General features: G+C 43.4%; 13 protein-coding genes across 18 annotated transcripts; 6 read left to right on the forward strand and 7 right to left on the reverse strand.

Annotated features, from left to right (window-relative positions):
* Positions 1–9,456: 9,456 nt before the first annotated feature.
* Positions 9,457–11,019, forward strand: LOC139451109 (uncharacterized). The gene is made up of 2 exons (XM_071232908.1): positions 9,457–10,059; positions 10,969–11,019. Exons 1-2 carry the CDS (start codon positions 9,457–9,459, stop codon positions 11,017–11,019), a joined length of 654 nt encoding a protein of 217 aa, XP_071089009.1.
* Positions 11,020–11,097: 78 nt separating this feature from the next.
* Positions 11,098–48,480, reverse strand: LOC139449524 (transient-receptor-potential-like protein). Of its 3 annotated transcripts, XM_071230951.1 has the most exons (11): positions 48,386–48,480; positions 31,663–32,669; positions 30,741–31,083; positions 28,399–28,843; positions 25,705–25,900; positions 23,261–23,473; positions 22,106–22,147; positions 19,611–19,646; positions 16,659–16,724; positions 13,460–13,575; positions 11,098–13,168 (listed from the first exon to the last, which is right to left on the reverse strand). In XM_071230951.1, the coding sequence occupies exons 2-11, from the start codon at positions 32,596–32,598 to the stop codon at positions 12,766–12,768; spliced, it is 2,796 nt and encodes a 931-aa protein (XP_071087052.1). In that variant the 5' UTR covers positions 32,599–32,669; positions 48,386–48,480; the 3' UTR covers positions 11,098–12,765. The 3 variants fall into 3 exon arrangements, with proteins under 3 accessions (XP_071087052.1, XP_071087053.1, XP_071087054.1); XM_071230952.1 differs by lacking the exon at positions 19,611–19,646; XM_071230953.1 differs by lacking the exons at positions 19,611–19,646; positions 22,106–22,147.
* Positions 48,481–73,572: 25,092 nt separating this feature from the next.
* On the reverse strand, positions 73,573–77,450 carry LOC139451110 (uncharacterized). Its single transcript, XM_071232909.1, has 3 exons — positions 77,406–77,450; positions 75,537–75,607; positions 73,573–75,034 (listed from the first exon to the last, which is right to left on the reverse strand). Exons 1-3 carry the CDS (start codon positions 77,448–77,450, stop codon positions 73,573–73,575), a joined length of 1,578 nt encoding a protein of 525 aa, XP_071089010.1.
* Positions 77,451–95,864: 18,414 nt separating this feature from the next.
* On the reverse strand, positions 95,865–108,831 carry LOC139450088 (transcription factor IIIA-like). The gene is made up of 9 exons (XM_071231726.1): positions 108,715–108,831; positions 106,951–107,069; positions 102,826–102,919; positions 101,265–101,353; positions 100,651–100,724; positions 99,848–99,931; positions 99,273–99,496; positions 98,693–98,746; positions 95,865–96,992 (listed from the first exon to the last, which is right to left on the reverse strand). Exons 1-9 carry the CDS (start codon positions 108,829–108,831, stop codon positions 96,141–96,143), a joined length of 1,707 nt encoding a protein of 568 aa, XP_071087827.1. The 3' UTR covers positions 95,865–96,140.
* Positions 108,832–112,449: 3,618 nt separating this feature from the next.
* On the forward strand, positions 112,450–152,425 carry LOC139450046 (P protein-like). 2 transcript variants are annotated; one of them, XM_071231680.1, is made up of 21 exons: positions 112,450–112,521; positions 125,137–125,197; positions 125,957–126,199; positions 127,176–127,314; positions 128,812–128,884; positions 130,075–130,211; positions 132,067–132,143; positions 132,742–132,895; positions 136,619–136,690; positions 137,030–137,152; positions 137,653–137,777; positions 138,750–138,882; positions 141,458–141,593; positions 142,023–142,167; positions 143,311–143,362; positions 143,733–143,841; positions 144,127–144,254; positions 144,583–144,747; positions 145,389–145,482; positions 149,372–149,465; positions 151,728–152,425. In XM_071231680.1, exons 3-21 carry the CDS (start codon positions 125,994–125,996, stop codon positions 151,813–151,815), a joined length of 2,250 nt encoding a protein of 749 aa, XP_071087781.1. In that variant the 5' UTR covers positions 112,450–112,521; positions 125,137–125,197; positions 125,957–125,993; the 3' UTR covers positions 151,816–152,425. The 2 variants fall into 2 exon arrangements, with proteins under 2 accessions (XP_071087781.1, XP_071087782.1); XM_071231681.1 differs by lacking the exons at positions 112,450–112,521; positions 125,137–125,197; positions 125,957–126,199; positions 127,176–127,314 and adding an exon at positions 128,240–128,249.
* LOC139451111 (uncharacterized) lies at positions 123,273–124,599 on the reverse strand. Its single transcript, XM_071232910.1, has 2 exons — positions 124,499–124,599; positions 123,273–124,278 (listed from the first exon to the last, which is right to left on the reverse strand). The coding sequence occupies exons 1-2, from the start codon at positions 124,597–124,599 to the stop codon at positions 123,273–123,275; spliced, it is 1,107 nt and encodes a 368-aa protein (XP_071089011.1).
* Positions 152,426–154,071: 1,646 nt separating the features above from the next.
* On the forward strand, positions 154,072–156,471 carry LOC139451112 (mucin-2-like). Its single transcript, XM_071232911.1, has one exon. It carries the CDS (start codon positions 154,072–154,074, stop codon positions 156,469–156,471), a length of 2,400 nt encoding a protein of 799 aa, XP_071089012.1.
* Positions 156,472–156,950: 479 nt separating this feature from the next.
* LOC139449992 (WW domain-binding protein 4-like) lies at positions 156,951–170,745 on the reverse strand. The gene is made up of 9 exons (XM_071231604.1): positions 170,653–170,745; positions 167,526–167,611; positions 166,315–166,377; positions 165,877–165,948; positions 163,594–163,678; positions 162,310–162,462; positions 161,145–161,239; positions 160,361–160,605; positions 156,951–157,889 (listed from the first exon to the last, which is right to left on the reverse strand). The coding sequence occupies exons 2-9, from the start codon at positions 167,598–167,600 to the stop codon at positions 157,697–157,699; spliced, it is 981 nt and encodes a 326-aa protein (XP_071087705.1). The 5' UTR covers positions 167,601–167,611; positions 170,653–170,745; the 3' UTR covers positions 156,951–157,696.
* A 282-nt stretch (positions 170,746–171,027) lies between these two features.
* On the forward strand, positions 171,028–196,826 carry LOC139449421 (MBT domain-containing protein 1-like). 3 transcript variants are annotated; one of them, XR_011652174.1, is made up of 23 exons: positions 171,028–171,141; positions 171,848–171,863; positions 172,333–172,466; positions 174,677–174,863; positions 175,311–175,483; positions 178,115–178,190; positions 178,350–178,429; positions 178,649–178,766; positions 179,271–179,405; positions 180,217–180,305; positions 180,792–180,935; positions 181,750–181,846; positions 182,388–182,467; positions 182,666–182,767; positions 183,059–183,206; positions 183,647–183,726; positions 185,749–185,813; positions 186,299–186,468; positions 188,599–188,679; positions 189,752–189,934; positions 190,511–190,735; positions 191,574–193,962; positions 194,005–196,826. XR_011652174.1 is itself a non-coding variant. In XM_071230804.1 (22 exons), exons 1-22 carry the CDS (start codon positions 171,139–171,141, stop codon positions 191,585–191,587), a joined length of 2,400 nt encoding a protein of 799 aa, XP_071086905.1. In that variant the 5' UTR covers positions 171,028–171,138; the 3' UTR covers positions 191,588–196,826. The 3 variants fall into 3 exon arrangements, 1 of the variants encoding a protein (XP_071086905.1); XR_011652175.1 differs by having other exon boundaries at positions 191,574–193,880; XM_071230804.1 differs by having other exon boundaries at positions 191,574–196,826.
* A 3,176-nt stretch (positions 196,827–200,002) lies between these two features.
* Positions 200,003–206,056, reverse strand: LOC139450366 (small ubiquitin-related modifier 2-A-like). Its single transcript, XM_071232047.1, has 4 exons — positions 205,971–206,056; positions 203,661–203,798; positions 201,934–202,005; positions 200,003–200,900 (listed from the first exon to the last, which is right to left on the reverse strand). The coding sequence occupies exons 1-4, from the start codon at positions 206,007–206,009 to the stop codon at positions 200,832–200,834; spliced, it is 318 nt and encodes a 105-aa protein (XP_071088148.1). The 5' UTR covers positions 206,010–206,056; the 3' UTR covers positions 200,003–200,831.
* A 9,651-nt stretch (positions 206,057–215,707) lies between these two features.
* LOC139450100 (medium-chain acyl-CoA ligase ACSF2, mitochondrial-like) lies at positions 215,708–238,043 on the reverse strand. Its single transcript, XM_071231747.1, has 15 exons — positions 237,946–238,043; positions 236,252–236,435; positions 235,143–235,271; positions 234,285–234,338; positions 233,649–233,767; positions 231,863–231,910; positions 230,388–230,505; positions 229,477–229,572; positions 228,983–229,131; positions 226,037–226,205; positions 224,488–224,595; positions 218,632–218,780; positions 218,165–218,306; positions 217,328–217,438; positions 215,708–215,919 (listed from the first exon to the last, which is right to left on the reverse strand). Exons 1-15 carry the CDS (start codon positions 238,041–238,043, stop codon positions 215,782–215,784), a joined length of 1,812 nt encoding a protein of 603 aa, XP_071087848.1. The 3' UTR covers positions 215,708–215,781.
* A 7,137-nt stretch (positions 238,044–245,180) lies between these two features.
* On the forward strand, positions 245,181–245,847 carry LOC139450097 (perlucin-like). Its single transcript, XM_071231741.1, has one exon. It carries the CDS (start codon positions 245,255–245,257, stop codon positions 245,744–245,746), a length of 492 nt encoding a protein of 163 aa, XP_071087842.1. The 5' UTR covers positions 245,181–245,254; the 3' UTR covers positions 245,747–245,847.
* A 4,506-nt stretch (positions 245,848–250,353) lies between these two features.
* Positions 250,354–261,717, forward strand: LOC139451113 (uncharacterized). Its single transcript, XM_071232913.1, has 7 exons — positions 250,354–250,545; positions 252,062–252,377; positions 252,569–252,721; positions 255,032–255,198; positions 257,933–258,059; positions 260,564–260,761; positions 261,390–261,717. Exons 1-7 carry the CDS (start codon positions 250,354–250,356, stop codon positions 261,644–261,646), a joined length of 1,410 nt encoding a protein of 469 aa, XP_071089014.1. The 3' UTR covers positions 261,647–261,717.
* The last annotated feature ends 4,176 nt before the right edge of the window (positions 261,718–265,893 follow it).

The following is a 265,893-nucleotide window of genomic DNA, read 5'->3' on the forward strand; positions in this document are numbered from 1 at the left end:
AGGATCGATAGGCCGTACATGCATACTACCAAGATTCACTAAAATATATGATATATAAATAGCTAACTTCCACAATACTCATACATGAACATCTCACGCATACATACAGTGGAATCCCACTTCCCCGGACTCCAGACACGGACTTTCCTTGCCTATCGGATGATAATTACGTGAAACGAAAGAAATACTACAAACAACGTCAGTTAATGTGTTGGTTGGTTGGTTTGTTGTTTAAAGCCGCACTCAGCAATATTCTAGCTATGACGGCGGTCTGGACCAGACAATCCAGTGATTGATGCCATCAGCATTGGGATCGATGACAACCAAATCAAGCATTGTCGCCTTTTACAGCAAGCATGGGTAGCTGAAGACATATCCTACCCCGGATCTCTACGGGTAAAAGTCAATGTGTATTGCCAAGTGTTCAGAACACACACAATTGCGTCTCACTTACCGGACAGCGACCACGCTTCGCGGTGGTTGTGTTGCAACTCATCGTGTTACTAAGTTACACGTCTCCATCGCCATTGTCGTCGGATACTGAGGTAAGGTTTGAGACGGTTCCATCAATCAACATGCAATAACGCCGACAGTTATGCCAGTACATTGAGTCACAGTCAACATGGCGAAACCCCACGTTGCGCCTTATCAGAACTGCCACAAAACACTACTGCTCACTCCGGATACAACCAGTTTATCAATGAGTGGTCATATCTCAGTCGATTATGAAAGCGAGGGAGACGTTTTAAGAAGAGTTGAAGGAGTTAAGGAGTTGATAACATTGATATATGTGTTCCTGCTGACCTTGCCACTCCCGACATTGGAGTTATACTTCAACATAAATCATGGACATTAACTCAAACACACGCGTCTAATGGGAACTACACCTGCGTCTAGTAGGATCTACACCAGCGTCTAGTGGTGACTACACCAGCGTCTAGCGGGAACTTCACCAGCGTCTAGTGGGAACTTCACCAGCGTCTAATGCGGTCAACACATGCGTCTAGTGGGGACTATACCTGCGTCTAGTGGGGACTACACCAGCGTCTAGAGGGGACTACACCTGTGTCTAGTGGAAATTACACCAGCATCCAGTAATCACTGCACCAGCGTCTAGTGGGGACTACATCTGCGTCTCGTGGGGACTACATCTGCGTCTAGTGGGGACCACACCTGCGTCTAGTTGGGACTACACCTGGGACTAGTGGGGACTACATCTGCGTCTAGTGGGGACCACACCTGCGTCTAACTGGGACTACACCAGCGTCTGGTGAAGACTACACCAGCGTTTAATGATCACTACACGAGCGTCTAGTGGGGACTACACCAGGGTCTGGTGGGGACAACACCTGCGTCTAATGATCACTAAACCAGCGTCTTGTGGGGACTACACCTGCGTCTAGTGGGGACTATACCTGCGTCTAGTGGTGACTACACCTGCGTCTAGTGGTGACTACACCTTCGTCTAGTGGGGACTACACCTGCGTCTAGTTGGGACTACACCTGCGTCTAGTGGGGACAACACCAGGGTCTGGTGGGGACAACACCTGCGTCTAATGATCACTAAACCAGCGTCTAGTGGGAACTACACCAGCTTCTAGTGGGAACTACACCTGCGTCTAGTGGGGACTACACCTGCGTCTAGTGGGAACTACACCAGCGTCTAGTGGGAACTACACCAGCGTCTAGTGGGAACTACATCAGCGTCTAGTGGGGAATACACCAGCGTCTAGTGGGAACTAAACCAGTGTCTAGTGGGGACTATACCAGCGTCTAGTGGGAACTACACCAGCGTCTAGTGGGAACTACACCAGCGTCTACTGGGGACTACATCAGCGTCTAGTGGGGACTACACCAGCGTCTAGTGGGAACTACATCGATCAGCGTCTAGTGGTGACTACACCAGCGTCTAGTGGGAACTACATCAGCGTCTAGTGGGGACTACACTAGCGTCTAGTGGGGACTACACCAGGGTCTGGTGGGGACAACACCTGCGTCTAATGATCACTAAACCAGCGTCTAGAGGGGACTACACCTGCGTTTAGTGAGGACTACGTCTAGAGGGGACTACACCTGCGTCTAGTGAGGACTACGTCTAGTGGGGACTACACAGCTAGTTTTTCCTTTTGAACTTGCTCTGAAAAAGTTATTGTCAAGATGTTTCAATGCGATTTGAAGAAAATATGCGTATTGCAATACGTTTCGTATCGGGACCTTGCTGTGTCGTTTCACCCTTGTTAAAACCGTGATCATATACTTTGGAACAAAAGTCGTATGACGTTCTTTGAAGCCTTCGTAGAAACAGCATGCTCGCTTGTCCTGTAAAAGAAAGATCGTGTTTGCCTGTACCGTAGAAGAAAGAGCACGTTCGCCTGTACCGTAGAAGAAAGAGCACGTTCGCCTGTACCGTAGAAGAAAGAGCGCGTTCACCTGTACCGTAGAAGAAAGAGCACGTTCGCCAGTACCGTAGAAGAACGAGCACGTTCGCCTGAACCGTAGAAGAAAGAGCACGTTCGCCTGTACCGTAGAAGAAAGAGCACGTTCGACTGTACCGTAGAAAGAAAAAAGCACGTTCGCCTGTACCGTAGAAGAAAGAGCACGTTCGCCTGTACCGTAGAAGAAAGAGCACGTTCGACTGTACCGTAGAAGAAAGAGCACGTTCGACTGTACCGTAGAAGAAAGAGCACGTTCGCCTGTATAAATATATATGTCTACAAAATAAAAATAATAAAATCCAAATGGAGCCTCGAACAACCCTTAATATCAGGGACTAACCAAATCTACAAAGTTCTAATTTCTGTAATCTTGTCAATGTCAACCTTCATTTCTGTTTACATGAGCCAGAATCTCGCTTGTGATCCCTGCAGATTAGTGCAGGCCCTAGAGGTCATCTAGACTTGCCAAATCATTCTGGACTTCATTTTTTAAAAATTAGAATACAGTAGCATTCGCAATAACAATAGTCAGTGTTAATAATATTCAACTTTCAGCATCTGTGATCAAGCTTCCAAAATAGGCCAAGGCAGGAAATATAGGGGGAAAACAATGATCTTCATAGAACAGTTGGTCTTGATGTAATGAGAGATGTAATGTGAGATGAGAGGGGCATTCTCTTGCCCTACTTATATAGTGTAAAACCTCCTGGAAGGTTCAATCACATACTGCATTAGTCTGGCTGTTCTTGAACAGTCTAGATCACACTTGACTCCAAAAAGCATCTAAATATATAGTAACTTCTACACCACTGCACTACATTCCTGACAACTAATTATTGTCAAAACACAATGGTATGAGCCTCTACCAGTAGAGACAACGAAATACAATTGCAACATTGTTTAACAATTACACTGCCACATAACAACGTTATTAAGTATAAGTGTAAATTGGAAATCCTTGGATAATTATTCCGCCATACTTCAGGGTGGGTCCGTTGGTAATGAGGTCGTGCCAGGGGGTTCATTTCCACAAGTTAATCACAAAAATGGCGGAGATAATTACAGATCTGGGTTGTCCTCCTGGTTCACAACTATTTTGGCTGTCGTGGACAGTGAAGTAACTCAGGTAGTTCACACTGGATAGGTAATCATTAAAACTATTTAATACTGTTAGTGGCGAGATATTTCAAACGAACTGTTACATAAGTACAACTTCGACAAAAGTAAAGACTTACAGTACTTATTAAGTAATTTAAGTAATATATAGTTCAGCGTTCTTTTGTCCTTATTTCTATAACCTGTCACCCCCCAATGGAAGATGACATTTTGACTTGGTTGAGTCCAAGCAGTGCAAATGAAATTAAATGCGATGAAATTAAATACCTATTTAATATAGCTAACCTACTGACCATGTGAAGTAACGCGTTTCGTTTGCAAACAGCTCTTGTCCTCATGGTAGAATGTAGACAAACCGACTATTTTGAAATGAAGCGCTCGGTTAAAATACAAGGTACTTAATCAACAGTTAGACTACCTCAAATTTATTTTTAAAAACCAGCAACAGCAACACCGTAGGTTGATCAGCAACAGCAACACAGCAGGTTGATCAGCAACAGAAGGTTGATCAGCAACAGCAACACAGCAGGTTGATCAGCAACAGCAACACAGCAGGTTGATCAGCAACAGAAGGTTGATCAGCAATAGCAACACAGAAGGTTGATCTGCAACAGTAACACAACAGGTTGATTTGCAACAGCAACACCGCAGGTTGATTTGCAACAGCAACACCGCAGGTTGATCAGCAACAGAAGGTTGATCAGCAATAGCAACACAGAAGGTTGATCAGCAACAGCAACACAGCAGGTTGATCAGCAACAGAAGGTTGATCAGCAATAGCAACACAGAAGGTTGATCTGCAACAGCAACACAACAGGTTGATTTGCAACAGCAACACCGCAGGTTGATTTGCAACAGCAACACCGCAGGGTGATCAGCAACAGAAGGTTGATCAGCAATAGCAACACAGAAGGTTGATCTGCAACAGCAACACAACAGGTTGATTTGCAACAGCAACACCGCAGGTTCATCAGCAACAGAAGGTTGATCAGCATTAGCAACACAGCAGGTTGATCAGCAACTGCAACACAGCAGGTTGATCAGCAACAGAAGGTTGATGACTGTCATGTCAGACAGGCTGTTTACTCTATTGACAGACCGACCACCAAGAGTGCAAGAGGTCGTGTTAAAATGCAGTGAGAGATATCTAAATGAAAGGTTTTATAACAGATATGACAAGAATAAGGATGCAGGGAAGAACTTAGCGATTGAACATATGTGTGGCGCCCATAGAAGATGACATGTTAATTGGAACAGATTTCATCCTTCGTCATTGCAACAGTATTACCCTAGAGAATCATCTCATTGTTATCGGCGGAATAGAAGTGCCAATGATGATCAAGCCCCGGAGAGGCCCCGGGTAATGTAGAATCAGGTTAACATCCAAGATTAGCTTTCTTCCGAACTCTGTCCGAATGGTGGCCCAGTCGTCGAAGGCACCGCGATTCGCTGTGCAGAGTGCGTCCCTTGGGCACGCCAGAAACCTATGATTGTGGGTTCGAATCCCGGTTCGCCCCGATTATGTTTCTAGGTTTGTCAGCACCATACCTGTGCTCGTGGGTTTCACCGAAGTGGTAAACGTCTGAGACCTGCATCACTTCGGGCTTTCCTCCCACATTAAGCTGACACGCCGCGATATAACTGGAATACTGTTAAAAGCGGCGTTAAACCCAACTCACTCACTCACTCACTCACTCACTCATTATCCGAGTGGTCAAGAGTGCGCAAGGGGAGGAGCTCGGTCAGTATATGACAGAACCAGGTGATACCATCCTTGGGAAAGTTCTTATCCCTCGAAAGAACCACTCATATGTATGGTAAATCCCACAGAGACTACTGTCAAGCTATATGAAGGACAGGAGGTAAGCTTGGCCTCGGAGGTGGAGGATTTCCGCAAAGCTTTTTATTATGTCGACAGAAAAAAACCTGCTATACCTATTGATCACTAAAGGATCTCTTGGAAAACTGTCAATAGTTCTTAAGAATATGCATTCCTCACTCAAAGCATGTATTAAAACTGACACGAGTTCAACTCCTTGTTTTACTACTTCCATCGGTGTTCATCAAGGGTGCTTCTTAAGCCCAGTGTTATTCATCATTTTTTTTTTAAACGAACTAGTTTCTGAAATTCACAAAGAATGTCATCATGGTGTGTTTGTGACGCAAGACATTATAGATATTATGTTATTGCTGTTCGCGGATGATGTTGCTCTGGTGTCCTACTGTGTGGTAGGCTTGCAGAAACAGCTTAATGTATTGCAGTCCTTTTTGTATTTAGTGGGGTTGAGAAGTAAGCCTTGAGAAAACAAATGTTATTGTTTTTAGAAATGGTGAAATTATATCGAAGTATTGGATATATGGTGATAAGCATTTAAAAATTGCAAGTTATTATAAGTAGTTAGGACTATTAAATTCGATATTTGATAGTAAAAATTATACCCATTTTGTTGTACGGCTCGGGAATATTGGGCATTAAATATTTTGAATCTGTTGAAAAAGTTATGTAAACTGGCTGCTGTAGTTTATATGTAAACTGGCCGCTGTAGTTTATATGTAAATTGGCCGCTGTTGTATATATGTGAATTGGCCGCTGTAGTATATATGTAAACTGGCCGCTGTTGTATATATGTAAACTGGCCGCTGTAGTATATAGGTAAACTGGCCGCTGTAGTTTATATGTAAACTGGCCGCTGTAGTATATATGTACATAGCCAGCTGCATGTTGTTAAATATTGGATAAAGTTATTAAAAATGGAAGCTTGCAGGTACCCATTTCAAAGTTACAAAAATGCTAAAGCAATCAGATGGTGAAGGGAAAACGAATTGGGTGTCTGGTGTAAGAAGCATATTATCTAATACTGGATTTTCCTTTGTATGGATCTCACAAGAAACTGGTAATGAAAAACCATTTTTACATAAATTTAAACAGAGATTATTAGACATATTTCAGCAAAACTGGCACCAATAAGTTTCCTCTTCACACTTTCTCAAGCATTATGCTAGTATTAAATCATTGTTACAACCAGAAAATATTTAAGCAAGATAAAACTGTATTGAGAGGTCTTTGTAAATTTAGAATATCTCTCCATAACTTCCTTGTCAATAAATATCGTAGAACCAAGGATAGTGATTTTGAAAATTGTATATGTTCTAACTGTACCAACCAGGAGATTGAAGACGAGTTTCATGTTCTTTTTATATGTGAAAAATAAAAAAAACGTTGAGAATATTGTTCCTATATAATTTAGATATTACACACAAAGACAATCAATTAATGATCAATTTGTTGAACTCGACCAATGAAGAAGTTATCAAATGTTCAGCAATGTATTTGAAACATGTATTTAGACTCAGGTGAACATATTATGCTATGTTCAAGATCACGTTGATTTTTATGTATCTGTTAAAACTGAACTGTACTATGGGCGATATGGCCTTGCATACTGAATAATCTGCCTGCCTGCCTGTCTGTCTGTCTGAAATCGGCCCAGATGGAGACCCCAAGGACCAGATCAAAATGAAGTCATTTATCAGGATGAAAGGGTCACCAACTTAGATATGGATTCAGAAGGTACAACATCGACACCATTTCCTTATCCGCCACCACATCTGGAAGACTTGTACCACCGCTCTTCCACCCAGCTAAAACTACCAGATCGGAGGAAGTTGGTCGAGCTTCTTATCGATGTTCAAGTTGTATTCGCCCCATTTATACAGGAAATGCCAAGCCAATCAAGCAGAGGATGCGGGGGACACCTCTCGGATTTGCGGAATAGGAAGAGGCACATCTCAACAAGATGCTAAAGGCAGGAGTCATTCAACCTTCCACTTCTGAATGGGATGCAGCACCGGTGCTCATACGCAAGGATGGAGGTGTGCGTTGGTGCCTAGACTACAGAGCGCTGAATTCAGTCTGTTCTAAGGTCGTATTTCCTCTGCCGCTGATCGTTGAATGCCTCGACACCCTAGCTGACAGTCAGTGGTTCTCAAACCTGGACGCCAACTCCGCTTACTGGCAGATACAAATTAGAGAAGAAGTCCGTTAGAAGACCAAGTATGGACTTTTTAAACACGTCCGGATGGGTTTTGGGCTTTGCAATGGTCCTGCCACATATGTCAGAGTAATGTCTTTGATCTTAAGTGGGCTGAGTTGGGATATCATCCTGAACTCTGCGACCATGTTGGGGAAACGCAAGAAGTTATGTCCAGTGTGGAAAGGACCCTACTTAATAGTGAAAAAACGGACCACCAACCTGTTTGTAGTCCAGGGCCCTCGGAAGGAGATGACGGTGCACCATGACCGCATTAAACCCTGTAGGGCCAACGATTTACCCATCTGGTTAAAGAGAAGGCAACAATCCCCGCCGGTAGATGACATAGAGCTAGATTGGCTCTATCAGGAACCGGACATTCAGTTGGAATAATGTGAAGTAGAGTTGTTCTGCGTGTGTCGGAGGCCAGATGACGGGAAGTTCATGATAGGGTGTGATGAGTACGATGGCTGGTTCGATGGTGCAAGTGTCGGAGTGTAACCGGAGGAGACAGAGAACATGGAACATTATAGGTGTCCGCCTTGCAGAGTAATGGTGGACAATTCCAAAGGGATTTCCACATATGAATAGGATTGATGTATGCTTTGTGGAACCTGTTTTTCGATAGCTTGTGGAAGTAACATGGTGATTTCCTCTTTCAGGAACTGTCAAGCACCACTAACAACTAAACCTAAAGCCAAAAAAGCCCGCATCATGAGTAGTAGTGAAGAAAGTCTCATGGGATATCGGGAGGGGAGTCCACACGGACATCATGCTTCATGGGGCCCTGGTGCCAGAAAACTGTAGGGGCATGATCGACCCCGAGAGTCTCCACCGTGCCACCCAGTGGAGCCAAACGTCTCATGGCACAGCCTCGGGACTCACGCCAGGAGATGCCCCCAAGCCGGCGCAATTGATACCCAGGGAAAGAGGGATCATGGTGGCCCTGGTTGACGAGAACCGGGTGCCAGAGTTCTTCCCAGGTATCAAGGGGCCAGACAAGGAACACTCAATGGCGAGTCATGCCAAACATTACTTATGTCCCGTCCGGGTCTGAGTCACACAGAAAGAGGAGCCGTCCAGCCAAGACAAAACGCTATGCCTCCCACAACCGGGCAGTAGAGAGAAAACATTCTTCTCATTGAGGAGGTTCCCCGTCGCCAAGACGCCCCCAGTCCGGAGGTCACACCACGAGGACCAGGGTAGGGAGTCCCATAGACCCAGCCTCCCTGCTGTTTCCCAGCAATTGCACCGGGAAACAAGAGAACGAAAGTCAATGTGCCCATTACCACGGTATATACTAGTACCAGAAACTGAAATATACGTTCTGCAGGCACACTTGCCTACTTCGCTGAAGGAAAGCAGCTGGTGACCAGGGAGATAGCCCAGGACAGAGTCCGGGCGCTGCATTGCCTTGCTAGGATGCTTATCGGTCCCGTAGCGACCTTAGAAGATCTACAGGAAAGGGCCGATGCTAGTAGAAGATTGCCAGACTGCAAGCTGTCTCCCGAGGCCTCTGAAAACCTCAGGGGGGATGTGTCAGAGCCAGGGATGGCAGGTGCCAGGCCAGTTCCGGTTGGCGCCATCACACTCCTTGGCCTGTCTGGCCCATTGGAGTGTGTGGGCGGCCCTACTAGCTGAGTTGGACAATCCCCAGTGTGAGGAGTTCCGGACACCCTTGGAACGGGTTCGCCTGCAGAACGATTCCACATTAGGGAACAAGGGAGAGCAAACATTCAAGGGGAAGCCGCCACGGACCTGGTGCTTACTAGGTCCCTATCGATCAGCTCTGAAGAAAAATTTGACTTGGAGGACGAATGGAATCAGCCACGGGGAAATAGATTATCATTTACATCTGGACAGAACCTGTCGAGATGTCCTTGGGCGACGCCATGACCTGGTGGTGGGAGACCTCATACACCACCCCCAGGCCCAAGGAGGGGAGCGAACTCCAGTTCTGTGACCCGGTTACATCCCCCTGTCAAGTTGAGTCCAATCCTTCCTGGAAGACGGCCATTGAGATCCACCCAAAGCATGCTCCCGAGTTTAATCACACCCACCTTGGGGAAATGGTAGATTTGCTCACTTCGTCCCCAAACGTCCGAGCCCTGGGAGAGGTAGTGCTGGACAGGACCACCCCTTCTTACACATGGGGTCGCCAAGAAGAGGTGTTGCGGAAGGTCCTAAAATTTTCAGCCCCAGACCAAATCATAGTTCTCCACCTGCGTCAAACCAAGGATGACCTGTACGGCTCAGACGTACATGGCCACGGAATTCAGATGATGAGAGCTGCTGGATCACCTACTCAGGTCGTCCACGTCCATAGCTTTACATGGAAGGACGCTAATGTAGCAGCCTGGCTTTCAGACTTTCCGGACACATACTTAATAGTCAACGCCATGGTGGAAGGCAGAGAAGACCAGACCCCGTCGGCTCGGTATATTTACTGGGCATCAAGACAAAGGCAGGTCGCCACGGTATGTAGGTCGCCACGGTATGTTTACTGGGCATCAAGTGAGGACCAGGTTAGTCCTTGTCGGAGGACCATTTGAGAATAGAAACATAGGAGAACTCCACGTGTCCCTGAGAGTCTTGGGAGTTAAGTGTGGATATTAAGATGGGAGAACAAGCTCAAAAATCCCGGATATTGACCAGGAAAGAATAAGGGGTCCTACCCCGCCAAAGGTCCCAGAAGACACCAGGTTCCTGTAAATGGAGGGAGTGTGGTGGTCGGCCATGTCCACCAATCGAAGCTTCCCGAGTGCCGCAGCCCAAGTTAGAGGACCCAAGATACTCCCAGCCATCGAGCGAGCCAAGATCCCACAAGGGCGCCTGTCTAGTTTTCAGCCAGCAAAGTAAGTACACGTCTTTTGTGGCCTTTCCCTTACCTTTGCTAATTTAACCGATTCATCGTAGTGTCAACTGTTGCCACTGACACTATTAACGTCGGGATAGTGTTGGCCCCACTTTCCACCATACAATACTTAAAGCAGCCTAATAATATATTCAAATCGCGTAATTAATACATGCACAACTTCTACCACCTGCAGTGTATTTGTGTATGATTTATTGACATAATTCTGGGAATTATGTATGCGTTAGATGTGGCACTGTCAAATAAGGTCTGGACTTCGACCCAGTGAACAGTTACACTGCCCATTCAATTGAGAGACAGAATGTTGTATTACATCACGAGCAACGATCCAGATGACGACACAAGGTGTTCGTCAGCCTGGTCAGGCGTCCTAGTAAAACATCATCATCAAATGGAGAACGGATAGTTCAGTGGGCCAAGGAGCAATCACTTGCAGTGCTGAGTTGCGTCCCTTAGCTTTTCATGAGTTTAAACCCCATAACTGTTCTCTTGTTGATCTGTTGTTTGCCAGTTGTTGCTGGTTGAATCGCCAACAAGTTCTTATGTTGAGCACACATCTTAGACGTGCATCTTAGATGTGCATCATTTAAAACACAAAAACTAATTAGATAAAACGACTTTACTGTTCTATTACGCATGATATTAAATAGTCAAATGGAAATGAAGATATTTACAGGTATCGACAAATATCACAAAATGGCATGTGAGATGTTCCCAACAGCCTGAGGCCGGCTCCAGAGCTGTAAACTCTCTGACTACAATACAACAACAAATATTATTCTTGTTGGTTAAAACAACAAATATTATTCTTGTTGGTTAAAACAACAAATATTATTCTTGTTGGTTAAAACAACAAATAATCAATATGAAAGCGTCACAACATAAAACATAAGGTCAATTCATATATTGCAGATGTACTGTTATTGGTACATGAGTTTAAAGAAAACAGACATGCTAATTGGACTTATTATTGAACTCAATGCAAAACTAAAGATACAGTTTCCCTTGACTGGCCTTGTATACTTATCAATATGTGTGAATGTACTCTCCATCAAACTTGGTAATGGTCAAGTGTAAAGGTCACAAACATTGCATATCACATCAGCTTTCTTAAATAATAAACGTCACAAAACCTTTTCTGTATTCATGAAAATCTCTGCTAAAAGCAGGATCCATTGTATTCCGAGTACTATTGTCCATCCTAAGCATGTGTTGTTAGCAGGGATCAGAATCTTCTGCTAATTTACGCGAATTTCGTGAGCACAACTTTGTAAAATTTGATGAACCCCCTATACACACCCCTAAATTAAGAACCACGCTCCATTGAAAAGACATTTCAGCTGAAAAGGAAAATATCGTTCTCATCCCTGTATCAGATAGTGGTGATGTCTGGTGTTGTAGCCTCAGGGTGAGCGTATCCTGCCCCACCGGTGCCACTATCGCTTGCACTATAAGTACATTTGGCATGCAGTGATGGCTGGAGACACCAGTCAGATCATTGACACTAAAACTGTATACTAAAGGACAGTTTTTCTTGCTTATCTCTATATAAAGGCCCAACGTTATCTTACAAAACCTGAATCTCAAGAAAAGAGGACCTCCCCACAAAGTTGTTTCTACAGATAGGGCCATCTTGCATACTATATACATACAGTGAGTGAGTATGGGTTTACACTGCTTTTAGCAATATTCCAGCAATATCACGGCGGGGGACACCAGAAATGGGCTTCACACATTGTACCCGGGTCTTCGGCGTGACGAGCGAACGCTTTAACCACTAGGCTACCCGACCGCCCCTTATACATACAGACGAGCAGGTATCTTGCAACAGAGAAGTGAGTGAGTGAGGGGATTGGATTTTACACTGCTTTGAACACTAGTTCTGTCACATCACAGCTTGACAGTGAATTGTGTGGGCGCCACTGCAACAAAAATACTTAGAGTATGCAAAACAAACAAATCCTCAGGTCAAGACACATCAAATTAATATTTGTTTACATGTTTGTTTCTTAAATATTTGTTACTTAAATATGAAACGGCCTCTGTGGTCTCGTGGTCTGCCCGGAGAGTGGAAGGTCCAGGGCTCGATCCCTGGCCATGTCATACCAAAAGAAGTTCAAAGATGATATTTGTTAGAACCCTGCCTGGCGCTCGGCATTTAGGGGCCTGCATTTACGGGCTAAAACAAGTACCGGTGGGGTATTCATGTCAAACATTGGCATGGTTTCTCGGATAGCACTTTAAAATAGGCATTAGTCCAGACTAGTACAAGCAGACAAGATATCTCGCAGTTGTGTATACAGACACCTCACAGCTGTGTATACAGGTGGGTGTGGTAGAGGTCTGAACCCATGCTGGACATCATGGGGGGTGGCGGAGGGGGTGCCTGTGTCTGGAGACAGGACTGTATCGCATCCTTGACCTCAGATCTCAGTCCAGACATCAACTCCCATTTCAAGTAATCGAGATCCTGCTGGGAGAGCATGCTGGGATAGCTGTTGTTGCCATAGCTGTTGTTGTTGTTGAGGTTCTGGTAGCTGTTGCCGAAGTTACTAATGCTGGTACTAGAGTTGACCTTCTGGAGGTTATGTAACCTTGGGCTTGACGTAGGTGAAACACCTCGCAGTGTGTGGACTATATCTTGGCGGAGGCAATCCATGTGTGATGAGGTCCGTGCACACTCACGCTTTCTGTCTTCTCGGAGTTCGTACCTGTGGAGAGATATCAATAGAATCACACGTGTCATCTTCATCAACACACTCACGTCTTAAGGTCGTGCAGAACACATGATGGTGGGAATGACTCCCCGTTGTATTTGGATCACCATGAAGACTGCAGAGCCCTGTGATTTTCAAAAAACAGTTCAGAGACCCCTAAAAGTCTCTTCCAACAAATTTAAAGTATTATCCCCACCTGAAAATCACCATCCACTCCCAATGAAGCACTCCCCATGAAGCATGTGCTCTCCACTCCCAATGTGGCCGGTGTATCTATTCCCTCACCTGAGACTTGAGATGTCCTGTTTGATCTCCAGCAGGTCGTCCTCATTCACTCCATCTTGTCGCAACTGCTTCTTGGTCTGGTGGATGTAGCGACTCACCAGCCGGCGCATCACATCCTGCAACACACTCCCAGAATGCAACACACTCCCAGAATGCAACACACACATTGTCACAATACAACTAAAACTCCCAGAATGCAACACACACACTCCTAGAATACAACACACATTTAAAGATTACACCACCTGATACTGATACCGACTATAGCTGTAGGATACACCACCTGGTACTGACTACAGCTGTAGGATACACCGCCTGATACTGATACTGATTACAGCTGTGGGATATGTCACTGATACTGACTACAGCTGTAGGATACACCGCCTGATACTGATACTGACTATAGCTGTGGGATATGTCACTGATACCGACTACAGCTGTAGGATACACCCCCTGATACTGATACTGACTATAGCTGTAGGATACACCACCTGATACTGACTATAGCTGTAGGATACACCACCTGATACTAACTACAGCTGTAGGATACACCGCCTGATATTGATACTGACTATAGCTGTGGGATATGTCACTGATACTGACTACAGCTGTAGGATACACCGCCTGATACTGACAATAGCTGTAGGATACACCACCTGATACTGACTACAGATGTAGGATACACCGCCTGATACTGATACTGACCGTAGCTGTGGGATATGTCACTGATACCGACTACAGCTGTAGGATACACCGCCTGATACTGATACTGACTACAGCTGTAGGATACACCGCCTGATATTGATACTGACTATAGCTGTGGGATATGTCACAGATACCGACTACAGCTGTAGGATACACCGCCTGATACTGATACTGACAATAGCTGTAGGATACACCACCTGATACTGACTACAGATGTAGGATACACCGCCTGATATTGATACTGACTATAGCTGTGGGATATGTCACTGATACCGACTACAGCTGTAGGATACACCGCCTGATACTGATACTGACTACAGCTGTAGGATACACCGCCTGATACTGATACTGACTATAGCTGTGGGATATGTCACTGATACCGACTACAGCTGTAGGATACACCGCCTGATACTGATACTGACTACAGCTGTAGGATACACCGCCTGATACTGATACTGACTATAGCTGTGGGATATGTCACTGATACCAACTACAGCTGTAGGATACACCGCCTGATACTGATACTGACTACAGCTGTAGGATACACCGCCTGATACTGATACTGACTATAGCTGTGGGATATGTCACTGATACCGACTACAGCTGTAGGATACACCGCCTGATACTGATACTGACTACAGCTGTAGGATACACCTCCTGATACTGATACTGACCGTAGCTGTGGGATATGTCACTGATACCGACTACAGCTGTAGGATACACCGCCTGATACTGATACTGACTACAGCTGTAGGATACACCACCTGATATTGATACTGACTATAGCTGTGGGATATGTCACTGATACCTACTACAGCTGTAGGATACACCGCCTGATACTGATACTGAGACTACAGCTGTAGGATACACCGCCTGATATTGATACTGACTATAGCTGTGGGATATGTCACTGATACCGACTACAGCTGTAGGATACACCGCCTGATACTGATACTGACTTCAGCTGTAGGATACACCGCCTGATACTGATACTGACTACAGCTGTAGGATACACCGCCTGATACTGATACTGACTATAGCTGTGGGATATGTCACTGATACTGACTACAGCTGTAGGATACACCACCTGATACTGACTACAGCTGTAGGATACACCGCCTGATACTGATACTGACTATAGCTGTGGGATATGTCACTTATACTGACTACAGCTGTAGGATACACCACCTGATACTGACTACAACTGGAGGATACACCTATTGATACTGACTACAGCTGGAGGATACACCACCCGATACTGACTACAGCTGTAGGATACACCTGCTGATACTGACTACAGCTGTGGGATACACCACCTGATACTGACTACAGCTGTAGGATACAGTAACTGATACTATTATACAACTGTTAGATAAAATGATTGGGTATCAGCCGATTGCCAAATTCACTTGCCGACAGTTACATTCGGAAACACTTCTGCAACAAACATACTGATAGATGCTACTGAAAAGCGAATCATGCCTAGTCAATGTAGATGTTTTATCTTTAGTAGTGCTGACTGGTAATTAAAACGATAGTGCCTTTCTTACAATGCTAGTGTAACGATTTTTAGCGGTTGCTTTGTCTTCGCAAGTGATCGGAAACCGAACGATCTACGACTAGCATTCAGACAGGATCGGGTGTCATCGGCCAAGAGTCGTAGACTCTGATTGGCTAGGCTGAAGAGCGAAGAAAGCCAGTCCCTGATTGGATATAAAAGCTGTCGTTTCTGCATAAAGATCACGCTTCATGACTTATTGGTGGCCATTGAGAAGACAGGTTAGCGTGGCTGGAAGGTTACTGGAGAGGGGACATTATGTCGCCCTTAGAGTTTGTTGGTGGCTTAAGGTACTATATTTAGTCATTGCTCACTTGTAGACATGTTATTGAAATGTTGTAGGATGTAAATTGTCGCATTATTTTTTTTTTGTAACACTCGCTGTCATCTCGAGTTGCTGTCGGGGAAATACTTGACCTATCATTTTATTTAACACGTGCGAGGTTAGATAGACCGTTTTCAACCCGCCATTCCTATATTATTGAGTCAGAGCAGTGTTTGTTATATCATAGCTTGTCTTTGTATGAAATGTTATTTCAATAAACTATATGTAAATCTGCTCCGATGTTGTACTTTAGTTCCCTGAGTCAAGCTGCTTTGAGCAATAGATTCGGACAGCCCGTAATTAGGGTTGAATTCGCGAACCTATTTCTATTTATGTACGAGCGTTGAGGTCGTTCAGGACTCGCGCAACGTTACACTAGGTTTTGTAAGCCAAAAATGGCTGCAAGCAGACGCAGACGGGTATACTACTATTCACATAGTTTTAAATGATTTACAGAGATTGTTACGAAACAGGTTTTAACTTAAATACTCAAATGTCTAGAAACAGGTGGGTAAATAAAAGGTTGAGTACCCTCTAAAAATTGTGGATACCCAGTCAAAATTAATCCCCAAATAACCAAAAGCTTATCTATAGCTCTGAGGATACACTACCTGATATTGCAGGGCATCCGGGCTAGGGGGGATAACTCCGTGAACATCGCTGTTGTAAGTTGGTCTCTGGAATTAGAGAAGTAGACAGCATGAGTGAGTGAGTGAAGTACTGTCTACTCCATCAGGTCATCCAGAATATGCTTATAGAGTAAATGTCAAAGTTTTGGACATTAATATCTGCAAATAAATCTTATTTTGTTTTCCAGAAGAAAACCGGAAATATGATTCAAATACTGTAGCTGGGAGCGTTCAGACCACATAATATAACAGCTGCTAGGCAACCTACTGTGGTTAACCAGTAACAGTTTACTTCACTCTACGTCCCAACCATTGTAATTCTTCACAGCTTTACAGGACACTACGATCCTCCCACAGGAATTTACTGTTTTTGGTCAGTAAATAAAAACATATACCCCCAATATATACGTAGAGAAAAGGAGTGTCACTCGCCATCTTGCTGGTTAGTAAATAAAAACATATATCCCCTATATATACATAGACAAAATGAGCGCCATTCGCCATCTTGCCGGTCAGTAAATAAAAACATATACCTCCTATTTATACATACAGAAAAGGAGTGTCACTCACCATCTTGCAGGTCAGTAAATAAAAACATATACCCCCAATATATACGTAGAGAATAGGAGTGTCACTCGCCATCTTGCTGGTTAGTAAATAAAAAAAGAGACCCTCTATATATACATAGACAAAATGAGCGCCATTCATCCTCTTACTGGTCAGTAAAAAAAACCATATTCCACTATATATACGTACAGAAAAGGAGTGTCACTCACCATCTTGCTGGTCAGTAAATAAAAACATATACCCCTACTATATATACAAAGACAAAATGAGTGCCATTCGCCATCTTGCCGGTCAGAAAATAAAAACATATACCCCCTATATATACATAGAGCGATCTTGTCGGTTTTGTTTACATCGATATCCAGGTTGAATTGTGAGTGAGTGAGTGAGTGTTCATGTTATATCACGGTGTCATGTTGTTTTTTGAATCTCCGAAATGACAACAGATAATTTCTTCACATTTAAAATATTTTACATGAATATATTTTTTATTTTGTAATGAACTTCAGTTGTAATATAATAGCCTAGGGACACTTTATGGGCTTGTAAATTAAAAACAAGATATTTTCCTATGTTAATATAATATACTTATGCTGTCAAAATATCTTCTCTGAAGAACCCCAAAATATCTTCTCTGAAGGACCCCAAAATATCTTCTCTGGAATGCCCTCAAATTTCTTCTCTGAAGGACCCCAAAATATCTTCTCTGGAATGCCCTCAAATATCTTCTCTGAAGAACCCCAAAATATCTTCTCTGAAGGACCCCAAAATATCTTCTCTAGAATGCCCTCAAATATCTTCTCTGAAGGACCCCAAAATATCTTCTCTGGAATGCCCTCAAATATCTTCTCTGAAGAACCCCAAAATATCTTCTCTGAAGAACCCCAAAATATCTTCTCAGAAAAACAAACAAAATATCTTCTCTGGGGTGCCCCAAAATATCTTCTCCCAGTACCCAAAAATATCTTCTGTGAAGAACCCCAAAATATCTTCTGTGAAGAACCCCAAAATATCTTCTGTGAAGAACCCCAAAATATCTTCTGTGAAGAACCCCAAAATATCTCCTCTGAAGAACCCCAAAATATCTTCTGTGAAGAACCCCAAAATATCTCCTCTGAAGAACCCCAAAATATCTCCTCTGAAGAACCCCAAAATATCTTCTGTGAAGAACCCCAAAATATCTCCTCTGAAGAACCCCAAAATATGTTCTGTGAAGAACCCCAAAATATCTCCTCTGAAGAACCCCAAAATATCTTCTGTGAAGAACCCAAAAAATATCTTCTCTGAAGAACCCCAAAATATCTCCTCTGAAGAACCCCAAAATATCTTCTGTGAAGAACCCAAAAAATATCTTCTCTGAAGAACCCCAAAATATCTTCTCTGAAGAACCCCAAAATAACTCCTCTGAAGAACCCCAAAATATCTTCTCCCAGTACCCAAAATATCTCCTCTGAAGAACCCCAAAATATCTCCTCTGAAGAACCCCAAAATATCTCCTCTGAAGAACCCCAAAATATCTCCTCTGAAGAACCCCAAAATATCTTCTCTGAAGAACCCCAAAATATCTCCTCTGAAGAACCCCAAAATATCTTCTCTGAAGAACCCCAAAATATCTCCTCTGAAGAACCCCAAAATATCTCCTCTGAAGAACCCCAAATAACCATCTGCAAGCTTCACACTAGTATGTTTTAAATAGAGCACTGCATATTTTCAGCCAATCAGTTGACTAGTTCGATTCTGCCAGGGACAGAAATCTACTTCCGCTTTTTTGCAGGTCACGAAACCAATAACAAAACTGGCAAGATGGCGAGTGACACTCCTTTTCTCTACTTCTGTATATGAGGTATAAATAAGTTTATTTACTGACCACTACCGAGATCCTGTAGTTCCTCCATCACCAGGAGATACATACCACAGCTCCAAGGTACTGTCACTATTACAAACTAACCAATCAAGACATGGTTCAAGCAAGTGAGAAACCACTGCTCACATTTCTTATCAATCAGACAACAGCACAATTGGCAATAAACAAACCACAATTATTCCATGTCTTCTGATTGCCCAACCAAGCAATTATTTTCATAAACCGAACAAAGGTCACACTCATTACCGGACCACTGTTTCCTGTTCGGCTGAAAATAATGTGTCAAGGTAATCAATGGTAGGGTTTGCACAAAGTTCATGGAATAGGGCTTATTTGAATTTCATCAGTTTTAAATGATGGGCTCATTTCATTTGTTGACAAAAATAGACACGGTCGCCTAAATTGATGGGTGATGATGGAACATAGTGCAGACACACCCGGCAAGGACGTGATGGTGTCATGTTATAAACGGTGCCCACAGCATAAGGACACAAGCTACTTACTTCTTCTATTTCATAGGGATTGCCACTTTCTACAGTCTGCAACAGACATCAAGCAACAAAATATCTATTTAATAAATCAAAATAAACAAGCATAAACAATTCAATGAAAATCTAAACTATTAACACAAAAGAACCTCATTATACATTTCATAGATTCTCCATACATGCTCTTGCTAATAGCAGTTACACACAAATGTTTTCGTAATTTTATGAACCTAAATTTTAACATGTTAAAAAAACGAAAATGATTAAACAATTGCACACAAATGTTTTGGAAAGCTAAAGAATAACAGTTTCATAACAACACAGATAAAATATTGGCAGGGAGACAAAGTGGCAGACAATAGGTACATGCACCATGCAAGCAGCTGCGGTTTCTGTGCAAGAAGCATTTAGGCGTCTCCATGAATTGACATAAGGCATCAACTGGCAACAACAGAGCATGGGTCTTGAGAGGCTTTAGAAATTGGAGAATAACCAACGAGTTGGGAGGACATTCAGATTTATCCCAGATAGACAAGTGTTGTCCATGTCAGTTATCCCAGATAGACAAGTGTCATCCATGTCAGTTATCCCAGATAGACAAGTGTTGTCCATGTCAGTTATCCCAGATAGACAAGTGTCATCCATGTCAGTTATCCCAGATAGACAAGTGTCGTCCATGTCAGTTATCCCAGATAGACAAGTGTCGTCCATGTCAGTTATCCCAGATAGACAAGTGTCGTTCACGTCATTTATCCCAGATAGACAAGTGTTGTCCATGTCAGTTATCCCAGATAGACAAGTGTCGTCCACGTCAGTTATCCCAGATAGACAAGTGTTGTCCATGTCAGTTATCCCAGATAGACAAGTGTTGTCCATGTCAGTTATCCCCCAGATAGACAAGTGTCATCCATGTCAGTTATCCCAGATAAACAAGTGTTGTCCATGTCAGTTATCCCAGATAGACAAGTGTTGTCCATGTCAGTTATCCCAGATAGACAAGTGTCATCCATGTCAGTTATCCCAGATAGACAAGTGTCATCCATGTCAGTTATCCCAGATAGACAAGTGTTGTCCATGTCAGTTATCCCCCAGATAGACAAGTGTTGTCCATGTCAGTTATCCAAGGCAGACTCATGTCACCCATGTTATCCTCAAACGAGGGCTTGCTGGAAGCTCTGTGAAGAGCCTGCACATACTGTACAAAAAGAGTTTTATTTTTTTTATATTTTGTGTAGTGAAGACTGAGAATGTAATTGTCTTTAAAATATCCATGCCCCCTGGTAGTAACTGTAGTTGTACAGCATATACCAACTATATAACTCAGGGTTAACATTCATTTTTTCCCTGTATTTGCTTGAAAGAAAAATATTGTTCTTTGGTTTTTGAGACAAAATAGTTTGTCATCAGGTTTTTCAAGAAACATTTGGAGACACAAAGAGATTAGATTTCAGGACCACTGGATGGAAGGATGCAGATCTATAACAGAAGCACCTTTTGCCAATGTCAAGGTCAGCCAAATAATGGTAAACCAATTAGCCTTTTGTATTCAATGCAAATTATATATTTGCATACAATTCTTGAAATTCATGCACAATTGCACTCCACCATCACATACACAAATGACACAGTAGACAGTGAGTGAGTGAGTGAGTAAGTGAGTGACATGCACTCAGACATACACACAGCAACACACACTGTAACACACACAGACATACACACTCTGACACATACACATACACACTCAGATACACAGACATACATACACAACTCAGACACACAAACTCAGACACACACACAGACATACATACACACATTCACACATACACACTCAGACACACACACTCAGACACACACACACACACACACACACTCAGATACACAGACATACATACACAACTCAGACACACACACACACACACACAAACACTCAGACATATACACTCATACATAAACACACACTCAGATGCACAGTCAGACATACACCCACTTACATACACACTCAGACATGTACACTCAGAAATACACCCTTAGGCATACACAAATTCAGGCATACACACTCAGACACACCAACAGACATACACAATCAGACACACACATTCAGACACAAACTCAGTCATACACACACACAGGCATACACACTCACTCAGACATTCACACTCACTCAGACATACACACAATAAGACATAGTTTGTGACAGATTAACTGTTGTATTGCCACACATTGTCACATAACCATCTCATCCAACCAGGTACCCAGTTACTGCTGGGTGAACAGAGTCAATATCCAACACGAGTTTCCAGTCACTTGCCCAAGGAGACGCCACATGTGCTACAAGTGCTTCAGTGTGGGGCAGGACCGAAGCCCTAGAAATTCACATGAGTCAAGCTGTCGAACACGATCCAACTACTCCCCAAAGTGGCCTAGCATCGCCTGACTTATACAGCCTTAAGGCTTGTCCTACTTCAGGGAAGCTGCCCCCCCCATGCAGATAACAGTACATTGTAGCTCACCTTGTAGATATCATACTCCACGGGGCCCACAGACTGTTTAGACTACAACAAAAACAAAAGCTAATTTAACTTAGAAAAACTAAAAGGGCCAAATTAAGGTTAACTACAAAGAATTGTGTAGGACATACTTTAACTTTAACATTACATAAACATGAAAGCATGATACAAATCATATCTGACAATTTGTCGAAATTTGACTGTAGTTGACTGTCAATACATTTGATGTGTATTATGTTTACTTTCATCCTGTAATGATTATTAAACAGTATTATCAAATGGAAAACACTTTTTGGAATGAACATTTTAATGATTAAAAGGTTTAGAAGAAAATGAAATTCAATTTGTTTACAGATAAAGATAAAAAAGGAAATTGAAAGTTTTATTGAAGATGAGGTAAAAAAAAAGAGTGAAATTCAAAGACCTATGACTTACCGATTGTGTGATTGACCTATGATTGACAGACTGTGTTATTGACCAATTGTGCCATCGACCTATGCTTGGCCAACTACATGATTGATCTATGACTAACCTATGATTGACTGACATTGTGATTACATGATTGACTGATTGTGTGATTGAGAATGACCTATGATTGACAGACTGTGTTTTTGAACAACTGTGCCACCGACCTATGCTTGGCCAACTACATGATTGATCTATGACTAACCTATGATTGACTGACATTGTGATTGCATGATTGACTGATTGTGTGATTGAGAATGACCCATGATTGACTGACTGTGTGATGGACCTATGATATACTGACTATTTGGTTGACCTACAATTGAGAGACTTATGATTGGCTGTGTGATTGGCTGACTGTCTGGCTGATTGTATGATTGACCAACTGTGTGATTGATCTAAGGATGACTGACTGTGTGATTGACATTTGATTGAGAGACTGTGTGATTGACCAACTGTGTGATTGACCTATGATTGACTGGCAGTAGGATGAGATATGATAAACTTTCATTTAAAAGCTATTGATGTGAACGTTAAAAAGAAGAAATAAATTTTAAGATGATACCCCTCAACCGACAAGACAAAATCATATGTGTTAATAAAATCATACCTGAAATTATTTAAAACAGCAGGACATTGTACTGATAACAACCAAACAAAACCCATCTGCTGGTGACATGGTGTGTGTTTTACCCTGATTGTTCCCTCGGACGTCTTGCGCTGGTTCGAGCTGTTGCGACTTGCTTGACAGCAGAAACAGAAACAGTTCTTTAGGGCACAGAGGAAGTAGTAGATGGATTTAGGGCTGATGATGAGATTGAAGGGAGGCGGGAGGGTGGAACCCTCATCAAAATATCCCATCCAAAGTTTGGAGCGAGAAAACTTCCACTCCATGTCAGCGTGGTTCTGAAACACAAGAGAAGAAGTTCCTAGTGAGTGAGTGAGCTGTGTTTAACACCGCTTTTAACAGTATTCCAGTGATATCACGGCGTGTCGGCTCAATGTGGGAGGAAAGTCTGAAGTAATGCAGGTCTCAGATGTTTACCACTATGGTGAAACCAACAAGCGCCAGTATGGTGCTGAAACATAATTGGGGAGAACCGGGATTCGAACCCACAATCATAGGGTTTCTGGCATGCCCAAGGGATGCAACTCTGCACAGTGAATCACGGCGGCAGACGACTGAGCCACCTGTGCCCCCTGAAGTCCCTGGGTGTGGTGTCATGCTCAGACATATTCCAGACACAGGGCTGCATCTGATAACTGACATCTGGACAAGACTACCACACACTAGAACTAGCGCCCTCTATGTGCCACAGTTCAGGCTTATATACAACGACCACACAAAGCTGATAACCATTATTCCATGGCATTCTGTACTCGTGTGAGGATTGGGGGCACGGGTGGCCCAGTCGTCTAAGGCGCCGCGATTCGCTGTGCAGAGTTGCGTCCCTTGGGCATGCCAGAAACCTATGATTGTGGGTTCGAATCCCGGTTCGCCCCGATTATGTAACTAGGTTTGTCAGCACCATACCCGTGTTCGTGGGTTTCACCGAAGTGGTAAACGTCTGAGACCTGCATCACTTCGGGCTTTCCTCCCACATTAAGCTGACACGCGCGATATAACTGGAATACTGTTAAAAGCGGCGTTAAACCCAACTCACTCACTCATGTGAGGATGTGTGGGTGTGTGTAGGGTTGTGTGTTGCTTTTAGCAATATTATAGCTATAAACATGGTCAGGGAAACCAGGGCCTCAATCGTCAGCCTAATGAGAAAACACTTTTAACACAAGGTTCCCCACCATCCCATCAGCCCTTGCGAGGTAGGTGGATTTGTTTTAAGGATTGAAGTTCTATTTGTTCCAGTGTCTTACGCGAGCAAATTCCATGATGCGCGAAGCTCAAGATGTCGTATATTGACAGATACATAAATCATAACAAAACAATCCATTATACATCACACTTAAATTATATAAAGGGAACTATATCAACGTGAAGAGTCGTGATGTCATCTGCCCCAAACATTCCATTTGGAGTGACATCCCTTGGTTTTACAAATGGGTGTAATTGGCCGGCTATGGCAATGTCATTTGTTTGAAATAAAAGTTGCCCCCAGAAAAGTTAACGCTAGAAAGAAATCCAGACCCGGCTGATGCTGAAAATAGATTGATATTAATGTTGTTTGAACTTTGTGAACGATGTGTTTATGTCATACTACGGCTCCTGATGATGGGGACTACCGCTTGAGGCGGCACAATTGGATTAGCAAAAGCAATACACGACAGTGTGGAGTGAGTGAGTGAGTATGGTTTTACGCCGCTTTTAGCAATATTCCAGCAATTTCGCGGCGGGGGACACCAGAAATGGGCTTCACACATTGTACCCATGTCGGGAATCGAACCCGGGTCTTCGGCGTGACGAGCCAATGCTTTAACCACTAGGCTACCCGACCGCCCCCGACAGTGTGGAGCTCAGTGATTTCTTTTGGTAAGTCCAGCATTCTCTGTTATAGCTTCGAATGGACGCTTCAGTTCGGTGACCCGACATACACACATGATCTGTCTGGCTTCAAAGCCTACGTCATTCATAGCCTGAATCGATGTCGCTCTTAGTTTTCTGTAGTGATTTTTAATGTTTTTTTAGATATTGTCAATATTGTTTGTTGTATAACGCTGCAATATTCCAGCTACTGTATATAAATGAGCCTGGACCAGACAATCCAGTGATTGACATCATGAACATCGATCCATGCAATTGGAATAAGATGACACGCATCAACCAAGTCAACGAGTCTGACAACCTGATCCCGTTGGTCGTCTTTAACAGCAAGCATGGGTTGCTGAAAACCTATTGTACCCCGGATCTTCATGGTGGGGTGTATTGGGATGTGGGTGGGGTGTGGGTGTGGGTGTGGGTGGGGTGTGGGTGGGGTGTGGGTGTGGGTGTGGGTGTGGATGTGGGTTGGGTGTGGGTGTGGGTGTGGGTGTGGATGTGTGTGGGGTGTGGGTGTGGGTGTGGGTGTGGGTGGGGTGTGGGTGTGGATGTGTGTGGGGTGTGGGTGTGGGTGGGGTGTGGGTGGGGTGTGGGTGTGGGTGTGGGTGTGGGTGTGGATGTGTGTGGGGTGTGGTGGGCCCACCTCGATGTCCTGGAAGGAACTTGACATCATGGCGATGAGCATGTTGAGCAGGACGACGATGGTCATGCCATGGTACAGCATGAACAGCAGCTCCCCTGTAGCGATGGTGAATGTCTGAGCATCCTGGATCTCCACAGCTTTTGGGGGGGTAAGACTGAACAGCGACCAGAATAGCGTTGTGTAGGCACCGGGCAAGCTACAAACACAAGAGAAAATGCAGGAGATGAACAGTGGGGCTTCAACAAATAGTTTTCCAAGGCTGCAAATCATGTTGTAATCAACCTTTCAATGTGAACAGTTTTGAAACCAAAGGCCATGTCTAGAATCCTTCTCCAAATGAATAAGTTACATCAGATCTACATTTTCACCATGTTTGTCAGAATTGCTACTGGCCCCTGCAGTGACTGTTAGGCAGAAACCACGCTACAGGTGTGGTGTGTGGGTTGGGATGTGGGGTGTGTTTGGTAGGGACTGTGTTTGGTCACTTCATCAGATACAAGATGAGCCTAATGTTGACATCATGGAGTCTCAGACTACTCCACTGACCTACAATGTCACTATATATATACTGTTACACCTCGTCTGAAATCATTAGTCAATATAAATGACAACAACAATGACGAGTTAAAAACGTGGTATCTTTACGTAGTACCTAACTGGCAGTACCATCACAACATTAAACACATGTACATGACATCACAATCGAGAAGGACATATATACATACAGTAACTAAGGATACATTCTACACTGTGTGAGATGGAACAAACTTTCTGTTTACAAAGGGGCATAACTCTTGTAGCCCTTCTTGCATACCACTAATAATATAGTAACCTTATAACAATACTCTACTGACCTACCATGTCACTGCACATGGTGTCCCCACTCATTACAGGAATTTTCATGACTTATTTTGAGGATGCTTAACATCCTCCCCTTCCAACCTTTACGCTGGTACAGAAAAAGTAGGCGACAGTTCACCATCCTAGACAAAGACCAGGAGCCTGAAGCCCTGCTTGGTCACCTCAACATTTCAGCAACAAAGATTCAAGTTCACCATGGAAACAGAAAGTCACCACCAACCACCCTTTCTTGATGTACAACTTGACAACAGTCATGACCATATCCACACTGCCGTCTACCTCAAACCCACTCACACGGACCAGTACATTCACTACATGTCAAGACCCGTGAAAATCCGGGGTAGAATAGGTCTTCAGCAACCCATGCTTGAGGTAAATGGCGACTATGCTTGTCGTAAGAAGCGACTAACGGGATCGGGTGGTCAGGCTCGCTGACTTGGTTGATGCATGTCATCGATCTCAATTGCATGGATCGATGCTCATGATATCAATCACTGGATTGTCTGGTCCAGACCTGATTATTTACAGACTGCCGTCATATAGCTGGAATATTGCCGAGTGCGGTGTTAAACAACAAACAAAGCAATCTGCAAGCAAGTTAAACAGATCTTCATCCCCATCAGTGGATATCCCAAACATCGGGTAGAGAAAAACATGAACAGAACCCAGAAAACCCAGCAAAAAGATTCTGTTTCCTAGTCCAAAACAGCCCCATCGCCCATCCTCATTAGCATCCCATATCAAGGCCCTACCAGTCACCAGATCAGCAGCCTTCTCACAAAAACAGCCAACAAAGATGTCACATTCACCTCCAACAAGAAGCTTAAACACATCTTACATGCCAACTTCACAGAGCTAACAATTCCCATAACTTCACAGAGCTAACAATTCCACTAACTGCACAGAGCTAACAATTCCCCTAACTACACAGAGCTAACAATTCCCCTAAATACACAGAGCTAACAATTCCCCTAACTACACAGAGCTAACAATTCCACTAACTGCACAGAGCTAACAATTCCCCTAAATACACAGAGCTCGCAATTCCCCTACCTACACAGAGCTAACAATTCCCCTAAATACACAGAGCTAGCAATTCCCCTAACTACACAGAGCTAACAATTCCACTAAATGCACAGAGCTAACAATTCCCCTAACTACACAGTGCTAACAATTCCCCTAACTACACAGAGCTAGCAATTCCCCTAACTACACAAAGGACTACCTGCCCGGAGAGCAGAAGGTACAGGGTTTGATCAGAGGCCAAGCCATGCCAAAAGGTGTTAAATGATGGTACTTGTTGTTACCCTGTATGGCACTCGACATTAAGGGGCTAAAACTGGTCGGCTCGGAGTCAGTAGACTGTGTCTGATTTGGGTATTCATGTTAAACTGAGGCAGGGTATCTCAGTGGGTTAGCACTATTAAGTACAAGCAGACAGACAGACACAGACAGACAGACAGACAGACGGACACACACACACACACACACACACACACACACACACACACACACACACACACACACACACACACACACACACACACACGTGCATGTATGTCGCTATATAAATCTCGGCCTGTCTCAGCCTGTATCTTCTGTTGTCATCATCATCTTTACTCGGAGTGGGTAACTTGCAGCACACCTGTATACATCTGTAGCTGACGACATCTAGATCAACTCGCTGATGCCCATATCAGTCTGCAGATCAGCGATACTTCTGGTTTATGTTTTCTGGGCAATGGTCCATACACATGCTAACTTGTACATTATTTCAACAAGTGACCAACCAACAAGACACTACATGTTACAACAAGTAATAAGACTACTTACGTGAAGAATACATCTTCTGCATCCTCGTTGCTGGGGTAGTAGTACCAGTACAGTTGATTGATTCCGCAAGCGAAGGATGTAAGCACCAGGAAAAAGATGAAGAGGAATTTGGCGATGTCAATGAGCATACACCCGAGTGAGATCTGGAGGGGTCCCAGATGCTGGTTGGCTTGGAACAGGTATATAATCCGAGCAAAGCTAAAAACATTTGCAATGGCAAATAGAGACTCTGATATGAGGGTTGGTTCGTTGTGCGGCCAGTCGCTCCTGGCTAGTTCTTTTGGTCCATAGTTACCAGACTCGATCTGGAGGAATGCAACACATCGCAGTGAGAATGTTGCCAGATACAGGGACAGCATGATGAAGTCTAGCCAGTTCCACCACTGCCGCACGTACGCCTTCAGACCCTCCTCCCACAGCTGCTTGCACTCCGCCCATATAAACCCTGAAAATACACAACCATATATTGCACTCCGTCCATATTAATCCTGAAAGTACATAACTATATATTGCACACTGTCCACATCAACCCCGAATATACATGACTATATAATGCTCTCCGTCCACATCAACCCTGAAAATACATGACAATATATGACACTCTATCTATATAAACCCTGAAAATACATGATCATATATTACGCTTCATCCATATAAACCCTGAAAATACATGATCATATATTACGCTTCATCCACATCAACCCTGAAAATACATGATCATATATTACGCTTCATCCACATCAACCCTGAAAATACATGATCATATATTACGCTTCATCCATATAAACCCTGAAAATACATGATCATATATTACGCTTCATCCATATAAACCCTGAAAATACATGATCATATATTACGCTTCATCCATATAAACCCTGAAAATACATGATCATATATTACGCTTCATCCATATAAACCCTGAAAATACATGACCATGTATTGCACTTCATCCATATCAACCCTGAAAATACATGATCATATATTACGCTTCATCCATATAAACCCTGAAAATACATGACCAAAGTGGTAAACGTCTGAGACCTGCATCACCTCGGGCTTTTCTCCCACATTAAGCTGACACGCCGTGATATAACTGGAATACTGAAAATACATGACAATATATTACACTCTATCCATATAAACCCTGAAAATACATGATCATATATTGCGCTCCATCCATAAAAACCCTGAAAATACATGACAATATATTACACTCTATTCATATAAACCCTGAAAATACATGATCATATATTGCGCTCCATCCATATAAACCCTGAAAATACATGACAATATATTACACTCTGTCCATATAAACCCTGAAAATACATGACCAAGGTGGTAAACATCTGAGACCAGCATCACCTCGGGCTTTTCTCCCACATTGAGCTGACACGCCGTGATACTGGAATACTGTTCAAAGGCAAACCATTAAACCCAACTCACTCATATTTATCAAATGAAACCAGAGAAGCATTTTTCTAGCATTTCTGACAGTACTTTACCAGGGAGAGAACATACTATTGGGGGCAGGACAAACTATCAGAAGAAAATCCATTTGCGGGCTGTTGAGATAAGGCTGTGGCAGCTCCATAATGACCAGCAATGTAAAACAGAACGAAACCTGACACCGAACATGTCAATTACTGTCAGCTTAGTTCAAGAATCAATATGTCAAGCCTTGTTGACAAAGTGGACCTGTAAGTCTGACAGTCGTGATCTACTGAGGCTCCACAAATACATCTAGCTGCAATATGTTGTTTTTTTAAAAACTGAAATACTGATCTGCTTGACATCCCTAAAAGACCTTTGACCTGGCTGCATCGGGAATTGCCAGGAAGTCAAAGGAGCCTAAATTATGGTGGTTACCACTGTCAGTGGTTACCTGAAGACTTCTTCTTATATTGCACAGTGTCAATGGTTACCTGAAGACTTCTTATATTGCACAGTGTCAGTGGTTAGTCTCTCCATCTGTCAGTCTCTCGTCTGTCAGTCTCTCTGTCAGTCTCTCCATCTGTCAGTCTCTCAGTCTCTCCATCTGTCAGTCTCTCAGTCTCTCAGTGACCTGCAGCACCTATGTGATATCAATCTTACAATCACCTGAAATTAGTGTGATAGGGAGTAAAAGGTTTGTTCCTCTATGGTTCAATGAAACCCTTGTCTGGTGATCCCCGGCAAGATACTGCAGGACTATTGGTGGAAGCATCATAACACCTAACTCATTCACTATTACTAGCAGAGTCCTGGTAGTGACTCCCTGCAGTGCAATATACGGCAGCGATGTCCTTACCTGCCATTCACTCACTCACTCACTCACTCACTCACAAGAAAAGGTGATCACTTACCTGTCACCCACAGCACTATCATCCACTCCAGCTCCGACGGAGGTAATCCTCGGAATTTCTCCCGCTTATGAGAAGTACTGATGTCTGTTGATGCACACACTAGCAGAAACAGAAACACTCCGAATGATGCGCTATGGTAGAGGAACTTCATGAATGGGCTTCGAAGGAGTTGTCCGATTTTACTGCGAGGGAAGACCCAGTAGTACACGGCCATGAAGGGAAGCAGGAGGATGAGCCCGATGCAGATGAGGAACTTGGTGAAGCCGTTGCGCTTCCTCCATCCCGGAAGTCCCTCGTACCAGATGGAGGTGAGGAGCTGTTGACAGTGCGGGTGAGCTACAAACTGGAAATACAGGTCAGACTTACAGAAATTAGGTGAGCTTCAGAATGAAATTACAGCTGAGAATAGAGATATTAGATGAGCTACAGTCTGAAAGTTCGGCTGAGATTAATAGATATCAGGTGAGCTAAAGACTGAAATTACAGCTGAGATTAATAGATATTAGATGAGCTACAGACTGGAAATACAAGTCAGATTAAGAGTGATCAGGTGAGCTACAAACTGGAAATAGTCATAACAATTACATGAGCTGCAGGACACGACTGTTGTGATAAGCTATTGTATAAGGTTGTTAAAGAGCTGGTGAAACTTTTTAATTGATTTCAAATACTGGAAGCAATAACAAAAGCAAAAAGTAGGTTGAGAAGGTGAGCTATATATATTTAACACTTAAAGACACATGTTTATAGTCTGAGCAACTAACAAGGTAAGGTAATGACAGTGGTCAGCAATGAAGGCGTGGAAACTGTGATAGTTGTTTTCTACAGCAGACAAAGTTGCCCACGAGGTTTACAGTCAGCTACAACTGAATCAAGAGAGTTGACAACTATAAAAATAACAAAATAATAAATTTTGCTTCACCTGTTTTTGCTCATACTTAAGGGCCAGTTTTAATCTGGACAAGGTGAGCTTATCGTTCCCATCATCCTCCTCCTCTTCCTCGTCCTCCTCCTCGCCGTCCGTCATCTTGTTCAGCACCGCAATCACCTCCTCGCTGCTGCGACACTGGTCCAGGAGGTCACACGCATACTTCCGACACTGATGAGCCAGCTGAAGGTACGAATCTTTGAATTCATTTTCGCGGAGCGCTAGTTTGTCGAGCTCCCAGGACAACATGAAGGCTGCGAGGACCGGGTCGGGGCTGGTGAGGGAGATCCACGCCGGACTTGCTAAGGCCCGATAGGTATTGATTCTGAGTAGTGAATGGCGTAAGCTGTCAGCATGCACTTGTGCTTGACATCGCTTGCAGGAGCATGATAACTGATGAGGCCGTTCAATGGTTGCACCATGGAGTAGTAAAAGTTGCAGTATCTCAAACTGGTTGCAATGAGCTGCCAGAATCACTGGAGAAATATCGGGAGAATAGTCAAAACTTTCTTCATCCATATGACGAGTTTTTGACCAATCATAACCCAGCATTTCTCGTGTAATTGAAGGATGCTCAATCAACATCTCGACAATACGATACACGCCTTCCCTTATTGCGTACAACAACGCATCACCGATTTTAACCCCATCCTGCTTCAGCAGCAGCTCTACAATTTCCATGTTTTCGTTATCAACAGCAATCTGAATGGCTGAGCGGCCCAACATGTCTGTACAGTTGACGTTCACTGGATTCGAACCATGGAGACAACGGATCATGGTCGGCTTATCTCCCTTTTCGGCTGCCTCTAAAAATATCCTCTCTTGGGGGTCCATCCTACTTCCCTGCTTGATAGTTTCGAGGGGGATGTCCACAGCTCGTGTCGAACCACGCGAGCCTGATCGCTTACTGCCGTAGCCAGTTAGCACCATGGTGACAAACTGAACAAAGGTCTTGCCTCACCTGGGGGGAAGGACGTCCGGAGTTACTTGGGGTCAGGCCTCTGAAACACGCAATAACAGGCGTGAGAGGCAGCTCAAGACATCAAAAAGTTTTTCAGTATTTTCTGTGCATGTTATCCATGATGACAAACATATAATGATTAACAAGACCTAACTTTTTATACCAAAACATGTTGTGAAATTACATCTTAGTCCTGCCCCTAACCCCATAAAGAATCCCCCACACCCACACACACTAAAGCAACCCCACATCTATAAACAACCCCACATCCACAAACAACCCCAATCCACAAACAACCCCAATCCACAAACAACCCAACATCCACAAACAACCCCAATCCACAAACAACCCCACATCTACAAACAACCCCAAATCCACAAACAACACCTATCCACAAAGAACCTACCACCCAACATACAACCCCCCACCCTGACACACAACCCACATCCACAAACATCTCCCCACCCCAAATCAACCCAATAAAAAATGACAGACTGCTGTAACAACTGTAATAATGTTAGCACCTGGCTCCTCTGTTGACTGCAGTGAGGTACCTAAGGTAGACTGGGGATGGGGTGTGGTAGGGACAAGGGATTGGTCTTAGGACTAAATGATATTTTGCCGATTGTATGCAACATTTATATATAACCAGTCCCTAAATAATGTTGAAATTTGAAAGAAAATAATTCGCATTAATAGAACTGTGGTGCACGCACGCACACACACGTGCAGAAACACTCACACACACCTAGACACATTTACACATGACACACACATGCACACTCGGTCACACACACATGCACACTCACATACACAGACACACACTCACATACACAGACACACATGCACACTCACATACACAGACACACACTCACATACACAGACACACACTCACATACACAGACACACACATGCACACACTCACACAGACACACATGCACACTCACATACACACACTCACACAGACACATGCACACTCACATACACAGACACACACACATGCACACTCACATACACACACTCACACAGACACACATGCGTTAACACATGAACACTCACTCACACATGCACACAAACACAGACATGCACACACACATGCACACTCACACACACATGCACTAACACACACACTGACACACAGAGACACAAACATACACACACTCACACAGATGCATACAGACACACACACTCACACAGACACACACACATGCACACTCACTCACACATGCACACAGACAGAGACCTGCACATTCACACAGACACACACATGCACTCACACACACACAGACACACACTCACACAGACACACACATACACACTCACACATGCACTCACACACACAGAGACACACTCACACATATGCACACTCACACAGACACATGCACACTCACTCACACACACAGACACACATGCACTCTCACACACATACACACACTCACAGACACACACACACACATGCACACTCACTCACACACACAGACACACATGCACTCTCACACACATACACACACTCACAGACACACACACATGCACACTCACTCACACATGCACACAGACAGAGACATGCACATTCACACAGACACACACATGCACTCACACACACACAGACACACACTCACACAGACACACACATACACACTCACACATGCACTCACACACACACAGACACACACTCACATATGCACACTCACACAGACACATGCACACTCACTCACACACACAGACACACATGCACTCTCACACACATACACACACTCACAGACACACACACACACATGCACACTCACTCACACACACAGACACACATGCACTCTCACACACATACACACACTCACAGACACACACACACATGCACACTCACTCACACACACAGACACACACATGCACTCACACACACACACACCAAGACAAGAGTCATCAAAAGATGACAAATCTCCCACGGTCCCCACAAATTCTGAAATCATCTGACTATTACTTTAAGTCTAACTTGATGAGAGAACTTCTATCTTGTCTGTCCATATACAAGAGTAGTTATTTAGCTATCAAAACAACACCATGGAATTGGGATTCCGAACTTTGTATTTCTATGTCAGGTACACATCAATATGAACAGAGTCAAAGTCAAGCTTGTTGCCATAGAAACAGAAAATATATCACACTTCCCTGTGTCTCGTCACCCCAGCTTCTGAGGCAGCACCACACCTATTAAGACCACCTTCACAATCACTGTTCCTTCTTAATCACTGTCTAATAAGATCACCTTCACAATCACTGTCTAATTAGGCCACCTTCTTAATCACTGTCTAATAAGACCACATTCACAATCACTGTACCTTCACAATCACTGTCTAATTAGGCCACCTTCACAATCACTGTCTAATAAGACCACCTTCACAATCACTGTACCTTCACAATCACTGTCTAATAAGGCCACCTTCACAATCACTGTCTAATAAGACCACCTTCACAATCACTGTCTAATAAGACCACCTTCACAATCACCATACCTTCACAATCACTGTCTTTAAGGCCACCTTCACAATCACTGTCTCATAAGACCACCTTCACAATCAGTCTAATAAGACCACCTTCACAATAACTGTCTAATAAGACCACCTTCACAATCACTGCCTAATAAGACCACCTTCACAATCACTATACCTTCACAATCACTGTCTAATTAGGCCACCTTCACAATCACTGTCTAATAAGACCACCTTCACAATCACTGTACCTTCACAATCACTGTCTAATAAGGCCACCTTCACAATCACTGTCTAATAAGACCACCTTCACAATCACTGTCTAATAAGACCACCTTCACAATCACCATACCTTCACAATCACTGTCTTTAAGGCCACCTTCACAATCACTGTCTCATAAGACCACCTTCACAATCAGTCTAATAAGACCACCTTCACAATAACTGTCTAATAAGACCACCTTCACAATCACTGCCTAATAAGACCACCTTCACAATCACTATACCTTCACAATCACTGTCTTTAAGGCCACCTTCACAATCACTGTCTAATAAGGCCATCTTCACAATCACTGTCTAATAAGGCCACCTTCACAATCACTGTACCTTCACAATCACTGTCTAATAAGACCACCTTCACAATCACTATACCTTCACAATCACTGTCTTTAAGGCCACCTTCACAATCACTGTCTAATAAGACCACCTTCACAATCACTGTCTAATAAGACCACCTTCACAATCACTGTCTATTAAGACCACCTTCACAATCACTGTCTAATAAGACCACCTTCACAATCACTGTCTAATAAGACCACCTTCACAATCACTATACATTCACAATCACTGTCTTTAAGGCCACCTTCACAATCACTGTCTAATAAGACCACCTTCACAATCACTGTACCTTCACAATCACTGTCTAATAAGACCACCTTCACAATCACTGTACCTTCACAATCAATGTCTAATAAGGCCACCTTCACTGTCTTTAAGGCCACCTTCACAATCACTGTCTAATAAGACCACCTTCACAATCACTGTCTTTAAGGCTTCCCAACTTCAGGATTTCCCAATATCTAATGAGCAGAGCAACCTTCACATATGTCTGGTGTTGGTTCTGTGATCATCTACAACTGTGAACGTCGGCGTTCCAGAGAACAGAGTGACCATGTGTAGAGGCGTGATCCGCTAATGTAACAGGTATATAACTGCCACAGATTAATCCATGTGACCATCACGGGAAGCCCAGTGCTGTTCAGGCGGCAGATTGACAGCTCACATTTCCTTTGGCGTGTGTCACAAAGATCAATACATCCTGGCAATAGGGCTTTCTCTCTTATAGAATCAGCACCTACTATGTCTTTAGCCTCAGCTGCCCTTCCTGAAATATGTCGTCTAATGTTAATACACAAATAGGTTACTTTTAGATGGGCACAGCTATTTTAGGAAATCCTGCTATTTGTGGATGACGGATTATTGATGAGGGTGCCAGTGTCTCCCACCGAGGCGAGGCACATGGTTACTAGGCTCGAGAGGTGTCTGCGAGTTAGTTCCCTGTACAAGTTGATGGCAGACTCCAGAGGCTGCAGCAGAAATATGTTTGTATGACACCTAGATCTAGTCCTCCAGGGCATGGGATACAGAGCTTCATTCCTGCTGTAGATTGTGGACATCAGGTCAAGATGGCGATGAACATCCTGCAGCATTCTGGGCTTTGTATTTAATGTTTCTTTAATATATGAAACGACCCGTGTCCACCCGGGGTAGAATAGGTCTTCAGCAACCCATGCTTGCCGTAAAAGGCGAAAACGCTTGTCGTAAAAGCGACTAACGGGATCGGGTGGTCAGGCTCGCTGACTTGGTTGATGCATGTCATTGTATCCCAATTGCGTGGATCGATGTTCATGACGTCAATCACTGGATTGTCTGGTCCAGACTCAATTATTTACAGACCACTATCATATAGCTGGAATATTGCTGAGTGCAGCGTTAAACAAACAAAAAAACAAACAAACGAATTCAATATGAAACCCAAATCCAGATAATGATGTTGAGAGCCTACCCTTTTCAATGATATCAAGTTGTTATGTTATTGTTCTTATAATTATAAATGTATACAGTAAATGCTGCAACTAAAATAAAACGATTCTGGAATAAATTATTCCTGATAAAAATAATAATTTGAGATACAGTTTGTTCCGACCATTGCATCAAAATTCTTTGAAGTTGTATCATTATAGGTACTTTTTAATTGAATCAACAGTATATAGCGTTGTGAGAACTGATTGAATAGATGATTGCTATTTCCGCCATAGTTTACAAGAAAATACACATGGAGAGCAGGCAATACAATTTAAATGGTAAATCATGTCCAGCGAAAGTTTTATATCAAATTTCATATTTTTATCAACTAAGTTTGTTACACCTGTTTGTTCACCTGAATTTGCTAAATCTGCGACATTTTATATAACGTACAACACTCGATAGATACATAGATCCAATATATACAGTTTCAACCAATCGGGAATTTTAAAATGTCCGGTTTGCTCTATTTCAAATTGGACTTTTTGCAGTCACAATCGGACAAGTCCGGCGCACAGACCGATTTCCTGACTCCTGATATCAACAGTAACCAATTGTGGAATAACAACAGAGTGATCGGCTAAAAATAGACCCAAAACTCAACTCCCCGGGAAACCCAGGCTGTACTGTCATCATGCGGTACTGTCATCAAAGGCGCCACATCTCTGTGAAGGCACATCTTCCCTCTATTGTCAGTGCCTACAATGTTCCCTCTATTGTTAATGTCTACAATGTTCCCTCTATTGTCAGTGTCTACAATGTTCCCTCTATTGTTAATGTCTACAATGTTCCCTCTTTTGTCAGTGTCTACAATATTCCCTCTATTGTCAGTGTCTACAATGTTCCCTCTATTGTCAGTATCTACAATGTTCCCTCTATTATCAGTGTCTACAATGTTCCCTCTATGTGTTAATGTCTACAACGTTCCCTCTATTGTCAGTGTCTACAATGTTCCCTCTATTGTTAATGTCTACAATGTCCCCCTGTTGTTAATGTCTACAATGTTCCCTCTATTGTCAGTGTCTACAATGTTCCCTCTATTGTTAATGTCTACAATGTTCCCTCTATTGTTAATGTCTACAATGTTCCCTCTATTGTCAGTGTCTACAATGTTCCCTCTATTGTAAGTGTCTACAATGTTCCTTCTATTGTCAATGTCTGCTATGTTCCCTCTATTATCAGTGTCTACAATGTTCCCTCTATTGTATATTCACACCAATGGCTACAGCAGACTTTAAAATCCCCTTCTGTGTCATTCAAGCGTGATATTTCATAGCCTCATCATCAGTCAATAACCCCTGCATAATCCTTATTGGCAGATATACCACACTGGGGCACATTTGCTTTGCATGAGGTATTCTAACAACTTCTTGCCTATCAAATATAACTTTTGACTTTTACAACCTAATGCTAACGGAATATTCTGATCATATTGTGCCATGATGGACAACCACGGAACTATCAAGGAATATTCATTGATTCTGATTCAGAATTGATGCTTACAGATCCCGGCCTGAATCAGAATAATGGGACAATAAATTTGTTCTCTCTAATGGAAATGGGAACATCAAGACATCAAGAGTTTAGTACTGTCAAATTGTCTGATGAATATGAATGTCCTCCCATAAGACTAACACAGTGTGCATACATATGTTCCATGAAAGGCAGTATTGTTAGAAAAACATAGCAAAGGGATACTGGCACACACAGGTCATCACAGCTCACAACTCAACACACCATCAGGACCAAAACAACACACACCATCAGGAACAACACAACACACACCATCAGGACCAGCTCAAGACATACCATCAGGGCCAACACAACACACGCCATCAGGGCCAACACACACCATCAGGACCAACTCAACACACACCATCAGGACCCAAAACACACACCATCAGGACCAACTTAACACACACCATCAGGGCCAACACAGCACAGACCATCAGGACCAACACAGCACAGACCATCAGGACCAACACAACACACACCATCAGGACCAACACAACACACACCATCAGGACCAGCTCAAGACATACCATCAGGGCCAACACAACACACACCATCAGGGCCAACACACACCATCAGGACCAACTCAACACACACCATCAGGACCAACTTAACACACACCATCAGGGCCAACACAACACACACCATCAGGACCAACTCAACACACACCATCAGGACCAACTTAACACACACCATCAGGGCCAACACAACACACACCATCAGGATCAACACAGCACAGACCATCAGGACCTACTCAACACACACCATCAGGGCCAGCACAACACACACCATCAGGACCAACACAACACACACCATCAGGACCAACACAACACACACCATCAGGACCAACACAACACACACCATCAGGACCAACACAACACACACCATCTGGACCAACTCAACACACACCATAAGGACCAACACAGCACAGACCATCAGGACCAACTCAACACACACCATCAGGACCAAAACACACCATCAGGGCCAACACAACACACACCATCAGGACCAACACAGACCACCAGGGCCAACACAGACCATCAGGACCAACTCAACACACACCATCAGGACCAACACACACCATCAGGGCCAGCACACACCATCAGGACCAACACACACCATCAGGACCAACTCAACACACACCATCAGGACCAACACACAACATCAGGGCCAACACAGACCATCAGGGCCAACACAACACACACCATCAGGACCAACTCAAAACACACCATCAGGGCCAACTCAACACACACCATCAGGACCAACACAACACACACCATCAGGACCAACTCAACACACACCATCAGGGCCAACTCAACACACACCATCAGGGCCAACACAACACACACCATCAGGACCAATTCAACACACACCATCAGGACCAACACACACCATCAGGGCCGGCACACACCATCAGGACCAACACACAACATCAGGGCCAACACACAACATCAGGGCCAACACAAAACACACCATCAGGACCAACTCAACACACACCATCAGGGCCAACTCAACACACACAATCAGGACCAACTCAACACACACCATCAGGACCAACTCATCACACACCGTCAGGACCAACTCAACACACACCATCAGGACCAACACAACACAGACCATAGGGCCAGCACAACACACACCATCAGGGCCAACACAGCACACACCAGCAGGACCAAATCAACACACACCACCGGGGCCAGACCAAGCATGAACACAACAACCACAATCACAGCACCCCCAATGCAGTATTGATTCTCCACACATCACTCATCAGCCCCAATATTGCAACTACCGGTTTTTGTCCTACATGTGTATTTTGAAATATGTGCTGAATCTGCATGCAGGCTATCTCACTTTCTGCAATATTGCCCAACAGGATGAAGTGTGCCAACTTTGTAATGGTCAGGAAATTTGTGAATATATTTCACAGACACCAGTGCCTGGATCACAACTTCAGCTCTCAGTGTACATGAGTTAACAATGGTGTTCACATAACGTCTCTTTTCAGGATACTGTACTATATATGTTTTTTTATATATATATTGTTGCAAAAATAAATTAATGAAATTGTCAGGCAATTTGGTTAAAGTTGCATCACACACAATATATGAAACTCTTTTTCAATAATAGAAAAATAAAAGTCAAACAGAGGAGGTAGATTCATTCCTTACATTTGGAAAAACAATTGGATGAATCCTTATGCCTCTTCCTGCACACACTGTCTGAGACATTCACACACACACACAGCCCCTGGGTAGCACACACTGTCTGAGACATTCACACACACACACACACAGCCCCTGGGTAGCACACACTGTCTGAGACATTCACACACAGTCCCTGGGTAGTATACACTGTCTGAGACATTCACACACAGCCCCTGGGTAGTATACACTGTCTGAGACATTCATACACACAGCCCCTGGGTAGCACACACTGTCTGAGACATTCACACACACAGCCCCTGGGTAGTATACACTGTCTGAGACATTCGCACACACAGCCCCTGGGTAGCACACGCTGCCTGAGACATTCACACACACAGTCCCTGGGTAGCACACACTGTCTGAGACATCCACACACAGTCCCTGGGTAGTATACACTGTCTGAGACATTCACACACACAGTCCCTGGGTACCACACACTGTCTGAGACATTCACACACACAGTCCCTGGGTAGCATACACTGTCTGAGACATTCACACACACAGTCCCTGGGTAGCACACACTGTCTGAGACATCCACACACACAGTCCCTGGGTAGCATACACTGTCTGAGACATTCACACACACAGTCCCTGGGTAGCACACACTGTCTGAGACATTCACACACAGTCCCTGGGTAGTACACACTGTCTGAGACATTCACACACAGAGTCCCTGGGTAGCACACACTAATAAAGCAACATGTTTGTGTTCTACTGAGTCACAATTTTCTCAGCATTCATGCAATACTTTACTACCAACTAGCCAAGCCCTATTCTCCTGACTGATACTGCAAAAACAAGTCAGTTTTGCAAAACAAAAACATTAGAATATGACAACCTGAATATGGACATTTGAAATTCCAACTGATGTGTGACTATGACAACGATGGCTACATGACAACTATGGCTACATGACAACTACATGACAACTATGGCTGCATGACAAATGTCCAAAGTTATTAACCCTGTTTCTAACATTCAGCAAAAAGGGCAGCACTCAGGCAGATTGGGGTGATTACTGTTCCTCCTGACACAAACTAAGTACATGGAGGCTCCCTGAGGGGGTCACGTTCACAGACACAAGGGGGTGCTCCACTAGCAGTCCGGCTTGTGTCCAACATACTGGAGTAATGATCACTCAGAGGACACCATCACGTAATATTGCCGGCAGATCAATGGGCACACACCACCACCCATCAGATTGACTGCATGCATTGCTGGAATAGTAATCGGGAAACTGACCTCATAATCAAGTACTGCATATCCTTAAATAAACACTAGTCCTTGGAAAACCCTAGGACCCAGCATTTATTTCAGGAAGGCTTTTATATTCTTCAGAGGGATGAAATCATCAGTCTCATGCTTAGAAAGTTACATACACTCCATGCCTATTGCTGTATTGAAGTCTCTTGCTCAGAAAGTTACATACACTCCATGCCTATTGCTGTATTGAAGTCTCTTGCTCAGAAAGTTACATACACTCCATGCCTATTGCTGTACTGAAGTCTCTTGCTCAGAAAGTTACATACACTCCATGCCTATTGCTGTATTGAAGTCTCTTGCTCAGAAAGTTACATACACTCCATGCCTATTGCTGTATTGAAGTCTCATGCTAAGAAAGTACCATACACTCCATGTCTATTGCTGTATTGAAGTCTCATGCTCAGAAAGTTACATACACTCCATGCCTATTGCTGTATTGAAGTCTCATGCTCAGAAAGTACCATACACTCCATGCCTACTGCTGTATTGAAGTCTCTTGCTCAGAAAGTTACATACACTCCATGCCTAGTGCTGTATTGAAGTCTCTTGCTCAGAAAGTTACATACACTCCATGCCTAGTGCTGTATTGAAGTCTCATGCTCAGAAAGTACCATACACTCCATGCCTAGTGCTGTATTGAAGTCTCTTGCTCAGAAAGTTACATACACTCCATGCCTACTGCTGTATTGAAGTCTCTTATTCAGAAAGTTACATACACTCCATGCCTATTGCTGTATTGAAGTCTCTTATTCAGAAAGTTACATACACTCCATGCCTATTGCTGTATTGAAGTCTCTTGCTCAGAAAGTTACATACAATCCATGCCTATTGCTGTATTGCAGTCTCTTGCTCAGAAAGTTACATACACTCCATGCCTATTGCTGTATTGAAGTCTCTTGCTCAGAAAGTTATATACACTCCATGCCTATTGCTGTATTGAAGTCTCTTGCTCAGAAAGTTATATACACTCCATGCCTATTGCTGTATTGAAGTCTCTTGCTCAGAAAGTTACATACACTCCATGCCTGTTGCTGTATTGAAGTCTCATGCTCAGAAAGTTACATACACTCCATGCCTATATTGCTGTATTGAAGTCTCTTGCTCAGAAAGTTACATACAGTCCATGCCTATTGCTGTATTGAAGTCTCTTGCTCAGAAAGTTACATACACTCCATGCCTATTGCTGTATTCAAGTCTCATGCTCAGAAAGTACCATACACTCCATGCCTACTGCTGTATTGAAGTCTCTTGCTCAGAAAGTTACATACACTCCATGCCTATTGCTGTATTGAAGTCTCTTGCTCAGAAAGTTACATACACTCCATGCCTATTGCTGTATTGAAGTCTCTTGCTCAGAAAGTTATATACACTCCATGCCTATTGCTGTATTGAAGTCTCTTGCTCAGAAAGTTACATACACTCCATGCCTATTGCTGTATTCAAGTCTCATGCTCAGAAAGTTACATACACTCCATGCCTATATTGCTGTATTGAAGTCTCTTGCTCAGAAAGTTACATACACTCCATGCCTATTGCTGTATTCAAGTCTCTTGCTCAGAAAGTACCATACACTCCATGCCTACTGCTGTATTGAAGTCTCATGCTCAGAAAGTACCATACACTCCATGCCTACTGCTGTATTGAAGTCTCTTGCTCAGAAAGTTACATACACTCCATGCCTACTGCTGTATTGAAGTCGCTTGCTCAGAAAGTTACATACACTCCATGCCTATAGCTGTACTGAAGTCTCTTGCTCAGAAAGTTACATACACTCCATGCCTATTGCTGTATTGAAGTCTCATGCTCAGAAAGTACCATACACTCCATGTCTATTGCTGTATTGAAGTCTCATGCTCAGAAAGTTACATACACTCCATGCCTATATTGCTGTATTGAAGTCTCTTGCTCAGAAAGTTACATACAGTCCATGCCTATTGCTGTATTGAAGTCTCTTGCTCAGAAAGTTACATACACTCCATGCCTATTGCTGTATTCAAGTCTCATGCTCAGAAAGTACCATACACTCCATGCCTACTGCTGTATTGAAGTCTCTTGCTCAGAAAGTTACATACACTCCATGCCTATTGCTGTATTGAAGTCTCTTGCTCAGAAAGTTACATACACTCCATGCCTATTGCTGTATTGAAGTCTCTTGCTCAGAAAGTTATATACACTCCATGCCTATTGCTGTATTGAAGTCTCTTGCTCAGAAAGTTACATACACTCCATGCCTATTGCTGTATTCAAGTCTCATGCTCAGAAAGTTACATACACTCCATGCCTATATTGCTGTATTGAAGTCTCTTGCTCAGAAAGTTACATACACTCCATGCCTATTGCTGTATTCAAGTCTCTTGCTCAGAAAGTACCATACACTCCATGCCTACTGCTGTATTGAAGTCTCATGCTCAGAAAGTACCATACACTCCATGCCTACTGCTGTATTGAAGTCTCTTGCTCAGAAAGTTACATACACTCCATGCCTACTGCTGTATTGAAGTCGCTTGCTCAGAAAGTTACATACACTCCATGCCTATAGCTGTACTGAAGTCTCTTGCTCAGAAAGTTACATACACTCCATGCCTATTGCTGTATTGAAATCTCTTGCTCAGAAAGTTACATACACTCCATGCCTATTGCTGTATTGAAGTCTCATGCTCAGAAAGTTACATACACTCCATGTCTATTGCTGTATTGAAGTCTCATGCTCAGAAAGTTACATACACTCCATGCCTATTGCTGTATTGAAGTCTCATGCTCAGAAAGTACCATACACTCCATGCCTATTGCTGTATTGAAGTCTCTTGCTCAGAAAGTTACATACACTCCATGCCTATTGCTGTATTGAAGTCTCTTGCTCAGAAAGTTACATACACTCCATGCCTAGTGTTGTATTGAAGTCTCATGCTCAGAAAGTACCATACACTCCATGCCTATTGCTGTATTGAAGTCTCTTGCTCAGAAAGTTACATACACTCCATGCCTACTGCTGTATTGAAGTCTCTTATTCAGAAAGTTACATACACTCCATGCCTATTGCTGTATTGAAGTCTCTTATTCAGAAAGTTACATACACTCCATGCCTATTGCTGTATTCAAGTCTCTTGCTCAGAAAGTTACATACACTCCATGCCCATTGCTGTATTGAAGTCTCTTGCTCAGAAAGTTACATACACTCCATGCCTATTGCTGTATTGAAGTCTCTTGCTCAGAAAGTTATATACACTCCATGCCTATTGCTGTATTGAAGTCTCTTGCTCAGAAAGTTATATACACTCCATGCCTATTGCTGTATTGAAGTCTCTTGCTCAGAAAGTTACATATGCTCCATGCCTATTGCTGTATTGAAGTCTCATGCTCAGAAAGTTACATACACTCCATGCCTATATTGCTGTATTGAAGTCTCTTGCTCAGAAAGTTACATACAGTCCATGCCTATTGCTGTATTGAAGTCTCTTGCTCAGAAAGTTACATACACTCCATGCCTATTGCTGTATTCAAGTCTCATGCTCAGAAAGTAGCATACACTCCATGCCTACTGCTGTATTGAAGTCTCTTGCTCAGAAAGTTACATACACTCCATGCCTATTGCTGTATTGAAGTCTCTTGCTCAGAAAGTTACATACACTCCATGCCTATTGCTGTATTGAAGTCTCTTGATCAGAAAGTTACATACACTCCATGCCTATTGCTGTATTCAAGTCTCATGCTCAGAAAGTTACATACACTCCATGCCTATTGCTGTATTGAAGTCTCATGCTCAGAAAGTTACATACACTCCATGCCTATATTGCTGTATTGAAGTCTCTTGCTCAGAAAGTTACATACACTCCATGCCTAGTGTTGTATTGAAGTCTCTTGCTCAGAAAGTACCATACACTCCATGCCTATTGCTGTATTGAAGTCTCTTGCTCAGAAAGTTACATACACTCCATGCCTATTGCTGTATTGAAGTCTCTTGATCAGAAAGTTACATACACTCCATGCCTATTGCTGTATTCAAGTCTCATGCTCAGAAAGTTACATACACTCCATGCCTATTGCTGTATTGAAGTCTCATGCTCAGAAAGTTACATACACTCCATGCCTATATTGCTGTATTGAAGTCTCTTGCTCAGAAAGTTACATACACTCCATGCCTATTGCTGTATTGAAGTCTCTTGCTCAGAAAGTTACATACACTCCATGCCTAGTGCTGTATTGAAGTCTCATGCTCAGAAAGTACCATACACTCCATGCCTACTGCTGTATTGAAGTCTCTTGCTCAGAAAGTTACATACACTCCATGCCTATTGCTGTATTGAAGTCTCTTGCTCAGAAAGTTACAACACTCCATGCCTATATTGCTGTATTGAAGTCTCTTGCTCAGAAAGTTATATACACTCCATGCCTTTTGTTGTATTGAAGTCTCTTGCTCAGAAAGTTACATACACTCCATGCCTATTGCTGTATTGAAGTCTCTTGCTCAGAAAGTTACATACACTCCATGCCTATTGCTGTATTGAAGTCTCTTGCTCAGAAAGTTACATACACTCCATGCCTATTGCCAAGATGTCTGACAGTCAAATGCTTACAATAAACTACTGTCATAACGAACTCAAATAAGTGGTCCCTATGAGATCGTTATAACTGTAGATTACTTTAGTTTAACTTGTCCAGAATTCTAATTATTCAATGTTATTTTCAATACAATCAAACATTTCAATCCTATTTCTTAAAACACTTTAAGTACAATATCCTTTCTCAAACCCAACAGAAGATTCTCCATTCCCATTGCTATTACCTATCAGTGCTAATTAAAGCCCTGGCTTCCAGTTATCCATTGCTTAGTAAGTCACCTATCGCGCTAATTATCTGTTGGCTTCCATTGTTAAGTTTCCACCTTTGTTATCTTATTACTTTTGTTGTTCTTACATGTAATTATCTATTAGGGTTGGGATGGGTAACTCAGGTACTCAGGTCGGGTGGGTACTGAGTATGACCCAGGTACCCACAGGACTACCCGGACCCGTGGTTAGTCACGTGATATACTGTTTAATGGCAAAACTTATCTAAAACTCTTTGGTTACACTATAAGTCTCTAATGTTCCCATTTCTTTCTGACTATGCACCCATTCCTTCTGACTTTTATATGCTTGAGTAAAGATAAAACTTCACGCAGTAAACTTCAGTGTATGCATGATCAGATCATTTTACAGGTTTATCTAAATTCATTTTGCCAGGGCTACAGTCAAACTTTTTCCAATCGGACAGTTTGTACCTCTATCTTGATATCAACAGCAGGTACCCAGGTATGGTCGGGTAATAGTGTGGTGGGTGCCCGAGTATAGTAAATTTGGACTCATCCCAGCTCTGATATATATGTTCTCTGCCTCATAAGATTTATTCACCTGATGAAGGAGTAAGTATATACTCCAAAACGTTGTGTTCCTCATAATAAAGAAGTTGACATCATAAATAGTCTTCCTTATGTGTATGACTTCTAAATGCCTTTGGGGGCATGGGTGGCCCAGTCGTCTAGGGCGCCGCAATTCACTGGGCAGAGTTGCGTCCCTTGAACACGCCAGAAACCTATGATTGTGAGTTCGAATACGGGTTCGCCCCGATTATGTTTCTAGGTTTGTCAGCACCATACCCGTGCTCGTGGGTTTCACTGAAGTGGTAAACGTCTGAGACCTGCATCACTTCGGGCTTTCCTCCCACATTAAGCTGACATGCCGTGATATAACTGGAATATTGTTAAAAGCGGCGTTAAACCCAACTCACTCACTCACTGTATTCTACAGCTCTGCGGCAGAGTAATGACTTAATCTCTGTGTGGAGTTTCTAAATGCCTTTCAAAAAGTAGAAGATCATCCCCCCCTCCCTTCAGCAGTACCGAAACACACCCAGCATTAACACAACAAACATTATGATAATTCTAAAATTGAAAATATGCAGCAGAGTGTTCATAAAACTGGGAATATTGATTCCCTTCTCGTGAGTCTTGGGACATAATCATCTCCCTGAAGCTGTTAATTGATAAATGATAAACAATTTGAACACTGTAAAGCTGCATCATGCTGTAATCGAGCAGCAACAGCAGCAGTAACAGCAGCAACACCACCACGACGCAATCACCCCTCCAACGTGCTGCCGGCATGAGGACTGAGAGGGATGTCTGCTACACTGCAGTGTGGTGACTATATACATATTTCAGTACTTACGCTGCCAAGCGTTCCTGGGTCTACAAACAGTCAGGTTCTCCGGAGATTTCATAGCTCATCTCCATTAAAATCACTAATGCCTCCTTCATGGTTCTCCCTCTCATGGCACTGTGTCTACCATGACTGGGCTGGCAAGACGCTGTACACAAACCCAGGCGGAACTTACGTAAATAATCAATAACTGCAGCGTCTCCCACCTCCCTTGTCCTCCTCGTGAGCCACAGTGTTCAGACACAGTCTACACCACCAGCCAGACACAGTCCACACCAACCAGCCAGACAAACACCCTGTTGGACAACCAGACACCCAATAGGACACCAAGCTAGACACCCATCCAGTCACACATCCAGTCACACACACAGTCACACATCCAGTCACACATCCAGTAAGACACCATGCTAGACACCCAGTCACACATCCAGTCACACATTCAGTAAGACACCATGCTAGACACCCAGTCGCACATCCAGTCACACATCCAGTGACACATCCAGTCACACATTCAGTAAGACATCCAGTAAGACACCCAGTCAGAAATCCATATGTTCCTCATACGCTAGTCAAGCATAACACGTTATTATATACCAATCCTGCACTGGTCAAGGTTAACACAGTATTATACACCCATCCTGCACTGGTCAAGGTAAACACAGTATTATATACCAATCCTGCACTGATCAAGGTTAATACAGTATTATACACCCCTCCTGCACTGGTCAAGGTTAACACAGTATTATACAACCACCCAGCACTGTCAAGGTTAACACAGTATTATATACCCCTCCTGCACTGATCAAGGTTCACACAGTATTATACACCCATCCTGCACTGGTCAAGGTTAACACAGTATTATACACCCATCCTGCACTGGTCAAGGTTAACACAGTATTATATACCCCTCCTGCACAGGTCAAGATTAACAGTATTATACACCCCTCCTGCACTGGTCAAGGTTAACACAGTATTATATACCCCTCCTGCACAGGTCAAGATTAACAGTATTATATACCCCTCCTGCACTGGTCAAGGTTAACAGTATTATATACCCCTCCTGCACTGGTCAAGGTTAACGCAGTATTATATACCCCTCCTGCACTGGTCAAGGTTAACAGTATTATACAACCCTCCTGCACTGGTCAAGGTTAACACTGTATTAAATACCCCTCCTGCACTGGTCAAGGTTAACACAGTATTATATACCCCTCCTGCACTGGTCAAGGCTAACAAAGTATTTTATACCCATTCTGAACTGGTCAAGGTTAACACAGTATTATACACCCATCCTGCACTGGTAAAGGCAAACAAAGTATTATATACCCCTCGTGCACTGATCAAGGTTACCACAGTATTATACACCCATTCTGCACTAGTCAAGGTTAACACAGTATTATACACCCATCCTGCACTGATCAAGGTTAACACAGTATTATACACCCATCCTGCACTGATCAAGGTTACCACAGTATTATACACCCCTCCTGCACTGGTCAAGGTTAACAAAATATTATATACACCCATCCTGCACTGGCCAAGGTTAACACAGTATTATACACCCCTCCTGCACTGATCAAGGTTAACACAGTATTATACACCCATCCTGCACTAGTCAAGGTTAACACAGTATTATACACCCATCCTGCACTGATCAAGGTTAACACAGTATTATACACCCCTCCTGCACTGGTCAAGGCAAACAAAGTATTATACACCCCTCCTGCACTGGTCAAGGCAAACAAAGTATTATACACCCCTCCTGCACTGGTCAAGGCAAACAAAGTATTATATACCCATTCTGAACTGGTCAAGGTTAAGGTGGTATTAGGTTATCAAAACAACACATGACTGAAGTTTACTTCACTAATTGGATGCTGAAAGCCAATAAAACCATACTGACTGTCTGGGCTGTGGGGTAGCCTCGCGGCTGAAGCGCTCGCTCGTCATGCTGAAGTCCCCAGGTTGAATTGCCCTCATGGGTACAATGTGTTGAGCCCATTTCTGGTGTCCCCTGCCCAAATATTGCTTTCTGGTGTCCCCTGCCCAAATATTGCTTCCTGGTGTCCCCTGCCCAAATATTGCTTTCTGGTGTCCCCTGCCCAAATATTGCTTTCTGGTGTCCCCTGCCGATATATTGCTAAAAGTGGCGTAAAACCTTGACAAACGAACGAACTAATGACTGTGTCCCTGACAGTGTTGGACTCATTGATCACCGCAACCAATATTGCAAAAATAATTAAATGACTCTCTTCATCAGCATTCAGAGAAGGTCCATGAATGATTATTGGAGTAGGTTGGTTGTGTGACAACGCTGTGCTCCGAAATGTTAGCTAAATAACTGTACCGACAAACCCACAGTCAGTGCATCTGTGGAAGTGTTGTATATATGTGCATTTTCTGTATTTTATATATTTGTATACATATAATTACATGGTGTTTTAAACTTTTATTATGCAGCATTTAATTAAATAAACCTGTATGGCTGCTGTATTCTACAGGGGGCATGGGTGGCCCAGTTGTCTAAGGTGCCGCGCTTCGCTGTGCAGAGTTGCGTCCCTTGGACACGCCAGAAACCTATGATTGTGGGTTCGAATCCCGGTTCGCCCCGATTATGTTTCTAGGTTTGTCAGCACCATACCCGTGCTCGTGGGTTTCACCGAAGTGGTAAACGTCTGAGACCTGCATCACTTCAGGCTTTCCTCCCACATTAAGCTGACACGCTGCGATATGACTGGAATATTGTTAAAAGCAGCGTAAAACCCAACTCACTCACTCACTGTATTCTACAGCTCTGCGGCAGAGTAATGACTTAATCTCTGTGTGGAGTTTTCTTTTATTCAACTTCTACTGGTTGTGGGGAAGGGTAGGTAGCTTGGGTCGGTCCTTTGTTTAACTCAGCTTAGGCCTGATTGGCCTTGTTTCAAATACTAACATCTAGCATTTAACCAGCACACCAGCCACTACACCTTGACCATGCGGACAACAAATATCTGCTTTGTGTGGTATTTTCAACTGAGATCGTTCTAACAGGTGAGGTGAGGTGAAATGGGGTTTAATGTCGCGTCCAAGATTGTTGCACTTAAAGAGTGACGTGCATGTACGTGTGTGTGTTTGTGTGGCTGCTTGTACTAGTCCGGACTGATGCCGATTTATAGTGCTAGCCCACTGAGATACCATGCCGCAGTTTAACATGAATACCCAACTCAGACACAGTATACTGACTCCGACCCGACCAGTCCTTGTTTTAGCCCCTTAATTCCGAGCGCCAGGCAGGGTAACAACAAGTACCATCTTTAATGTCTTTTGGTCTGACGCGGTCGGAGATCGAACCCCTGACCATCCGCTCTCCAGGCGGACGCTCTACCACTAGACCACGGAGGCGGTCTTGTTCTAACAGGTTAGTTATGTTTCTATATGTATTGTGTTAATGCATAATGTAATTGCAGCCATTTAAATGTTTTAACTAGGGCAGTAAGTTCTGAGAGAAATCCAGCAGTGGATATCTTCACCTTTCCTGAATGTTTCATATGAGAATGAGTGAGCGAGTGTGTATGTATTTATGACGTATGTGTTTGCTTATGACTATGTTCTTTATGTATAATGTAAAGCATTCATAGATATGTTATGTGTAATATATATGTATGTTATGGGTTAATAAGCATATTTGTCTTTGTATTTGTATTTAGATGCAGGCATCATAATTAGGGTTGCGACGGGTACTTGAGTAAGCCATGCAGGCATTTAAAAAAAAAAACATAATACCTTAGAATAGATCAATAGATGTTTGATGACCTTTTTTTTCGCAAATGCATTACAAACAAGTGGGACAACATTGAACTACGGGTACTCGAGTCCGGTTCAGGTATTGTCTGCCGGGTACTCGAGTACAGTTTTCGTACCCGGTCGCAACCCTAATCATAATCCTGTAGGTTTGTGTTGGTGAACGCAGTTCGCGCCCCAGTCTCACCCCCAGGGTATGCTTGTATATTTTTGTGTATTAATGAAATTAATTAATTGCATGTATCATACATATTATAACACATGTATAGGGATACAAATGTATATATAGTTATTGTGAATTATAACACATCCTTCAATGTATTTGGTAAAAGCATGAGTTCTTTCTATTTCTATGATGTCGCCAGTGTCACGATGTGAATGAATATGATATAATATGACTGCATGTGAATGTGATGTGATCTTACATATTTATGTTTGTGTATATTTACATACATACATATATATATTTATGTGTATATTTATTTTTTAAGTATATGTTTAAGGGCTTTTGTTCTGACTGATAATAAATCCTCATCACATATAACGACCCGTGTTATTCATGAACACCCCCGGTTACCCATCCTTCACAACTTCCATCATTTCTATTGGGCTCATCATGGGCGGATACAGAGAGAGAGAGGAGGGGGGGGGTCGGGGGGGGGGGGGGGGGGGGGGGGGGGGGGGGGGGTGCGCACCCCCCTTTTTATTTCGAAAAAAATCTATATTTCTGTATAAATTACCACCAAAGACAATAAATAGATCTTAATTGTGCACCCCCCCTTTTCAAAAAAGCTGTATCCGCCATGCTCATGATAACTAGCACTAATTATCAGAAGCAGATCTACCAGCTACACAACACATTAGGTAAGTTACCTTTGTTGATCATAAGACTCACCTTATTTGGACACATCAAAGACAACCAAAACAGTGTCCTCAAGCTACCTGTCAAAACCCAGCCATGACAGTGTTGGACTATGCTGTTAGCCGAATCCTCTAGACCTGGGTTGAATGGCAAGAGTAGGCTTGAAGCTTACCCTGGCTGGAACAAGCCAGTATAGCTAATCAACTAATGTACTTTTCCCTCACTCACCCTACACTGCCATGTCCACGGCCTTGGCCTCAGCCTCCCCCACCCACCACAACCTGTAAATCAACTGGTAACACTACATCAATAGTGTCCAGTCCACAGAACAATTAGTAGCCTGAGACTAATCAGTGTTCCCTGATTAACCAGGTAGTGCGCTGTCGTTGCTAGGTATGGATCAGGTCTCATCCATTGTTCTATAGACTCTCGGTCATCGTGGTATCTTTCACCTGCATCACCTGTATTGCTGACACAAAGCCAGGTGCAGCCACAGGATTAATGGTGACAACATGTCACAACAGCAATCACAGCCTTGCTGTTTTCAGTGTCCGGGGAGGAACATAATTACAAAACATATTTTGTTCTGTACTTGTTACACAAACTGCTGAGAGGATAACTATTTTTAACAGCTATTTGGTTAGAATAATCAACTTAATGTTCCAGTTCAGCTTTCATAGTGTGTTTCAAAACACAGATGCAGGACACTGGTACATTCAAGGTCAACAATGACTGTTTGACAGCTGACGTCCTGGAAACAGACCGACCTTCACCTTCCTGCAAGATTCAGTCAGCCCCAACTTTCAACAGATATAAACACGTATGAAAATTACCTGGTTATAATTCTTTCAACATCATGTTCATTGACTCAGTTAGTTCACTTACAAGTTTCTTATTTTGGAATATTTTTCGAGGCTAAGTCGCTACAAATATATATTTAGCCTCGAGGAAAAGTGAAATGTTATTTCCCTGCACTAATAATAGACAACAGGAAACCCTGATTGTAACAAACAAGCTGACTTCGTTTGAAAAAAATATGAATATCGCTGATGTTTTGTTCAACAACAAAGGTTTATAAAGTACTTTACTTATCGGTCCACAGGGACTGGCAGACCAGTCCAAGCCTAATTTTACCAGTTAAAAAACTGGTATTTACTGGTAAACAGGAACACAGATGATGACAAAACTTCCTCACCCAACCCTTGTCCAGCAGCTTTAGGCCTTGGATGAGATAACCTAGACAGGGGATTCTAGTAGGTTCAGGGGCATGAGTACGTATGTAGGACAAGGCCAGACACATATCACGGAGGCACTAGTGTTGTCCCCAGACACACATCTTGGAGGCACTACTGTTGTCCCCAGACACACATCACGGAGAGACTAGTGTTGTCCCCCTGACACACATCACAGAGATTCTAGTGTTGTCCCCAGACACACATCACAGAGAGACTAGTGTTGTCCCCAGACACACATCACAGAGATACTAGTGTTGTCCCCAGACACACATCACAGAGACACTAGTGTTGTCCCCCAGACACACATCACAGAGACTCTAGTGTTGTCCCCAGACACATATCACAGAGACTCTAGTGTTGTCCCCCTGACACACATCACAGAGACTCTAGTGTTGTCCCCAGACACACATCACAGAGACTCTAGTGTTGTCCCCAGACACACATCACAGAGACACTAGTGTTGTCCCCCTGACACACATCACAGAGACTCTAGTGTTGTTCCCAGACACACATCACAGAGACTCTAGTGTTGTCCCCAGACACATATCACAGAGACTCTAGTGTTGTCCCCCTGACACACATCACAGAGACTCTAGTGTTGTCCCCAGACACACATCACAGAGACACTAGTGTTGTCCCCCAGACACACATCACAGAGACTCTAGTGTTGTCCCCAGACACATATCACAGAGACTCTAGTGTTGTCCCCCTGACACACATCACAGAGACTCTAGTGTTGTCCCCAGACACACATCACAGAGACTCTACTGTTGTCCCCAGACACACATCACAGAGACACTAGTGTTGTCCCCCTGACACACATCACAGAGACTCTAGTGTTGTCCCCAGACACACATCACAGAGATTCTAGTGTTATCCCCAGACACACATCACAGAGATTCTAGTGTTATCCCCAGACACACATCACAGAGATTCTAGTGTTATCCCCAGACACACATCACAGAGACTCTAGTGTTATCCCCAGACACACATCACAGACACACTAGTGTTGTCCCCCTGACACACATCACAGAGAGACTAGTGTTGTCCCCAGACACACATCACATAGACTCTAGTGTTGTCCCCAGACACACATCACAGAGACACTAGTGTTGTCCCCCTGACACACATCACAGAGACTCTAGTGTTGTCCCCAGACACACATCACATAGATTCTAGTGTTGTCCCCCTGACACACATCACAGAGACTAGTGTTGTCCCCTGACACACATCACAGAGATTCTAGTGTTATCCCCTGACACACATCACAGAGACTCTAGTGTTATCCCCAGACACATATCACAGAGACACTAGTGTTGTCCCCCTGACACACATCACAGAGACTCTAGTGTTGTCCCCCTGACACACATCACAGAGACTCTAGTGTTGTCCCCAGACACACATCACAGAGACTCTAGTGTTATCCCCAGTCACACATCACAGAGACTCTAGTGTTATCCCCCTGACACACATCACAGAGACTCTAGTGTTGTCCCCAGACACACATCACAGAGACTCTAGTGTTGTCCCCAGACACACATCATGGAGACTCTAGTGTTGTCCCCAGACACACATCACAGAGACTCTAGTGTTATCCCCAGACACACATCATGGAGACTCTAGTGTTATCCCCAGACACACATCACAGAGACTCTAGTGTTGTCCCCCAGACAAACATCACAGAGACTCTAGTGTTGTCCCCCTGACACACATCACAGAGACTCTAGTGTTATCCCCAGACACACATCATGGAGGGACTACTGTTGTCCCCCAGACACACATCACAGAGACTCTAGTGTTATCCCCAGTCACACATCACAGAGACTCTAGTGTTATCCCCAGTCACACATCACAGAGACTCTAGTGTTATCCCCAGACACACATCACAGAGACTCTAGTGTTGTCCCCAGACACACATCACGGAGAGACTAGTGTTGTCCCCCAGACAAACATCACAGAGATTCTAGTGTTGTTCCCAGACACACATCCCAGAGACTCTAGTGTTGTCCCCAGACAAACATCACAGAGACTCTAGTGTTGTCCCCAGACACACATCACAGAGACTCTAGTGTTATCCCCAGACACACATCACAGAGAGACTAGTGTTGTCCCCCAGACACACATCACAGAGACTCTAGTGTTATCCCCAGTCACACATCACAGAGACTCTAGTGTTATCCCCAGTCACACATCACAGAGACTCTAGTGTTATCCCCAGACACACATCACAGAGACTCTAGTGTTGTCCCCAGACACACATCACGGAGAGACTAGTGTTGTCCCCCAGACAAACATCACAGAGATTCTGGTGTTGTTCCCAGACACACATCCCAGAGACTCTAGTGTTGTCCCCAGACAAACATCACAGAGACTCTAGTGTTGTCCCCAGACACACATCACAGAGACTCTAGTGTTATCCCCAGACACACATCACAGAGAGACTAGTGTTGTCCCCCAGACACACATCACAGAGACTCTAGTGTTGTCCCCAGACACACATCACAGAGACTCTAGTGTTGTCCCCAGACACACATCACAGAGACTCTAGTGTTGTCCCCCTGACACACATCACAGAGAGACTAGTGTTATCCCCAGACACACATCACAGAGACTCTAGTGTTGTCCCCAGACACACATCACAGAGATTCTAGTGTTGTCCCCAGACACACATCACAGAGACTAGTGTTGTCCCCCTGACACACATCACAGAGACTCTAGTGTTATCCCCAGACACACATCACAGAGACTCTAGTGTTGTCCCCAGACACACATCACAGAGACTAGTGTTGTCCCCCTGACACACATCACAGAGACTCTAGTGTTGTCCCCAGACACACATCACAGAGGCACTAGTGTTGTCCCCCTGACACACATCACAGAGACTCTAGTGTTATCCCCAGACACACATCACAGAGACTCTAGTGTTGTCCCCAGACACACATCACAGAGACTAGTGTTGTCCCCCTGACACACATCACAGAGACTCTAGTGTTGTCCCCAGACACACATCACAGAGACTCTAGTGTTGTCCCCAGACACACATCACAAAGACTCTAGTGTTGTCCCCCTGACACACATCACAGAGACTAGTGTTGTCCCCTGACACACATCACAGAGACTCTAGTGTTATCCCCTGACACACATCACAGAGACTCTAGTGTTATCCCCAGACACATATCACAGAGACACTAGTGTTGTCCCCCTGACACACATCACAGAGACTCTAGTGTTGTCCCCCTGACACACATCAAAGAGACTCTAGTGTTGTCCCCAGACACACATCACGGAGAGACTCTAGTGTTATCCCCAGTCACACATCACAGAGACTCTAGTGTTATCCCCCTGACACACATTACAGAGACTCTAGTGTTGTCCCCAGACACACATCACAGAGACTCTAGTGTTGTCCCCAGACACACATCATGGAGACTCTAGTGTTGTCCCCAGACACACATCACAGAGACTCTAGTGTTATCCACAGACACACATCATGGAGACTCTAGTGTTGTCCCCAGACACACATCACAGAGATTCTAGTGTTGTCCCCCTGACACACATCACAGAGACTCTAGTGTTGTCCCCAGTCACACATCACAGAGACTCTAGTGTTATCCCCAGACACACATCATGGAGGGACTACTGTTGTCCCCCAGACACACATCACAGAGACTCTAGTGTTATCCCCAGTCACGCATCACAGAGACTCTAGTGTTATCCCCAGTCACACATCACAGAGACTCTAGTGTTATCCCCAGACACACATCACAGAGACTCTAGTGTTGTCCCCAGGCACACATCACGGAGAGACTAGTGTTGTCCCCCAGACAAACATCACAGAGATTCTAGTGTTGTTCCCAGACACACATCCCAGAGACTCTAGTGTTGTCCCCAGACAAACATCACAGAGACTCTAGTGTTGTCCCCAGACACACATCACAGAGACTCTAGTGTTATCCCCAGACACACATCACAGAGAGACTAGTGTTGTCCCCCTGACACACATCACAGAGACTCTAGTGTTGTCCCCAGACACACATCACAGAGACTCTAGTGTTATCCCCAGACACACATCACAGAGACTCTAGTGTTGTCCCCAGACACACATCACAGAGACTCTAGTGTTATCCCCAGACACACATCACAGAGACTCTAGTGTTGTCCCCAGACACATATCACAGAGACTCTAGTGTTATCCCCAGACACACATCAGAGAGACTCTAGTGTTGTCCCCCTGACACACATCACAGAGACTCTAGTGTTATCCCCAGACACACATCACAGAGACTCTAGTGTTGTCCCCCTGACACACATCACAGAGACTCTAGTGTTATCCCCAGACACATATCACAGAGACTCTAGTGTTGTCCCCAGACACACATCACAGAGACTCTAGTGTTATCCCCAGACACACATCACAGAGACTCTAGTGTTGTCCCCAGACACATATCACAGAGACTCTAGTGTTGTCCCCAGACACACATCACAGAGACTCTAGTGTTGTCCCCCTGACACACATCACAGAGACTCTAGTGTTGTCCCCAGACACACATCACAGAGACTCTAGTGTTGTCCCCAGACACACATCACAGAGACTCTAGTGTTATCCCCAGACACACATCACAGAGACACTAGTGTTGTCCCCCTGACACACATCACAGAGACTCTAGTGTTGTCCCCCTGACACACATCACAGAGACTCTAGTGTTATCCCCAGACACACATCACAGAGACTCTAGTGTTATCCCCAGTCACACATCACAGAGACTCTAGTGTTATCCCCAGACACACATCACAGAGACTCTAGTGTTATCCCCAGTCACACATCACAGAGACTCTAGTGTTGTCCCCAGACACACATCATGGAGAGACTAGTGTTGTCCCCCTGACACACATCACAGAGACTCTAGTGTTGTCCCCAGACACACATCACAGAGACTCTAGTGTTGTCCCCAGACACACATCACAGAGACTCTAGTGTTATCCCCAGACACACATCACAGAGACTCTAGTGTTGTCCCCAGACACACATCACAGAGACTCTAGTGTTATCCCCAGACACACATCACAGAGACTCTAGTGTTGTCCCCAGACACACATCACAGAGACTCTAGTGTTATCCCCAGACACACATCACGGAGAGACTAGTGTTGTCCCCAGACACACATCACAGAGACTCTAGTGTTATCCCCAGACACACATCACAGAGACTCTAGTGTTGTCCCCAGACACACATCACAGAGACTCTAGTGTTATCCCCAGACACACATCACGGAGAGACTAGTGTTGTCCCCAGACACACATCATGGAGAGACTAGTGTTGTCCCCCTGACACACATCACAGAGACTCTAGTGTTATCCCCAGACACACATCACAGAGACTCTAGTGTTATCCCCAGACACACATCACAGAGACTCTAGTGTTGTCCCCAGACACACATCACAGAGAGACTAGTGTTGTCCCCCTGACACACATCACAGAGACTCTAGTGTTATCCCCAGACACACATCACAGAGACTCTAGTGTTATCCCCAGTCACACATCACAGAGACTCTAGTGTTATCCCCAGTCACACATCACAGAGACTCTAGTGTTATCCCCAGACACACATCACAGAGACTCTAGTGCTGTCCCCAGACACACATCACAGAGACTCTAGTGTTATCCCCAGTCACACATCACAGAGACTCTAGTGTTATCCCCAGTCACACATCACAGAGACTCTAGTGTTATCCCCAGACACACATCACAGAGACTCTAGTGCTGTCCCCAGACACATATCACAGAGAGTCTAGTGTTATCCCCAGACACACATCACAGAGACTCTAGTGTTATCCCCAGACACACATCATGGAGACTCTAGTGTTGTCCCCAGACACACATCACAGAGACTAGTGTTGTCCCCCAGACACACATCACAGAGACACTAGTGTTGTCCCCCTGACACACATCACAGAGACTCTAGTGTTGTTCCCAGACACACATCACAGAGACTCTAGTGTTGTCCCCAGACACATATCACAGAGACTCTAGTGTTGTCCCCCTGACACACATCACAGAGACTCTAGTGTTGTCCCCAGACACACATCACAGAGACACTAGTGTTGTCCCCCAGACACACATCACAGAGACTCTAGTGTTGTCCCCAGACACATATCACAGAGACTCTAGTGTTGTCCCCCTGACACACATCACAGAGACTCTAGTGTTGTCCCCAGACACACATCACAGAGACTCTACTGTTGTCCCCAGACACACATCACAGAGACACTAGTGTTGTCCCCCTGACACACATCACAGAGACTCTAGTGTTGTCCCCAGACACACATCACAGAGATTCTAGTGTTATCCCCAGACACACATCACAGAGATTCTAGTGTTATCCCCAGACACACATCACAGAGATTCTAGTGTTATCCCCAGACACACATCACAGAGACTCTAGTGTTATCCCCAGACACACATCACAGACACACTAGTGTTGTCCCCCTGACACACATCACAGAGAGACTAGTGTTGTCCCCAGACACACATCACATAGACTCTAGTGTTGTCCCCAGACACACATCACAGAGACACTAGTGTTGTCCCCCTGACACACATCACAGAGACTCTAGTGTTGTCCCCAGACACACATCACATAGATTCTAGTGTTGTCCCCCTGACACACATCACAGAGACTAGTGTTGTCCCCTGACACACATCACAGAGATTCTAGTGTTATCCCCTGACACACATCACAGAGACTCTAGTGTTATCCCCAGACACATATCACAGAGACACTAGTGTTGTCCCCCTGACACACATCACAGAGACTCTAGTGTTGTCCCCCTGACACACATCACAGAGACTCTAGTGTTGTCCCCAGACACACATCACAGAGACTCTAGTGTTATCCCCAGTCACACATCACAGAGACTCTAGTGTTATCCCCCTGACACACATCACAGAGACTCTAGTGTTGTCCCCAGACACACATCACAGAGACTCTAGTGTTGTCCCCAGACACACATCATGGAGACTCTAGTGTTGTCCCCAGACACACATCACAGAGACTCTAGTGTTATCCCCAGACACACATCATGGAGACTCTAGTGTTATCCCCAGACACACATCACAGAGACTCTAGTGTTGTCCCCCAGACAAACATCACAGAGACTCTAGTGTTGTCCCCCTGACACACATCACAGAGACTCTAGTGTTATCCCCAGACACACATCATGGAGGGACTACTGTTGTCCCCCAGACACACATCACAGAGACTCTAGTGTTATCCCCAGTCACACATCACAGAGACTCTAGTGTTATCCCCAGTCACACATCACAGAGACTCTAGTGTTATCCCCAGACACACATCACAGAGACTCTAGTGTTGTCCCCAGACACACATCACGGAGAGACTAGTGTTGTCCCCCAGACAAACATCACAGAGATTCTAGTGTTGTTCCCAGACACACATCCCAGAGACTCTAGTGTTGTCCCCAGACAAACATCACAGAGACTCTAGTGTTGTCCCCAGACACACATCACAGAGACTCTAGTGTTATCCCCAGACACACATCACAGAGAGACTAGTGTTGTCCCCCAGACACACATCACAGAGACTCTAGTGTTATCCCCAGTCACACATCACAGAGACTCTAGTGTTATCCCCAGTCACACATCACAGAGACTCTAGTGTTATCCCCAGACACACATCACAGAGACTCTAGTGTTGTCCCCAGACACACATCACGGAGAGACTAGTGTTGTCCCCCAGACAAACATCACAGAGATTCTGGTGTTGTTCCCAGACACACATCCCAGAGACTCTAGTGTTGTCCCCAGACAAACATCACAGAGACTCTAGTGTTGTCCCCAGACACACATCACAGAGACTCTAGTGTTATCCCCAGACACACATCACAGAGAGACTAGTGTTGTCCCCCAGACACACATCACAGAGACTCTAGTGTTGTCCCCAGACACACATCACAGAGACTCTAGTGTTGTCCCCAGACACACATCACAGAGACTCTAGTGTTGTCCCCCTGACACACATCACAGAGAGACTAGTGTTATCCCCAGACACACATCACAGAGACTCTAGTGTTGTCCCCAGACACACATCACAGAGATTCTAGTGTTGTCCCCAGACACACATCACAGAGACTAGTGTTGTCCCCCTGACACACATCACAGAGACTCTAGTGTTATCCCCAGACACACATCACAGAGACTCTAGTGTTGTCCCCAGACACACATCACAGAGACTAGTGTTGTCCCCCTGACACACATCACAGAGACTCTAGTGTTGTCCCCAGACACACATCACAGAGGCACTAGTGTTGTCCCCCTGACACACATCACAGAGACTCTAGTGTTATCCCCAGACACACATCACAGAGACTCTAGTGTTGTCCCCAGACACACATCACAGAGACTAGTGTTGTCCCCCTGACACACATCACAGAGACTCTAGTGTTGTCCCCAGACACACATCACAGAGACTCTAGTGTTGTCCCCAGACACACATCACAAAGACTCTAGTGTTGTCCCCCTGACACACATCACAGAGACTAGTGTTGTCCCCTGACACACATCACAGAGACTCTAGTGTTATCCCCTGACACACATCACAGAGACTCTAGTGTTATCCCCAGACACATATCACAGAGACACTAGTGTTGTCCCCCTGACACACATCACAGAGACTCTAGTGTTGTCCCCCTGACACACATCAAAGAGACTCTAGTGTTGTCCCCAGACACACATCACGGAGAGACTCTAGTGTTATCCCCAGTCACACATCACAGAGACTCTAGTGTTATCCCCCTGACACACATTACAGAGACTCTAGTGTTGTCCCCAGACACACATCACAGAGACTCTAGTGTTGTCCCCAGACACACATCATGGAGACTCTAGTGTTGTCCCCAGACACACATCACAGAGACTCTAGTGTTATCCACAGACACACATCATGGAGACTCTAGTGTTGTCCCCAGACACACATCACAGAGATTCTAGTGTTGTCCCCCTGACACACATCACAGAGACTCTAGTGTTGTCCCCAGTCACACATCACAGAGACTCTAGTGTTATCCCCAGACACACATCATGGAGGGACTACTGTTGTCCCCCAGACACACATCACAGAGACTCTAGTGTTATCCCCAGTCACGCATCACAGAGACTCTAGTGTTATCCCCAGTCACACATCACAGAGACTCTAGTGTTATCCCCAGACACACATCACAGAGACTCTAGTGTTGTCCCCAGGCACACATCACGGAGAGACTAGTGTTGTCCCCCAGACAAACATCACAGAGATTCTAGTGTTGTTCCCAGACACACATCCCAGAGACTCTAGTGTTGTCCCCAGACAAACATCACAGAGACTCTAGTGTTGTCCCCAGACACACATCACAGAGACTCTAGTGTTATCCCCAGACACACATCACAGAGAGACTAGTGTTGTCCCCCTGACACACATCACAGAGACTCTAGTGTTGTCCCCAGACACACATCACAGAGACTCTAGTGTTATCCCCAGACACACATCACAGAGACTCTAGTGTTGTCCCCAGACACACATCACAGAGACTCTAGTGTTATCCCCAGACACACATCACAGAGACTCTAGTGTTGTCCCCAGACACATATCACAGAGACTCTAGTGTTATCCCCAGACACACATCAGAGAGACTCTAGTGTTGTCCCCCTGACACACATCACAGAGACTCTAGTGTTATCCCCAGACACACATCACAGAGACTCTAGTGTTGTCCCCCTGACACACATCACAGAGACTCTAGTGTTATCCCCAGACACATATCACAGAGACTCTAGTGTTGTCCCCAGACACACATCACAGAGACTCTAGTGTTATCCCCAGACACACATCACAGAGACTCTAGTGTTGTCCCCAGACACATATCACAGAGACTCTAGTGTTGTCCCCAGACACACATCACAGAGACTCTAGTGTTGTCCCCCTGACACACATCACAGAGACTCTAGTGTTGTCCCCAGACACACATCACAGAGACTCTAGTGTTGTCCCCAGACACACATCACAGAGACTCTAGTGTTATCCCCAGACACACATCACAGAGACACTAGTGTTGTCCCCCTGACACACATCACAGAGACTCTAGTGTTGTCCCCCTGACACACATCACAGAGACTCTAGTGTTATCCCCAGACACACATCACAGAGACTCTAGTGTTATCCCCAGTCACACATCACAGAGACTCTAGTGTTATCCCCAGACACACATCACAGAGACTCTAGTGTTATCCCCAGTCACACATCACAGAGACTCTAGTGTTGTCCCCAGACACACATCATGGAGAGACTAGTGTTGTCCCCCTGACACACATCACAGAGACTCTAGTGTTGTCCCCAGACACACATCACAGAGACTCTAGTGTTGTCCCCAGACACACATCACAGAGACTCTAGTGTTATCCCCAGACACACATCACAGAGACTCTAGTGTTGTCCCCAGACACACATCACAGAGACTCTAGTGTTATCCCCAGACACACATCACAGAGACTCTAGTGTTGTCCCCAGACACACATCACAGAGACTCTAGTGTTATCCCCAGACACACATCACGGAGAGACTAGTGTTGTCCCCAGACACACATCACAGAGACTCTAGTGTTATCCCCAGACACACATCACAGAGACTCTAGTGTTGTCCCCAGACACACATCACAGAGACTCTAGTGTTATCCCCAGACACACATCACGGAGAGACTAGTGTTGTCCCCAGACACACATCATGGAGAGACTAGTGTTGTCCCCCTGACACACATCACAGAGACTCTAGTGTTATCCCCAGACACACATCACAGAGACTCTAGTGTTATCCCCAGACACACATCACAGAGACTCTAGTGTTGTCCCCAGACACACATCACAGAGAGACTAGTGTTGTCCCCCTGACACACATCACAGAGACTCTAGTGTTATCCCCAGACACACATCACAGAGACTCTAGTGTTATCCCCAGTCACACATCACAGAGACTCTAGTGTTATCCCCAGTCACACATCACAGAGACTCTAGTGTTATCCCCAGACACACATCACAGAGACTCTAGTGCTGTCCCCAGACACACATCACAGAGACTCTAGTGTTATCCCCAGTCACACATCACAGAGACTCTAGTGTTATCCCCAGTCACACATCACAGAGACTCTAGTGTTATCCCCAGACACACATCACAGAGACTCTAGTGCTGTCCCCAGACACATATCACAGAGAGTCTAGTGTTATCCCCAGACACACATCACAGAGACTCTAGTGTTATCCCCAGACACACATCACAGAGACACTAGTGTTGTCCCCAGACACACATCACAGAGACTCTAGTGTTGTCACTTTTCCATTGGACGAGAGGTCGGTCACATGACCACGAAACTGACGTTCATAGGTGTATGAATGACACAATTTTACGTTCATACGTTTTTCACGAGACCGTGTTCTTGAAATGACGTAAACACTGACGGACTAATTCCACATTCCTGGGGCAACCCCTGGGAATTCCCTAGCACGAAAACATACATAAACATTATTTCTGATCATATATAATCTTTAATCTTGGTCTCAGCATTTCAGTATACATTGAGAAACGTAAGAGAGCTTCACTGCATGATTGTTCATGAATTTCCTCGCTACGGCCTATCCTAATGAACAAACGAAAAAATGCACATCCAAACTATCGTCAGTATCGACTCGATCTGTGTCTAGGCTGACAGTGACCATCTCCAGCAATCTACGAATTTACCTTGGTGTCTGTTTGACGCATCTTTAATCACCTTTCAATAATCGGTCAGTTGATCAATGACGACTAACACATGTAACCGCCACAGGTTCATTAACAACTTCGGAAATCCTCCCGTCACGTTTATCGTGTCGGCCATTTTGACATCTTGTACTTGATGTAAATGTATTACAACGCGCTGTCATTGTGACTGACTTACTGAGGTAGTTCATTGGAGTATGAACCTGCATAGAGTGAGGGCCAAACTGTATGAACGTCGGAGCAAAGTGAAGGTCAATTATTAAATACACTCGTGCACATCGCTATAGAAGTGTAATAGTCTTGAACATGACGTTGAACCCCATTTCACCTCACCTCACCTCACCTCATAACACACCTCACCATCATCATCATCATCATCATCATCATAATCACTCATCATCATCTTTCAGTTATCACATACCAATTAGCAGTTAGAAAACTTTCAAGCAGTTCTCAATAAAACATCTCATCTGACCATCTTCCCATTCCATTAAGTCTCGGAGAAAGATAACCTTGCTATCACTGCCAGTAATGAGGTATTGATCACAGCCCCAAGAGGGAGATATTTCGGACACCAACCATTTACTTCCCACTTGACTTATACTTGTGTCGGTTCATTACCAATGTCAACATTCTCCACTCTCTTGACAGAGAGATAATTATTTCAACATCTTCTGGTCTCGTTTGTTCATTATTCTATGCAAAGTTTATCACAAGAACATTTGGCTTCAATCCATTAAGGCTAATTCATATTTTATTTCCACGGAAAATTAGAATAAAATTTGGACGTGTTCACATAATGTTCTGTGTAAATTGCTGTGCACTGAAATATACAGGTAACCGTTGCATTTAACTCCCACATCCCCTCCACCTTCCTCCAGACAGGCACAGGTAACTCCCCGTCCCCCCACCAGACAGGCACAGGTAACTCCCCGTCCCCCCACCAGACAGGCACAGGTAACTCCCCGTCCCCCCACCAGACAGGCACAGGTAACTTCCCCCTCCCCCCTCCAGACAGGCACAGGTAACTCCCACATCCCCTCCACCTTCCTCCAGACAGGCACAGGTAACTTCCCCCTCTGTCCTCCAGACAGGCACAGGCACAGGTAACTCCCACATCCACTCCACATTCCTCCAGACAGGCACAGGTAACTCTCCGTCCCCCCACCAGACAGGCACAGGTAACTCCCCCTCCCCCAACAAGACAGGCACGGGTAACTCCCCCCCTCCCCCCTCTTCCAGACAGGCACAGGTAACTCCTACATCCCCTCCACCTTCCTCCAGACCGGCACAGGTAACTACCCCCTCTGCCCTCCAGACAGGCTCAGGTAACTCCCCCCACCTCCAGACAGGCACAGATAACTTCCACTTCCCCCCCTCCTCCAGACAGGCACATGTAACCCCCCCCCCCACACACACACACACCTTCCTCCAGACAGGAACAGTTAACTCCCACAACTCCCCCCCCCCCCCCCCCACCCCCCACCCCACCCCACCCCACCCCCACCCCCCCTTCCTGCAGAGAGGCATAGGTAGCTCCCACATCTTTCCTCTCTTCCTCCTCACAAACAGGCACAGGTAATTCCCACATCCCCCCCTCCTCTACACAGGCACAGGTAACTCCCACATCCCCCACCCCCTCCTCCACACAGACACAGGTAAATCACACATTCTACAGGGGTGTGGTTGTCGATACTGTTACCATCACCTCTACAAGGATGTGGTCCCTGATGGTTTTACCATCTCCTCTACTGGGACGTGGTCCCTGATGGTTTTACCATCTCCTCTACAGGGACGTGGTCCCTGATGGTTTTACCATCTCCTCTACAGGGACGTGGTCCCCGATGGTTTTACCATCCCCTCTACAGGGACGTGGTCCCCGATGGTTTTACCATCCCCTCTACAGGGATGTGGTCCCTGATGGTTTTACCATCCCCTCTACAGGGACGTGGTCCCTGATGGTTTTACCATCTCCTCTACTGGGACGTGGTCCCTGATGGTTTTACCATCTCCTCTACTGGGACGTGGTCCCTGATGGTTTTACCATCTCCTCTACAGGGACGTGGTCCCTGATGGTTTTACCATCTCCTCTACAGGGACGTGGTCCCCGATGGTTTAACCATCTCCTCTATAGGGACATGGTCCCTGATGGTTTTACCATCTCCTCTACAGGGACATGGTCCCTGATGGATTTACCATCTCCTCTATAGGGATGTGGTCTCCGATGGCTTAATCATCTCCTCTACAGGGATGTGGTCCCTGATGGTCTTACCATCTCCTCTACGGGGATGTGGTCCCTGATGGTTTTACCATCTCCTCTACAGGGACGTGGTCCCCGATGGTTTTACCATCCCCTCTACAGGGATGTGGTCCCTGATGGTCTTACCATCTCCTCTACTGATTTCTATTCTCAATTGATTCACGCCTTTTGAACGAAACAAGAAAAAATAGCATTTCTATCAAAGTTGGAATTATTGATGAGTCTGACTTGAAGCCACACATCTCTCTCTCACTGCAGCTATTTCTAATCTAACTACAGACTTAAGAACAGCATGGTCTTCTGCCTGACAGATCTCCGAGAAGCTTCTTGGACTATTAGCCTTCTATCCATTTTAGCACTGAATGGCTCTACGGACAAATAGTCGGACAAGAAAGATTTATCGTAACTCAAGACAGACGTGGGTCACCAGCAATGACTTCACATGAACTTGACAGGGTACATACCTAAATGAACAATTCATGTTTTGTGATGGAGCTCAATATTACAGCTGTGTCACAACTGTCAGCAATATCAAAGTGATGTGTAGTCAATTATATTACAGGTGACCCATATCACATTTCACACCTCCATGTTTAGCGAGTGAATGAGTGTGATTTTACGTTGCTTTTAGCAATATTCCAGCAATATCACGACGGTGGACACCAGAAATGGGCTTCACACATTGTACCCATGTAGGGAATCAAACCCAGGTCTTCGGCATGTCGAGCGAACACTTTAACCAATAGGCTACCCGACCACCCAACCCCATGTTTAACCTATAAGCCTGGTGATACAGTTGGTCGGTTGGTTTGTTGTTCAACGCCGCACTTAGCAATATTCCAGCTATATGATGGCGGTCTGTAAATAATCGAGTCTGAACCAGAACAATCCTGTGATTAATATCATGAGCATCGATCCACGCAATTGGGATCGATGACATGCATCAACCAAGTCAGCGAGCCTGACCACCCGATCCCGTTAGTCGCCTTTTACGACAAGCAAAGTTACCCTTTACAGCAAGCATGGGTTGCTGAAGACCTATTCTACCCCGGAATCTTCATGGGTCTGGTGATACAGTGAGAGAGGCTACCATCCATATTTTACAGGCGGGATGAAGCTACTTGTCACCAACCACTGGGGAACATGGTATTCCTTGTTCTTTAGAATAATCAGTGATAATCATTTATCAATGACAACTGTGATTTACCAATCATCACCACTAGCAAGGAACAGTTGTTATATCTACAACAATACAGCTGGATTTCAATTATTACCTGGCAAGTGGCATACATTAAGTAATGATGAGTTACCCTATTATCACTAATTATCACATGCTATATAATAACGGTAATGCTATTTTTCAGGGCATTATCACTTGCAGAAGCCTGAGGCTTCCAATTGACTGCCTGACGAATGAGGGCTGTTAAAAAGGGTGAGGGCTTGAAAAATGCCCTGAAAATAGTGTTACTGTTATTATAGCAAAAATGGACAGAATTTGTTATCAAATATAAATAAACAACAATGTCGGTTTTGTAACATTAAAGGGGCACTGATCTAACGCAATTCCCCGGACTGGTTGTTGCCTTTGTTATTGTTTTTCCCCCGTGAGTACCCGGATAATACGCAACACAACTGAGCGTGACCAGAGACTTGGCTACCGTCTGCAAGGACAGCTAAATAAACTTGGTGGCTGGAGTCAATATTTGTTTTACGCATTTTTGCATAAACACTGATTGGTTAACCGTGATCTATAAAGATTTCGGCAAAGGGCGCATGTTAATTACTTTCTTCAGCCTAAACAAACATACAAAAAGAACAGCGGAGCTCATCGGATGTCGTCATTTGGAAATACCCCAGATGCTTATAGTTTAATGATAAAAAAAGTATTCATGCAGTGAAAGCATTTTCGGATTGCGTCGATAATATGATTACAACTCCCTTGTTGTCATCCACGTTTTCTCGTATAACCCTACACTTGTGTATTTGTCGTCATTCACTTGATGCTCAGTTAATGAATTTATTACAGGTACAATTGGTAGTACCACTCAGACTACCTGACAAAGGTTCCCATTTGGCATTTATTGTGTCTGGGGTAATTATTCAATCTAAATCCAGGTTTGAAGTGAGGTGAAATGTGTGTTATGTAATATTCACGTGGCAGACCAGCACGAGGTGAATGATCAGTTGATTTCCTTTTTTTTGTAAATCACGGATCGTTCCTAGTCATCAAAGGATTAACAGAAAATATGTTGATTGATTAATCACTGTTATCTTGCACAGTGGATATGTCAAAAGTGAGTGTTTACATGTCTAGGTTTACTAAAACAAAGGGAATACACTCATATCATGGCATGAAGTGCTGATGTAAAAACAACATACTTTCTTCAAAGGGTTCACTGATAATACGTTGATTGATTGATCATTATTATCTATCACTCAATGGATTTTTTAGGAATTGTGGAAGGTATGAAAATAATTGTCACATGGGCTTTCTCAGCCGACCCTTGAGACTTGACACCTGTGTGAAACATCTGAAACAATCCAAGTGATCAGTTGAGAAACGAACACGGGTTATAATATCCCGAAACGATATATATCTTTTGAAATATGTGATTGTTACAGAGACACGTGACATCAAATAAGTTTCTTTGTACAGCTGCAGACGAGTGGGATATTGTTCCTTTGTGTGGATATTCACGGATACATACCTCTAACAAGTAAGCTGCCTAAAATTTATACACATAAATTTGGTAGGTTGTAATTATGGTATTTGCATTTTGTTTTCCTTCATTTGCTGTAGCATTGAACCGATTCGTCCATGTTTCTCTACAGCTTGGTTGGGAAATTCTTCAATGCGCGATAGACGTTTTCACAGGCCTTTTCCTTTGTAAGTGTGTTTACAATACAGTCAATTTGTAAAATGTGATTCTCTCAGGCAATTTATAAAATGTGTAAATATTTCAGTCATTTTGACTAAAAAATCTGTCCAGATTGATTAAGACGATCAAAAGGGCCTACAAACATCACAACAGATTATTATGTAGGGTTAGAAGCCAAACAACATAGAAATGTACTTTTCAACGTAACATTTTCAGTCTCTTGGTGATGACATTAAACATCAAAATGTTTGGAATTCGTTATCATAATAATACAGATGGAAACGTTTTTCAATCACTTTGTAAAATAACTGAATATTTAGGCATTTAATAAATTTGAAAATGTTACAGATTTTGACAGTAAAAAAATATACACACTATAAAAAAGCAATGCTCAGGTGAAATATTTACTTTGTGTTGCAAGTCAAAATAGTGTAAACGAAAATCGCAAAATTACCAAGCAAGTGACTTATCAAAACTTCGTCACCATTACCGATGCTACCCACAAAGATAACTACATTTCCTTATTATCTCGAAAACTGTGTTTCATTTTGTTGATCAATGTGACCATACGCCCTTATTACTACCCATAAAAGTGACTGATGCGCTTACGAATGGCGCAGCAGAGGTCGCGAACTAGTCTAGATTTCTGCTATGCATCCGGGTACTCACTGGGAAAAAACAATAACAAAGGCAACAACCAGTCCTGGGGAATTGTGTTATATCAGGGCCCCTTTAACTGCAATCAACACACAACGAATGTCACTGATCTATTTTACAAATAGGAAAACGTTATAGAACAAACCAGATGACGTCACTATTGAACATCAATATGAAGTCATCTAAAATCAACGTGATAAGGGCCCATGGCCAAACAATATGATTAAGTATTATCAAGTTACAGTGGCCTGCTCATTTCTGATGAGGCGGTTTAATGATAATTCTATCCATGTTAGCTTTAATACAAGTTATAAACGTCTAGTGACATCATCCTATAGTTTTTACAGGAACCTGTTTTCATAGAGTAACCTCTTAGCGGGTACTCTCTCCAGAATATCCCCGACTCCCGGTTATATTCTATATTATAGTTCAAACACAACTCCGAGGTTCGGAAGGATCATCTACCAAAACCAAGAAGGAGTGTTTTTGCTAACTTTATGGACCGTCTCAATGCAAGAAATACCAGAATAAGAAAACATGGGGACACCTTCTTATTGTTTGGGGTTTGATTCCAGCCGCGTCATAACAATAGACGTAAAAAGATGGTACTTGTTGTCATCTTGTCTGGCGCTCGGGTGCTAAAACAAGGACTGGCTGGCTCAGAGTCAATATACTGTGTCTGAGTGGGGTATTCTTGTTAAATTGTGGCCTGGTATCTCCGTGTGCGGGCACTATAATTCGGCATCAGTCAGTCCGGACTAGTACAACACATGCACATCGCCATATAAATACAATAATCTTGAACACGACATTAAACCCCATTTCATCTCACCACACAGTAGTATAAAAGAAATTCGATGACAGCAGGCAAGAGAAAGACCATGTGCAGCATGCAGACAACTTTAGTCATGACATGTGAGATTGAACAGCCTTTCATCACTAGCCCCGGTGGGAAGAGAGAAAACAGTTGGTAACTCTACTTTCCTTCTGGATAACCGTATCGTGTTCAATTCAATTCTTTATTGTATGAAAGGCCACAGGCCCATATACATCGGAGTTACATAACATATTTTATAAAATACAAAGTCAAGGTAACAATTCACTTCTTAACAAAAAAGCATGATGTATGTACAAAGCCAGTTGATGGTGTGTTAGTAGATCCTTGCAGGAAAGTAATGAAGACAATCTTACAGCATCAAAATGAGATAAAGACCACTGCGGTAAATACTTGTTTCTTAGATTTTCGTATATAGAGTAAATAAACATGATATGGTATTCATCTTCGACAACAATGTCACAAAATGGGCATAATCATATCGATTTCTCAATAGATGAAAATCTCCCTGTGTTAATTTTTAGATCATTCAGACCAAGTCTGAAACGAATAAGGGTGTTACGAGAATTCCTGTACCATAAATTTGATAAATAAGATTCTGGTTCAAGCAATGACTTGAATTGGCGATAAATATCATAACTTGAACTTTCATAAATATCTGAATGCCATTTCTGATGAAACATATCAATGGCACACATCTACTAAACATGATATATGAGATTGCAGGTTCCATTCACATCATCAATATTTTCTTGTGAAGAAATCTGTTAAACAGTCAAAAATCAACATAAGATGCATATTTTATATGTTTATACAACTCAACTGTGAAATTTAGGTATTACCTTTCAAATTTAAAACTTCCAATCAGGTCTAATACAATTCAAAAGTTAAACCTCACTTGAAATGGGGATGTGGGATATACAGGTCCTGTCTGGGGGATGGGGGACACAGGCCCTGTCTGGGGGTACAGTGAGCTCTTGTGGGGGGTAGGGGACACAGGCTCTGTCTGGGGGTACAGTGAGCCCTTGTGGGGGATGGGGGACACAGGTCTTAGCTGGGGGTACAGTGAGCTCTTGTGGGGGGTGGGGGACACAGGCTCTGTCTGGGGGTACAGTGAGCCCTTGTGGGGGGTTGGGGACACAGGTCCTAGCTGGGGGTACAGTGAGCCCTTGTGGGGGTTGGGGTACACAGGCCTGGTCTGGGGGTACAGTGAGCCCTTGTGGGGGACAGCGGACACAGGCTCTGTCTGGGGGTACAGTGAGCTCTTGTGAGGGGTGGGGGGACACAGGTCCTAGCTGGGGGTACAGTGAGACCTTGTGGGGGATGGGGGACACATGCCCTGTCTGGGGGTACAGTGAGCCCTTGTGGGGGATGGGGGACACAGGTCCTGTCTTGGGGTACAGTGAGCTCTTGTGGGGGATGGGGGACACAGGCCCTGTCTGGGGGTACAGTGAGCCCTTGTGGGGGATGGGGGATATACAGGTCCTGTCTGGGGGTACAGTGAGCTCTTGTGGGGGGTGGGGGACACAGGCCCTGTCTGGGTGTATAGTGAGCCCTTGTGGGGGATGGGGGATATACAGGTCCTGTCTGGGGGTACAGTGAGCCCTTGTGGGGGGTGGGGGACACAGGCCCTGTCTGGGGGTACAGTGAGCCCTGTTTGAGGGTGGGGGGCACAGGTCCTGTCTGGGGGTACAGAGAGCCCTGTTTGAGGGTGGGGGACACAGGTCCTGTCTGGGGGTACAGTGAGCCCTTGTGGGGGATGGGGGATATACAGGTCCTGTCTGGGTGTATAGTGAGAGCCCTGTTTGAGGGTGGGGGACACAGGTCCTGTCTGGGGGTACAGTGAGCTCTTGTGGGGGATGGGGGACACAGGCCCTGTCTGGGTGTATAGTGAGCCCTTGTGGGAGATGGGGGATATACAGGTCCTGTCTGGGGGTACAGTGAGCCCTTGTGGGGGGTGGGGGACACAGGCCCTGTCTGGGGGTACAGTGAGCCCTTGTCGGGGATGGGGGACACAGGCCCTGTCTGGGGGTACAGTGAGCCCTTTTGGTGGTGGGGGACACAGGTCCTGTCTGGGGGTACATTGAGCCCTTGTGGGGGATGGGGGACACAGGCCCTGTCTGGGGGTACAGTGAGCCCTTGTGGGGGATGGGGGATATACAGGTCCTGTCTGGGTGTATATAGTGAGAGCCCTGTTTGAGGGTGGGGGACACAGGTCCTGTCTGGGGGTACAGTGAGCCCTTGTGGGGGATGGGGGATATACAGGTCCTTTCTGGGTGTATAGTGAGAGCCCTGTTTGAGGGTTGGGGACACAGGTCCTGGCTGGATTCAGGGAGGACTCTTTTGGGGCTTACAGATGATGAATTCACTTATGAATCCAACAAACTTTAGTTGTTTACAGGCAAAGGAAGATTGAGGCAATAGAATCAAATTTAGAAAAACAAACATGAAATAACAATGATCATAAAACTATGAGTCTTTCACAATAAATCAACATGACGTGTGCCCACACATTCTGAAAACGTAGATACACAAACGCTGAAAAGAAATCGTTTGGCATAATGTCCTCCTATGAGTTTAGCCCAAACCAAGAAAATACTTTGAAATATGTACCTTATGAAATAATGTAATAAGCAACACAAAATACACAGGTATTCAGTGATCTCAGATGGTTAGGGGTGTTTGACAAGCACAGAAATGTTTATAGCCATTCTACAAATCACCGACTACGAACATCACAACTAATAGTTCCGTCTTTAGAAATCTTGATTCTACATATCACATATTACTCACGCTGACGCAGTGTATCGCGCGTGTTGCCCCATCCCTGGGAGTTACTTCTCCACTCTACACATCAACTCCGCAGTGTGTGGACAACATCGGCAGCGTCCACGCGGGCATCACACTAACAGTACACACAACCTGAAAGAGAACAACAGCCTTGAATGGAGGGTGGGTTGTTTATCACACAATGGACATAATTGCTGGTCATTGTGGCATTTAGCATCTCCGCCAGATTGAGCGTCAATGCAAAGTTGTGACCAGTTTGGTTTTATGCCGTGGGGTGATGGACTCTGTTGGTCATGGTGTGGTGGTACAAGATATGGATAGTGTGCTTGGTGTGTGAGACAGTGTGCTTGGTGTGTGAGATAGTGTGCTTGGTGTGTGAGATAGTGTGCTTGGTGTGTGAGATAGTGTGCTTGGTGTGTGAGATAGTGTGCTTGGTGTGTGAGATAGTGTGCTTGGTGTGTGAGATAATGTGCTTGGTGTGAGAGACAGAGTGCTTGGTGTGTGAGATAGTGGGCTTGGTGTGTGAGACAGTGTGCTTGGTGTGTGAGATAGTGGGCTTGGTGTGTGAGATAGTGTGCTTGGTGTGTGAGATAATGTGCTTGGTGTGTGAGACAGTGTGCTTGGTGTGTGAGACAATGTGCTTGGTGAGTGAGACAGTGTGCTTGGTGTGTGAGACAGTGTGCTTGGTGTGTGAGACAGTGTGCTTGGTGTGTGAGACAGTATGCTTGGTGAGTGAGACAGTGTGCTTGGTGTGTGAGACAGTGTGCTTGGTGTGTGAGAAAGTGTGCTTGGTGTGTGAGACAGTGTGCTTGGTAAGTGAGACAGTGTGCTTGGTGTGTGAGACAGTGTGCTTGGTGAGTGAGATAGTCTGCTTGGTGTGTGATATAGTGTGCTTGGTGTGAGAGACAGTGTGCTTGGTGTGTGAGATAATGTGCTTGGTGTGTGAGATAGTGTGCTTGGTGAGTGAGACAGTGTGCTTGGTGTGTGAGACAGTGTGCTTGGTGTGTGAGATAGTGTGCTTGGTGTGTGAGATAGTGTGCTTGGTGTGAGATAATGTGCTTGGTGTGTGAGATAGTGTGCTTGGTGTGAGAGATAATGTGCTTGGTGTGTGAGATAGTGTGCTTGGTGTGTGAGACAGTGTGCTTGGTGAGTGAGACAGTGTGCTTGGTGTGTGAGATAGTGTGCATGGTGTGTGAGACAGTGTGCTTGGTGTGTGAGACAGTGTGCTTGGTGTGAGAGATAATGTGCTTGGTGTGTGAGATAGTGTGCTTGGTGTATGAGACAGTGTGCTTGGTGTGTGAGATAATGTGCTTGGTGTTCTGAGACAGTGTGCTTGGTGTGTGAGATAATGTACTTGGTGTGTGAGACAGTGTGCTTGGTGTGTGAGACAGTGTGCTTGGTGTGTGAGATGGTGTGCTTGTTGTGTGAGATAGTGTGCTTGGTGTGAGAGACAGTGTGCTTGGTGTGTGAGATAGTGTGCTTGGTTGTGAGACAGTGTGCTTGGTGTGTGAGACAGTGTGCTTGGTGTGTGAGATAGTGTGCTTGGTGTGTGAGATAGTGGGCTTGGTGTGTGAGATAGTGTGTTTGATGTGTGAGATAGTGTGCTTGGTGTGTGAGATGTGTGAGATAGTGTGCTTGGTGTGTGAGATAGTGTGCTTGGTGTGTGAGATAGTGTGCTTGGTGTGAGAGACAGTGTGCTTGGTGTGTGAGATAGTGTGCTGCAGCTTATCAATGTGATGATATTAAAAGCTTGTCTCAACCTGTCTAAATCAATTTAAAACATGGCTCCTTGTCATTGACCAGGCACTCGCTAACTGAATTGATAGTTAAACACCTCTTGGCAACAATAGAACTTCTTTCTTCCCCTTTTATTTACCTTCATTATTGAACAACTTCACAAACATACAAGTGTCGCCAGCAGGATTCTAACCTGCAAAGTCCACACTGAAGGCTGACGAATGCATTCTTCTGCCATTGTGACATTAGTGACAAGGTGATTAGTATATGAATGAGTACACATGTATTCGCAATTTATTCAGAATTTGGTTAAAATGTTTTTGATCAGGTCAGTGATTGCCCATAACAGGCCCATCAACCTGGTCAAATGATGCTGATAAACAAATACAGTAAACTATGGTTATAACAAACTCAAAAGGATCACTAATTTTAGTTCATTATTCCCGTAGTTCGTTATAAGCATATATATGCAGAATATTTACAGCAAATGGTCGGGACAAAAAAATAAGATCGTTATATCCGTCAGTTCGTAAGAAGTGTGTTCGTTATAAACATAGTTTGCTGTATTTCACAACCCAGTCACCAAAGAGAACGATGCACAGGCGAAAAGCTCAGGGAACCTATTTCATGTGCATCACACAGACCCGACTCACACAGTGTCCTCACAGTTAAGCATAAATTACCTGAATATCTTTCAGAATACTTTTAAAAAAACAGTATTGTTCATACATTTAGTTCTTTAGTTCTTTTAATGATGGCCAAACTTTAGAGGATATGTACATAATAAATATAGGATCCAATCATTTAGTAATCATAAAGTATATTACATGTATAACAACTATCTTAAAAAAAAAAGAAGAAAAAAGTTAACTTTAGTTGCCAAATAACGAACCTGGAGTGTGTGTGCTTACAGGTTTAGAAAGTAAATGCTGACAGGAAACACAAAACTCGAGCATATGTGTGACGAAGTGTATCACTGAACACGATTACTGAACTTGACAACTGCCTACGGAGGGAAGTCCTTTGGGTCTATCTTCCTGAATCTGCTCAAGTGGACAGACCTCCCGATGACAATGATAAGATAAATGAGTAGGGTGGTTTTACGTTAGGATAGCCTAATGTTTTGTTTAGAAAGCCCTGGCTGTGTGCTCTTAATAAGGGAGGAAAAAAAATTTTGAGGACATTGATACATCCCAACCTGAAACTTCCTCACCACAGTGCCACCCATTTGTACTTCCCTGCATATACCGTTTACATACAACTACTCAACTTGATGTAGGATAATAAAACAATAAAACATAGTATTAAACACTGTCCTCGCATTTCTAAACATAACAGATATTTATATAATCCTTAAGTTTTCTTGTGTAACAGGTGCCAGGTGTAATTTGATGCTTGCCATTGTCAAAACATTGATAAATGTGTTGTCGCTATGCCAATTTGTGAGGTGAAATGAGTTGTAAAAACAAATGAAATATGATTCTTATGTTGATTTTTGACTGGTTAAAATTAACAGATTTTTTCACAAGAAAATATTGATGATGTGAATGGAACCTGCAATCTCACATATCATGTTTAGTAGAGTAAGAAACTGTTTTCCCTCTTCCCACCGGGGCTAGTGATGAAAGGCTGTTCAATCTTACATGTCATGAGTTTAGTTGTCTGCATGCTGCACATGGTCTTTCTCTTGCCTGCTGTCATTGAATTTGTTTTATACTACTGTGTGGTGAGGTGAAATGTCGTTTAACGTTGCGTCCAAGATTATTGCACTTATACAGGAACGTGCATGAACGTATGTGTGTGTGTGGCTGCTTGTACTAGTCCGTACTGATGCTGATTTATAGTGCTATCATGCTGAGATACCATATCACAGTTTAACATGAATACCCCACTCAGACACAGTATACTGACTCCAAGCGGACCTGAGCTGAGCACCAGAAAGGGCAATAACAAGAACCATCTTTTAATGTTTTTTGGTATGACGCGGCCAAGGATCGAACCCTGCACCTTCCGCTCTCTGGCTGGACGCTCTGGCACTAGACCACGGAGGCGATCTCTATGTCATCCAAATAGCATAGGGCTAACCTTTTATGTGTTGTCTTTGCAAACGAATGTTATGTATTAATTGTATTGTCTAGTGATGGTTGGTTCAGTTAATACTGCTGTGTACATAGTTGTGAAAATATTTACTTCGTTGATCAAGAGAGGGATATAAGAGGCTTGCATTTACACGCACTCTACTAGTCTTGTCTGAAAACATCCATGATAATATCATGGACTACCATATGTTAGAGAGAGACAGAAAAAGAATAAAATAAAACAGGCAATTCAAAAAACAACAAATAAATGAACATGACTGAAGTAATAATCAGTGGTGAATTCACAGGGGGATTAAAACGCACGCACATACACACATACACCCATTCAAACACCCCCTACCTCACTTGAGAAAGTGGTTGAGTGGTTAAGGAAGTGGTTGATTGGTTGAAGGAAGTAGTTGAGTGGTTGAAGGAAGTGGTTGAGTGGCTAAGGAAGTGGTTGAGGAAGTGGTTGAGTGGTTGAGGAAGTGGTTGAGTGGTTGAAGGAAGTGGTTGAGTAGTTGAGGAAGTGGTTGAGTGGTTAAGGAAGTGGTTGAGTGGTTGAGGAAGTGGTTGAGTGGTTGAAGGATGTGGTTGAGGAAATGGTTGAGTGGTTAAGGAAGTGGTTGAGGAAGTGGTTGTGTAAAGTGATTGTGTCAAGGAAGTGGTTGAGTGGTTAAGGAAGTGGTTGAGTTGTTGAGGAAGTGGTTGAGGGGTTAAGGAAGTGGTTGAGTGGTTAAGGAAGTGGTTGAGGAAGTGGTTAAGGAAGTGGTTGAGTGGTTAAGGAAGTGGTTGAGGAAGTGGTTAAGGAAGTGGTTGAGTGGTTAAGGAAGTGGTTGAGGAAGTGGTTAAGGAAGTGGTTGAGTGGTTGAGGAAGTGGTTAGGTGGTTAAGGAAGTGGTTGAAGGAAGTGGTTGAGTGGTTAAGGAAGTGGTTGAGGAAGTGGTTGTGTAAAGTGATTGTGTCAAGGAAGTTGCAGAACAGAATGATGCACAAAACTAACACAAAAATGAAATCTCACTGCATCCAAACATTATTTGAAGTTTTCCAAGAAATAACAGAACAAATATTAAAGGAATCCTATCCATGGAATATCTTCCCCCCAAAAAGTTCTTGTTAACAGAAAACAAAACAAAACTATAAGAATACACACTGCATTCCAAGACATCCCATAGGCTGTGTTTCTCCATCCAGCTACTCTGACTGGAACAATGTGTCTCTCAAAACCATCAAGGCAAGACAATATGTATCAGTGTTTCATTATTCCTGGAATCCCAGGCCTGAATCACCTGCATGTACATCATATTCTCGGAGCAGGAATTGATCCGACACCTTTAAATTAAAACACTTCTTTCATGTTTGGGGAAAAATAATGATGAAGCAACAGATAGGACCAGTCATTCTATTTAAACTCAATTCCGACGACTGTTCTCTCCACCAAAGGAGAAGTCCATGAAATCGACACTTTCAACAAGTGCTGCACCATTGACCTGCCCTAGTTCCATGAAGGCCCACCGATATCTCACTTAGGACATAATTATTTCCTGCTGAAATCAAATAGCCTCACCTTTTTATACCATCAAGTATTAATCTTCAATAATGACCAATCAGGTGTATTCACCTCTGCTGTTATCCAATGGAGGCACAATACCGGACACTGATCTGCTCTCCTGACCTGAATCTGTGCTTTATCAATACAAGCGCCGCAATACCAGCACTACAATAATAGCGGCACAACACAAGCGGCCAGGAGAACATCAAACTCCTCTGGTGCCGCTCACAAGTGCATCTCTACAATTCCCAATATTGATTTTGCTGGTCCAAGCAATACACGCTCACTTCGGTTTCAAGCGCCAGTTGGATAATTTGTTCTCCTGGTGAATACAGATTAATGGCATTTTTTGCCCACTCCTGGCTCCCAGCATAGATTGGTGTCAACAGGAGTATCCATCACACCAGGCAACCAAGCATTTACTTTCTTTACAGGAACTAACGCCAACATAACGCATAGTGACCCAATGCATGCATATTGTATAGGATTCATGTAAATATCATGTGTTTTCACCCGACTACCATCAAGCATGCATATTGTATAAGATTCAAGTAAATATCATGTATATTTCTTTTGTCTTGAAGCATGCATATTGTATAAGATTCAAGTAAATATCATGTATATATCTACTGTCTTGAAGTATGTATATTGTATATGATTCAAGTAAATATCATGTTTATATCTACTGTCTTGAAGCATGTATATTGTATAAGATTCAAGTAAATATCACATATATATCTACCGTCTTACAGCATTTATATTGTATAAGATTCAAGTAAATAACTTGTATATATCTACTGTCTTGAAGCATGTATATTGTATAAGATTCAAGTACATATCATGTACATATCTCCCGTCTAAAGCATGTTTATTGTATAAGATTCAAGTAAATATCATGTACATATCTCCCGTCTAAAGCATGTATAGTGTATAAGATTCAAGTAAATATCATGTACATATCTCCCGTCTAAAGCATGTATAGTGTATAAGATTCAAGTAAATATCATGTACATATCTCCCGTCTAAAGCATGTATAGTGTATAAGATTCAAGTAAATATCATGTACATATCTCCCGTCTAAAGCATGTATAGTGTATAAGATTCAAGTAAATATCATGTACATATCTCCCGTCTAAAGCATGCATTCATAACGGTGTACATGTACACACTGACATGCCATTGTCTTCTGATTTTCTTATCAGTATGTACTCAAACCTTATCATTTTTGCTGTGTTAACCAATTCTTAATGCATCCTCTCTGGTCCAACAGTAACATCATCGAATCATTAAAAGCAATAACAAGAAAACTTTTGAGGCGATGCATCGTCAAATCATATTTATAATTAAATAATTTCACCAAATATTTAATCAAGATATTTAAACGAATTGTTTTAAAATCTGTTAAAGAAGATTCTTGCCCTAACATACAATACACCAAAAGGATGCTGTCGTAAAAATAGCAGCAAATGTTACATCAACACAGACAAATTTAGGAGGGAAAATAGAATGCTTAATAAATGATATTCAATTCAATGCAATATTCGTTCACTTGTTCCACTTTTACCATTATTTCGCCTCACATACCATTACCTACCTTACTGAACTCACAACATCTCCATTGGAACCCTGTGGAATAAGCGTGGAAGGCCATTCGGGATCTCCCTTTCATTATTTACTGTTCTAAGACATTTTATGCAGTTAGGCGTTTCATTGAACATTAAGTTGAACAACTAACAACATGAGGGGAATCTGGAAAACACATATACCAAAAATGAATTTTCACAGACAATTGAAGACAATTTTTATTGTTTTTTCGGGTGGAAACTTTGTTCTAGGACATTTCCACATCAGGTTCGAAAGCAGGAGGAAATGCAACGTGTTAGATAGGATAAGTTCAATAAATTAGAAATGCATGAATTTCCAATAGAAATACCCACAAATCCCCATGTCCCCACTGACGTTTAACAGAACTATTTAAAAAAGACCATGGTGGCATGGCTGCCATGTTGGTCCTTTGTGATTTCGGGTAAAGAAAATCACAACTTGTGTGAATGACGTTGCCCTTCCAGTCACAAATCATGATCCATCCTGACCCTGTAATTAGATGTCATTTTCAGTCAGCACTGTTGTCAAGATTTCGTGATGTTACAGCGAGGTATGTTCACAATGGCAATTTCACGATAGTAATTTTAGAACAATTAACCAAGCTGAGTATTCTCTACAACATATGCAAACTAATGAGCCACTAATTGTTTTATTGATGACACTTGTACACTCATAATATGTCTACCTCTACCAAGTGGGATGTATTCAGTCAATATCTACCTCTACCATATCAGATGTATTCTGTCCATATCTACCTCTACCTTATCGGATGTATTCTGTATCATTACCAGGTGGGATGTATTCTGTCCATATCTACCTCTACTAAATTGGATGTATTCTGTCCATATCTTCTACTACCAAGAGGGATATATTGTCCATATCTACAACTACCAAGTGGGATGTATTCTGCCCATATCTTCCTGTACTTAGTGGGATGTATTCTGTCCATATCTACCTCTACTAAGTGGGATGTATTCTGTCCATATCTATCACTACCAAGTGTGATGTATTCTGTCCATATCTACCACTACCAAGTGTGATGTATTCTGTCCATATCTACCACTACCAAGTGGGATGTATTCTGTCCATTTCTATCACTACCAAGTGGGATGTATTCTGTCCATATCTACCTCTACTAAGTGGGATGTATTCTGTCCATATCTACCTCTACCAAGTGGGATGTATTCTGTCCATATCTACCACAACCAAGTGGGATGTATTCTGTCCATATCTATCACTACCAAGTGGGATGTATTCTGTCCATATCTACCACAACCAAGTGGGATGTATTCTGTCCACATCTATCACTACCAAGTGGGAAGTATTCTGTCCATATCAACCACTACCAAGATGGGATGTATTTTGTCCATATCACTACCAAGTGGGATGTATTCTGTCCATATCTACCTCTAAGTGGGATGTATTCTGTCCATATCTACCACAACCAAGTGGGATGTATTCTGTCCATATCTACCTCTAAGTGGGATGTTTTCTGTCCATATCTACCACAACCAAGTGGGATGTATTCTGTCCATATCTATCACTACCAAGTGTGATGTATTCTGTCCATATCTACCACTACCAAGTGTGATGTATTCTGTCCATATCTACCACTACCAAGTGGGATCTATTCTGTCCACATCTATCACTACCAAGTGCGATGTATTCTGTCCACATCTATCACTACCAAGTGCGATGTATTCTGTCCACATCTATCACTACCAAGTGCGATGTATTCTGTCCACATCTATCACTACCAAGTGCGATGTATTCTGTCCACATCTATCACTAGCTCTGCCATGAGGGATGTATTCTGTCCACATCTCTCACTACCAAGTGGGATGTATTTTGTCCACATCTATCACTAGCTCTGCCATGAGGGATGTATTCTGTCCACATATATCACTAGCTCTGCCATGTGGGATGTAGTCTGTCCACATCTATCACTACCAAGTGGGATGTATTCTGTCCACATCTATCACTAGCTCTGCCATGAGGGATGTATTCTGTCCACATCTATCACTACCAAGTGCGATGTATTCTGTCCACATCTATCACTAGCTCTGCCATGAGGGATGTATTCTGTCCACATCTATCACTACCAAGTGGGATGTATTCTGTCCACATCTATCACTAGCTCTGCCATGAGGGATGTATTCTGTCCACATCTATCACTACCAAGTGGGATGTATTCTGTCCACATCTATCACTAGCTCTGCCAAGTGGGATGTATTCTGTCCACATCTATCACTACCAAGTGGGATGTATTCTGTCCACATCTATCACTAGCTCTGCCATGAGGGATGTATTCTGTCCACATCTATCACTACCAAGTGGGATGTATTCTGTCCACATCTATCACTAGCTCTGCCAAGTGGGATGTATTCTGTCCACATCTATCACTACCAAGTGGGATGTATTCTGTCCACATCTATCACTAGCTCTGCCATGAGGGATGTATTCTGTCCACATCTATCACTACCAAGTGGGATGTATTCTGTCCACATCTATCACTAGCTCTGCCATGAGGGATGTATTCTGTCCACATCTATCACTACCAAGTGGGATGTATTCTGTCCACATCTATCACTAGCTCTGCCATGAGGGATGTATTCTGTCCACATCTATCACTACCAAGTGGGATGTAATCTGTCCACATCTATCACTACCAAGTGGGATGTATTCTGTCCACATCTATCACTACCAAGTGGGATGTATTCTGTCCACATCTATCACTAGCTCTGCCATGAGGGATGTATTCTGTCCACATCTATCACTACCAAGTGGGATGTATTCTGTCCACATCTATCACTAGCTCTGCCATGAGGGATGTATTCTGTCCACATCTATCACTACCAAGTGGGATGTATTCTGTCCACATCTATCACTACCAAGTGGGATGTATTCTGTCCACATCTATCACTACCAAGTGGGATGTATTCTGTCCACATCTATCACTAGCTCTGCCATGAGGGATGTATTCTGTCCACATCTATCACTACCAAGTGGGATGTATTCTGTCCACATCTATCACTAGCTCTGCCATGAGGGATGTATTCTGTCCACATCTATCACTACCAAGTGGGATGTATTCTGTCCACATCTATCACTACCAAGTGGGATGTATTCTGTCCACATCTATCACTACCAAGTGGGATGTATTCTGTCCACATCTATCACTAGCTCTGCCATGAGGGATGTATTCTGTCCACATCTATCACTAGCTCTGCCATGAGGGATGTATTCTGTCCACATCTATCACTAGCTCTGCCATGTGGGATGTATTCTGTCCACATCTATCACTACCAAGTGCAATGTATTCTGTCCACATCTATCACTACCAAGTGGGATGTATTCTGTCCACATCTATCACTAGCTCTGCCAAGTGGGATGTATTCTGTCCACATCTATCACTACCAAGTGGGATGTATTCTGTCCACATCTATCACTAGCTCTGCCATGAGGGATGTATTCTGTCCACATCTATCACTAGCTCTGCCATGAGGGATGTATTCTGTCCACATCTATCACTAGCTCTGCCATGAGGGATGTATTCTGTACTTGCCTCATATCAACTTTCCTTTGGAAATATTCAGAAATGGCTGATTAACAGCCAAAAGTTACATTTTCAATGTCACTGCTTGGATTTCAGTGACTGGTTGCCTTACCAACACTCATTGTACAGGGAGCATACATTGATTTCTATTAAAGGTAGGAAGATCCAAGGTAGAATACGTCTTCAGCAACCCATGCTTGCCGTAAAAGGTGACTATGCTTGTCGTAAGAGGGTACTATTGGGATCGGGTGGGTGGTCAGGCTCGTTAACTTGGTCATTGTATCCCGATTGCGTGGATCGATGCTCATGATATCAGTCACTGGATTGTCTGGTCTAGACTTGATTATTTACAGACCGCCATCATATAGCTGAAATATTGCTGAGTGTGGCGTAAAACAACAAACAAACAACAAAAAAACAGTGAAAATAGAAAATCATAACAAATCACAAGAATCATTTCGAATTATCATTTTATTTTCATTGCTCAATTTAAACATAAAACATTTTAAAACATAACACTGTTTTCAGGACAAGTATACTCTGCAACAAACTATTTTTTACAAAATAAACCTCAGACACCAGGCCAACTGCCCCCTGTCCCCATCTAAGAATATTACAGTCAATAGATGTACGGACAGATACAACTATGCAAATTATAGGAAGGCTGGTGAAATGAATCAACTTTTTGGATGATTTGGATTTTGAATTTTAAATCATTAAATTTAAAAACTGTATCATGAAGGGTGAAAGACATTTAATAATTACCAAGATAGTGGGGGAATCTGCCAGTTATTGACATCACCAGCCAGTATATAACACGCGCCTGGATTTGAAATGGCAACAGAAACTAAGAAAGATTAATCAAGAACACGGAAACAAAACAATACTGACATACACATTTGCCGACACATTCATACTTGCCGTCTACAAGCACTCAATGTCTTACATTTTGCACCAATGCAAGATGAAATGAAGAAAGTGTCCTTCATTGACAATAATGCCAAGCCCACTAACAACCAATTCCTGGTGGGCAGAGCTTGGGCTGCATGACTTGGCTGAACGATAATGGCACTAATCAGTTATTTTTGGGTTAATGAATTCATAAGCAGTTTGTGATGACAGTTGATATATTTATTAATAAGAATGGACTTCAATGTGTTTTTACATTTAAACCTGCATAAACACAAAAAATACTGAAGTCAATTCTTAATTGTCGGACCCAGTGGACAGCATGTTTTGTTTGTTTGTTTGTTTGTTGTTTAACGCCGCACTCAGCAACATTCCAGTTACATGACGGCGGTCTGTAAATAATCGAGTCTGGACCAGACATTCTAGTGATTGACAACATGAGCATTGATCCACGCAATTGGGATCGATGACATGCATCAACCAAGTAAGCGAGTCTGACTACCCGATCCCGTTAGTCGCCTTTTACGACAAGCATAGTCGCCTTTTATGGCAACTGAAGACCTACTTATGGGTTGCTGAAGACCTATTCCACCCCAGATCTTCACGGGCCATGGACAGCATGTGTGTGAGGGGATGGACAAGCTTGCAAAGAGTCCTGACTCATCAGGTGCTTTCCTTTCATAATTCTCACTTAATATTCTATTGTCACCAACTGACATGACCTTTAAAAATCAGGTCTACCGGTCTGAAACTAAATCCTGTTCAGAAGTAATTCAGATTGTTATATGGCAGTGTATTTCATTGTTTAACAATGATTGCAACTGTGTTACAATGTTTGTGATGAGTTTCAGTAGATGCTCATTATATTGTGTTTGGACAGTGATTAGTCGTCAGGAGTGTAGTACTATTTTATGTAAGCAGTCATCAGGAAATTACTTTATTTTAGATGCTAGTGTAAACATCCGGTCTGTTATTCCAGTGATAGTCTGTTATAGAAACATGTGGAATATTCTTTGTTGTGAAGACGATGTGTAGAAATTTCCAGTAGGTAGGTTGTTTATAAGGAGATAAGAGCATGTTTACCCATCTCTCACACTTTTCATCGCTTCAGGATCAGCTTTCATGTGAGGATCACTCATCATCCCTGATTCACTGGAAAGCTCATCTCTGAAGCAAGACCACTGTCGCCGCTGGATGACTATATATTATTATCACTGGATTTTGCTATCACCACTGTATGTGTGTATTTGATACTGACCTCTGCCATTTAATATTGTACAACCACTCTATTGTGTACTATACTGGGGACCTACTTAATTCAGAGACCAACACAGGCTACTGGGGACCATCTCTAACCTGGAATCCCCACAGGGGCCCACAGGGTCCACAGGGGCCCACAGGGAGTACCCCTTTGAGAAGGACCCACACAACAATAAACAGGAAATTTAGGAACATACATTATAATTGTAAAACTATTAGAAAGAAGGTAATATATTGACTGTGGCATACAGGCCAAACAACTTTGTCTTGTGGGATCGGTTTCCAACAAATGTTGCTTTGGTTACTATGTGGTGAGAGACACACTCTTAAGGGGCAATGTGCTATGTAATATTCTGTATGTGAAGTCTTATGTTCAGTTTCATAAAAAAACATTACCCCCATTCCACTAGGCGGCGATCCACTTATGGGTTGCTGAAGATCTATTCTAACCCAGATCTTCACGGGCCGTGGACAGCATGTGTGTGAGGGGATGGACAAGCTTGCAAAGAGTCCTGACTCATCAGGTGCTTTCCTTTCATAATTCTCACTTAATATTCTATTGTCACCAACTGACATGACCTTTAAAAATTAGGTCTATCGGTCTGAAACTAAATCCTGTTCAGAAGTAATTCAGATTGTTATATGGCAGTGCATTTCTTTGTTTAACAATGATTGCAACTGTGTTACAATGTTTGTGGTGAAATTCAGTAGATGCTCATTATATTGTGTTTGGACAGTGATTAGTCGTCAGGAGTGTAGTACTATTTTATGTAAGCAGTCATCAGGAAATTACTTTATTTAGATGCTAGTGTAAACATCCGGTCTGTTATTCCAGTGATAGTCTGTTATAGAAACATGTGGAATATTCTTTGTTGTGAAGACAATGTGTAGAAATTTCCAGTAGGTAGGTTGTTTATAAGGAGATAAGAGCATGTTTACCCATCTCTCACACTTTTCATCGCTTCAGGATCAGCTTTCATGTGAGGATCACTCATCATCCCTGATTCACTGCATAGCTCATCTCTGAAGCAAGACCACTGTTACCGCTGGGTGACTATATATTATTATCACTGGATTTTGCTATCACCACTGTATGTGTGTATTTGATACTGACCTCTGCCATTTAATATTGTACAACCACTCTATTGTGTACTATACTGGGGACCTACTGTAATTCAGAGACCAACACAGGCTGCTGGGGACCATCTCTAACCTAGAATCTCCACAGGGGCCCACAGAGGCCCACAGAGGCCCACAGGAGCCCATAGGGGCTACCCCATTGAGAAGGACCCACACAACAATAAACAGGAAATTTAGGAACATACATTATAATCGTAAAACTATTAGAAAGAAGGTAATATATTGACTGTGGCATACAGGCCAAACAACTTTGTCTTGTGGGATCGGTTTCCAACAAATGTTGCTTTGGTTACTATGTGGAGAAAGACCTGTGTAAACAAGACAAGATGGTGCCCATAAAGAAGAAAAATGGGAGAGTACTATAGAAACACCCACAATACTGGGAGACTCACTCCATGGTGGGCAGGGTCAGAGAAACACTTCAGGTAAGAGACACACTCTTACCCCCAATACTGGCAGATGGTGAGCAGGGTGGGTGTGGACAGTGTGCACCCTTCAGGTGAGAGAAACCTTCACCTCAAATACCTAGTATTTAGAGGTGGAGACCAAAGTGGGTGTGATCAGGGACAACCTTCAGGTGAGAGACACGCTCTTACCGCGAATACCCCAATACTGGGAGACACTAACCAGAGTGGGCGTGGTGAGAGACACCAACCAGGGTGGGTGTATAGAGACACCCTACACGAGAGAGACACGCTCTTAACGCGAATACCCCAATACTGGGAGACAAAGACCAGGGTGGGTGTGGTGAGAGACACCTCTTATCCAAACACTCTTAGACAGAAACAAGAGTGTGTTTTGTTTGAGACACTCTTAAGGAGAAATGTGCTATGTAATATTCTGTATCTGAAGTCTTATGTTCAGTTTCATAAAACAACATTTAAGGTATCACAGTAATTATATATACATATGCATCAATATTTTTTATTCTGGAAGTTCTGGGACTGCTAAAAACTCTTATCCCCAATACTGGCAGATGGTGAGCAGGGTCGGTGTGGCAAGTGACAGAAATACCGCGGAACATGTAGCTCCAGTCCTATACCCAGAATTCCACTCTGTACACTACCTCCAACTTCTGGGACACAAGCAAGTGTGGTCAGAGACAGGTTTTTGCCTCAAATATCCAAATACTCTAGGGTGGCCGTGGTCAGACACACTTCAGGTGAGAGAAACTTTACCCAAAATACTGGGAGACAAAGACCAGGGTGGTTGTGGTGACAAAACACCTCTTATCCAAACACTCTTAGACAGAAACAAGAGTGTGTTTTGTTTGAGACACTCTTAAGGAGAAATGTGCTATGTAATATTCTGTATCTGAAGTCTTATGTTCAGTTTCATAAAACAACATTTAAGGTATCACAGTAATTATATATACATATGCATCAATATTTTTTATTCTGGAAGTTCTGGGACTGCTAAAAACTCTTATCCCCAATACTGGCAGATGGTGAGCAGGGTCGGTGTGGCAAGTGACAGAAATACCGCGGAACATGTAGCTCCAGTCCTATACCCAGAATTCCACTCTGTACACTACCTCCAACTTCTGGGACACAAGCAAGTGTGGTCAGAGACAGGTTTTTGCCTCAAATATCCAAATACTCTAGGGTGGGCGTGGTCAGACACACTTCAGGTGAGAGAAACTTTACCCAAAATACTGGGAGACAAAGACCAGGGTGGTTGTGGTGACAAAACACCTCTTATCCAAACACTCTTAGACAGAAACAAGAGTGTGTTTTGTTTGAGACACTCTTAAGGAGAAATGTGCTATGTAATATTCTGTATCTGAAGTCTTATGTTCAGTTTCATAAAACAACATTTAAGGTATCACAGTAATTATATATACATATGCATCAATATTTTTTATTCTGGAAGTTCTGGGACTGCTAAAAACTCTTATCCCCAATACTGGCAGATGGTGAGCAGGGTCGGTGTGGCAAGTGACAGAAATACCGCGGAACATGTAGCTCCAGTCCTATACCCAGAATTCCACTCTGTACACTACCTCCAACTTCTGGGACACAAGCAAGTGTGGTCAGAGACAGGTTTTTGCCTCAAATATCCAAATACTCTAGGGTGGCCGTGGTCAGACACACTTCAGGCGAGAGAAACTTTACCCAAAATACTGGGAGACAGAGACCAAGGTGGGCGTGGCCAGACACACTTCAGGCGAGAGAAACTTTACCCAAAATACTGGGAGACAAAGACCAGGGTGGTTGTGGTGACAAAACACCTCTTATCCAAACACTCTTAGACAGAAACAAGAGTGTGTTTTGTTTGAGACACTCTTAAGGAGAAATGTGCTATGTAATATTCTGTATCTGAAGTCTTATGTTCAGTTTCATAAAACAACATTTAAGGTATCACAGTAATTATATATACATATGCATCAATATTTTTTATTCTGGAAGTTCTGGGACTGCTAAAAACTCTTATCCCCAATACTGGCAGATGGTGAGCAGGGTCGGTGTGGCAAGTGACAGAAATACCGCGGAACATGTAGCTCCAGTCCTATACCCAGAATTCCACTCTGTACACTACCTCCAACTTCTGGGACACAAGCAAGTGTGGTCAGAGACAGGTTTTTGCCTCAAATATCCAAATACTCTAGGGTGGCCGTGGTCAGACACACTTCAGGCGAGAGAAACTTTACCCAAAATACTGGGAGACAGAGACCAAGGTGGGTGTGGCCAGACACACTTCAGGCGAGAGAAACTTTACCCAAAATACTGGGAGACAGAGACCAGGGTGGGTGTGGTGAGAGACATGCTTTTACCCTACATACCCCAAAACTGGAAGACGGAGACAAGGACAAATGTGGGCATGGTGATACACCCGTCAGGTGAGAGAAACTGTACCCCAAATACCCCAATATTAGGAGATGGAATCTAGGGTGGGCGTGGTGAGAGACACCAACCAGGGTGGGTGTATAGAGACACCCTACACGTGAGAGACACGCTCTTACCGTGAATACCCTACACGTGAAAGACACGCTCTTACCATGAATACCCCAATACTGGGAGACAAAGAAAAGGGTGGGCCTCGTGAAACACCCGTCAGGTGAGAGAAACTTTACCCCAAATACCCCAATATTAGGAGATGGAGTCCATGGTGGGTGTGGGAAGCGACACCTCTTGACCAAATACTCGGAGACACAGAACAGGGTGGGTTTGGTTTGAAACACACTTCAGGTGAGAGACGCACTCTTTAGGAGAAATGTGCTACCATAAGTCAGATTCTGTATCTGAAGCGTTATTTTCAGTTTCATAAAAAACATTTTAGTTTTATAATATTTTTTCTTCTGAAAGTTCTGGGACTGCTACAAACTCTTATCCCCAATACTGGCAGATGGTGAGCAGGGTCGGTGTGGCAAGTGACAGAAATACCGCGGAACATGTAGCTCCAGTCCTATACCCAGAATTCCACTCTGTACACTACCTCCAACTTCTGGGACACAAGCAAGTGTGGTCAGAGACAGGTTTTTGCCTCAAATATCCAAATACTCTAGGGTGGGCGTGGTCAGACACACTTCAGGTGAGAGAAACTTTACCCAAAATACTGGGAGACAAAGACCAGGGTGGTTGTGGTGACAAAACACCTCTTATCTAAACACTCTTAGACAGAAACAAGAGTGTGTTTTGTTTGAGACACTCTTAAGGAGAAATGTGCTATGTAATATTCTGTATCTGAAGTCTTATGTTCAGTTTCATAAAAAAAACTTTTTAGGTATCACAGTAATTATATATACATATGCATCAATATTTTTTCTTCTGGAAGTTCTGGGACTGCTACAAACTCTTATCCCCAATACTGGCAGATGGTGAGCAGGGTCGGTGTGGCAAGTGACAGAAATACCGCGGAACATGTAGCTCCAGTCCTATACCCAGAATTCCACTCTGTACACTACCTCCAACTTCTGGGACACAAGCAAGTGTGGTCAGAGACAGGTTTTTGCCTCAAATATCCAAATACTCTAGGGTGGGCGTGGTCAGACACACTTCAGGTGAGAGAAACTTTACCCAAAATACTGGGAGACAAAGACCAGGGTGGTTGTGGTGACAAAACACCTCTTATCTAAACACTCTTAGACAGAAACAAGAGTGTGTTTTGTTTGAGACACTCTTAAGGACAAATGTGCTATGTAATATTCTGTATCTGAAGTCTTATGTTCAGTTTCATAAAAAAAACTTTTTAGGTATCACAGTAATTATATATACATATGCATCAATATTTTTTCTTCTGGAAGTTCTGGGACTGCTACAAACTCTTATCCCCAATACTGGCAGATGGTGAGCAGGGTCGGTGTGGCAAGTGACAGAAATACCGCGGAACATGTAGCTCCAGTCCTATACCCAGAATTCCACTCTGTACACTACCTCCAACTTCTGGGACACAAGCAAGTGTGGTCAGAGACAGGTTTTTGCCTCAAATATCCAAATACTCTAGGGTGGGCGTGGCCAGACACACTTCAGGCGAGAGAAACTTTACCCAAAATACTGGGTCGGTGGCAAGTGACAGAAATACCGCGGAACATGTAGCTCCAGTCCTATACCCAGAATTCCACTCTGTACACTCTTCAGGTGAGAGAGACTTGACCCCAAATAATGGCAGACAGAGACCAAGGTGGGCGTGGTGAGAGACATGCTTTTACCATAAATACCCCAATACTCACTTCAGGGTGGGTGTGGTGCGACACCCGTCAGGTGAGAGAAACTTTCCCCCAAATACCCCAATATTAGGAGATGGAATCTAGGGTGGGCGTGGTGAGAGACACCAACCAGGGTGGGTGTATAGATATTCCCTACACGTGAGAGACACGCTCTTACCGTGAATACCCTACACATGAGAGACACGCTCTTACCGTGAATACCCCAATACTGGGAGACAAGGACAAGGGTGGGTGCGGTGAGAGACACCAACTAGGGTGGGTGTATAGAGACACCCTACACATGAGAGACACGCTCATACCGTGAATACCCCGATACTGGGAGACGCTCCTTTTACATTTTCATTGATAGTTTGTCATTGTTTGTTTGTTCACCCAAGTGATACGATGTTTTTAACAGAAAAATATTTATGTGAAAGTGTAACCTCTACATACGCTGACCCCTTTCTACAAAATCTTTTGTCAGGCTTACCTACGATCGTACACGGTACCCTCCTACCCTCAGACAGTAGATGGTACTGTATGGTGTCTATCTGACATCAGTATAACTGGCGGCCATTATGATAGAGATCGATCAACTGTTCTATTTCGACATATTTAATTGTTGAACAATGATTGTAACTATTACATTGTTCTTGTTAAGATTTGGTAGAAGCTCATACCAGTGTATTTAGACAGTGATCATTTGTCAGGAATGTCGTACTACTTAATGTAAACAGTTTTGAGGAAGTTACTACATTTAGGATGTTTAGATGCTAGTGTGATGTGTAAAGTTCTGGAGTACCTTAGACGGACAGCGTTATAGAAACATGTCGAATATTGTGCCAGAAGACTTAATATAAGGGGACAAAAGCGTGCCTCTCATATCTCTCATACATTCCAATACATCAAGACCAGCTTTCATGTGAAGATCACTCATCAACCCAGATTCCCTGTCAAGGACCATCTCGGAAGCTTGACCACTGTTGCTGCTGGGTGAATATAGTGTTATTACTGACTTTTGCTATCACCATTGTTATTTTTATTGTATTTCATGGTGACCGCTGCCATCATGTTACATACTGCCATTGAATATTGTACTACCACTCCATTGTGTATTGCCATTGTAATTGCTGTGCAGTACTTTGTATTGATTTGTAAACTTAGTGAATTTTGTAATACATTGGTTGATTAAATGATGTCCCCAAAAGGTTGTTGGGGGGGGGGGGGGGGAGAAGAGAGGGTATGGGAGGGTACACCTAACATCAATGCATGTCTTTTTTAATTACTTGGAATAAAAAGTCAACTTACTTAAGCATTAACACAAAACAAAAAACGTAAACGATACGAAATCAGTGACATCATTCAGCGCAATAATGCACCTCAAGCCCTGTTCACACTTTCATCAGCCAATCAGGAAACTAGTTCAGTTGTGGGTGTGGCCTAATTATGGGGTGATAATGGAAACATAAATTTTAAATTAGATAGCCAATCAAATGACTTGTGCAATTTATTTATTTTTAATTTATCACCTATGATTTATGCAAATTGTTGCCAATATAAACTGTTGTTTGAAGCCACACCCAAATTAATCTAATTAAATACTTTTGAATACAAACATAATCAGTGATAATTAATGTATTCAAAACGAATGTTTATGTAAATTAAAATGTACCATACATAGATGGATATGGTTAACATTGTTAAAACATAACTGCCTTGCATAAAACTGACTTCGTGACAGTGAAAACAATTCGAGCCAGCCCCAATATTGCACTTACTATGGTATTTCTTATAAACATACAACCCTAAATACAACATATGCCATTTATCTCAAAACAATTATATATATCCAGGGAAATGAATGACTGTTGAAGACTAGACACAGACAGGCACAGTGCCATGATGACATGACATGACATCCTTGCACCAGGCATGAGACTCACTGACCTGACCTCTATCCATGGATCTTGGCAAGAAGGGGAGACAACCTAAAAGGTAGGAATGTGGGTCTAAAACGGAAGCTGCTTCTCCTGTTCTGTACTCAACAGACCGAAAACCGAAGTCGATCAGGATCAGCATCTTTCCCGGACTGGCAATGTGACCACCTCTTAGCCGAACCTCCCATGTCACTGTTTGGAGGTAGTCGGTGAAGAGTTCCAGATATCTACGGCCATTCCATGACCGTTAAGACTTACCCAGAACATCCGCAACCACAACTTCAGCATCCACAACTTCAGCAACCACAACTTCAGCATCCACAGAAGCAACCATAGAAGCAGTGTTCTTGTTCTCATCTGATTCCTTGTCATGTCCATTGTTGCATGTTTGAACATCAAATGTTACAGGATTGTCTGTGACAACAACATTGTTTTGGTTCATTTCACAGATTTCAGCACCTAATTTACTTTTCTTGACAAGGGCGAAACTCTGAGATCCATCTAAGTCTGCAGTTTCAGCATCTCGCTTTGCCGCGTGATTCAAGGTCAACTTCCACGCAACGACTGCTCCCTCACTGTCATGACACGGCATGTCACTACCTAGATCAAACAGCAGTTTCTCATCAGAACTATCTGCCTTTGGCGATACTTTCAATATAGACCCTTTGGAGGACTTTAGCAGATCACATTCAGTTTCTGATTCACTGCAAAACAGAGACACATCGTGTTCAGAAGCAATTCTCTTTAACTTTGGTCCTTTCACAAATGCATGGCTTAGCTCGGAAAGAATTTCTGCTTCTGAAGAAACAACTCTTGAATTCCGATGTAAGGCCAAATCCTCAGGAATTTCCCGATCACCTCTTTCCTCCAGCAGAGGTCTAGTGTATGTATGTGAAGCCACTGCCTGTGATGATGTCTCCTTGACGTCACTGTCGTACCCAGACAGGGTGACCTTGTCCTCGTCGTCAGGATCCAGGAGTTCCAGCCCCACACCTGGACTCCCTACCTCCAGGCGGCCATCGAACCCACAAAGAGAAGCAGCCATATTTTTTCTCCTCCGTGGCTTCCTCCGTGGTTTCCTGTGTTTCTTCAGCTTTTTCTGTGAAAACCAAATATTCAAGAATACATGAGTTGAAAAATGTCCAAAATGATGATGATGGATGAGTATGGTTTTATGCCGCTTTTAGCAATATTTCAGCAATATCACGGCAGGGGACACCAGAAATGGGCTTCACACATTGTAACCATGTCGGGAATCAAACCCGGGTCTTCGGCGTGATGAGCGAACGCTTTAACCACTAGGCTACTCGACCGCCCTGTCCAAAATGAAAAGAGACGTGGTGATGTGATGTTGTGATGTGACATGGTGTTGTGATTTGATGATGTGGTGTGGTGATGTGACGTGGTATTGTGATGATGTGATGTGACTTGGTGTTGTGATGTGATGTGACGTGGAGTGTTGTAATGTGCTGTGATATGATGTGATGTGGTGTTGTGATGTGTTGTGATATGATGTGATGTGGTGTTGTGATATGATGTGATGTGATGTTGGGATGTGTTGTGATATGATGTGATATGGTGTTGTGATGTGATGTGTTGTGATGTGTTGTGATATGATGTGATATGGTGTTGTGATGTGTTGTGTTGTGATGTGATGTGATGTGATGTTTTGTGATATGATGTGATGTGGTGTTGTGATGTGTTGTGATATGATGTGATATGGTGTTGTGATGTGATGTGTTGTGATGTGTTGTGATATGATGTGATGTGGTGTTGTGATGTGTTGTGATGTGATGTTTTGTGTTGTGATGTGATATGATGTGATGTGATGTGATGTTGTGATGTGATGTTTTATGGTGTTGTGATGTGATGTGATGTGTTGAGATGTGGTGTTGTGATGTTGTGATGTGATGTTATATGGTGTTGTGATGTGATGTGATGTGGTGATGTGATGTGTTGAGATGTGGTGTTGTGATGGTGTTGTGGTGGTGTTGTGATGTCGAGATGTGGTGTTGTGATGGTGTTGTGATGTGGTGATGTGACGTGGTGTCGAGATGTGGTGTTGAGATGGTGTTGTGATGGTGTTGTGATGTGGTGATGTGACGTGGTGTCAAGATGTGGTGTTGTGATGGTGTTGTGATGTGGTGATGTGATGTGGTGTCGAGATGTGGTGTTGTGATGGTGTTGTGATGTGGTGATGTGATGTGGTGTCGAGATGTGGTGTTGTGATGGTGTCGAGATGTGGTGTTGTGATGGTGTCGAGATGTGGTGTTGTGATGGTGTCGAGATGTGGTGTTGTGATGGTGTTGTGATGTGTTGTGATGGTGTTGTGATGTGGTGTTGTGATGGTGTCGAGATGTGGTGTTGTGATGGTGTCGAGATGTGGTGTTGTGATGGTGTTGTGATGTGTTGTGATGGTGTTGTGATGTGTTGTGAGGTGGTGGTGTGAGGTGGTGGTGTGAGGTGGTGGTGTGAGTGTCCTGTAAGGCAGTGTAGGGTGTATCAGTGAGTCGTACACGTACCTTAGGCAGAGGGCTGTTTGGTTAAGGTTAGGGTGCAGTGAATCTGGGGTGAAGTTGTGTGTGTTGTGTTGAGTTGTCTTGTGTGGTGTTGTGTCCCTGTGGTGTCTGCAGAGCACTGTCACCAAGTTGTCCACGTACCTTAGGCAAAGGTCTGTTTGGATAAGGTTAGAGTGCAGTGAGTCTGAGGTGAAGCTGTGTGGTGTGGTGTTCTGTTGTGTGGTGTTGTGTGCCTGTGGTGTCTGCAGTGCAGTGCACTGTCACCAAGTCATACACATACCTTTGGCAGGGGTCTGTTTGGATCATGGAGACTCATGTGATGCAGCATCTTGTTCTGTAAGACAAGGGAGACGATCAGATTCCCTATACAAGTTAATTCCCTTCTACAAATTTGTGACTGTTCTACAAGCACATATTGTTTACTCCACTCTGAAACAGGTGCTCTAAGCCCTTGTTGCCCTCCCAGCCACAATACTCCAATGGCCTGTAAACAACTTGGTCTGGGCAAGTGATTAATAATCAGTGAACCATAATATCTACACAGTGAGGGGAAAGGGCACAAAATCAGCCAGGTCACAAATTGTGTTTCCCCAATCCTCATCATAACCCACAAAAGGATGCTGACAGCCAATTCTGATGCCAAAGGAAAGCTGATGACGTATTCTGATGCCAAAGGAAAGCTGATAACGTATTCTGATGCCAAAGGGATTCTGATGACGTATTCTGATGCCAATGGGATGCTGACAGCCAATTCTGATGGCAAAGGAAAGCTGATGACGTATTCTGATGCCAAAGGAAAGCTGATGACGTATTCTGATGACATATGGGGACCTATTTTCAACTATGATATGTTTACTTACTCTGTAGGAGAAAGTCCTGTCACAGTCCTTGTGTTCACACGGAATGCGTTTCCCATCATGGTAGGATCGGACGTGAGCTTGCAGGTTCTTCTTGCTGAGATAACTGCGGCCACAGTTGTCCCTGCTGCACTCAAACACGGGTCTCTCTGCCAAGTGGACTGGCATGTGCTTCTTCAGATTGAACTTATTCAGGAACTTCTTGCCACACTCCGGGCACTCCAGAGCTGACAACAACACAAACATTTAGTTCACCAACTAGAGAACAGAGTTATCAATATCACCCGCAATGGCAAATACTTGGCGTGAATAAATAAATTAAACTTGTTGCCATGTAACAAAAAACAATTACTTAAAAAAAAAAGAAAATCAAAAGGCACCAGTTCACAACTAGACCTATCGATGCAGACAGGTGTGTGAAGATGCAGACAGGTGTGTGAAGATGCAGACAGGTGTGTGGAGATGCAGGCAGGTGTGTGGAGATGCAGACAGGTGTGTGGAGGTGCAGGCAGGTGTGTGAAGATGCAGGCAGGTGTGTGGAGATGCAGGCAGGTGTATTACACAAGAGAAACACTCACCACTATGCTGCAGTGCCAGGTGTTTCCGCACCAGTGACCACGTCCCAAACTTCTCCTGGCATCCTGGCACCTGACACAGATACCCTGGAATATACAACAAACACCATGAGTTTAAAAAATATGCCAGTCAGCATCATCACAAGGGAAGGCGGTACTACGTGTACACTGGTAATATCCATATGCCCTAAAATGGCAACAGTGACACATTCCACATAGAAAGAATGAAAAAGTGAGGAAGCACATGTTGTGTCGACATATATTTTTGTTGTTTTATTTACATATCAACTTTAGGTGAGAAATTCTCCTGATTGGATACCACCACACCAGTCAGCATCACTCAGCATGTGGCATTATTCACCAAGACTATCTCAAATTGATGATACGAGAAACAGAGTGAATGAGTAAATACGGTTTAACGCCACTTTTAGCCATATTCCAGCATATATCATGGCACTGGACACCAGAAATGGGCTTCACACACTGTTCCCATGTGAGGTGAGGTGAAATGGGGTTTAACGTCGTTAATAGAGCGAGGTGCATGCATGTGTGTGTGTGTGTGTGGCTGCTTGTACTAGTCTGTACTGATGCCTATTTTATAGTTCTAGCCCACTGAGATACCATGCCGCAGTTGAACATGAATACCCCACTCAGACAAAGTATACGCCGAGCCGACCAGTCCTTGTTTTAGCCCCTTAATGTCGAGCGCCAGAGATGGCAGCAACAAGTACCAAGTTTTGACATCTTTTGGTATGATGCGGTTAACTTGGTTAACCCACCGCCCCACTAGAAACAGATGTACATACCTTCATGCATCTTTTGATGCCTCTTCAGATTGGCTTCGCTGCAAAAAACCTTCCCACAATCCTCCTTGGGACACCTGTCAACATGAGGAATATACAAGTCATCAGTCTTCCCAGGACAGGATGCCACAGAAATAATAAGCTACTAAATTAAGATACCAAATATTAATCTACTAAAACAGGCAACTAAATATGAACCACAAAAATGGGCTGCTAATATTGGCTACTGAAAAAAGTCCTGAAGTAGCCTAGGCCTTGCGTAGATCAGTAGAAGTGAAGTGAAATGGGGTTTAACCACCACACCAGTCAGCATCAGCATCACTCGTATCTCTCAGCATGTGGCATTATTCACACTCAAACAAGTGAGTGAGTGAGAGAGTGCAGGCGGCATGAAATCATGCAAGTCAACCTCCATTTAACTAAATTGCCACATACAAAGAGTAATAAGGAACTGTTCAAATGCAGGTCACACAATGAGGTTTGAAGCTGACAGACACAACTTCCTCACACCAAAGCTCCTGATCACCCAAATGTGTCCAGGAAAGTAGTATTTGCTTAAATCTGAACAGAAAATGATTCAAATGACCCCTGTGATGCCGGAAGTTAAATCTGCCCACCTGTATGGGTTGTCAAGCAGGTGCTCCAGGTGGTGGCGGCGCAGGTGCTTGTGAGATTTACAGTGCTTCCCACATCCCTCCTCTCGGCACTGAAACACACAATCATCATCATCATCATCATCATCATCATCATCATCATCATCGCATCGTCATCGTCGTCACCACCACCACCACCATCGTCTTCGTCGTTGTTATTATTGTTTACAGATTAAAATAAACATGCAGTAAAGATGCATCCCTCGATAATACTGCATTGGCGTAAACCCCATCAAAAACAGGTTTTCTATTTCATCCCATGACAAGAATCATCACCAGATGACATCAGGTCTGGGCCAATTCAGAAATGGCGTTTGGCTACTTATACCCACTTTTGGTTCTTTGCCATTGGTTACCTTCCATTCTTTGAGGAAAAAAATAATGCTGTTCAGTGTTTTTCAAAATACCATATCATCCAAAGGAAATATCATATAGAAATATTCCACAGTTTTGGAGTTCTGCCCCGGAAATGAGAACTTGCCTCATCTTCAGTTTAAGTCCAATTTGTCTTCATGAAAAATAAATCCAACCTCATCAAAAGGCACCAGTTCTCCACAAGACTGATCTATATAGGAAGTTTCAACAAGAAACATTTAACGGTTTTGATGTTCTGGAAACAGAAACTGGACAGCTGACAGACGGACGGACGGACGGATGGACGGACGGACGGATGGACGGACGTGCCGATCGCTACATCCCTGTTTTACATGATAACAAACAACAGGTAGGTTGTGTCCTTGGTTGTTTTACTTTTTTTCTTCTTTGAAACTTTGTAATTTCAGTATCTTCATAGAATCACACCCCGGGGGCATAAAAGCTATGGTGCAACTCGAGACACATGACAAAAAGGCTGATGGCTGGGAGCGATAGGTTGAAACTAACTGTTTTTGTCCACTAGTCCTCATTACGATAATATATAGCAAAACCCTAAAAAGGGCTAATTTCTACTAGTCCTTAGGATACCTCAACTGTTGGGCAGTTTGGCAAGGACTGTCTGAATTTCGGACACTGGTTGGGGCTCCAGATTTGAGTCAGTTGGGAAACTGGAGTTTGACTCAGCTGCAGTAGGATCTTTCTGTTTGTTGTTTAGCGCAGCACTCAGCAATATTCCAGCTATATGAAGGCGGTCTGTAAATAATCAAGTCTGGACCAGACAATCAAGTGATTGACATCATGAGCATCGATCCATGAAATTGGGATGCGATGACATACATGAACCAAGTCGGCAATTAGGAGGGTTCTCTCAGTTAAATATTACTGATCAACGATCATGTGACCCCAGTGAAGGTCAATGATCATGAGAAAGAAAACCATGTAAATTCATTATTATGTATTGTAACATTCTGAATTAATAATAATAATAATAATAATAATAATAATAATAATAATAATAATAATAATTCAATAGAGTAATCAAAATAATCTGACCATGCAAAAGCAACAGAAATTGATGATAACAATACATATAATATCGTGACACAAATACTGCAATATCTATCAATATATGATTCGGTACAGTACATACCACATATCTGCTTGGCTCTTCGTGTTTCCTCTTCACATGCTTGGCTAGATTCCATTGGTTGGAGAACTTGCTGTCACAATCCTTAAATGGACACCTGTAATATTGTCATGTTCAATGAAGCTGCAATTCGCCTTGGTTTATATTCCAAAAATACATTTGCAAATCAGACAGGCTACACTCGGAACACCTGTCTGACCCACCCAAGGTCAGCTACTTTGACGTAAATATGCGTATCACAACCTATGTATCATGATACATATCGTGACCTATGTATCGTAGTATGAATCGTATCGTAACCTTGCCGTATCATTGCACCCCTAGGGTTTATCAGTTGCATCCTATAAGCATGATAATTAAGAACGGATGCTACAAGTATCAGTGTTGCCATTTACAGTGAGTGAGTGAGTGAGTATGGTTTTATGCCGCTTTAGCAGTATTCCAGCAATATCACGTCGGGGGACACCAGAAATGGGCTTCACACATTGTACCCATGTCGGGAATCGAACCCGGGTCTTCGGCGTGATGTTTACGGGGAAAAAACTAGTGTATAATACTTGAAAAAAAAAGATTTTCCTAAAATACTACATCCCCTAGCAGGGTTAGAAACTAACAGGGCTAATTTCTACTAGTCCTTAAGATACCTTTACAATTGGGCAGTTTGGTAAGGACTATAGGACTTCTGCCAATTTCTAACCCCGACCTAGACGTGTACCCATTATGGTTGCGTGCGCAATTTACTCAATAACATACAGTAAGCTATTGAAGGACAGAGTAGCCTCCGTTGATGCCTAAGCGCATATCTACAATCTACATCACTGACTTATATCGCACATCAGATCATGTTGCAACAATCATTAGTCTATTTGGTGGTGGGGGCACGCCTAGTAAGAGGAAGGCAGAGAGGGATTCAGATCGAGAAAAGTGAGACGTCAAACACAAGTTATTTATCAGATCATGACTTGTCCACGGACATGCTAAACAATGTAATGGATATTACTTGACCACCTTCGATATCTTACAGAAATACTTGGCATTGGCATCAGGCAATGGTATTTTTTTACCCGTCAACCCTTATGGACCGGCAAATAAAGTACCGGTACCTCATAACACTTTGTTGTTGAACACAACATCGGCGATAATCAATGAAGTATACTTTTTCAAACAAAGTCAGTCTTTTATCATGAAAGTTTCCTGTTGGCTATCTTTAGCACAAGGAAATAACCTTTTGCTTTGCTTCATTGAAATTGTCAGTCATGAACGTACACTGCATTGAACCTGATGTTGAAAGGATTTAAACCAGGTAATTTTTTCATACATTTTCATATTTGTCCACAGTTGGGACTGACAAAATTTTTTGGGGACTTGTAATTTTTCAGTAGGTAGTCTACCGGAGAAGGATGTAAAACAGGGTTAGAAATTGGCACTGGTCCTGTAGTCCTTGCCAAACTGCCCAATAGTTAAGGTATCGTAAGGACTAGTAGAAATATGCCATTTTTAAGGGTTTTGCTATTTGTTATCATTATAAGGACTAGTGGACTAAAAATGTTCTACCACTGTAAATGAGTATGAATCTCTGAATGATTGAAACTAATTAATTGAATCATGTACGTAAGATGTATCTCATATTTGAAGATAGGAAATATATAAACAGGCAAACACCATTGCGATGTGGATCTTTACACCTACAAACCATTATATGAATTTCAACAAGTCAAGCCAGTATTGTAGGTCGTCAAAAGCTTTTGAAATTATCTTTTATCAAATAACTATTATCATATGTACAAGTCATAGCACTAGTCTTGAAATTGTAGAATTGCAATTTATGTTACTAGATTCTATAGGTATAAACCTTGCTTATACAATGAGCATTATCAGCTAAAATAAAATAAAATTACATTAATATTTATGTATTTTGGTTCACTGTTGACTTTACAAGGATTTTAGACAGTAGACCAATTGATATTTAGGTCGCATTGGCTACAGTTTTAGTCGCAACTTTGAGGCCTGTTTGCTCTTTTTGCTGCAACTTCACCATGCCCTACCCCTGTGAAAATGTCAGATAACCAGCCATAGGAATGCCTGAGTCCATCGCCCTCGTGGGGACGTTATCCCCTCATGTCTGACTGCCAGATCCCATGAGCCCAGAGTTTGATTCAACATTTAGTGGCCTCAATGCGGTTGTCAGGTGCATCAATGCACAAGGTCCACACACTTGCTACTGACAGTGTGACTCTGCCTCTAAACCCACTTGTGTCACATGACTCATTTGAATATGGAGTGTTGCTCATGAACGTACCTTCAGACATTGATATAATCCCAACTACAGAAGTAACTCATTTTCTTTGGATTTTTAAAGTCACAATAACTTTGCCTTTGTGTATACATCAGTATTTGGATGGTATATGTCCAACTTTCTTCACTCAATAACTAAGTGTTGATTCTAACAAGGAAATCCCCATCTACTATAAGCACAAGGCATCACACCTACTTTGTATTTAATATGCTGAGATCCCCAGTGAAATGCCTACGTGTCCTGGCACACTCAAAATGTATCACTGAGAGTCCCCAGGACTGTTGTTTGTTTGTTGTTTAATGCCGTACTCAGCAATATTCCAGCTATATGACAGCGGTCTGTAAATAATGGAGTCTGGACCAGACAATCCAGTGAATAATATCATGAGCATCGATCCACGCAATTGGGATCGATGACATGCATCAACCAAGTCAGCGAGCCTGACTACCCGATCCCGTTAGTCGCCTTTTACGACAAGCATAGTCGCCTTTTACGGCAAGCATGGGTTGCTGAAGACCAATTCTACCCCGGATCTTCACGGGTCCCCCAGGACTGGCCACACAGACGAGGTAAATCCTGGCAGAAGATACACTGGTCACTGACCAGTTATCGCATCTTTTTCATGTTATTTCTGAAATATTCCGTGTTTAAAGTCAACTGTGCCAATAACTTTGATTTGTGTAAAACTATGAGCAAATGCAAGTATTTCTGTCTGTGAAAAAAGTTTCAGTCGATTTCTGTTATAACACGACAATAGGGAATGAAAACAGTGGAAACAGAAATGTCCTGTCAACCAACTGTACCATTTATCGCCAATGTCTAAACAGCATGTGTTATCACAGTCATTAATTGACTGTATTGAAAATCAGGGTCTGACCGAACTTTCAAGAGGTAAGTCAAAAGTCAGTCTGTCATACACTTCAAAGCAACAGATAAAATGGGAGTTGTAGCCAGTTAGCCCAGCACAACAGACTGTAAGTTTGACAAGATGGAGGCTAGACTACTGCTGACAGCAAGGGAACAGCATGACAAGTAGGCTCCGTGTTTTGTCAGCATTAGCAAGGCTCCACCCACTCTGAGGGCGATATTCAGCCATAAATGTCCATAATATGTCCTACATTTGATAAATAACTTCCAACTTCATGTTATGATAGTCCACACTATTGTGGTTGCTTTGTGCAGGTGACTTGTACTGCACTGATAACAGGACAAGAAAGACAACAGGTGCCACTGCCGGTATTACTATCATATCTGTAAAGTGAGGTTTGTTCTTTCCACGATACGTATCACAATTGTATGTTTTAATGCTTGGTATATTGCATGATTTCAAATAGCTATATTTATCATGTGTTTAATGTTATACGCTAGCCAAATACATGTACCTTTGAAATGTTTCCGTAATTCCAAAATGCAAGTTCACATTCTGGAGTTCTATGGCAGTGGTGTAACACCAAGTCATCACTGTCCCCCGGAGCATGCATCTTTACATATTTATTGAATGAGTAAACATTATGCTGTTCCAGCATCTTATCTTGTTCTATTCACAAACTTCAATTCCAACAATGATGTTTTAAATTGCTTATGAAATTAAAATTTTGAATTATACAATATATTGTGATACGTATCACAGTATGGCCTTGTGCCATGTGTGCATTGTAAAATATTGTGATACACTTTAAACCTCTAATACCCATCCTTACTGCCTAGTCTACATTACTGCATTGATGGCAACGTACAAACTTCCCAATGTTCTTTCGGATCTTTCCTCATTTTCCTGACAAAGGCACTCACTGACTCACAAATCTAACAGCAGTGTTACCATGGTTACCCACCAGACTTGCTGATTGGCATCAGACGCTTGACTTCCATGAGTGAAGTCGACATGTCTTTTGAGATGGGCTGCTCTGGTGTAACTTTTGCCACAACCTTCATCGCTGCAGACAAACGGCCTCTGGAAATTGGAATAGTAATTCACTGTTCATTATTCGGAAATAAGAAAAGCAAATTTACCTGCCTAGTGACTATATTATATGATGGCACTGATCCTACATCATGTCTTGGACATACCCGTTTGCTAAAGACCAGTGAAGATCCGGGGTAGAATAATCAGCAACCCATGCTTGCCGTAAAAGGCTACTAAATTGATAGGGTGGTCAGGCTCACTGACTTGGTTGATACATAACATCGTATCCCAATTGCATGAATCGAAGCTCATGATGTCAGTCACTGGTCTGTTTGGCCCAGACTCGATTATTTACAGACTGCTGTCATATAGATGGAGTATTGCTGAGTGCGGCATTTAACAACAAACATTTCCTAAAATTTCAGCAAAATCCTATATGAGAATAACTTGAGAATAAATAGGCCAGTGATTGTGCCTCAGACAAATGTCAATAAGACATCCTCTTGATATGTCTGACACGTGTTTGATGGGATATTCCTTCTATATTAAAACTAACTTTGCAAAAAAACCTAAAGGACATACTGAATGACAATAAGGCAATGCCCTATACCCAATCTGAAACCCCCGTGGACTAATTTATATTGTTTGACCCTTGCAACACCAAACGGTATGGCCAATCGAAACATTCATTCTGGTATGAAAGTTCAGAGTATGAATGGTTCAGACTTTTGGCAGCAGAACCCTGTCCATCTGAAATAGCAATCCTCATCTGAAGGCTTCTGAGGATGTGCATGATATATGACATCTTTAATATTCTTGGTTATCTAAGTGTGTCACATGTCACCCGTCCTTGACTTGAATCTTGAAAGACCCTGGTACATACCTGTTTACATGGAATACGATGTGTCAGTCACCATGGTAACAGTCAAGTCATATCCCCGCTGCCTATCAGTAACAGACTCTGGGCCATGCAAACCTTGCCATGCCCTTGGGTAAGATTACAAACAATCATCGCAGTCTAAGAGCATTATTTGTTTTGTTTGTTGTTTAACTCTGCACTCAGCAGTATTAAAGCTATATGACAGCGGTCTGTAATTAATTGAGTCTGGACCAGACAATCCAGTGATTGACATCACGTGCATCAATCTACTGAATTGGGATACGATGACATGCATCAAACAAGTCAGCGAGCCTGACCACCAGATCACCTCTTACGACAAGCATTGGTTGCTGATGACCAATTCTACACCGGATCTTCACGGGTCCTTAGAGTATGACTGACAACTCAATAGTCATCTTGTAAGATCAGTCATGGGTACCTGTAGTTATCACGGTTTTAAAAGTGTAACTGAGTGAGCGTGCTCTTACCAATATTTCAAATAACAATGCCCGTCCCAATACCCATATGATCGTGAAGTTTGCGACCTCACGCACTGACAGGAAGCCTGAAGCCTGTGTTTGTTCAGCTGAATAGGGTTTATCCACAAGTCCATCACCACATAAGTACGATGAATTTAGTGTTAAACAGTCTCCAAGAACGTAAGCTTTGCTGACTATCCATAGTAGACGAAAGTTATTAACTTTTGAAAATGTTAGGCTTGATTCAGAACGGCGACCGAAACTGTCACACGTCACGACACCGGAAGCAGTGTGAATCAGAATGTCATTTGACTGAACAGATACAAATAATTACCTCTCCGGTATGTGAACGTAAATGTATCAACAATCTGCTCTTCTTGTGGAAGAACTTCCCACAGGTCTCGTGAGAACAAACAAACAAATTTCCCCTACACGTGCTCGTGTCCGCCATTTGCTTCGGCTATACTTCAACCTTGACTTCTGAATGTATTTGGATCCAGAACATAGTAACTGACATTTTTAGTTCACTAGTTTCTCATTCGGAATTAAGAACTTCAACAAGCTTGAAATTACATAGAGAAAATAACGTAAAGAAGTCCGTGAAAAGTCCACTCATGTTCAAACGCATGACTTGACTCCATTGATAAATACGTTTTCTTGGTCTAGTAAGGTTCCTTTTAGAGTTGGCCCAGACGAAGCTATATTAACCGTATTTGACGCAATAAGCGCCTAAGACGCTCTCAAGATTAGCAATAGGGGGCTCTTATTAGAATAAAATTTTAGTGAAAAAAAAACTGAGTTGAAAGATCGCATTTTTCGTGGTTTATGCTGACAGCCTGAAATAAAAGAAAGAAGAAAAGTCTGTGTGTAGCTATTTATACACGACAGATATATTTTCCAGAATTTAATTGCCCATAATTAAGGTTGCACATAACACACGAGTGCGTATTATACACGAATAATTAAGTCTTGTGTACATTGGAATTGGAAAGGGTGCTAATTGTGATTGGCAAATATTAGCAAATATCGCCGTGGGCTCTTATCAGAGTGAAGCGCTTATTACGTCGAATACGGTACGCTATCTTGAGATAAGTCATCTCTATTTGACTGTTATAGTTTAGTTTCCGAGATTTACCGACCGGTGGGTAAACATGCTATCTCACTAAGGTCACACTCAGAAACACGTGTTTGTTACAGAGTGAATACACTGGGAAATGTAACACAACAGCGTTTCGCTAAGTGAGTGAGTATGGTTTTACGCCGCTTTTTGCACTATTCCAGTAATATCACGGCGGGCAACACTAGAAATGAACTTCACACTTTGTTCCCATACACGTGGAGAATCCAACTCAGGCTTTCTGTGTGATGACGACCGCTTTAACCACTGGTCGACCCCCAACACCCCTGTTTGACTAAAAAAGATGGGAAACAACATTCCAAGGAAGGTCAAGAAGAGCTTGGATGTCACAACTATGTCTCGTCATATCTGGACATAATGAAGATTGACAAACGTGAAGTAGACTAGATAGGCTAAACCCCACTTCATTGGATGTGTCAAACAGCCTATAGTTAAAGTACATAGTGATTGCGTGCCATATGGTATCTAGCCTCGGTATCGTGCCCTGGTTGATTGTGTGTCATGGTGCCCAGGGTTTGGTGACTATCTGGTTGTCATGGTTCCCTGGGTTTGGTGAATATCTGGTTGTCATGGTACCATGGATTTGGTTACTCTGGTTGAGTGTGTTACATAGTTCCCTGGGTTTGGTGACTATCTGGTTGTCATGGTACCCTGCATGGGTTTGGTGAATATCTGGTTGAGTGTGTCATGGTGCCCAGGGTTTGGTGACTATCTGGTTGTCATGGTACCCAGGGTTTGGTTTCTATCTGGTTGAGTGTGTCATGGTACCCTGGGTTTTGTGACTATCTGGTTGTCATGGTACCCTGGGTTTGGTGACTATCTGGTTGTCATGGTTTCCTGGGTTTGGTGAATATCTGGTTGTCATGGTACCCTGGGTTTGGTGACTATTTGGTTGTCATGGTTACCTGGGTTTGGTGACTATCTATTTGTCATGATTTCCAGCCTGTTTACAAAAAGCTTACTGCTTTACCACTCTTCACAATTAAAGCTCATTTTCAATTTATATTTTGTTTTTCAAGAATCTCATTCATATCTGATCTTAGTTCTCGCTACCGCTAAACCAAGATCTGAGGACAACTTATTACAAGTCACGTCAGAACAAGAAGTCGACATGAGTGAATCAGAAGCAGTTTTCTCGAAGTTTACAGCACAAGTTTCAAACTGACGGATTCCATCCCAGAATACGCTTTGCAAAATTGTTTTGACAAAGTTCTCGAAACAAAAGAACACTCTGGAATGTGATATAGATAGCCTAATTTGTATGGCAGTACTGCCCACAGACACTGCAGAGTCTGTTCCGTTCAAACGTTTATCCCAGAGACGCGAGAGATATATACTATGCTTTTGACGGATTCTGTCGTAATAGTCCATAACTGTCGCTCGGATGACTCCGTGTTACCCTTCGTGAGGTTGCATGATTAGAAAAACATTCTGACTGTCTCATTTCTGATCTGGTAAGCGACGCTCTGATGTATTTATGCAGACTATTTGAATGTCAATGTTGTACGTTTTTTTGACGTTCTGAACTGTTGACTCCATATCCAGGTGAGCTATTGTGTAGTGGCACTATCTTGTACTTTTTCTTAATATTTTAAATTATATGAAACTGAAATCAACACTTCAAAATCCGAATATTTAAATATTTTTCGCTGTTGTATTTATTTAGAGAAACGTTAACCGCCGAACAGACAACAAAGAATAATCTCCCACAGCAACATACTTACATGTTATACAACAGCATGCAGTGTTTTTGCACAAACTGTCGCGACTATGTCACGAGATACGTAGTTCGTGTTTATATCCGCAGATCACGACATACACGCATTATCTATTGATCTTTAGTCGCCCCAGTCACACATTCCACTGATTAGGCGATGGGAGATTCTGTACACTGTATTGTTGAACACAGGCGTGATTGGTGACACATCTTGCTGAACCACCGTGACTCGGCCTGTTTGTGGTTAAATTAAGCTTCAGGTATATAAATGATCTGTTAGCGTTCAATAATGGTCACATAGCAAATCCCCTTTCACAGATTTACCCACCTGCACAAGAAAGAAAGGAGTAGTGAAACGGACCCATTTGCTTAATATTTAGATCTATACGTGTATCACACGTTCCCGTGTCTCTTCATGTGAACAATTTACCTGCCTTTGCATGTGTTTGTGATGGTGTCACCGGTGGGGCAGGATACGCTCACCTATTCGCGAACACCTGGTATCATCACTATTTGATAGTGATTCATAAACACATGGTTCTGGTATAGTCGGAATCGTACAATGGAATATGATTATGGAAGGATTTTGTCGATCCTTATTAGATGAAATACTTTCCCGACAACGCTCCCAAAACACAAATCTGGTCTCTGAAAGGAGGAGGGAACGGGAGGTTATACCATCCGGAAGTTACATCTGTGGGGCACCCGTGATGTAGGTCTAAGTAACCCATGCTTGCCGCGTGCTAGGCCCATGCTAGGCCTCTAACGGGATCGGATGGTCAGGCTCGCTGACATAATTGATGAATGTCATTGTATCCCAATTGTGTAGATCGATGCTCATGATGTCAGTTACTGGATTGTCTGGCCCAGACTCGATTATTTACAGACCGCCGTCATATAGCTGGAATATTACTGAGTGTGGCGTTATACAACAAACAAACAACGCCCACTCACTCTCTCCCTCACTCATGCACTACTCACACTTGACTCACTAACTCACTCACATTTTACTCACACTTCAGTTTCTCACTCACTCATCATTCGTTTGGTGTTGTGTAAAACGGTGTTTTTGTAAAAGGAATTTTTTATCAGATCATCGCGACAGCACATGCAGGCATATTTATAAACATTCTGATCATGTGACCGGAGCGCTTGATTATCTTTAACACGCTTCCCATGTGACTTTCCTGACATCCCGCTCTCGGTGATAACAACTGTTATCACCACATGACGTAAACATCATTAGTCGCCCCCTGTGGACGTACGAAAACATTCTTTGTCAAAAGGTAGGATTATTTTATGTATTTAATTGTAGTTGTTCCCACCGACAAGGCCTCAATAACAAAACAATTATATATATATTGTGTGTGTGTGTGTGTGTGTGTGTGTGTGTGTGTGTGTGTGTGTGTGTGTGTGTGTTCTTGAAATAGTCCGGACTAATGCAGATTTTATATTGCTAGCCCACGGAGATACCATGCCGCAGTTTAACATGAATATCCCACTCAGACACAGTATACTGACTCCGAGCCGACCAGTCCTTGATTTATCCCCTTAATGCCGAGCATCAGACAGGGTAACAACAAGTATACCGTATATGACCGCGTATAAGCCGAATTCTAAGGACCAGAAAAAAGATTCTGTAGAAAGGGGTCGGCGTATCCACCGGATACACTTTCATGAGAGTATTTTTCAGATCTTGATCTGAATGACGGTCCGATAGATTACAACTTCCCGAAAGTTTGGAAGTTGCCACGACTAGAGCCATTATTGTTATAAATTATCAATAAAGATATTATTATACACCAATGTTGTCAGTATTAAAAAAATGTTATGCATGTTACTACTTCCGATAATAAGTTTTTAATTGAATGTTCAAAGTTTATCGTTCTTCATAAACTCCACAATCTTTACATGTAACAATATATGTAATTCACAGCTCTAATATATAATCCCCTGATGAAATCGCCAAAAGCTATTACGTACGTTTTGCAAAGTTCATAAATTGATAGTGAACAAATGTCTACCTTTATTGAAAGAGGCAAATAAACAACTGTATCGGCGAGTTGATCAGCTGTTTCGTGTGACGTCACAAACGGTGATCACTGTGATTGCTTCCTGTTGTTTAAAAAGCAACACGGTACACAAGGAAATGAGCACTGATAATTACGGGCCGATTGGTATTGTCATGTTTTTTACACAATCTTTTAACGTCTTTTGGTATACCGCGACCGGTTCGAACCCACGACCTTCCGCTATCAGGGCCGAAGCTCTGTCCAGTAGACCACGGAGGCGGTCAAACATATGACAAAACTATGCATGAGTGCTATCAACCTGAAGACATGCCCATTCCTCTTTTTTACTGTTTTCCGTACATAGAGATGTATTGCTGGGGCCGTCAAATGTACTACCACTACCCTGTCTCAAAGATTAAACAAACCCATAGTCCTTAATAGGGGGCACGGGTGGCCCAGTCGTCTTAGGCGCCGCGATTCGCTGTGCAGAGTTGCGTCCCTTAGGCACGCCAGAAACCTATGATTGTGGGTTCGAATCCCGGTTCGCCCTGATTATGTTTCTAGGTTTGTCAGCACCATACCCTTGCTCATGGGTTTCACCGAAGTGGTAAACGTCTGAGACCTGCATCACTTCGGGCTTTCCTCCCACATTAAGCCGGCACGCCGTGATATAACTGTAATACTGTTAAAAGCAGCGTTAAACCCAACTCACTCACTCACTCATAGTCCTTAATACAATCAAGGATTTACACAACTTAATTTATACAACTTTATAATCACAAAATGTATTATTACGATGAGGACTCTCGGAAACTCAAAGGATTTGCTTGAATTGTTGCACTTTCAGACCAGAAACAGGTTCAATGACTTCAACTTTCCAATAGTCAACTTTCCCCTCATGTCGAGCAATACTCGAGTATTCCACAACTCTTGAGGTAAAATGAGTATGCTCTTTCTTAGAAAATTCCAAAGAGCTCCATACGACTCTTGGAGAGAAGTTGTTTGATCAAGATTACAACATTCAAGGCCTCAGTAAAGCTGTGGAGAGCATATCTGCATGTTTTTAACCAAGAGGACCGAAGTCTATGGTAATCTAATAGCTGTACATGTATAACTATATACGAGGGCTGGTCAAACAGTTCTAACCCTGATTAACTTTCAACTATGCGGCGTAAGAACAACGTCAATGTAGTACATTGTTTGAGTAGTTAATTGCAAGTATTTAGTCTGTTGAAGCCGTTTGTATTTTAGTGACAGCCAGTTGAACGTGGTAGGGGTCCAAATGGACACAGACATGGAAACGAACGAGTACCGAGCAGTCATCAAGTTTTTTACTTAACTTCCCAAAAAATTCATGAGCGCATGTCACATGTGTATGTTGATTAGTGCCACTGTTACATGTTGAGCAGCTATAATTAAGGCTTATAGAAGAAGCCTTGGTGATGACCCTAGGTCTGGACGTCCCCCAACTTCCATCAGTGAAGATTCAATCAAGGTGATAGAAACCCTTATACTGTTAGATGGACGTATTACCATTGCTGAATTTGAGGGAAACACAGGTCTATGCCATGGATCCATTGAAACTATTATTCATGAACATTTACAGATAAATAAGATATCTGCTCGTTTCTAAATTCTGATCTTTAGCAAAACAGAACTGACATTGCAAGATACAAATGTAGAGCTAATTGAGGAGGATTTCGTCAAATTCAAAAAGAGATTAGTAACGAGTGATTAAATATGGGTCTACCACTATGATCCGGATTAAAAAAAACGTCAATCAATGAAATGGCACCATTTAACTTCTCCGGCACCAAAGAAATACACGTCTTCAAGATCAGTGAAGAAAGTCACGACCAGTGTATTCTGGGATGCAGAGGATGTGATCCTTGATGATTACTGAGAAAGTCAAAAGACGATTACCAGTGCCTACTATGCTGATTTGCTTCATCGCCTAAGAGATTCTATCAAAGAAAAGCGGCGAGGAATGCTGACTGCTGGAGTTCGAAGAGCTTCCTCACCCTCCATACTCGCCAGACCTGGCAGCAAGTGATTTCCACCTGTTTCCTAAACTGAAAGAACACATTCGTGGAAAGCGCTATGACGACAAAGATAACCCAAAAGCTGCCCTGAATGGGATTTCAGGGTGGCTTCTGCAAAACTTCTTCCTGGCTGGAATTAAAAAGATTCACTTTCGGTATGAGAAGTGTATTTAAAAGCATGGATATTATGTTGAAAAAATAAATAAAAACAATTTCACAATTGTTGGTTTTGTTTGTTCGGCTTAGAACTGTTTGACCAGCCTAAGAACTGTTTCACTTTCAGTATATGTATGACGTCACTCATATTTATACTCATATTAGATTAGTATGAGTAGGTCCTTCTGATTTAGTAATCATCGGGTGTTTTCCAAATATAAGTGAGGGGGAAATACACAAAGTCTGACACAAGTTTCATAAAAATTATATTTAATTCCCTCACGGATGTTTAATCTCCTTATCACCCACACTTTATGATCAGCTGTTGTGAGTTTCCTCAATGTGTCACAATGAGTTAACATGACCGATATAAACATACCGAGAGCAACGTCAGTATTACGCCAATAATGATGGGCTGTGACGTCTGTATTACATCAACAATGATGGGCTGAGGCGTTTGTATTACGCCAACAGTGATGGGCTGTGACGTCTGTATTACGTCAACAATGATGGGCTGTGGCGTCTGTATTACGCCAACAGTGATGGACTGTGACGTCTGTATTACACCAACAATGATGGGCTGAGGCGTTTGTATTATACTCCAACAGTGATGGGCTGTGACGTCTGTAGTTCGTCAACAATGATGGGCTGTGACGTCTGTATTACGCCAACAATGATGGGCTGTGGCGTCTGTATTACGTCAACAATGATGGGCTTTGAAGTCTGTATTACGCCAACAATGATAGGTTGTGACGTCTGTATTACGACAACAATGATGGGCTGTGACGTCTGTATTGCATAAACAATGCTGGGCTGTGACGTCTGTAGTTCGCCAACAATGATGGGCTGTGACGTCTGTATTACGTCAACAATGATGGGCTGTGACGTCTGTATTACACCAACAACGATGGGCTGAGGCGTTTGTATTACACCAATAATGACGGGCTGTGACGTCTGTATTACGCCAACAATGACAGGCTGTGGCGTCTGTATTACGCCAACAGTGATGGGCTGTGACGTCTGTATTACGTCAACAATGATGGGCTTTGAAGTCTGTATTACGCCAACAATGATAGGTTGTGACGTCTGTATTACGACAATTGGGCTGTGACGTCTGTATTACGTCAACAATGATGGGCTGTGACGTCAGTATTGCGTCAACAATGATGGGCTGTGACGTCTGTATTACGTCAACAGTGATGGGCTGTGACGTCTGTATTACACCAACAATGATGGACTGTGGCGTTTGTAGTACACCGTCAACAATGATGGGCTGTGACGTCTGTATTACGTCAACAGTGATGGGCTGTGACGTCTGTATTACACCAACAATGATGGACTGTGGCGTTTGTAGTACACCAAGAATGACAGGCTGTGGCGTCTGTATTACGTCAACAATGATGGGCTTTGACGTCTGTATTGCGTCAACAATGATGGGCTGAGGCGTTTGTATTACACCAATAATGACGGGCTGTGGCGTCTGTATTACGTCAACAATGATGGGCTTTGACGTCTGTATTACGACAACAATGATGGGCTGTGACGTCTGTATTACGTCAACAATGATGGGCTGTGACGTCTGTATTACGTCAACAATGATGGGCTGTGACGTCAGTATTGCGTCAACAATGATGGGCTGTGACGTCTGTATTACGTCAACAGTGATGGGCTGTGACGTCTGTATTACACCAACAATGATGGACTGTGGCGTTTGTAGTACACCAAGAATGACAGGCTGTGGCGTCTGTATTACGTCAACAATGATGGGCTTTGACGTCTGTATTGCGTCAACAATGATGGGCTGAGGCGTTTGTATTACACCAATAATGACGGGCTGTGGCGTCTGTATTACGTCAACAATGATGGGCTTTGACGTCTGTATTACGACAACAATGATGGGCTGTGACGTCTGTATTACGTCAACAATGATGGGCTGTGACGTCAGTATTGCGTCAACAATGATGGGCTGTGACGTCTGTATTACGCCAACAATGATGGGCTGTGACGTCTGTATTACGTCGACAATGATGGGCTGTGACGTCAGTATTACGTCAACAATGATGTGCTGTGCTGCCTGTATTACGTCAAAACTGATAGCGGCCAAGTGAGTTAAATACTACAAGTTGTCTACAAATTCATACGATAATGGGTTCACGCGCCATACGTAATTGTTGACGTGATATTAGTTGTAGTGACGTGACAACGACGTCTAGCGTTGTTGATACTGTCAAGCCCTCTTTGGATCACACAATCATGTTAACTCACTTACATCATACCTGGATGGACCTATGTTACCCACGCACTGACCCCCTGCGGAATTCTGGTTAGCAGCCTCCAAGTCACGGTATCTTTAAAGCTAACTAGCTATATTTATTGATTCAATCATTAAATGACAATGACAGGCTGTGGCGTCTGTATTACGCCAACAGTGATGGGCTGTGACGTCTGTATTACGTCAACAATGATGGGCTTTGAAGTCTGTATTACGCCAACAATGATAGGTTGTGACGTCTGTATTACGACAACAATGATGGGCTGTGACGTCTGTATTGCATAAACAATGCTGGGCTGTGACGTCTGTAGTTCGCCAACAATGATGGGCTGTGACGTCTGTATTACGTCAACAATGATGGGCTGTGACGTCAGTATTGCGTCAACAATGATGGGCTGTGACGTCTGTATTACGTCAACAGTGATGGGCTGTGACGTCTGTATTACACCAACAATGATGGACTGTGGCGTTTGTAGTACACCAAGAATGACAGGCTGTGGCGTCTGTATTACGTCAACAATGATGGGCTTTGACGTCTGTATTGCGTCAACAATGATGGGCTGAGGCGTTTGTATTACACCAATAATGACGGGCTGTGGCGTCTGTATTACGTCAACAATGATGGGCTTTGACGTCTGTATTACGACAACAATGATGGGCTGTGACGTCTGTATTACGTCAACAATGATGGGCTGTGACGTCTGTATTGCATAAACAATGATGGGCTGTGACGTCTGTATTACGCCAACAATGATGGGCTGTGACGTCTGTATTACGTCGACAATGATGGGCTGTGACGTCAGTATTACGTCAACAATGATGTGCTGTGCTGCCTGTATTACGTCAAAACTGATAGCGGCCAAGTGAGTTAAATACTACAAGTTGTCTACAAATTCATACGATAATGGGTTCACGCGCCATACGTAATTGTTGACGTGATATTAGTTGTAGTGACGTGACAACGACGTCTAGCGTTGTTGATACTGTCAAGCCCTCTTTGGATCACACAATCATGTTAACTCACTTACATCATACCTGGATGGACCTATGTTACCCACGCACTGACCCCCTGCGGAATTCTGGTTAGCAGCCTCCAAGTCACGGTATCTTTAAAGCTAACTAGCTATATTTATTGATTCAATCATTAAAAAAATCATTATAATGATATAGAATTAACTAGGTATCGAATATATAAACTGAGGGGCAAAAGAAACGGCACCAAATAAATAATGGTCGTCGGTTTTCAACAAATTTGCCAAACAGGACGAAAACAGAAGGGAACACCTAGCTGGAATGCAACTTACCTATTCTCTTTGAACATGTGCACGTGCTTCACGTGATTTGCGAGAAAAGGGAATTTAATAACTAAAAAATGGAAAATGTGCACGAAGTTACCCGTATGAAATTCTGGTATAAAACATGAGCAGGATTGTACTCTCTCATCACACGAGACCGTTTAAAACAACGAACATGCCCCGACTAACCGCAGAGCAGAGGGAGAGAGCCATCGGTATGTTGCAAATGGGAGCGACGCAGGATCACGTTGCCATGATCATGGGCTGCTTCAAGTGCACCATCGCCTGACTTGTCACACGCCACAGGCAAACTGGCAGTACTGCGGACAGGCCGAGGAGTGGAAGACCCAAGGTCACGACCCCAGAGGAAGACCGGTATTTACGGGTGCTTCACTTATATTTCTAAATGTGACGTCATCATCCGAAAATAACCTTGGACATCCAGTATGCATAAGTAACGTTGCTAGACGGCTCCGCCTGTATGGTCTCCGTGCCTATCGACCTTTCAAGGACATGACGTTAACGTTTCATACGTGACCATATAACAGTGGCCAGCCAGATCACCGGACCTGTCGCCCATAGAGCACCTCTGTAACCAACTTGGAAGCAGGATTCGAAAAGGTCAACAACCGCCATATACAAGGGATGCCTTGGCAATTGCCCTGCAGGAAGAATGGCGTAGGATGCCTTATGAAGATGTCAGGTGACTTGTGTACTCAGTTCGACCTCGTGTTAGAGTCTGCATCGTTGCTGGAAGGGGTCACATCTGATACTGAGCCACGTGTGTAGCACGGGATTTTAAAAGAGATCGACGTCGATTCTGGGGGTGTGATCGAATACTGGACAGTGCACCCAGAATGATAAACGTGTCTGCAGAACTTTAAGTACATGATTTTTTATCTTGTCATTTTCAAATACCGTTTTTGAATAATTGGTTTTTTTTATAATAAACATAAACTGTTACTAAATTTTGCGTCTGTTTTGTTTTAGACCAGAAAATTATTTGGTGGCGTTTCTTTTTCTCGCTAGTTTACGTACTCTGTAGGCAGGAATAATGCAATTCCAATTGTTGCTTATAATACTTTCGAATCAATAAATGCAGTTTTGTTGATGAATTTAAATCCCTGTTTGGTGTTCTACGCGTTGTTTGACCTTTCTTGTCGTTTTACATGAATGAATAGAACCGATACTTTGGTACCTTGTTAACCCGCCACAGTTGTGTGGCTGTTGGACCGCCTCCGTGGTTTAGTGGTAGAGCGTCCGCCCGGAGAGCGGAAGGTCCGGTGTTCGATCCCCGGCCGCGTCATACCAAAAGACGTTAAAAGATGGTACTTGTTGTTACCCTGTCTGGCGCTCGGCATTAAGGGGCTAAAACAAGGACTGGTCGGCTCGGAGTCAGTATACTGTGTCTGAGTGGGGTATTCATTTTAAACTGCGGCATGGTATCTCAGTGGGCTAGCACTATAAATCGGCAGCCGGACTAGTACAAGCAGCCACACAAACACACACACGTACATGCACGTCGCTATATAAGTGCAATAATCTTGGACGCGATGTTAAACCCAGTTTCACCTCCGCATGTGTATGCAATGAGTATGGATAACGAGAACTCGCTTTTGTGGAACTAAGCCATTATAAATTGACATATTCGTGACTGGTTAGCATTTAAACTTAATGGTTGCTACCTCCTTTGAGAGGCTTTTAGAAGTTGGAGTACTAAGTAAGGGTAAGACTTATGGATGAACAACTTCTTTATTACAAAAAATACTTATTTTTTATAACGGTGTTAGAACCTACACGGAAACGTTGCTCCTAATTGTGATAAAGAAGTTGTTCATCCTTAAATCTTATCCTTACTTAATGATTTCTATTCTCCCTGGTCGATATCAGACATACATGAGCTACATTGTGAGAGGATGTCAGGGACATTTAGCCTTTAGTATCAGGGAGATATTTGCTTCTTTCGTGGCGAATTTTAAAATAGCAAACATGTATGACATAATTAGACGACCCGTGAAGATTCGGGGTGGAATAGGTCTTCAGCAACCAATGCTTGCCGTAACAGGCGACTATGCTTGTCGTAAAAGGCGACTAACGGGATCGGGTAGTCAGGCTCGCTGACTTGGTTGATGCATGTCATCGTATCCCAAATGTGTAGATCGATGCTCATGATGTCAATCACTGGATTGTCTGGTCCAGACTCGATTATTTACAGACCGCCGTCATATAGCTGGAATATTGCTGAGTGTGGCGTTAAATCAAACATGATCAGACAACAATCGATCTCCAGTCAGTTTTCAAGTCGTGTGGAGAATTTGGTATCCAACATTCTGTATTTGAACAGTGCCTCCTAGTGCTCGTAGTGTGTGTTCCATCTATTATATTCTCTATGGAACAATGCACGTCACCAGCACACAACACAAATTCTGTCAGCACACTAAAGGCGCTTTTAAAGTTACTTGTTTTACGGTGCCACCGACTCACGTTTCACAATGTGAAACACAGTTCAACTTCTCGTCCCCGTTGATTAAGTTAACCTTTACATTCCTGCGAAAAACAACCTTTAAACATATATCTTATGTCATTCTACATGACGTTTATCATTTTTCTTTCTTTCACCAGGCCAACAATCCTTTTTAAAACTCACTAAAAACAAACATGTTCCTAAAATCCTTTTTTTTCCATTTTTGTTTTGACCAATGTCCAATGACCACTCTGAAGTTAGTACACACAGGCATATGTTTATGTTGCCCGGTGCTTCATAAAATGCTTTGTTATCTTCTTTTGTTTAAATATAACTCTTAATTGTTTTGTGGGTTAATGTCCTTACCTTACATCTTAGCATCTGTTGTGTGTACTTTATGCAAGTGAACTTTAAATATCCATCATGTCATATGTCATGTCATCATCATCGTCGTCGTCGTCGTCGTCGTCGTCGTCATCATCATCATCATCATCGTCGTCGTCGTCATTATCGTCGTCATCACCACCACCACCACCATCATCATCATCATCATCACCACCAACACCAACACATCATCATCACCGTCGTCTTTGTTGTTATTATTGTTTACAGATTAAAATAAACATGCAGTAAAGAGGGTTTCCCCAACCCTATTTTGGAAAATAATGTACACATAAATGTTTGCTGAGAAGGTCAGCTCAATATGTCCTCACAAGCTGATAACGAACAATTCCCATACTCTCCCTATCTCGCCCTACCTCGTGCCGACTCCCTGTTTCTGTCAGGACACGTCTCATCCCGTTGTCAGCAGCCACAGCATTGTTCCCCCTTCATGTCGTCCCCCAACCCCATCCTTGATGTCGTGACCCCCCTGTCCCTGATCGAACCCTTATCGCCTGACACAGCGCTGTTAACAGCCACGCATCAGTGTAGGTTCTGCTCAGACCTATAACTCGCCCTGATGACACACGAGTGGAACAATTGAGATCTTTAGACTTTATTAAGTGTCACTACAATGCTGATATATCTATAATCTATTGTGAAAGGGGTGATATTATATTATGGATTTTCAAATTCATTCAGAAAGAATTTTCAGGGTAATCAAGTTGTAAAAGGGGCCCTCTCTCACCTGCGGACCGTAAATCAGGTGAGATAAAGTCGGTAGTTCTGGTAAAGTTCAAAATCTTTTTTTTAATGCAAAAAGAAGTGGATGGGGCACTATGTGTGCAGGTGTACGCAGGTTTAGATAACGTCCACACTGCTATCATTAGGCATCTTCGTTGTTTGTAAAATTACCGTATCATAATGTGACGGATATCGATTAACACAAAGATGTCAGTACGAAAACCTTATATTGCCACCCTGGTACCATAATTATATATTCTGTAACTAAAACATCCTCATTAATTTCAATTACTTGTTTATTTTTTCAAAATTTCACATTTTTTCGTTGCTTCCAGCAGATTTTCGTAAGATCGATTATTTTCTTGTTATTTTAATTTTATTGTTAGAAAGTGGAAATTTCAATTATTTTCTCGTTACTTCGATTATATTTTCATCATGTCGATTTGTTTCTCGTTACTTATATTTTTTCTCATTACTTCAATTATTTTATCGTATTTTCAGTTTTAGCTGAAAAGCCCGACATTTCGAGAAAATAATCGAAACAGCGAAAAAAAACCTGTCTTCATCCACTCCGTGTATCTCTTCATCCGCTCCGTGTGTCTCTTCGTCAAATCCGTGTGTCTCTTCATCCTCTCCATGTGTCTGTTCGTCCACTCCGCGTGTCTCTTCATTCACTCCGTGTGTCTCTTCGTCCGCTCCGTGTGTCTCTTCGTCCACTCCGTGTGTCTCTTCGTCCGCTCCGTGTATCTCTTCGTCCGCTCCGTGTGTCTCTTCGTCCACTCCGTGTGTCTCTTCGTCCGCTCCGTGTATCTCTTCGTCCGCTCCGTGTGTCTCTTCGTCCGCTCCGTGTGTCTCTTCGTCCGCTCCGTGTGTCTCTTCGTCCGCTCTGTGTGTCTCTTCGTCCACTCCGTGTGTCTCTTCGTCAGCTCCGTGTATCTCTTCGTCCGCTCCGTGTGTCTCTTCGTCCACTCCGTGTGTCTCTTCATCCTTTCCATGTGTCTGTTCGTCCACTCCTTGTGTTTCTTCATCCTCTCCATGTGTGTCTCTTCGTCAAATCCGTGTGTCTCTTCATCCCCTCCGTGTGTCTGTTCATCAACTTCGTGTCTGTTCATCCACTCCGTGTGTCTCTTCATCCGCTCTATGTGTCTGTTCATCCCCTGAGTGTGTCTCTTCATCCGCTCCGTGTGTCTCTTCGTCCGCTCAATGTGTCTCTTCGCCCGCTCCGTGTATCTCTTCGTCCACTCCGTGTGTCTTTTCATCCACTCCGTGTGTCTCTTCATCCGCTCGGGGTATGTCTCTTCATCCGCTCTATGTGTCTCTTCATCCAATCCGTGTGTCTCTTCGTCCGCTCCGTGTGTCTCTTCGTCCGCTCCGTGTGTCTCTTCGTCCTCTCCGTGTGTCTCTTCATCCACTTCGTGTGTGTCTTCGTCCACTCCGTGTATCTCTTCGTCAAATCCGTGTGTCTCTTCGTCCGCTCCGTGTATCTCTTCGTCCGCTCCGTGTGTCTCTTCGTCCACTCCGTGTGTCTCTTCGTCCGCTCCGTGTGTCTCTTCGTCCACTCCGTGTGTCTCTTCGTCCGCTCCGTGTATCACTTCGTCCGCTCCGTGTATCTCTTCGTCCGCTCCGTGTGTCTCTTCGTCCACTCCGTGTGTCTCTTCATCCTCTCCATGTGTGTCTCTTCGTCAAATCCGTGTGTCTCCTCATCCCCTCCGTGTGTCTGTTCATCAACATCGTGTCTGTTCATCCACTCCGTGTGTCTCTTCGTCCACTCCGTGTGTCTCTTCATCCGCTCGGGGTATGTCTCTTCATCAGCTCTATGTGTCTCTTCATCCAATCCGTGTGTCTCTTCGTCCGCTCCGTGTGTCTCTTCGTCCGCTCCGTGTGTCTCTTCATCCACTCCGTGTGTCTCTTCGTCCGCTCCGTGTATCTCTTCGTCCGCTCCGTGTGTCTCTTCGTCCACTCAGTGTGTCTCTTCGTCCACTCCGTGTGTCTCTTCATCCGCTCGGGGTATGTCTCTTCATCCGCTCTATGTGTCTCTTCATCCAATCCGTGTGTCTCTTCGTCCGCTCCGTGTGTCTCTTCGTCCGCTCCGTGTGTCTCTTCATCCAATCCGTGTGTCTCTTCGTCCGCTCCGTGTATCTCTTCGTCCGCTCCGTGTGTCTCTTCGTCCACTCCGTGTGTCTCTTCATCCTCTCCATGTGTGTCTCTTCGTCAAATCCGTGTGTCTCTTCATCCCCTCCGTGTGTCTGGTCATCAACTTCGTGTCTCTTCATCCGCTCCGTGTGTCTCTTCATCTGCTCCGTGTGTCTCTTCGTCCACTCCGTGTCTCTTCATCCACTCCGTGTGTCTCTTCATCCGCTCTGTGTGTCTCTTCATCCACTCCGTGTATCTCTTCATCCGCTCCGTGTGTCTCTTCATCCGCTCCATGTGTGTTTCTTCATCCACTCCATGCTGCTAAAACTCTCTTTTCGCATCCTAAACTGATGTTGACAAAATGCCGGAAAGTTGACTAATTCGAACTTCTTTTCGTAACAGACAACGAGGAGTGATACGCTCAGCCGAAAGAAGATACACGGCAGCCAGTTTTCTGTCTCATGTAAGTTGGAAGACTGACCTCTGTCCCACCTCAAGGTCAGATCAAGGTGAGCGACTGACGTCTGCGTTAACCCGGAGGTTTGGTACACTGGTGGTTGCCTCGTCACGCTGAAGACCCGGGTTCTCCACATGGTGTCTCCCTCGAAGATATTGCTGGAATATTGCTTAGCGCAGCGTAAAACCACTATCTAAATCCACCAGTCTCTGTTGTGTAAATTGTACATCTGTAATGAAACCCCTTGAATCGTTTAGCTAATGGCCTGAAACAGTAAAATTTGGCCTCCTCCCAGTGTCTGTGCATTTGTTAGGCCGCTATGATTGCCTTGGTGTTATACTGCTAGATGCGGCGTAAAATCTAATGATAATGACAGGATACATACTTACATTCACTCACTCACTCGCACACTTACACACACACGCATGCAAACGTACACACACGAGTACGCACGCACACACACATGTAGGTACAAATGTACGCACACACAAACATGTACGCGCACACCAACGTACGCACAGACACACGTACGAAAACATGTATGCACACACACACGTACATGCACACGAGTACGTACACACACATGTACGCACAAATGGACACACGCACGTACGCACGCACACTCACACACTCACACACTCACTTCCCTCCTCCGTGACATTGCTGGAGTAGTGCTAACGCAGCTTGAAAATATTTGACTAATGTATTTCACAGTTGGCTCCCTGGGGAGTATACACACCAAACTGATATCTATTCTTGTTCCAGGATCCGATGAGCTCGCGCCAGCCCAAACGACCACGTCATGCCTCGCATCACGCGCTCTTCTAGCACCGGCGGGATCAGAATCAACCCTCACGTGACGTTCCGAAGCAGGTCGTCGCAAGACAATGTGTCGTCAGCAGTGTTGGTACAGAAGGGGAACCTGACGCCGCAGTCCTCGGCGGAGGCTTCGATGTCAGAGTCGTCGCCACTTCTGTCCGATACGGTGAAGATATCCCTGGGGAACGGGTACGTGTCAGATAACGCCGGGGAACCTGAACATTTTAGATATCGCTGGGGAATGGGTACGTGTCAGATATCGCTGGGGAATGGGTACGTGTCAGATATCGCTGGGGAATGGGTACGTGTCAGATATCGCTGGGGAATGGGTACGTGTCAGATATCACTGGGGAATGGGTACGTGTCAAATATCGCTGGGGAATGGGTACGTGTCAGATATCGCTGGGGAACCTGAACATTTTAGATATCGCTGGGGAACGGTTTCGTCTTATATATTGCTGGGAACGAGGTACATGTCAAATATCGCTGGGGAATGGGAACATTTCAGAAATCGCAGGGGAATGGTTACATAGACTGATACAAGTGTAGACGGGAACTGATTTACAAACAACCTAGATTTGCTGAATGGCTTGGGGAAGGGCGGCGTCCGCCGGACCAGTGTCCATCTGGGACAATCAAGACATTTTCATGGTTTCATTCTTTCATGTCACAGTCTTCTACATCACGAAATGTGAAAAGAAATAATCTTGGATGACATTTTAAATGACACTCATTCTGAAGCCTAATGTATAATGTGTTTGTTTGTTGGTTAACGCCGCACTCAGCAATATTCCAGCTATATGACGGCGGTCTGTTAATAATCGAGTCTGGACCAGACAATCCAGTGATTGACAACGTGAGCATCGATCCACACAATTGGGATAAGATGACATGCATCAGCCAAGTCAGCGAGCCTGACCACCCGATCCCGTTTATCGCCTCTTACGACAAGCATAGTCGCCATTTACGGCAAGCATGGGTTGCTGAATTCTACCCCGGATCTTCACGAAAAACCCCAATGTATGAAGTAGAAAGCGGCTGGAGTAGGGATGAAAAAGGGTGGATTACATATAGAAAAAGTGAATCTTGTGAATAGGCTGAACTGGTAGAAATCATATTGGCCAATACATCGGCTCTTTATTAATGACCTATGCAATCCTGACAGGTCTCTGAAGAAGTCGGAGAAATTGCTGGAGGAAGACCTTGACGACGACGTCTTCACTTCTTCAACGACGTGCACGAAGAAGGTCGTCTTCCATCACATCAAGGTTGCCGTCATCCTTCTCCTGACTCTGGTGTGCAGTGTGAGTATAGACCAGACACTTGGTGTTCATCCTTCTCCTGACTCTGGTGTGCAGTGTGAGTATAGACCAGACACCGGGTGTTCATCCTTCTCCTGACTCTGGTGTGCAGTGTGAGTATAGACCAGACACTTGGTGTTCATCCTTCTCCTGACTCTGGTGTGCAGTGTGAGTATAGACCAGACACCGGGTGTTCATCCTTCTCCTGACTCTGGTGTGCAGTGTGAGTATAGACCAGACACCGGGTGTTCGTCCTTCTCCCGACTCTGGTCTGCAGTGTGAGTAAAGACCAGACACCGGGTGTTCATCCTTCTCCTGACTCTGGTGTGCAGTGTGAGTATAGACCAGACACCGGGTGTTCATCCTTCTCCTGACTCTGGTGTGCAGTGTGAGTATAGACCAGACACCGGGTGTTCATCCTTCTCCTGACTCTGGTGTGCAGTGTGAGTATAGACCAGACACCAGGTGTTCATCCTTCTCCTAAATCTGGCGTGCAGTGTGAGTATAGACCAGACACCGGGTGTTCATCCTTCTCCTGACTCTGGTGTGCAGTGTGAGTATAGACCAGACACCGGGTGTTCGTCCTTCTCCCGACTCTGGTGTGCAGTGTGAGTAAAGACCAGACACTGGGTGTTCATCCATCTCCTGACTCTGGTGTGCAGTGTGAGTATAGACCAGACACCGGGTGTTCATCCTTCTCCTGACTCTGGTGTGCAGTGTGAGTATAGACCAGACACCGGGTGTTCATCCTTCTCCTGACTCTGGTGTGCAGTGTGAGTATAGACCAGACACCGGGTGTTCATCCTTCTCCTGACTCTGGTGTACAGTGTGAGTAAAGACCAGACGCCGGGTGCTCATCCTTCTCATTACGCTGGTGTGCAGTGTGAGTATAGACCAGACACCGGGTGTTCGTCCTTCTCCTGACTCTGGTGTGCAGTGTGAGTATAGACCAGACACTGGGTGTTCGTCCTTCTCCTGACTCTGGTCTGCAGTGTGAGTAAAGACCAGACACTGGGTGTTCAAATGTCTCCACCTCTACTCCAGATGATCCCAGCACCATGTCTGAGGTGAGTGGCTAAGATGGGTTTAACGCCGCTTTGGGCATTAGGTCAGTTGTATCAGGGCGTTGCAGATACCCATGGGAAGCCCCTATGGGCAGGGGGGTGACCTTGACAAACGTGGAACAAGATGAGGCCAAACCAAGCCCGATGATTCTGGCACGCCTAAGAGTGGAATTCTGCGCAATGAAGTACGGTAATAGCTAATAGCTAAATCGTTATTAGCAGCTGCAATGTGAGGCTGACACCTTGGCAAGGGAGGAAGGCCCAATGCATGGCGGTGAGAAACCAATGATTATAATCATGGTGAATCGGGATTCGAACTCACAACGATAGGATGCTGGCACGCCTCGGGGACGCAACTCTACACAGCACGGCGCTTTATACACCAACACCCCACTCCACGTTAGAACTACAATGAAATGTCCTTGGTCTGTTACAGTTCTACATCGTCCTGAACATCGAGGTGGAGGAGGAGTGGCGCCAGTTTAGTGTGGAGCCGCTACAGCACAAAGGTAAACCTAACATGGCATCTTGCTACACCTGCATCCTTACATGGCATCTTGCTATACCAGCATGTCCTACATGGCATCTTGCTATACCAGCATCCTTATATGGCATCTTGCTATACCAGCATGCCCTACATGGCATCTTGCTATACCAGCATGCCCTACATGGCATCATGCTATACCAGCATGCCCTACATGACATCTTGCTATACCAGCATCCTCACATGACATCTTGCTATACCTGCATCCTTAAATGACATCTTGCTATACCAGCATCCTTACATGACATCTTGCTATACCAGCATCCTTACATGACAGCTTGCTATACCAGCATCCTTAAATGACATCTTGCTCTACCAGCATCCTTACATGACATCTTGCTATACCAGCATCCTTACATGACATCTTGCTATACCAGTATGCCCTACATGACATCTTGCTATACCAGCATCCTTACATGACATCTTGCTATACCAGCATCCTTAAATGACATCTTGCTATACCAGCATCCTTACATGACATCTTGCTATACCAGCATCCTTACATGACATCTTGCTATACCTGCATCCTTAAATGACATCTTGCTATACCAGCCTCCCTACATGGCATCTTGCTATACCAGCATCCTTACATGGCATCTTGTCATACGAGCATCCTTACATGGCATCTTGCTATACCAGCATCCTTATATGGCATCTTGCTATACCAGCATGCCCTACATGGCATCTTGCTATACCAGCATGCCCTACATGGCATCTTGCCATACCAGCATCCTTAAATGACATCTTGCTATACCAGCATCCTTACATGACATCTTGCTATACCAGCATCCTTAAATGACATCTTGCTATACCAGCATGCCCGACATGACATCTTGCTATACCAGCATCCTTACATGACATCTTGCTATACCAGCATCCTTACATGACATCTTGCTATACCAGCATCCTTACATGACATCTTGCTATACCAGCATCCTTAAATGACATCTTGCTATACCAGCATCCTTAAATGACATCTTGCTATACCAGCATCCTTAAATGACATCTTGCTATACCAGCATTCCCTCACTCGTTCACTCACGCCGTCACTCTTTCTCTCACTTTCATTCCCTCACGCCGTCACTCTTTCTCTCACTTTCATTCCCTCACGCCGTCACTCTTTCTCTCAGTCATCCTCCTGTCACTCTCCTTCAGGTCTGGAGTTGGAGCATGCGAGTGCCACGTACCCCGTCGTGAGGATGTCGCTACAAGGACCCTTCGTGGAGGAGGAGGACGTTGAGATGGGGATGGAGGGGACGGAGCCGATGCAAATCCGACTAGCCAATCAAACAGTCAGTCCTAACAGCTTCAACACTGTGTTTAATGTCGCATACAACACAACTTTGGATAGGGATTATATATACTCTTCAAAAAAAGAAACTTGACATAGATGTAAAACCACTTTTTGCCAAATATCTAAAATAATTACATTAAATGAGAACCAAATAAGTCAAACAAAAAGATGTGTCTATAATTCGCGAAAACACATGCAAAGCACATAAACGTAGCGTTTGGGGATCAATTTTACAGCTTCATCCAAACGCAACCGCCTGTAAAAAGCGTGCAGCACAGGATCCTGCATTTAGGCATGCAGGCCCCCCTGCTGAATGGGTATAAAAATCCACATCAACGGCTGTTTATACAGTCCTTATAAAGGCATTAGAGGCGGTGACAGAATGCCAAGACTGAATGCAGCTAAACGGAACAACGCGATTGGGAGATTACAAGCTGGAGCAACTCAGCAAGATGTGGCCAGGCACTTTGGCGTATCCAGACAGACAATCTCCGCACTGTGGACCCGATACAACAAGACCAACAGAGTTGACGACAGACCAAGGTCAGGAAGACCAAGGGTGACAACCCAAGCACAAGATCGATACATCCGGCTGCGACACCTCCGATACCGCACTACCACAGCCACGTCTACAACCACACAGATCCCTGGGGTACGCAGAATATCAGATCAAACGGTACGCAACAGACTGAGGGAGGCTGGACTTTTTGCACGAAGACCTGTTCGACGTCATGTATTGACCCCAAGTCATCTGGCAGACCGTCTGCTTTGGTGCCAACAGAGGGTTAGATGGGCACGTGCAAGGTGGAGAAATGTACTGTTTACTGACAAGTCCCGTTTCCTACTCACACGTGCTGATGGGCGCGCACGTGTCTACAGACGTCGGGGTGAACTTAACGCCCCCAACTGTGTGCAGCAGGTTGTCCCATTTGGCGGCGGGAGTGTCATGGTATGGGCCGGAATTCATCACGGTGGTAGGACGCCTCTCGTGCATGTGGCAGGTGCATTGCCAGGTGTGCGTTACAGAGACTTGATCCTACAGCCTTACGTTCTTCCTCACGTCAACGTTCATGGCGGACAGTTCCAGCAGGACAACGCCCGACCACATATTGCACGTGTTTGTCAGGACTTCTTACAGCACAACAACATCCAGACATTACCTTGGCCAGCCCGGTCACTAGATTTGTCCTCGACTGAGCATCTGTGGGACGAGTTGGATCGACGCGTTCGCAGAAGGAATCCACCGCCCCAAACACTTCCCGCGCTTCTTGATGCACTTCAGCATGAATGGCAGCACATCCAACAGCGTGTTATTGACAACTTGATTGCATCTATGGGTCGTCGGTGTCAAGCGGTGATTGATGCACGTGGTGGGCACAACCGATACTGACATTTTATGTACCCCTGTGACATTAACTGTATCGTGTACATGTGTCTGTCTAGGTGACACGATTAATGTTTTGAACATTGTGTACATTGATCTTCAAACAGTGTTTCAATTATGGTTTCTGTGTCCCATTTTGAAACAATCGCATTATATTACATTATAATGAAAGTTAGTGTCAAGTTTCTTTTTTTGAAGAGTATATTTCAATACACGTTTGACATATTTTAGAATATTTTTTGTGTATGGGAAAGATAAATATATACCCTTAGAGAGCAAAGTAGTATATTTTTATCCATACTTTTGTCAATACAGTAACATTTAATCACCAAAACGTCCTCCATACGACGGCAGCACTTTAACTCTGATAAAGAAAATGTAGTAGTCGTGATTGAAGTATCAGCTGTCGTTGTTGGGGTAGTGGCTGTGCTGATGATGCGGGATACTGATGAGTTTATTTCCTCCCCAGTGGACGTTGCACGTGAACACCACCAAGCTCCTAGGGGAAGTACCTGTAATGCTGGAGCACACTTTCACGTGCACAAGGTAAACCACGCACACACATTTACTATTTTAAAAAACACCTAATAATGACATGGACGAGTTGTCAATGTGCACGTAACAGCCAATGCAACGTCGCAATCACTCTAACGTTATCTATGGAATATTGTAAGGGACAAAGGTCGCGATCGCGGGAATGGGAGATCGCAAGAATGTCCCTTACAGTATTTCATAGTTATCCCATTCTTACAGCTTTATATAAGCGACCAAAGCAACGCCAGCACCCTTCCTCTCCCAGGAGTCGCTGTGGTGTAACAATATCTCTGTAGCCAGTAAATAACAGACCCGTGAAGATCCGGGGTGGAAAAGGTCTTCAGCAACCCATGCTTGCCGTAAAAGGCGACTATGCATGTCGTAAGAGGCGACTAACGGGTTCGGGTGGTCAGACTCGCTGATCCCAATTGCTTGGATCGATGCTCATGATGTCAATCACAGGATTGTCTGGTCCAGACTCGATTAACTACAGACCGCCGTCATATAGCTGGAATATTGCTGAGTGCGGCGTTAAACAACAAACAAACAAAGTAAATGAACGGTCAGGCACCAGCTCGGAGTCACGTGTTGTCGACGTCCTGTCTTCCAGTTTCGAGAGTCCTTGCTTCGTGGACGTCAACAGCAGCTCGGAATCCACCATCTCCTTCTTCTACTCCTACCACCCCCTCGCCACCAACCACAAGAATAGCGTCGTCTACGCCCTGATCGTCCTCCTCCTCGTCTACGTCCTTATCATTTTAGAGGTGAGCGTGCTGGCACGGACAGGATTAGGGACGCTAGGGTTATTCCCAGTGGATGGCCGGCCATGTGATCTATGGCATGAGTTTTAGCATGTCAGGTTGGTGGATGTGGAAAGCCGGAAGTGATGCAGGGCTTGACCACGTTTGTGAATCCTGCAAACATGATCCTGACAAAACTAGTACTATATTCCTCTTTGTTTATGGCACGTCAAAGGGGCACAACTCTGCCCAGCGAATTGCGGGCCTTACACAACTGAGCCACACTTGCTCCCATGTAAATACTATGTTCGTTACTACTGAGTAGAACTATATGAATACTATGTTAGTTACTACTGAGTAGAACTATATGAATACTATGTTAGTTACTACTGAGTAGAACTATATGATACGATGTTAGTTACTACTGAGTAGAACTATATGAATACTATGTTAGTTACTACTGAGTAGAACTATATGAATACTATGTTAGTTACTACTGAGTAGAACTATATGAATACTATGTTAGTTACTACTGAGTAGAACTATATGATACTATGTTAGTTACTACTGAGTAGAACTATATGAATACTATGTTAGTTACTACTGAGTAGAACTATATGAATACTATGTTAGTTACTACTGAGTAGAACTATATGAATACTATGTTAGTTACTACTGAGTAGAACTATATGAATACTATGTTAGTTACTACTGAGTAGAACTATATGAATACTATGTTAGTTACTACTGAGTAGAACTATATGAATACTATGTTAGTTACTACTGAGTAGAACTATATGAATACTATGTTAGTTACTACTGAGTAGAACTATATGATACTATGGTAGTTACTACTGAGTAGAACTATATGAATACTATGTTAGTTACTACTGAGTAGAACTATATGAATACTATGATAGTTACTACTGAGTAGAACTATATGATACTATGGTAGTTACTACTGAGTAGAACTATATGATACTATGTTAGTTACTACTGAGTAGAACTATATGAATACTATGTTAGTTACTACTGAGTAGAACTATATGAATACTATGTTAGTTACTACTGAGTAGAACTATATGAATACTATGATAGTTACTACTGAGTAGAACTATATGATACTATGGTAGTTACTACTGAGTAGAACTATATGATACTATGTTAGTTACTACTGAGTAGAACTATATGAATACTATGGTAGTTACTACTGAGTAGAACTATATGAATACTATGTTAGTTACTACTGAGTAGAACTATATGATACTATGTTAGTTACTACTGAGTAGAACTATATGAATACTATGTTAGTTACTACTGAGTAGAACTATATGAATACTATGGTAGTTACTACTGAGTAGAACTATATGAATACTATGTTAGTTACTACTGAGTAGAACTATATGAATACTATGTTAGTTACTACTGAGTAGAACTATATGAATACCATGGTAGTTACTACTGAGTAGAACTATATGATACTATGTTAGTTACTACTGAGTAGAACTATATGAATACTATGTTAGTTACTACTGAGTAGAACTATATGATACTATGGTAGTTACTACTGAGTAGAACTATATGATACTATGTTAGTTACTACTGAGTAGAACTATATGATACTATGGTAGTTACTACTGAGTAGAACTATATGAATACTATGTTAGTTACTACTGAGTAGAACTATATGAATACTATGGTAGTTACTACTGAGTAGAACTATATGAATACTATGTTAGTTACTACTGAGTAGAACTATATGAATACCATGGTAGTTACTACTGAGTAGAACTATATGAATACTATGTTAGTTACTACTGAGTAGAACTATATGATACTATGTTAGTTACTACTGAGTAGAACTATATGAATACTATGGTAGTTACTACTGAGTAGAACTATATGAATACTATGTTAGTTACTACTGAGTAGAACTATATGATACTATGTTAGTTACTACTGAGTAGAACTATATGAATACTATGTTAGTTACTACTGAGTAGAACTATATGAATACTATGGTAGTTACTACTGAGTAGAACTATATGAATACTATGTTAGTTACTACTGAGTAGAACTATATGAATACTATGTTAGTTACTACTGAGTAGAACTATATGAATACCATGGTAGTTACTACTGAGTAGAACTATATGATACTATGTTAGTTACTACTGAGTAGAACTATATGAATACTATGTTAGTTACTACTGAGTAGAACTATATGATACTATGGTAGTTACTACTGAGTAGAACTATATGATACTATGTTAGTTACTACTGAGTAGAACTATATGATACTATGGTAGTTACTACTGAGTAGAACTATATGAATACTATGTTAGTTACTACTGAGTAGAACTATATGAATACTATGGTAGTTACTACTGAGTAGAACTATATGAATACTATGTTAGTTACTACTGAGTAGAACTATATGAATACCATGGTAGTTACTACTGAGTAGAACTATATGAATACTATGTTAGTTACTACTGAGTAGAACTATATGAATACTATGTTAGTTACTACTGAGTAGAACTATATGAATACTATGTTAGTTACTACTGAGTAGAACTATATGATACTATGGTAGTTACTACTGAGTAGAACTATATGAATACTATGTTAGTTACTACTGAGTAGAACTATATGATACTATGTTAGTTACTACTGAGTAGAACTATATGAATACTATGTTAGTTACTACTGAGTAGAACTATATGAATACTATGTTAGTTGGAACTGAATTAAACTATAAGAATACTATGTCAGTTGGTACTGAATTAAACTATATGAATACTATGTTAGTACTGAATTAAACTATGTGAATGGTTAACAATTGATTGAGTGATATATAGTACTGAAATAAACTAGTTAAATACTATGGAAATGAGAAATGTTGCAACCTGCCGAATAAAGGAAATAATGCTATGTGAAAAGCCTGGCAAAAGAAAGTATATACTTGAAATTTGGATTTTACCACACAATTATAAACGTTATGAAAACGATACTAGGCTGAAAACAGTCGCGGGGAGACTGTGAACTTAAGGTCCAAAACCCAACTGTGACACCCGTATCAAATACATCACCAACGACCAACTATTTCTTGTTTGTTTCATTTTTGCCTCCATAAAAAAGGTGTATACTTTCTTTGCCCGGCAGTTTAGTACTGTGTAAATACTACATGAATTAGTACTGTGTAAATACTACGTGAATTAGTACTGTGTAAATACTACGTGAATTAGGACTGTGTAAATACTACGTGAATTAGGACTGTGTAAATACTACGTGAATTAGTACTGTGTAAATACTACGTGAATTAGTACTGTGTAAATACTACGTGAATTAGTACTGTGTAAATACTACGTGAATTAGTACTGTGTAAATACTACGTGAATTAGGACTGTGTAAATACTACGTGAATTAGTACTGTGTAAATACTACGTGAATTAGTACTGTGTAAATACTACGTGAATTAGTACTGTGTAAATACTACGTGAATTAGTACTGTGTAAATACTACTTGAATAAGTACTGTGTAAATACTACGTGAATAAGTACTGTGTAAATACTACTAGAATTAGTACTGTGTAAATACTACGTGAATTAGTACTGTGTAAATACTACGTGAATTAGTTTTCTATAGACTAATAGGCCCATGACTGTCAACCACGACTGTCCCCTATCAGGAGATAATGTTGGTGTTATATAAGGGAGGTTAATTTCGTCCGTCCCTGTATTTCAGCTGGTCCACAGAACTCTGGCAGCCCTGCTGGGCTCCCTGGCGGCCGTGGCGGTCCTGGCGGCACTCAATGAAGTACGAGTTGATCGAATATGTCCAGATAAAGTGATATATTGTTTAATTGACACATTTCTTGATCAAATGATACATATCTGGACAGAAGGACATATTTCTAGACCGAAAATTCTCTTGATTGAGTGGTATGTTTATATATCTTTACAACCTAAAAAATAAGTTTTCCTAATAACTCATGAAGACAAACAGACAAATTTTCATCAAAGCTCAGAAGTCGTGTGAAAATGTTCCAATCCGGATGTAAATTACTATAGGAATTACAGCTACTGTCGCTACTATGACCACCTGTGTTATGGACAATGACCAGTAGGTGTGATAATGAGGGTTGCATTTATTCAGCGCCCCACGATGGAGACGATTGTGAGCTGGATCGACATGGAGACTCTCTCCCTCCTGTTCGGCATGATGATCCTCGTCGCCATCTTCTCCGACACCGGGTTCTTCGACTACTCGGCGCTCAAGGTGAGTGAGTGAGTGAGTTGTTTGGGGTGGGCGAGTGAGATAGTGAGTGTGAGTTATACATATGTGTGTTTATAATGTGGGAGGAAAGCCCACAGCACAGCGAATCGCGGCGCCTTAGACGACTGGGCCACCCGTGAGAGAGAGAGAGAGAGAGAGAGAGAGAGAGAGAGAGAGAGAGAGAGAGAGAGAGAGAGAGAGAGAGAGAGAGAGGGAGAGGGAGAGAGAGAGGGAGAGAGAGAGGGAGAGAGGGAGAGAGAGAGAGAGAGAGTCAATGGCACACGTTCATGGTGGGACACAAAAACAATATATGTTGTACCAGTCAGAGCTGAGTCGCCCCTTCAATTACAGTGTGAAGACGTTGACATATATAGCTGGAAGCTGCGTAAAATCTTAAGTAAATCATGAGTATTACCAAACACTTTCCCTCCCTCTATCGCACATCCAACCACATCACATGGTCTGAAAGGCCTCCACAGTACTGTACTGCGTCCATGTTACAGGCCTACGAGTTGGCCAAGGGGAAGATCTGGCCGCTCATCACTCTGCTGTGCATCTTCAGTGGGGTCGTCTCCGCCTTCCTCGACAACGTCACCACTATCCTGCTTCTTGCACCCGTCACCATCAGGTAATATTGTCACACCCGTCACCATCAGGTAATATTGTCACACCCGTCACCATCAGGTAATATTGTCACACCTGCCATCATAAGGTCATATTGTCACACCTGTCATCATCAGGTAATATTGTCACACCTGTCATCATAAGGTCATATTGCCACACCTGTCATCATCAGGTAATATTGTCAGACCTGTCATCTTCAGGTAATATTGTCACACCTGTCAACTTCAGGTAATATTGTCACACCTGTCATCTTCAGGTAATATTGTCAGACCTGTCATCATCAGGTAATATTGTCACACCTGTCATCATCAGGTAATATTGTCACACCTGTCATCTTCAGGTAATATTGTCACACCTGTCATCTTCAGGTCATATTGTCACACCTGTCATCATAAGGTAATATTGTCAGACCTGTCATCATCAGGTAATATTGTCACACCCGTCACCATCAGGTAATATTGTCACACCTGTCATCATCAGGTCATATTGTCACACCTGTCATCATAAGGTAATATTGTCACACCTGTCATCATCAGGTCATATTGCCACACCCGTCACCATCAGGTAATATTGTCACACCCGTCACCATCAGGTAATATTGTCACACCTGTCATCATAAGGTCATATTGTCACACCTGTCATCATCAGGTAATATTGTCACACCTGTCATCTTCAGGTAATATTGTCACACCTGTCATATTCAGGTAATATTGTCACACCTGTCATCTTCAGGTAATATTGTCACACCTGTCATCATAAGGTAATATTCTTGCAAGCTGACATGGAAACTGAAATGATATCACTCTGTGAAGCCATAAACAATGGATGACGTCATATCATATTGTTCTCAACAATGAAGTCATATCAATCGATCAGTCGGATCACTGAATTGCAAAATGTAGAAATAAAGACGAGGTATTAAAACCCCTGTTTTCACACACATGTGTTATACGTCTGTGTATCCTCTGTGTTTCAGGCTGTGCGAGGTTCTCAACCTTGACCCGAAGCAGATTCTCATGGCGGAGGTATTGTTCTCTAACATCGGCGGAACGGCGACGGCGATAGGCGATCCCCCTAACGTCATCATCGTGGGCGCTACAGCGAGCCAGGTAACTTGAACCTGCATATATCGCCTAGAATGATCCCGGGCACTACAACGAGCCTGACACCAGTGTGTTACAGACATGTGTTTCAGACAGTGTGTTACAGACAGTGTGTTACAGACATGTATTTCAGACAGTGTGTTACAGACATGTGTTTCAGACAGTGTGTTACAGACATGTGTTTCAGACAGTGTGTTACAGACATGTGTTTCAGACAGTGTGTTACAGACAGTGTGTTACAGACATGTATTTCAGACAGTGTGTTACAGACATGTGTTTCAGACAGTGTGTTACAGACATGTGTTTCAGGGTACCCCCGGCCCCAACATCCTTGTGAAGTATTGTACGGACGCTCGTTTCCCCTCATCTTCACGTGAAGTACTGTACGGACGCTGGTTTCCCCTCATCTTCGTGTGAAGCATCGTATTGATGCTCGTTTCCCCTCATATCCGTGTGAAGTATTGTGCGGACGCTGGTTTCCCCTCATCTCCATGTGAAGTATTGTACGGACGCTGGTTTCCCCTCATCTCCGTGTGAAGTACTGTACGGACGCTGGTTTCCCCTCATCTCCGTGTGTAGTACTGTACGGACGCTGGTTTCCCCTCATCTCCATGTGTAGTACTGTACGGACGCTGGTTTCCCCTCATCTCCGTGTGTAGTACTGTACGGACGCTGGTTCCCCTCATCTTCGTGTGAAGTACATTACGGACGCTGGTTTCCCTTCATCTCGGTGTGAAGTATTGTACGGACGCTGGTTTCCCCTCATCTTCGTGTGAAGTACTTTACGGACGCTCGTTTCCCCTCATCTCCGTATGTAGTACTGTACGTACGCTGGTTTCCCCTCATCTCCGTGTGAAGTATTGTACGGACGCTCGTTTCCCCTCATCTCCGTATGTAGTACTGTACGTACGCTGGTTTCCCCTCATCTCCGTATGAAGTATTGTACGGACGCTGGTTTCCCATTATCCTCGTGTGTAGTATTGTACGGACGCTGGTTTCCCCTCATATCCATGTGAAGTATTGTACGGACGCTCGTTTCCCCTCATCTTCGTGTGTAGTATTGTACGGACGCTCGTTTCCACTCATCTTCGTGTGAAGTATTGTACGGACGCTGGTTTCCCCTCATCTTCGTGTGTAGTACTGTACGGACGCTGGTTTCCCCTCATATCCGTGTGTAGTATTGTACGGACGCTGGTTTCCCCTCATATCCATGTGAAGTATTGTACGGACGCTCGTTTCCCCTCATCTTCGTGTGTAGTATTGTACGGACGCTCGTTTCCACTCATCTTCGTGTGAAGTATTGTACGGACGCTGGTTTCCCCTCATCTTCGTGTGTAGTACTGTACGGACGCTGGTTTCCCCTCATATCCGTGTGTAGTATTGTACGGACGCTGGTTTCCCCTCAACTCCGTGTGAAGTACTGTACGGACGCTGGTTTCCCCTCATCTTCGTGTGTAGTACTGTACGGACGCTGGTTTCCCCTCATCTCCATGTGAAGTATTGTACTGACGCTGGTTTCCCCTCATCTTCGTGTGTAGTATTGTACGGATGCTGGTTTTCCCTCATCTCCATGTGAAGTATTGTACGGACGCTAGTTTCCCCTCATCTCGGTGTGAAGTATTGTACGGACGCTGGTTTTCCCTCATCTTCGTGTGTAGTATTGTACGGATGCTGGTTTTCCCTCATCTCCATGTGAAGTATTGTACGGACGCTAGTTTCCCCTCATCTCGGTGTGAAGTATTGTACGGACGCTGGTTTCCCCTCATCTCCGTGTGTAGTACTGTACGGACGCTAGTTTCCCCTCATCTCCGTGTGTAGTTTTGTACGGACGCTGGTTTCCCCTCATCTCCGTGTGTAGTACTGTACGGACGCTGGTTTCCCCTTATCTCCGTGTGTAGTACTGTACGGACGCTGGTTTCCCCTCATCTCCGTGTGTAGTACTGTACGGACGCTAGTTTCCCCTCATCTCCGTGTGTAGTTTTGTACGGACGCTGGTTTCCCCTCATCTTCGTGTGTAGTACTGTACGGACGCTAGTTTCCCCTCATCTTCGTGTGTAGTATTGTACGGACGCTGGTTTCCCCTCATCTCCGTGTGTAGTACTGTACGGACGCTGGTTTCCCCTCATCTCCGTGTGTAGTACTGTACGGACGCTGGTTTCCCCTCACCTTCGTGTGTAGTTTTGTACGGACGCTGGTTTCCCCTCATCTTCGTGTGTAGTTTTGTACGGACGCTGGTTTCCCCTCATCTCCGTGTGAAGTATTGTACGGACGCTGGTTTCCCCTCACCTTCGTGTGTAGTACTGTACGGACGCTGGTTTCCCCTTATCTCCGTGTGTAGTACTGTACGGACGCTGATTTCCCCTCATCTCCGTGTGTAGTATTTTACGGACGCTGGTTTCCCCTTATCTCCGTTTGTAGTATTGTACGGACGCTGATTTCCCCGTATCTCCGGGTGTAGTATTGTACGGACGCTGGTTTCCCCTTATCTCCGTGTGTAGTTTTATACGGACGCTGATTTCCCCTCATCTCTGTGTGAAGTATTGTGTGGACGCTGGTTTCCCCTTATCTCCATGTGTTTCAGGGTATCACGTTCTCAGTGTTCACGGTCCACGCCGCTCTCGGCATCGTTTTCGTCTCCGTTGGCGGCTACGGCCTTCTCCGCGTATACTACCGCAACATCGAGAACCTCAAAAACCAGGAACCGCCAGAAGTCATAGGTATCACTTGTCATGACAAACTGCTATGTAATATAATATGTTAAATTGTTACACTTGTGTAATCTGTTGTGTGAATGGTTTCAATCTTGTATTAAGCTTTCTAAACAATCTTTGTTACATGTTGTCTATAACTGTTACAATTTTAACAATCATTATTGTATATTATGTTTAATTATTACAGTTATAACAGTCTTTGTCCTGTATCGTGTTTAAATGTTACAATATTAAAGGTTTTTTTCGAATTTCACGATGATCTGGGGCGTCTCATCGTCTTACGAGGATCCGATGATCGTGAATTCGAAGTCGCCATTATTAAAATCCCTGGGTTTTCAGCACCTCACTCGTGCTTATATGTTTCACCAAGTAGTAGATATTTACTTGTTTAAAGAGTTCATTATTTAACTCTCTTTGTTTGTTTAAATTGCGTAGAACTGCGGCGTGAGATCGAGCTGTGGCGGAAGACGGCGTTCCGGGTGGGGATGCTGACGAGGGAGGAGAGTATAGTGAAGGCTCTCATACAGCAGAAGACGGCCGAGCTGGAAACCACGCTCAACAGAACTCTCCACAAACGGAGGTGGGACTCAGACATCACCTGTCACTGGAATGATATTCAACAGTTTCTGCTACGATCCTAAAATCATGACTATCAAAAAGGACAATTGTCAGTTTCTCAAAAGCAGGGTATTATTACATGCATACCTAAAACGGGCAAACTGGAGACCAATATCTTTTCTGAACGTCTCGTTTTAACTTGGCTCTACAACAATAGCAAAAGGACTTAAAACAGTATTGCCAATGATTATAAAGGAAGATTAGAGTGAGTAAGTGAGTATGGTTTTACGCCGCTTTTAGCAATATTCCAGCAATATCACAGCGGGGGACACCAGAAATGGGCTTCACACATTGTACCCATGTCGGGAATCGAACCCGGGACGAACGCTTTAACAACAAGGCTACCCCACCTCGCCATTTTGGAGAATCGATATGAAATGGTTAAGAACAGATTACACCAATCTAATTTGTGTAATCTAAACAATCTAAACTAGAATACATATTGTAAATAACAATAAAGAAGTATTGTTTGGATATTCCTAAAAAAGGGAATGACGTTCTCAATCTTCTAATAACAGTTATCAAATATAATATTTTTAAAATAAGAACGTTTACAGATAATCTTAGATTTGTTACAAAAGGAAATTATTAATGCATATGACGTTCATAAATTCAAATGTTTTTTTACTTGTAAAAACGCCACGTTCATTAAATTCTGGTCTTTATGTCTATTTCTATTCCAATTACAACCTTACTTTCTGTTAAAGTTACACAAAGGTAAATCTTACGCTTCTTCTGTTGCTACTAAAGAATATGACCATTGTATACATCCATTGACTCCTTTTTAGAAGATACTTACAAAGTCTACGTATTTTGTAACTATTTTTGTGACATATTGTCTCTATCATCTGTTATACTTAATAGACATGAACTTAGTCTTACTATTATTCCTTTGTACAGCGTGATTTTATATGTTGATGTATACCTGGAATAAAATATCAATGAAATAAGAAAACCTATCTTACAAAAATCCCTGGCAATCTCCCTGCAGAATAGTGTTAGTCCCTTCGATCAATGTAGTCAACGATATGAAATATCAGTTGTGTTTATTTGCTTTCTGCTGTAAACTAGACTCTCTATATGGCACTTGCATGTTTTGTTTCAGGAAAGACGAAGAACAAGATTTCCTGTCGACGTTCCATGATTTAAAGAAGAAGGTATTTCTTGCTTGGTGAACTGTAATGCCAGAATATAATGCAGTGTTTATGCATAAATAAATACCATGCTTTAATTTTCTATAAGAAAGTACACTTGTTTTGGGATATGTATAAAGAAACTTTCAACTCGAAGTATTACTTTCTCACCAGTCCCTAGTGACGTCATCTGCTTGTTCAGTACTGATGAAAAGTATTGAGGTTATTTTTTAAATAATTATATAGAAACCCCAATATTGGAACGTTTTACCCATAACTGTGATCTGCCTTGTTTCATTACAGATGAAAAGTATTGAGATTATTTTGTAAATAATTATATGGAAACCTGTAAATTGGAAATTTTTACCCATAACTGTCATCTGCCTTGTTTCAGTACCGGATCACCAACTTCCCCCTCCTCATCAAGAGCGGGTGTGTGCTGTTCGCCGTCATGCTGCTTCTGTTTCTCCATTCATTCATCTCCACCATGCACGTGGGCCTGGGTGAGATCCCGTGGAATCTCGTGTGTTTTGTCTGTATTGTCTGGGGACATACGACATTAGACATGAGACTGGCAATTGAGTTTCAGACAAAATATATTGTTTTCTTCAAGACATCTGTTTTGTCGCAGAATTATTTTCAGGACATCCAGCAAAATAGATTCCTCTTGTAATACCTGGCGCAAAGTTATTTTTGCAAGAAATTTCTGAAACAAATTCTATTTTTTTGGTAAATGAACTTGACAGCTATGAACGTGTATTACAGTATATGCGGTACATGTTGTTTAGGTTGGATTGCGATCTTCGGGGCGTTGTGGCTGCTTGTTCTGGCTGATATCTCCGACATGGAGTCCATCCTGCACAAGGTGGAGTGGTCAACTCTGCTTTTCTTCGCCGCGCTCTTCACGCTCATGGAGGTAGTTAGAGTCACGTTGTCTTTGAATCTGGCAATGATATTTTCCCATCTTTTAAAACCCGTCTGACAAGGTTTACTATGATGATCCCATGTTTCTGATGTTCTAGAAACAAATGGCTGCACTGGAAGCCATTTTGGAAAAATTCTAAAACGTGTTAGCAGCTAACGTGTAGAGAATCCTGTATTGACCCTGTCATAGCGTCATGTGAGAGTCCGCCCGGATATATTCTCACTCCTCGAATGGGTGACAGAGTATATGCCCGCTCTGTGTTAACATGTTGTGTCTGTGTTTACATGTCTGTTTACGTGTTGTCTGTATTGTCACCCAGGCTTTAGCAGAACTGGGTCTTATAACCACAATCGGCACAGCCATCAGCGACGTCATCAAGTCGGTCGGGGAGGAGTCCCGACTGCTGGCTGCCATTGTCATCATCATCTGGGTGTCTGCACTTGCTTCCAGCTTCATCGACAACATCCCCTACACCACCGCCATGGTCAGTTGCAACGTTTACATTCAGATGATAGAAGTGTCGATGGATCCTCTCTGTTACCTGGGGACTGAGAACGACGTCCTTAAGGGATAAGGGGTTCTGGGATACTACAGGTCCTCAGTATACCGCGTGTGTCTCCTGATAAGGATTCCGGACAGTTGTTTGTTGTTTTACACCCACTCGGCAGTATGTCGGTACCTGTCTCTTCCTCGGGTTGGTGTGACAGTGTTTGTCCCCAGCACCCCCGTGACGTAAGAGCTGGATAGGTGAGGATCGGGTGGTAACTTGACTGACCTGGCGTTGATCGTTGTTCGTGCTATCAACCACTGGTTGTCTTGGTACAGTATGGATTACGCGAATTTCACATGGGATACTGCTGACTTGCTTATTCTTCAGCAACAACATTTACATTTATTGATAATGCTGAACAAATTTAACAAATTTGTTATTTAAAAAAACATTAGATATAGAATCAGAAGATATCTGAAATGAGATTGGCACAGTCCCCAAGGTACGTTTCTCAGAGCATGTGGGAGTTTGTGCTTTTGTGTGTGTGTGTGTGTGTGTGTGCGTGCGTGCGCACGCGCGATTGTGTGTTCTGCGATAATCTCTCTTGGTCAGTAATGACGTCATGCTGTTGCTAGGTGCCGGTGTTGCAGCAGCTGAGTGAGGACCGGGAACTCAACCTGCAGTTACTTCCCCTGATGCTGGCTCTGGCGTTCGGTGCATGTTTGGGCGGTGAGTCGAGGGGGTTCTGACACACTATTGGGACTGAGTCGAGGGGGTCTGGACACCACAGGAACTGAGTCGGACACCACAGGAACTGTGTCGAGGGGGTCTGGACACCACAGGAACTGAGTCGGACACCACAGGAACTGTGTCAAGGGGGTCTGGACACCACGGGGACTTAGTGTGGGTGAACTAGGGAGCGCCTCGCCCCCTTGGTCATATACGTGGGTGGAGCTAGGGAACGTCTCGCCCCCTTGGTCATATACATGGTAGGGGATGGGGAACGTCTTGTCCCCTTGGTCATATACGTAGGTGGAGCTAGGAACGTCTTGTCCCCTTGGTCATACACGTGGGTGGAGCTAGGAACGTCTTGCCCCCTTGGTCATATACGTGGGTGGAGCTAGGGAACGTCTTGTCCCCTTGGTCATATACGTGGGTGGAGCTAGGAACATCTTGCCCCCTTGGTCATATACGTGGGTGGAGCTAGGGAACGTCTTGTCCCCTTGTCATATACGTGGGTGGCGCTAGGGAACGTCTTGTCCCCTTGTCATATACGTGGGTGGAGCTAGGAACGTCTTGTCCCCTTGGTCATGCACGTAGAGCTGGGGCTAGGGAACGTCTTGTCCCCTTGGTCATACACGTAGGTGGAGCTAGGAACGTCTTGTCCCCTTGGTCATACACGTAGACTGGGGCTAGCGAACGTCTTGTCCCCTTGGTCATACACGTAGAGCTGGGGCTAGGGAACGTCTTGTCCCCTTGGTCATACACGTAGAGCTGGGGCTAGCGAACGTCTTGTCCCCTTGGTCATACACGTAGGTGGAGCTAGGAACGTCTTGTCCCCTTGGTCATACACGTAGCTAGAGCTGGGGAACGTCTTGCCCCCTTGGTCATATACGTGGGTGGAGCTAGGAACGTATTGTTCCCGTGGTCATACACGTAGCTAGAGCTGGGGAACGTCTTCCACCCTTGGCCATATACATCATGTGTGCTTGGTTCTTGGTGTGTGTGGTGCAACTCGTGTTGTTAGATCTGGCGGAGTGAGACACATATTAAATGATGTCAGAATAGGGACACCGGTGGGAATTCCGGGTTAGAATTGATACCTGCAACTTATGCTGGTCGTCAAATGGAACTTGATGGATCGGGTAGTCAAGCACGGGGACGTGGCTGATCATCAGTGACTTGATCACCGGTTACTGTTGACCATCGGTGACTTGATCACCGGTTACTGTTGACCATCGGTGACTTGATCACCGGTTACTGTTGATCATCAGTGACTTGATCACCGGTTACTGTTGACCATCGGTGACTTGATCACCGGTTACTGTTGATCATCAGTGACTTGATCACCGGTTACTGTTGACCATCGGTGACTTGATCACCGGTTACTGTTGATCATCAGTGACTTGATCACCGGTTACTGTTGACCATCGGTGACTTGATCACCGGTTACTGTTGACCATCGGTGACTTGATCACCGGTTACTGTTGATCATCGGTGACTTGATCACCGGTTACTGTTGATCATCAGTGACTTGATCACCGGTTACTGTTGATCATCGGTGACTTGATCACGGGTTACTGTTGAGCATCGGTGACTTGATCACCGGTTACTGTTGATCATCAGTGACTTGATCACCGGTTACTGTTGATCATCGGTGACTTGATCATCGGTGACTTGATCACCGGTTACTGTTGATCATCGGTGACTTGATCACCGGTTACTGTTGACCATCGGTGACTTGATCATCGGTGACTTGATCACCGGTTACTGTTGATCATCAGTGACTTGATCATCAGTGACTTGATCACCGGTTACTGTTGATCATCGGTGACTTGATCATCAGTGACTTGATCACCGGTTACTGTTGACCATCGGTGACTTGATCATCGGTGACTTGATCACCGGTTACTGTTGATCATCAGTGACTTGATCGCCGGTTACTGTTGACCATCGGTGACTTGATCGTCGGTGACTTGATCACCGGTTACTGTTGATCATCAGTGACTTGATCACCGGTTACTGTTGACCATCGGTGACTTGATCATCGGTGACTTGATCACCGGTTACTGTTGATCATCGATGACTTGATCGCCGGTTACTGTTGAGCATCGGTGACTTGATCACCGGTTACTGTTGATCATCAGTGACTTGATCACCGGTTACTGTTGATCATCGGTGACTTGATCATCGGTGACTTGATCACCGGTTACTGTTGATCATCGGTGACTTGATCACCGGTTACTGTTGACCATCGGTGACTTGATCACCGGTTACTGTTGATCATCGGTGACTTGATCACTGGTTACTGTTGATCATCGGTGACTTGATCACCGGTTACAGTTGATCACCGGTAACTTGATCACCAGTTACTGTTGATCACCGGTGACTTGGCGTAGATCATTGCTCATAATGTTAATCACTGGATTGTCTGGTCCAGACTGGAATATTTACACACTTCTATCATATAGCAGGAATATTGCCGAGCTATTCACTACGACCAGGAATATCCCGAATCACCCCGATTATGAAATTTTTCATGTTTGTAGATAAATCTCAATCGTTTCTTGAAGTTCTTAAATGAATCTTATTTGATTCCCAAACATTCGTACAGTTCGCGGGAATTCGTTGAATCGGCAAGTAAGTTTTTGTTTGTCAAAAACTTTCGTGGAAGGGTCCCAGAATTACAATTTCGTGGCTGTATCGTAATCCATTCGTAGTTAATTCTTATGTTCCGTAACCGCTTCGTAATCGATTCTTTTGCATTCTTGGCTATTCTTGGCTATTCTTAGCGATTCGTGGCTCCCACAATTTCTTGTCCTCAACCAGAAAACATCCCGAAACAGCCACGAATGTCCCGAGTCAAGTACGAATCATGTAAGAATTAAGTAAGAACAACACGAACGGTGGCTTTTTAGACTTTCGGGGCCCAAGAACATGCTGAAGTGTCAGGAAAAGTACCGATTTTCGCAAACTACTCGTAAATATGTCGTATTGGTCGTATCTGCGACCGTCCTGTCTCCGTACATGCATTCGGCATGTTCGTAACTTAGTCGTAGGTGATTCTTACAATTCGTGCATGATCCGTACATGAATCTTGTAATTCGTACATGTTTCTTAACCCATTCCTGGCATTCTCCATATTTTTAGCCACGAGTTTTCGTAACTCCGTCGTACGTTTGTCGTAACTGCTTCGTACCTTCTACTGATTCTCCACGAAGGTTTGCATTATTGGCCGAATCATCACGAATTTCGAATTTCCGATTCGGGGTGATTCGGGATATTCGTGGTCGTAGTGAAAGTGGGGCATTAAACAACAACCCAACACACACAGAATGAAAAGCGGTTTTTCCCTCTCCCCAGGGCATGCTCTGTCTACCAAAACCGAGGGAAAGTGTTTGTCCATGCTTTTAAACCGAAAAAAGAAACTTAAAACAACATTTATCAACATTTTTATGTCTCGAACATACTTTCCATGAACCTTAGGAAACGCGCGTAAAATATCTGTTGCTGGCGTACGGATCTTGAAAAGGACATTCTAAAAACCAGTGAGGCTTATCAACACCTCTGTAGCATCGTGGTACACTCAAAGGGCTACTGATATGAAGGTTGCGAATTCGGTCCTCGGTTATTGAAGAAAACATTTGTCCTTTGATTTTACATTTCATTACATGTTACAATCTGAACGGAAGTTATATTAATATATTATATAAAATCCCAGGGACATTACAACGTTCCTGTTTATGAGATTTAACCCAACTGGAAAGTAAAACCCAACAATAGGTCTTATGCCTATAGAAAGAAGAATCTTACTTAATAGCGATCTCAATGAATAGGTTTATAATACTCAGCTAACGTGATTAAAAGTATTCATCACTTGACGTCATTATATTTCAAGGCAACGGGACTCTTATCGGTGCTTCTGCCAACGTGGTGTGCGCAGGCATAGCTGAGCAGCACGGGTACGGCATTTCCTTCAGAGAGTTCTTCAAGTAAGTACTTCATGATGCCGGCACTAGGTATATGTAGTAAGTACTTCATGATGTCGACACTAGGTATATGTAGTAAGTACTTCATGATGTCGGCACTAGGTATATGTAGTAAGTACTTCATGATACCGGCACTAGGTATATGTAGTAAGTACTTCATGATGTCTGCACTAGGTATATGTAGTAAGTATTTCATGATACCGGCACTAGGTATATGTAGTAAGTACTTCATGATGTCGGCACTAGGTATATGTAGTAAGTACTTCATGATGTCGGCACTAGGTATATGTAGTAAGTACTTCATGATACCGGCACTAGGTATATGTAGTAAGTACTTCATGATGTCTGCACTAGGTATATGTAGTAAGTATTTCATGATACCGGCACTAGGTATATGTAGTAAGTATTTCATGATGCCGGCACTAAGTATATGTAGTAAGTACTTCATGATGTCGGCACTAGGTATATGTAGTAAGTACTTCATGATACCGGCACTAGGTATATGTAGTAAGTATTTCATGATGCCGGCACTAAGTATATGTAGTAAGTACTTCATGATGTCGGCACTAGGTATATGTAGTAAGTACTTCATGATGCCGGTACTAGGTATATGTAGTAAGTACTTCATGATGTCGGCACTAGGTATATGTAGTAAGTACTTCATGATGCCGGCACTAGGTATATGTAGTAAGTACTTCATGATGTCGGCACTAGATATATATAGAAAGTACTTCCCTGATGTCGGCACTAGGTATATGTAGTAAGTACTTCATGATGTCGGCACTAGGTATATGTAGTAAGTAGTTCATGATGTCGGCACTAGGTATATGTAGTAAGTACTTCATGATGTCTGCACTAGGTATATGTAGTAAGTACTTCATAATGTCTGCACTAGGTATATGTAGTAAGTACTTCATGATGCCGGCACTAGGTATATGTAGTAAGTACTTCATGATGTCGGCACTAGGTATATGTAGTAAGTACTTCATGATGCCGGCACTAGGTATATGTAGTAAGTACTTCATGATGCCGGCACTAGGTATATGTAGTAAGTACTTCATGATGCCGGCACTAGGTATATGTAGTAAGTACTTCATGATGTCGGCACTAGGTATATGTAATAAGTATTTCATGATGCCGGCACTAGGTATATGTAGTAAGTACTTCATGATGTCGGCACTAGGTATATGTAGTAAGTACTTCATGATGTCGGCACTAAGTACATATATTGTAAGTACTTCATGATGTCGGTACTAGGTATATGTAGTAAGTACTTCATGATGTCGGCACTAAGTATATGTAGTAAGTACTTCATGATGTCGGCACTAAGTACATATATTGTAAGTACTTCATGATGTCGGCACTAGGTATATGTAGTAAGTACTTCATGATGCCGGCACTAGGTATATGTAGTAAGTACTTCATGATGCCGGCACTAGGTATATGTAGTAAGTACTTCATGATGTCGGCACTAGGTATATGTAGTAAGTACTTCATGATGCCGGCACTAGGTATATGTAGTAAGTACTTCATGATGTCGGCACTAGGTATATGTAGTAAGTACTTCATGATGTCGGCACTAAGTATATGTAGTAAGTACTTCATGATGTCGGCACTAAGTATATGTAGTAAGTACTTCATGATGTCGGCACTAGGTATATGTAGTAAGTACTTCATGATGTCGGCACTAGGTATATGTAGTAAGTACTTCATGATACCGGCACTAGGTATATGTAGTAAGTACTTCATGATGTCGGCACTAGGTATATGTAATAAGTACTTCATGATGTCGGCACTAGGTATATGTAGTAAGTACTTCATAATGTCGGCACTAGATATATATAGAAAGTACTTCCCTGATGTCGGAACTAGGTATACACAATGGGTTCATGTGGTGCCGGAAGTATAATTTACAAGTACACTGAACGAGCTTCATGATGTCCTTTCATTCTCCATCACACCCCGGTGGCCATGTTATCCGAGGCGGCGAGGTGCGACTCTCACCTGTGTCAGATAGTTGTTTCGAAGTCTAGATTCGCCAAAGTTCCTTGGTTTGTCAGCACCATACCTTAAGCTGCAAATGTCTAAGGCCCGCATCTCGTTTGGCTTTACTCGCCAAGTTGGCAAATACTCTTCAAAGCAGCGATATCCAATTTCACAGATCTCCAAGTTGATATAAACAAATGTACCTATATGACTGTTACCAGCATGAACTTCCAAATGACGTAGTACACAAAACATGACTGACAAACCTTTCTGTTGCAGAGTCGGATTTCCAATGATGCTAGTTACCGTTGCCGTGGCAACAGTGTACATGATAGTCTGCCATGTATTGATAGGATGGAACACATAGATGAATTTAAGCGAATGTTCTGATTGGATGTTGAATGAACTGCTGAACTTGGATGGCAGACCTTGCCAGTCTATTCCACAATCCCTCGGGTGAGCGGACTGTACAACAGCTACCCACGTGACACACAGTCTGGGGGGGACTTTCTCCCGTAGCCCCGTGTATCCTCGCGTATAGTGGCGGACAGCGGCTTCTGTAATGGTGGACATCTGTTGTTTAGTTGAACTGTGTCTTGTGTCTGAACATGGTATTGGTTCATGGCACCAGGAGAACAGTGTGTGTCAGGACGACACGATGCAAGTGCTACGTGTTCCACTTTCACCTTCATTCATATTACAAGACTTCCTTCGTTGACTTGGAACTTACAAGAACTAGTAACCATGCAGAAAGATGAACTGTGTCGTTCGGCCCAACTTCATAGGCTGGGTGCTCGCTTTGCATGACGCCGATAGGATTTGGGTGTGGCCAATTCCTTCCCTTTCTAACTGTCGCCTTCCCGTTGTTATGACAACTGCAACGAACGCAGGGGTTGTCAAGGAATCTCGCATTCTGAGCACCCAGCCTAACAGTTCCCATACACCTACGCTATTATTCTCTCATTTATATTACGTGTTTTAGTGAGTGAGTGAGTGAGTTGGGTTAACGCCGCTTTTAACATTATTCCAGTTATATCGTGGCGTGTCAGCTTAATGTGGGAGGAAAGCCCGAAGTGATGCAGGTCTCAGACATTTACCACTTCGGTGAAACCCACGAGCACGGGTATGGTGCTGACAAACCTAGAAACATAATTGGGGCGAACCGGGATTCGAACACGTGTTTTAGTAATTTCTTGGGACAGTTAATGAGGTTCTGTATGATTTATGCATGATGTATGTATATGTTTGACCTTTTATCCAAAAGACATCCACGCATGTGTGTGGATACAAGTACTTGAGCTACACCCATGAAGATCAGGGGTAGAATAGGTCTTCGGCTACCCATGCATGCCGTAAAAGGCGACTATGCTTGTTGTTAGAGGCGACTAACGGGATCGGGTGGTCAGACTCGCTGACTTGGTCGATGCATGTCATTGTTTCCCGATTGCGTGGATCGATGCTCATGATATCAATCACTGGATTGTCTGATCCAGACTCGATTATCTTCAGACCGCCGTCAAATAGCTGGAATATTGCTGAGTGCGGCGTTAAACAACAACCTAGAGCTGCACTTGCTGCTGCCTTCAGACAAGGTCACGTTCTAATGGTAAGAGCATAACAAACCGTGAGATTGAACCATGCATTTAAGACAATCCCAGGTATTCCAAAAAATCAGGTGTTCCCAATTCAAAGTATGCAACATAGATGCTCTGTTTGGCTGAAGATATATTGAAGGGTGTATGTGTTTTTGGAAGTCTTGCTGCAACACTGGTCCGGGTTGTGTTCACCATGTCTGCCCTGGGGCGGTATTGAGACCATCCTCCGAGGCATAGGAGATAACTGTCTGTTTCCACCTAAGGCCGGAATTTCTGGGTGAGATCGTAGCGCCACCAGTGTCTATTATAAGTTATGTCCCTTCTATTGACCAATCAGATTCCACCTCTCATATCACTTCATATCGCTTCTAACAAAATGGCGGCCCCAAGTGAAGACGACCTGATCGATAATCAAGATCGATATTGTAATAAAACGGGTCTCACTTCGCGAAGTGCATGAAATGACGTGGGCACCTTGAATAAAAGCATGAAAAGATTTGGAAAATATCTGTTGACGCTAAGTTGACCATACACATGCTTTGCAAATCCAGCAATCGACCGAAATCTGCACGACAGTTTACGAACCGGGTGCTGATTTCGTTACGTGATTTTGATTGGACAATGCATATACTCGTCAAGTACAGCCACAATTTCACCACAACTTCGTCAAGATTGGAAAGGGACATTTTAATCAGTTAACTCCCTTGCCTCGGAAGACGTATTGAAGCCAGATACAGGATACCTATCCCAAAATGCAGTTTGTACATAAAGGATGTTATAAAGTTCCACATAAAACCCTTGTCAGTCAACTATCCCGAGTGATTATGCATTTCAAATTAACCACATGCCCCCTCTTTCCACATGCATTTATAACTAAATAGCCAGACTCAGGGTGTGACTCCTGTCTTAACATAAAAATATGAAAATTCATTTGGCAATGGTTCCTTGTGTTAATGAAATTCCTGCTTTAAGTTTGTCGCTGAAACGTTGGATGCTGTGTATTCTTCATATTGCCCACATAGGTCATCATGTCTCTCACATATACTACTCAAAAGAAGTTAAAGAACACCAGATTCTTTCACATGGAGGACAACCAACGCTCCCCAGACACCTACATTCACAGGACAACCAACACCCCCCAGACACCTACATTCACATGGAGGGACAACCAACACTCCCCTGACACCTACATTCACATCGAGGGCAACCAACATCCCCAGACACCTACATTCACATGGAGGACAACCAACTCTCCCCCGACACCTACATTCACATGGAGGACAACCAACACTCCCCTGACACCTACATTCACATGGAGGACAACCAACACCCCCCCAGACACCTACATTCACATGGAGGACAACCAAGACCCCCCCCAGACACCTACATTCACATGGAGGACAACCAACACCCCCCAGACACCTACATTCACATGGAGGACAACCAACTTTCCCCACACACCTACATTCACATGGAGGACAACCAACACCCCCCAGACACCTACATTCACATGGAGGACAACCAACACCCCCCAGACACCTACATTCACATGGAGGACAACCAACACTCCCCTGACACCTACATTCACATGGAGGACAACCAACGCTCCCCAGACACCTACATTCACATGGAGGACAACCAACACTCCCCTGACACCTACATTCACATGGAGGACAACAAACACTCCCCAGACACCTACATTCACATGGAGGACAACCAACACCCCCCAGACACCTACATTCACATGGAGGACAACCAACTTTCCCCACACACCTACATTCACATGGAGGACAACCAACACCCCCCCAGACACCTACATTCACATGGAGGACAACCAACACCCCGCAGACACCTACATTCACATGGAGGACAACCAACACTCCCCTGACACCTACATTCACATGGAAGACAACCAACACTCCCCAGACACCTACATTCACATGGAGGACAACCAACACTCCCCAGACACCTACATTCACATGGAGGACAACCAACACCCCCCAGACACCTACATTCACATGGAGGACAACCAACACTCCCCCCAGACACCTACATTCACATGGAGGACAACCAACACCCCCCAGACACCTACATTCACATGGAGGACAACCAACACCCCCCAGACACCTACATTCACATGGAGGACAACCAACACTCCCCAGACACCTACATTCACATGGAGGACAACCAACACTCCCCTGACACCTTCACTCACATGGAGGACAACCAACGCTCCCCAGACACCTACATTCACATGGAGGACAACCAACACTCCCCTGACACCTACATTCACATGGAGGACAACAAACACTCCCCAGACACCTACATTCACATGGAGGACAACCAACACCCCCCAGACACCTACATTCACATGGAGGACAACCAACACCCCCCAGACACCTACATTCACATGGAGGACAACCAACACCCCCCAGACACCTACATTCACATGGAGGACAACCAACACTCCCCTGACACCTACATTCACATGGAGGACAACCAACACTCCCCAGACACCTACATTCACATTGAGGACAACCAACACCCCCCCAGACACCTACATTCACATGGAGGACAACCAACACCCCCCAGACACCTACATTCACATGGAGGACAACCAACACCCCGCAGACACCTACATTCACATGGAGGACAACAAACACCCCCCTGACACCTACATTCACATGGAGGACAACCAACACCCCGCAGACACCTACATTCACATGGAGGACAACCAACACCCCCCAGACACCTACATTCACATGGAGGACAACCAACACTCCCCTGACACCTACATTCACATGGAGGACAACCAACACTCCCCAGACACCTACATTCACATGGAGGACAACCAACACCCCCCAGACACCTACATTCACATGGAGGACAACCAACACCCCCCAGACACCTACATTCACATGGAGGACAACCAACACCCCGCAGACACCTACATTCACATGGAGGACAACAAACACCCCCCTGACACCTACATTCACATGAAGGACAACCAACACCCCGCAGACACCTACATTCACATGGAGGACAACCAACGCTCCCCAGACACCTACATTCACATTGAGGACAACCAACACCCCCCAGACACCTACATTCACATGGAGGACAACCAACACCCCCCAGACACCTACATTCACATGGAGGACAACCAACGCTCCCCAGACACCTACATTCACATGGAGGACAACAAACACCCCCCTGACACCTACATTCACATGGAGGACAACCAACGCTCCCCAGACACCTACATTCACAGGACAACCAACGCTCCCCAGACACTTACATTCACAGGACAACCAACACTCCCTGACACCTACATTCACAGGACAACCAACGCTCCCCAGACACCTACATTCACAGGACAACCAACACCCCCAGACACCTACATTCACAGGACAACCAACACTCCCTGACACCTACATTCACAGGACAACCAACACCCCCAGACACCTACATTCACAGGACAACCAACACCCCCAGACACCTACATTCACAGAGAGAACAAACAATACATAGTTTTTCACTGTTTATTTTCCTTTTTTTCATAAGTAACACGTACCAGCTCCTGGCCCTACACTTCATCAACATCAGTCAACTGATCAGCTGAAACAAAACATCAGCAGAACATCAGCTCTGTGGGACGTTCTCTGCAAACATGACCTCAGCCATGACAGAGATTCTGTCCTGCAAACTGAGGCGCCTTGAATGACTCTGACATGCCGCAGGTGGTCTGAGAAAGGAATCTGTGCGTGAAACACATGCACACTAAGCAGCAGCTGTCCCCAGTGACACCAGCAATGGCTAATGCTGGGCTAGTTCCAGACATGTTACATACAATGTATAAAAGGAAGAAAGCTTACTGAGGATCTGCCCTACACTTTGGGGGGGGGGGGGGGGGGGGTATAATGGGATACTCAGGGAAACTTGAATGGGCATTATTGGGGTATCAGTGGGTGAGATATTTTGTCCATTGTGACCTTCAAGCCCCCAATTTCCAAACAAGGAAGCACAGTCACAGTCTCTCTCTGTTCTCTCCATCATGACGAGGAGCTCACCTCCAACAGCTCCCTCTGACATCAGCAGCACAAACTAAGCATGTTCCACGGCAGCACAAACTAAACATGCTCAATGCTGAGGATGGCAGTCAATGTGTAATAAAATCGTAGATGCTATCACAGAATGCTTCAGGTGCGACTGAGACAGACACACAGGAAGTGCCCACTAAGATATAAAGAGGAGAATTATATGCTTAATATACATATCTGTGACATATTTGAGGGAAGTTTTCAACAAAAATATTGAAACAATATATATGAACGGGGTTAGGGTATCCTTCGTGTCAGTTGAGTACATGTCTACAGTTTCAATGCTGAGGTTGTTGTTTCAACAGAAAATCCATGTTGTCAATGATATCTTATTGTTTCTAAATATTAATATGGTTGATCTAAAAAATATTGTGCAATATAATATATTGCCATTACTCATTTCCCTTCAATCAAAGTACAGTAGCTTCTAAAAAATAATTTTTTAAAAATGTGAGCATTCCACCATCGTGAATTTCGTTCAGTCCCTACCTATCCAATGGCAACAGTTACCATGGAAACCATTTAATCATTTTGTCTGTCCCCTTGCAACCATTCAGTTATCATTGTCTCTCTGTCTGACGTTTCGTGCCCCAGATCCCAGCTTTCTCTTCTTGAAGGTCACTGACCCTGATCCGCTTCCTAGAGAGGTCACTTTTTTCTCCTTGAACCTTGACCGAGGCTCCTGTTGGGGGAGATCAGGAAGGGGGATTTCATTCACCGTCTTTGGCAGTTCCATATCAGGAGGACTGAAAACAAATGCGTAAATCATATATTTGATCACAATGACAGAAAACAAACGAGCAAATCACACATTTGTTCACTGTGACTAAAACAAACTTGTAAATCACACATTTGATCACTGTGACTGAAAACGAGTAAATCACACATTTGATCACTGTTACTGAAACACTTAACATGTGTAAATCACACATTAGATCACTGTGAATGAAAGCAAACATGTAAATCACACATTTGATCACTGTGACTGAAAACGAGTAAATCACACATTTGATCACTGTGACTGGAAACACTAAACATGTGTAAATCACACATTTGATCACTGTGACTAAAACAAACGTGTAAATCACACATTTGATCACTGTTACTGAAACACTTAACATGTGTAAATCACACATTAGATCACTGTGAATGAAAATGAGTAAATCACACATTTGATCACTGTGACTAAAACAAACGTGTAAATCACATTTGATCACTGTGACTAAAACAAACGTGTAGATCACACATTTGATCACTGTGACTGAAAACGAGTAAATCACACATTTGATCACTGTTACTGGAAACACTAAACGTGTAAATCAGACATCAGATCCCTGTGACTGAAAGCAAACATGTAAATCACACATTTGATCACTGCAACTGAAAAGAAGCATGTAAATAACACATTTGATCAATGCGACTGAAAAGAAACAAATATTTATCTGAGCCAGGAAGTATGAGATACATACAGGAAGTATGAGATACATGGGAAGTATAAGTGCCATACAGACTGTGATATATTTATCTGGGAAGTATGGGTGACATACAAACAGAGATATATTTACCGGGGAGAGGCGAGTGATACACAGACTGATATATTTATCCGGGGAGTATGAGTGATATACAGACGGAGATATATTTATCGGGAAAGTATGTGTGACATACATACACACTGTGATATATTTATCAGGGAAGTATGAGAGACATACAGACTGTGATATATTTATCTGGGAAGTATGCAAGAAATACAGACTGTGATATATTTATCAAGGAAGTATGAGTGACGTACATACTGACTGTGACATATTTATCTGGGAAGTACGAGAGACATACAGACTGTCACATATTTATCTGGGAAGAGCAAGTGACATACAGACAGACTGTGATATATTTATCTGGGAAGAGCAAGTGACATACATACAGACTGTGATATATTTATCTGGGAAGTACAAGTGACACATACAGACTGTCACATATTTATCTGGGAAGAGCAAGTGACATACAGACAGACTGTGATATATTTATCTGGGAAGAGCAAGTGACATACAGACTGTGATATATTTATCTGGGAAGTACAAGTGACACATACAGACTGTCACATATTTATCTGGGAAGAGCAAGTGACATACATACAGACTGTGATATATTTATCTGGGAAGTACAAGTGACACATACAGACTGTCACATATTTATCTGGGAAGAGCAAGTGACATACAGACAGACTGTGATATATTTATCTGGGAAGAGCAAGTGACATACAGACTGTGATATATTTATCTGGGAAGTACAAGTGACACATACAGACTGTCACATATTTATCTGGGAAGAGCAAATGACATACAGACTGTGATATATTTATCTGGGAAGAGCAAGTGACATACAGACTGTGATATATTTATCTGGGAAGTACAAGTGACATACATACAGACTGTGATATATTTATCGGGGAAGTACAAGTGACATACATACAGACTGTGATATATTTATCGGGGAAGTACAAGTGACATACATACAGACTGTGATATATTTATCGGGGAAGTACAAGTGACATACATACAGACTGTGATATATTTATCGGGGAAGTACAAGTGACATACATACAGACTGTGATATATTTATCTGGGAAGTACAAGTGACATACATACAGACTGTGATATAATTATCTGGGAAGTACAAGTGACATACATACAGACTGTGATATATTTATCTGGGAAGTACAAGTGACATACATACAGACTGTGATATATTTATCGGGGAAGTACAAGTGACATACATACAGACTGTGATATATTTATCGGGGAAGTACAAGTGACATACATACAGACTGTGATATATTTATCGGGGAAGTACAAGTGACATACATACAGACTGTGATATATTTATCGGGGAAGTACAAGTGACATACATACAGACTGTGATATATTTGTCGGGGAAGTACAAGTGACATACATACAGACTGTGATATATTTATCGGGGAAGTACAAGTGACATACATACAGACTGTGATATATTTATCGGGGAAGTACAAGTGACATACATACAGACTGTGATATATTTATCGGGGAAGTACAAGTGACATACATACAGACTGTGATATATTTATCTGGGAAGTACAAGTGACATACATACAGACTGTGATATATTTATCGGGGAAGTACAAGTGACATACATACAGACTGTGATATATTTATCGGGGAAGTATGAGTGAGCTACTCACGGTTCCTCCTCCCTCACAGTCTCCCAGGTGCCGTACGCACATCGCGCCCACTTTGGGTCATCCCTCTTCTTGGGAGGGGGTTCCTCAGCCGGCAGGGGGATATCTATAGGGGAGGGTTCATCGCTAGGTGGGGAGGGGTCATCGCTAGGCAAGGGGATGCTCTCTACAGGGAGGGGGATTGAAGACGGTGATATATCTTCTATACTCTTGTCATCATATTTCCTTTTCAATGAATGGTTCTCTTCCTGAAATCAACAAAACTTGTTTACCATGGCAACTAAATTTGAAAGAGTGAGAGAAAACCATTTTATGCAGTAACAAAAAGTAGGGTTTAACACCACTTTTAACACTATTCCAGTCATATCGCGGTGTGTCAGCTTAATGTGGGAGGAATGCCCGAAGTGATGCAGGTCTCAGACGTTTACCACTTCGGTGAAACCCACGAGCACGGGTATGGTGCTGACAAACCTAGAAACATAATCGGGGCGAACCGGGTTCGAACCCACAATCCCAGGTTTCTGGTGTGCCCAAGTGACGCAACTCTGCACAGCGAATCGCAGCACCTCAGACGACTGGGCCACCCGTGACCCCTCACAGGTTAGTGAGCACACCTTCCTAGCGGTACCATGATACCCCCAGGAAGCCCACACATTCACACTGTCCTCGTGTTACTTGGTTGACAAGGAAGGCCCAGGATCCACTAGTGTATATATAACAGTGAGTAGTTGACAACACCTATCAGACAGTCAGTCATGTAAGCAGCAAGGAGGTGATGGGTATATACTTCCGTGACCTGTTCCTCCTGAGTTGTCTCCCCTTTCTCTGTCTGTTCCTGCTCTGCAAGTGACACGAATGAGTCGGGCGGCTCCCACACAGATTCTGCCAAGAACAGAAGAACATCAGATATGGGTGTGGACAGGTTATTTCTGCATCCTATCCCCTCACTACCCTGACACCGTCAGATATCACACCGAAACTGACACAGCTAACCCCACCTCCCACTGGACTCCCCATCACTTCCCCTAGACTCCCCATCACTTCCCCTAGACTCCCCATCACTTTCCGTAGACTCCCCATCACCCACCCCCAAACTCCCCATCACTTCCCCTAGACTCCCCATCAATTCCCCCAAACTCCCCATCTCTTCCCCTAGACTCCCTATCACTCACCCCCAAACTCCCCATCTCTTCCCCTAGACTCCCTATCACCCACCCCCAAACTCCCCATCACTTCCCCTAGACTCCCCATCACTTCCCCCAAACTCCCCATCACTTCCCCTAGACTCCCCATCAATTCCCCCAAACTCCCCATCACTTCCCCTAGACTCCCCATCACTTCCCCTTGACTCCCCATCACTTTCCCTAGACTACCCACCCCCAAACTCCCCATCACTTCCCCTAGACTCCCCATCAATTCCCCCAAACTCCCCATCTCTTCCCCTAGACTCCCCATCACCCACCCCCAAACTCCCCATCACTTCCCCTAGACTCCCCATCAATTCCCCCAAACTCCCCATCACTTCCCCTAGACTCCCTATCACTCACCCCCAAACTCCCCATCACTTCCCCTAGACTCCCCATAAATTCCCCCAAACTCCCCATCACTTCCCCTAGACTCCCTATCACTTGCCCCCAAACTCCCCATCACTTCCCCTAGACTCCCTATCACTCACCCCCAAACTCTCCATCACCATCCCCAAACTCCCCATCACTTGCCCTCAACACCCAATCACCACCCCCTATCTCTCCATCACCACCCCCTACCCCCCAACTGCCCATCACCACCCCTAACTCCCAATCACCCCCCCCCCCCCCCCCATCTCCCCTTCAACACACCCCCAAACTTCCTATCACCACCCCCCAACTCCCCATCAAGCAACCCCAAACTCCCCATCACCACCCCCAAACTCCCCATCACCACCCCCCAACCCCCCAACTCCCATCACTCACCCCCTGTGACTGTACTCCAGTAGTATGTGTAGCCCTCGGGAGACTTGGCCTCGAACCACTCCTTCACGTCCACATCGTCAGGAGCTCCCTCTTCCTCGTCACTCTCCGGCTTGAGGACTTTCTTCTTTGATTTCTTGTTGGATTCAGCAGCTTCTGCAACACCACAACATAACCAGTGTCCACACACTATCTTCTTGACAACATAACCAGTGTCCACACACTTCTTCCTGACAACATAACCAGTGTCCACACACTATCTTCTTGACAACATAACCAGTGTCCACACACTTCTTCCTGACAACATAACCAGTGTCCACACCCTATCTTCTTGACAACAGAACCAGTGTCCACACACTATCTTCTTGACAACATAACCAGTGTCCACACACTATCTTCCTGACAACATAACCAGTGTCCACACACTATCTTCTTGACAACAGAACCAGTGTCCACACACTATCTTCTTGACAACATAACCAGTGTCCACACACTATCTTCTTGACAACATAACCAGTGTCCACACACTATCTTCCTGACAACATAACTACACTGTCTGCCTGACAACATAACCACACACTATCTTCCTGACAACATAACCACACACTGTCTGCCTGACAACATAACCACACACTATCTGCCTGACAACATAACCAGTGTCCACACACTATCTGCCTGACAACATAACCACACAGTCTGTCTGACAACATAACCAGTGTCCTCACACTGTCTGTCTGACAACATAACCACACACTATCTGTTGACATGTCTATGACATCAAGACATTATCAACTTTGCAGCTTCAAGAAACAAAGATATAATATAATTTACAGGTTTTGAATTCTGTAACAAATAGCTTCTAATCTAATCTACGAGTTATCTAATATGTAATTAGGTGAGGTGAAATAGGGTTTAACGTCGTGTCCAAGATTATTGCACTCATATAGTGACTTGCATGCACGTGTGTGTGTGTGGCTACTTGTACTAGTCCGGACTGATATGTAGTGCTAGCTCACTGAGATACCATGCCGCAGTTTAACATGAATACCCAACTCAGACACAGTATACTGACTCCGAGCCGACCAGTCCTTGTTTTAGCCCCTTAATGCCAAGCACCAGACAGGGTAACATCAAGTAATATCTTTTAACGTCTTTTTGTATGACGCGACCGGGGATCGAACCCCGGACCTTCCGCTCTCCAGGTGGACGCTCTACCACTAGACCAAAGAGGCGGTACAATATGTGATTAAGGTTAAACTTCAGCAAGAGTGCCTGGCCAATACTCACCTTTGGCAGCTTTTGCCTTAGCAAAATATTTGGCCGCTAATGCAGGATCATTTTCTAAATCTTTTTTGAATGCCTCTAAAGCTGCCTGAAATGAAAGGAATGTCGTCATTTTTTTGTGGCAAGAGGCAAGAGCGTCCAGTAGCCTTATTATCAAAGTCTTGTTTCACACCCTCGCCACATCAAGCCAACTTTCCTGTGCTAAATATGACTGGACTATCCCACATATCGATAGTCCAATCAGAAAACATTTCACAAAATCAACATCCACGATTGGTGCATATTTGTATGAAATTGATTTACCGCTTTTACATCTTTTAACCCCTAAATGATTGCCTATGTTTTTAAGTCAGGGAGAAAATTGTGAATGTTTTCATTATCTAATCGACGAGGCCACCGCCTATGGTAGTCGCCATCTTTGTGAAGCTATACAAGATAAGAACAGCGATCTGATTGGATATCGCATTTTCATTACCAGGGACACTATGAGAGGTGGTACCAGGCTCAAGCTAAAAAAGTGGCCTTGATGTGGCAAGGGTAGAAACTAGGCTAAGATACAGGCAAGTGGACACTCTTGCCTCGGGAAGACGTAGAAACTAGGCTTTGATATAGGCTAGTGGACACGCTTGCCTCGGGAAGACGTAGAAACTAGGCTTTGATATAGGCTAGTGGACACGCTTGCCTCGGGAAGACGTAGAAACTAGGCTTTGATATAGGCTAGTGGACACGCTTGCCTCGGGAAGACGTAGAAACTAGGCTTTGATATAGGCTAGTGGACACGCTTGCCTCGGGAAGACGTAGAAACTAGGCTTTGATATAGGCTAGTGGACACGCTTGCCTCGGGAAGACGTAGAAACTAGGCTTTGATATAGGCTAGTGGACACGCTTGCCTCGGGAAGAGGTAGAAACTAGGCTTTGATATAGGCTAGTGGACACGCTTGCCTCGGGAAGACGTAGAAACTAGGCTTTGATATAGGCTAGTGGACACGCTTGCCTCGGGAAGACGTAGAAACTAGGCTTTGATAGAGGCTAGTGGACACGCTTGCCTCGGGAAGACGTAGAAACTAGGCTTTGATACAGGCAAATGGACACGCTTGCCTCGGGAAGACGTAGAAACTAGGCTTTGATATAGGCTAGTGGACACGCTTGCCTCGGGAAGACGTAGAACCTAGGCTTTGATATAGGCTAGTGGACACACTTGCCTCGGGAAGACGTAGAAACTATCTTTGTGAAGCTATACAAGATAAGAACAGCGATCTGATTGGATATCGCATTTTCATTACCAGGGACACTATGAGAGGTGGCACCAGGCTCAAGCTAAAAAAGTGGCCTTGATGTGACAAGGGTAGAAACTAGGCTAAGATACAGGCAAGTGGACACGCTTGCCTCGGGAAGACGTAGAAACTAGGCTTTGATAGACGCTAGTGGACACGCTTGCCTCGGGAAGATGTAGAAACTAGGCTTTGATATAGGCTAGTGGACACTCTTGCCTCGGGAAGACGTAGAAACTAGGCTTTGATATAGGCTAGTGGACACGCTTGCCTCGGGAAGATGTAGAGACTAGGCTTTGATAGAGGCTAGTGTACACGCTTGCCTCGGGAAGACGTAGAAACTAGGCTTTGATATAGGCTAGTGGACACCCTTGCCTCGGGAAGACGTAGAAACTAGGCTTTGATATAGGCTAGTGGACACGCTTGCCTCGGGAAGACGTAGAAACTAGGCTTTGATATAGGCTAGTGGACACGCTTGCCTCGGGAAGATGTAGAGACTAGGCTTTGATAGAGGCTAGTGGACACGCTTGCCTCGGGAAGACGTAGAAACTAGGCTTTGATAGAGGCTAGTGGACACGCTTGCCTCGGGGAGACGTAGAAACTAGGCTTTGATAAAGGCTAGTGTACACGCTTGCCTCGGGAAGACGTAGAAACTAGGCTTTAATATAGGCTAGTGGACACGCTTGCCTCGGGAAGACGTAGAAACTAGGCTTTGATACAGGCAAGTGGACACGCTTGCCTCAGGAAGACGTAGAAACTAGGCTTTGATAGAGGCTAGTGGACACGCTTGCCCCGGGAAGACGTAGAAACTAGGCTTTGATATAGGCTAGTGGACACCCTTGCCCCGGGAAGACGTAGAAACTAGGCTTTGATACAGGCTAGTGGACCCGCTTGCCTCGGGAAGACGTAGAAACTAGGCTTTGATATAGGCTAGTGGACACGCTTGTGGGACAGTTCACACTGTGTAACATGATATAAAACCAGATATGATGAAAACATCTTGTCTGATGTTTACCTTCTCCATCTTCTGTAGATCGGACTCCATTTCTTCTTCTCTCTGGGCCTTCTCAATGCTTTTCTTCTTGACCTGAAACATCCATGCTGATACTCTTAGAGTTGTCAAAACCAACAACAAAAGGCCATGTTAAAAGTTCTGATGACAACAAGCCAAAGACAGTCATCAACCAGCATCCAGAGACTGGAAGACCTTAACTAACATGTGATCCAAAGTCACAATGGAATTCCTTTTTTCACAAGACACCAGTGTTAATAATTGCTTCTGAAAACCTCTCACAAGGACTAAAGGGAAAACACAGCTCGATAACATAAGCCTTGCCTGAGGAGTAACTTGTGCTTGGAATGAACACTTGATGGTTTAATTGCCTCTGAGAATTAATGTCAGTTTTCAAATTTCCAAACCAAGCTTGTTATTTTCCTATAACTTATGACTTACCTCTTCGATTCTTTTCTTGACATTTTCTTGATGCCTCTTCCCTTTTTCATGAAAATCAACACTCTGAAATCCATTCACGTACAATGTGTAAAAGATGTCAGGAATATTTTCTAACCATAATCAACATAAGGAAAGTTATTGAATTTATAAACATGGGTTATAATGGAACATTCGACATGTTCTTTATCATTACTGACGGGCCAGACTACTTCATTCCTTCGTTCAGAGACATTTTGTGAAAAACCCTGCTTGTGAAGAAAATACAAATATAAAAGACAATTCTGATTATCCTTTTTTTTATTATGTGAGCAGCTTGAGTTACAGTGTCGTGTTGTATATAAATTTCTGATGAACAGGTATGTCGGTATTTCGGCGGAATACAAAAAGAAAATGTGTTTCAAAATATTTTCTTTTTCACTTTTCATTTGTCAGAATCGGCTTATTACCCAAAAATGTATTGCCATATGAAGTTATGACTACAACATTATAGGATTTGTTTGTTTAATGTTTAGCATAAACAACCAAGTCACCGAGCATGACTATCCATCGCCTCTTTCGACCAGCATTGGTTGCCGGGTACCAATTCTAACCTGGAATTTCAACGGTTCTAGACTACAAGAGAATCATCAGTAACAGACCATGTCCACATGGTCTTCTCATCGTGGGACCTATATATTATTTTTCAAGATTTGGAAACAAACAATAATGATCAGAGAGTCTGTGTCTACAGACGGCATGATGTTTGAAGGGATGTTACATGTTCGCCTCATCACAACTGACTCAGACTCAAATCTTCTATCAAATCAAACTATTTAACTCAACACCGTGAAGTTGTTCCACATGTCACAATCAGGTGGTACAGAGCTGAACATGATTTTTTTTTTTTTTTTTTTGTTTGACGCCGCACTCAGGAATATTCCAGCTATATGATCGAGTATAGTAATAAACAAGTCTTGACCAGACAATCCAGTGATTGACATCATGAGCATCGATCCATGCAATTTGGATCGATGACATGCATCAACCAAGTCAGCGAGCCTTACCACCGATCCTGTTAGTCGCCTCTTACGACAAGCATAGTCACCTTTTACGGCAAGCATGAGTTGCTGAAGACCTATTCTACCCCGCATCTTCACGGGTCGAGCTCAACATGAATGTGACCTGTACACACAGCATAGGTCACTCACAGTCTAAGAACATCATGTACTTACAGGCTTGTTGTCTGTGATCCAGCATTTACAGAAGTCACAGAACTTGCGTGGGACTGACTTCCAGTAGGTGGCCATGTTTGGGCAAGCTGCAACAAACACGATCATCTCATCTTTGCTGAATTCAATTCTGAATCAGCAGCCCGGAGTAATAAAATTTCACTCGTCTAATAAAAGTCTGTGTATTAACAGTAAAACACACTGGAAATGATGTCAAGTGACATTTTTGTGCTTGTAGAATCTAACACTTTTGGCAGATTGTGTTTGTTTGTTGTTTAACGCCACATTCAGCAATATTCCAGCTGCTACGGCGGTCTGTAAATAATCGAGTCTGGACCAGACAATCCAGTGATTGACAACGTGAGGATTGAGCTACTCAACTGGGATATGATGACATGCATCATCAACCAAGTCAGTGAGCCTGACCACCCGATCCTATTAGTCGCCTCTTATGACAAGCTATTGCCTTTTACCAATTCTACCCGGGATCTTCAGCCAATATATGATACACTGTTATTGGCTGAACTTGCTGAATAGAATGTGTGTGATTTGTATTTCTCACCACACACATAATAACTCACCAGTTAAACAAAGCAGAACAGGATATGAAACTAAAAAATATGGAAATATACTACTTGACTTTTGACAAGAACATTGACATAAATCATATCATTTTCATGTTCAAAATTAAGAGATTATCTTCTTTAGTATTCAGTAGTTTTAAATATGAGGCTTATCACAAGGGCACCAACATTTCTCGTTTATTTCTAACCTGTATTTACACTTTGCCTCAGTATACACTCAAATAGGACTATCAGGAAATCCTGCTTTTTGGATGATTTCATAAGGAACATGAAACATAAGTAGAGTACTTCAGGATCAAAAAGGTTTCACTGTAATATTTCTTAGTGGGGGCGGTCGGGAAGCCTAGTTGTCAAATGTGTGAAGCCTATTTCTGGTGTGGACCGCCATGATATTGCTGGAATACTGCTAAAAGCCGCGTAAATCCAAACTCACTCACTCTCTCACTGTTTCAGATTTCAGTGTGATTGAATGGTCATCGTCCTAATAGTAATCCCATCTGAGACAAACACCCAGTGGGAACAGGTCAAAACGGCCACACCAAAAAGTCAAAATGGCCACTAACCCTAGTCATAAAAGCCACATGAAAAAGTATTAATATAAACCATAAATAGCGTTATATGGCAGTGTAGTTTATTGCTTAACAACAATTGTAAGTTTCGTAACTCATTTGACCGCCTCTGTGGTCTAGTGGACATACGATCTGCCCAGGGAGCTGAAGGTCATGGGTTCGATCCATGGCCGCGTCATACCAAAAGACATTAAAAGATGGTACTTGTTGTTACCCTGCCTGGTGCTTGGCATTAATGGGCTAAAACAAGAATTGGTCGGTTCTGAATGAGTATACTGTGTCTGAGTGGGGTATTCATGTTAAACTTCGGCATATCTCAGTGGACTAGCACTGCTAAATCAGCATTTGGTCGGACTAGTACAAGCAGCCACACACACATATATGCATGCACGTTGTTGTTAGTGCAACAAACTTGAATGCAAATAAACCACATTTCACCTCACCTTGTAATTGACTGTTTTTACATTAAGTAAGCTTGTTAAGCTTTGCATCGAAAGTTGACTGATTTTTTAGTTATTTCTAATTGAGTGTTTTTACAAGAAGCCCCCAGTCTATGAGTCTTACCACCTGAAGCTATTTAATTGGTTCTGACGACACACATGGCGTATTAGAGACCCATTCATACATAGAATCTACCTCAAATAATTCAGTCTGGACCAGACCAACTAGTGGTTGACATTGTGAGCAAAGTATGACACTGTTAAGTCACAATGACTTGCAATCAACCAAGTCACCAAGCCTGACCACCAGGCACAATTATGTCACATATGGGAAACAATTACGGGGGGTTGCTATTATAACATCTGTTTGCCACCAAATAGTTAAATAAAACGAGATATATCTCATGAAAAAATATCAAGTATCATAAAATACATATTTACATGTGGCTTTTTTAATCCTTAGTTTTAGTTGTGTTAGGGTTAGTTTAGGATACCCCCAACTCTTAACGGGGCACTAATCTCTGGCTTCTTCTCGGCTGTCTGACACTGGCCGCTAGGACTCACTAGCTGCCGTGAGTCAAATTGCTCGCTAACTCTGCTGAGTGTGATAAGAGACTGGGCTTTTGTCTGTAAGGACAACATAAATAAACTTTGAGGCAATATCTGTTTTACGCATTTTTGAACACTGACTGGTTACCCATGATCTATGAAGATTTTGAAAAAGGGCATATGTTAATTAATTTCTTCAACTTAAACAAACAGACAAAAAGAATGTGGAAGTTCATCAGATGTCGTTATTTGGAAATAACCCTGGTGGTTATAATTTTAATAATATCCATGCAGTGAAAGCATTTTTGTATTTTGGATTGCGCGGATAATACGATTACTACTCCCTTGTTGTCATCCATGTCGCTCAGTTAATGAATTTATTACAGGTAGAGTTAGTGGTAGCATCACTCAGATTACCTGACAAAGGTTACCGTTTGCCATTTCTTGTGTCTGGGGTAATTATTTAATCTAAATCCATGTTTGAAGTGAGGTGAATTGAGTTTTATGTAATATGCACTTTTTTGTAAATCAACGGACAATTCCTCTCCATCAAAGGATCAACAGAAAATATGTTGACTGATTAATCACCATTATCTTGCGCAGTAGATTTGTCAAAAGTATGTGTTTACATGCTACATCCCCGTTAGAGCGTCCGGAAACGTATGGTGTCTGAAAACCTATGATCCGACGATAAAATAGTGGCGAACATATTCATTGTGATGGGTGTCTTTTCATGCGGAACTTTTCTGTTACATTATATTTGTGCAGTTTATCTTTTTAATGAACTTCCTGCAAGTAGCTTTTTGTTGTGATATATTTGTGTTCAATTATTCTTTTGCTGGTGTAGCGTCCAGTCAAATATACCGTACACTATCAACAGCTATGACTGGAGAATCTGTCAAATTCAGTACGACCGGTGTACGTTTCATGTATGAAATAGACACGGAGGACATTCATGTTAATCGAAATGCCAGCTTTAAAATGTCACCTTATTTGTGGGTGATCGATGTAGTTTCAATTCACAACCAAAGATGATAATCTTGTTAAATCACTCAAAGTTTACAGTGACCCATGCTGTCGGAAGTTTACAATGATGGGCATGCGTAATGAGGAGTCGGGGATTTCTTCTGACGCTATTTGGGTTTGTGGAGCTGATTGGTTGAAATTGTTCATGCTGACCAATGAGATAGCTAAATACTATATACACGCACCGGTTTTGTCACGTGGTTATATGTGTCCGAAATAATGTAGTAGAGCAAATATGATTGGACTACACGGAGAATTTGTGCCAGTTTCCGTAAATTCAACCAATAGAAATTTATTTTGGATGTTATGCAGATTTTACGTGCGCAGGCGTAATGAGGTGGCCTTTGTTGTCCCTGAAAATCTGGGCACCACGACGATGGTTTTAGAGACTGAAGTGTCATTACATAAGAACTAATTAGCTGTCACCGAGTTTACATGTGTGTGCAAGATGGTATGTGTTTATATTCTGTAAAAGCTTGTGGTAGAACGCTCGGACATACATTTTTGAGTAGTCGTCATACACGAGGCTCCGATTTGAAGCAGGCCGAACTGTTTTAAGCTTGCAGCTGGTTGAATGTTTATGTTTTGCCTCAGTCAAAACACACGAATTGTGTGACCCATTTACGATGAAAATACACACTTTTTGTAGTAGTAAAGCAAATTATTATTCCTTGCTTATATCGACAATGCTTGGGAAACATTGACAGCGTGTTTTTTAAATACTTCCCTCTTATACAGCGGGCAGAGACGTGGATCTGTCAAAAAGCTCCTAATTAGGTCGTCCAGAACATCAGGTTACACTAGCAGTGTTGATGCTCGTTACCTGGGCAGCGTAGACGTACCTCAGTCAACTTCACTCAAAGTCTTATGTACTTTCACTTTCAATACGTTTATAAACGAATAAATGTAGTCTTAAATGTTGGTTAAGAGCCACAATGATAGCCGGCTGGTGTAGCTTGGCCATAACTAGCCCTTGCAGGTACTAGTGACAGGTAGATCTGTAATGGGAAGACAAGGGAGACAATTTTAGATATGAAAACCAAGAAAAGGTGGTTCTTGAAGCAAAAGATCAACCAGAATGTCTTTATATTTGGCTTGATGTGTGATTTATGTTGGGATAACCTAAATTTGAATTTTTGTACTGTTTCCTTTTCCAGGATCCTGGGGATACAGGTATGTAGTCACTCATCAGCCTTGGTTCTTTTACGGTGAACGGTTAGCAGGTAGTATAGTGGTTAAAGCATTCACTTGTCACGCCGAAACCTGGGTTCGATTCCCCACATAGTACAAAGTGTGAATCCCATTTCTGGTGTTCCCAGCTGTGATATTGCTGGAATCTTGTTAAAAGTGGCGTTAAACATGACTCACCCAGTCTTCTATAAACATGACAGAGAGTAAGTAAAGAGCTCTACTTTCTAGGTTGATTTGGAAGCAATAATATTGGTTCTAAATACATTTCACAAGACAGCAATCAGATTACTTTCCTGTACACCAGCCTGATCATAATGGTTATTCATACCCCTTTCCAAGACCAATCATTGTTGTAGAAATGTTGTAACAAACACTGATGGCATATAACTCCCTTATGCTTTCCTTTTATCATATATGTGATTAATGAATTATTGATTGTATTTTTATCCAGATTGGGGAGGGTTAAATTTGACGGAACCGAATGAGGTTGACTCAATGATTGATGCTTATCAGAAGAATGATGTGAATACAATAGGATCAGGAGATGTCCGCTCTGACACAGTGTATGATAACACTTCCATGGGGGTAAGTAGCAAGCAATGTGATTTAAATGTGTAACTGTAAAGTCACTGTTTGTTGTCATGATATAAAAGTCCAACTGTTGACTCACTGTTGTAGTGTTGTATCTATCCAACTGTTGACTCACTGTTGTAGTGTTGTATCTGTCCAACTGTTGACTCACTGATGTAGTGTTGTATCTGCCCAACTGTTGACTCACTGATATAGTGTTGTATCTGTCCAACTGTTGACTCACCGATGTAATGTTGTATCTGTACAACTGTTGACTCACCGATGTAATGTTGTATCTGTCCAACTGTTGACTCACCGATGTAGTGTTGTATTTGTCCAACTGTTGACTCACCGATGTAGTGTTGTATCTGTCCAACTGTTGACTCACTGATGTAGTGTTGTATCTGCCCAACTGTTGACTCACTGTTGTAGTGTTGTATCTGTCCAACTGTTGACTCACTGATGTAATGTTGTATCTGTCCAACTGTTGACTCACCGATGTAGTGTTGTATCTGTCCAACTGTTGACTCACTGATGTAGTGTTGTATCTGTCCAACTGTTGACTCACCGATGTAGTGTTGTATCTATCCAACTGTTGACTCACTGATATAGTGTTGTATCTGTCGAACTGTTGACTCACCGATGTAATGTTGTATCTGTCCAACTGTTGACTCACCGATGTAATGTTGTATCTGTCCAACTGTTGACTCACCGATGTAGTGTTGTATCTGTCCAACTGTTGACTCACCGATGTAGTGTTGTAAATGTCCAACTGTTGACTCACTGATGTAGTGTTGTATCTGTCGAACTGTTGACTCACCGATGTAATGTTGTATCTGTCGAACTGTTGACTCACCGATGTAGTGTTGTATCTGTCCAACTGTTGACTCACCGATGTAGTGTTGCATCTGTCCAACTGTTGACTCACCGATGTAATGTTGTATCTGTCCAACTGTTGACTCACTGATGTAGTGTTGCATCTGTCCAACTGTTGACTCACCGATGTAATGTTGTATCTGTCCAACTGTTGACTCACTGATGTAGTGTTGTATCTGTCGAACTGTTGACTCACCGATGTAGTGTTGTATCTGTCCAACTGTTGACTCACTGATGTAGTGTGGTATCTGTCCAACTGTTGACTCACCGATGTAGTGTTGTATCTGTCCAACTGTTGACTCACCGATGTAGTGTTGTAAATGTCCAACTGTTGACTCACTGATGTAGTGTTGTATCTGTCGAACTGTTGACTCACCGATGTAATGTTGTATCTGTCCAACTGTTGACTCACCGATGTAGTGTTGTATCTGTCCAACTGTTGACTCACCGATGTAGTGTTGCATCTGTCCAACTGTTGACTCACCGATGTAATGTTGTATCTGTCCAACTGTTGACTCACTGATGTAGTGTTGTATCTGTCCAACTGTTGACTCACCGATGTAGTGTTGTAAATGTCCAACTGTTGACTCACTGATGTAGTGTGGTATCTGTCCAACTGTTGACTCACCGATGTAGTGTTGTATCTGTCCAACTGTTGACTCACTGATGTAGTGTTGTAAATGTCCATTTGTTGACTCACTGATATAGTGTTGTATCTGTCCAACTGTTGACTCACTGATGTAATGTTGTAAATGTCCAACTGTTGACTCACTGATGTAATGTTGTATCTGTCCAACTGTTGACTCACTGATGTAGTGTTGTATCCGTCCAACTGTTGACTCACTGTTGTAGTGTTGTATCTGTCCAACTGTTGACTCACTGTTGTAGTGTTGTATCTGTCCAACTGTTGACTTACTGATGTAGTGTTGTATCTGTCCAACTGTTGACTCACCGATGTAGTGTTGTATCTGTCCAACTGTTGACTCACTGATGTAATGTTGTATCTGTCCAACTGTTGACTCACCGATGTAGTGTTGTATCTGTCCAACTGTTGACTCACCGATGTAGTGTTGTATCTGTCCAACTGTTGACTCACCGATGTAGTGTGGTATCTGTCCAACTGTTGACTCACTGTTGTAGTGTTGTATCTGTCCAACTGTTGACTCACTGATATAGTGTTGTATCTGCCCAACTGTTGACTCACCGATGTAGTGTTGTATCTGTCGAACTGTTGACTCACTGTTGTAGTGTTGTATCTGTCCAACTGTTGACTCACCGATGTAGTGTGGTATCTGTCCAACTGTTGACTCACCGATGTAGTGTTGTATGTGTCCAACTGTTGTTTGCAGGTGGACGATGACTACATGAACACACTGGTGTTGTATGATGGCTACGACAGCTACAATGAGAGTGGGGAGAGCTCGGAGGAGGATGAGGAGAATCAAGGGGACTACTTTTCCTCCTTTCAGACCTTCCCACAGACAGGCTTCAGTAAACCCACACAGTTCCGCTTCATGAACGGGAAGGATGGCATGGGTGAGCCCTGACATCAAACATTGTTGTTACCTTAAGTCCATGATGATGCTTCCGTGGTTGGTTGGTTTGTTGTTTAACGCCGCACGCAGGAATATTCCAGCTAAATGACGGTTGTCTGTAAATAATTGAGTCTGGACCAGATAATCCAGTGATTGTTATCATGAGCATCGATCCGCGCATTTGGGATCAATGACGTGCATCAACCAAGTCAGGGAGCCTGGACACCCGGTCCCGTTAGTAGCCTCAAACGACAAGCATCGTCACCTTTTATGGCAAGCATGGGTTGCTGAAGACTTATTCTACCCTGGATCTTCACGGGTTGATGATAGTCCCATAGAGTAGTGACATTGTCAAAATCTACCTTTGGAGTCATTTTGTGTTGACTCATTCATTTGCTAGTTTGTGGCCTGGATTTGTAGATCTGTGATTTCTGTTGTTTGTTTGCAGCAACATGTGAGAAGTGTGGCACAGTTGGTATCAAACATGCATTCTACTCCAAGTCCAAGAGATTCTGTAGCTTGTCCTGCTCTCGGAGCTTTGCCACGGCCCGCAGAGAGGGCAAGCCATCACCCCCACCGTATAAGGAGGAGCCCCCACCAAAGAAACTCCATGTACTGGCAGTGAGTATCTTTCAGTTCTACAGTCTCACACAGGACCTTGCTGGCAGGTAGTGGAGTGACTCACTCAGGACCTTGCTGGCAGGTAGTGAAGTGTCTCACACAGGACCTTGCTGGCAGGTAGTGGAGTGTCTCACACAGGACCTTGCTGGCAGGTAGTGGAGTGTCTCACACAGGACCTTGCTGGCAGGTAATGGAGTGGGTAGAGCGTCTCACAAAGGACCTTGCTGGCAGGTAGTGGAGGGGGTAGAGTGTCTCACACAGGACCTTGCTGGCAGGTAGTGGAGTGGGTAGAGCGTCTCACAAAGGACCTTGCTGGCAGGTAGTGGGGGGGGGTAGGGTGTCTCACAAAGGACCTTGCTGGCAGGTAGTGGAGTGTCTCACACAGGACCTTGCTGGCAGGTAGTGGAGTGTCTCACACAGGACCTTGCTGGCAGGTAGTGGAGTGGGTAGAGCGTCTCACAAAGGACCTTGCTGGCAGGTAGTGGAGGGGGTAGAGTGTCTCACACAGGACCTTGCCGGCAGGTAGTGGAGGGGGTAGAGTGTCTCACACAGGACCTTGCTGGCAGGTAGTGGAGTGGGAGAGTGTCTCACAAAGGACCTTGCTGGCAGGTAGTGGAGTGGGTAGAGCGTCTCACACAGGACCTTGCTGGCAGGTAGTGGAGTGTCTCACACTGTTCCTTGCTGGCAGGTACTGGAGAGTCTCACACAGGACCTTGCTGGCAGGTAGTGGAGTGGGTAGAGCGTCTCACACAGGACCTTGCTGGCAGGTAGTGGAGTGTCTCACACAGGACCTTGCCGGCAGGTAGTGGAATGGGTAGAGTGTCTCACAAAGGACCTTGCTGGCAGGTAGTGGAGTGGGTAGAGCGTCTCACACAGGACCTTGCTGGCAGGTAGTGAAGTGTCTCACACAGTTCCTTGCTGGCAGGTAGTGGAGAGTCTCACACAGGACCTTGCTGGCACCTAGTGGAGTGGGTAGAGCGTCTCACACAGGACCTTGCTGGCAGGTAGTGGAGTGTCTCACACAGGACCTTGCCGGCAGGTAGTGGAATGGGTAGAGTGTCTCACAAAGGACCTTGCTGGCAGGTAGTGGAGTGTCTCACACAGTTCCTTGCTGGCAGGTAGTGGAGTGTCTCACACAGTTCCTTGCTGGCAGGTAGTGGAGAGTCTCACACAGGACCTTGCTGGCAGGTAGTGGAGTGGGTAGAGCGTCTCACACAGGACCTTGCTGGCAGGTAGTGGAGAGTCTCACACAGGACCTTGCTGGCAGGTAGTGGAGTGGGTAGAGCGTCTCACACAGGACCTTGCTGGCAGGTAGTGGAGTGGGTAGAGTGTCTCACACAGGACCTTGCTGGCAGGTAGTGGAGTGGGTAGAGCGTCTCACACAGGACCTTGCTGGCAGGTAGTGGAGGGGGTAGGGTGTCTCACAAAGGACCTTGCTGGCAGGTAGTGGAGTGTCTCACACAGGACCTTGCTGGCAGGTAGTGGAGTGTCTCACACAGGACCTTGCTGGCAGGTAGTGGAGTGGGTAGAGCGTCTCACAAAGGACCTTGCTGGCAGGTAGTGGAGGGGGTAGAGTGTCTCACACAGGACCTTGCCGGCAGGTAGTGGAGGGGGTAGAGTGTCTCACACAGGACCTTGCTGGCAGGTAGTGGAGTGGGAGAGTGTCTCACAAAGGACCTTGCTGGCAGGTAGTGAAGTGGGTAGAGCGTCTCACACAGGACCTTGCTGGCAGGTAGTGGAGTGTCTCACACTGTTCCTTGCTGGCAGGTACTGGAGAGTCTCACACAGGACCTTGCTGGCAGGTAGTGGAGTGGGTAGAGCGTCTCACACAGGACCTTGCTGGCAGGTAGTGGAGTGTCTCACACAGGACCTTGCCGGCAGGTAGTGGAATGGGTAGAGTGTCTCACAAAGGACCTTGCTGGCAGGTAGTGGAGTGGGTAGAGCGTCTCACACAGGACCTTGCTGGCAGGTAGTGGAGTGTCTCACACAGTTCCTTGCTGGCAGGTAGTGGAGAGTCTCACACAGGACCTTGCTGGCACCTAGTGGAGTGGGTAGAGCGTCTCACACAGGACCTTGCTGGCAGGTAGTGGAGTGTCTCACACAGGACCTTGCCGGCAGGTAGTGGAATGGGTAGAGTGTCTCACAAAGGACCTTGCTGGCAGGTAGTGGAGTGTCTCACACAGTTCCTTGCTGGCAGGTAGTGGAGTGTCTCACACAGTTCCTTGCTGGCAGGTAGTGGAGAGTCTCACACAGGACCTTGCTGGCAGGTAGTGGAGTGGGTAGAGCGTCTCACACAGGACCTTGCTGGCAGGTAGTGGAGAGTCTCACACAGGACCTTGCTGGCAGGTAGTGGAGTGGGTAGAGCGTCTCACACAGGACCTTGCTGGCAGGTAGTGGAGTGGGTAGAGTGTCTCACACAGGTCCTGGCTGGTAGGTAGTGGGGTGGGTGGAGTCTCCCTTTCAGAGCTCTGTTTTGCTATCGCAGTGTCAAACCTCAGTCATTCATTTTCTTTTAGAGCTGCTTGATACTACTCAGTGTAGCCATCTGTGTTGCCAAACTTGTTGTTTCTACAATATTATATATTTCTGTTGAAATAATCATATTCATCTTGTATACGACTCCTTTTTTAGAGCAAGGGAAGGCAGACGCCCAAGAAACATTCTAAGCAAAGCATGGGACATTCTCAAAAGTCTACCACAAGATTTGGTGAGTGAACATGATGGCTGTAGAAAAAAAAATCACAATTTCAAAGATCACATCCTATAAAACATTGTAACGACTGGTGCATTTATACCACAGATAACTAATGCAGTAAGATGTGACTCATTCATGTTTGGTTTAAAGTTTGTTTTTCTTGTCTAACAGATTCCTTCAGAGTATTTGACTGGGGTCCGTACCTCGTCTCTACAGGGTCCCAGGCCGCCCCCGTCAGCTGCTTCAAACATGTGAGTAGCACCACAGCCATCATCAGTTGTATGGTGGTATGTGGCCTCACATAAATAAGGACAAATGCCAACTTTTTTTAGCCCACTTTGATTTGTAGACATTGCGAAGATCAATGATCAAGTAAGTATGCATATTTAAACAGTGAATAAAGTTTAAGCTCAATTTGTTTCACTATAGAAAATAACTGTCTTACATTTGTCTCGTCTTGTGTTTTGCAGGTGCCGATGTCTGACTGCTGGGATCAGATGACGGTGGGGATGAAGGTGGAGGTCGCCAACAGCGACAACGACGTGGCCCGGGAGGTCTACTGGATAGCAACCGTCATCAAGATAGCAGGTAGGTCCCCCCGTCAAGGTAGGTCCCCCGTCGAGGTAGGTTCCCCATCAAGGTAGGTTCCCCCGTCAAGGTAGGTCCCCCGTCAAGGTAGGTTCCCCCGTCAAGGTAGGTTCCCCCGTCAAGGTAGGTCCCCTGTCAAGGTAGGTCCCCCCGTCAAGGTAGGTTACCCCGTCAAGGTAGGGTCCCCCGTCAAGGTAGGTTCCCCGTCAAGGTAGGTTCCCCCGTCAAGGTAGGTTCCCCCGTCGAGGTAGGTTCCCCAGTCGAGGTAGGTTCCCCCGTCAAGGTAGGTTCCCTCATCAAGGTAGGTTGCCCCGTCATCAAGCTCCCACCGCTATGAAGATGGAAGGGAGGTTCACCTGTCATCAGGATAGAATGTAGGTCCCCCTGCCATCAATGTAGCTCCCACTGCCATTAACGTAGCTACCACTGTCATTAACGTTTATTGTAGGCCCCCCCGTCATCTACTTAGCCCCCATCGTCATTAACCGCTGTGTCTGTTGCCAGGGTACAAGGCACTGATGAGGTACGAGGGCTTCAGCAGCGACGCCTCCAAGGACTTCTGGCTGAATCTGTGCACCCAGGACGTGCACCCAGTGGGGTGGTGTGCCACCGTGGGAAAGCCGCTCGTCCCCCCCAAGAGTAAGTAGGCAATGTTGATGGTGCTAGAAAGACCTTAAGATGTGGTACTTGTTTTGACCCTGCCTGGCACTCGGCATTAAAGAGGTAAAACAATTATTGGTCGTCTCACGGTGTGTATTCTTTGAGTGTTCAACTGCGGCGTTGTATCCCAGGGAAGTAGCACTATTACGCCAGCATTATTGTGGTGGCACATGGTCCCATGCACAGAGCACCGGTCTCAAATCAGGTGAAGTTAAGCAACTTCGGTCTCGAAGAGTAGCTTGATGGGTGACCAGCTTGGTTCCTGAGAGTTTCTAGGGCTTCAGTCCTGCCACACACAGAAGCACACGTAGCACATGTGGTGTCTCCTGAGGCAAGGGACTTTGTTCGAAATGTGCCTCTGGTCACTCAGGATAAGGATGAATGTTTTGTTTGTTTCTTTCTTTGTTGTTTAACGTCGCACTCAGCAATATTCCAGCTACTTGACAGTGGCCTGTAAATAATCAAGTCTGGACCAGACAATCCAGGGATTGACATCATGAGCATCGATCCACGAAATTGGGATGCGATGACATACATGAACCAAGACAGCGAGCCTGATCCTGTTAGTCGCCTTTTGCGACAAACATAGTTTCCTTTTATGGCAAGCATGGGTTGCTGAAAACCTATTCTACCCAGATCTTCTCAGGTCGATAAGTACGAATAATATTTTGAATGATATTTTTATAAAATACCTACATATAGTATACTAAGAAATCCACTGGTCGTGCTGATATTAAGGTTGCTATGCTTGTTCAAACATATAACTGTCAATAATCATTTTCCTTCTCAGCAATTCAGCACAAGTATTTGGACTGGAAAGATTTCCTGGTGAAGAGATTGACGGGAGCAAGGACATTGCCCAATAACTTCTACAATAAGGTAAGTCCTGTCCAGAACTGTGCCTGGGCAATACCTCTTGCCTGCAATGTGACATGGCTGATAGTGTCATCATATCCCAAATAGTATTGATGAGTAGTGTGTTGCCAGGTCTTCGATTGATTTTTCTTGTCATCGTTGGTGAAAAGCTTATGAGCTAGGGATATTGAGTCACCATGGTAATGTTTGTCCCCATGTACCAGTGATATTGTGTAACCGTGGTAACTGCCTTGCTTGTCCCATGTGCTAGTGAAATAGTGTAATCATGGTAACGCTTGTCCCCCATGTGCTAGTGATAAAGAGCAACCATGGCAACCCCATGTGCTGGTGATATAGAGCAACCATGGAAACGCTTGTCCCCATGTACCAGTGATATAGTGTAACCATGGCAACTTTTGTCCCCATCTGCTAGTGATATAGGGTAACCATGACAACTTTTGTTCCCATGTGCTAGTGATATAGTATAACCATGGCAACGTTTGTCCCCAGGTGTTGGAGAGCATGGAGAACCACAGGTTCCACCGCGGAGTCCAGGTGGAGGTGGTCGACAAGATGTGTGTGTCCGCCATGCGGGTCGCCATCGTGCATGAGGTGATCGGCGGGCGACTCCGACTGGCCTACATGGACAAGAGAGTGAGTGGACTCGTGTGTAGACCTCCTTTATGACTGGGATTAAACACATTCCAGTTATGTTCCTGTTGATGACTCAAACACATACTTTTGTTTCTGTTTAACAACTTAACTTAACTGGGATGTTAGTTTATGTTAGCATTATTAATGGGGTCTTAACTAATTTTGACATCTGTATGAAAAGTCTTCGAGCCAAAATATGAGAGATCATATTGTCTAATCTGTACAATCAGTTAAATTTTCCTGAATATCAGTGATACTGTGTTGAAGCGTAGTGAGAAGGTGGTCAAAAGAGCCAGGCAAGCACGCGCCAGGTGCTGAGATCATATCCCACTAGTCACCAGGTTGTTATTCAGCCTTGGGACCAACAATGTTTACAGGTCTTTACAGTGTTGTCACTACCCCTAGTGTACAGTACATACACCCTGTGCACTCAAAAGAACCCTTGTGTCCGCTTGTAGATGACAAGATGGTGGAAATATGAATACGTACATACATCCGAAACCCAAGTGTCAAAACTTGTGGTGTCAGCCTGGCCAAGTGACTCAGTTCAGCTCAATGCCTGTGTTCACCCAGCAGGAAATGGGTGCCCGATATGTGAGGTGGATGTAAAAACCTTCGAGTGCCCTTAGGCAGCTTGGGTTGTATACTCCCCAGGGAGTTGAGAATGATAACTGGCATGCAAACGGATCCACTGATAGGGTAACAAATAAAACTGCATTTGAGCAGATACTAGTACCTGGAAACCTGTGGTTTGATAATAATAATAATGATAATAATAATAATAATAATCTGCATCTGTGGTTTTGTTGTCCAGGATGAGAATGATGAGTTCTGGTGTGACATGAAGTCTCCTCTCATCCACCATGTCGGGTGGGCCCAGCGAGCCGGACACAAGCTTCACGCCACTCCAGGTCAGTATTCCAGTACCCCGTGACCTGTAGAGGACCTGGTAATGTCAGTGTTGGGGTAATCATTGACAACTTATGTGAAATTCCAAGATAATTTTTTTTTTAGATAATTTCTTTTCACAGCTTGGTTAAAACATTCTTTGTCTCCTGCATGTTAGTATTGTAATGCAGCAAATACTTACCCATCTTTCCGCTGACTTGAACATGTCCAACCAAGTTTTTTGGTAAGTTTGTTTGTTTGTTGTTTAACGCGCACTCAGCAATATTCAAGCTGTATGACAGGGGTTTGTAAATAATCGAGTCAGGACCAGACAATCCAGTCATTGACATCATGAGCATTGATCCACGCAATTGAGATACGAAGACATGCATCAACCAAGTCAGCGAGCCTGACCACCTGATCCCGTTAGTCGCCTCTTACGACAAGCATCGTCACCTTTTATGGCAAGCATGTGTTGCTGAAGACCTATTCTACCCGGGATCTTCACGGGTCTATTTGTAAGTTGTAGTAGTGGAGAGTTTACAGGTTGTGAATTGGTTTCAGAATACAAGGCCCAGTGTTTGACCAAGATAACGATGCAGAAGTTCGACCCAGATGACTCCATGCCCGACATGTTTCCGAAGGTGAGCTATGTTTCAGGCGTTCGTTCACATGAATGTTTGTGATGTTTCAGGCGATCGTTCACATGAATGTTTGTGATGTTTCAGGCGATCGTTCACATCATGCGTGACATGAATGTTTGTGGTGTTTAAGGCGATCGTTCACATGAATGTTTGTGATGTTTCAGACGTTCGATCACATGAATGTTTGTGATGTTTCAGACGAGTGAACCTCCTCATGGGTTGAAGTTCCAGGCAGGGATGAAGCTGGAAGCCATCGATCCACTAAACCTCTCCACCATCTGTGTTGCTACTGTCATGAAGGTAGGTCATTTATACTTGATAAATACAGGAGATTCCAAAGCATCATATGTCAAATTACAATTTATTGTAAAATTGACAATTATTTGAATTTGATTGTTGGTTGGTGAATGTTATTTCAAACTACAAAACATTGCAACCCAACAAATATGATTGTCTGTGCATCATTTGGTCTTTAACTCGTAAATGGTCTTCAGTAAACTAACACAATCAATACTTGTTATATTTCTTATCAAAACATATGACAGGATCATAATTGGCTGTTGAGTAGAGAGTTTGGTTTGTTCTTCCCAGTGTCTACGGAATAACTTCTTGATGATTGGAATCGACGGTTCTATCGCCCAGAACGGAACCGACTGGTTCTGCTACCATGCCTCCTCGCCGTGTATCTTCCCCGTTGGCTTCTGTGAAATCAATGGCCTTCAGTTGACCCCGCCCAGAGGTAGATCAGTGCACTTCCTACCATGTGTATTCCTGTGTCAAGTAACGCATCAAATCTCAATTCAACTCAATCCATGTTTGGGTTGCACCAAGTGGTGAACAACCTGCATCACTCTTCACTGACCGCCCACATCAAGTAGACATGTTGTAATGTAAATACTGTTCTCTGATGCACTCCTCTCACTTTTCGTGCGCTAGAGTTATCTCGGGGGCGGTCGGGTAGCATAGTGATTAAAGCCTTTACTCATCACGCCCCAAACTCGGGTTCGATTCCCAACACAGGTGCAAGGCGTGAAGCCCATTTCTGGTGTCCACTGCCTTATTATTGCGGGAATATTGCTCAACGCGGCGTAAGATCATACTGACTCACTAGAGTAATCTCCCTTGTCTTCCCTGTTTGTGGATGTACGAGTCCTGAAGTATCGTGTTTCACTGTTTCAGGTCATAAAGGCCCCTTCAAGTGGTTTGACTACTTGAAACACACGAAAGCTGTGGCTGCCCCAGTGAAACTGTTTGACAAGGTAAGTTGACAATGTATGTCCGTCGTAGGTGAACTGTTTGACAGTGTGTTTCCGTCAAAGGTGAACTGTTTGACAGTGTGTGTTCGTGATAGGTGAACTGTTTGACAGTGTGTGTCATTCATAGGTGAACTGTTTGACAGTGTGTGTCATTCATAGGTGAACTGTTTGACAGTGTGTGTTCGTCATAGGTGAACTGTTTGACAGTGTGTCCGTCATAGGTGAACTGTTTGACAGTGTATGTCTGTTATAGGTGAACTGTTTGACAGTGTATGTCTGTCATAGGTGAACTGTTTGACAGTGTGTGTCTGTCATAAGTGCCCTGTTTGACAAGGTGTTTTTGCAGCATGTGTCTGTCATCGGTGAACTGTTTGACGAGGTGTGTTGGCAGCATGTGTCTGTCATCGGTGAACTGTTTGATGAGTTGTGTTGGCAGCGTTTGTCTGTCATCGGTGAACTGTTTGACGAGGTGTGTTGGCAGCGTTTGTCTGTCATCGGTGAACTGTTTGACGAGGTGTGTTGGCAGCGTTTGTCTGTCATCGGTGAACTGTTTGACGAGGTGTGTTGGCAGTGTTTGTCTGTCATCGGTGAACTGTTTGACGAGGTGTGTTGGCAGTGTTTGTCTGTCATCGGTGAACTGTTTGACGAGGTGTGTCTGTCATCGGTGAACTGTTTGACGAGGTGTGTTGGCAGCGTTTGTCTGTCATCGGTGAACTGTTTGACGAGGTGTGTTGGCAGTGTTTGTCTGTCATCTGTGAACTGTTTGACGAGGTGTGTTGGCAGCGTTTGTCTGTCATCGGTGAACTGTTTGACGAGGTGTGTCTGTCATCGGTGAACTGTTTGCCGAGGTGTGTTGGCAGTGTTTGTCTGTCATCGGTGAACTGTTTGACGAGGTGTGTTGGCAGCGTTTGTCTGTCATCGGTGAACTGTTTGACGAGGTGTGTTGGCAGCGTTTGTCTGTCATCGGTGAACTGTTTGACGAGGCGTGTTGGCAGCGTTTGTCTGTCATCGGTGAACTGTTTGACGAGGTGTGTTGGCAGCGTTTGTCTGTCATCGGTGAACTGTTTGACGAGGCGTGTTGGCAGTGTTTGTCTGTCATCTGTGAACTGTTTGACGAGGTGTGTTGGCAGCGTTTGTCTGTCATCGGTGAACTGTTTGACGAGGCGTGTTGGCAGTGTTTGTCTGTCATCGGTGAACTGTTTGACGAGGTGTGTTGGCAGCGTGTGTCTGTCATCGGTGAACTGTTTGACGAGGTGTGTTGGCAGTGTTTGTCTGTCATCGGTGAACTGTTTGACGAGGTGTGTTGGCAGCGTTTGTCTGTCATCGGTGAACTGTTTGACGAGGCGTGTTGGCAGTGTTTGTCTGTCATCTGTGAACTGTTTGACGAGGTGTGTTGGCAGCGTGTGTCTGTCATCGGTGAACTGTTTGAAGAGGTGTGTTGACAGTGTTTGTCTCTGTGAACTGTTTGACGAGGTGTGTTGGCAGTGTTTGTCTGTCATCGGTGAACTGTTTGACGAGGCGTGTTGGCAGTGTTTGTCTCTGTGAACTGTTTGACGAGGTGTGTTGGCAGTGTTTGTCTGTCATCGGTGAACTGTTTGACGAGGTGTGTTGGCAGTGTTTGTCTGTCATCGGTGAACTGTTTGACGAGGTGTGTTGGCAGTGTTTGTCTGTCATCGGTGAACTGTTTGACGAGGTGTGTTGGCAGTGTTTGTCTGTCATCGGTGAACTGTTTGACGAGGTGTGTTGGCAGTGTTTGTCTGTCATCGGTGAACTGTTTGACGAGGTGTGTTGGCAGTGTTTGTCTCTGTGAAGAAAGCCAACATATCCCAGTGAGACGTGATGATTGTGCATCGTTATGGAGATTGATATTATGAGTAGTCACCCAGAAACACAACTCTCAGTTGTCACGTCATGGGAGATTGTTGACTATATTCACAGCTGGGCTAGCTATTCCTGAAAGGTTACAGTTAACATGAGGATGTTGTTCATGATTAAGTAAGTAACACAAGACAATCTGTTTGATAGGAAATTCCAAAACATGGATTCAAACCAGGAATGAAGGTGGAGGCTGTGGACTTGATGGAGCCAAGGTAGGACGTTGATCTGTCAGACAACTTCCTTGATTGATTGGTAGTTGTAGGTTTACTGTGGGAAATGCATTCAAATCTTGACAATGTAACTAGCTGCTTTAATACTGTCAGTCTACTGAACAGCCTCCTGAGTATGTAGAGGTCGCCATGATATTTCTGGAATATTGCTTACTGCAGCATAAAGAAACAGACAAAATTATCAGCGCCATCAGCTCTGCTCATCTTCCCATTTGTACACAAAGGTCCAGTACTGCTGGTAACAGGTCTTAATATGTGGATACAAAACTTCCCCTTGAATACGAAACAGGTGCCCTCTGCTTTGGTAATGACTTTACAGCAGCCATTTTGGTTTGCGTTAGGCTGGCAGTTGAGTGACAACATGCGTGCAGGAGGTGTATATGAAGAACCTGTGTCCGTCTAGTTTAACAAGAACCTAGGGGTGACAGTTGTGTGGTCATTCATTCACTCCATGTTGATGTGTTTAGGCTGATCTGTGTTGCCACGGTGACGAAGGTGGTTGGCCGTCTGATGAAGATCCACTTTGATGGTTGGGAGAATGACTATGACCAGTGGGTGGACGCCCAGACTCCGGACCTGTACCCCGTTGGGTGGTGCGAGATCATGAGCTACCCTCTGGAAGGACCCCGCATCAAAAGTAAACAGCCTTGTGTTTGTATTTTGCCAACAGAATGCAAAGTTAGTTTGGGTATGAAACAATGAAATTTCAGGAAAATAACCTGAGGGTGCTGATGACAGTTTGTGTATAATTAGGAAATTAACCAAATATTACAGAGAAATTTTGTGATTCACAATGGTGATTTGTCAGTTGAAGCCATGTGACATGACAGTCAGTGCTTCATTAAGAAAAAAACCCAATCTGATGTCATTCATTGTACATGGTGTCACAAATTGATTATGACTTCTCAGTATTAGTCTGCCTTCAACGAAGTCAGTCTGTATACCCTGTGCAATGGCACAACATCAAAGACAATGGGTTGGTCTGGTCCAGACTTGGTTAATTACAGGCATCATTGAATGGTTTTTGTTCCTGGCTTTAGGTGTGTAATAGGTCATCATCTGTCACCACACTCAGTCATGACAACTAAAAGCAGGGGAGGTAACTCTCTTAACACGGGGAGGTAACTCACTACACTCTGGGAAAACTCTCTGCAAGCTCCTCACAGCGATAGCCCATTCGTAGCTCTCTTTTCTATCACTGCCACCAGTCACAGCTCCCCACTGTGATAGGTGGCCACAACCATGCTTGGAGTTCAACTCACAACTGACTGACCTTTATGTTTACTAACAAGTGATGACTGCTGTGACACCAAATACTCTTACTCCGGCTAAATCATTTTTTTGGTTTGTCAATTTGAATTTCTATTTCATTTCAACTATCATGTAATTGTTATAGTGAGAATGTAAGGGGGAAGTTGTGTGATTTTCCGTAGTCTGCAACCTAGAACCAATCATGATTAATCAAACAAAAAAGTTAAATTCATCTTGGAAATCTGGTCAGTCATAGACCTTTTCAAAATTCACTATGATGGCATTCCCAAAGACATAAACAAAAATATAAACATTTCTACATTTGGGGTTAGAGGGCAAATTTCAAGATTCTTGTAATGGCTGGCAGCGATGTTACTGAGAATGTAACAAAGGTTTCACACAGTGGGATGGATCTTGAACTCACGAAACACTGGGAAGGTAACGCTCTAAACACGGGGAAGGTAACGCTCTAAACATGGGGAAGGTAACGCTCTAAACACGGGGAAGGTAATGCTCTAAACATGGGGAAGGTAACGCTCTAAACACGGGGAAGGTAACGCTCTAAACACGGGGAAGGTAACGCTCTAAACATGGGGGAGGTAACGCTCTAAACACGGGGGAGGTAACGCTCTAAACACGGGGAAGGTAACGCTCTAAACACGGGGAAGGTAATGCTCTAAACACGGGGAAGGTAACGCTCTAAACACAGGGAAGGTAACGCTCTAAACACGGGGAAGGTAATGCTCTAAACATGGGGAAGGTAACGCTCTAAACACGGGGAAGGTAACGCTCTAAACACGGGGAAGGTAACGCTCTAAACACGGGGAAGGTAACGCTCTAAACACGGGGGAGGTAACGCTCTAAACACGGGGAAGGTAACGCTCTAAACACGGGGAAGGTAATGCTCTAAACACGGGGAAGGTAACGCTCTAAACACAGGGAAGGTAACGCTCTAAACACGGGGAAGGTAACGCTCTAAACACGGGGAAGGTAAAGCTCTAAACACGGGGGAGGTAACGCTCTTAACACGGGGAAGGTAACGCTCTAAACACGGGGAAGGTAACGCTCTAAACACGGGGAAGGTAACGCTCTAAACACGGGGGAGGTAACGCTCTAAACATGGGGGAGGTAACGCTCTAAACACGGGGAAGGTAACGCTCTGAACATGGGGGAGGTAAAGCTCTAAACACGGGGAAGGTAACGCTCTAAACATGGGGGAGGTAACGCTCTAAACATGGGGGAGGTAACGCTCTAAACGGGGGGAAGGTAACGCTCTAAACACAGGGCTGGAAGCTCACTTCACACAGGGGAAGTAACTCATGAAGCACCCGAGGTAACTCAAATACATGAAAGTAACTCACTATACACAGGGGAGACAACTCACTGTTGACTTGACTAGACACATGAAATTGAGGTGTTGACTTGTCGTCATTAAGTTACAGCAATGTAATTATGATAATGTATGTCAGTGACAACTATTTGCTATAATGCTGATACCTCATGATGAATCTTCCAGCTGAACAGGTCTTGGCTCCGTCCCCACCCATTCCGAAAAAGAAGAGAGGCAAGACGCAGATTTACAAGGGACCCAGGAAGAGTAGGTGCCACTCTATCACTGTATTTATCACTGTACTGAGGCAGAGTATGTCGTCTTTACACCGTGCTTGTTACACAAACAGGGAGTCACTTGGTTGCATTGGCTTCCAGACCCGTGAAGATCCGGGGTAGAGTAGGTCTTCAGCAACCCATGTACCCGTGAAGATCGGAGGTAGAGAAGGTCTCCAGCAACCCATGTAGAGTCTTCAGCAACCGTTCTTGTCATAAGAGGTGACAATGCTTGTCTTAAGAGGTGACTAACAGGATCGGGTAGAAGACTGGCTGACTTGGTTGATGCATGTCATTGTATCCTAATTAAATTGTGTGGATCGATGCTTATGATGTCAATCACTGGATTGTCCGGTCCAGACTCGATTGTTTACAGACTGTCGACATATAGCTGGAATATTGCTGAGAGCGGCGTTAAACAACAAACAAACAAAGAAACAGCATTGGCTTCCTGCTCACACTGTCAACCACTTTTATCACCATGGTGATGTAATATTGATGACTATGTCATTAAGCAGTATTCGCTGATCAGTAACTAATGGATCCGGTCAGGATGAACAGGTCCATGTACGGAAGCTGATGCCAAGAGCAAAGTTTGTTGAGTAAATTCAGAACTTATTGGCTCAGACTGTTGCTTCCATGTCGTCTTGTGGTAGTGCGTCCGCCCGTAGAGCGGAAGGTCCGGAGTTCGATCCCAGGCCACGTCATACCAGAAGACGTCAAAAGATGGTACTTGTTGTTACCTTGTCTGGGGATCGGCATAAAGGGGCTTAAACAAGGACTGGTTGGCTCGGAGTCAGTATATGGTGTCTGAGTGGGGTATTCATGTTAAACTGCGGCATGGTATCTCAGTGAGCTAGCACTGTAAACTGGCATCAGGCTGGACTAGTACAACAGGCACACACATACATGTGCATGCATGTCACTATATAAGTGCAGTAATCTTGGACGCAACTTTAAACCCAATTTCACCTCACCTACTTCAGATTAAGAACTTTATCATTGTTGTGACCAGGATTGTTTTTACCAAACTTGACACATTGCCATTTGTTTCTTGTCTTCAGAGAGGAAATCAAAACCACTAGGAAAGCCTCTGCCACCAAACTTTAATTTTGTGCCATCTTTTGGAGATGAAGATGATATTGTTTGTCCCCCACACGTGCCACTCCCCCCCGAGACAGTTGCCGCTACACTGCCCCCCCTGCTTGACCCCTCAAACACCAGTGAGCTTGCAAAGCCAGCTACAGGTAAACAGACATCTTGTACACTTCCCCGTAAACCTGTTGTTGTTTCGGTTTGGTTTCCTGTAGGTCTGAATGATTCACTGCCTGGCTATCTATCGTTACAGCCGTAGTTGCCTGGCTGTCTGTCATTACAGCTGTAGTTGCCTTGCTCTCTATCGTTACAGCCGTAGTTGCCTGGCTGTCTATCGTTACAGCCATAGTTGCCTGGCTGTCTATTGTTACAGCTGTAGTTGCCTGCAGAATTCCAAAACCGTTAAATATATTTTTTGTTGAAACTTGCAAAACAGATCAGTCTAGTGGTGAACTGGTGCCTTTTTATGATTTGGGATTTTGAAAAATACTGAATAGCTGAAGGTATCCAATAGCAACAAACCAAAAGCGGGGTATAAGTAGCCAAACTCCGAATTGCAATAGACCAGAAAGATATGTCATCTCTTGATGACTTTTGTTCTACTAGTTTCAGACTAGTGGCCTTACTAATTTCGAACCTTGCGATAGTTAATGTGCTGAGAGTACAGCCTCAGTGTCGGGTATTGTAGCTGGTGGCTGATGACAACCGGTCGCCATCTTATGTTTCAGTCAAGACAGAAGGGGTGGACACGCCTCAGTTAGGGTCAGTGGAGGTTCCCCCTCCAATCCTCAGCCCTAATGGCCCAGTGGACCACACTCCTCCCCCAGCCACCACAACAGTCATGCCAACCCTCACGCAAAACCTTGCCCCAAGGGAAGATAACTCTAACAAGGAGGATGGCCCAGCTCATCACAGTGTTGAAGCCGTGCCCACTCCAGTTCTCCTGACAACAGGTATGGTTAACTCATAGATCTTTGCCTGTAGGACAGGAAGGGTTAACTCATAGATCTTTGCCAGTAGAACAGTAAGGGTTAACACATATATCTTTGCCAGAAGAACAGTAAGGGTTAACACATAGATCTTTGCCAGTAGAACAGGAAGGGTTATCTCACAGATCTTTGCCAGTAGAACAGTAAGGGTTAACTCACAGATCTTTGCCAGTAGAACAGTAAGGGTTAACACACAGATCTTTGCCAGTTGAACAGTAAGGGTTAACCAATAGATCTTTGCCAGTAGAACAGGAAGGGTTAACTCATTGATCTTTGCCAGTAGAACAGGAAGGGTTAACACATAGATCTTTGCCAGTAGAATAGTAAGGGTTAACACATAGATCTTTGCCAGTAGAACAGGAAGGGTTAGCTCACAGATCTTTGCCAGTAGAACAGGAAGGGTTAACTCATTGATCTTTGCCAGTAGAACAGGAAGGGTTAACACATAGATCTTTGCCAGTAGAATAGTAAGGGTTAACACATAGATCTTTGCCAGTAGAACAGGAAGGGTTAGCTCACAGATCTTTGCCAGTAGAACAGGAAGGGTTAACTCACAGATCTTTGCAAGTACAGAGGGAAAGGTAAGTCATAGATCTTTGTCAGTTAATGCATAGGTTTTTATCAGTACAAAATTATGACTACAATTTTCATTACCGTTCTATCTGTAATTTCATACACTATTGCAGAACTGTAGCTCAACTTTATTGTCGTTTTCACTCAGGTTAGTTGCCAACATTACATTACATTTGCAATGAATGAATAATACCTTCTGTGATACTAAACAAGGATTTGTCTCTTCCAGTTGAACCAAAATAATTCCTGATGCAAAATGAGGATGCATTCATTGTTGGCAAAGAAATGGGAATCCCCTGACACGACGGCAAGCTGTGCCCAGCCCTGATGCCGACACAGCCATCACCCATGATACATCACTGTAAATACACAGGACATTCATCTCTTTCATAATAACATAGATTCGTGACAGCAGCTGACAGAGTTCTCTGTCTCGTTTCATTGACATCCGACTGCAAGTTCTCTGTCTCGTTTCATCAACATCTGACTGCATTAAGATCAACTTGTCCTTTCAGACATATTAAGTCAGGGGTCTAGGAACGAGGCAGACCTCAGGAGAAGGGAGGTCAGCCAGTCAACTATGCAGGAAGATCATGCAACAGATCCGTGTGTGTCGCCAACGACACTTGGACATGGCCAACGACACTTGGACATCGCCAACGACACTTGGACATTGGACACATTTCTGTGAACTGGGTTTTCGTCGTGAGGACAAAGTGAAATTACACATCCAACCTCAGGTGAAGAGAGCGGGACCATATTATCTGTCCTTCCGAATCAGGTTACCATGGTTACAATTCATAGAAATACTCACCCTTTGGTTTCACCTGTAACAAGGTCATCCGACTTCATGAGACCACCAGTAGCATCTGATGGAAGATGGAAGATGATGCGGTGATGTACCATGTGACGTACCATGTGACGTACCATGTGGTGAGTTAAATCCCACTGAGGCTGGTATGGACTGTCCTCCAAGGTGTGTTAATCTAGCCTTCACAGAATAGACAGTGTCGTGATGTCAGGATTCTCCTTGATAAGAATTACATTATCTTCAAGAATATTTTATGATCATATTTATCATTTAAGCTTTATTGGAGACGATGCACTTGTTGTAGCAGACTCTGAGTTGTTGAAGCCGTGTTGGGACGGATAGTTACCGTGTCTTGTCATTCATAACCGATCTGTCTCCGTGACTCAGTATTGCTCTACTTGTGGCTTGTACAAAGCTGTGGTTGACCTGGGCAACAAGGCTAGTCATATACTGAATACATTGCAAGAAATTCTACATTGTAAAATTCTCCATCTATTGTACTCCATGTGAAGCCATAATGTGTTGTGAAGAGTATTTGATGAACGAGGCAGATTGACGATCTTGTCTGCCTTCGACTAGTTGCCTCTAGGATGGGACTTAAGAGACAACGTTCTTGTTGAAATTGTGTTCAGATTAGAAAATCATCCACCCTTAACTTATTAACAAAGGTTTTGTATTACGGGAATAATCCTACAATGGTAGGCACTTGTTTTCAGCAATGGGTGTAGTATTTGTGCTGTCTATTCCAGCGGTCGACCTACATCAGCAATGGCCAGGAACATTTCCAAACGTCTGTGTCATCAGGATTTGTTGTGTTGATAGTGGATGCATTCTGGGACTGTAAATATTTTACATGAACATTGGGTGAATTTGAAGCATTTATTTATTTGTTTTGGTTTTGTTTTTATCCTCTGAGGAGGGACTCTGCAATTTAGGGTAAGAAAAGGAACAAGTGGTGCTGCTCGTAAGTGCTACCGGCAATTGTGTGGGTTGTCTGCTCATAAGTGCTACCGGCAATTGCTTGGGTTGTCTGCTCCTAAGTGTTACCGGCAATTGTGTGGGTTGTCTGCTCCTAAGTGTTAGTGTAAACAATCAGTGTCTCTGGGTCAAAAGGTTTCCAGGGAAAAGAATATTCCTGTGGGAATATATTCCAGTGTTAGTAAGATACTGGCTGTGGGAATGATATCCACTGGAAACCTTTGCCTAGGATATTACTCTCCCGTGGGGAAATAAATGCCCTGTAACACTAGCAGCAATTGCATGGGTTGTCTGTGATGCAATTTAAATTGTGTGAAATTATTTTCTTGCTTTCTGTTCTGGCCACTTTCCACACGAATTTCAATGGAATGCAAAGTTTTCGAAGGAAACATTATTTGCAATACTGTCTAAACTGAATCTAAACCCTGCCATCCACCGGTGTCTTGACCATGGATAGGTTGTCTACCCAGCCATCCACCGGTGACTTGACCATGGATAGGTTGTCTACTCAGCCATCCACCGGTGTCTTGACAATGGATAGGTTGTCTACTCAGCCTTCCACCGGTGTCTTGACCATGGATAGGTTGTCTACCCAGCCATCCACCAGTGTCTTGACCTAGATAGGTTGTCTACCCAGCCATCCACCGGTGTCTTGACCTAGATAGGTTGTCTACCCAGCCATCCACCGGTGTCTTGACCTAGATAGGTTGTCTACCCAGCCATCCACCGGTGTCTTGACCTAGTTAGGTTGTCTACCAAGCCATCCATCGGTGTCTTGACCTAGTTAGGTTGTCTACCCAGCCATCCACCGGTGTCTTGACCTAGATAGGCTGTCTACCCAGCCATCCACCGGTGTCTTGACCATGGAGAGGTTGTCTACCCAGCCATCCACCGGAGTCTTGAGTAGTGAGGTTGATCGTCAGTGGTCATCAAGTGAAATGTTGACAAGTATGGAGCAAGTGTTCTGCTTTCTGTGTGGAAGATATCATGTGTTCAGATTTTCAGTTATTTTAAGCATGATCCCTTTGAGGAGTAAAAACAATGTTATGCCTGCTCAAAACCTATATGAGTGCCAGTCATGTTTCACACTCTGATTTAGACAGTTCACAAACACATTCTAAAATCTCCCTTACATTAGATCAGACAGTGTTAATGCTATGGAACCAGACCTGCAGGATCTCCTTCAATTTGATCTAGGGGGCACGGGGGGCCCAGTCGTTTACGGCGCAGCAATTCGCTGTGCAGAGTTACGTCCCTTGGCCAATCCAGAAATCTATGATTGTGGGTTCGAATCCCGGCTCTGTTTCTAGGTTTGTCAGCACCATACCCTTGCTCGTGGGTTTCACCGAAGTCGTAAACGTCCGAGACCTGCATCACTTCGGGCTTTCCTCCAACATTAAGCTGACACTCCGTGATATCACTGGAATACTGTTAAAAGAGGCATTTAACCCAACTCACTTGCTCAATTTGATGTAAATGTTAATGTTGAAGGACATTAAGTCGAATTAATGAACAGAAAGAGAATTGGGAGCTTATTCAAAAACATGACCCATATATTTTCTAAATCAGCAGTTTTCTTCCTTCCTGAGCTGGACTGTGCAGGCTTCTGTAAGGCCGTCAAGTCCTTTGTAGGAATTATTTTAGTGTTTGCTTGTTTGTTTAATGCCACACTTGCAATATTCAAGCTATATGACGGCGGTCTGTAAATAAATCAATTCTTGACCAGACAATCCAGTGATTGACATCATGAGCATCGATCTTCACAATTGGGATAAGATGACAGTCAGAGAGTCTGACCACCTGATCCCTTAAGTAGCCTCTTGCGGCATGCATGGGTGGCTGGAGACCAATTCTATCCCAGATCTTCACAGGTCTTTAAACTTTGTTGGAAATGAGTCCTACAATGTTCTCTTGGCAACTGGGCACATCTCCAAAACGAAATTGACACATTCTTTTGGAAAGTCATGTATGTCCAGTGAAGTGTTTTGTCTCTTTGTGAAACATGACTGTCACTTTGTGGTGTTCATCAGAGGCATGAGCTGTTTGTTTTGGTTGTGAAGGCTGCATATGTACTGCAACTGTGTATGTGGACTGTGTAAGAAATAAAGAGCAACTGTTAGAACTGCCCTAGTATACGTCCCAGAAGTCAGGATCCAGTTTGTGTCTAGTGATTGCTGTCACACTGTGATCAGTTCAGCATCAGGAGATGACGGACTCGAGTCACTTGTTTTGTTTTTCAGTTACTGTCCATGTAAATATTTGTCAAAACACCATAGAAATTGTTGAGAGTTATTTTAGTATACTTCAATCATGATGACAATAGAACTTCAAGATGTTTTCTTCAGCATCATGAGATTTTGTAAGTCGATAAATCATCACCTTGACAAGGTTCCGTGTGTTATACATCATCACCTTGACAAGGTTCCGTGTGTTATACATCATCACCTTGACAATGTCCCGTGTGTAATACATCATCACCTTGACAAGGTTCCGTGTGTTATACATCATCACCTTGACAAGGTTCCGTGTTATACATCATCACCTTGACAAGGTTCCATGTGTTATACATCATCACCTTGACAATGTCCCTTGTGTAATACATCATCACCTTGACAAGGTTCCGTGTGTTATACATCATCACCTTGACAAGGTTCCGTGTGTTATACATCATCACCTTGACAATGTCCCATGTGTAATACATCATCACCTTGACAAGGTTCCATGTGTAATACAGCATCACCTTGACAATGTCCCGTGTGTAATACATCATCACCTTGACAAGGTTCCGTGTGTTATACATCATCACCTTGACAAGGTTCCATGTGTTATACATCATCACCTTGACAAGGTTCCGTGTGTTATACATCATCACCTTGACAATGTCCCGTGTGTAATACATCATCACCTTGACAAGGTTCCATGTGTTATACATCATCACCTTGACAAGGTTCCGTGTGTTATACATCATCACCTTGACAATGTCCCGTGTGTAATACATCATCACCTTGACAAGGTTCCGTGTGTAATACATCATCACCTTGACAAGGTTCCCTGTGTAATACATCATCACCTTGACAATGTCCCGTGTGTATGTTCCTTTTTGTCATGCTTGTACAGGCATCTGATTGTAGAAATGGTTTCATTGAAGGATTTCTTGTGTTGGTGATGGTGCTGCAACTGTCCTAAGTCTGTATTAAAGTAATCTAATTACGAAAATCGTTACACTTCGGCTTAAAAAAATAAAAGAACTGGTTCTCAGGCTATGACTTTTGAAAATATAGTGTGGGCGAGTCCTCCCCACATAAACAATCATGCAAAAGTCCTATTGCTGCCACTACCATAACACCAGATGAATAATAAAGCAGTACGCATGTAAGGGGGAAGTAACTGCATGCTATATTGGATCGCATTGTTTTTAGGTATTAGGATTTGTTTATTTTATTTTAAAAATTGAAATAAAAACGAAACATGCAGCAGACTTTATGATGCGGGCGGTGCCTGAGAATCAAGACTATTATTTTTTTTGCCTTAGTTACCATTGTTACTAGTACTCTTGTATTTTAGGAATGTATTTGTGAACAAAATACAGAAGTGACAAGCTCAGAAACAAAGACCCTGTGGAAAGAAGCTTGTGTAAACGTCCTTCTTTGTTGACCATTATGGCTAGGCCTACATTGTTCAACACCTTGGTTGAAGATGAAATAGTGAACATCATGAATAGTTACCGGTGTTAAAGGCATGAATTACTCACACTCTCATGAATAGTTACTCCACTTCATGAATTCATGTCCACAAAACCGTAGAGAACACTGCCTGTTTTATACTTATCCGAAATTGTGTTGGTATTTGCAGACGTCCTGCCATGTTGTTCAAAGATGACCAAGCTTTAAACTAATCATCCTTGATTAGCCAGTACATCATGCTTCCAGCGTCCCGATAAATACCCATGGAAGTCTTTGCCGCAGTAGTCACATCTCCATTTCTCATTGTCATTAACATTTCTCCCTCAGCGTGTTATTTGATTGGACAGCTATGTTTAGCATCGTCACATTCAAAATTGTGCTCAACGAAGCTATGGTAGTGATGCATGCTGGTATTGTAAATTTTCGGAGGCATGACACACTGGCTAATTGAGGTGTAGACTGACAAGAACAGCATTACGTCATCTCAAATGGTCCTGCTGCAACTTGAGATGTGGTTGAAGGCAAAGTGTTGCTAGCATGTCCATGAAAGACTTGCTACATCACCAATGACCAATGTTTTGTAATATATCTGTTGTTTCCCATCAGTTGACCTTACTTGACATACTTAGTCGTCCGGCCAGGAAGGCTTACAGCCCATCACCAACTACCCACAGAATCTACCTCCCTCATCACCATGAGACCTACAGTTTTGTACAGTCAACTTGTTACTCATTCTTCATTAACATTGTGTTGCTTAAACTTAAAGAGCAGAGTCTTTGTCTAATTTTGTCATGTTGCAGAACTACAGATAACTTGATATATACAGATGGTAGTGTTCTGGACAATGTTAAGTGATCGCAGCACTAGGGATTCCGGGTTGGAATAGGTCCCCAGCAACTTGTGCTGGTCGACAGATGCAACCGAAAGGATAGGCTGGTCACTTGGTGGACAGTGTGTCTTTATAATCTGGATTGTCTGCTCCAAACTCAATCAAATTTACAGGCCACCCTCATATCGAAAGAACATTACCGCATGCTGCATTAAACAACAAACAAAAACATTCGGATTTTACGCTGTGGGACCCATCGTGGGATGTCTTGTGCATCCTTTCACTAAAAAAGTAATTGTGCCGCGGGGTTTGCACTCACAAGAGAGAACTGTTCCCTCTGGATATCCTGAAAAAATTGTTTTGAAGAAAAATGTTTGGCTCCACCTTTCAGACGTATTGAAGCAGCGACCAAACATTGTCTAGAATCCCTGTCCTCTCCTGAATATCACATAGTTGGTAAATAAAGGAGCTGTAGCATGATGGCCCAGGGCATTAAGTATGTCGGGTACGGCAGTTAGCTTTCTTCTTACTTCTGAGAGCACCTGTCTGTGCTACAGGCTCTCTATGGCAATAATACTGAGGTTTTATATGTTTGTACTTGGTTGTACAAAGGATGGTACTTTTGTTCTGACTGATGGTGAACCATCATTCTTCAGACAGGAAGGGCAGCAGCTACAAGGGACACATCTTTATTTATCAGATTAAAAAATCATTATTAAAATTCCTTTGTTGTGTCTTCATTAATATGGAGCCAGTTTCGTGTTACGTTACACTGAAGGATATTTCAACATCACAGTTCTGCTGTGCCTGGCAGGAGGCTGGGACTGATGGAAACCCAAACATGGGTGCAGACACACCAAGGGTTGGAGCTGATCGAGGCAAAGCTCCAATCAGACACATGTTTGATACATGGTAACCACTATGCTTAAGTTGCATATACTAAGTCCCCAAAGGTGGGTTTGGGGACAAGACTTGTTCCGACTTATTCTGCCTTGAATCCCCAGGGTGCAAGACCGGGTGAATTTTGTTCTGTCAGTCCTGGGGCTACCTGGATGGCTTCTGTGAGACAATTACACAGACACTCTTCACCAATGATCAAATAGCTGTCTTTGAGTGAGTGAATATTGTTCTGCACTGCAGTCAGCTGATGCCTGCTTCTGAGGGCAGTGTCCAACCATGCTGCCACCCAATCCTCACAAGACCGCTTAAGCATTAAGTGTCAGTACTTGGGACACGTGATGTACTCTGCTTTCTCGAAATGAATGCTGCTTTAAACAAGACTTGGTTTTGAAAAAAATTGCTTGGCCAACCTATATGTTCACTGGACCTAATTGTAAATGGCCTAATTGCAAGCTCTAAAAACATTATTACTGGTGTTTCTTGCCATCTGCTGTTTGTTGTTCAACGTCCTCCTAAGCAATATTCCAGATATATGACGGCTGCAGTTTATAAGAGTACATAATTGTATTTGTGATGAGTTGTTTAACAATAATCAGAGTGAGTATGGTTTTACGCCGCTTTTAGCAATATTCCAGCAATATCACGGCAGGGGACACCAGAAATGGGCTTCACACATTGTATCCATGTCAGGAATCGAACCCGGGTCTTCGGCGTGACGAGCGAACGCTTTTAACCACTAGGCTACTCGACCGCCCACCCAATAATCAGAGAAGTAAGGGAGTTCTTACTTTCAAGCTGCTGGGATAGATCCTGAAGTTTCGGCATGAAATCAGTACTGAGTGAATGTGACAACCGTGTCCACGACACTTTTGGAGGAACATACACACAAGCAATGCAGAACTTGCCAACAAGAAAGGAAATGTATTCAATACTGCGAGACGAGTTACACATCACATAGCTGGACAATGTTCTTGGAACACATACACAGTAATACCATGTTTCAGAGTTAGGCTCATACGTGTCTGAAGCATAAGTCCAGTTTCTTGTCAAGGAAACATTCTGAAAAAATCCCAAACAGTCAAAAGGCACCAATTCACCACTAGACCTATTAATGTGACAAGTCTGTTGAGGAAATTTTGTATGGTTTTCAAGATCTGCTCAAAAACATGCACTACTGCCATTTTCAGTATAAGTCGCTGCCAAGGAAACTTGTAACTATCTAAAGGCACCAGTTCACCACTAGACCGATCTATTTGCCAAGTTTGATTAAAACATCTGATGTTTTTTAAGTTCCCATCAAAACGTGACGGACAGAAGGACAGCACCCGTTCCAATATCCCCTTCCATTTCGTGGGGGTAATAACACAACCCTGTTCAGTGAACTGAGGAATTTTGGAAGACTTGGACCCCCATCCTCATATTCCATCAGATCCAGTAATAAGACAAAAGACAAGATGTGTGTTACAATGATACATGTTTAATGACAACCAGTGATATTGACATTTAGGAGACAATGATTTCTACTGTATCTTTGATTTGGTTGGCCAGTTGCCGAGTGATCGGTAAAATTCAAGTATTGGCATGAACAAGTTTGAGAGAGTCGGTCATTGGTGTTGAAATAAAAAAAGAAACAGGTCAACCTGACTGAAACAAATGTCCACATTAGTGAAACTGACAGTCTGGGTACTACACACTGACACAGCATGGCTACACTGGAACCCAGGGGGAACGAATGCAAACAAATGTACATCGAATATTTAATGCCAAACAATGAATATATCAGGGTTGGAAATTAGCATTGTTAAAAGTAGCTAGATTGTGAAAGAAAACAGTCCCTGAAACTGATCACAAAATAAGGTTCAATCAAAAATATCTTGTTTGTTGAAATGGTTAAACTTCATTTCTACAGTAGGAATACGAAGGAAACTAACATCTCATTTGGCCTTTGATGATGACAGATAAATGAAGAGCAGTAAAAGTTTTTACTTGCTGTAATTTCGAACCCTGATGAATAAAGTGAAATCGCTTTACATGATGCAAAGATAAATAGTACGACTATGACCCACCCCCTGCCCGGAAACCCCTGCAATGACAAAACATGATACAAATGACTAAGAGTAGAAGACGATGACAAACTGTACAAGAAAATGAATAGAGTGGATCTATTCAACCTTTCTGAGGAGGGCTGGTATCCATTGCGGATGTATTCAGTCTTTCACTTTCACCGTTTTCATTTCACATGGTCCGCAAACACCCTTTGAATGGTAATCACATGACTCGAGTCACTCAGTGGCACCACTTTCCTCCCGTCTGCTGTTGGAATACATCTATTGAATCTCCATCTTCCATCTCCAGCTGAAACCAGGACATACATCATCAGGCGACGCCCCAACATCGTCCCCACCTTATCTACAGTATTGTGTACAAGGACATATATCATCAGGCGACGCCCCAATATCGTCCCTACCTTATCTACAGTATTGTGTACAAGGACATACATCATCAGGCGACGCCCCAACATCATCCCCACCTTATCTACAGTATTGTGTACAAGGACATACATCATCAGGCGACGCCCCAACATCGTCCCCACCTTATCTACAGTATTGTGTACAAGGACATATATCATCAGGCGACGCCCCAACATCGTCCCTACCTTATCTACAGTATTGTGTACAAGGACATACATCATCAGGCGACGCCCCAACATCGTCCCCACCTTATCTACAGTATTGTGTACAAGGACATACATCATCAGGCGACGCCCCAACATCGTCCCCACCTTATCTACAGTATTGTGTACAAGGACATACATCATCAGGCGACGCCCCAACATCGTCCCCACCTTGTCTACAGTATTGTGTACAAGGACATATATCATCAGGCGACGCCCCAACATCATCCCCACCTTAACTACAGTATTGTGTACAAGGACATACATCATCAGGCGACGCCCCAACATCGTCCCTACCTTATCTACAGTATTGTGTACAAGGACATACATCATCAGGCGACGCCCCAACATCACCCCCACCTTGTCTACAGTTCAAGGGAAGGATCAAGTCCTCTTGATAGATTATAATAACAGACTCCAAAATTAGTGCCTTTGGCAATAAAAGTGGAGAAAAAATTGGGATAAAAGTTATATTTGCGTAAATTCAGGAGTCCTACCTAAGCAGTAAAGCTTTGATTGTTTACAGTGAAATAAAGTCCCTCGACCAAGACATAACACATCAACTAAGATGATCAACTAATGGTTAAAGTTCAATTGTTACTGACAATGGTGGAGACTTGAGGTTGAATATTAGCCTCTGAGCATCTAGATAGTAATTGTGATTCTGTCAATTGAGTTCAGTTGCATCTCAGACTAAGCAAATGATATACTCACCAAAGAAGGGGAATCTGATTCGTTTATAGGATTTCCATCAAATCGGAATCGCACTTGTTGGGCTTGAATTCCCTGAGAGAGAAAAAGGTGGTCATATAATAAGAACTTCATTTTTAAGTAGACTTCAATCAATGTTATTTCTTTAGGGGTTTTCCAATAAATCCTCCGTTGCATGAAATCAAGAGTGAGTGAGTTGGGTTTAAAACCGCTTTTAACAATATTCCAGTTATATCACGGCGTGTCAGCTTAATGTCGGAGGGGAGCCCTAAGTGAAGCAGGTCCCAGATGTTTACCACTTCAGTGAAACCCACGAGCACAGGTGTGGTGCTGACGAACCTAGAGACATAATCTGGGCGACCCATGATACGGAACCCACGATCATAGGTTTCTGGCGTGAACAAAGGACACAAATCTACACCGCAAATTGCGGCGCTTTAGACAACCGGGCCATCTGGGAGACCCGTGCCCCCATAAAAATCAAGAAAGGGCCGCAACGGATACAAGACAAAGCATTGGAAATAGGCACTAGTCCACACTGCCCAATAGTTAAGGACTAGTAGAAATTTGCCATTTTTAAGGGTTTTGCTATATGTTATCATTTTAAGGACTAGTGTACTGAAACTGTTAGTTTTTACCGCTGAGACAAAAGGACAAATTCCCCTAAACCCCAAATTGAGTGACATTTTTATTTTTGTGATGTCTTTTGGTATGCCAATTTGTAAAAGGTTCATGAATGACTTAGTATTTTCAGATGAAGTAATTTCCTTTGTTCAATCAGTTTGGTTCCAGATTGAGACGAATGGAAAAGTCTTACTTTACCAATTACACAGATCATGCAGATAGGCACTACATATATATACATACACCCCACGTGTGTGCGTGCATGTCCGAAATAATGCCAATTTTATAGTGCAAGCCCACAGAGATAACATTCATTAGTTTAACACGAATACCCCGCCCCCTCAAACACAGTATATTGACTCCAAAACAATCAGTCTTTGTTTTAGCTCCTTAATGTCGAGTGCCAGTCATGGTAACAGTGAGTGAGTATGGTTTTACGCCACCTTTAGAAATATTCCAGCAAAATCACAGCGGGGGACACCAGAAAAGGGCTTCACACACTGTACCCATTTTGGGAATCGAACCCTGGTTTCGGCGTGCTGTGAACTATTACTTTTGTTCCCAGTGGGTATAAAGGGTTTCCTGATGTATGTGTGCTTATATTATGGCACATAATAAAATGGGATAGTTCGCCACAGTGAACTATATACTAATTCTAGCACTGTCTTTAGTCTCATGCAGTTTTTTAAGTTACTTCTGTAAGTGCAAATAAAACTGAACATCACGAAAAAGACATCACTACCTTATGATATGTCACTTTCGTAAATCAAGATCAAAACTATTGTTTACCTCCCCTCTGGCATTCCAAAATATTGCAACATGTTTTGACATTTCCATTTCCCTTTGGAGTTTGAGTTGCTTCCCTTGCCACAAACCAACCAGACACTTGAAGTGAAGGTTGTTGATACACTGACACTATTGACAAAGGGAGGGACGCACAACAGACACATGTTCAGCTACAAAGAGCCGGGATCATTGTGTGTAACATGTCCCCAGAGAAGGGTTTATTGTGACTTCGATTTTATGCTGCTTAGGAAAGTGCTTCAGATCTAAAAGCCTGGACCAACTGTACAGTGGAACTATTGTGAACCAAACACTGGACTTACAACTCTTTGACAGTAGGCAGACATGAGCTTCCTCAGCTGCGTGTTCTTCTTGATCTTGAAATGCACCACGCTGCCATCTTGGCCGGCCACCTTCAGATTGATGTGCTCGCTGTTCTCGGGCTTGATCTCATCAACACCCTGACAAAGAACAAATAATAGGTCAAGATTCATCATCGGTTCTAAAAAGCAACAATGGTTGTTTAAGGATGTGCTTTGAACATCCTAAAGTATGAGGGAAGTTCAAAGTGTGGGTTTTTGTTTGTTTATTGTTTAACGCCGCACCCAGAAATATTCCAGCTATATGACGACGGTCTAAATAACATCATAAGCATCAACCCATACAATTTGGAATCTATGACATGCATCAACCAAGACAGCGAACCTGACCACTCGATCCCATTAGTCGTCTCATACGACAAGCATAGTCCTCCTTTACGGCAAGCATGGGTTGCTGAAGACCTATTCTACCACGGATATTCAAGATGTACATGTCACTTATATGAAACCCACAGATACCCAGTACAAACTATTTACAATTTTGATGGGAATCTATCATATAATCTTCAGGCCTAAGTCAGCAATAGTCCAGCTACTCAGACACCCTTGCTTCTAAATCATATGAGCCAGACAGGGCCAGAGGATGCTACCACTTGATGCATTTTAGTTGGCCCTGAGGATAAGCAACTGTTGAGTATTAGGGAAAGCATGGGGTTTCATCATACCAATAGTGTTAAACTGGAATATTCAGAACACTGTAATCAGCAATAATCCTTATCCAATTAAGGTTTAGTACAAGTGACTTAACAGAAGATGTGTCACAACTAGGGATGTCATAATTCACCGATATACTGATGCATTGATAATATTCTCATATGGTACAATTTGTGATACACCATACGTGTATCAATTCATATTTTAATCCTGTATCGTTTAAAACTTGGTGGAATGGGTTTGTTAACAAAAATGAGTCCTACCAACATTTTAACAAACAATTTTATCATAACTTCTGTTATATCTACAATGTACATAGTTTTAAAAATGAAATCATGTTTTAGTCTTTTTGTAACTGGCACTCAAATTTTATCTAAAATAAAGAATAGTGATTGAAATGAGACCTTTTTATTTTCAAATATGACCCAAACATTCAGTATAGCGATATGTATCATATCATGAACAAAGTACTGTTATACATATCGGGACATCCTTAGTCACAAGAAATTCACATCCACAACTGGCCTTGTAGACCAGAAGCTCTCTATAAGTCATTTCCTGCATACATTACACTACCTAAGTTGTAACAATGAACATTGTAATGTAATGTGACTAATCCCAGTTCTGAGAAAGATAAATGGGGACCCTACTACCATGTTTTCATTAGTTTCATCGCTCAAGAAGTAATATTTAACAGCTGGACGCATAATACCCAACAGATTGCAAATCACTTGAAACTGTCCTAAAACAAATACTAGTCTAGAAGGAACAGCGCAAGTGGATAGACACCTGTCATCCTGAAAGGAACATATTCTTAGAACACACGATGCCGATTGGGACTCAACCCCAAGAAGTAATACTACTAAGCTCTGTACATTACTAAGAAAGTGTTATCCTGCCTTTTGTGTGGCAAAACGTTACTAGAAAACATCATTAAGAACTTATCTAGATGGCTTTAAAACAACAGTAATAAACTACCAATTTTATTCCACTAGTCCTTATAATGCTAACACATAACATAACCCTTAAAAATGGCAAATTACTAATAATCCTTATGATACCTTAACTAATGGGCATTTTGGCAAGGACTAGGCCTGTAGGACTTGTGCCAACTTTCTTTCCGATGAAACAATAAACAAACAAATAACCTATAAACACGTCAACAACAACATGATGTGTGGAGTGATATCAAAACCCAGGATGTACTTCCCAAAGAATACTCTTCCGCTATTCGATGTCCATCGTCAAAATATTTTGACCATGTGAGGACCATGTGGCGAAAAAAGGCACTGCTATCAAAACAAACAATGCCGCTTCATTGGGATCGTTGTTTTTAAAAAAAGTTCATCAAGTTCACAATAGTAAACATAATTTTTTTACGCGAATTTGCCTGAGTTGAACATAAAAAATCGCAGACTCAGCTTTCAGAATATTTTTAGAACTCAGGAGAAAGAAACCGAAGATGGAGAAAGCGTAGCACGATCTCGGAACAAAATGTGCTCAGAAGAGATCAGAATACAAAACAGTCCTTGGTGAATCTAGATTTTCGCTAAAAAAACGTTCGAGGATTTCCTTTCAACTTAATTAGGAGAATTTTACCCCTTGGTTGCAGTTCTGTTGCAGTTGTTGTTCTGACATCTTTTCTAGGTGGAGATCCGCACTCCTTCTGAACGAAAATGGCGCACAAAGAAGGCAGCCTGGGATATGTTCCGAAAGTAGACTCCCTGTGATTGGTCAAATGTTTGACCTTTAGATGACCTTGGCTTATTTTGTCTGTATTACTCTTTTGATACACTGATAAAGTAAATGATAAGTGGATGTTAGTTATTCTTTATTTTGGGATAAATGTCAGTGATTAAAGAAAACATACATAAACTACTTATTTCCATAGATACGTTTTGCTTTGATGTAATTTCAGGGAAACTGTCACACCAATGAAATGCCATCTTACAAATGTAGGTCATTCTTTTATCAGACCGCGGGAAAATTTCTAACTTTTAAACCACACTAGCGTGCCTGTTTTCGGAGTCATATGTAATTTCACCACAGGGCTTCTATAACAAGTTATTTGATTGTTTCTTGCACGGAAAGAAACAACCGTATTTACTCGTATAAATATTTGTTTTTAATCGACGGTTACCGTAGTGATGGTAATCACTGAGCCGAAATCTGCTAAAAGATCTGAACTAGGACGAATTTTTAAAGGGGTTTTGGGTCTGAATGTTGCTAAAATCTGCGTAAAACACAACTTGATCAGTCGCTTATCGTCTCTAGTTGTCAGGCATTGAGGTGTATAATTAGTAGGGACGATCTATCTATACACTTATCAGTAAGAAAATCATGTCTTTGATGCATTGGTACTTGTTGATTGTGATAGGATTGCCTCGGTTACTTGTCAATGTTATTTCAGCGACTATTAACAATTAAAGGATGTCGCGATTTACCTATGTTTATTTCAAACATGACATGTAGTGCGTTTTGCAATAATATAACGCCGGCCTGATAACTTTAAGTACTGACAACAGATTGCCGTCTGTCACAATGTTCAGTCTGACTGCAGGGCTAACGAGCAACCTAAACTAACCAGTCCTGCTTGCTGAACACAAACATGATGACAACCTCAAGTTAGGAAATTTTGCTAAACCAGATTTTTTTTTTACTTAAAACTATGAGCAAATATATTTTTTTCGAAAACAAATATTGCAACAATGAATTATTTTGTGGCAGACAATTTCATTCATTCCTAACAATATGAAGCATGATTATTTTCCGAGGTTAATTTATTTTTTTTCGATAAAATTCCAGCCTATCCCCCAGCCCGAATGCCCCTAAGTCTGTCTCCCCGTCGGCACAACACAAAGCTTGGTGTATATTTCCCATCTGGGGGACAGCGCCACCTGGGGTCTTGCATCAGGTCATTAGTGTCAGGATACAGACCACGTTCCTCCGTATCATAACTCGTCTCTTTGTTGGCCACAAGTAGCTCCCCATCTTCAGTTGACCTCCCCCACCCAACCCTGCCCCGAGGGTAGACCAGTATGTATGTCTACCCCGGCAGTGGTGTGTGGCAGGATGTACAGCCTACATACAATATAGTCATTCTCTCTCTAGTACCGGATTATCTCTCATCCCTACCTCCTCATAGTGTCGGATGCAAGTGATTATAATTTGAGAAACTGCTCACAGCTTCAAAACATAAAGTGTAAAACAAATAATTGTCAAATCATTTATTCCAGATATAGCTAATATTTGGAACTCACTACCTGTTGAATACACTAGTGCTTGTAGTTAAGGAAGATTTAGAAGATTTGTAAAAATATATAGAGTATGGTTTTACGCCGCTTTTAGCAATATTCCAGCAATATCACGGCGGGGGACACTAGAAATGGGCTTTACACATTGTAAACATGGGAAATCGAACCCGGGTCTTCGGCGGGACGGACGAACGCTTTAACCACTGCCCCACCACCCCCTTTATAAAAAAAAATCAGTGATAAGAATGGTATATACTTTGATGTAAATTATGAATCAAGATTCTGTCAGGTTATTCACTCCCGTCTCAGGCTTGGCTGCAGCGATCTTGCCAGATTTATATCCGACAGCCCGAGATGTTGTGGCTATCACACGGAAGATACACTTCATGTCTTTCTTACGGATCCCTTAAACAATACATTAACCAAACTATGTATTATTTCGTAAAAGGCTGCGATTTAAAATCCAACAATTTGAAATGGTAATTCACATTTAACGACTATAACAAATTTTGAAATTTTGAAATCAGACCATAGTTATAATTCTACGAGTATCTTCTTGCCGATTTTTTTTTTTTTTTCCAAAGACAATGTTGGCTTTGCTATATGGTACTGCGATGTTGTACTGGATGCAAAAGCGGCGTTAAACCCAACTCACTCACTCACTCACTCACTCACTCACTCACTTGTACTGGATGTAAATAAAAACGAAGCCGAAAAAAATCGAACAATCAAACACTTACAGAACGAATATGATTAGTTACTTTAATGTCAATTATATAACGTATGCTATTTCTCATGTCACTTTCAATACATTGTAATTTGTATATGTATCATGTTTGGGAGAGGCATTTGCAAAATTTGCTTCTTTGCCAATCACTCCACTTTATATTGATAGGTTTATATCACATGGTCATATTCTCTTGAGTGACAAGTTTGCTCAATGAAGTCAGGGACTTGGGTTGACCTACCCATGTCACAAATATTTGAAAAGAGCCTCTGGCACCTCTAGGAATATTTTCGGAGGAATTTTCTACAGTGGACATTATATATCATTGGACAATACCCCTTTGTACTTCTATAGTGGAACACTGCCTACTTGTACTTTCTACAGTGGAACATGTCTCTTTGTACTTCTATATGAACAATGCCTCTTTGCCTCTACAGTAGAACACTGTCTAATTGTACTTTCTACAGTCGAACAATATATCATTGTACTTTCTGTAGTTAAACGATGTCTTTTGTACTTTCTTTGAAGGAACAACGTTTTATTGTATTTTCTACAGTGGAACAATGTGTCTGTACTTTTTATATTGGAATAATATATCATTGTATTTTCTACAGTGGAACAATGGGTCTACTTTTTATAGTGGAATAATATCATATTTGTATTTTCTATGGTGGAGCAACGTGTCTGTACTATTCATAGTGGAATAATATATCATTGTATTTTCTACAGTGGAACCATGTCTATTTTTTATAGTGGAATAATATCATAATTGTATTTTCTACAGTGGAACAATGTGTCTGTACCTTTTATGGTGGAATAATATATCATTGTATTTTCTACAGTGGAACGATGTCTACTTTTTATAGTGGAATAACATCATAATTGTATTTTCTATGGTGGAACAACGTGTCTGTACTCTTTATAGTGGAATAATATATCATTGTACTTTCTACAATGGAACAACGAGTCTGTACTCTTTATAGTGGAATAATATATCATTGTACTTTCTATAGTGGAACAACAGGTCTGTACTTTTAATAGTGGAATAATATATCATTGTACTTTCTATAGTGGAACAACGTGTCTTTACTTTTATAGTGGAATATATACAATATATCATTGTACTCTCTATAGTGGAAAGTGTCTTTTTGTACTTTCTTATAGTGGAATAATGTTTCTTTGTGCTTTGTACATGACCACAGTGATGTCACATGCACATTGTGATGTCACACATGACCACCGTGACGTCACACATGACCAACGTGACATCACACATGACCACTGTGACGTCACACATGACCACCGTGACGTCACACTTGACCACCGTGACGTCACACATGACCACCATGTCACACATGACCGACGTGATGTCACACATGACCACTGTGATGTCACACATGACCAACGTGACATCACACATGACTAAAGTGACATCACACATGACTAACGTGACGTCACACATAACCACTGTGATGTCACACATGACCAACATGACATCACACATGACCAACTTGACATCACACATGACCACCGTGATGTCACACATGACCACTGTGATGTCACACATGACCAACATGACATCACACATGACCAACGTGACATCACACATGACCAACGTGACATCACACATGACTGCCATGTAATACATGAACAGCGTGATGTTACACGGCACCGATTGACCATCCTTGTTCTGAGAAGAATTCACAACAGAATCATGGCAGTGTCATCACAAGTATGTTTAATAACGACATTCTTACAAACAATAAAGACTTCATTCTGATTAGGATGAATAAACATATTGTCATTGAATACCTGATTAAATACATTAAAAAAACCTTGGATTATTACCTCATTCATTTCTGTCTCCAGGTTAATTGGGTCTGATACAAACACAAATAAATTATTACAAGCTTGTAAAAAAACAAAAACAATGCAGACAAGTGCTATTATATGGGACATGGTTGGCTCAGCCCACTACAGTGCCTGAGTTCACTGTGCAGAGTTGCGTCCCTTGGCAGTGCCAAGATCCACTGACTTAGGATTCAAAATCCTGATTCACACTAATTATGTTTGTAAGTACAATACCTGTGTTTGTGAAAATATGAACATGAAAAAACATAAACAAACATTTGTGTCCATCAACGTATCACACAAAAAAGGTACCTAGGTAGAGCTATTATTTTTTGTCTCCCGTACCAGAAATCATAGAAAATTTGTAAGCCAACACAACAAATATATATTGGCTGAAATACACAGAAAAATAACAATTGAGCAGGAAATACAACTTTGTGACACTGACATCCCCTATATACTGGGAAGTACTTAATGCGTGTGCGTGCACGTGTGTGTGTCTCTGTGTGTGTGTGCGTGTCTCTGTCTGTGTGTGTGCGTGTCTCTGTCTGTGTGCGTGTGTGTCTCTGTGTGTGCGTGCGTGTGTGTGTGTGTGCGTGTCTCTGTCTGTGTGCGTGTGTGTGTGTGTGTGCGTGTGTGCGTGTGTGGAGGTAGACCCTGATAAACACAGGACAAAGAGATTGCAATCTTAACTTGACAACAGTAGACACTGTTCTGTATTGCATTTGGAGTGACATTGAAAACATTGACGAGTATATTCAACTTGTTTGGCAGGATGGTGTGGAATCCTTGAATGACACATTCACCTTCTATGTGTAGGCCGATTAAAACAAAGCCCAACTTTCTGTCTCTATTACTTTCTGTTTATTGAACCAAGGATGGTTGTCACTCAAAGACCAGAGAATTATAGGGAGGGTGAGTATTGGCTGTTATATATCACAGAGACATGATATAAAGACAATTGGTAGACTTTCTGTAATGATATAAAGACACATGGTACAGATTCTGTTATGATATAAAGACACATGGTACACAATATAAAGACACAGATAGTACAGATTCTGTTATGATATAAAGACACAGATGGTACAGATTCTGTTATGATATAAAGACACAGATGGTACAGATTCTGTTATGATATAAAGACACAGATGGTACAGATTCTGTTATGATATAAAGACACAGATGGTACAGATTCTGTTATGATATAAAGACACATGGTACAAGTTCTCTATTGATATAAAGACATATGGTACACATTCTATAATGATATAAAGACACATGGTACAGATTCTGTTATGATATAAAGACACACAGTACAGATTCTGTAATGATATAAAGACACATTGTAATGTTCTCTATCGATATAAAGACACATGGTACAAGTTCTGTATTGATATAAAGACACATGGTACAAGTTCTGTATTGATATAAAGACACAGATGGTACACATTCTATAATGATATAAAAACACATGGTACAGATTCTGTAATGATATAAAGACAAATGGTACACATTCTGTAATGATATAAAGACACATGGTACAGATTCTGTAATGATATAAAGACACATGGTACAGATTCTATAATGATATAAAGACACATGGTACAGATTCTGTAATGATATAAAGACACATGGTACAGATTCTGTAATGATATAAAGACACATGGTACAAGTTCTCTATTGATATAAAGACATATGGTACAAGTTCTGTAGTGTTATGCCTCTCACAACGGCACATATCTCCATGATAGAAAACACTTGGTACAAAGACGATATAAAGGCAAGTGGTACATCTGGTTATGAAGTAATCTTGTAGTAAAGAAAATACAAAAATATTCAATATATCACTGGTCAAGTTGACTATACTGTAAATCTGGAAAGTGTTGCGAGCAGGAAAGTACTGCAAATACCGCGACTGACACATAATCGCAATAGTTTCATGGTGCAGTTATTCTTGCAGTCCAACAACAAACAAAAGACGCAAGGAGGCATACTTCTTTCATTCACTTCAGGATTGACTGTGTATTTTTTTCGGTTCATTGCTACGCGGATTCATACAGTTTGCACATCTGTGTTTGGATTCATACATCAATGAACTGAAAAAATACACTTATACAATGCTTATTATTAAATTCAACAACGAAAACATGTTTTATCTACAATAGTTTAACCAAAAACAGTTGTATATATCAAAGCAGAAAAATTGACGAGATTGATAAACATTCCAGGTGTAGGAATACATACTGTGGTGTGTCATTAATCAGGTGATTGTTTAATTTATGCACATAACTTGACATGCTTACAAAGTCAGTAGCCAATCATCGGAGAAAAAGATCAAAACAATGTTCATAGGACGTGTCAATGAAGGCAAGAGGCGAGGAGAACTGCAACAGTCAGACTGTAACGATTCGGAAGAAATATGTCCGGGAGAAGGCAGCTGTTTCAAATGACATTATCAGTTACCGCCAGATTCGAACATTAGTTCCCAGAGACTGGGAAGACACAGTATGGTAAAATTCTAGTTAAATATGAAACCTGGAGACAAGAAAGTTGTGGAACCGAGGTAAGCGGGAAAAAACCAGGAGAGCGAGCCTGCATGTTTGCTGTTTGATTCCGTCTCAGACTTCAGTCACAAAGGGTAGTTTGGACAATGTATATGCATGAAAGTCGCTAAATGTCCTGTGCATGACGATACACGTGAGCAGAAAGGGAATTCCCTCGACTGTAATATTGTGATTCCCCGACATTCCGTAGTAATAAAAGGAGTCCGCCTCGGTGGGCGTGGCTTCATTTTTCACATTCATTAGAAAATGAATGCAATAACACATGAACAATTCAGCTAATCATAATGCAGGAATTTCAATGAACACAAGGAAAATTTAATTATTTCCACATGTTGTCAAACCAACCATTACATAATTAACTACAATAATCTCTCACATCCTGTTTCTCTAAATACACATGGTCACAGTGTCAAAAAACAAATAAATAAAAACAACAAATGCAAAAGTAGCTTTGATATTTGGTAATGTTAACAGGGTGTCACAAAACATTGCAGACCCAGTTAAGACTACTGTGAGCAGTATACTGGCACAAAACTTGACAGGTTTACAGTAGATAAAAAAAAAAATAATAAAAAGGAGCCCAGAGACACACTTCAGATACTGCAGTAATCTAGACTTGCCAAATATTATAGAGTAGCATGGGCTGTATTTGATATATTTGTATCAGGGTTTGTAAGACAGACTAACCTAAGGCCTCAATGCACGGCAAGCAAAGATCTTGGCCTGGCAGTCACCAGTGGCCCCCCACCCCCCCTTCCCCAAATCCTACTCCCCTTGTAATAACAACCCCGAAACCTGCTGAGACATTCCTGAGAGTTTATCACTGCTAGAGAAGGCCACTTGTAGAAAGGCTGGTATGACACATTAGTAAAATCGGTGTAAATTCTTTCCAAACTTTGCTAATATGATAAATGAAAGGCACAATGGTGACACTCTTCGGCTATCCAGTATACATGTATTGGCTGCTTGTATACACCTGGAATATTAACTCATACATGCAACAAATAGGGGTAAAAGATTCAGAGACATCGAGAAAGGGAAAGGCTAACTGAGGTGAGGTGAGGTGAGGTGAGGTGAGGTGAGATTGGGTTTAACGTTGCATCCAAGATTATTGCACTTGTAGCGATGAGTGTGCATGTGTCTGTGTTTATGTGTGGCTGCTTGTGCTAGTCCGGATTATATAATGCTAGCCCACTGTGACACCATGCCTCAGTTTAACATGAATATCCCACTCAAACACAGTTTACTGACTCTTTTGGTATGGTGTGGCCAGGGATCGAACCCAGACCTTCCGTTCTCCAGGGGGACTCTCGACCACCTAACCACTCACTCCAGGCAGATGCTCTACCACTTGACCCCACTCTCTGGGCGGACACTCTACCACAAGACCACAGAGGTGGTCGGCTAACTGGGCAATTAATTTCGGGACAAGAATATCAGAGCTGCAGAAAAAATGAATAACTCAACTTAGAAGATGCAGTGAATATAGCCCGGGTCCATGTAGCATCGAGCTACTCTATGGCCCAGCAACAAACTGTGCAGACTACACCGACTGAAGTACATCACATAAGGAAGCAACAGCCATGATGGTACTGCATCACCCGCCTCAGCTCTGTCCAGCTGACGGCCGTTAATGAGAATAGTGTGGACTCAAGAACAACTGGAAGTCCATGTGTGGGAAAATCAAGAATGTGCTTTCAGCAGGAGCCAGTTCTGCCTATGTTCTGGCTTGACCTGTGTTGTCAGGGTCAGCTACAGTAACGGGTGTGAACAGTAGGTGTCGGTCAGTCCCCGCCCTGGTGTCTCTGTCCACACCCACAGCAGCCCACAGTCACTTGTTGAATACAACTGTAGCTGTGACTGCCTCAGCTTGATTGGGGCTGTTTCACAAAGCAATCTTAGCACTAAGACTATCGTTAGTCTATGTCAAAGAATGGGTTGGTTGGTTGGTTTGTTGTTTAACGCCGTACTCAGCAATATTCCAGCTATATGACAGCGGTCTGTAAATAATCGAGTCTGGACCTGAGAATCCAGTGATTAATATCATGAGCATTGATCCATGCAATGGGGATCAATGACATGCATCAACCAAGTCAGCGAGCTTGACCACCCGATCCCGTTAGTCGCCTTTTACGACAAGCATAGTCGCCTTTTACGGCAAGCATGGGTTGCTGAAGACCTATTCTATCCCGGATCTTCACGGGTAGTCAAAGAATGTCATAGCACTAAGATCACACTGTAGAATGAGCTGTTGAACTCACTGGAAATTGTCCATTGAGCTTAAACCTCTACCTACACCTCAGCCAACATGGAAACAATGCAATCTCATTAAAATCAGATCTTAGTTCTCACTGCCGCTAAACAAAGATCTGAGAACATCCTTTTACGGGTCACATCAGAACGACCTTTCATCTGACCAGTCAAAGCGTTGCTTACCAGATCATGAAAGTTACAGTCGGAATGTGTTTTCTAATCATGCAATCTCGAAAACGTTAACACGGGGTATTCCGAATGACAGTTACGGCCCGTACGACTGAATCTTTCAAAATTATCACCTATCTCTCGCTTCCGTGGGATAAACATTTGAACGGAGGAGGCGTTGCACAGTACTTGGGAGGGAAGCACTGCAATACAATCGCAACCATATATTAGACATTCCGGAATGTTTGTTTGTTCAGTTTTCAAAATTTTAATTGAGAACTGTGTCAACATATTCTTCAAGCATAGTCATAATGGAAGTCACCAGGTTGGAACGAGTGCTGTAAAGCTTGTGAAAGCTGCTTTTTAATTGGCTGATGTCGACTTCTTGTTAGTTGTTTCAGTGGTCGGTCAAAGTTCGCAAAAGTTCGCTCTGACATGACTCGTAATGGGATGTCCTCAGATCTTTGTTTAGTGGCAACGAGAAGTTACATCTGATTTTACTGAGATTGGGAAACAATGTGAACAGACGTTGAGAGGACTCTCTCCCTTTCATCAGTGAAGGACACAGGGTGCCACAAGGCCGTGATGCATCAGTCAGCGTGGATGTCCCCAAGTCCGAGCGACTTCACGGCATCTTCTCGCATCTTGTATTTCATCACCTTCCCCGTTACAGTGAGTGGGTACTCCGTCACAAACTGGATGTAGCGCGGCACTTTGAAGCGAGCCAGCTGGGAAAACACAGGAGATACACTGGCACAAACTTACAATGTTCTGTTAGAGGATCACACTGGGAACAATAGCTGGCAGCTATATAGAGGGGTAGACCAGATATAGATGGGTTATATATGGGTGGACCAGATATAGATGGGTTATATAGGTGTGGACCAGATATAGAAGGATTATATAGGGGTGGACCAGATATAGATTGGTTATATAGGTGTGGACCAGATATAGATTGGTTATATAGGGGTGGACCAAATATAGATTGGTTATAGAGGGGTAGACCAGATATAGATTGGTTATATATGGGTGGACTAGATATAGAAGGGTTATATAGGGGTGGACCAAATATAGATTGGTAATATAGGGGTAGACCAAATATAGATTGGTTATATAGGGGTGGACCAAATATAGATTGGTTATAGAGGGGTAGACCAGATATAGATTGGTTATATATGGGTGGACTAGATATAGAAGGGTTATATAGGGGTGGACCAAATATAGATTGGTTATATATGGGTGGACCAGATATAGATGGGTTATATAGGTGTGGACCAGATATAGATTGGTTATATAGGGGTGGACCAAATATAGATTGGTTATAGAGGGGTAGACCAGATATAGATTGGTTATATATGGGTGGACTAGATATAGAAGGGTTATATAGGGGTGGACAAATATAGATTGGTTATATAGGGGTAGACCAAATATAGATTGGTTATATAGGGGTGGACCAAATATAGATTGGTTATATATGGGTAGACCAGATATAGATTGGTTATATATGGGTGGACTAGATATAGAAGGGTTATTTAGGGGTGGACCAAATATAGATTGTTATATAGGGGTGGACCAGATATAGATGGGTTATATAGGGGTGGACCAAATATAGATTGGTTATATTGGGGTGGACCAGATATAGATGGGTTATATAGGGGTAGACCAAATACAGATTGGTTATATAGGGGTGGACCAGATATAGATGGGTTATAAAGGGGTGGACCAGATATAGATGGGTTGTATAGGGGTGGACCAGATATAGAAGGGTTATGTAGGTGTGGGCCAGATATAGATGGGTTATATAGGAGTGGACCAGATATAGAAGGGTTATGTAGGTGTGGGCCAGATATAGATGGGTTATATAGGGGTGGACCAGATATAGAAGGGTTATGTAACTGTGGGGGACATGACAAGATAGGGGTGGCTGTATGGGGAACCTACCCACTGTGGGGGACATGACAAGATAGGGGTGGCTGTATGGGGAACCTACCCACCGTGGGGGACATGACAAGATAGGGGTGGCTGTATGGGGAACCTACCCACTGTGGGGGACATGACAAGATAGGGGTGGCTGTATGGGGAACCTACCCACTGTGGGGGACATGACAAGATAGGGGTGGCTGTCTGGTAACCTACCCTCTCCTTGCAGTATGCCTTTATCTCAGCCTCTGTCGTAGTCTGCCCATCCTGCAGCTGAACGCACGCACACACCTCCTCCCCTAGCCTCTCATCCGGCACGCCAATCACCTGCACACACCATGTAGCAGAGGCATGACACCATGTAGCAGTGGCATGACACAATGTAGCAGTGGCATGACACAATGTAGCAGTGGCATGACACAATGTAGCAGTGGCATGACACAATGTAGCATGGCATGACACAATGTACCAGTGAGATTACACAATGAAGCAGTGGCTTGACACAATGTAGTAGTGGCATGACACAATGTACCAGTCAGATAACACAATGTAGCAGTGGCATGACACAATGTACCAGTGAGATAACACCATGTAGCAGTGCCTTGACACAAAGTAGCAAAGAGATAACACAATGTAGCAGTGGCATGACACAATGTAGCAGTGGCATGTAACAATGTAGGAGTGGCATGACACAATGTAGCAGTAGCATGACACAATGTAGCAGTGGCATGACACAATGTAGTAGTGACATAACACAATGTAGCAGTGGCATGACACAATGTAGCAAGTGGCATGACACAATGTAGCAGTGGCATGACACCATGTAGCAGTGGCATGATACAATGTAGCAGTGGCATGACACAATGTAGCAACTAGCAGTGGACTGACGTCATCTCACTGCACCTTGTACACAACTAGTCTACATCTACCTGGACTGACGTCCATCTCACTGCACCTTGTACACAACTAGCCTCCATCTACCTGGACTGACGTCCATCTCACTGCACCTTGTACACAACTAGTCTACATCTACCTGGAGTAATGTCTACTCACCTGCACGTCCTTGACCTTGGGGTGTTTGTACAGCTGCTCCTCTATCTCTGTTGGGTAGATGTTCTCCCCACCCCGGATGATCATGTCTTTGGTCCGACCCACGATTCTACAGTATCCCTCCTCATCTATCGTGGCGATGTCCCTGCGAACACGAAGACCATACAGTCCCTGACATCACCATAAAGACCCTGACATCATAATACAGTCCCTGACGTCATCATACAGTCCCTGACTTCATCATACAGTCCCTGACTTCATCATACAGTCCCTGACTTCATCATACATCATAGAGACATTTAAAGTCAAATCACCTTAAAAGAACCACTGATAAGTTAGCATTCTGAATTTTAGGATAGAAATGTTTTGAAACGATACACCACGTATCTTATCCCGTAATAGCATGTACATACATGTACATACAACACACGTAAACAACCGTGTTGCCAGTAATGTGACATATGATGTACCCTGTGAAGAACCACCGGTCTGGCTTGATGACCTCGGCCGTCTTGTCGATGTCCCCCCAGTAGCCCAGCATTGTCGTGTATCCCCGTGTACATAACTCCCCTGGGGTACCAACAGGCACCACCTCCCCTGCCTCGTCCACAACCTTGGCCTGCAACACACAACGTAGTATAGGGGTACCTGTAACACAGTAGTATAGGGGCACCTGCAACACACTAGTATAGGGGTACCTGTAACACACAACGTAGTATAGGGGTACCTGTAACACACAGTAGTTTAGGGGCACCTGTAACACACAGTAGTACAGGGGCACCTGCAACACACTAGTATAGGGGTACCTGTAACACACAACGTAGTATAGGGGTACCTGTAACACACACTAGTATAGGGGTACCTGTAACACACACTAGTATAGGGGTACCTGTAACACACAGTAGTATAGGGGTACCTGTAACACACACTAGTATAGGGGTACCTGTAACACACAGTAGTATAGGGGCACCTGTGACACACAGTAGTATAGGGGCACCTGTAACACACAGTAGTATAGGGGTACCTGTAACACACAGTAGTATAGGGGTACCTGTAACACAGTAGTATAGGGGCACCTGTAACACACAGTAGTATAGGGGCACCTGTGACACACAGTAGTACAGGGGCACCTGTAACACACAATAGTATAGGGGTACCTGTAACACACAATAGTATAGGGGTACCTGTAACACACAGTAGTATAGGGATACCTGTAACACACAGTAGTATAGGGGTACCTGTAACACACAGTAGTATAGGGGTATCTGTAACACACAGTAGTATAGGGGTACCTGTAACACAGTAGTATAGGGGTACCTGTAACACAGTAGTATAGGGGCACCTGTAACACACAGTGGTATAGGGGTACCTGTAACGCAGTAGTATAGGGGTACCTGTGACACACAGTAGTATAGGGGTACCTGTAACACACAGTAGTATAGGGGTACCTGTAACACAGTAGTATAGGGGCACCTGTAACACACAGTGGTATAGGGGTACCTGTAACGCAGTAGTATAGGGGTACCTGTGACACACAGTAGTATAGGGGCACCTGTAACACACAGTGGTATAGGGGTACCTGTAACACACAGTAGTATAGGGGTACCTGTAACACACAGTAGTATAGGGGTACCTGTAACACACAGTAGTATAGGGGTACCTGTAACACACAGTAGTATAGGGGTACCTGTAACACAGTACTATAGGGGCACCTGTAACACACAGTGGTATAGGGGTACCTGTAACACACAGTAGTATAGGGGTACCTGTAACACACAGTAGTATAGGGGTACCTGTAACACACAGTAGTATAGGGGTACCTGTAACACACAGTAGTATAGGGGTACCTGTAACACAGTACTATAGGGGCACCTGTAACACACAGTAGTATAGGGGTACCTGTAACACAGTAGTATAGGGGTACCTGTAACACAGTAGTATAGGGGCACCTGTAACATACAGTAGTATAGGGATACCTGTTACACAGTAGTATAGGGGTACCTGTAACACAGTAGTATAGGGGTACCTGTAACACACAGTAGTATAGGGGTACCTGTAACACAGTAGTATAGGGGTACCTGTAACACAGTAGTATAGGGGCACCTGTAACACAGTAGTATAGGGGCACCTGTAACACACAGTAGTATAGGGGCACCTGTAACACAGTAGTATAGGGGTACCTGTAACACACAGTAGTATAGGGGCACCTGTAACACACAGTAGTATAGGGGTACCTGTAACACACAGTAGTATAGGGGTACCTGTAACACACAGTAGTATAGGGATACCTGTTACACAGTAGTATAGGGGTACCTGTAACACACAGTGGTATAGGGGCACCTGTAACATACAGTAGTATAGGGATACCTGTTACACAGTAGTATAGGGGCACCTGTAACATACAGTAGTATAGGGATACCTGTTACACAGTAGTATAGGGGTACCTGTAACACACAACGTAGTATAGGGGCACCTGTAACACACAGTAGTATAGAGGCACCTGTAACACAGTAGTATAGGGGTACCTGTAACACACAGTAGTATAGGGGTACCTGTAACACACAGTAGTATAGGGGTACCTGTAACACACAACGTAGTATAGGGGCACCTGTAACACACAGTAGTATAGAGGCACCTGTAACACAGTAGTATAGGGGCACCTGTAACACACAGTAGTATAGAGGCACCTGTAACACAGTAGTATAGGGGTACCTGTAACACACAGTAGTATAGGGGTACCTGTAACACACAGTAGTATAGGGGTACCTGTAACACACAGTAGTATAGGGGCACCTGTAACACACAGTATAGTATAGGGGTACCTGTAACACACAGTAGTATAGGGGTACCTGTAACACACATTAGTATAGGGGTACCTGTAATACACAGTAGTATAGGGGCACCTGTAACACACAGTAGTATAGGGGCACTTGTTACACACAGTAGTATAGGGGTACCTGTAACGCAGTAGTATAGGGGCACCTGTAACACACAGTAGTATAGGGGTACCTGCAACACACAGTAGTATAGGGGTACCTGTAACACACAGTAGTATAGGGGTACCTGTAACACACAGTAGTATAGGGGCACCTGTGACACACAGTAGTATAGGGGTACCTGTAACACACAGTAGTATAGGGGCACCTGTAACACACAGTAGTATAGGGGTACCTGCAACACACAGTAGTATAGGGGTACCTGTAACACACAGTAGTATAGGGGTACCTGTAACACACAGTAGTATAGGGGCACCTGTTATACACAGTACTATAGGGCACCTGTAACACACAGTAGTATAGGGGTACCTGTAACACACAGTAGTATAGGGGTACCTGCAACACACAGTAGTATAGGGGTACCTGTAACACACAGTAGTATAGGGGTACCTGCAACACACAGTAGTATAGGGGTACCTGCAACACACAACGTAGTATAGGGGTACCTGTAACACACAGTAGTATAGGGGTACCTGTAACACACAGTAGTATAGGGGTACATGTAACACACAGTAGTATAGGGGTACCTGTAACACACAGTAGTATAGGGGCACCTGTTATACACAGTACTATAGGGCACCTGTAACACACAGTAGTATAGGGGCACCTGTAATACACAGTAGTATAGGGGCACCTGTAACACAGTACTATAGGGGCACCTGTAACGCAGTAGTATAGGGGTACCTGTAATACACATTAGTATAGGGGTACCTGTAACACACAGTAGTATAGGGGTACCTGTAACACACAGTAGTATAGGGGTACCTGTAACACAGTACTATAGGGGCACCTGTAATACAGTAGTATAGGGGTACCTGTAACACACAGTGGTATAGGGGCACCTGTAATACACATTAGTATAGGGGTACCTGTAACACACAGTGGTATAGGGGCACCTGTAATACACATTAGTATAGGGGTACCTGTAACACACAGTGGTATAGGGGCACCTGTAATACAGTAGTATAGGGGTACCTGTTACACAGTAGTATAGGGGCACCTGTAACACACAGTAGTATAGGGGCACCTGTAACACACAGTAGTATAGGGGTACCTGTTACACAGTAGTATAGGGGCACCTGTAACATACAGTAGTATAGGGATACCTGTTACACAGTAGTATAGGGGTACCTGTAACACACAACGTAGTATAGGGGCACCTGTAACACACAGTAGTATAGAGGCACCTGTAACACACAGTAGTATAGGGGTACCTGTAACACAGTAGTATAGGGGCACCTGTAACACAAAGTAGTATAGGGGCACCTGTAACACACAGTAGTATAGGGGTACCTGTAACGCAGTAGTATAGGGGCACCTGTAACACACAGTAGTATAGGGGTACCTGCAACACACAGTAGTATAGGGGTACCTGTAACACACAGTAGTATAGGGGCACCTGTAACACACAGTACTATAGGGGTACCTGTAACACACAGTAGTATAGGCGCACCTGTTATACACAGTAGTATAGGGGTACCTGTAACACAGTACTATAGGGGCACCTGTTATACACAGTAGTATAGGGGTACCTGTAACACAGTACTATAGGGGCACCTGTAATACACATTAGTATAGGGGTACCTGTAATACACAGTAGTATAGGGGCACCTGTAATACACATTAGTATAGGGGCACCTGTAATACACATTAGTATAGGGGTACCTGTAATACACAGTAGTATAGGGGTACCTGTAACGCAGTAGTATAGGGGTACCTGTAATACACATTAGTATAGGGGTACCTGTAACACACAGTGGTATAGGGGCACCTGTAATACACATTAGTATAGGGGTACCTGTAACACACAGTGGTATAGGGGCACCTGTAATACAGTAGTATAGGGGTACCTGTAACGCAGTAGTATAGGGGCACCTGTAATACACATTAGTATAGGGGTACCTGTAACACAGTAGTATAGGGGCACCTGTAACACACAGTAGTATAGGGGTACCTGTAACACACATTAGTATAGGGGCACCTGTAACACACAGTAGTATAGGGGTCCTGTAACACACAGTAGTATAGGGGCACCTGTAACACAGTAGTATAGGGGCACCTGTAACACAGTAGTATAGGGGTACCTGTAACACAGTAGTATAGGGGCACCTGTAACACACAGTATAGTATAGGGGTACATGTAACACACAGTAGTATAGGGGTACCTGTAACACACACTAGTATAGGGGTACCTGTAACACACAGTAGTATAGGGGCACCTGTTATACACAGTATAGTATAGGGGTACATGTAACACACAGTAGTATAGGGGTACCTGTAACACACAGTATAGTATAGGGGTACATGTAACACACAGTAGTATAGGGGTACCTGTAACACACAGTAGTATAGGGGCACCTGTAACACAGTAGTATAGGGGTACCTGCAACACACAGTAGTATAGGGGTACCTGTGACACACACTAGTATAGGGGTACCTGTGACACAGTAGTATAGGGGCACCTGTAACACACAGTAGTATAGGGGTACCTGTAACACAGTAGTATAGGGGTACCTGTAACACACAGTAGTATAGGGGCACCTGTGACACACACTAGTATAGGGGTACCTGTGACACAGTAGTATAGGGGCACCTGTAACACACAGTAGTATAGGGGTACCTGTGACACCCCCTAGTAATAGGGTACCTGTACCTGTAACCTGTGATTAGTTGATGGTCAAGTACTTGACAAAGAGATTCCTAAAAGCATTGTGATTTATCAGCACCTCTGTAGAGCAGTTGTTCACTCATGGCTACAAGTGTCAGTAATGTTTGGAGTTTGATTGTACATCATTCCGCACATGTTGCAGAGTTAGCATTGTTGTTGTCGTTGTTGTTTGTTGTTTGTTGTTTGTTTTTTACGCTGCACTCAGCAATATTCCAGCTATATGACGGCGGTCTGTAAATAATCGAGTCTGGACCAGACAATCCAGTGATTAATATCATGAGCATCGATTGGGATGCGATGACATGCATCAACCAAGTCCCGTTAGGCGCCTCTTGCGACAAGCATAGTCGCCTTTTACAGCAAGCATGGGTTGCTGGAGACCTATTCTATCCCGGATCTTCACGAGTCAGTTAGGATTGTAGTGTGTGTTGTATAGATTGTGTTCAATGGCAAAACAAATCTCCATGTAGGGACATTCAAAATATATCAAACCCACTTTTCAGGCGTTACCGTTTAGCAGACCCTGGTTCTTTCTATTGAATATCCCTGGGATATACATAGGTATATTCTGTAGAAAGTGCCTGCAAAGACGTGTTTCTATGGAAACAGGGCTGTGTTAAGAACAATAGGATGACGTCACTAGAGGTTACTGAAGTCCATACCTCTGTGTGTGCCCCACACTGGCCGACAGTGCTGACTCTCTTCTCCTGGGGGCTGTGGCGGAAACTCTGCATGGTCACCGGGCTGGTCTCAGTCAGGCCATAGCACACCTGCACAGATGCCCCAGTTCAGTGTTCACAGATGCTACATAATTATTTCTACTACGTTCTCCATTGTTGCTGCAGGTTATATAGTCAGCCCACTTTGAAACAGGTTTTCCAAATATTTTAATGATGTACTGTAATTTGTATAATATAGGAGAATTAAGTTCTTTCAATGTTTGAGGAGAAGCAGATCAACAAATATATAGTCTAAAATATAATTGATGTTAGAAAATGATGTTTCAGTCAGCAACTAATATTCCTTGTGTACATGTTCTGGCAGTGACGTGGGCCTGGCATATAGTTCATACAAGGTGTGGACAAAGCACATGGTTCATACAAGGGGTGGGCCTGGCACGTGGTTCATACAAGGGGTGGGCCTGGCACATGGTTCATACAAGGGGTGGGCCTGGCACGTGGTTCATACAAGGGGTGGGCCTGGCACATGGTTCATACAAGGGGTGGGCCAGGCACGTGGTTCACACAAGGGGTGGGCCAGGCACGTGTTTCACACAAGTGGTAGGCTAGGCACATGGTTCATACAAGGGGTGGGCCTGGCACGTGGTTCATACAAGGCGTGGGCCTGGCACGTGGTTCATACAAGGGGTGGGCCTGGCATATGGTTCACACAAGGGATGGGCCAGGCACGTGGTTCATACAAGGCGTGGGCCTGGCACGTGGTTCATACAAGGGGTGGGCCTGGCACGTGGTTCATACAAGGGGTGGGCCAGGCATATGGTTCACACAAAGGGTGGGCCTGGCACGTGGTTCACACAAAGGGTGGGCCTGACACCTGGTTCACACAAAGGGTGGGCCTAGCAGTGACGTGGTTCACACAAGGGGTGGGCCAGGCACGTGGTTCACACAAGGGGTGGGCCAGGCACGTGGTTCACACAAGAGGTGGGCTAGGCACATGGTTCATACAAGGGGTGGGCCAGGCATGTGGTTCACACAAGGGGTGGGCCAGGCACGTGTTTCACACAAGTGGTAGTCTAGGCACATGGTTCACACAAGGGGTGGGCCTAGCAGTGACGTGGTTCACACAAGAGGTTGGCCAGGCACATGGTTCAACCATCTTTTGCAATCATCTCAAAGATGACCTTGGCCTTTGAGCGACATGCCATCAACATTTCCTGTGGTAGGATTTGAAAACAGACATGTTTTTTAATTTGTCTTTTGACCTTCCCATTTGACCTTTTCACAAGGTGAAAGGGGTGATGGGGTAGCCTAGTGGTTAAAGCGTTTCCTCGTCATGCCGAAGCCCCGGGTTTGATTCCCCACATGGGTACAATGTGTGAAGCCCATTTCTGGTGTCCTGCACAGTGATATTGCTGGATTGCTGCTAAACGCGGTGTAAAACCATACTCATTCACTCACAAGGTGACAAAAGAATTCCCTTGTGTGAGGCACAGGGCTGGTGATTACAGAGATGGATGGAAGGAGATCGTACCGTCACCTCCGGCATGTGCATGAGCTGGTTGACCTTGGTCATGACAGCAGCAGGACAGGGCGACCCGGCCATGACGCCGGTGTAGAGGGAGGTGCAGTCGTAGCGGGAGAAGTTGGGGTGGTTCAACATGTCGATGAACATCGTTGGCACTCCGTACAGTGACGTGCATCTGAAACAATCAGGCTCCACATCAACAAGACAGCAGTCTAATCTGCCTTGACATCCAAAACTTAGAACACTTGTCTTCATTCAGTAGGAATTATACATACCTGTTTTCTAAATCATAGCTGGAAACTAAATCTGTTTCATATATTCATATTTCAGTCAACACTGTCAAGTATGCTGGAGAGATTCCTCTTTGAGTCTTAGCTACAACATTCCTACATGTTAACATCTTAATCTCAAGCTGACATTGTTTCGTAACATCACATTTCTTCTTATTAAGTAGTAGTGACATAAAGATGGTTTACCAGAACATTTTTTTCTCTTCAATGTTTTATTGTATGTGTCATTTATTTCTTAAATAAAATAACAAATATGGGACATCTAGATTTAATTAGACTAAGAACTGTGTGTCTCATGGATAGATACCTAAAACGTGATCTAAAAGCAGGATTTGTGGAACAAGGTTACAGTTTTTAGATAAAGCAAGCATGAAATACTCATATCCCCCGTCAATATGACATGTCCGGTTGTGTGCAATGCATTAGCTCCTGTGAACTATGTTCACTGGGCCTTTTTGTAAATGGCCTAATTGCAACACTAACAAGTCCAACTTGTTGCAATGGAAACGTAAAAAAAATAAAATTTCTTAAATTCCTAAATAGCAAAAGGCACAAGTTCAGTATGTGTCTGGTAAAAATGCATAGTTTTGTTAGAAAGTATTGAATGGGTTTTGAGTTATGCTCCAGAAACAACACCCAATAGAACCTAAGTCCAACTTGTTGCAATGAAAACGTCAAAAATAAAAATCTATAAAATTCCTAAATAGCAAAAGGCACAAGTTCAGTATGTGCCAAGTAGACATGCAAAGTTTTGTAAGAAATTATTTAACGTTTTTTGAGTTACGCTCCGGAAACGAACAGCACCCTTATAGAACCCAAGTCCAACTTGTTGCCATGAAAATGTAAAAAAATTTTTTTAATAAAATTCCTAAATAGCAAAAGGCACCAGTTCAGTATGTGCCTAGTAGACATGCAAAGTTTTGTAAGAAAGTATTTAACAGTTTTTGATTTATTCTCCGGAAACGAACAGCACCCTTATAGAATCTAAGTCCAACTTGTTGCCATGGAAACGTAAAAAATAAAAATTTATAAAATTCCTAATAGCAAAAGGCACCAGTTCAGCAAGAGTCTGATAGACATGCCAAGTTTCGTAGAGAAATATTAAACGGTTTCTGAGTTATGCTCCGGAAACGATTTCAGGACGCACACACGCACACACACACACACACACACACACACACACACACACACACACACACGGACGGAACCCATTTCTATATATCCCCCGCCAACTTCATTGGGGCGGGGAAAAAAAATATATATATTATGAAATCTGTCATCAGTTAATATTTTGTTAAAATGACTCCCTACAAAAGACATAAGACCCCTAATCACGTAGCTAGGGAGTCATAATGACCCCTGGTTGTAAGAGGCTAGGCCAAACCTAAAACAGTCCTAAAACAGACAGGTTCAATGTCCGGGAGAAAACTATCGCACATATCAACAGTCCAATCAGAGAGCATCCTACAAAATCAACATCCAGACTCCGACAACATGGCTGCTGCTTTGGCCACTGTGTGTTGAATTCGCGCTGAAACTATTCCAACGAATATGTGAAGACAAATACATTAAAAGTCTTCCCAAAATTTTAATCAACTGAACAACTTAGTGCAGAGACTGAGATGCAGTTCCATTTTTTGACAACCCATGAACTTTTCATGTTACTGCGATGTTACTTCATAATGGGAATCAGTGAGCCTCTATTATTGTAAGAGCAAAATGCAGCAGCGATACCGTATTCGACGTAATAAGTGCCCCATCCTAATAAGCGGCCACTGCGATATCTGCTAAAATATTGGCTAGTGAACAATCCCAATTATCATCCCTTCCAACTGATCGTTGTACACAAGACTTATTTATTCGTGTATAATACACACTCGTGTGTTATGTGCACCCTTAATTATGGGCAATTAAATTCTGAAAAATTTCTTCTGTATCATTTCAGTCTGTCAGCATAAACCACGAAATTTATGATCTTTCAACTCACCAAACTTATACTCTTATAAGAGCCCCTATTTCTAATTTTGAGAGCGCCCTCGGCACCTGTCGAATACGGTAAGTATATTTATATATTTGTTTGTCTGTCAGGGATGAAATCGCCAATCTTTTTCATTATCTCATCGACCAGGTCACCTTCTATGGTAGTCACCATGTTTGTGAAGTCAATCGAAATAAGAGTGAGTGAGTGAGTTGGGTTTAACGCCGCTTTTAACAGTATTCCAGTTATATCGCGGCGTGTCAGCTTAATGGGGGAGGAAAGCCCGAAGTGACGCAGGTCTTAGACGTTTACCACTTCAGTGAAACCCACGAGCACGGGTATGGTGCTGACAAACCTAGAAACATAATCGGGGCGAACCGGGATTCAAACCCACAATCATAGGTTTCTGGCGTGCCCAAGGGACGCAACTCTGCACAGCGAATCGCTGCGCCTTAGACGACTGGGCAATCGAAATAAGAACAGCCATCTGATTGGATATCATAATTTCACCGCAAGAGGAATAACTTGTGCTCTCCTTTGGGACTGCACCACGATCAAGCCAAAACAGAAGGCTTGAAAGGGCAATGGTGAGAACAAGACTTTGATATGGGCTAATGAACACTGTTGCCTTGGGAAGATCTGTTGAGGGTGGCTGAGAACAATGACGTGTGAACCTGCACTCACCTCTCCTGCTCCACGGCCTGTAGTGTGGCCTCGGGGTCAAAGCTGGGGGATGGGAAGACACAGCACGCCCCATGGGAGGGGATCTGGAGGCAGCCCAACACCATCCCGAAACAGTGGTACAGTGGCACCGGATTACAGACACGGGTCTCCTGGAGTCAAACCCAGACTGACATCTCACTTTGATCATAGCACAGAATCTGAACTAAACAGGACAGACACTCATAGACTGGAGACCTTTTCTGCCTTGGAATCCCCACAAGGAGACCAGCATGGTTTATTTGGGGACCTATTCTGCCTCAGACTCCCCACAGGGAGTCCAGCAAGGGGTACTGGGGACCTATTCTGACCTGGAATCTCCACAGGGAGACCAGCAAGGGGAACTGGGGACCTATTCTGCCTCAGACTCACCACAGGGAGTCCAGCAAGGGGTACTTGGGTTAAAGTTAATGTTGAGAGTGAAGACTGTTGTGAATGTCCTACGAAGCAGTACTCACCCTCTGGTGGTAGCCGAGTCTCTGGCCGACCATGTAGCTGTTGTTCAGGATGTTGTGGTGGGAGAGAGTGGCGCCCTTCGGAAACCCCGTCGTCCCCTGGAGACAGAGCAGCAAAGTCAACACAGGAGGCAAAAACGTCTGGTGTCACCCTGGGCAAGTGACTTTGTTCAAAGGTGCCTGTGTTCACCCAGCAGGGAATGGGTACCCGATATGTGAAGTGGATGTAAAAACCATGTAGGCAGCCATGGTTATATACTCCCCAGGGAGTTGAGAATGATAACTGGAAAGCATATGGATCCACTGGTCGGGGAACAAAAACAGAACATTTGAGCAGATACCATGTGCAACAGACATTTATGACGAACATGTTTATAACAAACTGACGTGTGGTCCCATCCATTTGCTCTATCTGTGATGTACATACCGTATTCGACGTAATAAGTGCCAAGGGCGCTCTCCAAATTAAAAATAGGGGACTCTTATTAGAATATTATTTTGGTAAAAAAAAACAGAATTGAAAGATAAATTTCGTGGTTTATGCTGACAGCCTGAAATGTTTATGTATGACAGATATATTTTTCTAGAATTTAATAGCCCATAATTAAGGGTGCATATAACACACGAGTGCGTATTGTACGCGAATAAATAAGTCTTGTGAACATTGATCAATCGGAAGGGTGCTAATTAGGATTGTTCACTAGCCAATATATTAGCAAATACCGCCGTGGGCGCTTATTACGTCGAATACGGTATGCTTATAACTAACTACGGTTATGATGAATTAAAACTAGTGGTCCATTTGAGTTTGTTGTAACCGTAGTTTACAGTATAATGATGATACAGAGACAAAGGCAGCAACTTGCATCCATTCATCACCAGAGAGGAGAGAAAGTAACCAATCAGACACTCACTGATGTAAACTGAATGTTGATTGGATCATCAAACTGCAGACGCCTCTGTAAATCCAAGATGGCTGCTCTGTCCTTGCTAGTTCCTGCTTCCATCACATCAGAGAATTTGAGCGCCCCTCTGAAACAAAGAGTGTGTTGGGACGGAGTTGGTCGTAGGTATGGGATCCGGTTGTCATCTTATGACTACATGTGAGAGTTGGAGGTCACTGCTGGCTTAGTGGGTGGGCAAGTGGTTATCTTCCCGAGGCAAAGGGGTTAATTGACCTTAAAAGTCCAGTTTCCACCCTTGCTGAACTTGGCTGGAATTAATGGGATCGATCGTAGCACCTTCTATGTCCCTCCTATTGACCATGAACATGAAAAGATTTGGAAAATATCTGTTGATGTTAAATTGGCGGTACATATGCTTTGCAAATCCTGCAATTGACCCAAAACTGCAGAACCAGGAATCGATTTCATTACGCATTTTTAATTGGGCTATGCATAGACTTGTTCGTGCAGTCAAAAACTAATTCCAGCCTAGTTTGGCAAGGATGGAAACTGGACTTTAATATGTAATGTACTAGTACATGGGGCCTTGAACACAATACAACACAACACTGTACCTGTACTGGTACATGGGGCCTTGAAGACAACACAACCCTGTACCTGTACTGGTACATGGGGCCATGAACACAACACAACACTGTACCTGTACTAGTACATGGGGCCTTGAACACAACACAACACTGTACCTGTACTGGTACATGGGGCCTTGAACACAACACAACACTGTACCTGTACTGGTACATGGGGCCTTGAACACAACACAACACTGTACCTGTACTGGTACATGGGGCCTTGAACACAACACAACACTGTACCTGTACTGGTACATGGGGCCTTGAACACAACACAACACTGTACCTGTCCTGGTACATGGGGCCTTGAACACAACACAACACTGTACCTGTACTAGTACACGGGGTCTTGAACACAACACAACCCTGTACCTGTACTGGTACATGGGAACTTGAACACAACACAACACAACACTGTACCTGTACTGGTACATGGGGCCTTGAACACAACACAACACTGTACCTGTACTGGTACATGGGGCCTTGAACACAACACAACACTGTACCTGTACTGGTACATGGGGCCTTAAACACAACACAACACTGTACCTGTCCTGGTACATGGGGCCTTGAACACAACACAACCCTGTACCTGTACTGGTACATGGGGCCTTGAACACAACACAACCCTGTACCTGTACTGGTACATGGGGCCTTGAACACAACACAACACTGTACCTGTACTGGTACATGGGGCCTTGAACACAACACAACCCTGTACCTGTACTGGTACATGGGGCCTTGAACACAACACAACACTGTACCTGTACTGGTACATGGGGCCTTGAACACAACACAACACTGTACCAGTACTGGTACATGGGGCCTTGAACACAACACAACACAACCCTGTACCTGTACTGGTGGTCCCCCATCATGATGAGCAGCTTGAACTGTGGGAGGCTGTCAACAGAAATTCATATTTAATGAAACTACAACTATAACAATATTTAAGTTATAGAGTAGAAAATACTATTCCAGAGTGAGTGAGTGAGTGAGTGAGTGAGTGAGTGAGTGGCAGTCATAGCTATCCAGCTATATGACGATGAACCAGACAATCCAGTGACTGAAGCATGAGGTATGATGTGATCTTGAGATACAAGGACACATGACTGCCCCTGACAATCCCTGCTACCCATATTAAGGATGAGATATCTTAAGTCACGTTTATCAAGTTTCATCGTAAGGCAAGCAGATGTGGATATGAAGCTGATCCTGAGTATAAGCAAATGCTGCATTATGAATGTAATAAAGGCATGGTTGGGAGTAGAACCAGGTCTACATCATGGCTGATGACACCTCTACCCAATGTGCCAAGAGATTTGTTCATCTCTGCAGTACTTACATGTGACTGTGACTGTCTCTAGGGTGAGCTGTACTTACATGTGACTGTGACTGTCTCCAGGGGGAGCTGTACTTACATGTGACTGTGACTGTCTCCAGGGGGAGCTGTACTTACATATGACTGTCTCCAGGGGGAGCTGTACTTACATGTGAATGTGACTGTCTCCAGGGGGAGCTGTACTTACATGTGACTGTCTCCAGGGGGAGCTGTACTTACATGTGACTGTGACTGTCTCCAGGGGAAGCTGTACTTACATATGACTGTCTCCAGGGGAGCTGTACTTACATGTGACTGTGAGTGTCTCCAGGGGGAGCTGTACTTACATGTGACTGTCTCCAGGGGGAGCTGTACTTACATATGACTGTCTCCAGGGGGAGCTGTACTTACATGTGACTGTGACTGTCTCCAGGGGGAGCTGTACTTACATATGACTGTCTCCAGGGGAGCTGTACTTACATGTGACTTTGAGTGTCTCCAGGGGGATCTGTACTTACATGTGACTGTCTCCAGGGGGAGCTGTACTTACATATGACTGTCTCCAGGGGGAGCTGTACTTACATGTGACTGTGACTGTCTCCAGGGGAAGCTGTACTTACATATGACTGTCTCCAGGGGAGCTGTACTTACATGTGACTGTGACTGTCTCCAGGGGGAGCTGTACTTACATGTGACTGTGATTGTCTCCAGGGGGAGCTGTACTTACATGTGACTGTCTCCAGGGGGAGCTGTACTTACATGTGACTGTGACTTGTCTCCAGGGGGAGCTGTACTTACATGTGACTGTGTCCAGGGGGAGCTGTACTTACATGTGACTGTCTCTAGGGGGAGCTGTACTTACATGTGACTGTGAGTGTCTCCAGGGGGAGCTGTACTTACATGTGAATGTGACTTGTCTCCAGGGGGAGCTGTACTTACATTGACTGTGATTGTCTCCAGGGGGATCTGTACTTACATGTGACTGTGATTGTCTCCAGGGGGAGCTGTACTTACATGTGACTGTGTCCAGGGGGAGCTGTACTTACATGTGACTGTCTCTAGGGAGAGCTGTACTTACATGTGACTGTGAGTGTCTCCAGGGGGAGCTGTACTTACATGTGACTGTGACTGTCTCCAGGGGGAGCTGTACTTACATGTGACTGTCTCCAGGGGGAGCTGTACTTACATATGACTGTCTCCAGGGGGATCTGTACTTACATATGACTGTGTCCAGGGGGAGCTGTACTTACATGTGACTGTCTCCAGGGTGAGCTGTACTTACATGTGACTGTGGATATCTCCAGGGGGAGCTGTACTTACATGTGACTGTGGATATCTCCAGGGGGAGCTGTGGCCAACTCGGGGATGATCTTGAATAACAGTTGATAGTAGTCGACATCTTTGAAGCCTGGGGCAGCAATCAGAGCCTTACATCCCACCTGGGGAAGCAGCATCACAGGTAATACAGTGACCATACACCACATAACCCTGACAAATTATAACACAAGGTGAACAAACCGCTTCTCCATAATACACATTTTTTTTATTTATTGAAAGGCTGCAGGTGTGCGATCTCAGACGAAAAAGACGTAAACTGCAGATGTAGGTTAAATGGATTCAGCAATAACCTGTTAGATAACCTCTAGTGTGAGCTGTGTTTTACGCCACTAAGCAATATTTGAGTTGTATAACGTGTCAGCAAATTGTGGAAGAAAAACTTGAAGAGGAACAGGTCATGGGTGTTTACCACTTTGTTGACACCTAGGGAGGGCATGGTGCTGACCAACCAAGCAACAAAATCATGGGAAGCCTTGTGTCTCAACCCATAATGAACCTGAGGGTGCAACTCTGCACAGCAAATTGTGGCGCCTTAGGTGATTAGGCTGCTAACTGCTAGGCTGAGACAAAAGGTGCAGATGTAGGTCAAGTAGATTCAGGTATGAGGTATTCTCTCACCTTGTTCAGGGCGTACTCCAGCTCCTGCTCCTTGTACTGCGGGTTAATGTTCACCTGAAGCACAGTTGCCATGGTTACTAAGTGATGTTACAGAAGGTTCACTCAATGACATATTTACTTCACCGTTACCATGGTAACTGAGTGACATAACAGTGTGCACACAAGTAACTATGGTTACTGAATGAATTCAAGTCATATCAAACAGGCCTGTACATATATAAGTCATATCAACCCAGCCTGTAAATATTTAAGTAATATCCACCAGGCCTGTAAATATTCAAGTTATATCAACTGGGCTTGTAAATATTTAAGCTACATCAACCGGGCCTGTAAATATACAATTCATATCAACGAGGCCTGTAAATATTCAAGTTATATCAACCAGGCCTGTAAATATTCATCACATCAACCGGGCCAGTAAATATTCAAGTCATATCAACTGGGCCAGTAAATATTCAAGTTATATCAACCAGGCCTGTAAATATACAAGTTATATCAACCAGGCCTGTAAATATTCCTTATATCCACTGTCATGTTAATATACAACTCATATCAACCGGCCCTGTAAATATACAAGTCATATCAACCGGGCAAGTAAATATACAAGTTATGTCAACTGGGCCTGTAAATATACAAGTTATATCAAACGGGCCCGTAAATATTCAAGTTATATCAACTGGGCCTGTAAATATACAAGTTATATCAACCGGGCCTGTAAATATTCAAACCTGGGCTTAACAAAGCAGTGGTTGATAGTATGAACACCCCACACTGTCTTGGTACTGGTGATCTACTCCAGCCCAGGTCACTACAAGATACCCAGGCTAAAGAACAGAGCTAGCAAACATCAGGACTTACCAGTATGATTCCTGCTCTGGCTGTGGCGTACTGAGTGAGTACCCACTCGAGGGAGTTGGGCCCCCATATACCGACCCTCTCCCCTCGTCCCACCCCGAGCTGCAGCAAACCGGCCGCGAGCTGGTCCGCCTGGAACACACACAGCATCAAGTTATCACTGGCATCATCTTCACAGGATGCTGACATTTATAACCACGAATTACCCTATAACAAAGTGAGTCATATATTAGCCCAGATCATACAAACACGTCATTGGACAATAATACATAATGTATCTATCCTGATTACACAGATATAACCACGATTTACCCTATAACAAAGTGGGTCATATATTAGCCCAGATCATACAAACACGTCATTGGACAATAATACATAATGTATCTATCCTGATTACACAGATATAACCATGATTTACCCTTTTAACAAAGTGAGTCATATATTAGCCCAGATCATACAAACACGTCATTGGACAATAATACATAATGTATCTATCCTGATTACACAGATATAACCACGATTTACCCTATAACAAAGTGGGTCATATATTAGCCCAGATCATACAAACACGTCATTGGACAATAATACATAATGTATCTATCCTGATTACACAGAGACAAGGAGACTATGCTTGTTGTAAGGGGCGACTAACGGGATCGGGTGGTCAGGCTCGCTGACATGGTTGATGCATGTCATCGTATCCCAAACGCGTGGATCAATGCTTATGACATCAATCACTGGATTGTCTGGTCCAGACTCGATTATTTAGAGACCGCTGTCATATAGCTGTAATATTGCTGAGTGCGGTGTTAAACAACAAACAAACAAACAAAAACGCAGAGATAACGTTTCAGGTTCACTAGTGAGTGAGTGAGTGAATATGGTTTTACGCCGCTTTTAGCATTATTCCAGCAATATCACGGCGGGGGACACCAGAAATGGGCTTCACACATTGTACCCATGTCGGGAATCGAACCCGGGTCTTCGGCGTGACGAGCGAACGCTTTAACCACTAGGCTACCCGACCGCCCCTCAGGTTCACTAAGTACAATGTTTAGACCTAGACTGGACAGACAGAAACCATAGTCCTCTCGAGGAATCTTGATGTGTACCTGGTCCAGCAGCTGTGCGATTGTCCGCCTGACATTGTCACGAGAGAAGACGATGGCCTCGTTGTCGGGGTTGATCTCCGCCTGGTGCTGGAGCCTCTTGCCGATAGTCTCGCCAAACAAAGGGGTAGAGCTGGCTCCATGGGCGTAACTAAACGTCAACTTCTCCAACGCTGTGTGACTACATCTACAACAGCAACATCAGTGACTATCAGTGACTAATCTGTACTTCACTAAGGAAGTGTTATCCCATTTATAACATTTATTACATTTGACCACTTTCTAAATGTCATTTTGTGTTCATGGCTTTCGGTTGGTTGGTTTGTTTGTTGTTTAACGCTGCACTCAGCAATTTTACAGCTATATGACAGCGGTCTGTAAATAATCGAGTCTGGACCAGACAATCCAGTGATTAACATCATGAGCATCGATCCACACAATTGGGATACGATGACATGCATCAACCAAGTCAGCGAGCCTGACCACCCGATCCCGTTAGTCGCCTTTTACGACAAGCATAGTCACCTTTTACGGCAATACTGAAGACCTATTCTACCCCAGAATCTTCACGGGTCTGCGGCCATGGGAGCCGTGCCAAGTTACACTGGTCAGGGGGTTACATAAAGTACATGATCTAGACTACCAGTTGTCGGACTTTCATTTTTGTGGAAGCCTCGGTGGCTGTGTGGGTTAGATTGCTGATTTTGTGTGCTAGTGATAAGGTGCCTCACTCTGGCAGTGTGGGCTTAAATCCCGGATGGGACTCAACCCAAAAAAAAAAATGAAAATCTGTACTTTACTAAGAAAGTGAAACATTTGGTACACATACAACAGCAACCTTTTTGGCTACATCTACAACAATAATGTTAGCAACTACATCTACAACAACAACGCTGGCAAGTTCATCTGAAAATATCAACCTTAGTGACTACATCTACAGCAATACTGTGTTACTATGTTGCGCAACACTTAGTTCAAGTTGATACAAATATGATATAGTCTGACGAAAATCATATCAGCTTATCTTGCAACCACAGCAAGTTCAGTGAGTTATAGAGCTCCCCTGTTTGCCACAAGAAACACAGTGAGTGAGTGAGTGAGTGAGTGAGTGAGTGACATTCTACAGAAAATGTCAAAATTTTGTCCCTGGCAAAAACATGTTATTCTCTTCTTGTTTTTATGAAAACATTTTTCACTTCTGTATTTCAACACTATCAGTAGGATATATCCAAACATTAAAAAAAACAAAACTTTAATATTTCTGAGTGCCGCGTTAATTCTTCTGCTGTGGAATCAAGCATACTAGACTTGGATTGTTTGATCTAGACTTGACTAGGCTTTTAGTAAAAAAATATAAATTCCACAGTTTTGGTGCAGGTGGGTGGGGTGTGGCCGATGTTTTTTTTATATATTAGTGCTACTTATATCTGTTAACTCATTGGCAATGTAACTTTACTGTTGTAAAGAGATACTGTTTTCAAGATGCATCGTATGGGGTCCGACCAGTCGATACAGCGTTACAGTTATTTAGATAAAACTGGTCACGCTCAGCCTGCTAGCGCTACCGCTTGTAAATCGGTCAGTTTTCTCACTCACTATGCACAGTCACACACGTCAACGCGAAACACTTGCCACAACTTTGCAACAAATAGACAGCAAATGTGAATAGAACATCATAAAAAGTATTAGTAGTGCACCTGATAACTTGTCGTAGTTGATGCACTTTCTTGTACTCGGTGCGCCGTCCGTGCAATCTTGCAACAGGTACCCGCCCAATCACCCTGTTCGCCATCATGAGAATATAAACAATCCCTCGAAAACCTAGAGTAATCTCCCTTCCCCAGTGCCCTAAATAGTTAAAGAAGCGTCATATAATACCTGCACGTCGAGGTGAGGTGAGGTGAAATTTACGAATTATTCCTCTCGTTTTGCATTTTATAATCAAAGGGTTCATTCTTCTCCTTTTTCAAAATTGTGTTTACAGGATATTAAACTGTTTACTTTATTTCTCCAGGAATTGTAAAATGTATAAAAGTATAATCCATGCCAGGTACCCCGTTGGTTCAACCTTATACAATTATCCTGATAATTCTATACCAATAGAGCTTTCTTCGCATCTTTCATTGTGTAATTCTGAGACGAAATTAAGAGAAATAATAACATAATAATAAACAAATATATGTCCAATATTGAATATAATTTTGGTTGTTTTGAAATATTCTTTTGGGTATTTCATTTCGTACATTGATGCCAAACAGGTGCGTGTCTTGTCCAATTAAGATACACGATAAACTATCCAATTATTTACATATTCAAGACATTATTTACTTGGTGAAAGCAGTCATTTTATGTTGTGTCGAAAAAGCGTCAAATTCCGTTTTGCATATCGAGATTTTCCATACCATGAACGAAAATTAGGGGAGATATATATATTAATCAAAACACCAGTGTCGTCTTTCTCCGACGTTATCAAAGACAGAAAAAAACAGCCATGACGTCAAAAGCAGTGTTGTTATATTGGGGGTATTGCATTACATTTGATGATGAGGCTAGTTCTTTATTAATAATGATGCAACAATAGTCAAATTACACTTACTCAATCAGAAGAATGTTGGAATCTAAGGACTAAGTTATAGGTTAGATAGGGCCATCCATTTCTCTATTACCTCTTTTTATGAAGTACGATTTCATCATTTCTTATGGGTTTTTTTTATAACTAAACGTATAGTTTCAATATCGACATGTGTGTTGGAATAGTTTCGTGAAAAAAACAACACGAAAATATATCCTTACCCACAGCTAATTCTCACCAAGTGACCTGTGTTACAACAAACTAGTGCTAAGCATAGCGGAGTTATCCCCCCTTTGTACGTGTGTAACCTCTCTGTCGCCCTCAGTTTTCGTCATTTACGGCATGCTAGTTTTGGCATTGAATGTATGTCGTTATACATACGCATAAATCTCCATTAGATAAATAGTTATATCGTTCAGATATTAGGCAGTATTTTGTTCGCTCACAGTTTCCGTAAAGCTTCTAAATAAAAACAATCGTCGCACAGTACTTTTATCGGTGTACGATAAAAAGCGGAGAAATTTATTGTTTTTCAACGCAGAATAAATTCTCGGACAATTAGAGGTTTTAAAACCGGTTTAATATTTGCAGTTAAATTAACACCATCAAATAGGAAATTTAATATTCCCCACCTCTGCGTAATTTTATAGCCAGAGGTAGATCCAGTGCCGCGCGAGGGCAATTCTCGTACAACCTTCACTTTTCCGATCTTAGGAAAATGTGCGTCAGAAAAAAAACCTCGGCATCCAGAGGGTTAACGTCGCGTCCAAGATAATTACACTTATATAGCGACGTGCATGTGTGTGTGTGTGTGTGTGTGTGTGTGTGTGTGTGTGTGCTTGTACTTGTTCGGACCGATTTATAGTGCTAGCCCACTGAGATACCATGCCGCAGTTTAACATGAATACCCCACTCAGACACAGTATACTGACTTCGAGCAGACCAGTCCTTGTTTTCGCCCCTTTATGCCGAGCGCCAGACAGGGTAACAACAAGTACCATCTTTTGACATCTTTTGTATCGGAAATGTTCACTTAGAGTGATCTGGTAGTGCAGTCGTGAACAAACAACTGCCGAAACGGTGCCACAAAATACGCTTCGAAGGGGACACTGATGGCACAACCGGATCATCCCAAGTAACTCTAGATATCTGTCCAGATAGTTTAAACCGACTTCATTTCACCACGCTTATCCAATTACGTTAAGTCAAATTGAAAGTTACGAAAGTGGTCGGGTGCGTCACGCACATGGGGACCCTCGATCTATTGATCGGTAGTCGTACATTGTAAATGGATATAGCTCGATTATATAGTGTCTGTAGAAGCTCTATGCATAACCTATATAGCGTGCAAACCGAATTTCATGCGTGTGACTATCTTGCTTGGTTTAATAAAGTGTTTGTAAATATCTCTCACTCACATGAGATTGCTTCAGTTCTACCTTGTAGTTGCAAAATGAATGACGTCTCATGTTTTTTTTTATGAATGAAAAAAGTAGTCCCGGTGTGACAGAGGTCACGGTTATCCAATCAAAACGAATAAAACAAGGTCAACCTTGTACGACACACGTGTGACGTGCGGATTTGCATAGAATACTAAACGAGCTCCCGTATAACACCAATTTTATGAAACGAGTGAATAGTTCTGGTATCTGACGAGCGAAAGCGAGTTTAATAATTTATTTATTACTTGCCATTTATAAAGTCTCTAAGGGTTGTTTGGACAAGGAATATGCATGAATTTCGCTAAATGCCCAGTGCATGGGGATACACGTGAGCAGAAAGGGAATTCCCTCGCATGTAATATTAAGATTCCCCGACATTCCGTGGTTATAAAAATAGTCCGCTTCGTTGGGCTGACTGACTGACTGATATAGAAGATTCAACGTGCGCTTTCCGACTGTAGCGTATTTCGCACACGGTTCGTTGGGCGCGGCTTAATTGTTTAAATTGAGAAATGAATGCAATAACACGTGACCAATTCAGCTAATCAGAATGCAGGAATTTCAAACTTTAATTATTACACAATGTGTAATACAACTACAGAGATTACTACACGAGTGTCTGTCAGATACCATTTATCTTACAATGAGTTGTTTCAAAACGTATCCTACCAGTGAAAGCGAGTTAGATATGTTTTAAAACAACGAGTTGTAAGATAAAATGGTATCTGACAGACACTCGTGTAGTAAACTGTTTTTTTACATACCCTAAAATAGCACCAATTTAGGATCGAATCGATGCATATTTCGTCTATTCTCATCTTAGCGGCGCATTAACACATAACAGAACGTTTATGAATGAGTGACGTCACTCGGCCTACTGTTTTCAGCTCATACCTAGTGTGACCCTCCACCAAAAAGGTTTCAGCCGTATCTGTGCATAATCAATGCCATAACGATAATGCAAACTAGATAACATCAAAGAATATTTATAAAACCATGAAGTTGCAACGCAGATGTAGAAGAATCTACGTCTCACAAGTGAAACAAATTTAAAAGTGTGACGTCATTAGTATCGTTCTGACATGTGCTGGTGCCGCTCATTCAATTTGAATACAGTCGTTGTCATCGGAGGATTGTTTGGATTTCTTTGCATATGGGGGACCAGCACTTGTGTAAAAGTTAATGTTAAATGTGCCCCGATAGACTGGAGCCGAAAATATTGAGGAGAGTTTGTCATTGAGTGTAGACCGTGTACTTAAATGTGACATTGCGGAGGCTACGTTCACTGTCAAAGGGGGACTACTCTTCGTTGCCACAGCCTGCTTGCCGACACCTCCGCTAAAGATGTTACTGATGTTTCGGTGTTGTGAGGATGAAATGTGACTGTAGTTGTTGACACTACGCATGTTACGATGATCGGAAATTTGCATAATATGCGTGGGAGGAATATTTTCATCAGACAGTTTTTGGACAAGGATTTTTCTTGCTGAATGGTTAGCGAGTTTCCTGTTTTGGAAGCCGGCATTTTGGGACATTCGTCAAGCCTCGGAGTCTTTCCACTTGTATCAACTAGTGTTGATATATTTCATATCAAAAGGCACTCGGGTGAGACTCTCTCTCTCTCTCTCTCTCTCTCTCTCTCTCTCTCTCTAAAAGGCGCTAAGGAAGTTTTGTATAACGGCATCCTGGAAGTCAGTGAATCAATGGAGTACAACGCTATCTTTGCGACTGACGAACTGAGGTATTGCTCATCTGACGATGTAGTTATATAGATGGCGGGTACACAAGAGTGTTCTTGTACTAAATGAAATAATGTAACTATGCACACACAAAATGTTGACCTAAGAATTCAACAAACTGACTTTCATTTTCTGTCACAGGCTCCCCCCCCCCCCCCCCCCCCCCCCCACCACTCCCTCCACGTCCATCCACACAAAGTGAAAGTCAATTCCCCTACCCCTTTCTACTTTTCTACATTTATCACCTGTATATAGGATATGCTGCATTATATAAATACAAGTTTATACTACTGTCTCATAACTCGGATTGGAGTGGGTCATCTTTGTTGCTGTGAATTTTAATTTATGTGTGTATATATACTCTCTCAAAAAAGAAACGCATATAAGAATTTTAACTACATATTTCTTTTTATTTTGATACACTGTGGACAAGTTCGAAGAAATTTTACACAGGAAATGTCAAGGTATCACTGTTGAATAAGACATCGGAAAAAGTCAGTTCATGAATCACACATCGACGTTTGATGGCGCTGAAGTCAGTACCTCGTATGACCACCATTGGCGTTCAGAACTGCGCGACATCGTCTCGGCATAGAACGAATTAGTCTCTGAATTTGATGTTGCTGCAATGTAGCCCACTCTGCCTGTAGTGCATGTGCTAGTTGCTGGAGTGTCTGGGGCTGTGGGTTATGCTGTCGCACCCGTCTGTCCAGGGCATCCCAAAGATGTTCTATCGGGTTTAAGTCTGGTGATCTGGAGGGCCAGGGCAGCACATTGATGTTCTCATTCTGGAGGAAGGCCCTCGTGACACGTGCCGTATGAGGTCTGGCGTTATCCTGATGGAATAGCTCCCTCTGGCGGTTGATAATGGGAAGGAGGTGTGGACGAAGGACTTGATCGCAGTAGCGTTGCGCTGTCAGGTTGCCTTGGATCAACACCAACTCACTTCTTCCAGTGTAGGATATGGCTCCCCACATCATCACGCTGCCCCTGCCGAATCTGTCCACCTGGGGGACACAGGCGTCGGCAAAACGTTCATGACGTCGTCTGTACACCCGCATTCTTCCATCGCATCGTTCCAACAGAAATCTCGATTCATCGCTGAACCAGATTCGACGCCAATTCACCAAATTCCAGGCATGAACATTTGTACACCATTGAACGCGATGACGTCGATGCTGCTGAGAGCATAACGGGGCCAAAGTAGGGTCTTCTTGCTCTTAAACCTGCCTCTCGTAGTCTGTTCCTGACAGTCTGTGCAGATATCCTTCTCAATCCGGGTATTTGCCTAGCGGTAGTGGTCGCTGTAGCTGTTCGCTGACGCAGGTGATGTACCCGGATGTACCTATCTTGCGCCGCAGTCCTGACTCGAGGACGTCCACTTCTAGGCTATCTTCCACCGAGTACTGCTACCGATATCTCTCCCAGAGACGAGAAATCGTGCTTTGATGAACATTCATTCGACGGGCAACTGTAAGTTGAGATTGTCCTGCTTCCAGGAGACCTATGGCGATGTGACGATTGGCGCAGCTCAGTCTTGGCATTTTGCAGTCTTCACAAACTTCCAAATAAAGTGGATGAAAAAAGACGGAGATCTATCTTTTATACCCATCCATGACACGATGTGATCCCCGAGTTTCCCGCGCATTGCACGTGCAATTCGTGTTCTGTGGCATTAAATGCGTCTATCGAAAATCATGCTTTAACATACGGGTTTTTCATGCGGGATGCGTTTGAATCTGACATTTTCAGACAAAAAACACCAGAGAAATCATAAAAAACAAATATTTTTGAATATCCCACCCTGTACCAATACATTACCATTTTCGTTATGCGTTTCTTTTTTGAGAGAGTATATAATTACATTTTCGTTGTGGTCATTGTAATCCCTGCATTCTGATTAGCGGAATTGGTGACTTTAATTACTTTAATTTCACAATGAATGTAAAACATTAAGCCACTCCCACCCAAGCGGACTACTTTTATTACTACGGAATGTCGGGGGAATTCCCCTTCTGCTCACGTGTATCGTCATGCACAGGACATTTAGCGAAATTCATGCATAGTCATTGTTTGCGACTGTCGGCTGAGAAGGAATGAAACAGCAAACGTGCAGGATCACTCGCCTGTTTGTTTCCGTTCACCTGGGTTCCACAGATTTAATGTCTCCAGGTTTCATTTCTCAACCGCATTTTTCTGTGTCCTCCTGTTCTCAGGGAACAGATGTTTGAATCTGGCGGTAACTGAACTCATTTGAAACAACCGCCTTCTCCCGGACATATTTGAAACGGTTCGTTAAATGTCTGATTGTTGCAGTTTTTTCTAGCCTTTTGCCTTGATTGACAGGTACTATGAACTTTGTTTTACTCTCCATTGATTGGCTACTGACTTTATGGGCGTGTCAAGGTATGTGCATAAATTAAACAATCACCTGATTCATGTCAAGCCACAGTATGTATTTCTACACCTGGAATGTTTATCTATCGCGTCATTTTTGTCTGCTGTTATATACGTCTATTGTAGATAACACATTTATTATCGTTACCGAATTTAATTATAAGGATTGACTGTGGGGTTTTTTTCAGCTCATTGAGATGTGAATCGAAAAACCGATGTGCAATCTTTTGTAAGAATCCCCTACGCGGATTCATACAGTTGGACATCAATTATTTCGATTCATACCTCAATGAACTGGACAAAAATCCGGTCAACCCTTAAGTGAAACCCACGAGGCGAGATGTTAATATAATATCTGTGTGTCTGTGTGTCTGTGAGCCTACTCCTTGAGAGAACAAACTGGAAACAGTTTTGTTGAATGCTTGCACTGTTCTTTTGTAACGCTGACATAGTTCAGAGGGTTTAACCTTGAGCAAAGAGTCAACTGTAGTTTACACGACCTGACACAGATTGTCCCACATGGTCTGTTTGTTACATGACAGCAGGGAAGTATAAACCTAAGACAAACCATACATTACTTTCTGTAAATAACAATTGGATATTCAACGGAAATAAAATAAAGAACAGTTTCTTACAGTTAACATGTGTTTGAGAAATGTTTATGTGAAATGTGTATGTTGGTTAGGTCACAGAGTTTATCAGATTCTTACAGCGAGCCAAACAAAAGCTGAGCTGCACCTTTTTCAAAGGGGCCCAGTTTTTCGATAAGATAAGTATATGAATTGCTGAACAGACTTTACCTTGGCACTACAGCATTTGCCGACCTCACAACTGTCTACGTCTTGTATTTAGTAGGATGTTCCCTCTAAACCTGCTGGTCTTGCTGTGTACAGTGGCTGGGTCTATTGCAGAATGTCCGTCTGGCTTTTTACGCCATGATGACTCCTGTTATGCACTTATTCTCATCAAAGCAAGCTGGGCAGAGGCTGCCGTGTATTGTCAAGCTGTCGGTGCCCATCTGGCGTATGTGGAAACAACATCAGAACAGACGTTCCTCGAGGGGTTCCTGCACACATCATCGTCAAGTCTGAGTACCGGGTATGTGTGGTTGGGGGCCCTGGACTACCTCGTGAAGGGGGACTGGCAGTGGGGATTCAAGGGAGGCAAAGTTGGGCAGAAATGGTGGTCAGCGGGGTCGCCATCGTACACAACCAAAAATGGCGAAAGCCAGGCTTGTCTGACCATGACGAGAAGTCTCGGGTTCAAGTGGAATGATGATTTCTGTGATGTTCGTCACAATTTCGTCTGTGAAATAGAGGCTGCTGGATCTGAAAGTCTTGTTGGATAAATGTTCATCAAAGGTGACAATCTATTTCATAGACTTCTAAAGTATGTGTTTATTGACTCATGATTCATTTTGAACATGTGTAAAATAAATTAAGTGATATACATTTGTAAAAGATTCCACTGATATAACCATGCACACTGGGCAGATATGCTTGTAGGCGACTTGGTTGATCGACAGATGACCGGACGGGATGGATGTAGCTTGATTATTTATCGACGACATGTTACCGGAATAACACTAACTGCAGTGTAAAACACAATCAACACATAGTGTTTCGAGGTTGGCTTGGAGGGGGGATCCACCAGGTGTGGCTCAGATGAAGTGTACACATTCACAACTGTCTGAGTTTCTCAGAGGTGTTACCAGAATCTACATATCACACATCAAAGCCGTCGCTGCCCCAAAACATGCTACACTTTGATGTCGTTAGCCTGACAATTAACGATGGAGCAATGCGGTTGATGTTGCAGGAATGTCTGTCAGCTGTCATGGCACACATGACACGTTCACGTGTCACCACTATTTCCTGCCCCTAGAGCCACTGAATCATAACAAATATGGTCTCCACTGATTGGTTTATATTAATTTTATTAACAGACATAAAATGGAAGCAACATCCTTTTCTAGACGACATATTCTGGATCATAGTACGCCCTCGTTTGTTTCTCGGCAACCATCTCACTAACTACGCCTAACTACGAATGATGTAACAAACACCCATAACAGTTTGCATCCATTAAAGTGCTCCACGTTCATTATCTCTCGCTCGTTAGAATATACGTCATTTTAAAGCTTTTTTGTTGAGCGATTTGTAACTATGGGTGAGTCTTGGATTGCCATGATCAGACAGAGACTCAATATCTAATGTCACTCCTCTGACGAAGGCAAAGTCTGTTCCAACTGGATCTCCTGGTATTCCAAAGAAATTATACTGGTGGCTACCTCAAGGAAGGTCTGAACATGAACGGACAATAACATGCTAACCTGCTAAGTCAACAGCATGAATATATCACGGCTAAACGTCATGGAAAACTTTCTCAAAGTGAATTGTTCCATCAGGACAATGCACCTGTGCACAAATCTGTACACAAAGTCAGCGACCTAAACCACTCATCCACTGAGGCTTCCACATTGTCCCGGACGGGACTCAGCCCCCAAAAGTAGGAGAATTTGTACTTTAATAAGAAAGTGTTATCCCAAATATAACATTTGTTACATTTGACCACTTTACAAATGGCATTGTGTATTCATAGAGTGGATTGTACGATCCAGACTATACCATGAGCATGTGCTTGTTTATGAGCCACTATCAAATAGTGATGATACAAGTGATGATAAAAATGATGATGCCAGGCGTTTGCAAAATCCGGTGGAACCAATCATTGGCACCCGTCACAAACACGTGTAAAGAAAAGTCAGTTATTCAGCTAAAACAAAATACAAGCCAAAATAGGGAATTGCATCAAACATCCCTTTTGTCACTAATGCGTCACATTCTGTTTCGAAAGTCAGTCAGTGCACTCACGAATGTCCTGAATTATCACAGTCGAATGTCTTGAATGAAACAGTGTTGGAAAGAGGCAAAGCCGGTCTACTCTAGACAAGTAGATAAGTCATAAGTCGAAGAAGGCTTTCAATCAAACCCGTCTTGCTCTTTTATAATGAACAGCCAATCTTCTAGAAACTGCTACATCGTGGCACAAAGGCTTGTAACCACTACCGAGGCTCGAGATTTTATGATCGTTGCGTAGTTCTGACATTATTAAACATCAGAAATAAACTTACAATCTATACATGACAATATGGAGACTTAAATTCTGAGAAATAAGAGCAGACAGCTTTTAACAGACACAGTCTTGTATCCAATCCTCTTTGGAAAGGATTTCAGGATTAGAGTCACATCGATGTGCTTGAAATAAGAGATACAATCAATGAAGCAGTATATGGTAGATTCTGTAACCTTCTTATGTTTGATGCTCTGATCTGGAGAGCTCCATGTCACGATGTCATGTCAAAAGTCTTCATCTCCCACATTTGCAAATTGCAATACAAAGGCAGCCATCACGCCCAGGCAGTAAAACCTGGATAACTCGTTCTTCATTTCTGGATATATCTTTTCATTACAATCTTTATTGGCACCATGGCCTGTTATCAACACTCCGTTTATATGAAGTACGACGAACTCGACATATTTCTTTGTTTGTTCGTTGTTAAACGCCACACTCAGCAATATTCCAACTATATGACGGCGGTCTGTAAATAATCGAGTCTGGACCAGACAATCCAGTCATTGACATCATCATCATTGATCTACGCAATTGAGATAAAATGACATGCATCAACTAAGCCAGCAGCCTGACCACCCAATCCCGTTAGCCGTCTCTAACAACAAGCATAGTCTACCCCGGATCTTCACGGTCCGATATATTTAAGATGGTCCCGAACTTGTGCCATAAATACAGTAGGGTTTGATCCAATGCATTTCATACTGTCGCTCTGAAACAATGAGCAAATGTCCTGTTTAAGTACTGTACCACCTCCGCACTTTGATGAAGTGCTACAGTTGCAATCAGCCCAGATACGTCACGTACGATAAGTCAGTTACTTCTGTGACAGGCGATACCAGTTAAATCATCTGGATAGTAGTGTCATTAAAAGAGATATATTGAATCAAGTGACGTTAAATAGTCATACGATGTACATATCAACACCAATATAAAAGTAATATGTATATATGTGCGCGGATGCATATCAAAATCGTTGTATGCCGAACTCTAGCTGTGACGTCACAGTGGAGAGGCGAATGCTTTTTTTGGTGTCTCCCTACTTTCCCAACATTGGTAGTGTATAACAACATCGGGAATAAGCGATGGGTGTTGCCCACGATATCTTTAGGTGTCTTAATAGTGGGCTTAGGTCAGATTGTTGTAGAAGTGATATAAGTCTAATATAACTTGTTTAGTACTAGTGCATTAATTTTATTACCAATGATTTAGAACATATAGATTACATAGATAACGTATATAATACATACAATTTCTTATTCCTGGATGACGCAATTTTCGGTGTAGACTTGTTCTGTTATGAAGAAGTCTAGGATTTTGTTGATGTTAGGGCGAGGACTGCCCGTGATGTGTGGTCAGTTTGTTGTGCCAGCCTCAACAGGGTTAGTTGTTTTTGGGCCAACAGTGTCGTGGTGGTTCTGTGTACTGCGGCCATGGTTGTCCTCTACCCAGTAGACGGTGACGTAGTCGACAAGCCTCAACACTCGGACGTCGTCAAGGGGAGCCTCAACTTATGCATTGAGCCACACGTCTTCGAGGTCGGCGACAGGAACCAGTGGCAAGGCGTTAGCTCTTCTGATCAGGATGTTGATGTTGTCGTCTCTGGTACAGTCAACTTGAAGGTCAAACTGCTCAGCACTGCGCCACTGCCCGTAATGGAGGAAACAGACTTTCAAAGTACAAGCAGCAAAAACTCTTCTGCAGGAATTCAGTGCAGCTGATTCAAAGTTAGTGCAGGCTGTGGTTGGTTCTAGGTTAATGTTCATGTCGGCAGACTTCTGTTTCCAGATTTGAGTTTGTGGCAAAGACATCATCGTCTGAATGGATCAGGAAGTTGTCTTTGGAAACAGTGTTTGTGTTACATATCAGGCAGGTTGATGTCAGTGCGTTGTTTCGATGGAAGTGGAACATCTTTCCCTACGGATCTGTAGAGGGCAGAACCGAGACTAGTTTCCGGAATACGAGTAGGTTTTTAACGCTTTTTATTGACGTTAGAATTGTTATTCTTCAAGATACTGTATAATATGCTTTATAAATGATCTAATCCCATATGTAGACTGTACATCTCCTGTAGTGGAACTCGGTTGACCCAAATCATATATCACATTGCTTGTGGAACTTCTAGAGCTCTGGGTGCCAAGTCAACGAAATCACCGCCATTATCTATGTAGAGATATACACACTGGGCGCGCCAGAATCCTTGAGCGATCGAATCCCAGGTTCACCCTGGTTTTGGACATTAGCTAATCGGAACCGTACCTTGGTAGAACCTGCTGTGCAGTGTCCTCAGTCAAGTACTTTACGGACAAATTCGTTATCAAGTTGTGTTCAGATATATAATATTTTAACATATTCTGAAACAGCAACTCACATTGTGTCCAGTTATCGTCACCAATCAGCACCACTGATTTGTTGTGTTTGTTTGTTTGTTGTTTAACGTTGAACTCAGCAATATTCCAGCTGTCTAACGGTGGTCTGAAAAATAATCGAGTCCGGGCCAGACAATCCAGTGATTGACACCATGAGCTTTGATCTAAGCAATTGAGATACGATTACATGCATCAACCAAGAGCTGTCCGCCCTATCCCGTTAGTCGCCTCTTTCGAAAAGCATGAGTTGCTGAAGACCAGTTCTAACCCGAATCTTCACAGGGCGCTGCTGTTCGTAGTTAGACACAGTTGTGCACATGCAGGTTACAGTGCAGACGTCCTATGTGTCGGACGTATATGACACTATCAGTTACGTGATATCACCGTGAGCTAGTTAATAGTTGTCACAAACAATCTGCATCTCAGATAACACAATACAGAGGACGCCATCAAGATGGCGTGGCTGGTTTTGGCAACAACGACACTGCTTCTGTCGTCCTCTCTCGCCGTGTTCGAGCCTGGCTGCAGCTTCATGAACAACCAATGTGTCTACAACGTCAAACTGGGACATGAGGGTAAATGTGATGCCCATGGAACAGCGACCACTACCGGAGGAGGGACCAACACCTGCTGTAATGGCGTACAGGTGGGGCTGCTTGTCTGTGGGCTAGTCATAATGATGTGTTTCTGCAGAGAGGAGCATTCGCTTTAAAAGCTCTTGTTGAGAGTATTTCGGATAACTGATTGTCCTCTTCATAAGCGATAGAAACCAACATGAGACGGCCACTTCCAGCTAAAACGACGTCGAGTACATCAAAGTTTACCCATATATAGCTAAGTTAATCCTCATCATGTTATCGTTTCACCGAAAAAAAAATTGTCAACTGGTAAAACAAGCGCGTGACCTAGTCAACTAATCATTGACAATCAACTGATTCGGGAGATTCGTAAAAATTGGAAACACGAATTATACACCTTCTGTGACGTCATCTGTTGTCCTGCACATGGTTTTCTGCTTTCAGCATGTACTTGGAATCAAGTTGAAAGCCAGGAGCGAATATATACTGACGGAAATAAGTAACTGTGCTTCGTTCAAAGCGGTGTAAATGTTATATTATTGAAAGTAACATACTATTTGGTCAGCCGATTAATGTTTCATCACACTTATGTTTTTAGTTAAAAGTCAATTTGACTTCTGTCGCTAATCATTATGACAAATATGATCAGTCAGTTGGATTCATGAATGGTTAATTTAACTTATACTTGGGAATAATCAGTTTGACTAATTGCCAAGTCAAATTGGCTTTCAGGGTCGTCTTTTTCTGGACAATCAATTTGACTTATTCTCATTTTCTTTCGGTGTTACAGTAGGAGTGTATCTCTATATTCCAGATCTTTAATCTCAATCCCTGTGTTTTACTACGTCTCCTGAACTATACTCATAAAAAAAGAAACGTTTGATTGGTATAAATATCTAAACAAAAACCATTTATGCCAGGAAGCGATACTGAGTGCAAGGAAAAAGATGTTCTTGCCAATCTAAATACATTTGAAGGTACACACAGTTTACCGACATGCCACGTCGGGGGGATATGTCATCTTCGGATGACTCTTGTTGTGTTCAGTTATTCGTCAATATTGTACCAAGTTCGTTGTAAATACTGGTAGTATATGTGTTATGCAAGTGCCTGTGAATCTGATTTGCACATCTAATTTCAATATATGTTATACATCTCATCCATATTTGACTTATAGCCAGATGAAATGCACTTTATTAAACATGTATACATTAAAACATGCTTAAAGGTGTTTAAATTCTAAACATGCTTGGATTATGGGGATGTTGTGTTTAGGTGGTGCTGTGTTTAGGCTATGCTCATTTCATGTGTTCAGACCCTAAACATGTTTAGACACGTTCCCAAACATGACTTGTATGTGTTAAAAAATTTAACACATTTTTACAATGCGATTTAATTGGTGATTAATTAAACAAGTGATATTTACCAATCTTTAGAATCTTCGTGCAATCTACCAGGTAGGGTAGTAAATTCATTGTTTACTAACCTTCCGGCTGCTGTGACTAATTAAGTTAGTCGAATTCACTAGGTTTTTTTTCTCAATGCCGTTCGTCACACATGTAAAAAAGACTTCGATTGTTCCAGGGCAATATGAACAATCTACAGGGCGTGGTTGACGGACTCGTCAAGCAGATGCATGATGTTCAGCAGAAACTTGGAATTAGCCAATCATCGTCTGTCCTACTGAACAGAACAACCAATGAGAGGGACCAGCTACTGCAAGCACTAGAAAACAAAGCGGCTGAACTGAACAGCTCGCAAGCGAACCTGGCGCACCTTGTACAGCAATCGGCCAATTTAATCCAGAACTTTAAGGAGGAAATCGCCAATCTGACCCGAGACCTTAATAACTGTAGAGGCGTCCTTGGTCTCCAAACAAGCAATGTCAGCCAGTCCACAGGTTGCTCAATAGTCTTTGCCATTTTAGTACTTAATACAATGAAAACGTGACCGTACGACTATAGGCCATAATGGATAAAATATTACGCCATCTGACTTTGGCATCTATCTTTTGGAATTGGAATGTGTCTTTTTCAACTGTAATTAATTTCAAAGCGAATTGACACACATGTATTATTTACTGTATTTCAGCGCCAGGTGACTACACCATGTCATTGTGCACTTTCGAGAATGACACTTGCGGATACATTGATCTATATTCTAAGAACCATTGGCAGATTGGACGAAGTGCAGTGGCAAGTTCTTCTGGCCCTCGGGAGGATCACACAACCGGCGCTGTAAAAGGTTATGCAGTTATACTGACGGCAGTGTGCCAGGTATCCTCCAACACAAGTCATGTTGTGAAGAGTTTAGGGCCAAAGTAGAAACCTTGTAGCCTTCAAACGTATACTCTGCAAATAAAAAGAAACGCAAAAGTGGTTTTCGATGAATATTAATCAGCAGATGGTTATTGATTGTTAATAGTTGGCACATATGATTTTCTTTAACCAAGGATCCATATGGAACACGTGGAACGGTAAATTTTCAAGGTGAATGTCATCTGTTCTCAATATATTGTACGTCCATCATTGTCGTCCCATAGGAGCAATCAGATCCCGAATTGTAGCCTGGGGAATGTTCATCAACTCTGCCTGCAGTGCTTCTGCCAACTGTGCCAGGTTCTGTGTTTGTTGCTGACGTGCTCGCAGTCGTTGATCCAGTGCATCCCATAAATGTTCATTTGCGTTCAAATCTGGAGACCTTGAGGGCCATGGCAGGACCTGGATGTTGTTATTCCTGAAAAAAAGACTGTTGTCAGTCTAAAGAAAGGGTCGGGCATTGTCTTGTTGGAAAAAGACTGATGTCAGTCTAGCCATGTGAGGTCGGGCGTTGTCTTGTTGGAAAAATACTGTTGTCAGTCTAGCCGTGTGAAGTCGGGCGTTGTCTCGTTGGAAAAAGTCTGTTGTCAGTCTAGCAGTGTGAGGTCGGGCGTTGTCTTGTTGGAAAAAGACGTTCGCTTGTTGGTAATGGGAAGGACGTGTGGCCGAAATATTTCATCCGAGTAACGTTGTGCCGTTAAATTCCCCCAAACTTGCACCAAGTCTGTCCTACCAGTGTAGGAGATGGCCGCCTACATCATCACGCTGCCACCAACAAATTTGTCCACTTTCTGTGTGCAGTTTCGTGCATAACGTTCCCCGCGACGCATGGAAACACGACGTCTACCAATCACACATCGAAGCATAAAACATGACTCGTCACTGAGCCAAACTTGTCTCCGTCGGAGTTGAGCCATACTTTATGACCTTGACACCATTGACCTCTCAGCCGACGATGCAGGTCCGTCAATATGACACCTCGAACTGGTTGTCGAGCGTGAATAGCTTCAGTGCGTAAACGGTAATCTGTCCTGTGTCCTAGCAGTGGTACGTGGTCGACCGGATCAGGGAAGGTCACGTGTTGTCCCGTGTGTCTGATAACGGTTTCACAGTCTTGTAAGTTGCTTGGCGTGACGTGGAAAAACCTGACTACATCTGAAGATGATTTTCCTGTTTGCTGTCGGACGATGTCGTTGTTGCGTTGGGCTTCCGTCAGTCGTGGCACGCTTCTGCTGTTCACTTGCTGTAAGATTGTGATGACATGCAAATAAAAACCCAACGTTTCTATAGACCAACAAGTGATGTTGCACCTGCATGTCATCAGGTGTGTTTCAGTGCCAGGCTCTCACGTGGTTGTGTTTTTGCGATTTTTCGATCTTTTGTCCAAATTTCTGCAGTACCTCCTTCTCTCCGCACAAATCAATCCTAATCCATGCAGAATTGACCAATTCATATTTGGTCTTAATGTTGTATTGATGTCAGCAACACTCTGTCAGATATTTACGATTTTCCTCCTTTTGCGTTACTTTTTTTTACAGAGTATATTACCCCGAGAAGATCCGGGTTAGAACTGGACTTCAGCATCTCATGCTTGTCGTAGGAAACGACTAAAGGAATCGGTTTGACAGACTCGCTGGCTTGCTTGGTGCAGTTATGGTATAACGAGATCGATGCTCATGAAACAAACAAACAAACAGTTGTGTGAACCTTGAGTTCGCCTTCAGCTGTGCTATGAGCACAACACCGTTTGTGGAAAGGTTCCTACATTTAATCTATATTTAGCTTGCCGAAATAAGTAATGAAATCCACGGATGTATAACCAACTTAAATTAATGATAACCTTATGTTAATTCCTTTGTTTTATAGATCCACCATTACCTGTAAATCAGAATTGTGGAAAATAGGTTCCAACTTAAAACGTTTTATCACCACCGGAAGTAAAAATCGCGCTTCAGTAAACAAATCCAGACAAGATATTGATCCACGACATAACTATTTACAGCTTTAACTTAACTTTCTGATTCCATGTTCTACAGTGGAATTTGCCTAACACAAATTCCTTCTAAATCAGACACTTTCTTCACAAGAATTTGTATAAGTAGCTTAAGGCTATATAGATCACGTACGGCGACATTTGAATGGTACAGCGAAATGTACAGGTCGGGTTCCGTTAGTGTGTTTGTCGAAGTCTCATTCCTTAAATACAGAAATATTCGTTTATTGTGTCACCTTACAGGAAGCTACATGTACATTGATCCGAAGTCAGGAGATTACGATTACAACAAACGGAACAGAACATTCTACCTCGCCTCCCCTGACTTCCGCCCCGCCCCCGCCTACTGTGTCAGGTTCTGGTACAACATGTACGGGGCAGACACCAGATCTCTCCTGGTCTACGCCAAGGTTGGTAGATAATGTACTGGGCAGACACCAGATCTCTCCTGGTCTACGCCAAGGTTGGTAGATAATGGACTGGGCAGACACCAGATCTCTCCAGGTATACGCCAAGGTTGGTAGATAATGTACTGGGCAGACACCAGATCTCTCCTGGTCTACGCCAGGGTTGGTAGATAATGTACTGGGCAGACACCAGATCTCTCCAGGTGTACGCCAAGGGTGGTAGATAATGTACTGGGCAGACATCAGATCTCTCCAGGTGTACGCCAAGGGTGGTAGATACTGTACGGGGCAGACACCAGATCTCTCCAGGTGTACGTCAAGGTTGGTACAACATGTACAGGGTAGACACCAGATCTCTCCAGATGTACGTCAAGGTTGGTACAACACGTATAGGGCAGACACCAGATCTCTCCGGGTGCACGTCAAGGTTGGTAGATAATGTATGGGGCAGACACCAGATCTCTCCAGGTGTACGTCAAGGTTGGTAAAACATGTATGGGGTAGACATCAGATCTCTCCGGGTGTACGTCAAGGTTGGTACAACATGTATAGGGCAGACACCAGATCTCTCCGGGTGTACGTCAAGGTTGGTACAACATGTACTGGGCAGGCACCAGATCTCTCCTGGTCTACGCCAAGGTTGGTAGATAATGTACTGGGCAGACATCAGATCTCTCCAGGTCTACGCCAAGGTTGGAAGATAATGTACTGGGCAGACACCAGATCTCTCCAGGTCTACGCCAAGGTTGGTAGATAATGTACTGGGCAGACATCAGATCTCTCCAGGTCTACGCCAAGGTTGGAAGATAATGTACTGGGCAGACACCAGATCTCTCCAGGTCTACGCCAAGGTTGGTAGATAATGTACCGGGCAGACACCAGATCTCTCCAGGTGTACGCCAAGGGTGGTAGATAATGTACGGGGTAGACACCAGATCTCTCCAGGTGTACGTCAAGGTTGGTACAACATGTACAGGGCAGACACCAGATCTCTCCAGGTGTACGTCAAGGTTGGTACAACATGTATGGGGTAGACATCAGATCTCTCCGGGTGTACGTCAAGGTTGGTACAACATGTATAGGGCAGACACCAGATCTCTCCAGGTGTACGTCAAGGTTGTTACAACATGTACTGGGCAGACACCAGATCTCTCCAGGTGTACGTCAAAGTTGGTACAACATGTATGGGGTAGACATCAGATCTCTCCGGGTGTACGTCAAGGTTGGTACAACATGTATAGGGCAGATACCAGATCTCTCCAGGTGTACGCCAAGGTTGGTAGATAATGTACTGGGCAGACACCAGATCTCTCCAGGTCTACGCCAAGGTTGGTAGATAATGTACTGGGTAGACACCAGATCTCTCCAGGTGTACGTCAAGAATGGTAGATAATGTACGGGGCAGACACCAGATCTCTACAGGTGTACGTCAAGGTTGGTACAACATGTATAGGGCAGACACCAGATCTCTCCAGGTGTACGTCAAGGTTGGTACAACATGTATAGGGCAGACACCAGATCTCTCCAGGTGTACGTCAAGGTTGGTACAACATGTATAGGGCAGACACTAGATCTCTCCGGGTGTAAGTCAAGGTTGGTAGATAATGTACTGGGCAGACACCAGATCTCTCCAGGTGTACGTCAAGGTTGGTAGATACTGTACTGGGCAGACATCAGATCTCTCCAGGTGTACGTCAAGGTTGGTAGATAATGTATAGGGCAGACACCAGATCTCTCCAGGTGTACGTCAAGGTTGGTAGATAATGTATAGGGCAGACACCAGATCTCTCCAGGTGTACGTCAAGGTTGGTAGATAATGTATAGGGCAGACACCAGATCTCTCCAGGTGTACGTCAAGGTTGGTACAACATGTATAGGGCAGACACCAGATCTCTCCAGGTGTACGTCAAGGTTGGTACAACATGTACTGGGTAGACACCAGATCTCTCCAGGTGTACGTCAAGGTTGGTACAACATGTACTGGGTAGACACCAGATCTCTCCAGGTGTACGTCAAGGCATTGACACTACACTACTGAACAACAAGGCATTGACGCTACCCTAATGAACAAGGCATTGAGTGAGTGAGTAAGTTGGGTTCAACGCCGCTTTTAACAGTATTCCAGTTATATCACGACGTGTCAGCTTAATGTGGGAGGAAAGCCCGAAATGATGCAGGTCTAAGACGTTTACCACTTCGATGAAACCCACGAGCACGGGCATGGTGCTGACAAACCTGGAAACATAATTGAGGCGAACCGGGATTCGAACCCACAATCATGGGTTTCTGGCGTGCCCAAGGGACGCAACTCTGCACAGCGAATTGCGGCGCCTTAGACGACTAAGCCACCCGTGCCCCTAACAAGGCATTGACGTTTCCCTACTGAACAACAAAGCATTGACGCTACCCTATTGAACAACAAGGCATTGATGTTCCCCTACTGAACAACAAGGCACTGACGTTCCCCTACTGAACAACAAGGCACTGACGTTCCCATACTGAACAACAAGGCACTGACGTTCCCCTACTGAGCAACAAAGCACTGACGTTCCCCTACTGAACAACAAAGCACTGACGATCCCCTACTGAACAACAAGGCACTGACGTTCCCCCACTGAACAACAAACAATTGACCTTCCCTTACTGAACGACAACGCATTGACGCCACAACGATCTAACGTGTATTTCACGTTTTAGATTTTTGTGCAGTGAACGTTAATCTCCTGTTATGTTCCAGGTGGTGTTTGCAGCAATGACTGATGCCTACATGGTCAGATGGTCATTTCGCCCATTCTACCAGTCACGCAACACACGAGAAAACATAGCGATCGACGATGTATACGTGTACAACACAACGTGCAAACGTAGGTTCACATTACACAAGCGCTACAAACACCGCGGCTAGTCATCGACACACGCTACATTCACCGTCACATCGTCACTGACACACACTTCATTGTTCCGTGTCGACTTTCAAGTTGTGAACACAAGTTAACCCAGAAATCTATACATACAAGTATACAGTGTGAAACCATCAAAAAACAAAGAAATGGTATACATTGAATATTTATATTATACCAACAAAAATTACTGCAAAGTAATTACTAGGGCAGTACACAATATATCAGAAGTACAAAATGGCAGTAGAAAATATATAGCAGCGGTAATAGCAAAAATATCAGTGATAATAATATTCACCACCGACTCTTTACTGAGCTGATGCATTTACTACCAACTGTTCACTGAGACGCTACATTCACCACCGTCTGTTCACTGAGACGCTACATTCACCACCGACTGTTCACTGAGACGCTACATTCACCACCGACTGTTCACTGCGACGCTACATTCACCACCGACTGTTCACTGCGACGCTACATTCACCATTGACTGTTACCTGAGACGCTACATTCACCACCGACTGTTCACTGAGACGCTACATTCACCACCGACTGTTCACTGCGACGCTACATTCACCACCGACTGTTACCTGAGACGCTACATTCACCACCGTCTGTTCACTGAGACGCTACATTCACCACCGACTGTTCACTGCGACGCTACATTCACCACCGACTGTTCACTGAGACACTACATTCACAATCGACTGTTCACTGAGACGCTACATTCACCACCGACTGTTCACTGAGACGCTACATTCACCACCGTCTGTTCACTGAGACACTACATTCACAATCGACTGTTCACTGAGACGCTACATTCACCACCGACTGTTCACTGAGACGCTACATTCACCACCGTCTGTTCACTGAGACGCTACATTCACCACTGTCTGTTCACTGCGACGCTACATTCACCACCGGCTGTTTACTGAGACGCTACATTCACCACCGACTGTTACCTGAGACGCTACATTCACCACCGACTGTTCACTGAGACGCTACATTCACCACCGACTGTTCACTGAGACGCTACATTCACCATTGACTGTTACCTGAGACACTACATTCACCACCGAGTGTTCACTGAGACGCTACATTCAACACCGAGTGTTTACTGAGACACTACATTCACCACCGAGTGTTCACTTAGACACTACATTCACCACCGAGTGTTCACTTAGACACTACATTCACCATTGACTGTTCACTGAGACGCTAAGTTCACCACCGAGTGTTTACTGAGACGCTACATTCACCACCGACTGTTACCTGAGACGCTACATTCACCATTGACTGTTACCTGAGACGCTACATTCACCACCGACTGTTACCTGAGACGCTACATTCACCATTGACTGTTACCTGAGACGCTACATTCACCATTGACTGTTACCTGAGACGCTACATTCACCACCGACTGTTCACTGAGACGCTACATTCACCACCGACTGTTACCTGAGACGCTACATTCACCACCGACTGTTCACTGAGACGCTACATTCACCACCGTCTGTTCACTGACACATGCTACATTCACCACCGACTGTTCACTGAGACGCTACATTCACCACCGACTGTTCACTGAGACGCTACATTCACCATCGACTGTTCACTGAGACGCTACATTCACCACCGACTGTTACCTGAGACGCTACATTCACCACCGACTGTTACCTGAGACGCTACATTCATCACCGACTGTTACCTGAGACGCTACATTCACCACCGACTTTTCACTGAGACGCTACATTCACCACCGACTGTTCATTGAGACGCTACATTCACCACCGAGCGTTCACTGAGACGCTACATTCACCACCGAGTGTTTACTGAGACGCTACATTCACCACCCCTAGTCACTGACACATGCTACATTCACCACCGACTGTTCACTGAGACGCTACATTCACCACCGAGTGTTCACTGAGACGCTTCATTCACCACCGACTGTTACCTGAGACGCTACATTCACCACCGACTGTTACCTGAGACGCTACATTCACCAAAGACTGTTACCTGAGACGCTACATTCACCACCGACTATCCTCACGTCACTGACATACGGTATATTCACCGTACCCTCTTCACTGTTAAAGGTCGATTTACCGCTCCCTAGTCACTGTCACACTGTTCGTGTCCTCCGTGTGTTTGCCCATTGTGATCGTTCCCGTTACCGAACAGACTCACTTCCTACAGCAGCTCCCCGTACATCATGTAAATCACACTTGGTGGGTTGTACGTCCGCCAGACACGTTGTACCGTTGTGGAAGTCGAACCCAGGTCTTCAGGGCAACGAGTTAACGCGCTAACTGCCTCGCTTCACAGCTGCCCCCGACTGTGTGGATGTTTAAGGACACACAACGGGAGACATGAACCCTATAGTGAGCCTCGTGTTGTAAGCACCCGTCGTTACTGTTGCAGACTAATAACCGGCTTCTGTTGTCACTACCCCCACTGTTGTCAAGATATTCCCACCTGTCCACCGGAAGCAGTAACACGCAAGGGAGCTAACTCTTCCTCGTGCTACACTTTCCACACAACTCCTAAACCCTGGTACAAAAGTGCTGAGGCCTGCCGGCAAGAGGGCGCCACCTCACACCTGGTGGCGATCACATCTAAGGAAGAGCAGGACTTCATTGTGAGCAGCATCGAACAAAGTGGTGGTACGTTCAGGTTGCGCATGCTCACGTAGACGCTCACTGTAACTTTTCGGGAAGTGTCTGTCCGGTGAACGAGCTGCAGTTAGTGAGATGCACAGTTTCACCACTAAGTCAAACAGGTCCACTTGACGCGAATATTTCTTCTGTATTAGCTTTGTGTGCTATTTTTAACTCGTCAGATATTTTGTAAGTCTTCCAAATGTGCAGAGGGAAAGAGACAGTGGGAGAGAGAGTGAGCGAGTATGGTTTTATGCCGCTTTTAGCAATATTCCAGCAATATCACGGCGGGGGACACCAGATATGGGCTTCAAATATTGTACCCATGTCGGTAATCGAACCCAGGTCTTCGGCGTGACAAGCGAACGCTACCCGTCAGCCCCGAGAGATGCAGGTCTAAGACGTTTACCACTTCGGTGAAACCCACGAGCACGGGTATGGTGCTGACAAACCTAGAAACATAATCGGGGCGAACCGGGATTCGAAACCACAATCATAGGTTTCTGGCGTGCCCAAGGGACGCAACTCTGCACAGCGAATCACGGCGCCTTAGACGACTGGGCAATGTCTACCATGACATAGCGTGTTATTTGTTTGCGCGATGCGTTACTTCACAACCATTCTTTGTTCTTAGTGTTGAATGCAGCTGGTAGCAATGGCTGGTACACAACCGGAAATGACGGAAGATCCGAGGGCCATTTTGATTGGACAGACACCGGCACTCCCTACCAGAGTGCGTACAGCGACTGGCATCAGGGACAGCCCAACAACGTTGCCAACGACCAGGACTGTCTACTGCTTCAATACGCTAACGCCAACTACGAGTGGGGAGACGTCGGATGCGACGAGGCCCACCCCTATATCTGTGAAGTAGAACTGCCTGTAGTTTAAGGCAACACAGTTAATGTACCAGTATATCTACATTGTAATTACTCAGACACAATGTAACAGTATGTCTACATTGCAATTACTCGGACATATTGTAACAGTATGTCTAAATTGTAATTACTCGGACATAATGTAACAGTATATCTACATTATAATTACTCGGACATATTGCAACAGTATATCTACATTGTAATTACTCGGACATAATGTAACAGTATGTCTACATTGTAATTACTCTGACATAATGTAACAGTATATCTACATTGTAATTACTCTGACATAATGTAACAGTATATCTACATTGTAATTACTCGGACATAATGTAACACTATATCTTCATTGTAATTACTCGGACGTAATGTAACAGTATATCTACATTGTAATTACTCGGACATAATGTAACAGTATATCTTCATTGTAATTACTCTGACATAATGTAACAGTATATCTACATTGCAATTAGTCGGACATAATGTAATAGTATATCTACATTGTAATTACTCGGACATAATCTTACTGTATATCTACATTTTAATTACTCGGACATACTGTAATAGTATGTCTACACTGCAATTACTCGGACATAATGTAACAGTATATCTTCATTGTAATTACTCGGACATAATGTAACAGTATATCTTCATTGTAATTACTCGGACATAATGGGTAGGTTTCTCGGCAGGATAAAGCCAACGGATAAAAACGATATCCGTTGGGGTCATATGCGGATAGAGATGCAAATATCAAAGGTCAAGTAGGGACTACTTTCACTGTTTATAAACAAACATGGCGTCGCCCTCGTCATTCGGCGATCGAGTCAGCATTAACTATCGGGAATCTGGAAAATCTACAGAGATAATTGCTTTCATTATCAAAAGAACAGTCTAATATACTGAAAATCAGTGTCTAACTGTGACGTAGCTAAGGCATTTTATAAGTTTTGGTAACTTTGGAGATATAAATTTCGACCCAATTTTGCGAGGGCACGTGGCCTAGCCAAACGGGATCAGTAGCCATATCTGTGCTTGTAGACCTCTGCGGCTTGAACCTTTCTCCACAAATTAAAATAGTTGGATTTGGCCAAAATATGTTTGAATTATTACCTTGTTTCGTTTTGTCGCTGTGTGTACATCTGACTACACTTCTTAACGTTATGACAGGACAGACCGACTGTCAACGACGTCTGACCGTGGCCGTGATGTCTCATAAACTAGGGTTAGAGTAGCTTCCCTTTGACAAAGGACAGTTACTCTAGCAGACAGACCGATGGATTGCCGCGAAAGGCAATTAAAAACAATTGTTGTTTAGCGTATATGTTGCTTCGCCACTGTATAAGAAAGATATTTCAGTTGGAACTATATTGGCTACTGTCACTGTCCGACTCAGACATCACTTACCCTGTGACGTAATAAATATTAATGCGCACATTCCACAAAAACTCGCAATGTTTCGGTAATGTTTTTGAGAGAGGGAAAGTGATTTCAAGCACACAATTAAAGAAAGACGTTATATGATAAAGAGGTTATCACGCTTGTTTGTTTGGGTATGGTAAATATCCTGTATTAGGAATAAACACTATGTTTTTAGCTCGCCAAGGCTCGCTAAATACAATGTTTATTCCTAATGCAGGATATTTACCATCCCCAAACACACTCGCGTGATAACCTCTATATATCTACATTGAAATTACTCGGATAAAATGTTACAGTATGTCTGCACTATAACACAACGTACCTTAATTTAACAGCGATGATTTGAATAAATTGATCTACAATAGACTCATTTGTTACAGTTTTCCGTCCCATGTTGATTCTTGTGTTTAGCCACGTGACCCCGTGACCCCATGTACCATCCACCAAATACTTCTACCTCGTTATTACAAAGAAAGTGAAATGTAAGTTTAAAGGTGATTGTATAGAGTTTTACTCCGCCTCAGTTGTCAGTTGTCTCTATGTTGCACTCCCCTCGTGACGTTCCGAGGATAAAAACGATCCTCAGTGCCAACAGTGTGGAAACGATGAGACTCGACGTCTTGGTTGAACACATCAGTACTTCAGTACCTCAATACATCAATATCAACACATCAGTACTTCAGTACGTCAATACATCAATATCAACACATCAATACTTCAGAACATCAATATCGACACTTCAGTACGTCAATACGTCAAAATATCGACACATCAGTACTTCAGTACGTCAATGCATCAATATCAACACATAAGTACTTCAGTACGTCAGTACGCCAATACATCAACATCAGCACATCAATACTTCAGAACATCAATATCAACATCAATACTTCAGAACATCAATATCGACACATCAGTACTTAAGTACGTCAATACATCAATATCAACACATCAATACTTCAGAACATCAATATCAACACATCAGTACTTCAGTACGTCAATACATCAATATCAGCACACCAATACTTCAGAGCATCAATATCAACATCAATACTTCAGTACATTAATACTTAAGGATTTAAGTTGTATTTGTTGAATTTCAACAAATACAACTTCAATCCTTATATTGACAGATACATAAATCATAACAAAACAATCAATTAAACATCAAACTATAATTATTGAAAGCGAACTATATCAACGCGGAGAGTCGTGACGTCGTGACGTCATCCGTCCCAAACATTCCATTTGGAGTGACATCCCTTGGTTTTACAAACGGCAGAAAATGGCGGCTACCGCAATGTCATTCGCTTGAAATACAAGTTGCACCCAGTAAAGTAAGCGTTGGAATTGGAAAGAAATCCAGACCCGGCTCATGCCGAAAATGGATACATTTTAACGTTCTGTGAACTTTTGGTGTGTGTTTGAGTCATACTACGGCTGCTGATGACGGGGATTAACGCTTGAGGCGCCGCGGTTGGAATTACTGAGGCACGATTGTGTGGTTCTATTGGTAAGTCGAACATTCTCTGTTATAGCTTCGAATCTACGCTTCATTTCGGTGACCCGACATATACATGATCTGCCTGACTTCAAAGCCTGCATCATTTATAGCCTGAATCATGTCGTTCTCAGTTTTCTCTAATTATTTTTAATGTTATTTTTGGACATTGAGGAATTCCCCTAAAGTAGTTCTGTATGTCTCCGCGCGATTGACAACATAATCACGTGACATACTGACGTTCATCGGGAAGACGAAGGTGATGCGAACGTCAACATGAGGCAGCATGGCAGATTCGGGGCTCTGTCTGTGGTGCTACGGGGCGGGGGCACTATGACTGTCAGAACGCCACTGCATATTGCCCATGGACGGGTCACCGGACAGTTCGGCCAAGTCAATAGTAGCACCGATAGTGCGCCATGCTGGTCCACGTGTTGTCTATCATGAGGATAACGCGCGTGCCCACCGTGTGTCACACCCCATGTATGGATTAAGAATAAATTAATTAGACTATTATGTATTCTGCATGGGACAACCATCCATTAAAACATAATTTTGCTCTCGAACTGAAAAGATAACACTCACTATTACTGTTTTCTCGTATCTTTAAACTTGAATTGTTGGCTGAATAAGCCTAGCATGGTGCCATGCCATGAAAAAATCAACCCGGTTACTTAGGCCGGAGCTAAAACAGGACAACCCAGCAAACATATTAACCCTTCTTACTCTAACAACTATTACCTACCATGTTAGCTCCTCTAATCCAAACTGACATAAAAACATTAATCCAAATTTGCCTTTTGGCCATTACAGTGTCTATATAACAGTGACAAGAGGGCGATTCGAGGCCTTGTTTTTACCAAACTTGCGTCTAATCTACTTGCCAAGTGCTGATTGGATACCTGGTTGAAAACACCGAATGCCTACCAGCTTGCAGCACTATTTCGGATTCGAGAACAGATACAAAACCTGTTTCAAGACTCGACAGTGATGACATTTGGGATATTCATCAATGCAGCTACATAAGTACAGGCCCCGTTACTTAGTACTGCTGTCCTTATTTGACATATTGCATTGTCTTTTGATTGTTAACCTACAATTGTGTGCGAGGCTTTAAATAGCGCGAGGTTTCACATATATAAATAAGAGGTATCTCCACTACAGTGAGACTACATCAAATTTCAAAACACATAAGGTTTGTCTCCATTCTACCATGACGGCATTAGCGCTTTGTAAACGGTTCTCTCTTGCAGCTGTAACAACACAGGGTAGAAAGGTCCGCTATCTTAGAACATTCCGAAAAGGGGTCACATGTAGTTATATATGTAACAAATATT

Source organism: Haliotis cracherodii, unplaced genomic scaffold (genome assembly GCF_022045235.1).
Source record: "Haliotis cracherodii isolate W230 unplaced genomic scaffold, xgHalCrac1.p SCAF_8, whole genome shotgun sequence".
Classification (NCBI taxonomy): Eukaryota; Metazoa; Mollusca; class Gastropoda; order Lepetellida; family Haliotidae; genus Haliotis; species Haliotis cracherodii.

Excerpts from the sequence above, each read along its gene's own strand:
- LOC139450100 (XM_071231747.1), bottom strand. The coding sequence starts at position 238,043 with ATGATGGCGAACAGGGTGATTGGGCGGGTACCTGTTGCAAGATTGCAC. Across the intron at positions 236,436-237,945 it reads CAACTACGACAAGTTATCAG|ATGTAGTCACACAGCGTTGG; the intron begins GTGCACTACTAA and ends TTGCTGTTGTAG. Across the intron at positions 224,596-226,036 it reads TGCACATGCCGGAGGTGACG|GTGTGCTATGGCCTGACTGA; the intron begins GTACGATCTCCT and ends GCATCTGTGCAG.
- LOC139450046 (XM_071231680.1), top strand. The coding sequence starts at position 125,994 with ATGCCTCGCATCACGCGCTCTTCTAGCACCGGCGGGATCAGAATCAAC. Across the intron at positions 137,153-137,652 it reads TCGACTACTCGGCGCTCAAG|GCCTACGAGTTGGCCAAGGG; the intron begins GTGAGTGAGTGA and ends TCCATGTTACAG. Across the intron at positions 144,748-145,388 it reads TCCCCTACACCACCGCCATG|GTGCCGGTGTTGCAGCAGCT; the intron begins GTCAGTTGCAAC and ends TGCTGTTGCTAG.
- LOC139449421 (XM_071230804.1), top strand. Across the intron at positions 179,406-180,216 it reads GCCGCTCGTCCCCCCCAAGA|CAATTCAGCACAAGTATTTG; the intron begins GTAAGTAGGCAA and ends TTTCCTTCTCAG. Across the intron at positions 186,469-188,598 it reads GGAAGGACCCCGCATCAAAA|CTGAACAGGTCTTGGCTCCG; the intron begins GTAAACAGCCTT and ends TGAATCTTCCAG.
- LOC139450088 (XM_071231726.1), bottom strand. The coding sequence starts at position 108,831 with ATGGCGGACACGAGCACGTGTAGGGGAAATTTGTTTGTTTGTTCTCAC. Across the intron at positions 99,497-99,847 it reads CCTGGCACTGCAGCATAGTG|CTCTGGAGTGCCCGGAGTGT; the intron begins GTGAGTGTTTCT and ends TGTTGTTGTCAG. Across the intron at positions 96,993-98,692 it reads CAAACAGACCCCTGCCAAAG|AAAAAGCTGAAGAAACACAG; the intron begins GTATGTGTATGA and ends TGGTTTTCACAG.
- LOC139451112 (XM_071232911.1), top strand. The coding sequence starts at position 154,072 with ATGTCTCTCACATATACTACTCAAAAGAAGTTAAAGAACACCAGATTC.
- LOC139451110 (XM_071232909.1), bottom strand. The coding sequence starts at position 77,450 with ATGGCAGAAGAATGCATTCGTCAGCCTTCAGTGTGGACTTTGCAG. Across the intron at positions 75,608-77,405 it reads CTTCAGTGTGGACTTTGCAG|GTTGTGTGTACTGTTAGTGT; the intron begins GTTAGAATCCTG and ends GTTCTCTTTCAG. Across the intron at positions 75,035-75,536 it reads ACACACTGCGGAGTTGATGT|CCCCAAAAGAGTCCTCCCTG; the intron begins GTAGAGTGGAGA and ends ATCATCTGTAAG.
- LOC139450366 (XM_071232047.1), bottom strand. The coding sequence starts at position 206,009 with ATGTCAGAACAACAACTGCAACAGAACTGCAACCAAGGG. Across the intron at positions 203,799-205,970 it reads AACAGAACTGCAACCAAGGG|GGTGTTGATGAGATCAAGCC; the intron begins GTAAAATTCTCC and ends GTTCTTTGTCAG. Across the intron at positions 200,901-201,933 it reads AATCAGATTCCCCTTCTTTG|CTGGAGATGGAAGATGGAGA; the intron begins GTGAGTATATCA and ends TCCTGGTTTCAG.
- LOC139451109 (XM_071232908.1), top strand. The coding sequence starts at position 9,457 with ATGTCCTTGGGCGACGCCATGACCTGGTGGTGGGAGACCTCATACACC. Across the intron at positions 10,060-10,968 it reads GACAAAGGCAGGTCGCCACG|TTGTTGCTGGTTGAATCGCC; the intron begins GTATGTAGGTCG and ends GTTGTTTGCCAG.
- LOC139451113 (XM_071232913.1), top strand. The coding sequence starts at position 250,354 with ATGGCGTGGCTGGTTTTGGCAACAACGACACTGCTTCTGTCGTCCTCT. Across the intron at positions 255,199-257,932 it reads CTCTCCTGGTCTACGCCAAG|GTGGTGTTTGCAGCAATGAC; the intron begins GTTGGTAGATAA and ends GTTATGTTCCAG. Across the intron at positions 260,762-261,389 it reads CAGCATCGAACAAAGTGGTG|TGTTGAATGCAGCTGGTAGC; the intron begins GTACGTTCAGGT and ends CTTTGTTCTTAG.
- LOC139450097 (XM_071231741.1), top strand. The coding sequence starts at position 245,255 with ATGTTCCCTCTAAACCTGCTGGTCTTGCTGTGTACAGTGGCTGGGTCT.
- LOC139449992 (XM_071231604.1), bottom strand. The coding sequence starts at position 167,600 with ATGGCCACCTACTGGAAGTCAGTCCCACGCAAGTTCTGTGACTTCTGT. Across the intron at positions 162,463-163,593 it reads TAAGGCAAAAGCTGCCAAAG|AAGCTGCTGAATCCAACAAG; the intron begins GTGAGTATTGGC and ends GTGGTGTTGCAG. Across the intron at positions 160,606-161,144 it reads AGGAGGAACAGGTCACGGAA|GAAGAGAACCATTCATTGAA; the intron begins GTATATACCCAT and ends TGTTGATTTCAG.
- LOC139449524 (XM_071230951.1), bottom strand. The coding sequence starts at position 32,598 with ATGGTGCTAACTGGCTACGGCAGTAAGCGATCAGGCTCGCGTGGTTCG. Across the intron at positions 22,148-23,260 it reads CGTCCGAGGGAACAATCAGG|TCTAAACAGTCTGTGGGCCC; the intron begins GTAAAACACACA and ends TTTTTGTTGTAG. Across the intron at positions 13,576-16,658 it reads CGGATGCCCTGCAATATCAG|GATGTGATGCGCCGGCTGGT; the intron begins GTAGTGTATCCT and ends AGTGTGTTGCAG.
- LOC139451111 (XM_071232910.1), bottom strand. The coding sequence starts at position 124,599 with ATGAAGAGACACACGGAGTGGACGAAGAGACACACTGAGTGGACGAAG. Across the intron at positions 124,279-124,498 it reads CGGACGAAGAGACACACGGA|AGACACACATGGAGAGGATG; the intron begins GTGGATGAAGAG and ends GATTTGACGAAG.